The sequence below is a fragment of the Phyllostomus discolor genome, chromosome 9, assembly GCF_004126475.2.
Source record: "Phyllostomus discolor isolate MPI-MPIP mPhyDis1 chromosome 9, mPhyDis1.pri.v3, whole genome shotgun sequence".
Lineage (NCBI taxonomy): Eukaryota > Metazoa > Chordata > Mammalia > Chiroptera > Phyllostomidae > Phyllostomus > Phyllostomus discolor.
This window is the reverse complement of record NC_040911.2, coordinates 75,166,456-75,454,813: the sequence shown is the minus strand read 5'-3', so window position 1 is coordinate 75,454,813 and position 288,358 is coordinate 75,166,456. Positions and strand designations below refer to the sequence as shown.

At 38.4% G+C, this 288,358-nt stretch overlaps 2 protein-coding genes and 1 pseudogene across 8 annotated transcripts; 2 read left to right on the top strand and 1 right to left on the bottom strand.

Annotated features, from left to right (window-relative positions):
• Positions 1-848: 848 nt before the first annotated feature.
• LOC114506069 lies at positions 849-1,364 on the top strand (annotated as a pseudogene).
• Positions 1,365-46,757: 45,393 nt separating this feature from the next.
• Positions 46,758-68,228, bottom strand: MKKS (McKusick-Kaufman syndrome). Of its 6 annotated transcripts, none has more exons than XM_036009567.1 (7): positions 67,930-68,228; positions 56,349-56,579; positions 53,150-54,534; positions 50,081-50,256; positions 49,063-49,173; positions 48,901-48,948; positions 46,758-47,400 (listed from the first exon to the last, which is right to left on the bottom strand). In XM_036009567.1, the coding sequence occupies exons 3-7, from the start codon at positions 54,132-54,134 to the stop codon at positions 46,960-46,962; spliced, it is 1,761 nt and encodes a 586-aa protein (XP_035865460.1). In that variant the 5' UTR covers positions 54,135-54,534; positions 56,349-56,579; positions 67,930-68,228; the 3' UTR covers positions 46,758-46,959. The 6 variants fall into 6 exon arrangements, with proteins under 6 accessions (XP_035865460.1, XP_035865461.1, XP_035865462.1 ...); XM_036009568.1 differs by lacking the exon at positions 67,930-68,228 and adding an exon at positions 66,106-66,180; XM_036009569.1 differs by lacking the exon at positions 56,349-56,579.
• Positions 68,229-69,012: 784 nt separating this feature from the next.
• On the top strand, positions 69,013-285,360 carry LOC114506943 (SLX4 interacting protein). Of its 2 annotated transcripts, XM_028524891.2 has the most exons (8): positions 69,013-69,209; positions 90,930-90,984; positions 211,021-211,110; positions 215,001-215,121; positions 258,915-258,992; positions 261,699-261,784; positions 282,898-282,998; positions 284,287-284,934. In XM_028524891.2, exons 2-8 carry the CDS (start codon positions 90,958-90,960, stop codon positions 284,822-284,824), a joined length of 1,041 nt encoding a protein of 346 aa, XP_028380692.2. In that variant the 5' UTR covers positions 69,013-69,209; positions 90,930-90,957; the 3' UTR covers positions 284,825-284,934. The 2 variants fall into 2 exon arrangements, with proteins under 2 accessions (XP_028380692.2, XP_035865464.1); XM_036009571.1 differs by lacking the exons at positions 69,013-69,209; positions 90,930-90,984; positions 211,021-211,110; positions 215,001-215,121 and adding an exon at positions 257,331-257,385 and having other exon boundaries at positions 284,287-285,360.
• The last annotated feature ends 2,998 nt before the right edge of the window (positions 285,361-288,358 follow it).

Sequence of the window (288,358 nt, the reverse complement as noted above, 5' to 3'; positions counted from 1 at the left end):
GTGGTGGACAAAAGTAAATTTATAGTAGTTCATATGGAAAAATATAAATTAATAAATAAAAATATGACAATAAACTTTGTTTTGCATACTCACAACTGTAAACCCACCTTTGCCATCCTCTGTGTATTATCTCCCTCTTTTATCTTTTGGGTAAGCCTTCACAACGACCTTGATGAAGCTATCATAGGAGACACTGTGTTGTTATTGCTGTGTAACAGAACCAAGGGAAAATGTTAGCAGGAGGTAGCAGGTTTCTGTGATAATTATGCTAATTAAGGATTGAAAAGGAACACTGTGGACAAAATGGAAGAATTGAATGAGATTGATATCTGCTCACTGTTGGTGGAAATAATTCTCATATTTCATTCATTAGGAAAGAGTCTTAAATCAGGTCCAATTATCAGTGTGGAGACAGGGACCATTCAAAGTCCCTGGTTGTTCAGTGTCAGCTGGTGAGAGTTATGATGAAGCACAACAGTCAGTCTAGATATCTTTTAGGTAGGACATGAGGTCTCAGACTTTAATGTGCACAAAAAATCACTTAAGCATCTTGTTACGATGCAGATATAATTCCCTAGGTCTAGGATGAGCCTGAAATCACACATTTCTAGCCAGTGGCTAAGAGGTTCTTTAAAAAGCCAGAGTCTTTCACACTTCAGCGCAAATTTGAATCAACTGGAGGGCTTGTTAAAGTGCAGCTCCACCCTCAGGTTCCTGATTCTGTAAATCTGGAGTTAGCCTGAAACACAGCATATTAATCTCAGGTGATGCTGCTGGTCCAGGACCACACTTGGAGCTTTAAAAAATCAATTAAATACCACTTCATCATCTTTCTGGCAGCTGCAGCCATGAAGGTCAAGCTATACAGTTTCAGTGGGTGCAAGATCAATCCCTGACACGGGAGGCACTATGCCAGGACCAACAGGAAGGTTTTCTAATTTCTTAATGCAAAATGACAGTCGTCATTCCTTTCAAAGAGGAATCCTCAACAGATAAACTGGACTGTCCTCTACAGAAGAAAGCACAAAAAGAGTTGGAAGAGTTTCAAAAGAAAAGAATCTGCCGATGCAGTCAAATTCCAGAGGGCCATCACTGGTGCATCTCTCGCTGATATGCAAGGCCAGGAGGAATCAGAAACCTACAGTTAGGGAAGCTCAAAAACAAGCTATCAGGGCTGCCAAGGAAGCAAAAAAAGGCTAAGCAAGCCTCTAAAAAGACAGCAATGGCTGCTGCTAAGGCTCCCACAAAGGCAGCACCTAAGCAAAAGATCATGGAGACCGTGAGGTTTCTGCAAACTGTGTTGGTGGAAAACACTAAGTTAGCCGATCAGATTTTTAAAGAAAGACCTGACTACAACTAGAATTAAATAATTAAATAAATAAATAAATAATCAGTTAACTAAAACAGACTAGCATTCTTTTGAATTTATTGTTAACATCTTAATATTCATTTTTAAATAGAGGTGAGCTTCTAGACACAATGTTAAAAGAAAAGCTCCTTGTGAGTTTTAAATATTAAAATTATATCAATTTAAATATACATATTAACATGTATTTATTACAAGAGTAAATTGCTACTGTGATTAATGATTGTAAAACTGTTAATTTTATATACAAAATCAAGGATTGAAAACTTTCAAACAGTTAAATCACTAAGAAATAAATCAGCAGCTAATAGGGATATTAGACAGGGATGCCTCTAGATAACATCATTGTTCTTTTTCATTTTTAAAATCTTATTTATTTCTTTTTATTGTATTTTATTGTTTATATACTATCTGTTTGAGTCAAGAAATGTTTGTATAATTTTAAATAAAAATGGAAAACAGAATAATAGAGATTATATATAAATCATATTTATAATCCTTGCAAAATTATTAGTTTGTTTTATTCATGACATTAAAAAATAAGCTTTATAAATCATATTTTTACTTTGCTATTTAATTCCATTCAGGCTGTGAGTTTTTAAGGAAAACAACCTGCTCTAGAAGTTCATTCTAAGTTGGTGATATTTGGCTTCAACCCAATATTTATTTTAACACTAGGCCACTTGGAATTTAGCCAAAATGAGTATGTGGTATGCTTCCAACATGAATTTTAGGAGCTGAATCAAGAGAGCTCTCAAAATCCTGGGTCAGACACTCTCTAGAGGGTTCCTGGTTAACTGGAGCATCTCATGCCTCCCTGCTGGGCTCCCTTCACTGAGAATCTTGTGGAAAGACAAAACCAGGAGGAGTAATGGGGTGCTGAGTAGAGAGTGGTAGAGGGATTGAGAAAAAAAGAGAAAAACTTATAGACATGGTTGAGGGAAGCAGGATGAGGGAAGGTAGAGGAGGTTTTAGGGGGGATAAATCGTGATGGAGGGAGACTTGATATAGGGTGGTGAACACACAATACAGAGTACAGATGTGTTGTGGAATCATCCACCTGAAAGCTGTATAATTTTGTTAACCAGTGTGACCCTAATGAATTCAATAAAACAAAAAAAATAATAAACAATTTTTAAAAAGAAAGTCAAAGTCAGTCCACTGACCTCCCATCTTCCAAAAACTGGGGAAGGTTATGGTTGCCAGATTAAATACAGAGTGCCTAGTTAAATTTGAATTTCAGATAAAAACAAATTATTCTTTAGCATAAGGATGTCCCATGAAATGTGTAAGACATTCCTGCATTGTTATTTGCTATAGGTGGTGACATTAGGTGAGGTCCCAGCTGCAAGAAACTTGTCATAAGAGAGTGTCTCTGAAACTCATTATTTCTTCCCTTCTAACATCAAATGGGAGACATCTGGAAAAGAGTAATAGCTTCCTTATTTTTTAAAAGATTTTATTTATTTATTTTTAGAGAGAGGGGAAGAGAAGGAGAAAGAGAGGGAGAAAACATCCATGTGTGGTTGCCTCTCACATGCCCTCTCCTGGGAACCTGGCCCACAGCCCAGGCATGTGCCCTGACTGGGAATTGAACCAGATACGCTTTGATTTGCAGTCTCAATCCACTGAGCTACACCAGCCAGGGCTTATAAGTTCTTTAAATTCATAAGATATGACATAAAAGCAATTTGGGAAGAGCTCCATTTTTTAATGGGAATGTTATCTAATAATTAAAAAGCTAGTTTAAAACTCTGGAAAACTTATTTTCAGTCCCAGTTCTACCATGGACTGACTGGGAGATTTTGTGCTAATCTTTCCTTTATTTCATAGCTCTAGGATGACAATGTTTATAAAGTACACCAATAAAATAAATGTCACCAAAAAAGAGAAAATGCTGCCAATTATACTATGACATAATTAAAAAACACATTGATTAAAAGGCACACCTTTATTATAGAAATATTAAAATATGGAGTGAAAATGAGTGTCTTAGAATAGAAATATAATGTTTTACTAAAGAAATTGATCAAACATGAAGATATGACCCTTGTAAACATGTATGTCCCCAATATAAGAACAGCTAAATATATTATTTTAAAAATTCTTGGTGAACTACCATCATAATAGAGGATTATAACACCCAACTGACATCAATGGATAGATTTTCCAGACCAAAAAAAATCAACAAGGAAATGCTGATTTTAAATGACACACTGGACCAAATGGATTTAATTGATATTTATAGAATATCTCATCCTGCAGCAGCAGCATATACATTCTTCTCATACATGTCTCAAACATACATGGAGCATTCTCAAAGATAAACCACATGTTAGGACACAAAATAAGTCTTAATAAATTTAAGAACATTGAATTCATATCAAGAATCTTTCCCGACCATAATGGTATAAAACTAGAAACCAACAACAATAAAAAAACTCTGAAAAACATTCAAATGCATGGAGGCTAAATAATATGGTATTAAACAATGAATGGGTTAACAATGAGAGCAAAGAAGAAATCAAAAGTTGCCTAGAAACAAATGAAAATAAACCTACAACAACTCCAAATCTATGGGACACAAAGAAAGCAGTGCTGAGAGGGAAGTTCATAGCATTACACGCATCAAGAAATAAGAAAAATCTCAAATAAATAATCTAACCTTATGCCTAAAAACAAACCTATAAAAAGAACAATAAACAAAGCCATGAATAAGTAGAAGGAAGGAAATAATAAAAATTAGAGTGCATATAAATGTCATGGAGACTAAAAAAAAACAAAAACAAAAAAATCAATAAAACCAAAACCTGGCTCTCTGAAAAGATAAACAAGATTGATGAACCTTTAACCAGACTCATCAAGAAAAAAACAGAGAGTATTTAATTAAAAAATCAGAAATAAAAGAAGTAACAACTGACACCACCAAAAAACAAAGGACTGTAAGAATATACTATGAACAACTATATGCCAGCAAATTGGACAACCTGGGTAAAATGGGAAAATTGCTAGAAGCATACAATCTTCCAAAACTCAATCAGTAAGAATCAAAACCCCTGAATAGACCAATTTCAACTAATGAAATTGAGAAGTAATCAAAAAGTTTCCAGCAAACAAAAGTCCTGGACTGGATGGCTTCACAGGCAAACTTTACCAAACATTCAAAGAAGAACTAATGTGTATCCTTCCCCAAATATTCCAAAAAATTGAAGGAAAGGGAAGACTTCCAAGCTTTTTTTACAAGACCACCACTATCTTAATTCAAAAACCAGATAAAAACACTACCAAGAAAGAAAAATATAGGCCAGTATCCTTGATGAACATGGATGCTAAAATCCTCAACAAAATATTAGCAAACCAGATCCAGTGATATATGATCAAGTGGGATTTATTCTGGGGATGCTAGGTTGGTACAATATTCACAAATCAATAAATGTGATACATCACATACAAAATAAAAGGTAAAAATAACATAATTATATCAATAGATACAGAAAAAGCATTTGATAAAATTCAGCGTCCATTTATAATAAAAATTCTCAGCAGAGTGGGAATACAGGGATCATACCTCAACATAATAAAGACCATATATGACAAACCCATAGCCAACATCATACTCAATGAACAAAAATTAAGACAGTTTCCCTTAAGATCAGGAACAAGACAAGGATGTCCACTTTCACCTCTCTCACTCAGCATAGTACTGGAATACTTAAACACAGCAATCAGACAAGAAAAAGAAACAAAAGACATCCAAACTGGAAAGAATGAAGTAAAACTGTTATTATTCACAGATGGCATGATATTGTACATAGAAAACCCTAAAGATCCATTAAAAAGCTGTGAGATCTAAAAATGAATTAGGCAAAGTAGCAGGATACGAAATTAATTCCCCCCAAATTGTGGTATTCTAATACACTAATGACAAACTCTCAGAAAGAGAAATTAAGAAAACAATCCAATTTACTATTGCAACAGAAAAAAATATAGTACCTAGGAATAAATTTAACCAAGGGGGTAAAAGACTTGTACTTGGAAAATTATAGGATACTGAAGAAAGCAGTTGATGCAGATACAAATAAGTGGAAGCATATGCTGTATTCGTGGATTGGAAGAATTAACATAATTAAACTGTCCATATGACCTGGTCAGGTGGCTTAGTTGGTTGGAGCATCATCCTGGTTATACCCAAAAGGTTGTGGGTTTGACCCAAATCAGGACACATACCTAGGCTGAGGGTTAGATTCCTTGTTGGGGAGCATATAAGAAGCAATAGATTGATGTTTCCCTCTCACATCAATGTCAGTCTTTCTCTCTCTCTCTCTATCTCTATCTATCTCTATCTCTGTCTTTGTCTCTATCTCTCTCCTTTCCTCTTTCTCTAAGATCAATAAATATATCCTTGAGGGAGGATTAAAAAATAAAAAATAAATAAATACTTAAATAAATAAAATATCCATACTACCTAAAGCAATCTATAGATTCAATGTAATTCCTATTAAAATACAATGCATATTTCACAAATCTAGAAAAAAATATTCCAAAAATGTATATGGAATTTAAAAAGACCCCAAATAACCTTGAGAAAGGAGGACAAAGTTGGAGGTATGGTATCACTATACCAAATATCCAACTATACTACAAAGCCATTGTAGCCAAAACAGGCCAGTACTGCCATAAAAACAAGCATTTATATCAGTGGAACAGAACAGAGAGCTAAGAAATAAATCTATGCTTTTATGGTTAACTAATATTTGACAAAAAAAGACAAGAACACACAATGGAGTAAATACAGTCTCTTCAATAAGTGGTGTTCAAAAACCTGGACAGGTACATGAAAAATGTAAAACTAGACTTCCAGCCAAGATGGAGGCATAGGTACACACTGTGCCTCCTCGCACAACCAAAATAAGGACAGCAAAAATTTAGAAACAAAATAATGACCAGAACTGACAGAAAATTGAACTGTGTGGAAGTCAGACAACCAAGGAGTCAAAATAGACACATTCATCCAGACCGGTAGGAAGGGCAGAGTTGGGCAGCCAGGTGGAGAGGGATTGAGGCACAAACACCAGACGTGTAAGGCAACCCGGGCATGCAAGACTGCAGTGGGCAGACGTTAGGTGCATAGGCAGAAGCTGGCAGACCCCAGGTATGGGGTGGGAACAGACAGACTCAGCAAGGCTGCAGTTGTGAAGTAAGGCAGTGATTGTGAAGCCAGGCACTGTGTGCAAGGTGGCTAGCTGACCAGGCAGTCTCACATTCCAGTGCAGATAAACCAGGTGAAACTGTAGAGTGAGACAGACTGTGCAACCCAGGGTCCCAGCATGGGGAAACAGAGCCTTGGGACACTGACTGAAAACACCTGTGGGGGTTGAGGTTCTGGGAGAGACTCCCAGCCTCACAAGAGAGTTTGTTGGAGAGACCCACGGGGTCCTAGAATGTGCACAAGCCCACCCACATGGGAATTAGCACCAGAAAGGCCCAGTTTGCTTGGGGGAAGCAGCGGAAGGGACTGAAATCCAGCAGAGAGCAGAGCAAGTGACATTGTTCCCTCTCAGACCCCTCCCTCACATACAGCATCACAGCCCAGAAACTGGGTTGCCCTGCCCTGGTGAACACCTAAGGCTCTGGCCCTTATACGTAATACGCATGACAAAACAAAAAAAAATGGCTCAAATGAAAGAACAGATCAAAGCTCCACAGGAAATACGACTAAGCAACCAAGAGATAGCCAACCTGTCAGATGCAGAGCTCAAAGCCCTGGTGATCAGGATGCTCACAGAATTGGTTGAATTTGTCTGCAAATTAGATGAAAAAATGAAGGCTTTGCTAAGTGAAATAAAGGAAAATGCACAGGGAACCAATAGTGATGGGAAGGAAACTGGGACTCAAATCAATGGAGTGGACCAGAAGGAAGAAAGAAACAAGCAAACAGAAAAGAATGAAGAAATAAGAATTCAAAAAATGAGGAGAGGCTTAGGAACCTCCAGGACATCTTTAAACATTCCAACATCTGAATTATAGGGGTACCAGAAGGGGAAGAGGAAGAGCAACAAGTGGAAGAGTTATTTGAACAACTAATAATGGAGAACTTCCCCAATCTGGAAAAGGAAATAGACTTCCAGGAAGTCTAGGAAGCTCAGAGAGTCCCAAAGAAGTTGGACCCAAGGAGGAACACACCAAGGCACATCAAAATTACATTAGCCAAGGTAAAAATGAAGGAGAGAATCCTAGAAGCAGCAAGAGACAAGGAGGCGGTAACCTACAAAGAAGTTCCCATCAGACTGTCAGCTGATTTCTCAAGAGACCTTGCAGGCAATAAGGTGCTGGAAAAAAGTATTCCAAGCCATGAAAGGCAAGGACCTACACCCAAGATTGCTCTATCCAGCAAAGCTTTCATTTAGAATGGAAGGGCAGATAAAGTGTTTCTCAGATAAGGTCAAGTTCAAGGAGTTCATCATCACCAAGCCCTTATTTTATGAAATGTTAAAGGAACTTATCTAAGAAAAAGAGGATAAAAAAAACACATGTATGGTAAAATGACAGCAAACTCACAATTATTAACAACCACACCTAAAACAAAAACAAAAACAAAATAAGTAAACAATTAGAACAAGAACAGAACCACAGAAATGGAGATCACATGGAGGGTTAGTAACAGAGGAGTGGGAGGAGGACAGAGGAGGAAAAAGTATGGAGAATGAGTAGCATAGAGGGTAGGTAGAAAATAGACAGGAGGAAGGCAAGAATAGTAAGGGAATGTAGAAGCTACAGAACTTATGACACATGGACACGAACTAAAGCAGAGGAATGTGGGTGGGAGACGGTTTGCAGGGTGGAAGGGAATGAAGGGGGAAAATGGGACAACTGTAATAGTATAATCAATAAAATATATTTAAAAATAAAAGAAAGTCTTAAAAAGATATATATGTAAAAGATATATATATCTATATAAAAGATATATATATCTATATATCTATATATAAATAAAACTAGTCCCTCAACTTATACCATACAGAAGAATAAACTCAAAATGGATAAAGACTTAAATGTAAATCAGGAAGCCATAAAAATCATAGAAGAAAATATAGGCAGTAAAACCTCAGATACCTCTTGTAACAGTTTTGTTTTTTGTGTTTTGGGTTTTGTTTTTTTTTTTGGTTAATGTATATCCTCAGGCAAGTGAAACAAGAAAAAATAAACAAATAGGACCACATCAAACTAAAAAGCTTTTGCACAGCAAAAGAAACCACCAACAAAATGAGAAGATGACCTACTACAATGGGAGAACATGCCAAAGATACATTTGATAAAGGGTAAGCAAACAACTCAAACAGGAACAGAGTCAGAGAAATGGACATCACATGGAAGGATTTCAGTGGAGAAAGGGAAGGGAGGAATAGGCAGGGAAAGGTATAGGGAAGAAGAAGCATAATTTTGTAGGCACAAAATAGATGGGGAGAGATTAAAAAATGGTATAGGAAACAGAGAAGTCAAAAAAACTTATATGTATAACCCATGGACATGAACTAAGCAGGGGAATGTTGGAGGGTTGGGGGGTGCAGGGTAGAGAGGGGATAAAGGGGGAAAAATTGGGAAAACTGTAATGGCATAATCAATAAAATATACTTAAAAATTTTCTGAAATATGTAAAGAACTTATAGAACCCAACACCAGAAAGACAAACAACCCAATTAAAAAATGGGTAAAGGACCTGAATAGATACTTCTCCAAGGATGAAATACATATGACCAATAGACATATGAAAAAAATGTTCAGCATCACTATTCATCAGAGAGATGCAAATTAAAACCACAATGGGATACCACCTCACACCTGTTAGAGCGGCTATCATCAATAAATGAACAAACAACATGTGCTGGTAAGGATGCAGAGAAAAGAGAATCCTCAGACACTATTGCTGGGAATGCAGACCGGTGCAGCCACTGTGGAAAACAGTATGCAGTTTCCCCCAAAAGTTAGAAAATGGGGTTCTGGCCACATAGCTCAGTTGGTTAGATCATAATCCTGACACACTAAGGTTGCAGATTTGACCCTTGGTCAGGACATGTGCAAGAAGCAAACAATGAATGCATAAATAAGGGGAACAACAAATTCCCTCTCTCTCTGTCTGTCTCTCTGTCTGTCTGTCTCTCTCCCTTTCAAATCAATTTAAAAAATTAAAAATGGTTCTGTCTTTTGACCTGACAATCATACTTCTGGGAATGTATACTAAAAAACATGAAACACTAATGTGAAAGAATATATGCATCCCTATGTTTACTGCAGTATTATTTACAATAGCTAAGATCTGGAAATAGCCCAGTGACCATCAATAGATGAGTGGATAAAAACTGTGGTTCATTTGCACAATGGAATATTACACTGCCATAAAAAAGAAGAAAATCTTACCTTTTGCAAAAGCATGGATAGACCTTGAGATTACTATGCTAAGTGAAATAAGTCAGTCAGAGAAAGACAAATACCATATGATTTCACTTACATGTGGAATATGATAAGCAAAATAAACAGACAAAGAAAATAGAAACAGAATCATGGACATGGTGAACAGACTGACAGCTGTCAAGGGGAGAAGGATTGGGGAACTAGATGAAAGAAGGTGAAGGGAATAAGCAAAAAAAAAAAAAAATATATATATATATATATATATATATATATAATTGGGGGTAGGTGGAGGTGGGCAAAGCAGTGGGGGGGAATGGGGATGGATAAAGACTTTGCTTTGGTTTGGGTGATGGGAACACAATGTATACGCAGATGAAGTTTTGTTGAGTTGTATACTGGAAACCTATATAGTTTTGTGAATCAATTGCACCCCAATAAATTCAATAAAAGAAAAAGAAATATGGTATCTTTACTTGCATCATTTGTATGAAAACAATTATCACTTCCCTACTAAATACATATACAGAGAAGACCAAGAAATTAATAATCAGCTCATTTCTCAATATAGTTTTAAATTGCACAATAGGGAGCTTTAGCTTCCAAGGTAGAATTTTTTCTAATGACTCTTCCTGTCAAAGTAGCATAAAAGGAGATGGAAAATTCTGGGGTTTTTTTATAGAACAAATACTATATGATTCTACTGATAGGAAGTATCTAAAATACACACAAATGATAGAAATAGGAAGTAGAAAGTGGTTTTCAAAAGCTGATGGGGGAGGGAGGTGAGGTAATTAGTATTTGGTGGATATGGAGTGTCAATTGTTGCAAAATGAAAACATTCTAGAGATCTATTGCATAGAATGTGAATATCCTTAACACTGCTGAACCGTACACTTAAAAATGGTGAAAATGGTATATTTAATGCTATGTGTGTTTCACTATAATAAACAATTCTCAGTCTTTTTAAGAGGGTTATTTTATGTGTGGGTCATAACTAAATCAGTTTTTTTTATCCACTGAGTGAAGAATTATCTTTATATTATGAGTAAGAATCCAATGTTTGAATAGAAAGTAGCTGGTTCCATGAGGTTGTATCATCTACCCACTCATCCATCCTCTGATCCAAACTTCCATCCATCCATCCATCCATCCATCCATCCATCCATTTATTCATCCATCCATCCATCTATTTATTCATCTAATAAGCCACCAAACATTTATTAAATCTCTACTCTGTGTCAGGTACTGGGATAAACTTTGAGAACACAGAGATCAAAGAGTCCTTGTATTCAAGGAGATGCCCCCCAAAAGTACCACAATGTCCTACTTATTAACAGATAAGATTTTCTGCATCTCATGTCTGAAAAACAGCTCATGCCTTTTTGGGACATAGAATGCTCTCCTTTTTCCTCACTAACTATTCAAACCCCACCCATTTCTTAAGATTCAACTCAAGTCCTTCTGCTGTAGAAAGTCTTTCCTGGTTATTATAAATCTTTCCCTTTCCCAAAATCCTAAGTTGCTTAAACTATTTAATTTGGCTTCTAATTGGGTATTAGATAAGTAAAATGAATAGTATGTTAGATAGTTACACAAGTTAACAAGAAACATCAGGCAGGATTAGGAAATACGAATATCTGCAAAGGAAGAGGGTTGAAATTTTAAATAAGGTAGCCAGTTCAAGGTTACTCAATAGCAGAATTTTGAGTAGTAACCTGAATTAAGTGAGGGGTGAGCAATGTGGGTGCTTGGAATGACTAGTATGTTGGGGCTACAGGGAGGAGTGGTTGTAATGGAGTGAATAAAGGGATGAAGTTGGGAAGAGAAGTCAGAGAGGAAATGGGGCCCGGCCATGTAGGGCCTGTAGGTTTTACTAAGAACTTTGCCTTTTACTTTGAATGGAATGAGGTTGAAAAGTGACATAATCTAACTTATTTATTTTTCCTTAACTTAGTTTTCATGGAATCTCGTTGCCCTCTGTGTTGAGAATAGACTGAAGGTTGGAACCAGAGTAAATGCAAGGAGACCAATTAGGAGGGTATTGCAATACTTTTGTCAAGAAATAATAGTGGCTTGGACCCAGTGGTAGCAGTTAAGGTAAAGAGAAGCAGTTGAATTTGGAATCTATTTAGAGATAGAGCTGTTAGGCTTTAGTGATGGGTTGGATGTGAAATATAAAAGAGTTAAGAATGACACCTGGGCAGCCAGAAGGAGAAAGCTTCCACTAACTGATTTTGGGAAGACTGTGGGAGGTAGGATTCAGAGAAACCATAGTGAGCTTAGTTTTGTACACGTTAAGTTTGAAAGGAATATTAGACATGTAAGTAGAGACGTTGACTGGGCAAGTGGATGTAAGAATCTGGCATTTAGAGGAGATATCCAGATTGGAGTATATAGGTGGTATTTATGGCCATAGCACTGGAAGAAATCAACTAAAAGAATATAGGTAGAAAAGAGAAGAGATGCAAAGACTGACCCTGGAGATATTGCTGTAATTATCTCCATCAGAGCAGAGCACTCTGACCTGTCAGAAAGACATTGCTGCCCAAGCCTTCATGATCCTTAAGACTTAAGTCAGGATGAGAAATCTTCTGGAGTGGAAATTACAAATGTTCACTGGGTGTCTCCGGCATTATGGAGAAAATGGAAAAGAGAAAGCTTTGGAAATAAAAATAGACAGGCCTCTGAGAATTCTGTGAAATACCTGTAAGCTGTCTCCAGCATGTTGTGTAAAACCACAAATATAAAATTCCCTATAAGACTAGTAAGGATGACAAAAATTTTCAAAGCAATTTGGTAACTGAAGAACCAATGTTACAGAATGTGACAGTCTGACACCAATTTTGTGACACCAACCAGGTGAACTATAATTTCATTCTGACACTAACTACCCAGAATTAGTGTAGACCCTTTAGGTTAAGAATTAGTTCTCCACAAGACTTTCCCCAATTTAGAAGCTAGCAACAAATGGGGTCCCCAGGACATCTGCACTTCTAACCAGAAAGTAACAAGTTAAAGGATTTCATTACCTCCCACCCGCCTCAGGTTTCATAATTTGCTAGAATGATTCACAGAACTGAGAAAAGTACAATTCTAACTATTACACTTTTACTATAAAGAATACAGATCAGGAACAGCCAAGTGAAGAGATACATAGGACAATGTTGGGGGCTGATCAAGGTAGAGGGGGACAGAAAACTCAGAGCTTCTGTGCTTCCTCCTCATGGAAGCTGGCTGTGTCCTTCTCCCAGGACACCAGTGTGTTCACCAACCAGGAGTTCCACTGAGAATAGGTACGTAGTTCATTTTATGTCAACCTGACTGGGTCTGGGGTTCCCAGGTATTTTGTTAAACATTTCTGGGTGTGTATCTGAGATGTTTCTGGATGAGAATAACATTTGAACTGGTATATTGAGTGACGCAGATTGCCCTCCCTAATGTTGGTGTATCTTACCCAATCCACTGAGGATCCCAATAGAGTAAAAGTCTGAATAAGAAAGAATTCCTTCTCTCTGACTGGCTGTCTTTGAACTGGGACATTGGTCTACTCTTGCCCTTAGATTAGCAATTGGACTGGCCCTATATTATTAGCTCTTTAGGGACTTCAGCTTGCCAGTTACAGATTTTGAACTTCTCAACCTTCATAATGAGTTATTCCTTATAGAAAATCCATCTAGCTAGCTAGCTATCAAAACATCTTCTATATATATCTATATATCTATAACTGTACATATACATATACTTGTAAGTAGATAAATAGATAGATTTGATGGATATATAAGAGACAGACAGACAAGAGATATATAGGTTCTGTTTTTCTGGAGAACTCAAACAAATACACTCAGTGTTCCAAGTTTTTATTGGGGCAGTGTCCTGAATTTTTACTGGGGTTTTATTACTTGGGCCTGATTGATTAAATTATTCATGTGAATGAATTCAATCTCCAGCCCCCCTCTCCTCCCAGGAGGTAGGGATGGCCCAAATTTCCAACCTTCACATCATGTGGCTAGTTTTTTGGTGACCAGTCCTCATCCTGTAGCTAACTAGGCTCCCACTAAAAGTCACTCCGTTAGCATAGCAGAGACCCTGCTGTTACAGGAAATTCACAGGATTTTGGAAGGTCTATGTCAGAAACTGGGGGCAAAGATGAGATATATTCTCCATTGTACCACAGTGTACCCAATTACATTTTTTTAAATTTTATTTTAATCATTCTTCAAATACAGTTTTCTCATTTTTACTCCCAATCCAGTCGCCCCTCCCAACCTCCCCACTTCCCTCCCATTACCACCCTCCCCTTAGTTTATGACCATGTGTCCTTTAAGTTTGTTCCTGTGAACCCTTCCCACTGTCCCCTTAAATTCCCTCTTCTCTCCCCTCCGGTCACCATCAGCCTGTCCTCTATTTCAGTGTCTTTGGTTATATTTTGCTTGTTTCTTTGTTTTGTTATTTAGGTTCCTGTTAAAGGTGAGATCATATGGTATTTGTCTTTCACTGCCTGGCTTGTTTCGCTTAGCATAATGTTTTCCAGCTCCATCCATGCTGTTGCAAAGGGTAGGAGCTCCTTCTTTCTTTCTGCTGCATAGAATTCCATTGTGTAAATGTACCATAGTTTTTTGATCCATTCATTTACTGATGGGCATCTAGGTTGCTTCCAGCATCTAGCTATTGTAAATTGTGCTGCTATGAACATTGGGATGCATAGGTTCTTTTGAACTGGTGTTTTAGTATTCTTAGGATAGAGCCCCAGCAATGGAATTGCACGGTCAAAAGGCAGATCCATTTTTAGTTTTCTGAGGAAGATCCAAACTGCTTTCCATAGTGGTTGTACCAGTCTGCAGTCCCACCAGCAGTGCACTAGGGTCCCCTTTTCTCCACAACCTCTCCAACACTTGTTGTTTGTTGCTTTGTTTATGATGGCCATTCTGTCTGGTGTGAAGTGGTATCTCATTGTGGTTTTAATTTGCATCTCTCTGATAGCTAGCGATATTGAACATCGTTTCATGTGTCTTTGGATTTTCTGTATGTCCTCCTTGGAGAAGTGTCTGTTCAAGTCCTTTGCCCACTTTTTAATTGGATTCCTTGTCTTCTTAGAATGCAGTCATATAAGTTCTTTATATATTTTGGAGATTAAACCCTTGTCTGAGGTATCATTGGCAAATATGTTTTCCCATACAGTTTTGGTTCTCTTTTGATACTGTTTTCTTTAGCTGTGCAGAAGCTTTTAATTTTGATGAGGTCCCATTTGTTTATTCTTTCCTTTATGTCCCTTGCTCTAGGGGACACGTCAGTAAAAACGTTTCTGCGTGAAATATCTGAGATTTTCCTACCTACGTTCTCCTCTAGGACTTTAATGGTGTCACGTTTTATATTTAAGTCTTTTATCCACCTTGAATTTATTTTTGTATATCGTGTAAGTTGGTGCTCAAGTTTCATTTTTTTGCATGTAGCTGTCCAGTTCTCCCAACACCATTTGTTGAAGAGGCTATTTTTATTCCATTTAATGTTGCTGCCTCCTTTGTCAAATATTAATTGACCATAGAGACTTGGGGTTATTTCTGGGCTCTCTGTTCTGTTCCATTGGTCTATGTGCCTGTTTTTATGCCAATACCAGGCTGTTTTGATTACAGTGGCCTTGTAGTATAGTTTAGTGTCAGGTATTGTGATTCCTCCTACTTTACTCTTCTTTCTCAAAATTGCAGCAGCTATTCGGGGTCGTTTATAATTCCATATAACTTTCTGAAGTGTTTGTTCTATGTCTGTGAAATAAGCCATTGGTACTTGAATAGGTATTGCATTGAATGTGTAAATTGCTTTGGGTAGTATGGACATTTTGATGATATTAATTCTTCCAATCCATGAACACGGCATATGTTTCCGTTTGTTTGTGTCTTCCTTGATTTCTTTCTTCAGTGTTTTGTAGTTTTCTGAATACAGGTCTTTTACCTCTTTGGTTAGGTTTATTCCGAGATATTTTATTTTTCTTTTTGCTATTTCGAATGGGATTCTTTCCTTGATCTCTGTTTCTTCTGTTTCATTGTTGGTGTACAGACATGCCTTTGATTTCTGGATATTGACTTTGTATCCCACTGTTTTGCCAAATTCATTTATTAGGTCAAGCAGTTTTTTGGTAGAGTCTATAGGATTTTCTATGTATACTATCATGTCATCTGCAAACAGTGACAGTTTTGTTTCCTCCTTTCCGATTTGAATGCCTTTTATTTCTTTTTCTTGTCTGATTGCTGTGGCTAAAACTTCCAGTACTATATTGAATAGAAGTGGTGAAAGTGGACAGCCTTGTCTTGTTCCTGATCTTAGTGGAAAAGATTTTAATTTTTGCCCATTGAGTATGATGTTGGCTGAAGGTCTCTCATATATGGCCTTTATTATGTTGAGGAATGCTCCCTCTATTCCCACTTTGCCGAGTGTTTTTATCATGAATGGGTGGTGTACCTTATCAAATGCTTTTTCTGCATCAGTTGATATGATCATGTGGTTTTTGTCTTTGCTTTTGTTTATATGGTGTATTACATTTACTGACTTGTGAATATTGAACCACCCTTGCATCCCTGGAATGAATCCCACTTGGTCATGGTGTATGATCTTTTTAATGTATTGTTGGATGTGGTTTGCCAGTATTTTGTTGAGGATTTTAGCGTCAATGTTCATCAGTGATATTGGCCTGAAGTTTTCTTTCTTTGTTGTGTCTTTATTTGGTTTTGGAATTAGGATGATGTTGGCCTCATAAAAAGAGTTTGGGAGACTCCCATCTTTTTGGATTTTTTGGAATAGTCTGTGAAGGATAGGTGTTAGCTCTTCTTTAAATGCTTTGTAGAATTCTCCTGTGAAACCATCTGGTCCAGGGCTTTTGTGTGTTGGGAGTTTTTTGATTACTGCTTCAATTTCTTTTGTTGTTTTTGGTCTGTTCAGGCTTTCTGCTTCTTTTTCATTGAGTTTTGGAAGATTATATTTTTCTAGAAAGTTGTCCATTTCACCTAGGTTTTCAAATTTCTTGGCATACAGCTCTTTGTAGTAATTTCTTACAATCCTTTGTATTTCTGTGGTATCTGTTGTAATCTCTCCTCTTTCATTTCTGATTGTGTTTATTTGGATCTTCTCTCTTTTTTTCTTGATGAATCTGCTTAAAGGCTTGTCGATTTTGTTTATCTTTTCAAAGAACCAGCTCTTGGATTCATTGATCCTTAGAATTGTGCTTTTAGTCTCCATGTCATTTAATTCTGCTCTAATCTTGGTTATTTCCTTCCTTCTGCTTGCTCTGGGCTGCCTTTGTTGTTGTTCCTCGAGTTCTTGTAGATGTAGGGTTAGGTTGTTTGTTTGGAATGTTTCTAACCTTTTTAGGTGGGCCTGTATCGCTATGAACTTCCCTCTCAGGACTGCCTTGGCTGTGTCCCATAAGTTTCAGGTTGTTTTGAGTTCGTTTTCATTTGTTTCCAGAAACCTTTTGATTTCTTCCCTAATATCATTCTTGACCCATTCATTGTTTAATAGCATGCTATTTAATCTCCATGATTTTGAGTGTTTTTGGTTTTTTTCCTTCGGGTTGGTTTCTAGCTTCAGTCCCTTGTGGTCTGAGAAAATGCTTGGTATGATTTCAATTTTCTTGAAATTCTTGAGGCTTGTTTTGTGTCCTATCATGTGGTCTATCTTTGAGAATGTTCCATGTACATTTGGAAAGAATGTATATTTAGCTTCTTTTGGGTGGAGGGCTCTGTATATATCAGTAAAGTCCATTTCATCAAGGGTATTGTTCAATGCCACAATATCTTTGTTGATATTTTGTTTAGAAGATCTGTCCATTTTTGATAGTGGGGTGTTAAAATCTCCCACTATAATTGTGTTGCTGTCCATATCTTTCTTGAAGTCCTCTAAGGTTTTCTTTATGTATTTGGGTGCTCCTATGTTGGGTGCATATATATTTACAATATTTATGTCTTCTTGATATATTCTTCCCTTGAGTATTATGAAGTGACCTTCTGGGTCTCTCTTTATGGACCTTTTTGGGAAGTCTATTTTGTCAGATGAGTATTGCTACCCTGGCTTTTTTTTCCTGTCCATTTGCGTGGAAGATTTGTTTCCAGCCCTTCACTTTCAGCCTGTGCAGGTCTTTTATCCTGAGGTAGGTCTCTTGTAGACAGCAGATATGTGGGTCATTTTTTCTTATCCAATCAGCTATTCTATGTCTTTTGATTGGAGCATTTAATCCATTTATGTTTAAGGTTATTATTGATAGGTACTTATTCATTGTCTTTTATGTACATGTGTTCCTCTCTCTCTCTGTCTCTTTTCCCTCCCTTCCTTAAAGCAGTCCTTTTAGAATCTCTTGCAGAACTGGTTTGGTCGAGGTGTATTCTTTTAGGCTTCTTTTGTCTGGGAAGCTTCTTATTTGGCCTTCTATCTTGATCGAGAGCCTTGCTGGATATAGTAGCCTTGGTTGCAGCCCTCTGGTTCTCATTACCTGGAGTATTTCTTGCCATTCTCTTCTGGCTTGAAGTGTTTCCATTGAGAAGTCAGCTGTTAGCCTTATTGGGGCTCCCTTGTATGTTACTTCCTTTTTCTCCCTTGCTGCCTTTAAGATTCTCTCTTTGTCTTGAAATTTTGTCATGTTAATTATGATGTGCCTTGGGGTGGGTCTCTTTGGGTTCCTCTTGATTGGGACTCTCTGTGTTTCCTGGATTTGTGTGACTTTTCCTCTCATCAAATTAGGGAAGTTCTCCTTCATTACTTGTTCAACTAGGTTTTCAATCCCTTGCTTTTCTTCTTCTCCTTCTGGTATCCCTATTATACGGATATTATTACGTTTCATATTGTCTTGCATTTCTCTTAATCCCTCTTCATTCTTTCTGAGCCTCTTTTCCTTTTCTTGCTCTTTCTGGATGCTGTTTTCTACTTTGTCCTCCAGCTCGCTAATCCGATCTTCTGCTTCATCAATCCTGCTTTTCATTCCTTCTACTGTGTTCTTCAGTTCAGAAAGTGTATTCTTCATTTCCTCTTGACCTTTGTTGAGGGTTTCTATTTCCTTTTTCATCTTTATATAGTTTGCAGTGAGATTGATGTAGTCGCCCTCTAATTTCTGAAAGCTCATTGTGAGTTCATTGAACTTCCTGGTAATCATTGTTTTGAACTCACTATCTGATAGTTGAGTTGCCTCTATTTCATTTAGCATTTTTCCTGAGGCTTCTTCATTTCCCTTCAATTGGGGGTTGTTTCTTTGTTTTCTCATTGTTCGTGGGTTTCTTCTTTTTTCTTCTTGTTTGTTAATTTGATCTGTTCTAATTCCCTTTAATTATGGTGTGAACTTCTGTGGTAGAATATTTGTGAGATTCAGTGGTGCAATCTCCTTCTTGTATCCTGGTGCTCACAGCTTCCCCCTATTCGTTTTTGTGATCAGTTGGAGGAGTAAGGCAAAATGGTTTAAAACAGCAAGACAGTATACTATGATATTTACTTTAGCAGCCAGTAGAGAAGAGAAGGGTTATCCTTTGGCTCCTTATAGTGTTAACCGCAATCCTCCACTCCACTATCCACATTTTAGAAAGGATGGAAAGAAGGTAAGACTCTTATTGGGGATGAGAGGATTGTTAGTTGGATCTAGAAAGCTGTGAGGCTGTGGGAGGTCAGATTCTAAGGTAGGGTTGGACTAAAGATTAGTATATAGGAGTAGTGAGTAAAAGAATAGAGACAACCCCCACAATGGTATAGTTCAGAAAATTGCAAAGTGGGCTGAGATCAGGTAGGGGTATTGACAAGCATTTACAATTGTATAGACTAGATCTTCCTAGCAGTAATAGTAAAGTGACAGTCTTGTGGCAGAATCGATGAGGTCTAGATAACAAGAATAAAGAGTATAGAACCTTGAGAGGTGTATTAATGGAACACAGATGACGGATAGCAACTTATCAACACCTTGTAACTGAGATACCAGGGGGAACCTATCAAATGACAGTATAACCAGCCAAGCAAAGAAGACTATACAGAAAGAAAAAGAATACCACAATATTATTAAAATAAAAAATGTCAGAAGAGTGAGAAAAAGATAATACAAATTCACAGTAACTTGCAAGATTAAAAAAAAAAAGGAAAGAAAAGCAGAAGATGTAGTGCAGGAGAGATCAATTTGGAGTGGAAAGAATAATATTAGGATGAATGGAAGAGAAACATAAGGGATTGTGAGATAAAAATAATAAGAATTGAAAAATAAAATGTCACGTAAAACACAAGATAAAATCAATCAACCAGCAACAGCCAGAGAAACCAAACAAAGCCAACAAACAAACAAACAAACACACACACAAAAAAAAACCCTCTTGTTGGTTTCTAACTGGCCAGACCAGTTTTTCTGATCTTGCTGGCTTCAGCTGGCTGAGAGACCTTTGAAATGCTTCTCTTTCTCCCAGCCAGACCTCAGCTGGTCTGTCAGGTAGCCTGGGTGCTCCCGCACACACTGGCTCTCTGGATCCCACGTCCACGTTCTTCAGGACTCCGGTGTCCTGCAGGTTTCCCGGAGGGAGACAGCAGCATCCAAATGAAGAAGACTTCAAGAGGATTCTGCAAGGTGTTCTTTGCAAGGTGTTTATGATCTCAGGAGGCACCCGCGACGATTTTGGATTCACTGTGCCCTCCCTGGGGATCGTAAAAGGGCGCACCCCTCCCCCAAACTTTTGAGATTCAGGGTCTAGGATTGCCCTAAGCACCTCACCAAGACCCTTCCAGGATCAAAGTGCGCGAGAGTCAGTCATCCTGACAGTGCGCGTGCCAAGCCGTTTCCAGCTCCGTGTTCCCTGCCGCACCGCGCTCCGACCGGGTGTGGGCGCCTTTCCCTGCTCCCTCGGTCAGGCTGGCTGGAAATCTCTGAGCCACCACTGTAAGAACGCACCAAGTGCCACATCCCTCCCGGGATCGCAGCACACGATTCAGGCCTCCCTATGGGGTGCGAGCGGAGCGCAGCCCAGTTCTGTACTCTTCACCGATCTGCACTTCCATGGGGCTAGGGCTGCAGGCACCCTTCCAGGCTGCCCCTGGTCCTGTCGGCTAGAATCCCTCACTCCTCCCAGGCCTCTGGGCAGGTGTTCATAGTCTCTGGGCGATTTTTTCCCAGTCCAACTGTCCAATCTGTTCCTTTTAGCAACACGTTCTCCCCTGGAGTTGCTCACCCCCAGTATTCTGGGGAGGGAGCAGCGACTTCCCTCTCCCAGGCACCCTGGGGCAGATCCCGGAGCACCCCAGGCAGGCCTGGGGTCTGCACACCCCTAGACCCCGCGCTGATCCCTGGGCCCCTTTTGTTCTGTAGCAGACTCCTTACTGTCTGGTTTTCCAGTGAGTGCAATAATTTTTGTTGTCCTGCTTTCAAAAGTGATTCGGTAACCTAGCTCACTTGCTCTGCTTCTCCACCGATCCGAGAGTTTCCCTCCTCTTCACAGAAGCCGAGAAAAACGCTGCCCAGAGTAAAGCCGCCATCTTCCCTCTCCACCAATTACATTTTTCAGCATGGCCACAATACTACCTCCTATCCTACATACTCTTTTTCCTTTCTTCCCCAGGAGACAAGGGGACCCTGTTCCCTCCCCTTAAATCTGAGTGTGCTTGTGATTACAGTGACAGTGACACTAAGTGACTTCTGAAATTGGGTGATTAAAAGCAATGCAATTTTTGTCTGATTTCTCTTGGGACACTTACTCTGGAAACTCAGACACCATCTGTGAGGAAGCCAGGCTTCATGCAGAAGCAGGTGCAGGTCTTCTGTTTGACATGTACCCCTGAGGTCCCAGTGGACAGCAGCATCCAAATGAAGAAGACTTCAAGAGGACTCTGGCTGTAGCTGATACCTGGCTATAACTGCATCAGAAACCTCCAAATGAGAACTGTATGGATGTGCCCATTGAACCCCCAAAACCAGGAGAGAAAATAATAATAATAAATGATTGTTGCTCTTTTACAACACAAGTATGTGGTGGCTGATTTTGCGATAATAGGTCATTCATATACAGGAATTTCCCATGAATGAAATTTTGTTGCCAAATGCCAGCAGTTTTCTATTTTCTTGGCAATAAAAACTGGATGAAAAACACTCAACAAAATAAATATGTTGGATAATTGCAGGCCTGTACTCCATTCCTAATGGAGCTCTCTCCATCAGTTGTCTTGTTAGCTCCCTGTAGGACCTCGGACAAGCCCTGACATCTTTTAGCTTCTGTCTTCTTATCTGTTAAAAGATGGGGCTGATTTAGACAACTAGAGGGTCCTGTTCAGCCATGTATTTTGGTTTCTTGTTTATTGTGTACTCAACTTTCATAGATTTGTCTTCCACAAAAGGTAATAATGAAAGGGGCTTATTTTAACACTTTGTACTGAAGTTAAAGAAAAACTATCTCATCCCACAAGGTGGTAAATCATATACATTTTGATGAAGAAAGAGCACATTTTCAGCAATTAAACTCCAAACTCAGATTGTAATAAATTGGCTTGAAATATTCTAAACTGATCTGGAAGTACTGTTCACTGAGAAAGTGTTGTCAATCCTTTTTTCAAATGTTCTGCTTTAGACAATTATCTGACACTGTCAATTTTCCCTCTAGTTTTCAGAGGCTAAGGATGATTTAAATCAAGCCCTGTGGTTTCTAAGCCTAAGCTTTCAAAGTTAAGGAGCTAAGTACATTCCTGCCCTTTCAGTTCCCCATGCTCTCTGGTCCTTCCTGACAGATCCTTTTCACTGAAAATAATACTTGCCACCCCACTGGGCACATTTGAAAGCAAGTGAGTCTGAGAAATAATGAAGACAGATGAAGGCAGGATAATTTTTGTTTTATTGTAAAAAAAAAGTGATGTATGTTGGTTGTTAATAATATGAACTTTTTCTTTATTACTCATAAATGATAGGTATTTTATGGCTTTAACTTAACTTTTCTTGTTGCTATGAGCTAAGATGGACTTAATAATTTTTCCATCCAATGCAGGAAAATGACTTTACAGTAGAACAGTGATGAATATTACTGAATCCATGGCTCAACTTGTGCAGGAACAATGATGGTGGATAGACTAATAGGAGGGTGCAGGAAGACGTATGAATTTTAAAAACGTTTCTAAGTGTATGAGCATAAACACCTTCCCTTCTCCCCTCCACAAGCAAATACCACATATTAATTATTTCAAAATGATTCATCTTACCCCCATAGACACATTACCTGATCTATAACATTTTACATAAAAATAAATTCCGAATGGATAGCAGATCTAAGTATAAGGGGTAAAAATAATACAACTTTAAAAAAAGGTAGAGCCCAGGCTCATGTGGTTCAGTGGATTGAGTGCTGGCCTGCAAACTGCAAACTGGGTTGACAGTTTGATTCTCAGTCAGGGCACATGCCTGGGTTATGTATGAGGTCCCCAGTGGGGGGCTAGAGACAAAGGATCAATGTACCTCTCACACACTGATGTTTTCCTCTCTTCCTCCCTCCCTTTCCCTGTCTAAAAGTAAATAAATAAAGTCTATAAAAAATAGAACATCTTCATGACTTTGGAAAGGAATAATTTTTTTATAAAACAAAATGCAAAAACACTGAACATAATAGAAATAATTGATTTCAGTGGAGTATATTAACATTATAAACCTTTTTTATCAAAAGTCACCATAAAAGGGGTTAAAACACAACCCACAGAAAGAACATTTGCAATATGTATATCCAACAAAAGACTTTTATCCAGATACAGGACTACAAATCAACAGGGAAAAATAGGATGGCAGTTAGAGAGAAATAGGCAAAAGACTTGAACAGACACACTTTACCAAAGAGAATATCCAAATGGTCAATAAACATTTGAAAAGGTGCTCAACTTCATTAGTCATGAGTGAAATGCAAGTTAAAACCACACACAAATTAAAATCCACCAGAATGGCTAAAATTAAAAAGGCACAGAATATCAGATGTTGGGTAGGATGTAAAGCAACTGGAACTCTCACAGAGTTGGCTGTGAGTTGCTCTGGCTTTATCTGTTAGTGCTGAGTATAAGCATACATGCCAGCAGTCCACTGCTGGTTACATACCTGTCAGAAATGTGTATATATGTTCACCCAATGACATGCACAAGAGTGTTTTTAGCAGCACTATTTATTATAACCAAACACTGGAAATGACTTAAATCCCCATCAGAGAAAGAATGGATAAATAAATAAATTATAGTCTATTTAAATAATGCAATACAAAATAGCAATTAGAATGAAATATCTACTACTTCATAAAACAACACAGATAAATCTCATCAACATAATAACGAGTGAAACTTTTCCAGAAAGGACTCCCAGATGGCCAATAGACATATGAAAAGATACTCAATGTCACTATTCATTAGAGAAATGCAAATTAAAACAACAATGAGATATCATCTACTCCTGTCAGAATGGCTATCATCAATAAATCAACAAGCAACAAGTGCTAGTGAGAATGTAGAGAAAAGGGACCCTCATGAACTGTTGATGAGAATGCAGATGGGGACAGCCACTAGAAAACAGTATGGAGTTTCCTCAAAAAATTAAAAATGAAACTATGTTTTGACTCAGCAATTCCACTTCTGGGAATATATTCAAAGAAATTGAAAACACTGATCCAAAAGAATATATGCACTCCTGTGTTCAATGCAGCACTATTTACAATAGCCAAGGTTTGGAAGCAGCCCAAGTGGATAAAAAAGCTGTACTACATTTACATAATGGAATACTATTCTACCATCAAAAAGAAGGACATCTTACTCTTTAAGATAGCATGAATGGCCCTACAGAGTATTATGCTAAGTGAAATAAGCCAGTCAGAGAAAGACAAGACCTTATGATTTCATTTATATGTGGAATCTAATGAACAAACTAGACAAACGAACAAAATAGAAACAGACTCACAGATACAGAAACAGACTGACAGCTGTCACAGGAGAGGGGGACTGGAGGTCTGGGTGAAGTAGGCGAAAGGGTTAGGCAAAAAAAGAAAACATAGATGCAGACAACAATATGGTAGTACCAGAGGGAGAGGAAGATGGAGGCAGATAGAAGAGGGTAAAGGGGGAATAAATGGCATTGGAAGGAGACTAGACTTCAGGTGGTAAATATACAATACAATACACCAATAATGTATCAGTATTATATAGAACTATACATTTGAAACTTATTTTACTAACCAAAAAAATATTTTTTAAAAATAACAAGTGAAAAAGGCTAGACATGGAGAGTATTTACTGACAGTATAATTCCATTTACATAAAGCACAAAAAACAGGCAGAATTGATATTTGTATTAGAAGTCAGGACAGTGGTTTCTCTTGGGAGAGGTGGTGACTGGAAGGTGACACACAAGGAGGACTGTCTTGTTTCTTGATCTGAGTACCAGTTACATATGTATGTTCAGCTTGTGAACATTCATTAGTTGTTTATTTATGTGCACTTTTTGTTTGTGTATGTTCTAGTTCAATAAGACATAAAATAAAACACAACAAAAATAGTACCCAATCTTTTTTTGAAGACTCTAGCTCAGAATGTAATTACAGGTATTCTACCTAATAGGTGTGCTCTTAAAAAATGCAAAGTTAGTCAAATTTGGGTTATTTATTTTAAGTGCTTGAGTGGAAGCAGCTATCTGAAGGAAGGCTAGGCAAATCCTTTGATGAAAGGAACAATTGTTGTTGATGACAATTCAGAGTTCAGATGTTCTCAGAGTGGACATTTTCTAAAATCCCCTTTCATATTTTGATTTTCCAATCAGTAGGTGCTAAATTAATTAAATTCTGTTCACTTGTGAGCTTAATCATATTAAGACCTTGTGAAGATCCCTAATCATGACTTCACTTTTCAATGTTTATTTCCACCTGCATTGGGCCAAAGTGATTAGAAATGTTATTGAACTTCATAAAGGCCCTTAGAGGCAGAAATTTTAATTATGCCCTATAAATGTGTTCATGTCATGCCTGGCTGGTGTGGCTCAGTGGATTGAGTGCAGACCTGAGAACCAAAATGTTGCCTGTTCCATTTCCAGTCAGAGCACATGACTGGGGTGCAGGCCAGGTCCCCAGTTGGGGGTGCGCAAGAGGCAACTGATTAATGTTTCTATCACACATCGTTGTTTCTCTTCCCACATTGACGTTTCTCTCTATCTCTTTCTCTTTCCCTTACCTCTCTCTCAAAATAAAAAAATAAAATAAAATCTTTTAGCCCTGGCTGGTGTAGCTCAGTGGATCGAGCGCAGGCTGCTAACCAAAATGTTGCAGATTCTATTCCCAGTCAGGGTACATGCCTGGGTTGCAGGCCATGACCCCCAGCAACCGCACATTGATGTTTCTCTCTCTCTCTCCCTCCCTTCCCTCTCTAAAAAATAAATAAAATATTAAAAAGATAAATAAAATAAAATCTTTAAAAAAGATGTTTTAATATTGAATCATTAGGACTTATATGAATTGTTATTGCTTTCATGTAGTAGCAAAATATTTTACACTTTTCTAACATATGCAGAAATAAAGGTTGTAGTATAATGAACTCTCATGTACTCATCGCACAGTTTCAAAATTTGTTGACATATGGCTGATATTGTTTCATTACACCCCACTTATTTTCTCTTTCTTCTCACTATATGATTTTAAAACAAACCCCAGACATCATATTTTATCTGCAAAGACTGCAGTAGACACACACATACACACACATCTCTTTCAGATAAAGACTTAAAGATCATGATGCCATTATCATTACTAAAATAAATCAGGGGAGAGCAACAAGGGGAAAAATGAAGACAACTGTAACAGAAAAACAATAAAAAATACCTTAATATCATCAAATAGTGATTCAGTACTATAATTTTTCTCACTGTCTTGTGATTTCTTTTTTTAATTAGTTATTTGGGTTTAGGATCCAGTCAGGGTATATACATTACACTTAATTAGTGTATCTCTTCAGTCTCTTTTCATCAATATGCTCCTTGGCCCCTCTATCTTTTTCTCTTGCCATTATTTGTTGAATAATGTTTGAAGGCTATAACACTAAAATTTAACAAGTTGACTTTGATCCTATATTCCTATCTGAGTTCACATTTACTGTTATTCAAATGTAGGCTTCCTAGTGGAAGATCTAAAGGATGAGTAAGAGTGTGCTAGACTAAGAGGATTGTCTCCTATATTCATTCCCTTTCTGGACAGGCTCTAGGTGAAAGGACGGGAAAGCCCCAGAACCCTGATTTGGGCTGCATTTTCTGTTCTGTATTGTATATCATTGGCCTTCTAGTCCCCATCTTAGTAGTAATGACAAATTGGAAGGTATCCAGAAGACATGGTCAGAGTGCTGAGGGACATTTATAGAAACTGAAGAAGAGATGTGAAATGATAAAGTGAACAGATTCTATTACATAAGATTAATGTTATCTACTAATATTTGAAGGTATTAATAGTTGCCATTGTGTTTGGGTTTTCATTTAGTAGAGTTTGTTATACCCATGTCAGCAGAGCTGGGTTAGTGTGGACTATTGGCCATGATGTGGGAAAGGCCTCATTATATGTGGCTGGACACATAATGGTGTTCTGCATCAGAAATTTACTTCTATTATCTGTTTCAGGTTATTAATTGATAAATGTATTCTAGAAAAAAAGCCTACCAGTAAACTGACTAAACTGGTCAATGTTTGGCCCACATCTGAAGGATGGATGGCTCTTCAGCAGCCATCCTCCATTTCCTTTATAAGCTCCTGGAATTAATGCTGAACAAAACTGACATTTTTGCCTTAGAAAAGCACACAGTAAGTTTAAACAGGACAGAGTAGGTCTGCTATCTCAGACAGAATGAGTGTTCTCCAGTTCAGCACAGTCCCCACCATTCCAAGTCATCTCTTGGCTTGAACCTGTCTGTCCATTATTGTTTGCATGACCTTTGTGCTATTGTTTTCCTTCTAGTAGGGAAGCACTATTTTTATTTTCTTTTTTATATTTTATTATTTTTATTTTAATTGTTGTTCAAGTACAGTTTTCTGCCTTTTACCCCCATCCCAGTCCACTCCCCCAGCTCTCCCCACCTCCCTCCCATTCCTACCCTCCCTTGTTATTGTCCATGTGTCCTTTATACTTGTTCCTGTAAACCCTTCCCCTTTCCACCTGAAATTCTCTCCCCTCTCGCCTCTGGTTACTGCCAACCTGTTCTCAATTTCAGTGTCTTTGGTTATATTTTGCTCATTTGTTTGTTTTGTTGATTAGGTTCCTGTTAAAAGTGAGATCATATGGTATTTGTCTTTCACCACCTAGCTTATTTCACTTAGCATACTGCTTTCCAGCTCCATCCATGCTGCAGCAAAAGGTTGGAGCTCCTTCTTTCTTTCTGCTGCATAGAATTCCATTGTGTTAATGTACCATAGTTTTTTATCCATTTATCTACTGATGGGCACCTGGGTTGCTTTGAGGACTTGGCTATTGTAAATTGTGCTGCTATGAACACTGTGGTGCATAGGTTCTTTTGGATTGGTGTTTCAGTGTTCTTAGGATATAATCCTAGAAGTGGAATTGCTGGGTCAAAAGGCAGATCCATTTTTAGTTTTCTGAGACAATTCCATGCTGTTTTCCATAGTGGTTGTACCAGTCCGCAATCCCACCAACAATGCACTAGAGTTCCCTGTTCTCCACAACCTCTCCAACATTTGTTTGTTGCTTTGTTTATGATGGCCATTCTGACTGGTGTGAAGTGGTATCTCATTGTGGTTTTAATTTGCATCTCTCTGATAGCTAGCAATAATGAGCATCTTTTCATGTGTCTCTGGGCCCTCTGTATGTCCTCCTTGGAGAAGTCTCTGTTCAAGTCCTTTGCCCATTTTTTAATTGGGTTGTTTGTCTTCTTGAAGTGAGTCATGTGAGTTCTTTATATATTTTGGAGATCAAACCATTGTCTGAGGTATCATTGGCAAATATGTTTTCCCATATGGTTAGTTCTCTTTTTAGTTTAATACTGTTTTCTTTAGCCATGCAGAAGTTTTTTATTTTGATGAGATCCCATTTGTTTATTCTTTCCTTTATGCCCCTTGCTCTAGGGGACATATCAGTGAAAATATTGCTGCGTGAAATATCTGAGATTTTCCTGCCTATGTTCTCCTATAGGGTTTTTATGGTGTCATGACTTATATTTAAATCTTTTATTCACCTTGAATTTATTTTTGTGTAAGGTGTAAGTTGGTGTTCAAGTTTCTTTTTTTTTTTTTTTTTTTTTTTTTTTTTGCATGTAGCTGTCCAGTTCTCCCAATACCATTTGTTGAAGAGGCTATTTTTACTCCATTTTATGTTGCTGCCCACTTTGTCAAATATTAATTGACCATAGAGACCTGGGTTTATTTCTGGGCTCTCTGTTCTGTTCCATTGGTCTATGTGCCTGTTTTTATGCCAGTACCAGACTGTATTGATTACAGTGGCCTTGTAATACATTTTTTTATCAGGTATTGTGATCCCTCCTACTTTGTTCTTCTTTCTCAAAATTACTGCAGCTATTTGGGGTCATTTATGGTTCCATATACATTTTTGAAGTGTTTGTTCTATGTCTGTGAAATATGCCATTGGTACTTTAACAGGTATTGCATTGAATCTGTAAATTGCTTCGGGTAGTACGGACATTTTGATGATGTTAATTCTTCCAATCCATGAGCATGGTATATGTTTCCATTTGTTTGTGTCTTCCTTGATTTTTTTCTTCAGTGTTGTGTAGTTTTCTGAGTACAGATCTTTTACCTCCTTGGTTAGGTTTATTCTTAGGTATTTTATTTTTCTTGTTGCTATATCAAATGTGATTTTTTTCTTGATTTCTGCCTCTAATGTTGAGAAGCACTATTTTCTATATCCATGCCCTTACTAACACTAATGAAATGTAGACCAAAAAGGAATTGTGTATTTCATTAAAAATTGTAGAAAGCATGTTTCTTTGTGGGATTAAACAAGATTCACATGCATTTAAAAACTGTAGTTTCTTTGTAGAAATGAGAATCTGGTATTTTTATTAAATTCTATATCCCATTAGAAGTTCACAATGAAATAGATGATATTATTATCATATCAATAAGTGGCTCCAAGCAAATATTTATTCAGTGCTTACAATCCTCACAGCACTTCATGAGGTAGCTATTATTATTCATGTAGAGGAAAGGAACCTGAGGCACAGAGATGTTAAGATTGCTTAACCTCTCATGTGCAAGGTTATTAACTGGGAATTGGGAGAACTTAGATTGTAACCAATTTGTTTAACATCAAATCCATACTCTTAATGATGGCCCTGTTCTATGAGCTCTAACTTCAGGAAAACATCCCAAGTATTAGATGTTAGTGTCCAGACCTGGCTTCCATATTATTCCAGTTGTTTCTTTATACACATATTCCTCAAAGTGTGGCCTGTTGGCCAAGAGGAAAAATGAGAAAACCTCAACTCCCACTCCAGAGCTCCTGTATCAGAATTCTGGGGAGTGGGTCCAAGGAAACTATAAAGAGTTCTCCAGGTTTCTCTTATGCCAGCCCAAGCTTGAGAACCACTACTTTAGGCTGTACAAGGTTGGTCATCAGGCTGGCTATTCTTCTACCTACTACTTTAAGTCCAGTTTAGAGATATAAAGAGGGTTGCAACCCTGCATTATGTCTTTGGATTTTATAACCAGGAAAAGTCATAATAATAAATGCTTCTTTCTCTGTTTGGGAACTGTTCCCTATTTATCTTCTTTTCCTTTACCTTTTTTTATGCTTCTTCATTTTCTTCCTTTTCCTATCCCCACTTGAACTTTGTGGAGCTATTGTACTAGTTTAGAACTCCTGGGTACTGAGAAATACACATGCATGTATTTCATGAGAAATACATGCTGATGTATCATGAGAAGCCCCTCCATCTACATGTTTTGTCTCAAGTTGGCATGGCAGTTATCTCTTCATCTCCAAGCCTCAGCCCAAATGGCATTTCCAGGCTGACCCCACCAGGACTGTCCCCTTTTCTCAGACAGAATCTACTACAAGCTCATTTATTTTATTCTGGCAGCTCACACCTTTACCAAAACACTTATCATGGGGACTGTACCAGGTATTTAAGTGGCTGCTTCTTTTGCCCCTACCATGACTGGTGGCTTTTTGAGGGCTGTCACTATCTTATTTGTCCCTTTATCATGTGTCCCGATTTCTAGCACTGAGTGGGTAATAAATTATTTCTGAATAAAGGAAGTGAATGCAATGAGTCTTTGCTTCAGCATTCATGTAATGGGCTTGGTGTCCATGATATAGGGGTAAGGAGTGTATAAGGAGTGGATGGGCACAGGTAATGGTGCAGAGAGAAATGAACAAACCCCAGGGAGCAGCATGGTCTGATAATTGCTGCAGCCAACCAGACAAAATACAGGTGAAGATATGCAAGACAGGAGAGGACATCCCTGCCAGTCAAGGCAAAAACTGGTACAACCACTTTGCTAAGACTTGGTAAAAATTCCACCAGGGGACTTATTCTGCTTGTCCTTTCTATCTTTCATTTCCTGATGGTCAAGTTTCACCCCATGGAGACTGGGGTAGATAGAGGACAGAGACCTGAAGACTACAAGATTTGAGCATAAGATTTGTTTCTAGTTCTGTTTGTAACACATGAAAATTTCTACTTTTGAGAAGGTTTACTTTAGTAGACATGTTTCCTATTGACTTAAATCAACTTCTAAAAATGCCAGTTATTTTTCCATTATGAAAGTAATATATGTTCACTGTTAATGATTTTTTTAAAGAATTAATTTATAAATTTTTATAGAGAGGGGAGGGAGAGAGACAGAGAGGGAGAGAAACATTGATCAGGTTGCTTCTAGCACACCCCCAAAAAAGGATCCAGCCAGAAACCCAGGCATGTGTCCCTGTGACTTTTTTGTTTGTGGGATGATGCCCAACCCACTGAGCCACACTGCAGTCTGGGCACTCTTAATGATTTTAAAAATATGGAAGAGTTGAAAGATAGAGTCATCCATAATTCCATTAACCCAAAAAATCATGACTAATATTTTTATGTAATTTTTCTTTACAATTAGTAATAACACTCTACACAATGATTTAATTGAAATATTCATCTAAAATTTTCAATCATTTATGAAGCCATCCAGAAAAAGTCCAGACATTGCTAATATAATTAGAATGGTTTTCATGACATCAATGTAACCTGGCAGCCAAGGAGAGTGAACTGGAATGTGCATGTATGAACAATGATGACTTCATTGTGCTAGTTAATGTGTAGGTGCCATTGAATGAGCATCTCTACTGTGTGACCATTGCATTTAAAATGACTGAGTGAGTAGAGCAATGAATCTGCATCGAATTTTGTGTTAAGCTTGAACAGTCCTCCACAGAAACTATTTGGATGATTCAGAAGGCTGCAGCTATGGCAACTGATGATTGGCAGCTTTGTTACAACAACGAGCCCACTCATGCATCACATATTGTGCAGCGTTTTTTGGCAAAACATCAAATCACCCAAGTAACTCAGCCTCCCTACAGCCTAGATTTGGTGCCCTGTGACTTCTGGCTTTTCCCAGAACTAAAACCACCTTTGAAAGGGAAGAGATTTCAGGCCGTGGATAAAATTCAGGAAAATATGACAGGGCAGCTGATGGTGATCAGGAGAGCTGTGTAAGGTCCCAAGGTGCCTACTTTGAAGGGGACTGAGGAGCCATTGTCCTATGTACTGTGTTTCTTGTATCTTCTATTTTCTTCAGTAAATATCTTTATTTTTCATATCACATGGATGGATACTTTCTGGACAAGCTTTCTCTTTCTGTCTCTCTGTCTCTCTCTGTCTCTTTGTCTCTGTCTCTCTCTCCATATATATCTATATCTATATCTGTATATAGAGATATATCTCAAGAAATGATAGTGATGTGGTCTTGTGCAGTGTTACACAGGGTTTCTAAAATTCTTGTTTAAGAGAATAGCATGAGTGAATGAAATAAAAGTCACTAGCTCTGTGGTTTCAAGGTTAGAGAACAATCTCCATCATTTCATAATTCAAAAGTCAGTGTACATTTTGACTGAAAATATCAGCTATGATCATTTAGTCTAAATATTTTCCTTTTTACAAAGTGTATTTTTCTACAGATATGTGAATAATTTCCTCTATTTAGAGAGCAGGCATGCCAAAGTCATCATAGTTTTGTTGATTTTGACATTAAACTTCCATAAAAATTAGGCAGTTTAGTGGGCATGTCTGAGAAAAACAAATGCTCTTGCAGATTAGCAATGATATATATGTTCCTCATTGTTGACTACATCTTAAATTCAGGGTTTCACAATAGCTGTTGGACATACTTTTAGGCAGATTTATTTTTGTAGCATTTGGAAATATTAAAAAAAGATAACAGCAGTGGATTCCTCTTCACTGAAAATAAAACAACAATTCTTTTTAACAGTAGTACTCAGTACATTTTATATTATTCTATTTAGATGGCAAGCTGTTATTAACAGGAAGCAAAAGGCTATTTGCTACACATACTACAGGGTCATTATTAACTTTGCAAATTTAGCATTTTTCTAAACTTTCAGACACACACTTTAATTTGGCTTGGTTATTCCTGCTATTTTCAAAGCTCACTTGATATATTTTAGGGTATAGATCTCAAACAGGAAATTAAAAAAGATCTTCCTTGTTTGGAATTGCCAGGTACATGTTACAGTAATAGCTTATTAGAAAATCCATTTAAATTGTAAAACTTGATATTTGAAAGTTTATAATAATGATGATGAAGCTTATAAATCAAATTACTTTATAAATTATTCATTTTCTATGTAAACTCAAGCATTTGAAGACATTGTTGAATGAGATACATTACTTTGTTCTATATCCCAAGAGATATGTTTCTTAGCAAAGTGGTAGGGTATAAATTTGTAAAACTTAATACATCACAAAGAAATAAAAGAAATTCTAACTATCCTTATTATTCAACTTTACTGCCAGTCAAAGCCAATGCAAAAAGGTCAAAAAAGGAAAAGAAGGGACAAAACTGTTATTATTGGCCAATAATACAGCTCTTTATCTTCAAAGGCCAAGAGATTCAAGAACAAGAAAGGGAGTTCAGTAAGGAAATTGAATAAAAATTCAGTATACAAAATCAGTGCCCTTTCTATAGGTCAGTTATAACCAAATGAGAAATATGACATAGAGATTTCATTCACAGTAACAAAAAAACCCCATAAAATATCTAGAAATTTTTTAAAAATGCATGCAAGGTATAAATATGATGAAACCAACATAAAAGTATTAAAGTACTAAATAAAACCCAAGTGACATGCCATACCATTTGTCAGGATGAGTAGTCTAAATAAGGGCAGACATGGCTCAGCTCCTCCCACAAACACATCAAAATTACAACTAAAATATAGAACAACCATCACTCAGAACCATCAGAAATTGAGTTGAATGGAAGTCTGACAACTACAGAATTAAAGAAACCACATCCATCCAGACTGGTATAAGGGGTAGAGATGTGGAATGGGCTGGCCCCACACCCACATGTGATGGCTAAACATTCAGGAGGGATATCTTGGGAGTGAGGAGTCCCAGCCTCACACCAGGCCTGCCAGTCCAGGGTTTCAATGCCAGGAAGATAAGTCCCCACAACTTCTGGGTGCAAAAACCAGTGGGGATTGAGTTGGTGGTAGAAATGCAGGAGCCTTAAGCAGTTCCTCTTCAGGAACCCCCATACGATCTCAGTTACACTCACTCCCTCTGAGTTTCATCACTGAGGTAGCAGCTTGAAAGGCACCAGTGGAGAAACTGAAGTGTTCAGCATCAAAATGAGCAGAGGCCATTGTCCCTTTTCTGAACCCTCCCCCACAGAGCTAAGTCAGTACCATATCTGAGACTCCATCAACATGGCTAACACTGTTTGCTGAATTCTGGAGATCCCCTGAGACTCCACACCACATAATTTATTGGGCCCACCCAAACTGCTTTTCCATATGAATGGCTGGCCTTGGCTTATGCTTTACAACTTCCCAAGTCTTCTCAAATAAGCAACAGCTGACCTCAGTGAACCCCAGACCCAGCACCAGAAGAAGCCAGCCTAAATTCAAAGCTTAGCTTCACCTGGGAATCTCTAAGGCCAGCACAAGTAGTAGCCATCTCAGATTGCTTTATAGCCCAGGCAGGGTGGTCCAGGGTAAAACACAGGTCGGGGCTGACCTTGGCCTGAACCATCTGGGAAATATCAGAGCCAGAGCACCCAGTGGGCAGCTACAGACCTCGTCAGACCACTACCACCCTACCCCTGCACAAGTGATCCTCCACGGAGGGAGGAGGTTGGCGGTCAGTGGTCATAGCCAGTTCTTGTAGCTAACTGGCATGGGTAAATCATTCCCATTGACTTGCCAATAGGAACCAAGGCTCAACTACAAGAGGAGGGTGTACTCAGCCCACATGAAGGGAACACCATGAGTACTCACTTTGGGTGACAGGGGAGGCTGTGCCACTGGACTCTAGAGGGCACATATTACATTAGGCCACACTAACATGACAGGGAGTCATAGCAGCTCTACCTAGAAACAAACACAGGGAGGCTGCCAAAATGAGGAAACAAAGAAACATGGCCCAAATGACACAACAGATTGAAACTCCAGAAAAAAAGCTAAGTAAAATGGAGATAAGCAATCTATCAGATGCATAGTTCAAAACACTAGTTATATGGATGCTCAAGGAGCTTAGTGAGGACCTCAACAGCATAAAAATGATCCAGTCAGAAACAAAGGATACACAAATTGAAATAAAGAACAATTTATAGGGAAACAAGAGTAGAATGGGTGAAGCTGAGGATCAAATCAATGATTTGGAACATAAGAAGGCAAAAAACAACCAACCAGAACCACAGGAAGAAAAAAGAATTAAAAAAATGAGAACAGTATAAGCAGCCTCTGTGACAACTTCAATAGGACTGACATTCACATCATAGAGGTGCCAGGAGGAGAAGAGAAGAGCAAGAAATTGGAAATCTATTTGAAAGAATAATGAAAAAAAAACTTCCTTAATTTGGTGAAGGGAATAGACATGCAAGCCCAGGAAGCACAGAGAGTCCCAAACTAGATGGATATAAAGAGGTCCACTCCAAAACACATCACAATTAAAATGCTAAAGGTTAACAATAAAGGGAGAATCTTAAAAGCAGCAAGAGAAAAGTTAGTAACCTATAGGAAAATTCCCATAAAACTGTCAGCTGATTTCTCAAAATAAATTTTGCAGTACAAAAGGTACTGGCAAGAAATATTTAGTCATGAAAACCAAGGCCCCACAGCCAAGATTGCTCTACCCAGCAAAGCTATCATTTAGAATTGAAGGGCAGATAAGAGCTTCCCAGGCAAGAAAAATTAAAGGAGTTCATCATACCATGCCATATTATATGAAATGTTAAAGGGACTTATGTAAGAAGAAGGAGATCAAAACTATGAATAATAAAATGGCAACAAATGTATGTCTATCAAAAATTGAATAAAACTAAGCAAACAAGAAGAACAGAGACAGAATCATGGATATGGAGAGTGTTTTGATGGTTGCCAGATGGGAGGTGGCTGTGAGGGAATGGGTGAACAGGTGAGGGGATTAAGAAATACAAATAGGTAGTCACAGAATAGCTGTGGGTTTGTAAAATATACCGTAGGAAATGAAGTACCCAAAGAACTTATACACATGACCCATGGACATGAACAATGGTAGGGGGATTGCCTGAGGGAGTGAGGAGTGCTGGGTGAAGGGGGACAAAGAAGGAAAAATCAGGACAACTGTAATAGTATAATTAATAAAATATAATTTAAAAATATTACATAGGTATCAACTATGCACAAATAATGAAATCCCAATTAAAATCTGAAAGGATTTTCATAGAAATTGTCAAGTTGGTTCTAAAATTTATCTGAATCTCCAAAACATAGAACAGTGCCTGGCACATAGTACAAGTGTGATAAATATGTGTTGATTGAATGAATCAGTGAATGAACAGCTTCAATAACTATATCAAATTAATCACATGTTATATTCCTACCCCAGATTCATCCTCTGAGCTCTTGATTTGTTTATCTATCTTCTTAATCTCTTCACTTGATTAGGGGGAAAGCAATTTAAACTCATTAGGTTTAAAACAAAACTGCCATCCCTCTCCCAAATCTTTTTCATGAGTCATCAGGATGAGTCAACTAAAAGCAGGGAGTTATCTCTAACTATCCAACTGTCCATTTGCAGTTATTTCAGTCATCACAAGCCCTGTTGCTTCTCTGCTGAATATTTCTTGAATCCATCCATGTCTCTCATCTATAATGCCAGCACCATCTGTCATAATTTCTTCCCAGTTCTAGTAAATAACTTCCTAACTACATGGTTCCCCCTCACCAAACTCACTGCTTCTCCCTTGACTGCCCTCCTACCTCACTTAAAACATCAGCATTTTCCCTGCTTTTAGATAATTTCACTCTTCATCATTAAAATGTCTGACCTGGCCAGGCCCCCATCTGTGTCTTCAGAATCATCTTCTATTACATTTGCCCTCACTCTCCAAGTTTTGGCTACAGTGACTTTTCATTTCTTCAAATATGTTATGATAACCCCCTGCCAAAGGGTCTTTTTACATGCTACTCTTTCAGACTGGAATCATCTCATTTTTTTCTTATCTAATCAATGCTGATCATTCTATGATCTCATCTCAATCATCTGTCCTTAGGTAAGATCCTCCTGATTCCCATTATACTCTCTTACAGAAATGACATATCTCTCCTTCATAGTTCAGTTTAATTTACCCTTATGTAGATCATTTTTAGACTTTAAACTCAATCAGAATAGGAACAATATCTTTCCATACTTAAAACAGCACTAGATGATTGAAAGAATGAAGCTATACTGGAAAAATATGAGCACAATGACTGACATGGTCTTCGCTGTGAAAAAGTTGGAATCTAATGTGGCTCTAAGAAAATAAGACTCACTGAGACAAATCAACTGCAAATGTTTTACACATTGAAATTGTTTCCACAAAAGAGTCTCAGTATTTATATCAATACATTCATTATAATGAAAATAAACCAGAAAGGATTCAAATATGAGTAGAGAGATTTATTCATAAACATAATCAGGATTTAATTTATAATAGGAAGATAAAGATATTTCTTACAATGCTAAAAAAACAAACCCCAAAGGGTATTTAAGCAAGAACTTGTATTCACCTATGTTTTAAAACATTGGTTTCACACACTATAAGTGTAAAGATAAAATTTTCACTTCATCATCAAGTAAGAGTGACCTAATTTAACAAGATGTTCATCTATAATAAATCCATAAGTAAAATAAATAATAATGACTGGTAATTTTTCTTGAGAAACTGATAGAAATTTCTGTATTAGTTTTTAAGTCCTTTATTATTATGAGTAACCTAAGAATTTTTTAATTTGTTTATGTAATCATAAAATAGATTTCTACTTATACCACATATATTTATTCATTTCTTACAGCCAAAAATTACATACATAAGAGAAAAAGATGCAAAAGAGTAGTTTTGATAATGTCTTAAGCGCCACTGACAAATATGAATAATTTGTTGAAAAAAATTCAATCCATTTTTCTTAAAGTCAAGGAACATTAAATTTCGTTTCAATGAAGTCACCTACTCAATACTCATAAATATATCAGATGCACTGATAAAAAGTAAAATATAGCACATCAATCTACGTTCCTAGAGAAGGGGAATAGAGAATGTCAGTTATGAGGCTTAAAGAAAAAAGGGGGAAAGAAGATTATAATTAAAGAACAAAAAGTGGAGAAATTATTTAAAATGTTTGGTGGTAAAGTCTGCTATTAGTGCCTTGTGTCCAAGCTGGGCATATTTTACTGTGTAATTGTAGTTCTGGGGTAGGAGGAGTTATATCTTGGCAGTTTTTTTTTTCATTTGTAATGAGTTAAATGGTGCCCTCCTTCCCACGATAGACAGGTCTAAGTCCTATGCCTCATACCTGTGAATGTGATTTTGTTAGAAAATAGGGTCTTTGCAGATGTAATTAAGTTAAGAATCTTGGAATGAAATCATCCTGAATTTAGGTTGGACCCTAAATCCAATGACTGGTGTCCTTATAAGAAAAAGGAGAGGGAGATTTGAGAGACAAGGGGTGGATGGCCATGTGAAGACAGAGACAGAGACTGGAGAGATGTATCTAAAAGCCAAAGCATACCAAGGATTAGCAATAGCCATCAGAAACTAGAAGAGCCAAAGAATGACTGTCCCTTACAGCATTTCTATAGTATTATCAACACCTTGATTTCAGATTTCTAGCTTCCAGAACTGTGACAAAATAAATTTCTGTTGTTTTAACCACCAAGGTTGTGGTAATTGGTTATGACAGTAGCCCTAGCAAGCTAATACACCATCCCATTTCACAGATGATTTATGAATTAGCTGGTAGAAAAAGTCAGAGGTAATAGTTTATCTAATATTTTAATTACTTTTTAAAGTATATTTTATTGATTATGCTATTAGTTATTCCATTTTTTTTCTTCCCTTTATCTCCTCTGCCCTGCATCCTCCCTCCCTCCAGCATCATGGCACCTCCCCCCCCACCCCCACTTAGCTCATACCCATGAGTCATACATGTAAGTTCTTTGGCTTCTCTCTTTCCCATACTATTCTTATCTGCCCCCTGTCTATTTTGAGCCTACAAATTATGCTTCTTATTCTTTGTACCTTGTCCTCTATTCTCCCCTCTCCCCTTACCCACTGATAACCCTCCATGTGATCTACATTTCTGTGATTCTGTTCCTGTTCTAATTGTTTGTTTAGTTTGTTTTTCTTTTTTAGGTTCATTTGTTGATAGTTGTGATTTGCTGTCATTTTATTGTTCATACTTTTGGTCTTCTTTTTCTTAGATAAGTCCCTTTAACATTTCATATAGTAAGGGCTTGGTGATGATGAATTCCTTTAACTTGACCTTATCTGGGAAGCACTATATCTGCCCTTCCATTCTAAATGAAAGCTTTGCTGGATATAGTATTCCTGGCTATAGGTCCTTGCTTTTCATAACTTGGAATACTTCTTTCCAGCCCCTTCTTACCTGTAAGATTTCTTTTGAGAAATCAGCTGATAGTCTTATGGACATTCCTTTGTAGGTAACTGCCTCTTCTCTTGCTGCTTTTTAAGATTCTCTCTTAATGTTTAATCTTGAGTAATTTAATTATGTCTTGGTGTGTACTCCCTTGGGTCCAACTTCTTTGGGACTCTCTGAGTTTCCTGGACTTTCTGGAAGTTTATTTCCTTTGTCAGATTGGGGAAATTTTCCTTATTTTTTTCAAGTAACTTTTCAATTTCTTGCTCTTTTTCTTATCCTTCTGGCATCCCAATGATTTGGATGTAGGAACATTTATAGTTGTCCCAGAGGTTTCTAAGCCTCCTCTCATCTTTTTGAATTCTTGTTTCTTCATTCTGTTCTGGTTGAATGATTATTCCTTCCTTCTATTTCAAATTATTGATTTGAGTCGTAGTTTCCTTTCCTTTACTATTGGTTCCCTGTATATTTTTCTTTATTTCACTTTGTATAGCCTTCAATGCTTCCTTTATTTCACATCTATAATCAGTCATTTCTGTGAGCATCTGGATTACCAGTGTTTTGAACTCTGTATCTGATAGGTTGCCTATTTCTTCGTCACTTTGTTGTATTTTTGGAGCTTTAATCTGTTCTTTCGTTTGGGCCATATTTTTTTCTCAGGGCACCTGTTACATAGTAAGGGGTGGAGCCTTAAGTATTCACCATGGCAGGGCAACCCATGTCACTGTGTTATGGGGCCGTCTGTGGAGGAGCAGCAGTTAGAGAAGGAACAATGCTGTTTACTCAGCTCTCATCCACTTTCAGTAATTTCCCCCACTACCCACAAGTGAACTGGGCCCTTCTTGTGCTGATTCCTGGATGGGTGGTTTTGTGTAGATAGGTCCATCCAAAAGACCCTCCTTTGAGACTAGGAGTTTCTCCCGCTGCCACAACCTCCAGAGGTTTTTACCTCCAAAGGTTTTGAGGCTTTATTTCTCTGCACTGGAGCCCTGTGTTGTGTGGTCCATCTTACTCCCCAGTTGTTCCTTCTGGTGTATTTGCATGTGGACGTGGGGCTGCTGGGTCCACCAGTTGCCTTGTCATGTGTCCTCTCCATCCTGGCTGCCTGTCTCCACCCCTCCTACTATCTGGATGAATGTTTCTTTTTTTAACTCCTTGATTGTCAGACTTCCATATGGTTCGATTTTCTGGCAGTTGTAGTTGATTTTTGTTTTTAAATTTGTTGTTTTATTTTTCGTTGTGTGAGAAAGCAAAGCGTATCTACCTATGCCAACATCTTAAGTTCATCATATTACTTAGATGTTTTACTGATGTATATGAATGAAAATCAATAGAAATGTACAAATCTGTGCTATTAAAAAAGTACCATGTTTAGCTTGTGAATGGAAAGCTAGTTAGAAAATTGAAACCATGAAAAGAACTATGCATTTGCCTTAAAAATTCACCTCTCTAATATGTACATATATTTAATAATGCATATAATGAATATAAATATATATATTAGAAAGATGAACTTCTGATAGATAACTTAGCCTGTTAAGAAGCATTGAGTAAAGAAGGAGTATATAGCCAACAATGTACACAAATGTATCTACCTTACTAATAATTTAAAAAATGCAAATTATAAAAGAAGCCTATTTTCAGCTATTACATTGGCAAAGACAATAACCAATGTTGGCCAAAGTTCATGAAAATGAACACTTTCACACACTGTGGTTGGAGTATATTGATTCAACATTTCTGGAAGACAAATGATATATATGTATAATAGCCTTTCCATTTTAAATACACTTGGACTTGTTTCATACTGAGGAAATAACAAGGGCTATGAGAAAAGGACATATATAAGATGTTTACTGCATTTTTGTTTATATGAATACAAAAATTGAAACAGCCTAAGGGTATACTAATAAAAGTTCATTGACTAAATTATGGTATAAACTCTACAACTGAAATTTCTTCAGGCATTAAAAATGATGGAGTAGAATGTGTAATGATTCTACATATTTAGGATGCTCACGATATATTAGGTAAAAGAACAGATTATAAAACAACATACCAGTTGAGGTGTTCCAGACTATTGCATAGTCCACAGCCACATCTTGAAAGCAAATCTGGCCAAATAACAACAGAGGAAGAGTCTACCTCAACTGATCGAAAGTGTCCATACTTCATGTCATTGAGAATTTTACCTCCATTATGTTGAAATGTTTTATAAACTTGCGTTTCCTGAAGTTGTGTACAATCCTTACCAGAAAATACTGTAAATTAATTTTTTAAACAGACATTGCTTTTATAGTTCAATTTTTTTTTCCTTAGTTCACATTCAATATTATTTTGTATTAGTTTCAGGTGCATGGCATAGTGGTTAGATAACCATATACTTTACAAAGTGTTCCCCTGATATTTCCAGTACCTAGCTACCACCATACATAGTTATTACAATATTATTGAATATACTCTCTATGCTGTTGCTGTAAATAATTTTTAAAACCACTTCCTTAACAGTTCAAGAAATTCATTATTCAAACTTGGATGGTAAAATATGAGATGAAAAATCATGAAAATAATTTCACAGGAGCTCACTTGACAGAAATAAATGACAAGAAAAAAACACAACTAAGTTAAGCCTCAGGCACTGTTTCGTGACTTAAAGTAAGATTGAGGTCTGAATATTGTATTACGAAGTTCCTTGGGAGACAGAATGGGAAAGCCTGATAGCTACAACAAGGAAAAGGGAAATAATGCAGAAGAGAATGAAGTCAGTGACAGCTGCTCAACACTTTTGTGGAACTCACAAAACAGGTAGCATTAACATTTATTGAACCACAGGAGTCGAACAGGATTAGCATTTTATTAAAAGAGGTTAGGATTTTGGCAACATGGAAAAAATTGGACAACTAACAGAAATTTAAAGAATCTTTTAGACCAAAATACTTATTGGGTCTTATAAATACCTTCAATTCCTTAACTCTTCCATTTGTACATATGTTAGAGTATCTTTATATGTTAGACATTTTATTTTTTAATTTTATTTATTTGTTTTTAGAGAGAGGGAGAAAGAGAGGGAAACAATCATCAATGTGTGTTTGCCTGCTACATGATCCCTGATTGGGAATTGAACTGGTGACCTTTTGGTTCACAGGTTGGTGCTCAATCCATTAAGCCACACCAGCTATGGTTGTATGTTAGACATTTTAAATCAACTATTAGTGAAGTATTTTCCACAGTATATTTAAGTTATATATTGTCAGTATCTTTTATTATCATAGGCACCCTTGAACTCATTTAGTTTGTATAGTCAAAGCTAGTTAGGCATTCACATGATATAAGAGAAATTTTAAGTACCTCTATAAGACCTATCATATTCTGTATTCTTAAATTGTTGAACTGTTCTTTGGATAACTTAAAACCAATAATATTTGTAGTCAGATAAATCATGCAGGTTATTAAAGTGTATCAAGTACAAAAATCACTTTCATAATCACTAAAGGACCTGTCAAAACATCAAATTAGTTTTTATTCCTTTCATAATCTGATAATCTGATCCTCTGATAATCTTTGAGTTATAGTTAAGGAGACTAAACATCTCTTACAAAACCCTGGTTCAGCTGTCTAAATAAATCTATATTAATCTGAAGGAAAAGGCAATTTTGAAAATCTGTTATCTTTATAATTTTTTCATGCAGTTAAGTGTTTCCAATTAGTAACTATGGTATCCGTAATCCATGGAAATTTTTGCCAGTCATCTACAAAATTTGAGTTCAGAAGTATCTAATCCAATGTTAGCCTGTATCTTTGGATTAAAAGTAGATTTATTTGCTTCTTTATTAAGAATGTAGTCATATTGATACAAAAGAATCAATCCCTGAAAATTATTCCTATGTGTAGATCAAAAAAAATTTTTGGAGAGATAATTTAGTGGATTTAGGTGCACTAAAAGCAGTGGAATCTAGCACCTTAATAAATTGTGGCTTAAAAGGGATATAAAGCAACTTGACAATCTCCTATTACAAATTCACATTGAGGAAATATTTATAATAAACATTCTATTTTATCCCTGCAATTTTTGTTTGAAGTGTTGTCCTTTCATTCTGAGGAATGTTAGTTGACCTCTTTTTGTTTGTCAGACATAATACTCAACAGTTTAGAGGTTAAAAAAAGATTTATTCACAATCCCTGACCTCAAGGAACTGATCATCTAGCCAGTGAGACATATAAGATCTTTCCAAAAGGTATCCAGCCGCAAAATATGAAAAGTAGAGACATTTACTGAAGAAGATACAAGAAACATGGTACATAGGACAATGAAGCCACAGTCCCTTTCAAAGTAGGCACCTTGGGACCTCACACAGTTTTCCCAATTATCATTAGCTGCCCTGTTGTATTTTCCTGAATACCATTGATGGTCTGAAATCTCTTCCCTTTCGAAGATAATTCTAGTTTTGGGAAAAGCCAGAAGTTACTTGGCACCAAATCTGGGCAGTAGGAGGACTGAGATACCTGGATGATTTGATGTTTTGTCAAAAAACTCTGCATGAGATGTGATGCATGAGCAGGCATGTTGTTGTTTTGAAGTTGCCAATTACCAGTTACCTATAGCTGTGGCCTTCTGAATCATCTGAATAATTTCCACACAGAGGAATGTTCAAGTTTAAGGCAAAGTCTGATGCAGATTCATTGGTCTCCTTGCTCAGTCATTTTGAATGTGATGGCCACCCAGCACACGTGCTTATTCTACAGTGTCTACCACCCCCACTGAGGAGTACAGTGGAGTCATCATTGTTTATGCATGTGCATTCCAATCCATTCTCCTTGGCTGCCAGGTTACATTGATGTCATCTAAACCACCCTTGTTATTATATTAACAATGGTGGGACTTTTTCCAGACAGACCTGGTATATCTTTAATATTACTTTTCTTTTTATATAGGAAAGCAACTGAAAAGATGCACTTAATGTCTGATTCATATTTTTAAAATTTTTCATTAAAACATAATGTTGATCATTATCTTATGGGTTATCTAAATCCTCTGCCTCAGGGGCTCTCATGTGGCAGAAATGGCAGGGGCTACACTCTACCTTGAGGTTCCACTAGGGACAATCTACTTCCAAATCCAGGCCCGTGTGGGCTGTTGGCTGGAAGCCTCACTCAGTCCTTTGCCATATATGAGACTCTCCACAGGGCAGTTCCCAACCTGCCAGCAGGCCTCTGTCAGAGTGAGCAAATGAGAGATCAAGAGAAAAGCCCATCTTTTTACAACCTAACATCAGGTGTAATACCCCATCTCTTCTGCTGTATTTTACTCATTAAAAGCTAGTCATTAGGTCCTGCCCACACCCAAAAGGACTACCAGGAGGTGAGACCATTGTCAGCCATCTTAGAGACTACATGCAAATTACTGCAAAATACATTCACACCCTCCCAGATTTCCAAATGTCTCACTGTATTGCAACATCAGTTCGAAGTCCAAAATCTCATCACTGAAATCAGATCAGGGTGAGTGAAGTTCCTCAGGTGTAATTTTCTTAGGCACAACTCCTGGAGCCCAGTTCCTCTCCATCTAAAGACCCATGAAGTTAATGAGACAAGTCACCTGTCCTATGCTCCCAACAAATAATGATGGGTCAGGCATGAATAACCTCAATAAGACATTCCTGTTCAGAAAGGGGGAAATTGAGACTCACGGAAGTCACTACATCCAGCCCACACCCAAGGGGCCTGAAACCCAGGAGGTGGGATCCCTGGGGGCCAACTTAGAGGCTGCCTACCACACTGCCCTGCTACTTGACTCTAATAATAAAAACGTAAAATTTTAGAGAAATATTTGATTACACTTGAGGGGTAGCCAATTTTCCAATATATACTCCAATATATATATACTCCAATCTATATATACTCCAATATATATATACTCCAATATATATTCCAATATATATGCATTACTGAGAGTTTGTACTGTAATTTTTTCTTTGGCTCAGGGTAAATTTTCTTTTGAATTCCAAGAATACTGTAGAAAATTGCTTAAAAATTATACCTCCCACTATCATGGCTAAACATTTGATTATTGATTCTCAGGATGTTTGATGTTCCAAAAATTTTCAAACTGTTTTCCTAAAGGTTAATTTAGCAACTGTTACAGTTCCACACTGATTCCTTGAGCTGGATTCTGTATTTCTTCAATTTATCAATATACCTTGCATTTGCATAAAAATCAAATTATGTTCCTCAGTGAAACATCAGTGTCTGTACTTTGACTATGAGAACTGCTCTAGTCTCTTTTCTGCAACACTGACTGAACTAGAGAAATAACTTTTCCACTTCTTTTCTCTATGCTGCTTAGTTATTATTCATACATTTCCTCAAAATAACAGAAATGAAGAACTGTGGAAAGAACTAGCAATCGCTTGTAGATCAGGTTCTACAATTACCTAAACACTGAATATAATCTCAGATAAAGAACACTGAGCCCTGGCTGGTGTAGCTCAGTGGATTGAGTGCAGGCTGCAAACCAAAGCATCACAGGTTTGATTCCCAGTCAGGGCACATGCCTGGGTTGCAGGCCACGGCCCCCAGCAACTGCACATTGATGTTTCTCTCTCTTTCTCCCTCCCTTCCCTCTCTAAAAAAAAAAAAAAAAAAGGAACAAAAAGAACACTGAAATTTCACTAAATATGCAGTTTGAAAACTTGTTTTGATTGAGAAATATGCGCTGGGTGCTCTTTGATATTTTGGAATCAAATTTTATAAACAAAAATATCTATAATAAGTATATAGAAACCAAGATGTAGATTAGGATACATTAGGAATTTTTTTTTATTTCTGTATGTTCTTAGAATAATATCAAAATAACAAAAAAAATTTAGAGCAACATACATTGGTATCTGTAAAAGATCAAAGATAATTGCAGTATCTTTAATAATGCTTCACATTTTTTATTATTGTATGGTATTTCTATTCAAGAATACATTTTTCCTTACATAAGTAATTCTGTAATTTTGTGAGCTATCTATTAAAAATGCAGAACAGACTTTGGAAGAGAACAAATACACTCAATATTATTCTTAATTAATACCTGACTAGTTTATTTTTAAAATAAACAATTACTTTCTTATATCAGTTTTTATCTTCAATGATATATGAAAGATCCAAAATCAAATTAGCTGTCTCCACAGCCACCTTCAGGCCACTAAGCTTAGCAGTGAAACAGTCCAACGTCAGGTTGTTGGCTGAGCCCACAGCTTCATGTGGAAGGCAGGGTTGTGGCGCAAAAGGACGCTGAGCACTCCTTAAGAAAGACCAGTTGAGTTCTTCCTGGCTACTGTATAGTCCACAGCCACATCTTGAAAGCAAATCTGGCCAGTGAACAACAGAGGGAGAATCTGCCTGAACTGACCAAAGGTGTCCATACTTCATGTCAGTGAGAATTTCACCTCCATCATGTTCTAAAGAGCCAGTGAGAGATTCTAGCGCACTGCAAAATGCTTCAGTAGTTAGTTGAAGTTCTGTTTGAGTACACCAACCATCTTTGAGAATGCTTTCTGGTTTATTAAGAGTCTAAAGAGTAAGGGAACAATTAAAAACATATACAGAGCAATTAATACTATAAAAATGTTTCTGAAAAATAGAGTACTTGATCAAACCCTTATTCATAAAGTTACTATTTACTTTCAATTTATTTAGGGGTTTGGCACAATGCTAATGGGCATACATGAGTCAGCTGGCCAGGCATTAATGCCTTAACCTAGTTTTTTGTAGTAAAAATATATACCCAGTTATGTTATCAGAATGAATGAATAATAAGTCCTATAATCAACTTATTCTGAATGACTGCTCAGTAGTGCCTCCTTAATATATGAAGAACAAGGCATAATGCTCATATAGGTTTTTATACACAGGAAGAAGTTTCTGAAGGGTAATGTCTAAGTGAAGTACTTATTTATATTCAACAAAATGCTTGAGATTTGTTAAAAATGAGAACATACATATTAAGACAAAAAACATTTAGGAATGTGTGCAATTTTATATCAATGTTTTAAAAATATTCTTTGTCTTTAAATTAATGAAAATTAATATGACTTTAAACTGTTTTTTTTTGGTTCCACCATTCTAAAAAGTTTATCCTAGAAATGTCATGATAGAAAAAAGTAATATACTAGTAAACTTATAATTGAATGTTTGTTAAAAATTCCTACCTAACTACTTAAAAACAGTGACCACTTTTTAAAAAATTTCTTACCCAGGAGGTTTGAACCAGATGAGATAATCTCTAATAAATATTCTTTTTCCATATTTTCAATGCTGACTTGTTACTTCAAAATCTTACTCAAGGTATCTTCGTCCTCCAAAAATTTTTTTCTAGTTTACTCAACCCAATTTACAGACCATATTATTGCTGATTCAGCATCCATAGATTGGCACTGATTTTGTTTTTCATAATAGATATTCTGATAACTTTTCATGAATGGACTTTAGCATCATGTAGATTTAAAATTATTTGAGGAAGCAAGGTGGGGCATGTCTGCAGAAAACATTTATACTCTCTCCAGTCCTAGGCATCCACCAGAAGCTCTGCAGAGACTCTTAATAACATTCTTGACCAACCAAACAATCAATTGCAAATATCTCATATCTGTAAATATGTTTTGAGAAACATATACCTGTTTGTGTCTACTTTCAAATAAAGTAGGCCAGTGTTTATTAACTAAGTAGAACTATAATGCAATAAATTCATCTCTTGTTAGGAAATGGTTTCCTGGATTAATAAAAAAGATTCTACTTAATAGAAATAGTATATATCATAAATGGATGCCAATTTAAAAATTATAATAGAATATAATATTTAAAATGTTTTAAAAATTAAATCTTTTCTTGATGATCCAGCACTTTCCTTGTGAATATTAATTACTGTTATACCACAGCAGCTGATATCTCTGATATGACAATTCCCATTAACAGAATACCCATTTCAACATATAATATTTAGATAAAACACAAAGAATGTGATCATTTGGTAAAAGGTTAGATTAATAATAATTACTGTGATACAGATATTACCTTATATTTGCAAGTGTTATTTTCCTCACGTGTTTTCCAATGCAATATCTGATTTAGACAATGGAGACATTAGGCATTAAAGGGTCTAGGGAATTATGATTTGGTTTGTCATAAAATGAATACTGCTAAGAATTCAGCTAATCTGGGGACTATCAAACCTACCTGGTGTCTGATGTATGCTGCCAAGTGAGTTTCAGTACAGCCACCTCCCAACAAAACACATGGCTCCTTGATTGTTAACTGTAAAACATGCAGTGCTGTCTCACATGTGAGCTGCTCGAGAAACAAATCATCAGTATCAGACAGTGACATCAGGTACACAAAAAAATACAGCCATATTCTCAACTTAGACAGTAAATACAAAAAGCCTGATTTTAATTGCAAAAGAACAAAACCTGTGTTTCCAAGGTTGTAGTGTGATGAATGCATTTTGGAATAATAAAGATTCGAGATTAAGAAATATATCTTAAACAAATGTTTGTTTTCATGGACAAGATCAATATCATTTTTCATATATATTTAGTTCTGCAAATTGAGATTCACAAATGAATGGTCTAAAAATAACTGGGTAAGCAAGGTTTGCTAGTGCCTGTACTAAAAATTTTATTTTAGTCTAAATAAGTTAGCTGAATAACTAATATAAAATTTATTTCAAATTGCTATGGAAATGATAATATAGCTAAAACCCTATGTGTATTAAAAACACATAGACCTTTAATATTTATCAAGGGTATAACCTTGAGCATACATGAATTTTCAAGCTTGTGACCAATGCCATAGGTTATCACTTTCCCTGTATAAAAGTTGCATGTGCTATTGCTGATAGAGAACAACAAATCCTATTAAGAGGTGGATGATGGGTGTGACTGGGGAACTCATTATCTATGTGAATTATTATACACATGTAGCATCAAAGAGCATTCAAGTTAATTTCTTAAGAAAAGTTCATTTGTTAAGGACGTTTAGATTATTTGTAAGTACTAGAGATAATACATGATAACACATGCTAGGTTGACTGTAGCGTGTACTTGTCACTTTAATTCTCACTTTTGTTGTTTTTGCTTTCTATACCACCTAGGGAAGTTACAGGGCAGGGAGGGCATAGCTCACCAATGTGAAAAAAAAAGTCATATCTTTCTGAGTGGCTATGCCCCTAGATATAGAAGTCAAAGTTCATTACCTTCAACTCATCCCAGACAGTGTCATTTCTGTTGCCGAGAAGCAAGCTGCAGACAGTTTCTTCATTAGGAATAAGGTGAAAAAACCATTTGAAGCCAAATTTTTCAGTGCACAAATCTTTCACACTTCCATAACTACTAGGAGAGATTGAGCTGAGGGAACCAATAGGCTGTGTTCCTATTTTTTTAAAGTTTAGAAAACACAAAGCATATGAGTAAAGATGGAGTATACAATCCTTTAAAATTATATTTTTCCCAGCCAGTGTAAGTCCCATAAACATATCATCTAAAATGACATATAGGATAAAGAACAAGATGCAGCTTCTTAAACCTATTAAATAAGTAGTGTTCTGCTATTAAAATGGTATGAAGTAAAGCAGAGGTTGTTAGTTTACTGACTTCTTTGAACATATTTTAGAAGCTATTTTGTACTCTTCAGAAAGAAGGACACAAAATTTTGCATACATTTTCTGGGTGTCCAGGAACTCTGGAAGCCCATTCATGAATCAGAAATCCAAAACTAAGAACCCCCATTAACCTGGAATAGGGTGAGGACAGAGCATAGGCTATTTTTTAAAAAGGCATTATTATCTTCACCTTAAAACTCAAATTAGAATGCCCAAATAGCTGTTTTGGGCTCTATATAGTGAGCATATAGTATTTTTCCCCCAGCAACTGTTTATATGTAAATAGCTACCTAAATTATGCCAAAATAAAATATGTAACATTCTAATTTCATTTTGTTATTCTTTGATATATTATTTTGCTTACCCTCTGCACAAGTGAAAGTTTACAAAACACAAATTAATAAAAATAGAAAAGTTAGGATGACTAGGTTTCTAAAATTTCTAAAACTTAGTGGAAGTTATGTATAAAATGGCCTCAAACTTGTGTAAGAAACAATAACAGTCATAACATGACTGTTTAAAGTCTTAACATTAAAACTCTAACTGAACAATGCGGTCCTTTGGGCCAGTTTCCTCTTTCAGGTTTTAAACCTAAGGGGTTAAAATAATATTTTTAGCCCTGGCTGGCATAGCTCAGTGGATTGAGCGCGGGCTGCGAACCAAGGTGTCCCAGGTTCGATTCCCCGTCAGGGCATATGCCTGGGTTGCAGGCCATGACCCCCAGCAACCGCACATTGATGTTTCTCTCTCTCTCTCTCTCTCTCCCTTCCCTCTCTAAAAATAAATAAATATTTTTAAAAAATAGTATTTTTAATAACACTTCCAGCTCAAAAAACTTGCGAACTCAGAAAATAATCACTGTGCAATTTTACTTCCTCGAGTATCCTTTGTTTGTTACTTCTAAAGGCTCAAAAAAAAAAAAAAAGGAATACTCGAGTGACCTACGATTTAAGGGAAAGTAAAAAGCCTACATCTTGTATAATCTCATGTGGTGGACACAATAGAGAATACATAGTGAGAGGATCTGGCTTTACTGGTTATCAGCGACTGGACGTGAAGTCAGTCAATAACGTCATTAACTTTTCAGCGTGGGCTTCCCCATGTGAGCGTTAAATGAAAATAACAATTTCTACTTCACAAATAAACCCAATGTTAAAAATGCTCCATAAGCCACGATAAGCTTCACACACATCATCCGTGTTTGGGAACTCCATTATTTGCCCTTTCATGATGACTCGACTATTTAGCCCAAATCAATAAAGAGGAATTTTGTTTGAAGGGGAAGAAAGGAGGTAATGTTTACCTAGATATACACTGGAAAAATGAATTAGGCTCAAAACATACTTCAGCTGAGCCACGGGCTACATACATATACGTGTGTGTGTATGTATTTCCCACGTTCTATCTCAGAAGGTCTTTTATCCCAAGACTGAAGACTAAAGCTCTGGCTACTAATACTATGTTCTAATTACATATGGGATAAACAACAATTGAGGACAGTTGCCGGCTGGTGTGGAAACTCAGTGCGCATTTATATTTTTATAAGAAAATGCTTCATATCAACTAAATAATCTGTCATACCTAATATTCACAATTGGAAATTACCTCACTTATTAAAAGCCATCAAATACTTAAGTATATGAGTCTGATCCCTATCAATAAGAAATTCCAAAGAACTATTTGCATTATTTAATAATTTCCTCTTTGACAATCTTACAAAGGTAGGGCAGTAACCCAGAGATGTTATATATTTAATCCTTGCCATACATAGTACTCCTTTTTTGATAATTTATAAGAGAAAAATTAGTGAACTTTAACAGTGGTTTATCTAGTAGCTTATAAATTGCAATTAATCGGAATAAAATAACCATCTTTCTGACCGATAATGCAGTTAAAGGAATACTAAAAAGTGGCTGAAATGAGTAACTCTTTAGTTTATCATTTTCCTTTGGCTCTATCAGGTAAATATCAACTTTACATCTGCTTTTAATTTACTGAAGTCATGAAATACAGTGAATTTTTGCCTATTATAATAACTCGTTATTATATTAAGAGTTAATTCAACAAACATTTTGATACACCTACTGTGTACCAGCCTGCTGTAGGCTCTGAAAATAAAAGATGATCCTGGTTCTCATGGAGCTCAGCTGGAAATATTTGGGATATTTAAAGCTAGAACACATACACACCCTTAATTAGGAACCACTAGGCAGCAGTGCAGTTGTTTGTTGGAGTTATATAAAAGTGAAGAAAAGGGAATATCCTCGCTGCAAAATTGCCTTCAGAATCATGAAGGATTTAAGTGCTTTGCAAAACTCAAGTAGAATTTTAAGTCAAGTGTGAAAGGCCTTATGATTAAAAGGATGTTAGTCTTCTAAAAAATCTGTGATATTTGGGGGTTAAATTTTAGGCTACAACAGACTCTATAGTACATCTTAGAGCTGGGAAATACATAGAAAATAGCCATAATCACTCAATATTTAATAAGTGAACAATATAGGATCTTTTCCAAAAATGTTTGCTGCCAGAAATGATACTCGCATAAGCTGTGAGGTTGGCGGCTTCTAAAATTTTTCAAGATGTTAACAGTGACACACACCAAGAATATCTCTGTTCAAAAAAGTGTGATTTATTAACTGTAAGGGGCAAAAGCTGTGTTTTTACCTGTCATTTTACTCAGCGGTTCCATCAGAGCCACTCCAACTCTGTCTATGGCAGTAACATGATGCATACTGAGAAACTGTTTCAAAGATGGGTGTATTACTTTTTGGCACATGACAAGATCTACATGATCACCAACTAGCTGCCTTCCTAGGTTAAGCAACTGGTCCAGAACTGCATTTTCAAGAGAAACACCATAATTGACCACTACAGTTCCTTCTCCAGTATCAGAAAGGTCTCCAGATAAAGACACACGAAAGAGTGCCACCTTGAAAGAATCTGATTTTTTGAAAGGCAGTATCTTCATCAATTGAACTTCTGACATTTCAATAAGTATTCCAGGCAACACAGTAGAATCTATAACTCTTTGACCTTTTAGAGGTACAATTATACTCTTTCCTAAAATGATGTGGTCTTTGGTGTTTTCTGGAATTGTAAGCAAAAAGGCTCTGAGAATCAGAGTGCTGATGTGTTCTATTTCCTTTCTGGTGAGCATACAGGCAGGCTTACTTGTTAACACACTGCGTACCAAACAAAGGAGGATCTGAGTGCTACTAAAGTTGACTGGGATTCGACAACCACAGACCTCAGACTTGAGGTAACTGGTGCAAAGGCTCAGAAGATGTTTATTTAACTTAATGGCAGTGGTGGGTGTCAAACCCATTCTGTGAACATTTTCAATCAGATTGCAGCAAAGAATGCCTGTGAACAAGCCACAGTCACTGAAGCATGACACATGATTCTGCACGGAGGTTGTCAGGATCTTTAAAATGGGATGGGTGACAGAGAGGTTAGCGAGCAGGGCTGACGACTGTGAGGTTGTGCGCACAGAGCCCCCCAGGCCATTGTGCAGCTGCTTCAGCCGGCCGGAAGGGCCATAGCACGATGTTAAAACTCCTTTCAAGACAGACAGTGTGGCTCTAACTCTCTCACTTGTAAGTGGTTCACTTTTACACAGTGATGGCTTTTTAGCTTCCAAACGAAACATCTTACTTCGGGTGGCAATTTGTGAAGACAGCTTTTATTTTGTTAACCATAGTTTTCTATTTAACATTTTTAAAAAGTATTCTTTAGGAATGAAAGTCTGAATATGCAGCATTGTGGCTACAAAATTAAATAGCTTCACGTTTATGAAGCTAATCAGCATGTAATATTTAATGACATTATTAGTAATTCCGAAAATTTATTTTACTTCATTCTTTGACATTCTTTTGTTGACTTGCGGACTGAGATTTTACAGACTGTTTTGCAGCCCTTTGCATAAAGTATGTTCCGAGATGAACACCTATGAAAGAAACCCCAGCTACAAGAAGCCAGTTCTTTCTAATCCAACTGGTGTTTTTCATTTCTTCTTTCAATATCAAGCTCAGATTCAAAGCAGCTTCTTTCTGTAGAAAATAAAAAATTTTAGAGATATAATTCCAAAACATTTTATAGATTTCAGCTTAATAATTTATTTTAGTGCTCTTTTCCTTCTTTAGAAAAAGAAACTATTAACTGGCACAAGCCTCCAGAAAATGAGAAATGCAAATCAACTTAGACTAAACATTCATTCCTTTATTCTTCAATAAATCCCTACGAGAAAAAATGCAGACATTCAATGATTTTGGAAGGTACAACAACACAGCTAGAACGCTTACGGCACAGTTATTTGAATATGATATGCTTCAGGTGGTAAGTGCTACATTATAAAACTAATAGAATTTGGTCTCAGAGTCTTAAGAAAAGTCCCAAATGTTTTTATTCTATTATATCAAGATCTAGTATTACCTTTTTTTTCTATAACTTTGGTTTGCTTGGAAACTTTAGGTCTCAACTACTCCTCCCCTAAATTTTGGTTAGTGACAATCAAAATCCAGAAAATGTGCTAGATGACAGAGAAAATAGGATCTGATTTGCAATTCATTCTTGAAGAGTCTAAATGCCATAAGATGTTATCATATAACAAGTGCACTAGCACTTGTACTACTTTCCTTAATAGGCTGTAAATAGTGTAACTCAGGCATAAAATCCAGACACTTTAATAATGTGTGGAAAGAATAAAAATCTCAAGTCATAGACCTTATCTGTGAGGTTTGGTGCTTTGAAGGTAAAGGTTCAGCCGATTATTATTTTCAGGGATATGCTAACTGTGCTGAACACTTAGACAGTATTTAGCATAAATAAAACTCACTGAAGTTCTGAGCACAGCATGATGCAGACTAAAAGGTGACTTGAGATGTACAAAGAGGTGACTAAAATGAGGAAATGCAAATGTGGAGTGTTAATTTGTTTACCACTCCTCTCTTTTTACTTAAAGCTGCTAAACCATGGCAACTGGGCCTAAATAAAGACAAAGATGGCCAGCTTTCTCTCTGTGATAATAAAGTTATAGTCATTTTTTTTAAGTTCATGAGGAGGAAAAAATATCTATTCATCTTATGACAGGAACAGCTAAGGTACTTAAATATTATTTCAATGGTTATTTTAGATTCTGCAAAATCTGTGAGTACATTTAAATAAAACCTTAGTGAAGTGACTTCCATACATTAATTTGCACATTATGGCACACATAAACCACAAATCACAACAGAAACTGTGATCAATAAAATGATTTCTCTTGAAAAAAAGTTTTTAATACATAATGGTGAAATGTACTGTAGAATTTCAGTAGAATGAAGTTAGTGCCTATAACAGTCCTGTGGTAGTAAGACTAGTAATCACGTGTTTTGGCTACTAATATCTTTATAAAATGTGAAAGAAATTATTGAAAGTGATGATGACTCTTGAAAGTAAGATTATTTTGAAGCTGAAATACTAGATACTAAGGAATAAATACAATTAGTTTTGTCTTGGAAAAAGCAGAATAAGAAAGAAAATAACCTTTTGTGAGTTATAGATTTGCATGCTCTAGAATAGATTTATGACAAGGAGACAACTGCTCCTTTAGACACATTCATGATCCTGGTGACACTGCTAGTGGAAAGGACAGAAGTAATGGACTGACTGGCCTTTCTCTTTTTATCTAAATTAGCCTGCCAGGCAAGTGTCAAAGGTTTATGTAGAACAAGATCTTCTAGAAGCAACTATAGAATACCAATTTAGGATTTAGGATTTTTTTTTTGCTAGAACTCAATACTTTTTAAAAAATAATGTTTCCCATTGCTGGAACACACCATGTGGTTGGAACATACCATTTGGTTACAGATTAAGTCAAACTTACCCACAGTATGCAACCTTGCTATTTTTCCTGGATGTGGTCTTTCTGAGAACTTGCAAGCGGCAGACTATCTGGCCCAGGAACGTTGTCCTTGTTAGGTATTTGGAAAACAGGACTACTTTTAATTCTGTGCCACCCCAAGTGTATGAGTCCAATTAATGGTACCATAATAACCAGAACTTTGTAGTCTTTCCAGAGGTTCTGAAAGCTCATAGTACTTCAGCATTAGTACACCTAAGAAAAGGTTACCAGAGAAAAAAAACTAAACAATCTCTCAAATTACATCTATGAAGCACCACAAGCAGAGTACCACCCTCTAACCAAAGCTGACTTTTAACTGTGCTCATTTATGATATACTGCAACGTTAATTAACTTTTGGGGTATGATATAGACCTAAAGATAGAGCAGGAAGTTAGGCGTGGGAAACCTATAAAGCATTATTAAACTTTTAGTCAACGATTGTAAAGGAGCACCATTACCTGCTGGGAAAGCTTTATAAATCTTGAGAGACAATCATTCATGAACGGATATAGCTTTTAGAAATATAATTTCCTTAAATATGCAATAAGAATTTAGATTCTGCATTGTGACAGGATATAAGTGATGGTGTTTCAATTGAGATTGGGACAGTTATGCACGGATTCCAACTGTAGCCAGAAATTATGGTTTGAACTCTATGAAGTAGGATGAATTCATGCCATTTCCATAATTATGTATGGAACCACTGAATTTTAGACTGCAAACCCTTATTACTGATAACTCTACCCTATGGGAGTTACTGTTAATCCAGTTTACATAAAGAAATTAGGGTTAGTAACTTGCTTGGAGTTACAAAGCTAGTCAGTATTGAAAACAGATTTTTAACCCTTGTCTGTCTTTGATTTGGGAAGTGTAGAATGAGGGCAGGAAGTCTGTCTCTAATGATCTGTTAGGTTTGGGAACTTGAGTCTAGATAAACTCTAAAAACTTCTTATACTTTTTTATTTCAGGGACACTCATTAGGCTTTAGTGGTTAGTTTACAGACTTGTTTTGATATGAAGGGAACCACTTCCGAAGTTCTCTTCTCAGCAAAGAACAATAAGGACTGCTTCATTATCTGTGGGGTATATTAAAGCATTAGGTTCAATTGCATGAATGAGTTTCAGTATCATGAAATCTCTTATGGCAGTTTTATATGAATGCCATTAGAAAAATATCTGAACACAATTTTCACTTATTCCTTCCCTCTTGTCAAGATCAAAATATAGTACTAATGAGTTAAATACTTGAACTGTCTTTGTGTTCTGTGCATATATGTTAAAAATAAATAGAAACTTAGGAGTTACTGTCTAGGTACATTATTCCTAGCATTAGAAACCATTTCTCCCCAAGGTCCAAATTTACATTTTATAAGTACTTTGTGGCTAAACTTAAACTACTAGATAAAGAAAACATGGCCTACTTTTTAACCGGAAGTATTTTATGACCTTTTCCTTTTCTAAAGTGCTTTGGTATTCTTCACACTTTGTGCAACCTTCAGAGACCATATGTTTTACTGACATGCTCATGTTCTATCTTTGGAGAAAGTCAATCACAAACAAATGTATCACGATTAAATTTCGTTGAAGCCCACTATAAATAAGCCTTTGGAGCACCTGAGATTGGAAGATAAATAAACCAACTGAGGGTGGCACTGGCTGATTTGGAGTAATGAAGGGAGAAGAATTATAAGGGTTACTTCCTAGAGGAAAGGAGGGACGGGCTGCACCTACATCAACTAGCTTGTGTGGACTGACATGTGACATTTTTGTCCACAAAATACCTCGAATTCAAGGTTTAGAAGATATTGTCATTCATATCTAGTCTCCTCAACACTTAAGGTGACTTTTAACATGTCACTCTTAACATGAGGCTATCAAGTTACAGCACGTTTAACAAGTAGCATTTCTGCTATTCGCTGATTACTTCTCCATGATCACTATTATAAGTTGATATTAGGTTTTTCCAGAATTATAAACTTTTAACTGTTTATCACATCATAGTAATGTGATGTACTGTGAACCTTCCTGGAGAATAGTCTCAGATTAGCTACCACCAATTAGTTCCCTGCGCGCAAAATGAACCTTTGGGTCATTCATGGGTAAAGAACAAAGGAGGCATTCCATTTTATTTATACTGTGTTTAACAGTCTACTCTTCTTATTTATTAGAATAACTTGAGGCGCTATACATCTTTTTCTAGACTTAGGTTTAGTTAAGCCTAGGAATCATATCTGTTTTGGCTGAAAACTCTTTATTTGCCAAATATCACTGAGGGCCAGGAACAGCACTTCCTGGTTAATATATGATGTGGGCTGATTTAATAATTAATGACCTAAAATGTTTACTCAACACCTACATGCTCCCATGTCCTCAGACTCTCCCCATCTCACCTACTGATTTGTCTAATGGAGGTGAGAGAGCAGATAACTATTTTCTGACAATTATTCTGTTCTCCTTGGAGAAGCTTGGAAAATGACTAGGATCAGGATGGTAGGGCTTTTCACTTACAAAGTACTTTTTGAGTCTTCATTTTTAATCCACATAAATACAGTTTTTATACCTAAGAGCTCATCTCTACCAAGCAAGATAAAATTAGCACTCTTAAAATGGCCTAGTAACCTTAATTTGTCTCCTTTACTTAAGAGCTTTCCAGCACATTACATGTACTCTATAGCTTAAATAACCAACTTCCCAGGGCCAGACATAAAAGACTTTACTGAAAAGGTTCATCGTTAGTTGAGAAAAAGACAACAAAGCTTTGAAATATGAAATCTGATGTAGTCAAGTCAGTGAGATAATGTGTTCCTGATTTTGTTCATATCCTTTTGTGGAGCTTTTAAATATATTTTGGGGACATGATTTTGACTTAACTCCTTTTTTCTTTTCAAGTCTTGTGTGGGATTCCCCCCCCCACTCAAATGAACATTAGCATCAACTGCCATTTTCTAATAAATATAATATAGGCTTATTTTTTAAAGTTAGAAAATATAGAAATAAGGAAAAGAAAGCTAAACATGTCTATAATCTTCTTGGTTTTTAACAAAAATCTGATCATAATATACATGCTATTTTGTAATCCTTTCTCCCTCCAAGAGTATTAATAATAATAATAATCTTCATTATTATTTTTAATAGCTGTACAGTTTTTGATTGTATGGAGATATCCTAATTTGACAGATCGCTGATTGATAGGAATTTGCTTTTTTCCCCAATGTTTGTTGCTACATATGCTATGGTAATAAGTATTCTTGTGAACACTCCAGAGCTTATGCTCAGTCAATATATGTTGCTTCAAGGGATATGATAAAGACCTACTAGATTTCTTAACAATTCATTTTTCATATCAAAGCTTACAAGCTTTTAAAATCCTGACTTTTACAAAGGTTTATGGTGCTGAGCAGCATGCAGACTAGGAAATCCAATTTGGAAATGGAAAATTAAGCTAAATAAAGTGTATCTTGAGATGGTTCTTCCCTCAAAACACTTAGCAAGTCATTCCAGGAGTATGGAATGATTTTATGGACACCAGAGATCCCTGTATCTGAAACAAGTATTTCTCAAGAATGCCCTCAAAATGATCAGATTTGATGAGCAATTTCAGGTTGGTCCCTAAGATAAATTAGCGCTTGTTGTTCATTGAGCTTTTCTTGGGAAGAAAGCAGCAACAGAAATGACAGCAGAAGATATTTCCCCTCCTCTGACCCTCCTATAGTGTACCTGTCACTTCCCTTTCCTTATCTTTTCTGAATCTTCTTTAAACACACTCATAAACAATTAAACAAACAAAAAAAGAAGGCTTGGGACTCATTAAACCAAGACAAATGAAATTAGTGGATTTTAGATAAGTAAAATAGAAAGTAGGTATTTATAATTTTATACATTGAAATGTCTTTTGTTAAGTTTAGAAAATGCTAGGGGCAATCTTAACAGATTATGCTTTCTTACACTCTTCTTTCAAAAACATATACCTTGCGTTATTGAAAAGGTTTCATATTTTTTATTTTGTTTTCATAACAATTTTATGATACTGCTTTGGAAACAAGGAAATAATAAATGATTGATTCCAAGACTAATGTCAGTTAATTTTGGCACTTGATTTAGATGGCAGAGTCCTAAAGGTCTTGGCTGATATTTTTTTTTCTTTTTAATATTTTATTTATTTATTTTTAGAGAGGGAAGGGAGGGAGATAGAGAGAGAGAGAGAGAGAGAGAGAGAAAGAGAGAGAAACATCAATGTGCGGTTGCTGGGGGTTATGGCCTGCAACCCAGGAATGTACCCTGGCTGGGAATCGAACCTGGGACACTTTGGTTCCCAGCCCGCGCTCAATCCACTGAGCTACGCCAGCCAGAGGCTGATATTCTATTAAGCAATTTTCAAAAGTTAGGAATTAGTGTCTTAGCTTTGGCAATAGAGTCAATCAGAATTTCCAGTGCATGATGATGGACAAGAAGAAAATTCTAAGTGCACGGTACATGCTTGTGAGGGTCACAGAGGTCAACTACCCAGTGTATTAAGTCTGGCACATTCTTCTGATTCTTATGTCAGGTATATAAGAGGTTAACTGTAATCTCATGTCACTTTGTACAAAATGACAGGGCAAAAGAGTCTATTATTCTCCAAACACAACATCTGGGATCTACTAATAGTTGAGATTAACTGGACTAATTTTAGTTCAGTTTTCTTTAGCTTAGTTCTTAGCACAGAATAGCAAGAGATTAATGAACAGAATGGGGAGGACCTTGTTGTATCTCACCCCAGTAAAATACTGTATTCTTTTTGAGTACATATAAATATAAGCCAAGAAGACACTGAGTTATATGCTTCTGACCACAGATACTCTCTAAAGGTAAGGCATTACCGCGTCTAGAATAGCAAATTTCCCTCCCCCCAATTTGTATTAGAGATTACTATCTCTTCAGTTTCTACCACTAAGGCCTGACAGGCTTACTACAACTTGTTACATTCAAAGCTAAATGAAGGTTTTTGGGTGATAGCATTGTACAGAATGGTGAAAGGCAAAAAAGCAATTACCAGTAAGCTTCCTAGAAAATCCTCAACAGCCTGGCTATAGCTATCAGATTACTCCTTCTATGTAGCATCATGTCAAGTAAAACCACCAAGGGTTGCTATTGGCAATGCTAAATTAAGTTTACAACAACCTGGATGCAGTAAATATTCTGTAAAAGGTTCTCTCTTTGCCTACTGGGTTTGCTGGGCGCCATCTGCTGGTCTGTTGGACACAGTGTTAGGCAGATTCTTTTTTTTTTTTTTTTTTTTGTCTTTATTGCTGCTCTGCTTCAAGTATTTGGATAAACTATTTTTAAAAACTTCCACCCAATGTATTTTAATCATGAAGAGGACACGTGGCAGATTGCTAAACAATTAATTGAGCCAGCTCTGTGATAGTGATATCTGATGAAGTGTATTGAAACTGTATACTTTTTCTTGTACAATGACCATGTTTGCTTTAGGAATTTGTGAATTCTTCATTCCTGAATTCCAAGTGTTGATGCTAAAAATCTCACCGTCAATTTTTAATATAGCAGTTCAAATTCCTGTAATTTTGTATGTATACACATTGGAAAGGACTGCATATTGTCTTTATGACCATTCAACTGACATGCTAAGGAAAACAATGGTTTCCTTTTTTTTCTAACTATATAACCTAAAATAATGGTTTTGCTGAACTTTTCCACTCTTGTAAAAACACACACAATGAAACATTACTGTCAACTCCTGATGAACTAAATGGATCCTATCTGAGTTCTAACGTTTCCATTCAGCAAAAATCGAACCACATTCCCTGCTCCAACATTCAATCAAGGTCAGCTTGACCTACACTCAGTAGCTGGGCTGCTGACAACACAGCCTAGTCAGAAGTAGTCACACAGTGCAGTGAAGGTCAACACAGTTATGCATAAGTATTTTATGGTCTTTGCTATCCCCATCCTCCATTACTGTGAAGTCAATGCATTTACAAATAAATAATATACTGAAAGCATCATGAGTTTTATGTGGGAGCTCTACTAATAGTTGGCAGTCCAGAATAAGAAGAATGAGTGATTAGTATCTACTGAGGAAGAGAAAATCAGTTTATTGGCAGACTGTGGCTTATCGGAAAGGTTGAAGTGTTGTTTATAGAGTTTTTACAGTTTATAAAGTTTGTAGTTATATGATAATCTTTCTATCTCCTTTTGCTGTTTTTATACCTGGCTGCCACTGGATGCTGGGGTTGGTGTGGGGAAGGAAATAGGCAGATAGCTGAAGTGTTCCACATTCAATGTGCAGTTGACTGGGCCTGTGGTGCTCAGAGGTGGCTCCCCATACCCCTGATCAGCTCTCAATCCCCAAAGAGCCGATTGCTCTCTTCATCATCTTTGAATTTCTATTTCACTCTCCACCTTTGTTTCTGCAGATACCCAACCTGTCAGCCAGATGAAATTGTGGCTACTGGGCATTAGTACTCTCACCTTCCTATAACATCATGTAAAAACTTCTCCATCTCACTCTTGATCTTAACTCCCTTCCTCCCGGTCTTAGAGGGAGGACCTGTTGACTATGCTCCAGTTAGTGCCACCTTCTACTGTGTCTTCAGATTGTAACTCCTCTGACCCCTCTCTTTCCCTCACACCTGCTACTGGTAATGGATCTTCCTCCTCTGCATAACCTGACCATTTTTCTTCACTGAAAAGAACCCAAAATAAATTCTCTAAAGCAGCTGCCTCTTATCAGTCTCCCTCCAACTAGTATAGAATCTGATTCTTTTCAAATAATGCACCTTTTTCCAGAGTCACTTCCGACTTCCATCTTCAAACCCAAGTTATCTGCTTTCATTCCATTCTCCATGGAAACTGCTCCAATTATCACCAATCTCTCCCCCTATTTGATCTTTCTAAGCATTTTGATGTGCTCTTGAAACTCTTCAAGTACTTGGATTCTTGTCTATTCCTTTTCAATCTCCTTTACAATAGCTCCTCAGTTTCCATCTACCTATTCAACCTTATTAAAGATCTGTCCTTGGCCGGACTATCCCCGAGTTCTTGCTTCCTGGGTGGTCTGATTCACATCCAAAGCTTCTACTTTAACACATCCGCTAATTACTCTTGCTTAGACTCAGTATATCCAACTGCTACTATTCACCTTTACCTAACTGTGCCCATAAAGACTCTAAACTCATTTCATGTAAAATAAATCTCTTTTCTTCCAAAATTGCTGTCCAATTTGTATTTCCTGTTTTGGTTAGAATTTAAAAAAAAAAAAAAGCATTACCTACCAACTCATTCAATTCAGAAGTCTAGATACAGCAAACTCTACCCTTTTCCTTATACTCATCAAGCCAGTCACACAGTCCTGCCACTTGGCATGGCATTTCTTCCATGAAACTTCTTCCCAGAGCCACAGTCCTCTTTACTTCACATTACCTCCTCCTGGCTAGTTCTGGTCCAGTGGTTCTCAAAGTGTGGTCCCCTCACCAGTAGCAGTAGCAGCAGCTGGGAACTTAATTAGAAATGCAAATTCTTGGGCTGCCCCGACCTATTAAATCAGAAACTCTAGGATAGGATCCAGCAATCTGTATTTTAACAAATTATTAGGTAGTTCTGAAGCTAAAGTTTGAGAACCACTGCTCTAGTCTATTCCCAACTAATCCATTCTCTAAACTATTAACACAGTTATCTTGCAAAAAATTCCCAACAAATCTGGTCATGTTGCTGCTTTGCTTAAAGGTCTTCAGTGACATTTTTGACTAAGAAGTGTAGTCTAAATTTCTTAGTACGGCATAAAAGCCCATCAGGATCTAGTTCTGCCATACCAGCATCAGAAGGTAAAGCACAGCCAATTATTTTGGTAAGAATGCATTGTCCTGTGGTGGTTAAGATGAGTTATGGAATCCTCCTGCCTGGGCTTTCAACCACTACCTTACCACTTTACAACTGGCTGGCTTTACAACTGACCACTTTACAACTGATCTTGGATGAGTCACTTAGCCTCACTATGCCTGTTCCATCATCTGTAAAATGAGAATAATGACTTCCATATCACAAGATTATTGTGTGGTTGGCTCAATACCTGGCACTTAGTCTGGACTCAGTAATTGCTAGCTATTATTATTATTATTTTAAAAGGGAAAAAATATTACTAGGGGTCAACCTGGAGGAAAGGACTAGAATGGCTAAGGGAAGTGGTCCCCTTGAAGGAGGCCCACTTCTCTGGAAAGTTTCACTTAGCTTAGATGTCAATAAATATACCCAGATTCTCAAGAGAGGCTCTAAAGTCTTTGGGGCTCTTTAGAATGAGGTGGACCTATAGTCAGATTCTACAATGTCATAGGAAAGGTAAGAGACAAGCTCCTAAAGTGAGAGCCAGGAAAGCTAATTGTGAAGGAAAACAGGAACACTCAGGGTCAGAGTAAAACAGCAAAGATGGTGAGTAATTTCATATTTGTTTCTCTGAAAACAGTTAATAAAGTTGCCTACCGATTAAAGATGAGAGTCCTAGTGTGATGAGGCTTTGAGTAATGATGGGAATCAAATTCTAACCTCCACCATAAATTAGTTATGATCTTGGGCAAATTACTTTTTTCCAGACTCAGTTTTATAATCTGTAATATAGGGCTACATAATGAAGATTCCTGTATATATACCTATGTATTTATTAGTACAGTGTCTAATAAGTGGAAAATATTCAATACACAACAGCTATTATTATTTTGAGAAGTACATTATCTTTCATACAAATCACATATAAAAACAGTCACCTCTGGAGATTCCTGTTTGAACAAAGCTATTGTATATTAACATTTAATATTTCAACAAATATTTGGTTATAACATATAACTGGGGACTAATGAAAAGACAGATCCAAATACAGTCATATTTACAGTGTTTATTTCTTTTAGGGATTATCAATTTTCACTTCAAATATGTGTGAGATTAATTTTAGTCAAATGTTTACTTAGTGTCTATTAAGTGTTAGCAAGCCATCAGGCTGGGAGGGGGTCGGGAGGTGAGACTACCAAAATGAATAAGGCATGGTTCCCGACCTCCCAGAGAATATAGCCTTCAGAAAAGAGAGGCACAATCCTATTGAGACACAATTAAATGCTCTACAGGAGAAAAAAAATACCATATAGATTAAAAGTCTTGACCAAATTGATTAATTTTTCCAAACTCCTCATTTTCTCCTCTATCTTCCTCTGAATTAGTCTCAATCCATTTTTTACTTACTCCATCTTTAGTTACAGCAAGGAGTCACTATCTATAAAAAATGATAAGTGCCACCCAGTATAACAGAAGGTAGCAGTCATTTGTTGTTTCTCTGCTGTATTCTCAGTGCATAGCAAAAGGAGAGTTTTGTTCCCTTTGTCCAAGGTGGACACAAGGTGGCTTGTTCCAGTGCTTTGGCTGTTGGTGCAGATGTTATCTTTTCAGAGAACCTTTCTCTGAGCACCTATTCTAGTTTTTCCCTTTCTCGCCCCCATTAATTCTCTAGCACATCTACCTATTACCTTCAAAGACATACCTTTGCGGTGAATGCTGTGATGTGCCACCCTGATTCCCCTTAAGAATGAGACACTTCCTTAGCTCCTGGGAGTGCTGAGGTAGCCCTCAATGGTCAGTCCCCCTCCAGGATACACTATGCTAAAGAGAGTTGAAGCCCTGGTTGGTGTGGCTCAGTGGACTACACACTGGTATGGGAACCAAAAAGTTGCTGGTTTGATTCCCCGTCAGGGAACATACCTGGGATTCAAGTCAGGTCCCAGGCTGGTGACGTGCAAAAGGCAACTGAACAGTGTTTCTCTCCCTTCCTTCCACTCTCTCTAAAAATAAATAAATAAAATATTAAAAAAAAAGTTAATAGCTGAAGTTATACTCTCTTTCCAGGGCAACAGGCACCCATCGGATCAATGCAGGGGTATAAAGGGTTAGCCCCTGTTTCAACTTGGAACAAACTTGAAGTGCCAATCAAGCACCAGTGTTCCTGTGGGACAGATGGAGGCCTTCCTTTGGATTGCATAGTAACTCAACTTTTTCTATTCACCCAATCCTGCTCGCTTTCTTCCTTACTTAATGATCCAAAAGTCCTTCCTAATAAATATCCTGTTCTCAAGTTTCCTGAGAGTCTGCTTGCTAGGAAATTGAACCAAGGAAAATCGGGAAATATCTCATTCATTTATCAATGGACTTATTGTTTCTTTTCCTATCACCTGAATATAAGCTTCATGCCTGCTTTGGTCACTGCTATATCTGCTAATTCAATACAGCGAGAGATATATATTGGTATACATAGGTAGTATATATAAGTTCTATAGTATATATATTAAATATCTGTATTTTGCCCTGTATAATGTGCTCCCAGGTTTAGCGTGCACCCACATTTTTGGCTCATACTTTTGGGAAAAAAACTTTCGTCTTAATTTTTTAATTCAATTATTTTTTACTTAAACTCAGACATTTATACATGTTTTTTGTATTGTAAAGGGATTTTAGCATTTATTTTTGAACATATTATGGTACACGAAATTTTATGTAACAAATAATTACAAACACAAGAACACATACAAGGTATTTCAGGTACTACCCACGTATAATGCACATCCTTATTTTTCCTTCAAAAATTTGGGCAAAAAAGTACACATTATACATGGCAAAATATGGTAGTCTATGTGTAGTATGGATATACTGACAATGTTAATGAATGAATGAAACTGCAAGTATTGAGAGCTTCTGAAAAACGGCAATAGGATCTTAGGCATGGTCTCCTTGGGAAGAAAGATGAACATGACCTCAAAAGGTCGACACTTTAAAAAGGATTTCAGTCCCTGTAAACTTAAAGGCGCTGAGCCCTCCTCCTGCTTTCACACGGTTGGCACTACCACGCTAGCTGTACGACAGTTCTGATGTCCAGTTCCACCTCCCAGATAGACACAGGCAGCCAGTGCCACCCCAGAGAAACAGGAACGACCGACGAATCACAGGGTCCTGCTAGAAGGTGGCAACGCAAGTGAAATCGGTGCTCAGAAAACCTTTTCCACCTACTTCACGGTGTGGCCGACCAGATGGGACAGTGAGGAGGCGCCACATCTGGAACCCTACCCGCAATAGTGAACACAACCTCACCATCCACATTCTTGCCACCAACAAGTATTCACTGCCTATAGCTTTTTTTTTTTTTTTTTTTTTTAATCCTCACTGGAGAGTGAGTTTGTTTATGGATTTGAGAGAGAGAGAGGAACATGGACTGGTTGCCTCCCGTAGACGCCCGAGGGCGGATGGAACCACAACCTAGGCAGGTGCCCTGACCCCCTGATCTGACCTCAACCTTTTTGTTAAACCGGGCACTTTCCAACCAATTAAGCCACCCCACCAGGGCCTGCCTACAGCTTTTTTAAAGGTAGGTCTTTAGCTTTCAAAGGAGCCAGCTTTCTTATCCCCGCCCCCAAACGTCCTTCTGTGAGGACACCCTTGACCTTTCTGGGAAGGGGAAGGAGGATCACCTAGAAGTCACCTCTCTTCAGTCAGGTAGTAAGCTGGCTTTTCCACCTGAGATTCCAGCGCTCTCACCTGCCCAGCAGACGCCGCGCCTCCCTAGGCCGCCGCCACCAGCGGGCCTCAGCGGCCGAGCTTCAGGCAGCCACGCGCCCCTCGCTGGTGCTTGGAGGCGGAGCTTGCGTAGCACAGCGAGTGTCGCGGGTCCCACTCTAAGTTCCGCTCTCCGGGTTTTAGAGCAGTTCTCGGCTGGCGGGGAAAAGCAGTGGCCTTGGGCGGAGGGAATTGAGGACCGGTTTTTTAGCGTAACTCTTTCCGAGGACAGGGTTTATTCAGCGTCACTCTCAGTAAATTGTTGAAATTGAAAAATTTAAATAACAGATGAGATCGACACAGTATATTCTTTATGGTATGTGTTTTAGAAGCACTTACCTAACTAATAAAAAAGTAATCAAAGGTTTTCAGTGTCTCAGGTCTCTCAGATCTGACCAATCGTAAAGCTCCTGTTCTGCCGTTCAGCGCCAATTCACCACCTTTCGTGGCTGACGTGAAAACCGGGAGTAAAGGTCTCCTACGTCTACTCCGGATTGGGTTGGAAAGCGGGCATGCGCAGTGCGAGTGGTCTAATTACAGCTACTCCTAACCTCGCTCCTAATCTGAAGTTTTGCTGTTTAGCTGGAGGACAAAACTTATCTCCTCTACCATTCTAAGGAGTTATTGAGGAAATTATGTTTATGGCTATTTTAAAGTTTATCTGACATTGTAAAAGCCACCTTTATTTTCAAACCTGTCTTTTCTATAATTTTCCCAATCGAAGAATGTTTACATCCTTGTACATCCAGTGTCAAGAAACACTCTACTGTAGAAATGTTGCGTTCTATTTTTCTTTCAATTATCTCTGCTGTTAAATACTGTAGGTAACCGTGATTCATAACCTGATAATCGCATTTACTTGGTTCACAAGCTCTGAATAGCCCGCCTTTGCTGCCATTGTTGTTTTGGTCTCTTCTTAAGAGACGTAAGGTCGTGGGCAGAGGCCATTTTTCTTTTGGGCAGACTTGTCGCGACATTCAGGCTTCTTGACTACTGTTTTGTAGCCATCTTAAGTTTTGGTTGTAACTTCAAGCTGGCTTCAAGCCTTGAGGGGCGCTGTCCAAATGACGTTTTGCTTGAGCGCCGGCAGCGATTCTCAGCTCGCGGAGAGACGCTGGGAAGGGGAAAGGGAGCCTGAAGTATGAATTTCCAAAGCTTTTGAAGGGTGATTTACTCTGAGTTTCCACAACTAGATACACCAGTGACCCTGGACACTAACAAAACAAATAAAAGCCCGAACCCAAACCCTGCCACCATCATAGGTAAGAACGTGGAAATCCTGACAACCTAAAATGTTCCTTCACTCGAACCGAATTGTTTGCCCGTCTTTCCCCATGTTTGTTTGTTTTCCCTTTTGATTTTTGAGCCTTTCCTGAATTCTTCTCCCTGTGCTCCCACCTCTCTTCATTGTCCTCAAAGAACTAGAAAGACGTTAAACATAAGGGTGCGGGAGTCTGAGCTTTAAAGTTTTACAGCTGGAAGTACTGGTCTGGAACATTTTTGTTTGTTTAAGGACAAAATGGAATACAACTAGTGAGTCAGTTATTTGTATCAAACATCTATATGCACATATTTAGCCTCCTTTGCAAACGTTTTTGGGTTGCGACGTAAATACAGGTTGTGTTTGTATGTATTCATTTATTCAATTACATTTATTGAGTACCTAATGTGTTGTAGGCCATAAGAATGCTGTAGTAAATTGAAAAAACACTTTTTTTCATGGAATTTACGTTCTATCAACCTTGACAACTACTAGGTTGGGGCAAGTAATAGTACAGGTATACCTCAGATATGTTGTGGGTTTGGGTCAAGACCACCATAATCATGTAGGTTGTTGGGGGTGGGGGAAGCAAGTTGTAATCATTTTGCTGGTGGAGGGTCTTGCCCTCTATTTGTAAAACAAAACAAAACAAAACAAAAACAAAAAAAGACAAAACAAAAAAACAAACGCAGTATCTGTGACACGCAATAAAGCCAAGTGCAATAAAATGAGGTATGTCTGTATTCTGTGGTGCTTAGCACTGCTAGACTATACAGGTATTTAAGTATGCACTTGCTCCTTCTACTTTCCCCCACAACCCGCCACGTGTTTTTCCTTTTGACACTTATATTCTGGAACCTAGACATAACCATAATTGTAGTTAGTTAGGGCCTTGCTGCTCTAAAAGTGGTCTACCTATCAGCAGCATTGCTGTCAGTTGGGTACTTGTTAGAAATGCTGTCTTAGATCACATCTTAAGAACCAGAGTCAGAATCTTTCTGAAGAAGTGCATCCTGAAGAGTAGTGAACACTCATTTAGGGCACTGAGTAAAGGTAAAGATGGTCTCTTTTCAATTTTTGCTGCTTAAACAGTTCACAATATATTGTCAGTTCATTCCGTATTTTAAATGCAGTGGACATATGGTACATTTTTTCAGTGCTTTTAGTTCATTCATCATTTTGATGTCAAGATGCCAATTTAGCATTTTAAAAAGTTGAAGAGAATTTGTTAGTCTGGTTTATTGTTTTGTAACTTCTGTTATGACAACACCTATGTTTATGTGTTTACTTTTAATTTATTGAATGTTGAACTCAAAAGCCTGCATGTGTTCAACAGTTCAATATTGATTTGGAAAGCCTTGGGCCATGGCCAAAGCTTTTTGTGGCATCTTGCTTTCTTCTGTGTTCCTTTAATGAGAAATGTGAATCTGACTTATCTTGGAGTTCTTAATATTGTACTCATGAAAATCACCTGGGGAGCTCTAAAAAAAAAAAAAAGCTCCAGCCCAGTATCAGCAGAGGTTGAGACCTATGAATGGAATTAAGGAATCAGTAAGGTATTAGAGAAACTTCAAAGGACTTTTACATTTTCCATATTGTTGTATGTTGAATTTGAAGGCAATTAAGAGAATTGGACTGGGAATGTGGTGAATCAGCTTCCCAGTAACCAATTAACTTGCATTTATTTAGTCTATGTCCTAAGCAAGGTGTCCTTTCTGTCTCTTCCTCCATCTATTAATTGGGAAAAGGAAAATGAAGACCTTGTTTTTTATTTAGCTTTATATGAATGTTGCACAACATAGTGAATACTTATATCCTATAAATATGAGGAAGGACAGTTTCATAAGTGCAATGTTCATTGCTTATGTTTTTCATATACAGGCATACCTTGTTTTATTGAGGTTCATGTTATTGGTCTTCATATTGTTGCTTTTTTACAAATGGAAGACAAAATTTTCTACCAGCAAAAAGATTATAACTTGCTTTATTGCAATATGTGCTTGTTTGGGGGGTCTGGAATCTGACCTGCATTATCTCTGAGGTATACCTGTCCCAGGCCAAGAATATGCTTTTTTTGTTGTTTTTTTTCTTCGGATTTTATTTATTTACATTTAGAGAGAGGGGAAGGGAGGGTGAAAAGGAAAGAAACATCTATATGCAAGGGATACATCAATTGGTTGCCTCTTTCAGGCTTCCAACTTGGGACCAGGCATGTGCCATGATTGGGAATCGAACAGGCGACCTTTAATTTTGCAGGCTACCAATTGATACATCAATTGGTTGCCTCTTGCAGGCTTCCAACTTGGGACCTGGCCTGCAACCCAGGCATGTGTCATGATTGGGAATCGAACAGGTGACCTTTCATTTTGCAGCCTGGCACTCAATCCCCTAAACCACACAAGCCAGAACAAAGATGTACTTTGTTAATGGTCTTTTTCTTTTAAACAACTTTATTGAGGTACGATTGTCACACAATAAACTGCACATATTTAAAGTGTGCAATTTGATGTGTTTTAGATGTATACACCAGTGAGAACTATCAGCACAATCAAAATAACATCACCACCAAAAGTTTCCTCTTGCCCTTTGTAATTCCTTAACCACTGTCCTTTAGCCAACCATTAACCTGATTTCTGTCACTCTAGATTAGTTTACATTTCCTAGGATTTTATCTGATGGAATCTTACTGTAGGAGCTGGATTTTTTTGGTTGGGGGGGGTGGTATGGGTGGTGGTAGAGGAGCCTCTCTTGCTTGTAATTGAGAGCCATCTTTGATTTTGTATCAGTAGTTACTTTTTAATCACCCAGCAGTATTTCACTGCATGGAAATAAAGTGACTTATTTTACCTTAACCAGTGGAAGGGCATTTGGGTTGTTTTTATTTTCACAGCGTTCTTTTCACATTGCCGTGTTTTTCTCCAGTTTATTTGACTTAGGGGGGAAAAAAAGGCTCATGACTTAGTGGCCAGACCTTCTACATACAGTGAAACCAGGAGGTGACAGGGATAAAATGTGTTTGTATTGGGACTTTACTTTTGCCATTGTGCAGTTTATGAATTGTTTTCTGAGTAAAACATGTCATAGCTTTTTAAAAATACAAAATGTATGCACTGACTTTTTAGTGGATTGTCTCTCTTAATGTGTACATGTCTAGTTACTTTAAGCTTTATTAAATCTTTAAAGTCTACTATTTATATATTACTCTTTAGGGATTGAGGATAGTAACTCATGCACATTAAGTAACCTACTCATTAAACAGTACAGTTGAGATCTATGAGGTCAATCTTAAAATGTCATAAAACTCCCTTTTGTCCATAAATGGAGAGTACCACTCACATCTAATGTTTATGTAGGTACATTTCCAAAGTTTTTTTGCTTCTATTTTAGCAAAGCAGTGCCTTGTGTTTATTATGGTATTGACATTTTGTGCCTGAATAAATCAGAGCCAGTAACTAAAATTGAATACGCCTTATATTAATCATAGGATAATATATATATTATAGTTATAGTACCTTGGGCATTTAAAAGTTTATTTTGGTCATTATTTTTATTTATTCTCAAGATATAAAAGATTGGATTTTTTGTTTTGCAGTTTTAGAAATATTTTTACTTTACATGTAGTAGAAGTTACTCTTAGATGTAAATTTCATGAGTTTTTACCAATGCATTGATCATGTGACCACCTCTCAACCAGGATGCCGAACAGTTACAACATCCCCCTTCCCAATTCCCTTCTGCTACCCCCTAGTGGTAACTCTTCTCCACCCACACATGGCAGTCAATACCTCTATAGTTTTTGCATTGAAATGATTAGATTTTAAGATGATTGCATTAGTCATTATCAGAAGTTTTTTTTCTTATGGTTAAGGTGGCTGGAAACAGTGGTTATCAGCGTGGAACTGGGACTGATGGTATTTTGTCTTCTGCCCTCCACGTTTCTGATGATTATGGTTTACAGAGACTGAGCACTCACTGAGCCGAAGGCACTGGACCAAATATTTATTACATATCTGATCTCACATTAATCCTCACCTCCCTTGGGATAGACACTCATAATCATCATAGATTGAAAACCAAACAAAAAAGACTTGCAGGAGTTGACTAGTCTTTTGGAGGTCACGGGAAGGGACAGATTTTGAACACGTGTGTTTTACTAGGACCTGAGGACTTGACTGCCCCATGTGGTAGTGCCTATGTCTGTTTCTGACAAAGTATTGGCTTGGCCAAAAAAGTTTTAGTTTTTTTCCATACAATGGCTCTGCTCTAGCAGTGCTTAGTTGTCTTTAACTTCATTCGAAACAATTTTGTTAGATTGTATTGTGACAGCTGTCATATCAGTGTGCGTTTTTAAAAAAACTTATCAAAATTGGTGAATTTTTGTACAGCCATTTTAATATTGAAGATGGAAGAAAATATGCAACACTTTCAGCATATTATGCTTTATTATTTCAAGAAAGGTAAAAATGCAATGAAACACCAAAAAAGATTTGTGCAGTGTATGGAGAAGGTGCTGGGATGGATCAGATGTGTTAAAAGTGGTTTGCGAAGTTTCTTAGTACTATTTATGTTTTGGCCAAATAACTTTTTGTTGTGGGGCTGATGCACTGGAAGATGTTTAGCAGCACCCCTGGCCCTACTACCCACCTCTACCCACTAGAATCCAATAGCAGGAGATAGCTGACATACTAAAAATATCCAAATCAATAAAGTTATTGGTGAAAATTAAAAATGTTTCTTTTGCCCTGGCTGGTATAGCTCAGTGGATTGAGCCTGTGAACCAAAAGGTAGCTGGGTCAATTCCCAGTCAGGGCACATGCCCGGGTTGTGGGCCAGATCCCCAGTAGGGGGTGTGTGAGACACAGCCACACATTGATGTTTCTCTCCCTCTCTCCTTCCCTTCCTCTCTCTATAAAAGTAAAAATAAATAAAATTAAAAAAATGTTTCTTTTATTTTATGGAAAAAATAAATGGACTTTTTGGCCAACCCAATATTAAAAATTAGACATTGTCTGTTAGTGAAGCATCCTCTACAGCTCTGGATGGGGTTTTTTTTGTGGGTACAGGGGAAGAGGAGAACCATACGATAAGTCTACTGACTGGCTTAAGGGTATAGAGTGACTAAAAGAACTGTTGTGTGGAATTAATCATAGTAGAGGAATTTAGTATTTGACCAACGTTTAGAGACGCAGAAAAGAAAAAAAAGTCCTAATTTTTTTTTGCCACTTTGCAATATCCCCCTCCCATTGTTGGAGCTTCCCTGTTTGTTTCATTTTGTTTTTCCCTTTTTTGTAAACTGACTTTGGCTTTCAAAATTGCCATACAAATAATAGGAAAAGTTGATTCTGTTTTACACTGAAGTTGCCTATTCAAACTTTATCTAGGCTGTCGCCAGTGAGACCTTTGCTCATTTGTCATTTTCCCTGGTATTTTGTTAAAGTTTATGATTTCTTCCTTGATACTTTTTTTTTGTGATAAATTTGAAAGAAGGGGACAGGGAATGAAATGATTTCTCATTCTTGAATTATGGTTGTTCTTCAGAAGTTCTAGACGTCTGTTGTTTTCGGTTTTGCTCCCATAGATAATGAAAAATTTTTTAAGATGATAGGAGGCGGTATAATAATTTTCTTGATAGAATTTGAAGTTCAGAGATTGGAAACCTAAAGTTGTTTTCTGGTCTTTTTAATCTGCAGTGGTTGTTTTGGCTGGTGACACAAGCCAGCAGTGCTAAAAGAAGACAAATGTGAATTTCAGAGTGCCTTGGATTTTTCCCACAGAATAATCTAGGAGGTCATTGACTTTCTTTATTAGAGTTTATCTCTGCTTTGTATTTAAATGACAGGGCAGTTTTGTGATATTGTTTAATCTATTTCCACTCCCTCCCCCAAATTAATTTTCTTAAGGATCTTAAGATCTTTCCCTTTCTACTAAAGACACGTGTACACACGTATTTTTGGTGGGGTCATACGCTATCAGAGTCCCCTCTGTAAAAGAATGCCTGTTTTCAGGCCAGAGAAAGTACGTTCAGGAATGAAAAATAGATGAGACAGTATTTGTAAGATTTATAATATACTTTAACTTGTTGGCATGCTTATGCAAATTACATGCTTTTAGATATTTGGAAAATTGACCTTTTTGGAGATTGTCCTGATGTTTTGAAAAACATACAATAAAATAAACATTCCACTGAATTTAGTCTTGAACTGGCTGGTCCGATATCGAGGCTGTTTAACCTTTATCCTTTAAACCCCTGGCAGGAAGCATGCTGTTCCCTCCTGAAAGCAGCTTTAAGGGCCTAGCCAAGTAAAATTTTAAGATGCATTCTTTCTTTTTGTGTGTGTGAACATTTTATTTTTTAGTGATCAGTAAGACAAGTCTAGAAAAACCTCAGGATGTTCCCAGGTTTAAAACTTAATGCAGAGGCTATTAATATCTTTTCTATTCAAATGGATGTTAGAATGCCAGTATTTTATTTTATTTTAAAGGTTTTATTTATTTATTTTTAGAAAGGGGAAGGGAGGAAGAGAGGGAGAGAAACATCCTTGCATGCTCCCTACTGGGGACTTGGCCTGCAATCCAGGCATGTGCCCTGACTGGAAATCAAACTGGTGAGCCTTTGGTTCACAGGGTGGCACTCAGTCCACTGAGCCACACTACCCAGGGCAGAATGCCAGTGTTTTAAAGTTAAAAGAAATTACATACTGAAAAATTCACATTTATGGCCTAAACTTAAACCACACCTCTGATCTCTTGCCCATTATTTTCAGTACAAAACACTTTGATCTCTATTTACATATTTATATGTGCTATAAGTCTCTGAACTTTGGCTTCATGATACATGTAGTTCAAGTGTTATTTATGTATTGAAATAGGTCCAGTGCTTTGACTTCCCTTTAGAAAGACCTAATGTGGAATTTGGGATTTGGGGACAGTAAAGATGCATTAGATAAATAGGTATATATCTAAAAAAATAATAAATTAGCATAGTCTATAGCTGCTGATTTAGTAACAGCAACAGAATCAAGTCAGCAAACTTTTGATGCAGACCTGTGCCATGTAGCATGTATCAAAGAGGATAAGAACAGACCTCAGGAAGCTTAAGTTCCTGTTAGGCAGAGAGATGGAAGCTTAAGCTCCCCTTAGGGGAGAGAGATGGAAGACCCAGTTATCTGTAATTCGGTGAACTAAGTGTGAGAGTAAAGGTGGTGTAAGATGCAGGTGTGGTTTGGAGAAGGGCGTCATTCACTCTGGAGATTCATGGGTAGCTCCAGGGAACAGGTGGCTTCTGAGTTGGGTTTAGAGGATAACTTGCTTTAGGAGAGAGGATGTCTTGTAGTACAGCATGCCTGGCTGAAGGTGGGGCGAGCTGGACCGGCATATTCAAGAACACGTATCAAAGCTTGGCAGTGTGGAGGCATTGAAGCTGTGAAGTTGCCTGAGCGGTGAGATGGAGGCATGGGCAGGAGCTGACCAAGGGCCTGTGGTGCTGGGGTGACCCCAGTGAGGAGTTTTGAGTAGGAGACTCCTGTTTCAGTGCCTATAGTGATGGTTTAGGGGGATGGAAAAATGCAAGGGTGGAGACAGGAGGTACTTTAAAAGGATATGGTTGTGGAAGAACCTGTAGGATAACCAGATCTTTGGGGTCTGGGACCTCCTAGCAGATGATTTTGTCTTCCTGTGGGGCAGGCTGTCATTGTCATCTGTTTTCTCTCAGATGACAGCTGTGTGTATGCAGTAAGAGAAGAGAGCAGAGTGTGTTGTCCTCCAGATTCCCTGGTAAACGATCTTTCTGTATTTAGACTTCATGCTTCCCAGCGTTTATAAAAGAATGGTGATGGACATGCCCCTCTCCTCCCCAAAGGAGGTAAGAGACTAGTGGTTGGAGGTAGCACAGTGTTTGTCAAGGCATACATCATAGTAGGAATCAGTAAACTACCCCTTACCACCTTGCCAGAGGCCTGACTGGGAGGCAGAGGTGCCTTGCTCTGGGCCCTGTCTTTGCCTATTTTTCTGTTGGATTATTTTATTTTACATACTCATCCATTTCTGGTTATGTATCTTACAAATATGTTCTCCCAGTTTGTGGCTCCCTTCCCATTTCTTTCTGTGTATTTTGATGAACAGAATTTTTATATCTTTAAGCTTTTTATTTTGAAATAATATAGATTCACAGGAAGTTGGCAAAAAAGGAAAATCCTGTATAGCCTTACTCAGTTTCAATTTCCTCCAATAGTGGCATCTTGCATAACTGTAATGCAAATAGTAAAACCAGAAAATTGACACTGGTACAATACGGAGAGCTTACTATGTTTATCTAGTTTTACATATATTCATTTAGTTCTGTGCAATGTTATCATGTGTGTCTATGTGTGTAACCAACACCACAGTCACAGTACAGAATTCCATCACCACAGTTTCCTTCCTGTTTCCTCTTATAGCCACATACCCTTCTCCATCTCTGATCCCTGGCAACCACTAATCTGTTCTTTACTTCTGTGATTTTGTTTTTTAAAGAATATTGTATAAATGCAACCATACATTATATAATCTTTTCAGTTTGTCTTCTTTTCATTCTGTATAATTTTCTTGAGATCCATTCAAGTTGTTGCATGTATCATTCTATTTTTTTGCTGAGTAATATCCCATGGTATAGATATACCACAATCTGTTTAAGCCTTCACTCGTGAAAAGGCATCTGGATTGTTTCTAGTTTTTGGCTATTATCAATAATGTTGCTATGAACATTTGTGAATAGATTTTTATGTGAGCCTAGGTTCTTGTTTCTTTGGGATAAATCCTAGGAGTGAAATTTTTGGATCATGGTAAGTACATGTGTAGTTTTATAGGAAACTGCCAATCTCTTTCCAGAGTGACTGTACCACTCTTATAGTCCCACCAGCAATGCATGAGAAATTTCATATAGCTGGATCTACCATTCTTTCTCTTTGTGGTTTGAAGTTGTTGTTTTTTTTTTAATCTAGTTAAAAAACTTCTTCCCTCCCTGGCTGGTATGGCTCAGTGAATTGAACACCAGACTGCTAACTGAAAGGTTGCCAGTACCATTCCCAGTCAGGGCACATGTCTGGGTTGTAGGCCAGGTCCCCGGTGGGGATACTCAAGAGGCAACCACACATTGATGTTTCTGTCCCTCTCTTCCTCCCTTCTCTTCTGTCTAGAAATGGATAAATAAAATCTTCAAAAAAAAAAAAAGCCAAACTTCTTCCTTTGAATTCGTGAAAATACTTTTGCAAAGATTCTAGTTTTCTTTTTTTTTTTTCATTCTCAGAAACATTGTTTTTGACTCAAATTCTTATAAAAGTTCTCTACAGTTTAGGACGTTCTTAGCTGACACATTACAGGTGGGGCCGGGGTAGAGGGGTGTTGGCTGAGAAGGAGGAATCGTTGAAGGAGGTGGAGGAGGATGCTCCAGGTGCCGAGGTGGTGGGGGCACGACCTGTGGAGAGGACCAGGGTGTGCACCCTGTTGCTGGAGCAAGGCTCCTCTGGGGTCTAGGACACAAAGTGCAAGCTAGAATGGCCATCAGGACAGGGCCAAGCCTCGCAAAGATTCTAGTTTTCTACCTTTGAGTTTCTATTTAGCCCATCTGTAATTGATTTTTTGTGTTGTGTAAAATAGTGATCCAATTTTATTTTTTTCCAAGTGGATAAGCACTTGTTGGACTACAGCTTATTGAATAAATAATCTCTTCGTTTTCTACTGATCTGCAGTGCTGCTTCTGTCATCCATTTCCACAAATGCATGGGTTCGTTTGTAGTCTATGTAATCTGTCTCTTTGGCCTGTTTGTTTACCCCTTTGCCAGTATATTATTTTATTTACTATCTCATTGTAGTAGTTTTGCTAAGTCTTTTTGCTCTTCCTTAGATTTCCCTTCAAGGTTGTGGTCAGAATTAAGTTTGAAGATCAACTTGAGGACTTCTTGCACATATCTTGCACATTAGTCTTTCTAAACTAATTCCTAAATGCTTTACATGTGTGGGATGATATTGTAATGTCTACGTTTTCTACCTGTTTGAAAGAAATTGGTTTAAGTTTCACCATCAGGCACATTTGCTACAGTTTTGCTTACTGCTTTATTTAGATTAAGAAATATCTTTCTATTCTCACATTTCTAATTTATTTTTACTTTTATCTACCTCTATTAAAATGATCATGTGCTTTTTTTCTAATTCTGTCTTTTAATATGATTTTTCTATTGTTAAACCAACTTTGCACTCTTCAGATAATGCTCACTTGTTTCTGGTATATTTTTTTTGTATGTTGCTGGATTCAGATTACTTCTCTTTGTTTAGCGTTCTTGTCTCTGTGTTCATGTAAAAAATTGGCTGTGATTTTCTTTTTTTATACTGCCCTTGTCTGGTTTTGCTAACAGGGCTTCAAAAAATGAGTTGGGAGAGGGTTTTTCCTCTTACTCTCTTTTCTGGAAGAATTTGTATACTAGCATTATTTGTTTCTTAAACTACTGTTGGATTTTGGGTCAGAGAGATATAGAAATGGAGAAGATCTTAAAGGTCAACCTTACAACATGATTTTAATGGTACTAGGACCCAGTGATTTCATTGTTAAAGAAATTCTAATCCTGAAGTAAAGCAAACAATGGTTTTATTTTCTAAGTCAGAGGGCCCAATCCCTTCACACTGAAGCTCATACAAATCTATGTAAAAGAGACTTGGAAAACAACCCATTAAACTGACACACCTTGGTCCCTTAGGTTTCTAGGCCTGTATGATTAAGTTGAAGAACTGGGAAAGGGCACCCCAGGAGAGAGACTGACGGCAACCTCACAGGCCCCAAAATGGAGCAGATCTGTGTATGAAACAGAACTTCAGAGCATTGTTAAGATGTATGTGTTGCCCACTGTGATGATGGATGATCATTTTCATCTGGAATATCAAAGAAATATTCAACATATGACATATTTATGAAAATCAGTAGTTAATATATTTTTGGAAAATTTTCCTAAAAGCAGCAAAGATAAATGGTGGAGTGCATAAATGACTCATCTATTATCTGGAGTATTTCTTCATCCAACAGACATTTCTAGAGCACCCTGTAGTGTTCAAGACTGCTCCAAGGGCTTTTTACTGTTGAGAACCCACTCTTTCTACGATAGGTTAGTGTGATTTTACCTTATTTGGGACTTAGCAAATTGGTTCCTTTCATTTCAGATTTCAGTTCACCATGTAGTTCATTTCCACCACCTGTGTGTACCTAATGCTATAATGAAACAAAGGAAATGTGCCTTCTTTACCTAAAATGACTTCAGCAAATATGCAGGCTCAAAGTCTATGCAACTGCCTGTCCAGGTATGTTATAGGCTTTATCTTGGTAGACTTTATTTTTTGTTTATGAAGAAGTGTACCATGTCATACCACTGTGGTAAATTAAATTAATTCAAACCACATTTTCCTTAGCTATAGATCCCCCTGCCCCCACAACTCTTGTCTCTTTGGTTAGCAGGAGAGAAACACTACTAACATGGCTTTACTTGAAGTCATACTCTGTGTTGGGACTTGTGCTTTGGCAGGGTGCTTAGGGAGGAAGGGCACAGCTCTCTGACAGCCCAGTTAACAATTGACCTTGGCAGTGCTGCAGGTAGCAGGTGGTGCTCATTTGCCCTCAGTGAGCTGACAAGACTCTTCTCTCCTCCTTGGTCCTCACATGTGAGACCCTGGCCTGGTCCCCCAAATTCGCACTAGGGGAATAGATGGCAGAACTAGGAGCAGATGGTTGTAAGGCTTCTTTTGGTCCTAAAAATGTGATTTTTTTTGAGGCTCCAGACATTGTAGAAACAAATGAAAAAAAATATACATTGAGAGGCAGAATGCCACATGTCATTTAAAAATGAATTAAACATATGCAAAATGTATTATACAGTTCCTTTTTCTCATGCAGCCTATTTTATATTTGCAAACCACATTATTTTATATATGATTAGTTCTGGATTCCTACAGATTCCATTTTTAAATTTGGACTTTGGTGATACTTTTTAAAGAATCCAGTTCTTTAAAAGTAAATGCAGCTGCTCTTCACCAATAAAAATTAAAAGTAAAAAAAAAAGTATTTTAAAAAAGAGTCTACTAAAACCTTGTTGTAAGTCGAAAATTTAACTTGCACTGCAATATGGCTTGTGATCTATCTACTAGCAGATAAGGTCTGAAAGCGTCACCACAGCCTTCATTGTTGTCCACGTGTCCTTCAGGGAAAAGAGTACATATGGGAAAACCAGTATATAATTTGAAACATATCACACATGCTTCAGCTTTCGTTGGGCACTTGCTGACAAAACTCTCCCTTCCTTTTCTCTGTTTAGCTGAACCATTTGAATATCCTCAAAGTACTCCCCTGTAGTAGGGGACTCCCTAAATTCTTAGCAGAAGTTATTTAAGCCCAATTTAAAATATTTAAGGGAACTGATTTTATGTTTACCAGGCTCAAATAGTATAATTTTAAGGATCTATCTAAAGTTTTCAGGACATCCTTCATAAATTGTTTTCAAATACATGTTGCTGATTTTCCAGGAATTCAGTTTTTTGAGTAACACCTGTGTCTAAATGGGTTTGCTTAGGTGAACATCAGTACGTTTTCTAAATCCATATGCATTACATTATTCAGAAAATAGAAATGAAGAATTTAAATGATTTAGGGTTTGGATAAAGATATTTTTCTCCATTTAAAGAATTAGATTAGAATAAAATGTTACCATATTTTCAAAAAATCATTGAGTAGGTAAAAGTAATTGTTAACATTTGTCAAGGGCCTAGTGTTTATAAGTGATTGTACTGGGGGTCTTCATATGTCATTTTACTTAGTCCTTTCAGTAATTTCAAATTAGATATTACTATCCCTATTCTATAAGTATGTAGCATAAGTAATCTGGGACACAGAAATAAGTGGGTTTTTTTGTAATAAAACCAAATACTCTAAAACATTATGGTACCCACGAATCACTAGTGTCTGTTGAGCATGTGACATGTGTCTAGTTCAAGTTGAGATGTCCTGGAAATATAAAATGCACACCTAATTTCAAAGACTTAGCTGAAACACCAAAAGTGTAAATATTTTTATATTGATTACATGCTAGAATGATGTTAGATTTATTGGATTAAAGTGTTAAAATTAATTTCCCTTCTTTCTCTTTATCTTGTTATCAAATGCAGCTACTAGAAAACTTAAAATTACACCTATGGCTTGCATTGTATTTCTATTGGACAGTGCTGCTCCAAAAGTATTTGCACACAATTTCAACAGGCAGACAGTTACATGCACAAGGCTTGCAAATAAATTGTGTCATTCTTCCCACCCCATTTCTTTCTTTATATCAGCTCTCTTCAACTTTCTTCAGGTAGGAGGAGAGTTTCACACTTAAGAATTTGTTTTATCACTAAATTACATACTGTATTTCTGCTCTATTACTACAGTTGTGGTGGTTATTGTTTTTTTTATTAGCTTTAGGCCTTGCTTCTGAAACATTCCATTAACATTAAAGGGAGCTTTTGCTCCCTTTACTTGCTCCCCATCTTCATGATACTGTTTTAAACATAATATTCTTTAGCTCAGGATTCAGTGTGATCATCATTCTAAATGCTGGTTGTAACTGAACTGTGTATGAAGGACTCTTTATTTTTTATTTTCTGCACAATTTTTGTTTATCCTGGAATCAGTAATCGCCTTGTTATTATTCAGTTGCTTAGTTTTCCATGAAACTCTCCTAATTGAATTTCATATTTCTCACCAGTTGAAGATACATCTCTTGGAACCTTGTATCCTGCTCTAGCCTGCACTGATGGTTGTCTCTTGGTTGAGCCCACCAGGGATGGTCTCATGCAGGGATCTGCGTTCAACGTGATCCTGAGATGTTCTCTGTCTTTAGCCTGTCTCAGCCTTCCTGTTTCCTGTATCTTCCTCTTTCTTGGTTAATTTCCTCATTTTGGTGAAGTACATCTTATGCTTCCTGAGAAAGGGTGCCTGAGTCTTAAATTGTTTAAGACCTTGCATGTCTAAAAATACCCCTGCTTCATTTTTAAGTGCACTTGGAGGTTGGAAACAATTTTCTTCAGAAATTTGCGGATATTTGTCTCCAGAGGTGCTGTAAGCAATTTGTGGCCAAATATTCTCTTACCACCCTCTCTTCCTATCCCTCATACCCCCAACCACAGCATTTAAAGATTTTTTTTGTCACTAGTACCTGAAATTTTACTGATATATCTCCCAGTATGGGTCAGATTCCATCCTAATTTTCATGTGTTGGTCCTCTTATTCTGGTTCTTCAATTTTTAATTTAGTCTCTCTTATTTTTGCTGAAGTTTCTGAATGACTTACTGAACCTGATCTTCTAGCTCTTCTATTAAGTTTTTTTAAGTTCAGCTATCATAGTTTTAATTTGTTGTTTTCCAAAAGTTCCTTTTTTAAAAGTTATTTATTGCTTTATGGGTGCAATATCTCCTGTCTCCCTGATAGTAATGTTAGTTTCTTTTTTAAAAAAGTTTCCTTTTCCTTGCATAATCTTGGTTTCAGCCAAATAGTGTTTTTTTTTCTCTCTTTGTTTTGCTTCTTTCATGAAAGATTCTTTCCTTAGATGGCAGGTTATTCCTGATTGTTTACTTGTATTTGACAGTGGACATTAAAAAGATGGAAAAGTTAGTTCTTCACACAGATGTGGAGCTTATGGGTGTGGGCTTCACTTCAGAGCCGTCTGTCTAGGCTCTTTGGGGAATACCTGACGTCAGTACTTAAACCCTGCCTTTTAGGTTAGTCCAGTTCCCTGAGTGGGAAGGTTTTAGTCTCCCATTTGGAGAGGCTAGGCAGGGTAGAGAAGGTGTATTAGTCAGTGTTCTCCCGAGAAACAGACCCAGTAGAATAAATGCACACATACACATATCCATATGCATATCCATATACGTGTGTGTGCATGTGTGTGTGTGTGTGTGTGTATATATATATATATATATATATATATATATATAAAATGGGAGTTGGCTCATGTGATAATGGAGACCAAGAAGTCTCATGATTAGCTGTCTGGAAGAGCCAGGAAAGCCAGTGTATAATTCAGTCCAAGTCCAAAAGCCCGAAACCCAGGAGTGCTAATGTGAGGACAGAATGAAGATGGGTGTCCCAACTCAAAGAGATCAACAGTTCACCCTTCTTCCACCGTTTTGATCTGATGGGCTGTCAGTGAATTCAGTGGTGCCCACCCACATTGGAGAGGGCCATCTGCTTTACACATTTACCAGTTCAAATGCTAATGTCCCCCCAAAACACCCTCACAGACACACCAGAAATGTTTTACTAGTTATTTGGGTATTCCTTAGCCCAGACAAGTTGACACACAAAATCAATCATCATAAGGGGCACAGGGGCTAGAGAAGGTATCAGTCAGTTTATAAATATTCCCTTGATTTATCTTTTTACAGTAAGATACTCCCCCTTCCCGCAACCCCCCAAACACACCTTATACTTTGCCTGGTGTTTCTAGACAAGAGATCCTTGTGTCTTACCTTCTCCAGAAAATAATTCTCCAGGCTTCTGCAAGTGTGGGAGAGAGCAGTTGCCTGGCTGTGCACAGTAAAGGGAGTGTTAAGTACTTGATTCTTTTTTATTGCCGAATAGTATTCCACTGTGGGTACATAACCACATGTAGTTTATCTATTCATCATTTGATGGACAGTTGGGTTGTTTCCATGTTTTGGCTATTTGAATAATACTGCAGTGAACATTCCTGTATAAATTTTTTATATGTATCCATATATACATATATCCATGTATGTATATATGTTTTTATTTTCTTTGGTACATACCTAAGAATGGAAAAGTTCCTATGAGCTATATATGAGAGTTCTAATTTATGTTTACCAATACTTGTTATTGTTGTCTTTTTTATTTTAGCCATCATGATGGATGTTAAGTGGTAATTGTGGTTTGATTTGTTTTCTTGATGACTAATGATATTGAGCATCTTGTCTTTAGCTTACTAGCCATTTGTGTATCTTCTTTGGAGAAATGTCTATTCAAATCCTGTGTCCATTTTTAAATTGGGTGATTTATCTTTTTATTGCTGAATGGTAAGAGTTCCTTGTATATTCTGGATATGAATCCATTATCAGATATAGGATTTAATAGATATTTTCTCTCATTCTGTGAGTTGTCTTTTCACTTTGTTGGTAATATCCTTTGAACTACAGAAGTTTTAAATTTTGATGAAATCTGCCTTAACCATTTTTTTCTTCTGTCACTGTGCCTTTGGTATTATATTTAAGAAATTATTGCCTCATGCAAAGTTACAAAAATTTACATGAATATTTTCTTCTAAGAGTGTTATAGTGTTAGCCCTTGCATTTAGGTCTTTCATCCATTTTTAGTTAATTTTTGTATATAGCGTGATATAGAGGTCCAGCTTTATTCTTTTGCATGTAGATATCCAGTTGTCCTGGTATTGTTTGTTAAAAATCAATTGACTATAATGATAAGGGTCTATTTCAGGACTCTCAATTTTATTCTATTGATTTATATGCTTTTCTTATGCTAGTACTAAACTGTCTTGATTGCTGTAGACTTGTAATAAGTTTTCAAGTGGGAAAGTATGAAGCATCCAACTTTGTTCTTCTTTTCCAGATTGTTGGGAATACTCCCGATTCCTTGCATTTTCACGTGAATTTTAGGTAAGTTTGTCAGCTTTAATAAAGAAGTCAGCTGGGATTTGCTAGAGATTGTGTTGAATCTTTAGATCCATCTGGGGAGTATTGCTGTCTTAACAATATTTAGTCTCCCAATCCTTGAACATGGGATTCCTGTCTATTAAGTCTTTAATTTCAGTAATATTTGATAGCTTTGGTGTACAGATCTTGTTCTTATTTTTAAAAATATTTTTGTAAGTATTCTTTCATGTAAAAAGAATTGTTTTCTTAATTTCATTTTAGGATTATTCATTGTAGTATATAAAAATATAGTTGAGTTTTTGTAAAGATTTTATTTATTTATTTTTAGAGAAGGGGGAAGGGAGGAAGAAAGCGAGGGAGAGAAACAGCCATGTGTGGTTGCTTCTCACACGCCCCCAACCGGGAGCCTGGTCCACAACCCAGGCATGTGCCGTGACTGGGAGTCCAACCTACAGCCCTTTGGTTCGCAGGCTGGCGCTCAATCCACTGAGCCACACCAGCCAGGGCTAGTTGATGTTTTAACAATAATTTATACCTTACAATCTTGCTGAACTTGTTTATTTCAGTAATTTGTTTTTTATTCTTTAGAATTTTCTACATACAAGAGCATGTCATTTGTTAATAGATATAGCTTTACATCTTCTTTCCCTGTCTGGATGTCTTTTATTTGTTTGTTTGTTTATTCATTTGTTTATTTCTGCCTTCCTGCCTTCCTTCCTCTCTCCTTCCCTCCCTTCCTTCCTTTTTTGCCTAATGCCATGGCTAGAACCTCTAACACTGTTGAGTAGAAGTGGCAACAGCAGACATCTCTGTCTTTTACTCATCTTAGGGGGGAAAGCATTCAGTTTTTCACCATCAAGTATGATTTCAGCTATGGATTTTTTTATAGAGGTTGTTTATCAGGTTAAGGACATTTATTCCTAGTGAATTGGATTTTTTAAATCAAAACTGGATTTTGTTAATATTTTTTAATTCGAGATGATCATGTGTTTTTTTTAAGTTATTAGTATAGTGTATTATATTGATTAATTTTCAAATGTTAAACAAACTTTATATTTGAAGGATAAATCCAACTTGGTTATAGTGTGTAATTATATGTTTTTATATAGTGTGTAATTATATGTTTTATATGTAATTATATGTGTAAAGATATGTATATCTTTTTATATGTTGTTAAATTTGATTTGCAGTATTTTGTTGGGGATTTTTGTGTCTTTATTCCATAAAGGATTTTGGTATACCTAATTTTCTTGAGGTGTCTCTATTTGGTAGTGGCACTGGGATAATAGTGTCTTCTAAGAATGACTTGAGAAGTTTTTCTTTTTGGGGGTGCAAAATTGGGTAAAGTTTTTTTTTTTTTTTTTTTTTAATATATTTTATTGATTATGCTATTACATTTGTCCCATTTCCCCCCTTCTCTCCCCTCCACCCTGTACCCCCCTCCCACCCACATTTCCCCCTTTAGTTCATGTCCATGTGTCATACTTATGAGTTCTTTAGTTTCTACATTTCCCGTACTATTCTTGCCCTCCCCCTATCTATTTTCAACCTACATTCTATGCTACTTATTCTCTATACCTTTTCCCCCTCTCTCCTCCTCCCACCCCCCTGCTGCTAACCCTCCATGTGCCCTCCATTTCTGTGGTTCTGTTCCTGTTCTAATTGTTTACTTCGTTTCTTTTGGTTTTGCTTTAGGTGTGGTTGTTGATATTTGTGAGTTTGCTGTCCTTTTACTATACATGTCTTTTCTTTATCTTCTTTTCTTAGATAAGTCCCTTTAGCATTTCATAAAATAAGGGCTTGGTGATGATGAACTCCTTTAACTTGACCTTATCTGAGAAGCACTTTATCTGCCCTTCCATTCTAAATGAGAGCTTTGCTGGATAGAGCAATCTGGGATGTAGGTCCTTGTCTTTCATGACTTGGAATATTTCTTTCCAGCCCCTTCTTGCCTGTAAGGTCTCTTTGGAGAAATCAGCTGACAGTCTGATGGGAACTCCTTTGTAGGTGACTGTCCCCTTACCTCTTGCTGCTTCTAGGATTCTCTCCTTCGTTTTTACCTTGGCTAATGTAATTATGATGTGCCTTGGTGTGTTTCTTCTTGGGTCCAACTTCTTTGGGGCTCTCTGAGCTTCTTGGATTTCTTGGAAGACTGTTCCCTTTGCCAGCTTGGGGAAGTTCTCCTTTATTATTTGTTCAAATACGTGCTCAATCTGTTGCTTTTCCCCTTCCAATTCTGGTACCCCTATAATTCGGATATTGGAACGTTTAAAGGTGTCTTGGATGCTCTTAATCTTTTCCTCAATTTTTTGAATTCTTATTTCATCATGCTTTCCTGCTTGGTTGATTCTATTTTCCTTCTGGTCCACTGTATTGTTTTGAGACTCATATTCCTTCCTTTCACTATTGGCTCTCCTCCGCGTGTCTTCCTGCATCTGTTTTATGGTAATCTGCATTCTTTCATCTAAATTTCGACCAAAATCAACCAGTTCCGTGAGCTTTCTGATCACCAGTGTTTTGAACTGCGCATCTGATAGACTGGCTAATTCTTGGTCGCTCAAAAGGATGAGTCCTGGGGGACTGATCTGCTCTGTTGAAAACATGGTTTTTTTTCCCCCTTGTCTCTCCTTTTTTTTTTTTCTGGTCTGGTTGCTCTAGTTACGGTGGGGGGCGGAGCCTTAGGTGCTCACCGGGGCTGGGCACCCCAGTCGCTAGATTGTGACGTTATAAGTGGGGGCGGGGCGGAGCGGGAGCGGGGCGGGAGAAAACAATGGCGGTAGTTCTGTTCCTCTGGGCTCAGGCCCTTGTCTGGGCTTCTGGGCCGCGAGCTCTGCCCTGGTCCACAATCGCTACCCCTCTGGGTCTGCCAGCCGCAGCTTGCGTACTCAGGGATCACCGCTGCCTTCTTGCACCCCGGATGGCTTTTGCGCCGATTTCGCGCCAAACCTTCCCCCGACCTCCGCGCGCCGCCGACCCGAGCCAGCCCCGCGCCTGCCAGGCTTGTGTTTTCCTACCAGTCCGATGAATGCGTCTACTTCAACTTCTTGGCTGCCCGACTTCCATTCAGATAAATCCTCTGCCGGATCTGGGTGTTATTCTGATAGTAAATTATTGTTGTAAATTATTGGTTTTCTAATCTTGGTTGTGCGAGGAGGTACGGTGCGTCCACCTATTCCTCCATCTTGCCGGAAGTCGGGTAAAGTTTTTTTATTGGAAAACAAATATACAACTTGGGATGGATTTGATGCAGATTGTGCCATAAGCAGATTTTCTTTGTGGCTAAACAAAGTTTAAAGAGCAAGTAACAATGAAGGAAAATGTTTCTGGTACAGGGCCAGCAGTCCAAAAAAATAGTGTTTGAGTGTCAGGATAATACACCCATTCTGCAGTAGTGCAACTTTTAAGTACATATTGTTGACTGTCCATAGTTCACACAGATTTATAACCCCATACTTCAGCAACAACGTGCTGACAGTTCCTAAAGAAAACTACTTAAAGAAAGAGCACAACCCAGATGTTTTCTCATTTGACCAACTCCATCTGAATTTAGATGTGCAGAAGGGCTTAGGTATATCTAGAGTAAATGACAATCAACTTTTACTTGATCAGTTTTTCTGAAATGTTTCAGAACAGTGACAGTAAGATAAGGAAAGAAAACATGGAGGCATGAAGTCCTAATTACTATTTTTGCATATTTTTTTAACAGTAGTGAGAAACCTTTTATGGATGTTATAAACAAGGGAAAGGCAAATAAACAATTTTGTACCAGAAATTTAACACACTCAATTTGCTGTCAGTTCTTCCGGCTCTACCATTTCTACCAGCTCTTTATAGTTTCCTTGACTATCACCATCAGTGTATTTCCCTGATCGCTTCATCATCATCTTCATCTACTAACTTCTCTCCAAGGTGTGTCATTCTGTGGTAAAGCTCTGCTGCACTGATATTGCTATTGCCATCCTTATCAACAAACACGGAATGCTTCTCTGATTTCTTCTTCCCCCTCTGTGTCTTTCATTTTTTTTTTTTTTTTTTTTTTTTTTTGCTCTCATTGTCAGAAATACTAGAAAGTCAACTTTATTCATTGTGTCCTGTAACTGCTTCTGTAGGATTCTGCCCAAGAGACCTCATTGCAATTCCCAATTCCTTGTTGTTACAGTTCCATTGCCATCCTTGTCAAATAGAAAAAGCTTTGAATTCTGCAGTTGGTCAGCCATGCTGCAAGTGCTGCTGATCTATAAGATGTGACCACATAACCACTCAGCTTGCTTGCTCCACTTGGACTTGAGGAGTTCTTATGCTTCTGTTTATTTAAGAATTTGTGGTCCTGGCTGGTGTGGCTCAGTTGCTTGTAGTGTTGTCCTGTAGACTGAAGGGTCATGGGTTTTATTCCCTTGTTAAATCCCAGGTTCCGGGTTTGAGCCCCAGTCTGGGTGCATATGGGAAAGCACCTAATTGATGTTTCTCTCTCCCATCAATGTCTCTCTCTCCCTCTTTTCCTCCCTCCCTCCTTCGCTCCCATCCTCTTTCCCTCTCTATGTGAGAGCAATGAGAAAAAAAATCCTTGTGTGAATATAAAAAAAAGTGTTTGGGAAGGATTGGTATTAATTCTTCTTTAAGCATTTCGTAGAATACATCTGGGCCTGTGCTTTTCTTTATGGGCAGTTTTTTATTTATTTATTTATTTATTTATTTATTTATTTTTTAGAGAGGGAAGGGAGGGAGATAGAGACAGACAGACAGACATCAATGTGCGGTTGCTGGGGGTTATGGCCTGCAACCCAAGAATGTACCCTGGCTGGGAATCGAACCTGGGACACTTTGGTTCCCAGCCCGCGCTCAATCCACTGAGCTATGCCAGCCAGGGCTGATATGGGCAGTTTTAAATTACTAATTCAGTATAGTATTTTTGTTAAGACTAGTTATAAATGAACATTCATCTTCCAAATACCTATTGATATTTGACTGTTCAGCCAACCTTTTTCTCCCATATAGTATTCAAATACAAAGAAATTTTAACTTTCTTTTTTTCTTTTTTCCATTACAGGTCTGTAATTACTTTGGAATCATTAAGCATGGCATCAAAGAAATTTGCTGTTAAAGTAAGTAATGCTTAATAGCCTTCTTTAAAATGGTTAATCACTTTCTAGTATAACTAAATTCTATACTAATTGAAAATAGAAGCTCTGAACTTTTCTTGTCTTTCAATTTGGTTCTGCCCTGGTTGGTGTGGCTCAGTGGATTCAGTTCTGGCCTGTGAACCAAAGGGTCACTGGTTCAATTCCCAGTCAGGGGCACACACCTGGGTTGCAGGCTGGGTGCCCAGTTGGGGGCATGCAAGAGGCAACCGATTGATGTATCTCTCGCACATGATGTGTCTCTCCCTGGCTTCCCCCTCTCTAAAAATAAATAAAATAAAATCTTTAAAAACAATTTGTAAATTTGGTTCTCTACTGAAAACTTGAAGTAGGTGAGTGAAAATTTGTATGTTATGAAGGAGGTGGGGGAGAGAATTAGTAGTTCATATGGGTATGGGAGTTGCTTGCTTCTGACCAGAAGGCATAATTTGGTTTTTAATTTTAAAAATTGTTATTCACATTGCATGTCCATGACATAATTTTTGATTCTGATAAAGTGGATGAAGATAAAGAAGTAGGCATTAAATGCTGCACTGGGTAAATGCCAGGAGAGAGTTCTCTTGAATGGTTGCCCTCTTTGCTTTCCTTTTACAAGTGTCTTTTTTCTATCCCTCAATGGTTGGGGTTGGTATCTTCTCAGGTGTAAGAGTATGGGAGGATCATATATGAGGGAAGGATGGAGGAAGAACTGATAAATAGTGAGTGTAAGGTTTAGAAGATGCTTGTATATATAGTGGCTCTTCTCTAGGACATTTTCTCTATGTTACTGTTGTATTAAGTATGAATTTAAAACACCAAAATAGGCAAATTAGTTAACCAGATGAGATATTATTTAATATTATAGCCGTATCTTTTTAACATGTCAGTACTTAGACTTACAACATATTTATAAATTTTATTACTTACAATGATTTCTTTTATCCCAATGTGTTCTGTAGTGTTTCTCTCTGTGAGAGATAAATTGGTGAACTTTTACTATTTGCCTGTCTAAAAATCCATTTTGATCTTACTCTAGAAAAATATGCAGTTTGTTTTAGAATTCTAGGTTGAACATTATTTCTTCCTCAGCATTTTAGAGATATTTTCTATTATCTCTGGAATCTGTTATTGCAACTGAAAAATGTTTTAATTATAAATTTAATTTAGTGGATTAAAAATGAGCCATTTTATTGTTTCTCGTGATTCTGTAAGTTACCTGGTGTCAGTGGTCTGTCCTTTTGCTGCTGCCTGGGGCTGTAATTACATTGGCTCTCAAATTAAATAGAACATTGAAGATGACTACTCACATTGCTGTTAGTTGATACTTGAAATGGGTGGAATCATACCTGGGGCTGTTAATTGTTGCCCTTCCAGTTCTCATGTATGTGGCTGCTGTATGTGGATTCAGCTTCTCCTAACATGGTGATTGAGATTTTGAAGGATTTTATGAGATTTGAAGGATGGTGACCCACAGCCAGAGTTGCAAGAAGGAAGAAGTTTAATTTACCAGTCCTCTGAAGGCATCTGAAGTCTCAGGTGCCACTTTTGCTGCATTCTGTTGGTCAGAGCATTCTAAGCACAGCCACAGGAAGCTGCAACTCTCCATATAAGAAGCAACATGTACTTACAGGGGAAGGGGAAGATTGCTGGGTGCATCTCTGCAGACTAGTTACCACAGAAATGTGCTCTTCGCCTCACTCTGACTCCTTTCTTGGTTGTCTGTCTTGCTCTTCAGATTTATTTTTTTGTGTAATGTTCTGCAATTCTACAATTAAATCTTGAGGTACAGACTTGTGTTTATTTAGCTGGCTTGGGATGCAGTATATTGTACATCTTCATTTGGAAGATTCATATTTTTAATCAGTTTTGAGAAATCTCAATCATTTTCTCTTTGGGTAGTGCTTCTCTTTATTCTCTGCCTGCATAATCTAGGTTTCAGCCAAGAGGAACTTGGAAGTCTTTTATAGAGTTTGTTGGATAGTCTCATATAATAGTTTCTTATGTGCTAGAGGGATAATATTAACTTATCCAGGACTGAGCCCCTGTGAGTTGTCTTCTCAGAAAAGGACTGGACCTCTTGCAAAGCACTGCCCAAACTGGCTATGGCCTAGTAGAGCAGACAATTTTGGATGATCCCAAAGTTTGGACCCCAACCCTTAATTATGCCATGGATGGGTCTCTTGACTTTCAGTTCATACCCACCAATGTAACAAATTCTCTACCATATTTTCCCATCTCACAGTCACACCGTGAATGCTTAGAACCTAGCTTCTAATTCATTCCAGGCAGGGCAGTTAACCTAACCATGACTATCAAGCTAGCAGGTTAGGGATAACAGCAGGGTTCTAAAACATGTGAAACATTTTACACATCACATTGTGATTGTATGCCTGCCTCTGATCACACAGGCAGAGGGGCCAGTGCTTTCCTAACCATGCAGCTTAAAAGCCCTACAACCCAAGCACTGGGATCCCATTCTGAATATGACATCTCACCCTGCCAGAGTGCTATGCACTGCCTAGAGTGTCATCGTTGGAAGGAGGCATATACACTTAATGATGCTGTTACCATGTGATGAATGCTGTTCCAGCGGGCTTGTCTGAATGCTGCTAGGCTATTTGCCTTATTGTTTCTCTTCTGTATGCCTCTGTTGCATTCAGAGTTCTTTTTGTCAAACCTCTTTCAGTTAATTAAAACCTTTCATTCATGTTTAACCTGCTATTTAATCTGCATTTAATGTACTCTTTAACTTGTGTATTTTTAGTTACTGTATATTTCATTTGAGAATGTGTTTGGTTATTTCTTTTTAATTCAAATTCTGCCAGTTCTTTTTTTATATACTTCTCTTATTTTTCAACCTGTTTCCATTTCCTCTTTTTATGTCCTTCATAATTTTAAAGTAACTTATTTCATAGTCTATCCCTCCTCCCCTTCCCCACTGATAACCCTCCCTGTGATCTCCATTTCCGTGGTTCTGTTCCTATTCTAGTTATTTGCTTAGTTTGTTTTTGTTTTAGGTTCGGTTGTTAATAACTGTAAGTTTCTTGTCATTTTACTGTTCATATTTTTGATCTTCTTTTTCTTAGATAGGTCCCTTTAACATTTCATATAATAAGGGCTTGGTGATGATGAACTCCTTTAACTTGACCTTATCTGGGAAGCACTTTATCTGCCCTTCCATTCTAAGTGATACTTTGCTGGATAGAGTAATCTTGGGTATAGGTCCTTGCCTTTCATGACTTGGAATACTTCTTTCCAGCCCCTTCTTGCTTGCAAGGTTTCCTTTGAGAAATCAGCTGACAGTCTTATGGGCACTACTTTGTAGGTAACTGTCTTCTTTTCTCTTTATTCTTTTAAGATTCTCTCCTTATCTTTAATCTTGAGTAATGTAATTATGATGTGCCTTGGTGTGTTCCTCCTTGGGTCCAACTTCTTTGGGACTTTGAGCTTCCTGGACTTCTTGGAAGTCTATTTCCTTTGCCAGATTGTAGAACTTCTCCTTCATTATGTTTTCAAATAAGTTTTTAATTTCTTGCTCTTCCTATTCTCCTTCTGGCACCCCTATGATTTGGATTTTAGAACTTTTCAAGTTTTCCTGGGGGTCCTAAGCATCTCCTCATTTTTTTTGAATTCTTGTTTATTCATTGTGTTCTGGTTGAATATTTATTTCTTCCTTCTGCTTCAAACCGTTGATTTGAATCCCGGTTTCCATCCCTTCACTGTTGGTTCCCTGTACATTTTCCTTTATTTCACTTTTCATAGCCTTCATTTTTTCCTCTAATTTGTGACCATATTCAACCAATTCTGTGAGCATCCTGATCACCAGTGTTTTGAACTATGCATCTGATAGGTTGGCTATCTCTTTGTTGTTAGTTGTATTTTTTCTAGTGCTTTGATCTGTTCTTTCATTTGGGCTATTTTTTTGGTCTGGCAGGCCCATTACGTAGTAAGGAGTGAAACCTTAGGTGTTCACCAGGGTGGGGCAACCGACATCGCTGTGTTGTGACACTGTATGTGGGGGAGGGGTCTGAGAGGGAACAGGGCTGCTTGCTCTGCTCTCTGCTGGTTTTCAGTCACTTCTTCTGCTACCCACAATCAAATTGGGCCCTTCTGGTGCTGATTCCCGGGTGGGTGGGTTTGTGTACATTTTAGGACCCTGTGGGTCTCTTCAATGAACTCTCCTGTGAAGCTGGGAATTTCTCCCACTGGTGCCTCAACCCTCACAGGTGTTTTCAGTCAGAGGCTCTGAGGCTTTATTTCCGCATGCTGGAACTCTTGGTTGTGCAGTCTATCTCTCTTCCCAGTTGTTTTTCCTGGTTTATCTACATGCTAATAGGATACCACCCTGCCCTGTCCACCAGCTGCCACCTCTCTGGGTCCGCCAGCTGCTACCTTGCCTGCCCCAGTCCTCCAGCTGCTGCCTTGCCACTAGTCCTCTCTGCCCCACTGCCTGCCTCCACCCCTCCTACTGGTCTGGATGAATGTTTCTTCTTTAACTCCTTGGTTGTGGGATTTCCGTACAGTTCAGTTTTCTGTCAGTTCTGATTGTTTTTTGTTTTTAAATTTGTTGTTGTGTTTTTGGTTGTGCGAGGAGGCACAGTGTGTCTACTTGTGCCTCCATCTTGGTTGGAAGTCTATGTGTGTACTTTTTAATTGTGCTGTGATTTTCAGGCACATGCTGCACACACACAGGTGGAAAGACCTGTGAGCCCCACAGAACAGTTGACCAGTTTCAAGTTTACTCCTGCTGGAGCCTTTGGCACTTTAGTGCTTTCGAATGAGATTTTATGTTAATTTCATGTCTGGGGATTCCACCACCTTGTGGGTAGCATAACTTTGCAACTCTAAACAGATTTTGGCGCAAGGCTGGTGTTTTAGTATTTTCCTGTATTTTTATTGCTTTTCTCCTTTTCCCTTCCCCCTCCCCAGGCCCTGTATAGACGGCAAGCTTCCACATTGCTTCCCTTGGTTAGCGAGTGAAGGTTTTTTTAGTTGCAGTTTCATGAAGGCTGAGTTTCTCAAGAGAATGAAGGAAAAAGTTCTATTGAATAGTTACTGTTCTAAGGAATGATAAGCAAGCTTACCCATGTGAACCAGAGAGTATTATATGAGGATATCTACAAATCGAGTACTCATTTGTGTGTCAGGCATTGTGTAAAGAACCAAAAGTTGAAGTTCTTCACAAATCTGGGCTTAACTAGAATGGGTTCACTGCCATTTCTCTTCTACCCCTTTGGAGCATTAGGATACCAGCTTTAAGCTATCCTGGCTCACAAATATCCTGACAGCCTGGCTGAAATTTCCAAAGGAGTGATTATTTTTTACCCCTAGCTTTATTGAGATATGATTGACATGTGACATTGTTAAGTTCAAGTGCGTACTGTGATGATTTGATAAACATATATATGGTGAAATGTTTATCACAATAAGGTCAATACATCCTTCACCTCATGTAATTAGCATTCTGTTGTCGTTATGATGAAAACATTAAAAGTCTACTCTCAGCAACTTTCAGGTATACAGTACAGTATTGTTAAGTATAGTCACATTTAGATCCTTATTCATCTTATAACTAGAAGTTTGTATCCTTCAACTAACATCTCTCCATTTCTATTCTGTTTCTATGAGTTCGATGTTTTCATTTATTTTTGTTTTTAATTTTATTTTTTATTACAATTGACATTCAATATTATTTTGTTTTAGTTTCAGGTGTACAGTGTAGTGATTAGATAGTCATATCCTTTACAGTGATCCCCCTGATATTTCAAGTACCCATCTAGTACCAGGCATAGTTATTACAATGTTATTGACTATATTCCCTGTGCTGTACTTTACATTCCTGTGACTGTTTTGTAACTACCAGTTCCTAGTTCTTAATCCCTTTACCTTTTTCACCCAGCCTCTGAACCTCCCTCTCCTCAGACAACCGTTAGTCTGTTCTCTGTATCTATGAGTCTGTTTCTATTTTGTTTGTTCATTTATTTTGTTTTCTAGATTCCACTTATAAGTGGAATTACATGGTGTTTGTCTTCCTCTCACTTATTTCACTTAGCATAAAACCTCTAGGCTCATCCCTGCTGTCACAAATAGTAAGGTTTCTTTTTTATGGTTGACTAATAATTCACTGTATGAGTGTACCACAAGTCCCTTTTTAAAAAATCTATAAGTGAGATCAAATAGTATTTGTCTTTCTTACTGTCTGACTTATTTCACTTAGCATAATGCCCTCAAAGTGTCCATGATGTCACAAATGTTAGGATTTTCTTCTTTTTATGGCTAAATAATATTCCATTTTGTGTATATACTACATTTTCTTTACTCATTTATCTATCAGTAGACCCTTAGGTTGTTTCTGTCTCTTGGCTGTTATGAATAATGCTACACTGGCCCTGGCTGTTGTGGCTCAGTTGGTTGGAACATTGTCACATAGGCTCAAACGTTGCTGGTTTGATTCCTGGTTGGGGCACACAGTCAGGTTGCGATTCCTTCCCCATCAGGGCATGTATGAGGAGGCAACCAGTCGATATCTGTCTCTCAAATTAATGTTTCCCTCTCTTTCTCTCTCTGTAAAAGCAATGAAAAAAATCTCCGCAATGAACTTGGGAGTACAGGTATCTCTTCAACATAGTGATTTCATCTCTTTTGGATATATGCCCAGAAGTGGGGATTGCTGGATCATATATGGTAGTTTTTATTTTTAAGTTTTTGAGAAATCACTGTACTGTTTTCCATAGTGGCTGTACAATGTTTACATTCCAAGCAATCCATACACACCATGGTTCCCTTTTCTCTATAACCCCACCAGTATTTACCTCTTATCTTTTTATAATAGTCATTCTGACAGGTATGAGGTATGATATTGATTTGCATTGTCAAAGGAGTAATTATTATTACTGTTAGGTGTTTATTAATTTACTAGGTTTTTTCCCCCCAAGAATGAACAGATTTTTTTAACTTTGTAGTATAATTGTTTTCTGTTTTATTAATTATTATATCCTTCCTTTTGTTTCCATTGAACAAATTTGCTTTATTTTTTTCTAGTTTTTTAAGATGGATGCTTAACTTATTGTGAACCTTCTTTTCTAGTACTTATGCTTAAAGCTATAAATTTCTCTCTAAGCAAACGTACTTTAATTGTATCCTTCTTGTTTTTTAGGGACTTTGTTTTTCAAATAAAATATTTTATAATTTTCATTGTGATTGTATTTTTGATCATGGGGTTATTTAAATACCTCATGATCAAAACCTCTTATACTGTTTCTACTTATTTGGGAATTTCCTAGTGATGATTTTGTTATTGGTATTTAGCATAATTCCTCTTGTCTATTTTGGTAAATGTTCCATAAGGCCTTGCAAAATGTAATAGTTGTCAGGTGCATTGAAGTACATGAGTCCCTTAGCTCAGGTTTGTTAATTATGTTGTAAAAATCTGCTTTGTATTTACTAATATTTTTGTCCACTTGTTCTTTCAGTCAAGAAAGGTGTATTAAAATCTCAAGCTATGATTTTAGATTTGTATATTTGTTCTTTCATTGCTATTTGCTATCTATATTTTGAGGATGTAGTAATAGGTATGTACAAATTTATGATTGTTTTACCTTTCTGTTGAATTGAACCCTTAATATTATGAGATGTCCCTTTTATGTCTAGTCATATTGATCATACTTTTGTTTTAAAGACTTTATTTATTTTTAGAGAGAGGGAAGGGAGGGAGAAAAAAGGGGAGAGAACACCCAGAAACAGTTGCCTTTTATACATGCCCCAACCAGGTATTGAGCCCTCAACCCAGGCATGTGCACTGACTGGCAATGAACTGATGACCTTTTGCTTTGCAGGATGCCATCCAATCAGCTAAGCCACACTGTGGTCTGGGCTCTAGTCATACTTTTTAACCTGAAGTCTACTTGTCTGGTATTAGTAGAGCCTGTATTTTGGGATCTCCAACCAAATATTTGAGTCCCTGCTGAGTTCCCAAACTCCACCTGTCAATAAATCCCACCTCTGTACACAAAGTTCCTAATCAGCATTCATTTGTATGTTGTTAATTATGAATGGACAAAGTATATCATCAGAGATTTAAGGAAGACTTGAGAAAGAGAAGAAAAATTGAAGAAACTCAGAGGCTCAGAGAGATTTAAGGGAGCAAAAGAAGACTTTTCAAACACTGTAATTAGTATTCTCAAAGCAGTAAAAAAAGCAATTATAACCGTGTAACTAGATCAGGATTTTGTAAACAAGGGAAATTCCTGCAAATAGGAAGAGCTCTTGTAAATTAAAAATGCTTAATAGAAATAAAAATTCAGTGCCCTGACCCAGTAGTTCAATTGGTTAGCCCATTGACCTGATACACCAAGATTTCAGGTTCAGTTCCCATCAGGATGCATAGAAGAATCAACCAATGAATGCATAAATAAGTGGAACAACAAATTGATGTTTATTTCTTTCTCTCCCCCAATTCATCTCTCTCTAAAATCAATAAATTAAAAAAAAGAAAAGAATTAAAAATTCAGTAAAGTATGTGAATATGGTTGAGGCCTACTGCCCAGAAAGTAGAACAAATTATAGACAAAAATTGATTATAAATCATAAGAAAATTAGAGGATATGAAAAATTAGAATTCTGGAAAAGAAAAAAAATAGTGGGGAGGGAAGTCATAAAAGAAATTATACAATGAAATTTTCAAGAAAGAATGGACAGTTTCCTTCTGAAAGTTGCTGTGAGTAGGTACCTAGCAAAGTCAATGAAGAAGAGTTGTACCAAGGAATATCATCCTAAAATTTCAGAACATTGGGAGTATAGAACATCCTAAAGGAAAAAAAGGTCATGTACAGGGAATCAGACTCAGAACAGCCTTCTCAGCAGGAACAGCCTTCTTAGCAGCAACAGCTGGGGACAGTGGACAAATTCTTCCAATATTCCAATAATATTGGTTTCTAACTCAGAACTTTCTTCACAGCCCAACTTTCAATCACATGTTATTGTAGAATAGAGACATTTTCAGAGATGTAAATTCTAAGTAATTTCCTTTCAATGTATCCTATTTTATGAAGGGTGTGATGTTCCTAAATGAGGGGGTCAACAGGGAAGCTGTGAGACATGAGATCCAGGAAGGAGGGAATTTAACAGGTGAGGGCATAAGCAGATCCCACGATGATCAACTGTGTATCCTGGCTACAAAGCAGCCAGTCTGACTGGACCAGGACAGAAGGTTCCACAAAAGATGTCTCCAACAAAAAGAACATGAATAAAATACCTCATGTATTTAAATACATTGAGAAGAGGTTTTTTTTTTAGGTCTGTCAGAGTATGGGAACAATTTAGTGATAGTAATATAAGAAACTAAAAGAAGAATGATGCAACACTTTAAGCAAACAAAAGATTGTGCAAGATAGCAAAGTAAGCATGGCTCTGCTTTGAACAAAGCATACAATTCATTATAGTTAACTTCTAAATTTGGAAGGCTAGGGATAATATGTGTGGGAGGGTGGATTGTAAGCATTGCCTTGTTTTTAATGGAAACTATGTAAAACTGAAATAATAAGAAATTATAGTGTAAACATGGTATTTAGTAATTTGATGGAGAATACCAGATCAAATAGCTAAAGTTTTCAGTGTGATTGTTCCTGGTGAGTGAGAGTTGGGGTGGGAGTGGTGGCGGAATGGAACAGAAGAGGCCTGTTTTTGATGTCATTCTAATCTGTATGTGCATTACTAAGATTAAAAAATTAAATGGATGAATAAAATTTAAAAGGAATTAACTTATGCAGATTTTCATGGATACATCTACTTTTGACTATTTGGGTTGAAAACTACTTGGATAAAGCATGGTTCTCAGAGTAGCAGAAAATTAGATGAACACCAAAGGGTTTGCCTCTGTAGCATCCAGCAAACGTGAGAACAAATATCGGAGACTTTCAGGGTATCAAAGATGTTTCTTTATTGGCCAAGGTTAACCTGCGTGGGGGCAAACTCTCAGAGTGTCCAGCGACACAGTGCCCACAACAAGCTGCAAACGAGAGACATGCCGAGTGCTTGCAACTATGTCCTTATATAGGGGCGGGCAAGCAAGCGTTATACAGAAGCAGACCTGGCAGTTAGCAATTCGCTTACAAAGACTGCTTGTGGGAATTTCAAACCAAGCATTCTTGCATAAGGCGGGAAGGCAGGATGTTTGTTCATTAACCTAGTAATCTCCTGGCTCTAGCTAGCTAGGTTCCTATTTTCTCATGGTCTAAGTTTTTCCCTACTCCTTACACCTCTTGCACCTCAGTTGTTTATTCTCTGCCTTTCCTTGGAATGATATTAATTATGCAAACAGCTTATCCTTCAAATGAAAGAAAGGTCTTTTGACCTTCCTGCAAGTAAGAAAGTAAGAGAGGGTTTTTTTTTTGTTTGTGCTTTGTTTTTGTTTTTGTTTTCCAACTGCTGTGGCCCTGGCCTTGAACTCTTCTACGCCAGAATTCCTGGAAATGGCTACAGTGGGTGAGGAGAGAGAGTTTTTGGAACTACAGCTTTCAAGGACTCTTGACTTCTGGGCCACTAATGCTGTGACATGCAGACACCTCCTATATAGTACCTTAGTGACTCCTTTCTCAGTTGAAAGTAGTGGTGATAGCAGAGTCGTCTCTTCAGCGCTCCTTAGTGATCTTAATTCTAGATCTAGTTCTACAAGTACCCCAGTGTTTTAGAATTTCCCAAAGATAAATTCCTTAGGGGCCAAAGGTCAGCTGCTTGTTTTGTAAAGGCAGTTTTACTGGTACATAGCCATTCCTATTTGTTTAGGTATGGTCTCTGGCTGCTTCTATGCTAAGATGATAGAGTTGAATAGTTGCAACAAAGACCTCATTGCCTGCAAAGTCTGAAATATTTATGTATAAATGCTGATTTGGGTATATAAATGTACCCCTTAAAGCACATGGCTAGAAGCAGCTTTATTAGACATCACAAGGGTCTAAATGTTTGCATCCTCTGGACACCTACCTCCTTGCAGCTAGTCAGAGTAAACTTTCAATGAAGTTACCTTGGGTTAAACTGGCTGCAAGGAAGGGTAAATTACCAAGGCCAAGGCAGGGCTGTTTCCTTTGCAAGTGGAAGCAAGAAATAGACATGGGCATATAATGATCTTAATTATGGGCTTTTATCCATTTAAACACAAAGCTTGAATGGAAAGAAAGTAAATTTTAGTAATAAATTATTGTCAAAAGTGTCAAATTAATATGCATGGCATCTCCCTCTGAAAAGTTTATGGGTCCATCCCCTGCTTTATAGGTATTTTTAAAAGTGTATATAATGCGTTCAGGTTTCACTCTTAGGATTTTAAATTTTCAACTTGGGTTCCAGTGAAGCAGTAATATGAAAGGTTCCTATCTCATTGTCTTTCACTGCAGATCATTTCCTTTGCTTCCTGCATCTGTTTTCTTGGATTAGTTAGGTATTATACCAAAGTCTAAATTTCTTTTAGCTACAAAGCTTGCTCTGCTGCTTCCCCCTCCCCCCAGTGCACTTTATTGTGGGTGGGAAAATTTTTGTTGAGAGGGCTTGATTAATTAGAAGGGATTCCTGGCGCTCCTAGCTCTGGCAGCCTGGGAAGATTGCAGAGCCTGGCTTAGTGACAGGCCAATCTGTATTTAAGGAAAAACTCCAACCAGCCAGATTTCCCTGGAATGTGGATCTGGCTTTGTCTTCTTCCACAGGGAATGTGTAATGACCACCAACCCCCCCTTCCCATCCATTCCAGGACACTTAAAGCTTTAACTTTTGTTCTTGATAGTTGTCTACTTTATTAAGTAGGTGGGGAGTGAGGATGGGGTGGGGAGATGTATTTTGGGGGTAGGAAGGGTGAGTTTTTCTAAATCTAAAATAATAGGCTTCAGATTTTGTTAATGTTAATGAGGAGATTTTACATTTTTAAAATATCTCTGAATCTTTACTAGTTATGTTTTTCTTTCCACTACTTTGTAACCATTATAGTTTTATGTTCTGCTGTGCATTTCAGTTAACCTTAGTCTTTGCATTCCTTAGAACAACCACAAAAAGAGAAATATGCCCACGAATTGACAGTGATTTCCCTTTATAGTAAAAGTAAAAGTGAAGAGCAGTGCTTTGAACTTCCATGGAAAGAACATTGAATAGCAAATGGGCTTTTGTCTTCCTGGTTTGCCTCAGTGAATAATTTCAATTCTGTGTCCTAGGGTTTTCAGTTACCTAAAGGGGAATGTGGTAATGACTGTCATCTGTGCTCATTTGAAAATAGATGTATCGATTTTGTGATTATTATTGAAAAAAAAATTTATGCAAATATTTTCATAGCAGTTGAGTTCTTAGTAATGACTTTCTGCTAAATTTTAAGAAAGAGTAAAACTGAAGTGTCCTAACAGAATAAATCATGAAAGCTTGAAATGGTTACCTTTTTTCTTTTTTTTTGCTAGAAATGAATTTCAGGAGTGTGCAACATTTATCCCTAAGAATAGTTTTATAAAGGCATTTATTTTTCTTTGTGCAACTTTTCAAAGTGAAAGAAGAACCTCTGTATTTTTTTTCATAGTAGTTAAACTCTTCGTATTCAGTTCCTTCTTAATTCTGTTTTTCTTGAGGAGCTTTAAGTTTTAAAGACACCAGGATCAGTAAGAGTTTGCCTAGTGATTGATGATGTGCTCCAATTTAATAAAGGAGGCTGCTGTTTTTTCTCCACTGCATATTTGTTGCTGGAAACTGTTGATCTAAATGTGTGCTGATTAAAGTTTACCAACAGTTACCCAGTTAATTCTGCCTCAGGCATAAAGCTTTTAGGTAACTTCTCAATAGGGCATTTGCTCTGAGTGCTGATGACTTTGAAACAAAGTTCTTGTACTTGAGATGAAACTTCCTTTTCCTAGTATTCTCTCTGCTTTTCTGGCCAGACACGCAGTTTGGGGTTTTATTTTTTTCAGTTCTTTCCCATGTGTATAAGCTCATATATTCTTTTTCTGGATGTTTAGAAGTATTTAAGTACAACCCTGGCTTCTCATCCTCTTTTCAGTTTCAACTTGCTAGCTGCCACCTTGAAGTCTCTTCCTAAAATGATCCATAAAACCTCAAACTGAATTCAGTTTGTCCTAGTTTCCTTCTAAACTGGCTTTTGCTTTGAGTGTCCCTGGTACTCCTCTCACACATCCTGGGCTTTTCAAATTATGACATCTAGTTCTGTATTTATAATCACCTATTTAATGCATCTACCTTTTGTAGAGTGTCTTGGACTTGCTCCTTTTCTTTTCTTACAAATCCAGCTTTTGTTATTCTTCTTGCTTGTATTTCTGCATTAATCTCTATTCCTTTCCTGTCCTGCCATTTCAGTTCATCTAGACAAGTGATAATGTTTGCTTAACACTATTTTCATCATGCTACTTCCTTGCTTAAGTGATTCAGTAATTCCATTTGTTTAATCAGAGCTAACCCAGTCTCTTCAGCTAGATTAAAGCACTCTGATAACTACTTTTTAACTTTGACCAATGTTTTCATCTTGGAACTTGGGAACATGGCCTACCTATTTCTATGCAACAGATGCATTTGCCTTTCCTGCAGTGATCTGGCCTGTGATTTTTCTCTTTTCCTGTTCTCTCTCATCTTTTCTTCCTTAGTCTTTGCCCATCAACTTTGCCCATCCTTGACCAATGACTGCTTTCCTTTGACACACAATCCAAATTTTTCCTACATTGATTACCCTCTGACTTTGTTTCTTTGACCATTATATATAACTTGTGTTGTTGTATTTATGTATATTCTCCAATTGCTTATATTACACACATACATGAACTGTTACAACATACTGTCTCAGTCACATGCCATGAGAAGAAGGACCTGTGCTGTGCTTCTTCTGTATCTATACAAGCCTTGTATAATCTGGTGCATTTCTGGTGCTCAGAACCCCTCACTTTCCTTATTACAAAGATGAGAAGTTTCTTCCCTCATGGTTCAGGGAAAACAGGGAAGTCACACAGGCTTAAAGTTATATTTTAGTGGTCTTTTTTTTCAGTTCCAGACAGAGAATGTAATCTTTAATTTGTGGTGTATTTCTTTAAAAAAATTCATCTCAACCTGTTTCTCCTTTTAGGAGTCCACAGTTCCACTTTGAAAATATTTTAAGTAATTCTGTTGAAATAGCCAAAATGACAATATGTAGAGTTTGTGTCCATATGCCCTTTAGGAAAGTAAATTGCATTAGTACAATAATGTTAATTATTTGGCATTATTATATTTTAATTAACACTTAGTGTTAGACCATGATACTTTAATTTTTCCAACATACATGGACAGCATTTGTATTATTTATTGTAGAGTGAAATATAATTCTTAGTAGGAAGGTAGACTGAGGATGTCTCACAGATACGGGAATTCATTAAGTTCCTTGGATTCTCTCTGAGGGCTGTAGAGGGCATCGTTGTTCCATGTTTTGTAAAGTAACTGCTGACATTGTGATCCAAGGAAGCACAGCAACTGAAGTGCTTTTAAAATTGCTAGCCTACTCCTAAATTATCTGATATCCTAAATGCCTGTGTTTGTTTTCCTGGGAGTTGTGTGCATGCTGTCATCCATAGCCTGTGGATATTTAGATTGCTCTGTCCTATGTTCTTACCAGGAAACAACACCATTGACTGCAGCTGGAGAAAACAATCACCACAACCCAAAATATCAGAAGTGGCCTTAGAGAAAGCATTCCCAGAGTGACAAAGACTGCCTCTGGCATGCTTTTTTTCCAGATTTGGGAACCAGAATCTATGGGCTGAGAGTGAGGATCCCCTTTGTTCTTGGAAAGCTTTTGAGATCCCAGCCCAGCTCAGGTCCTAGTGGTAAAGGCTGGAGGGAAGTTTCCGTTGGGACTGGGATGAAGTCCTTGCCATCACAATGTTATTATAGTTACTCCTTTTTTCCCTCACCTTTCCTTACTGTTATCATTACTGTTAGTTTGAGGGATTTGTGGTTAAGGAACCAAGAGGTGAGGAGTCTTCTTGCATTATACAATTCACTGAAATAGCCTGTGTATACAGTAACCCAGTCATTAGCCAAATACTGTAAAAAGATGCACAGTGTCCACATGTTATCCTTTAAATGCTTCTCTGGTAGTAACTTCTTGAAATACCCATGATTAAGTAATATAGGAAACTAGGCCATTGTGTGTTTATATATGTATACACTACCTTGTTGCATGTGAGTAGCATGGGACAATAACGTTTTAATTTTAGGACTACTAGAAACATCAGGTAATGAAATTTTAATAGTGATCCTATACATTCACATAGGCACATGCTCTATTTTGTAAGTGTGATCCAAGAAATAATGTTACTCTGCTTGGTTCACAAAGGTACAGTGTCATATAGGTTCTGGCAAGTTGTGTGGCAGGTCTAGCACCCCAGTTCTCATCACCAGAAAAATTCACTATGTATATTTATTGAAAACAATCCACATTTAAGTGGACCTGTGAAGTTCAAACCCATGTTGTTCAAGGGCTAACTGTTTTATGGATAAATGTTAAGATCATATATAGTTCTGAATTTCTGTGGTTCTCTATATTCTCTTCATGTGACTCTAGGTTTGTTTGTTTGTTTGTTTTTTTAATAGTACCTGAAAGTTGGATCATCAGTTTTTTCAGGAAAGGATTCTAGAAGATGGAATTAGCTTCAGACTTTTAATTAGGTTTCCTGAATTCACATTTGATGCAGACACTGCCCACAGTGTCCGAGTCATTATGGATGAAATGAGACATTCACATGGATTACCGAATCTGGTGGAGGAAAAGGGACAGCATGGCTTTTCTCTCAAGGGGAGCAAAAACCTTGACCAGCCTTTATTGAGTTTCTCAGCACATTATATGATGGTCCTTATTTACTATGCACAGGTTCGCTTTAGGTGGTTACCTTTTACAGAAAACAAAGGAGCCAATGCTGCTGATCACATCACAAAAGAGGGATATTTGCAAATGAAAAGGCAAGAGTAGTTGGACCAGTTACACTCATCCTTGGAAGGTTTAGTGTGGATTTTAGGAAGTTGCTTTGCATTAAATATCCTCAGTTCAGGGTGGGAGAGTTTTAGCAAAAAGCAAGACTCATAGTGGCCTAGGTACATTGCAGGCCTGATTCCCCACAGGAGAACCTATCCATGGGCGTGGGTCCTGTGCATCTCTGAGTGGGAGCTGGGCCCATGCCACACAGAATGGTCTATACACATTGTGGTTTTACTTGTGAAAATTATATGACTTTGGGTGAATCCTGTCACCTCTCTGAGCATCCAGTTCTTCAATAATAGTACTATATGTTTGACAGTTTCTTGTGGGTATCAGATTAATAATAAATGACATTCTGCCCTGGCTGGCATAGCTCAGTGGATTGAGCACGGGCTGCGAACCAAAGTGTCACAGGTTCGATTCCTAGCCAAGGTACATGTCTGGGTTGCAGGCTGTAACCCGCAGCAACCGCACATTGATGATTCTCTCTCTCTCTTTCTCCCTCCCTTCCCTCTCTAAATAAATAAATAAATAAATAAATAAATAAATAAATAAATAAAATCTTTAAAAAAATAAATGACATTCTACTTTGAACGCGTTTGGGAAGATAACATTTTATATGTATCATGGGCCCTCAGTAATTATGTTATGGTGACATTCTTTACAGTATTAGAGGGACTTGACCCTAGTGTCTTAATTGTTCCTGGTCTCATAATTCTTTGGAGTGAACACTAGTCTAATTCTTTTCATATGGGAGGTGTCAGTTAGCAAATCTTCATTTATCCCTGGCATGCAAGGCCCTGGGTTAGGCACTAGATACAGACAAGGTGATCATCTGTCCCTATGCTTAGGGGAATTTGCAATGAGAAATTAATATGGCAAACTTTAAATAACAGTAGTTTATTGGAACAGAAATTCCAGAGAGTGCCCTGCATAGCTGAGTCACAAACAAATGAGTACAATAATTTTGTTTAGATCTGTTTCTGAATGGAACACTGTGGAAAGCCATGGACAGCGATCTGTTGGGTTCCCTATTTGTGTGTCAGTTTTCTTAGTGGGCTACAGCGGCAGGTGGCTGGGGCTAGAAGTCAGAGGTTTAGATCCTTAGATTAATCCTTGCTATTGGTTCCTGATTATGGATAGGTTAGTTAACATCTTTTGTTTTAGGTATCTATAGCTCTGTTGACAGCTTCCAGCAGTTTATAATTTGGGGGGGTCAGAAAATCCAGCTGGGCAGTTTTTGTGCTTTACATGGCATTGGCTGGATGGTGGTCACTCACTTGGATGCATTCAAATCACGATTGGCATGGAGAGTTCAAGAAGGCTTTTTATTCAAATGTTCATTTCTTCTCCATGATGCATTTCTCTCTTCCCAGGTTGTCCTGTCTTTTAGTAGTCTAGCTTGAGCTCCTTTACAACATAGTGTCTCACTTCTCCAGAGAACGTGACAGTGGAAGTTGCGAGGCTTTGTAAGGTCTGTGTCCCGAATTGGCAAAGTGTCTCTTCCACCATACTCTTTTGGACAGCAAGGAGATCTAGGTCTCCAACAAGGTTGAGAGGAAAGGAAATAGACTTCACTTTTTGATGGGGAGGAACAGTGTTTGTTTAAAAAAAGAGTGGGAATTGTTAGTGGCCATCTTTGGAGATTGTTTACCATACTTCCCTTATCTATTAAATTGAGGTGTTGAATTATGGAGACTTTTAGGACCTTTCTAGCCCTACATTTCTATAATTCTATAAATCTTTTTTTTTTTTTGAGGATTTTTTTTGTATATTATATATAGAAATAATTTGGACTTTGGAGACAGAAAGGCCTGGGTTTATTGGATCAGGGCCTTAACATTGACTTGCACTTTGGGAAGTGACTTAAGTCTTTCTGAGATTTGTATCTATGTTAAATAAGATTAATTAAACGGTATTAATACAAACTTCTTGGATTATTCTCCACCTTATCAAGGAGTCATCACTTAGAAAGTGTTAGCATCTTTCCCCTTTCCCTTTCTTGTTACCTGATATGGGCCCTGCAAAGCTGACAGTAGTTGAAGACATTGATTACAGTTCTTTTTGTTTAATTATAATACAAAGCTGTTTAGGTACTTAATTGTGTTTTGTGGTACTCTCTTTCTGAGGCCAGGGTCTAAGAAGACTGTTCAGTTTGTTCACTGACTTTGGTGTTATAAATTTATCCCTAGAACATTGTTGTATTTAGAAAGCATGCTTGCCCTGCCAGGGGTAGCTTAGTGGGTTGGCCGTCATTCCACGAACCAAAAGGTTGCTGGTTAGATTCTCGGTTAGGGTACGTGCCTACGTTGAGGGCCAGGTCCCCTGTTCGGAGCAAGAGAAAGGCAAATGATCACTGTTTCTCTTGCCCATCAATGTTTTTCTCCCCTCTCTCTCCCTCCTTTCCCTCTCTCAAAAATAAATAAACATAATCTTTCAAAAATATTTAGAAAGCATGCTTAAAGATAACTAGTTTGAAATGCATTTTGGTCTGTGAATATCTGACTTTTTTTGCATTCCTAGTGTCTTTTCTCTGGAAGAAAGAAAAAGCCATGTGGGGCAGGTAGCATTCATTCTGGCTGTTTTGGACTGTGGGTGGTACTAGCCTGTGGACCAGGTGAGATTGGGCCATGTGCTTCTACCATACTGAATGGATCTAAAAGCTCAGACTAAGAGAAAAGATAGAATGTATTCTCTAAAGTTGAGAATGTATGTTTCCTGGATCAGCAGGATATTTTTATTATAGCGCTCTTGTGAGGTTTAAATCAAACGATGAATATAAAGTGCTTAGAACAGTTAAACATTGAAATAAATTTTAGGTATTCTCAGTAATACAATCATAATAAATATTAATCACTGTGATTAATTTTTCTTCCAGGATATTTTATAAAGCAGCTTAGTTTGGAATGCTTCTTAAAATTACTAGAGTTCTTATTAGTGCTTTTAAAAATTTTTTGAACATTCTGTTAGTCTAACGATATTTCAAGTTGTTAAGTAAATGAAGACATTTTTAAGCAAAGTTTGAAGGTGCTTCTTATAAAATCCTGTACTCTCAAAGGAGATATTCTTCAATGTGAAGTGATATTGAGAAACCATAAAGATAGATATGGAAGTATGTTCAAAACCTTAATGTTTGTGAGTCTTTAATGCCATGTTTAATGAGACCCCAGGCAATATCTGAACTTTGGAGTTTGCTTTTAAAAGTCGTTCTCTCTCTAGACCCCCTTTCTTTCTTCATTTTAGGTATTGATGTCCTTAAACAAGTCTTTATATGGATTTTTTTTCATTTGTGGTCACATAAGGAACATGGTTAACCCCAAAAGGAAGGCCAGCTGGGCCATGGGGGCCTGGGCTGTGGGGGTGTGGCTAGGGCCTGGAGCCTCTACACCTCAGCCTGCTGCCTTGTTCACTTCCTCTTTTCTCTTCCTTACCACTCACTATGCTTGAGCCAAATTCCAAAGTGAAATGCAGTGTATTTGTCTGTGTTCTGCTGATTCATAGACACGGGTGCTCTCTGGGGTGTCACTGTCTAACCACTGAGTTGTCAAACATAACTTACCCCAGCTTCCCTCTGGTGCCTCCTTTCAGAACCGAAAGCTTTGCTTTCCCTGAGGATGCCACAGGTTCAGTGATTTATGGCTTATCTTGCCTAAGTGTACTAGTCCTGACTTGAGTATTGGTCCTTATCTTCTTGTTTCCCACTTTCTTTGGGCAAGTCTTTTCCCATGGAGGGTGGGATACCCAGGGAGAGCCAGGGTATCTCATCACCATCAGGGCTTTTAACATTTTTCCCTGGAAGTGCTCGGTTCCAATGGAGGCCTAAGCCATTTCTGTCCCTGAATGGCTCTCTATCTATCATTTTGATGTATTGAAGTACTGCATAGAATTTAACTGGGGTCAAAGGGGAACATAAAACACATTGAAAAGTGCTGATATAGTCCAGTTCCTTCATGAAGAGATGAGAATCCCTGTGGAGCAGAAGGTGAGGATCTGAAAAGTTGTCCAAGAGAACTTAGTGCCTTATTTTGAGACATAAGAACTGCACTGAGCTGGTGCTAGTCAAGGCTTTTTGGAGGAAGAAACAAACCTCTGCAAACTGCCAGAACTAGAAAGGGTACTTTGTGATAACAGAGTGGGGGTGTCTCAGAAGTACCTTGGCACTGAGCTTTGTGAATAGCACCAGGCTACTGTGGCAGCTCCACTGTGGGCTCTTTGAGAAGTAGGCCCTGGTCTCTGCCTGTCCCTGTTCCTGTTCCCCTGCTGGCATCTCTCCACACCTTGTGCATATGGTAGGTCAGTATGGTTCCTCATCTTTCAGAGGACATGTTTATAAGACTGCTGTGCTTTCTGCCTCAACAAGCAAACTGCTGGAGGGGGTGGGTCTTTGCTCCAATGACTGTGGCACAGGGGCAGTGTCATTTAGTGCACACATGGCTCTCTGTACATCATTGGGCATGGTAGTAGTCAGAAAAAGGGGTATAGATTACCCCAAAAGTTAATATAGCAGTGCTTTATGGCTTAGAGACTTTATTATAAAGTTCCTCCTTGGCAATCCCATAGACAGACTTTCTTACAGAACATAATAATGAATACTTCAAGTTTGTAGAGAGGCCTCAGGGTCATCCAAAAAATAACTAAAATCATCTGACCCCTTGAGAAAATTCTCTTGTTACTGGGGATGAGGATGATCGTAATTATTGTTGTACGTAACAATTTGCAACTTGCTTTATTGTTGGTGTGCACATTGAGGTGTTTTTAGGTGGTTCGTATTCTTTAGTGTGTGTATATGGTATGGTAATTAAACTATAATATTGCAACAGTCAAGAAAAGTACTAAAGAGCATGTCATTCTACCAGAATTTCTTAGTATCTACTCACAGATGACATTCTGAGTCAGGAGGGAACCCGGCCTTCAGTAGCACGAATCTGGCATTAAATCTTAAATTCTGAAACCCTGAATGCATTCCTGTGAGTTGCTAGTCAGCTATGAGTCTGCATATTTGCTTTCGACTCAGCATTACATTTTACTTCCTTCAGTGTTTGAAACAGCAGAAACTGCATTGTAGCTTTAGTATTTTTAATTGTTACCAAGTTGTGCTGCTTTCCACTGTGCAAAGTCTTCAACAGTTGATGAAATGCTTACTTTTTTCAAAGGTGGCCTGATGGAGTCAGATGTCACTGCATCAGTTCCAGTGCTGTTTGAGTCTGTTTCACTTCCCACAATGACTGATTCTCCATCTGCCATGACAGTGCATTCCTGACAGTGCACCCGCACACTGGTGGTGACTAGAATGTTTATTTTTAGGAAAAGTTAAAATTATCCAGAGAAGGGTGTCTTCTGTAAAATTTGCATGAATCAGCTTCTCTGCAGGGATCATGGGAGGGGTGTATGTGTATGTGTATAGACTTAAAAACTTTTTGTGGAAAAATTTAAAATTATTAAAGGAGAAGAGTATAATGAACATTGATGTACCTACACATTACCTATCTTCAACATTGAGGATGATTTTATTTTTAGTCCTCACTGGAGGACTTACTTAGAGGGGGGAAGGAGAGAGAGAAGGGGAGAGAAACATCTATGTGAGAGAGAAACATCAATCAGTCGTCTCTTGTAGGCACCCCAATCAGGGACCAAACCCGCCACCCAGCTATGTGCCCTGACCAAGAATGAAACCTGCCCTTCAGTTTATGGGACGATGCTCCAACCAATTGAGCTACACTGGCCAGGGCAATGCTGAGGACAATTTTAAATTAAGTAATTTAAACTGACTGAAGGCCAGTTTGAAGAAAAGTGAGTAGTATCACATGATGTTAACATTCTTTAAGCTGAATATTCCAAATTTCAGCACTGTTAGTAATTCTCCACCAAACCAAAAGAACCTTAGCTCTTACCTTTAGACTTCAGTTTAACTTCTGAGAATAATTATTAGAAGTTTAATAAAAGATCTTATTAGGGTGAAAATATGGATTTTCCCATGACAAAAGCAGTCACTCAAACTTGATTTTGGTTATTTCAGATATCAGTATTCCTTAGATTTCTGATTTTATTTTGAAGGGGATTCCCATTTCCCTTCACTGTCCCCTTACTGAGGATAGTAAGTATTCCTGTTACTGTCAACATCTTGCAGAATTAACTTCTAGGCTCTTACTCTAAAAACAGCCAGACTTGTTTCATAAAAAAAATTATTCATTTTTATTATGAAAAATTTAAAGGTGAAAAAAATTCTACTCCAAATCTCATATGGAAACAACTCTTTTAGCATTAGGTGAACATCATTCCAGATGACTACTCTAGGCATATCCTATGTACAGTCAGAATGATAACAGCAAAAGCTAAAAACCTTTCTGTTAAATATGGGATATTATAACTGTTCTTTCATTAAAAACATAAAATGTAGTTTTATTTTTATAGTTGAAAAAGAAGCTGGATTGAGATTCTGAACAAGATGGAGGTGTGAGTAAACATGCTTTGCCTCCATGCATAACTACAGCAAAAATTACAACTGGACTACAAAGCAAATATCACCCATATTTATCAGAAAAATCTGTATGAAAGTCTGACAACCAAAGATTTAAAGAAGCCACATTCATCAAAATGGGTAGGAGGGGTGGCAGAATGGATGGCACCACATTCAGGTGTAAAAATCAGGAGGGATACCTTGGGAGCCAGCTATCCCTACCCTAGACCTGACCATGCAGTCCAGGGTTCCAGTGATAGGTGGATAAGTCCCTGTAACTTCTGGCTATAAAAACCAGTGGGGGTAGGGGCGGTGGAAGAAACGTCAGGATTCTTTAAGGATAAGGATCTTATCAAAAGATCTGCAGTGGACTCAGGACTCATGCAGACTCATCCCCTCTGGGATTTAGCACCAGGGCGACAGCTGGAAGGGCACAAGTAGTATACGGGGAGAAGGAGAGAAAGTGAAGTGACTGTTAAGGGGGCTAGTGCAGAGAGAGGGCTTCCCTCTGGGCAACCTCCAGAGGCCGGGCAGCAGCATTGTCCCCTCCCTGAGCTCTCACCCATGCAGAGCCACAAAGCAATGAAGTGGGTTGCCCTACCCTGGCGATTACCTAAGGCTCTGCCCCACACAGTTTACAGGTGCCTTTTCCACAATAAGCCATGCTACTAAGACAGGGAGTCAAAGCAGCTTTGCCTAATACACAGAAACAAATATAAGGAGTCTGCCAAATTGAGGAGACAAAGAAATATGGCCCAAATGAAAGAACAGAATAAAACTCCAAAAAAAGAATTAAATGAAATGGAGGTAAGCAACCTATCAGATGCACAGTTCAAATCAGTTATCATGATGCCCAAAGAAATCATTGGATATTACAGCAGCACAAAAAAGACCTAGGCAGAAACAAAGGTTGTATTAAGTGAAATAAAGGAAAATCTACAGGGAACCAACAGTGGAGGGGATGAAGCCAAGAATCAAATCAACAATTTGGAACATAAGGAAGAAAAAAGCATTCAATCAGAGCAGCAAGAAGAAAAAAATAATTTTAAAAAATGAGGATAGAATAAGGAGCCTCTGGGACATCTCCAAGTGTACCAATGTCCGAATCATTAAGGGTGCCAGAAGGAGAAGAGAAAGAGCAAGAAATTGAAAACTTATTTGAACAAGTAATGAAAGAAAACTTCCCTAATTTGGTAAAGGAAACAGACGTACAAGTCCAGGAAGCACAGAGAGTCCCAGACAAGTTGGACCCCAAGAGGACCACACCAACACACATCATAATTAAAATGCCAAAGGTTAAAGATACAGAGAGAATCTGAAAAGCAGCAAGAGAAAAACACAGAGTTACTTACAAAGGAGTTCCCATAAGACTGTCAGCTGATTTCTCAAAAAGATACATTGCAGGCTAGAGGGGACTGGCAAGAAATAAAGGGATAAAAAGCAAGGACCTACAACCTAGGTTACTCTATCCAGGAAAGCTATCACTTAAGATCAAAGGACAGATAAAATACTTCCAGACAAAGTAAAACTAAAAGAGTTCATCATCACTAAGCTATAATTATATGAAATGTTAAAGGGATCTATATAAGAAAAAGAAAATCAAAACTATTAACATTAAAGTGGCAATAAATTCGTAACTATCAACAATTGAAAACTAAGCAAACAGCTAGAACAAGAACAGCTTCATATATATGGAGATCATTTGGAGGGGTTATCAGCTGAGAGGGGGAAGGGAGAGAATGTGGAAATAGGTGCAGGGATTAAGAAGCACAAGTTGGTAGGTACAAAATAGGGGGGATGATAAGAAAAGTATAGGAAATGGAGAAGGTAAAGAGCTTGTATGCACAACCCATTGACATGAACTAGGGGGGTCTTGCTAGAGGGAAGGGGGGTACCAGGCAGAGGGGGGCAAAAGGAGAAAAATTGGGAAAACTGTAGTAGCATAATCAATAAAATATTCTTTAGAAGAAAAATGAAAAAGAAGCTGAATTGAAATTTCAGGAATTGTTGAACCTCAAATATTTTTTTCTCATTACATTTTACTTCTAAAAGGTTCCTCTAAGATAAAAGTAGCTTGTAAAATAAACAACATTTTTTAAAAACTAAATTTCAGCCCTAGTATTGACTGACCCCTTCCTCTGAAAGAGGGGAACAACATCTCATCCTTTGTTTTCTGTCCCCTTACCTCCCAATTTTTGTTGTTATTTTTATGTGTTTTAGTTTTTCTTATTCATTTGCTTGTCCTGTGCTATTCAGTATGGTAGCCATTAGCTGTGTGGTGTTCTTTATTATTTTAAACTTACCTTCACATAAAATTAAAAATTTAATTCTTCAGTCTCACTAGACACTTTTCAGGGACTCAGTAGTCTCAGGTGGCTAGTGGGATAGTTCATGTATTGCAGAAAGTGCTCTCAGACAGCACTGTTTTTTCAAAGATAGGCTAATGGTGTTCTGTTTCTTAAATTCTTTCATTTTTGAGAATGTCTCTTTGTATCTGAGTGATACCTTTCTTTACCTCAGAATTTTTACCAGTGTATTCTGACATTGAGTATTGCTCTGGAGAAATGTAAAACTAACCTGTATTTATTTCCCCCATTACATAGAATTGTTTTTTTTTTTGTCCTTAGATACTTAAAAGATTCTATAAATATCTTTCAGTGTGAATTATTGTTGCATCATAGTATTTTTTCTGGAACATGTACTACTTTGGTCTGCAAATTTTGTTCATTATTCATTCCAGAGATATTCTTACATCATCTTTTATCTTGAAACCCATTGCCTATTCCATTTCTTCAGCTATCTACTTGAGGGATATGTCTTTCAATTAAATTATTTTTTGTCTTCTATATTTGTCACTTTTATTTTTAAATCTGAAAAATGATTATCCAGACCATACCACCATGATATGCAAACCATAATACCTTTTCACTGTCAGTAAATCAATTTTTAGGGTTGTCAGTTTTTTATGTCTTATTTTCACTTATTTATTAATTCCATAGTGATTGATTTGGTTCTCAATTCGTTTCCTTACTTTTCCCACATTAGGTATTTTTGTTCACAAAGTTACTCAAAATTTAGTGGCTTAAAACAACAAACATTTACCAACTAGCAGTTTCTGTGGCTCAGAAATACAGGCATAGTTTAGGTGGGTGTCTCTTGCTCAGGTTCTCTCACAAGATGACACCTTGACACCTTGCTGCCAAGCTCCCTCACATTATATTGGCAGGAACTCTCAGGGGCTAGCTCATTGTTACCTGGAGACATCCATTTCTTAACATGCAGGCCTCTCTATAACGCAGCTCACAACACAGCAGCTAGCTTTCCTCAGTGAGAACCGAAGAAGGTGCCCAAGATGAAAGGCCAAGTTTTTGTGTAGCAACCTAAAAGTGATATTCCATCATCATCTCTGCCACATTCTGTGCCCACACTCAAAGGAGGGATTATACAAGAGCGTGAAAACCAAGAACTGAGGATCACTGGGGGCCATCTCAGGTGCTGCCTACTGTACCCTCTTTTTTATTTTATTCTGTTTTATCTTTTGTCTTTGGGCCCTTGAGTTAATGATTTTCCTCCAATCGCCCAAAGTTGCTCTGTTACCAGAAGCAATTAGGAGCTCCTATTTTTCACATGATGTTTCCTTTTGGTCATGTGCTTTTGCATGTTTGTTCCTTTTTTGTATTGTGCTTTTTGATAGAAACATAATTGAAGCCATGCCATCTATTTTAACCTTGGTCTTGTGTGGCTCGATTCATACATTCTATTTGCTTTTCTATACTTTGAGTGACTTTTTTATATTCTTCCCTTTGTACCTGAGGCTGATTTTATTCTCCTTCAAGTTACATTTTGAGCACTGGTCTCTTTGACCAGTTTACTTTTATGTAGCTGTAAAGGATGGTCCCTGGAGGAGGAAGGTTCAGTTGAGGTGAGGAGGTTATCAGGGCACCTGGATTATACTCTCATCTGAGCTCCTATTAGAGGTCCTATGTTAGAGTTCACTTCTGATTGGGGAAGAGTAGGGCATAGGCTGGAACCTCTTATATGGGCCTGTTCTGTTGTTAACTATGGTTTCTAAATGCCATTTTTCATACTTCATGGAAAGAAAGAAAAGCATATTTGCCAGAGTAGACAAATGCACTGAGGGAACTTTTTGGGGAGATAGAAATACTCTGAAACTATATTACAATGACAGATGAACAGCTGTATGAATTTACTAATAAACTCATCGAACTAGAAACTTAAAATAAATGAATTTTATTGTATGCAAATTAATTTTTAAAAAGATTTTACTTATTTATTTTTTAGAGAGGGAAGGGAAGGAGAAAGAGAGAGAGAAACATCAATGTGTGGTTGCTGGGGGTCATGGCCTGCAACCCAGGCATGTACCCTGACTGGGAATTGAACCTGTGACACTTTGGTTTGCAGCCCACGCTCACTGAGCTATGCCAGCCAGGGCTTGCAAATTAAATTTTAATAAAGCTATTTTTTAAAAGAACATACCTGGTGAGCCTTTTCCAGAATTAGAGATAGAGCCAAGAGGTAGAAGCAACCTAAGTGCCCATGAGTAAATGAATGGATCAGAAAACTATGGTACATTTACACCATGGAATTCTACACAGCAGAAAGGAAGAAGAAGCTCCTACTCTTTGCAAGAGCATAGATGGAACTAGAGAGCATTATGGTAAGTGAAATAAGCCAGGCAGTGAGGGACAAATACCATATGATCTCACCTTTAAGTGGAACCTAATCAACAAAATCAAACAAGCAAGCAAAGTATAACCAGAGACATTGAAATTAAGAACAATCTGACAGTAACCAGAGGGGAAGTGGGAGAGGATAAGGAGGGGGGAAGGGTTTTTAGGAACAATTATAAAGAACACATGGACAAAACCAAGGGAGGTAGAAGCAGGGGAGTGAGGTGGGGATGGCTGGGGTGCGGGGGAGTTTGAGGGGTAAATGCAGACAACTGTACCATTTTTAGAATGGTGATGTGATGACTCAAATCCCACCCATTCATCATTCATATTTATTAATTCATTTAGATAACAGGTACTGCCATAAATAACTAATACTAGAAAGATAGTGTTATAATTAGTATGGAATAAGTTAGTTTTCTTTAGCTTTATTAGAAAATAACATGGTTATTAAGAAGGCTCTATAGTATTGATTGGATGATATGTAAATGAAAAAATAAAAGACCTACTTAAATGTTATAAAAATGCAGATTAGATTTTAATTAGCAGCTATTTGAAAACACAGTAGCAAAAAGGAAAAAATTAATGTTTTCCTAAAAAATATTCTTTGGTGAGATAAAATTTTATTTATTTCATTCTAATACTAAAATATAGAGTCTTGTAGAGTCAGATCTAGATTAAAAAGATATAGCTGAAGGAATTAAAAAATAACCTTTTCTTTTCCTTTAGCAGCAACTTATTCACTTATCTAAGGAATATTTATTAGGTGCTCATTACTCTGATAATCAACTAGGAAGACAGAAAAAGAGATATGGCAAGCTTCCCATCAGTCAGCCTTATAGTAAATCCATTTCAAGACTTTTCTCTGAGGCACAGCAGGACATATTAAAATTGTGAGGTCTTTAAGGGAAAGACTATATTCTTTTAATTTTTTATATCTCTGATCATTTGTATAGAACAGGTGTCCTGTACATATTTAATTCCTGAGTGAAAGAATAAGATGTACTCCTTATCCTCAAGAGTAGTATTTTCTCGTTAGGAGACTAAGCCAGGCACATGAAGACGATAGCTAACACAGGACCCCATATAAAATCCCAAGTGTTAACACTGTCCACATGGTACCTGAGAAAGAAGAGGGTGGTGGCTGGGATGGCTCAGAAAAGCCTATGACACTTCCAGCCAAGATGGAGGTGTAGGTACACACAAGGTGCCTCCTCACACAACCAAGAAGGACAAAAACAAATTAAAAAACAAAAAGCAAGTAGAACTGACAGAAAATTGAACTATATGGAAGTCCCACAACCAAGGAGTTAAGAAACATTCATCCAGACCAGTAGGAGGTGTAGAGATGGGTAGCCAGGCAGAGAGGATTCACATCAAGGCTGTGGCTGGAGGACTGGGGTGGGCAGGGTGACAGCTAGAAGACTGGGTGGTCCCACATTTGAGTGCAAATAAACCGGGAGGAACAGCTGGGGAGCTACATAGACTGCACAACCCAGGGTTCCAGTGCAGGGAAATAAAGCCTCAAAGCCTCTGACTGAAAACACCTGTGGGGGTTGAGGTGGCAGTGGGAGAAGCTCCCAGCTTCTCGGGAGAGTTCGTTGGAGAGACCCACAGGGTCCTAGAACGTACAGAAACTCATCTACCTGGGAATCAGCACCAGAAGGGCCCAATTTTATTGTGGGTACTGAGGGAAGTGACTGAAAACCAGCAGAGAGCAGAGCAAGCGGCAGTGTTCCCTCTCGGACCCCTCCCCCACATGTAGTGTCACAAGGCAGCCACGAGGGATATCCCACCCTAGTGAACACTTAAGGCTCCACCCCTCACTACATAACAGGCGCATAAGGGGGAAAAAAATGGCCCAAGTGAAAGAAAAGATCAAAGCTCCAGAAAAAATACAACTAAGCGACAAAGAGATAGCCAACCTATCAGATGTGTAGTTCAAAACATTGGTAATCAGGATGATCACAGAATTGGTTGAATATGGTCACAAATTAGAAGAAAAAATGAAGACTGTGAAAAGTGAAATAAAAGAAAATGTACAGGGCACCAGCAGTGACAGGAAGGAAACCGGGACTCAAATCAACGGTTTGGAGCAGAAGGAAGAAATAAAATTCAACCAGAACACAATGAAGAAACAAGAATTCAAAAAAATGAGGAGAGGCTTAGAGACCTCTGGGACAACTTTAAATGTTCCAACATTTGAATTATAGGGGTGCCAGAAGGAGAATAGGAAGAGCAAGAAATTGAAAACTTATTTGAAGACATAATGAAGGAGAACTTCCACAATCTGGCAAGAGAAATAGACTTCCAGGAAGTCCGGAAGCTCAGAGAGTCCCAAAAAGGTTGGACCCAAGGAGGAACACACCAAGGCACATTGTAATTACATTAGCCAAGATTAAAGATAAGGAGAGAATCTTAAAAGAAGCAAGAGAAAAGGAGACAGTTACCTACAAAGGAGTTCCCATTAGATTATCAGCTGATTTCTCAAAAGAAATATTGCAGGCAAGAAGGGGCTAGAAAGAAATATTCGAAGTCGTGAAAGACAAGGATCTATACTCAAAATTACTTTATCCAGCAAAGCTATCATTTAGAATGGAAGGGCAGATAAAGTGCTTCCCAGTTAAGGTCAAGTTAAAGGAGTTCATCATCAAGCCCTTATTATATGAAATGGTAAAGAGACTTACCCAAGAAAAGATAAAATATATGAACAGTAAAATGACAACAAGCTCACAGCTATTAACAACTGAAGCTAAAAAATAAAAATAAAAACCAACTAAGCAAACAACTAGAATAGGAACAGAATCACAGAAATGGAGATCATATGGAGGGTTATGGGGGGGGGCAGTGGTTGGGGAGGGGGAAAGGTACAGAGAATAAGCAGCATAGATGGTAGGTAGAAAATAGGGGGAGGTTAAGAATAGTATAGGAAATGTAGAATCCAAAGAACTTATATGTGTGACCCATGGACATGAACTAAAGGGAGTGAATGCAGGTAAGTGGGGGGGTATAAGGTACAGGGGAATAAAGTGGGGGCAACTGTAATAGCATAAGCAATAAAATATATTTTTTTAAAAAGAAAGAAAAGCCTGTGGAGTTACTTCTACCCAAGCAGCTACACCTGAATCCCTGACCAGTAACTGAGTATGTACTTGGGGTTGCTGCACACAGAGGTTCTGAGGGTAGAGACGAAGATGCCGTATATGTGAGACCATGAAAAGAGAAGATTGACTGAAGCAGAGGGAAGGACTGGAAAATAAAATTGGATGGGAAGAGTAGCTTTAAATTTGCTATGGACTTTTAAGCCCAAAAGAAGAGATTGGACTTCTGTTGGGCACTAGGGAATCAATGTGTTCTTGAGCCAAGAAATGATTAGATAAAAATTTGCAAACTTACTGTTAAAATTATCGATTGATGACATGGATAATTTGGCTGTTTTATGCATCTTTTATGTGCAAGATGCTTATATATTTAAGAAGTTTTGTATATATTTAGTTGTTGCATTTTTTGGCACCTTAAGCAGTGTAATTATCAACTCTTTCATTTTACTGGATAGGGATTCTAACACAGTCTTGCAAATAAGAACAAAAATGTTTTATTTAAAATGCTCAGGCAGAAATTCATTGAGGGTGTGTTGTATGCACAATATTAAGTCCTACAGTGGGAGTCTAGAGCTGAAGATATACACTGAGTAGGGTTTAGATGATTAGAAAGATAGTGATGAGATGCTGCTGGAGTGGAGAGGAAAGGTAAAACTTTCTGCTTGGAAAGCAGAAACTCTGAAAGATGACCTGTGTCTAGGCACTTCCTGTGTGTTTTCTTGTAATCCTTGTACTTCGCTGGTAACAGTTTTAATCCCTATATACAGAGGAGAAATGAGGCTTGGGGGGCTGATATATATGAACATGAGCATTAGTTACAGGTTTAGATGAATTTGCTGATAGAAGGAATGTTGGTGGGAAAGAGAATCAGGCCTTATAAAATAACTTAGTGTTGTTAGATCTTTCCTGAGATAAGTGATCAGGCAGAGGTATAAATAGTGCAACTCTTTGTCACTGTTCAGAAAATGTTAAACTCTAAGGTAATTAATAGTCCTTTAAATAGTGTTTAACATCAAGCTAGTTATATTAAACATAATCCAACCTTAGCATTTTCAGGATATTTAAAAATTGCCCTTTGAAAGCATTCTAGTCTGAAAAAATTTTCTCCTGTTGGAACAAAGTAATGCTAGAATCTGTACATTCATTTTTTTTTTTTCTTTTGAATGACCAAATGAAGGGAACAATAAAGTGTTGATTTAGTTCACTTCATCATTGATTTTTGATTCACTTCAGCATGGGCCTTACTGTACTACCTGATAAAAAAAGGTTTGGATTAGAGCAGCCCCACACCCTTCTGGCTCTGAACAATTTGTTCTGTACTGTAGAAAAGTATTTCTTAAGGCAAGAGCTCTTTGAGTGTTAAAAACAAAAACAGCAACCAAAACAGCATCCAGGCTCATACTGCCCAGCTCTTATTTACTCAAAAGTATTTTGGAACTACAATAACTTGTTAGATCTTGTGCAGTAAAACGTAATTTCTAATTTCCAAGACCAGCTGTAGATCAGGATTCTAAAGGCCTTAATAGAAAAGGGCGAGTGTGTGTTTGTCAAGGGGCCACTTAAGGAAATCAGTTCCATGTAATTGTTAACACAGTTCTTTGGATAGACTTTTTTATGACTCAGTAATGTAGATGTCATTAGTGTATAATGGAAAATGGTGAAACAGTATGACAATTATCTTTAGACTCAAGAATACTTGAGGCAGCAGGGTGAGTGATGATTGAATAGTTAAAACAGAGGCTACTGCAAGATGCCACTGCCAGGATGAAGCACTAACTGAAGAATGACCCTGCTTGGTTAATTAGCCAGCCATTTGCTGTGTAACTTGGGTGGCAGAAAGAAACTGAGGCCTGTTGGAAACCCCGGACCCTTGAGGTTTCTTCTCAGATAGGAAATTCCATGTGTCTGTCCTTTTCTAGGCAGGCTAAAGATGCATAAGAGGGGTGGGTTTGGACAAAATGGGAGAATAAATTTAATTTGTTCTTCTTCCAGTCATATTTCCATATAATCTCCTCTGAACATTAGACATTTTAGAGATGAGGGCCAGCCTATCCCAGAAATATTTCAGGCATTTTTTTGTGAGGGAGGAAATTAAAATACATTGGTGAACATTTAGTGACCAAATGGAATAATGTTTCCCTTTGCTTGTTTTTGAAGGTATTATTGGCTTTTATAAATCTACAGATTATTTTGGGTGGGAGAAGTCATATATAACTTTGTAAGTAGGGCATGTCACCTGTGTACCTTGCAACATGCAGTATGTGCCAGTAGCAGGGAGAATCTTGTAAATATTCGGTTGGCCAAAAGTTGGTTTAGTTTTTTTCTTAAAATAAAAGACACATTTTTTATTTTCACCAGTATCTTTGTTGATTTAGATATTTTGAATATGTTGGCTGTCTCCCTCGTGGTATAACTTTGATGGTTCTCAATTAATTTCTCAGTTTGATTGCTGTCAAATTCAACTGGTCTATTCTACCATGGAGCATCATCCAGTGAGAAATCTCCAGTACAAAACTTTGCAAACCAGTTTTGACATGTTTGATCAGTCACAGCACCTTCTCCATATGCTGCACAGATCCTTTTTTGGGTTTCAGTTGTGTTTTTACCTTTCTTGAAATAATAAAGCATAATATGCTGAAAATGTGTATTTCCTTCTATCTTCAATATTAAAATGGCTACACAAAAATTCTCAAATTTTGGTAAGTTTTTTTAATGCATGCTGAGATGACAGCTGTCACAATATAATCTAACAAAATTGTTTCTAATGAAGTTAAAAACAGCTAAGCACTACTAGAGCCATCTTACATAAACAAACAAACAAACAAACATTTTGGACAACTCGATAAGAAAGCTGAGAGACCTGGATTCTGTTCAGGTCCTGAGGAGACTTCTCTTATAATCCTTGTTATGGGTTGAATTACTTCCCCCCAAAAAGGTATATCGAAGTTCTAAGGCCCAGTAGGTCAGAATCTGACCTTATTTGGAAATAGGGTTTATAAGTTCAAATGATGTCATTAGTGTGGGTGGCAGTTCAGTATGATTGATGTTCTTATATAAAGGGGAAATTTAGACACAGTCACACACAGGATGAAGGCGATGTGAAGACACTGGGAGAAAGCTTTCCTACAAGCTAAGAAATGTATGCTGCTACCAGAAGCCAGGAGGGAGGCATGGAATAGATTTTCCCTCACAGCTGTCAGCAGGCACCCACCTTGTGACACCTTCATTTTGGATTTCTAGCCTCAAGAACTGTGAGACTCTACATGTCTGTTGTTTTAAGCCATCTAGTTTTGAGTATGTTGCTATGGCAGCCCCAATAAATGAATATAGTCCTGATCCCTCAAAAGCCACAGAACTTGGAGTGAGCCTCTCAACCTTCTAGATTTCTGCTTCCTCATTTGTAAAATAAGTCTTGGAGTAGATTATGTCAGGACCTTGCTGCTCTGACATTTGATGATTAATATTTCAAAAAGTACACTCCATTTCCAGCGAAGTAATTGTTGTTAAATTGCCTAATATAGCTAAAATACGCAAAGAATCCTTTTTTCCCCCAGTTCCCAATTTTGCTTTTTTCATTCAGGAGTCATTGATGACACTTCCTTTAAGCTAAATATTGGGCAAGGCTGTCTCTTCTCAGTTGACACACTTAAATGACAACATGTCTAGTCCCTATGCAGTATATAACCAAAGTACATATCACTTAAAAGCATAAAGATATATTCTGCTGCTTGGGGGTTAGCATATATTGGGTGCCATTTGTTCCTTACGTTTCTAGAATGATTTCTTTTAGATATCTACAGGGTTATTTTAGTTTTTCCAAAGGAACCTGCCACATAGATAAAGGCCACTCAGGTGTTTGCTAGATGCCTCCCATCAGTACGCAGCAGCACTACTGCACATCGTGGAGTGAGTGTTCTTCATACCAGACTTTGAATATGTGGAGGTAAGGTATGCATGGGGTTTGGTCTTCCTTTTTGACTTGTCAGTAAGTTACAGTTGGATCCACTGATACAGTAAAATTAAGACTGTGTTTGCTGCTGTCCTAGGTGAATAGAGTGAGGAAGCAGTCACCTAGGTTTTTATCAGTATCTCATTACAAAATCAGCAGTTAAAACCTATAAGATATGTTTGAAATAATGCTACCTTTGGACCTTCTGTGTAGATTTTTTTCTCTTTCTTCTTCCTTAGTCCTTAAGCAATTTAAGGAAAGATAAGTAATATAAAAATATTTTTTCCTAAAAAGTTATATATATGATTTAAAGCACAGAAAGAAAAAAATTTACAGCAAGATAAATGAAATGTTTGATACCGCTTGTCTTCCTATCTGAAACTCTCTCATGGTCTTCCTATTTTCCGCAGATCTGTTTTATATATTCTTCCTTTACTAGAATATTCCCTCTCCTCAATCTACTAGTACAAAAAGACCAAGGGGTCAAATTAGGGGGATTTTAAAAACAGTGGGATTAGCTATGGTAGGATGTGCCTTGAAGGCCTTAATGGCTCTATTTTCTTTATACCCCTTAATGAAAGGGATAGAGAAGTGGTTAACTAAGGACCATGTTCAGCCAAATTAAAGGTAATAATGTTATTTACATGTTTAGTGAAGCTTATCTCATTCTTTAAGAATTACTGTGCTGTCTTCTGAAGTTTTAACACATACTATGTTTTCATATATGATGTCTCATTCTTGGAAATCCTGTCTGATTGAATTTTTTTCTTCACTTAATTCTACCCCACCCATTCCTCTTACATAGTTTAAAACACAGGGAAGGGCCTAAAAATGTCCTTAGTGTTAATGTCCACTCAAAAGAGGCTCCATTGAATCACTGTATGGGTTATAAAGAATGGCACACCTTGGCAAAGTACTATCTCTGTGAGAAGCTGTAAGAAGCCGTCTCTGTCATGTGAACCTAAAAACATGTGATTTGAAGGGATATGTATTTGGTATCTTAAGTAGTGAAATCTTATTTTAAATATTAAAACTTTCTTTGTATAATTATATGCAGTTATTGTTTGTGACTATTCATAATTTTATTTTATTCCTCAATAAGGTATAGTAATAAAATATTCCCTTCTTGGTTCTTTGCCTGGATCTTCCTTCATGCTGGTTCTATGCCTCTGTACTGACTTAAGCAGAACAGTGGTGGCAGAGTAGATGTTCAGCTCATTTGTCCATGTGGTTTCCTGTAACATTTTTTTCTTATGGTGCCAAATGTGAATTGAAAATAAATAAAGCTGCTCCCTTTAGATTAAGACTCACAGTCTCTCAAATTCTTTTGGCATGACATTAGTGGGACTAGTCACTTAGGCTGTGAATTTACCAACTCTTAATTCCAGTGCCTTTTCTCTGGAGACCTAGTGTTTTGGCATTTTATTTCTTACTTTGTGCCTTTTCAAAAGGAACCAAAAAGAAGAGAAGGACTTGAAACCCAACCCATTGGTGTTGCTTTAACTAATAGAAGTTGAAAAGGTTTGGTGAGTCTGCAGTTTAAAATTATTGACCAAATAGTGACTTAGATTTTACATCTGTCAATTTTTCTTCTTGCTGTGAACATAGCCTTTCATAGTTAGAGTCCAGTTTGCATTCAGTATTTGATTTGAATGCTCTAATTCAGTGGCTTTCAACTTGTTTTCTGCTTTAACACAGATGGCTTTCACATGCCTCATGAAGTTACGGGTGTATCCAGGGTTATGCAAAATTTCAAGCAAGCTACTTGTAATTCCACCCCTTTTTTTTCCATTCAGGGTAGTATACTAGAAAGCAAGCGAAGTAGAATGTTTGGTCACATTGCTGTCACTTGGCCCCACTTTCACTTTTCTTTTTTTTTTTTTAAATCCTTACCCGAGGTGTACTTCCCTCCTTTTAGAATGAACACAAGGGAAAGAGAAACATTGATTGGCTCCTTCCCTGTATGCCCACCCTGGGGGATCCTACTGGGCCCAGACTGGGGGCTATGGGGGTGGGGAAGGGAGAAGGGGAATCATACGGGTAGCTGGACTGGGGATGGAACCCGCAAGCTAGGTATGTGCCCACTGGAACCAGACTGGCAACAATAAGGAACACCTCTATACTCCATCTCCAATATAAACATAGCATTTTGCCAAACATTAGATAGTAATCTATCAACTTTTCTTTAAGAAAATTAAAGAATTAATACTTTCACATTTTCTCCTATTTCTCACTCAACTTCGCTAATTTTATATTATAATTTTATGCAGCTAAGATTGTAAATATTTATCCCCTGTAAACATAGCATTGTTTGGTCTTGGTTTTTTTGTGTAAATGAAGTTTCATGTTTAACTCTAGCCCCGTCACCTTTACTACACCTTCTCTGTTTACCTCTCAGTGGGCTGGAGTTATTAATCTTCAAGAATAATCTTCAAGAAGGGCTCCTGGATTCCATCTTCCCTGAGGGTTTTAGTTTTTTCTTTTTAACATATGCCTTCTTCTTGTGTGTATTCTGGACCAGCAACTTAAATGGGTGTAATGTTTTTGGGTCTAACAATCTTTCCCTCAGAGCTTTTGGACTTTGTTCTATTGTCTTCACCGTCAACCAAGTGTGATGAGATTTTAAATCACCTCAGATGTCCCCCCCTTGCAGCTGGATTTTTTTTGTGTGTATTGTTAAAGAATACTTGAATTCTATAACCTCAACATCTGTTAAGCAATTACTCTGTATCAGTTCCCCAAAACATGATGTAATTTTCAATATTAAGATTTTTCTTTCTTAATTTCAGAAGCAGTTTCATCTATTAAATTTTTAAACTTTTTTATTATGTAATAATTTGATATATATACAAAAGAATACATGTAATATATGCATAAACTTTGAAGCACTAATTCAACAAAAATTAATGAACTCATTACCCAGCATAATAGCTAGTGTGGTGCCAGTATCATCAGGTTAAAAAAATACTATAGACACATTTGAATCTGTGTACCTCTTCTCAACCTATAACTCTTCATCCATCCCAGAAATAATAATTTCCCTGATTGGTATTATTATTTCTGTGTATGTTTTCATGCCTTTTCTTCAATTGAATGTGTCCATAAACAACACATAGCGTTGATTCGCGTGTGTGAAAATATAAATGGTATTCTGCTGTGTACAGTATCACACAGTTTGCTTTCACCATTCATTGTTATGTTGGTGGTACAGACACATTAGGACATGTAGCTCTAGTAATGGGTTTGCTCTATAGTTTCTTCTATTGTAACTATATGCTCTTTATTTATCTATTTCTCTGTTGAACATTTAAGTTTTTCCTAATTTTATGCTATGCCCAACAGTTTATAATGAATATTCTTGTTTCCTTTTGTGTGGTGGCAGGTGGTATGGGTTGTATGCAGGTGCTGGCTGCTCCAGGGGATGTGCCCAGGATCAGAAATGCTGGCCTGCAGAGGACTATTGCTTATTTTTCACTAGGCAGCAGGAATTGCTCTCTACCCAAAGTGCCAGTTTTCCCTCTCCCAAATAATGTATAAGAATTTCCTCCTCTTCATATCCTTAGAATTCTTGGTACTGCCAGAAATTTTACCTTTACCTATCTAATGGGCTGTGAAATGCTATCTTACAGTTCATATCTCCTTGTCTTATTTTTCTACAGGATGGTTTGTCTTTATTTTTTGATACAACCTTTATCCTATACACTGATCTTTTGTCATTTGTATCTGTTACAAATACTGATGTGACTTGTTTTTTTGTTTCTTGTGTCTTTTGTTGAGGAGAAGTTTTTAATTCTACTATAATCAGATTTATCAGTCTTTTCTTTCATGGCTTATGCAGTTTTTGGGCTGATTTAAAATATCTATCCCACTAAAATATAACCTATATATTCTTTGAAAACTTAAGGATTTTTATTTTCATATTTAGGTCTTGAATCCACCTGTTATTTAGTTTTGCATATGACATCAAGTAGGTTATTTACTTTTATTTAATTCCAAATGGATAACCAGTTGTCCCCCCAAAACTTATGCTTTCCCCACTAATCTGTAATGTTTTTTTGTTCTATACTATGATTCTAGATAATACATAGATGTATTTTTGATATATTATTATCTTAATTTTTATCTCTTCCTATTGCCAGTGGCAACTATTTTAGTTATTGTAACATGAGTCTTTCATCCAAAAGGACAAGTTCTGCCTTTTTCTTCATTTTCACAGTTGTCTTGGTTATTCTGAGGTCTTTGATCTTTCTTAACAAACTGAGATTTTGATTCAAGTAATAGTGAGGTGGAAATCAATTGGAGAGCATTGTTATCTTTATGATTCTGTCTTATCTTTGAAACCCATAAAGCCTTAAGCAGTATCTTTTGTTAGGCTTATTTCTAGGCATTTTGTTTTTAACTGTAAATAGGACCTTTTATTCTATTACATTATGAAATGGGTTATCACAAGGCTTAGGAGAATTATTTATTTTTATAGATTGATATTGAAACCACTGACCTTCTTGAACTCTGTTGTTTTAATAGCTTTAATAGTTTAAATAGTTTTGTATTTTAATAGTTTCTCTAAGATTTTCTTAATTTTTAAAATTTAAATATTCATTATCTACAAATATGGTCACTTTTTCTCTTCTATTCATTTTTTATATATTTGTTTTCTATTTTTTGAATCATTGAGCTGGGTAGGGCCTCTAGTACGATGGTGAGTAGAAGATGTAGTGTATGCTTGTCCTGTGCCTGACTTCATGGGAAAGAATTTTAAAGCCTCACTATTAAGACTAGTGTTTGCTTTAGGCTTAGTTACCACTTTTCAAATAAAAAATGTTTTCTATTGGTCTTGTTTATGACCATGTTGTGTCATGAATGAGTATTAAACTATATTGAAGATTTTTAAAAAGTTTATTGAACTTATTATATTTTTCTTTAGTAAGTTATGTTAGTAGATGCTCTGATATTGTCAGTGTTATTCCTGGGATAAACTCTGCTCTGATTGCCAATACTATATTATAATTTAGGATCATTGAAACTACTTTTAACAACTGAGCTTGATCTTTAATTTTCTTTCTTTTTTTTTTTGGACTTTGTTTCTAATCTCACTAAGTGAGTTGAGTAGATCGCCCCTTTTAAAATATTTTAAAATAGTTAGCATAAGATTGGTATTACCTATTTCTTGAAGACTTGGTAAACTCCTCATGTGAAACTGGCCGGACATGGGTGTTCATCCATGTTTTCATATATTTTGACATAGAATTGAGTCAGTTTTCTCTTTTTATTTAAAAAATTCTACTGAATTTAAGATTATGTCATTTTTTTATCCAATGTAATTTATTGTTCAAGAGGTTTGACAGCTTAATTAGTTTTTCTAGTGAATCAGAATTTGGTTCTGTCAATATTTGCTATTTTTTATTTTCTATTTAATTGCTAATTTCCTTCACTTTCTCCTTCATCCTCTGTGACACTGTTGCAGATTGAATTTATTTTGGTTCCTCCCAAAAAAATCCATATAAGGAAATTATATCTAGGTATCACTTTAACTGTATGTTGTATGTTTTGATACATAGTACTTGTTAATTTTTTAATATTTTTTATTTTCATGGTGATGTCCTCCTTGCTTCCTGATTTAGTTTAGGATTACATCTTACATTTCTCAGATACTTTTAAACAACATTTCTATTATTTATTTTCTAATTTAACTGCCTACATTATAGTTAGAGGATGTGATCTGAATGATAGCAATTGTTGGAAATTTGTTGAGACTTCCTTTCTGACCTGGCAGTTGGTCAGTTTTTGTAAATGTTCCATGTATAATTGAAAATAATTGGCATTCTGCATTTATTAAATGCATGATTTTATTTAAATAGCTGATCAAGCTCATTAATTGTATTGCTCAGATATTCCTCCTGATTCCTTAAGCTTCTGGTAGTATCTCTTATCGTGATTATGGAGTTATCATTTTCCCCTTATAATTTTGTCAGTTTATGTTTCATGTATTTTGAGATCATGCTGCTAAGTACAAATAAATTCACAATTGCTTTCTTATTCTGTATTCTATTTTTACCATCAGATATTCATATTAGTGATATTAATAGTTTTTCTCTAGATAATATTCATTTCATACTAATATTTTTTACTTATTTTTTTAATTATTGTTGTTCAGTTACAGTTGTTTGAATTTTCTCCCTACCACTCCCCCTGACCCCAGCCAAACCCACCTCGCTCCCTTGATTCCACCCTCCCCCTTGGTTTTCTCCATGTGTCCTTTATACTAGTTCCTGAAAACTCTTTTCCCCACTGTCCTCTTCCCCCTCCCCTCTGCCTATTGTTAGATTGTTCTTTTTTTAAAACAAAAATTTATTTATTTATTTTTTTAGAGAGGGAAGGGAGGGAGAAAGAGAGAAAGAGAGAAACATCAATGTGCAGTTGCTGGGGATCATGGCCTGCAACCCAGGCATGTACCCTAACAGGGAATTGAACCTGCAACACTTTGGTTTGCAGCCCACGCTCAATCCACTGAGCTACACCAGCCAGGAGATCGTTCTTAATTTCAATGTCTCTGGTTATATTTTATTTGCTTTTTTCTTTTGTTGATTAGGTTCCAGTTTAAGGTGAGATCATATGGCATTTGTCCCTCACCGCCTGACTTATTTTGCTTAGCATAATGGTCTCCAGTTCCATTCATGCTGTTGCAAAGGATAAGAGTTCCTTCTTTCTCTCTGCTGCATAGAATTCCATTGTGTAAATGTACCATAGTTTTTTGATCCACTCATTTACTGATCCCCACTTAGGTTGCTTCCAGCACTTGACTATTATAAATTGTGCTGCTATGAACATTGGGGTGCATAAGTTCTTTTTGATTGGTGTTTCAGGGCTCTTAGGGTATAATCCCAGCACTGGAATTGCTGGGTCAAAAGCCAGTTCCATTTTTAGTTTTCTGAGGCAATTTCATACTGTTTTCCACAGTGGTTGCACCAGTCTGTATTCCCACCAACAGTGCACTAGGGTTCCCTTTTCTCCATATCCTCTCCAACACTTGTTTATTGATTTTTTTATGATGGCCATTCTGACCAGTGTGAGGTGGTATCTCATTGTGGTTTTAATTTGCATCTCTCTGATGGCTAGTGATGCTGAGCATCTTTTCATATGTCTCTGGGCCCTCTGTATGTCCTTCTTGGAGAAGTGTCTGTTCAAGTCTTTTGCCCATTTTTTAATTGGGTTTTTTATCTTCCTGGTGTGGAGTTGTGTGAGTTCTTTATATATTTTGGAGATCAAACCATTGTCCGAGGTATCATTGGCAAGTATGTTTTCCTATATATTTGGTTCTCTTTTTAATATAATATTGTTTTCTTTAGCTATGCAAAAGCTTTTTAATTTGATGAAGTCCCATTTGTTTATTCTTTCCTTTATGTCCCTTGCTTTAGGGGACATATCAGTGAAGATGCTGCTGCATGGAATGTCTGAGATTTTCCTGCTGACGTTTTCTTCTAGGATTTTTATGGTGTCGCGACTTATATTTAAATCTTTTATTCACCTTGAATTTATTTTTGTGTGTGATGTAAATTGGTGATCGAGTTTCATTTTTTTGCATGTAGCTGCCCAGCTCTCCCAACACCATTTGTTGAAGAGGCTATTTTTGCTCCATTTTATGCCCCTTCCCCCTTTGTCAAATATTAATTGACCATGGAGACTTGAGTTTATTTCTCGGCTCTCTATTCTGTTGCATTGGTTTGTGTGTCTGTTTTTATGTCTGTATCAGGCTGTTTTGATTACAGTGGCCTTGTAATATAATTTGTTTTCAGGTACTGTGATCGCTCCTGCTTTCTTCTTTCTCAAAATTGCTGCAGCTATTCCGGTTCGTTCATGCTTCCATATAAATTTCTGAAATGTTTGTTCTGTACCAGTGAAATATGTCATTGGTACTTTAATAGGGATTGTATTGAATCTATAAATTGCTTTGGGTAATATGGCCATTTCGATGATGTTAATTCTTCCAGTCCATGAGCATGGTACATGCTTCCATTTGTTTGTATCTTCCTTAATTTCTTCCTTTAGTGTTGTGTAGTTTTCTGAGTACAGGTCTTTTACCTCCTTGGTTAGGTTTATTTCTAGGTACTTTATTTTTCTTGTTGCTATATCAAACAGGATTTTTTTCCTGATTTCTGTTTCTGATATTTCATTGTTGGTGTACCAAAATGCCTTCAATTTCTGAGTATTGACTTTGTATCCCGCTGTTTTGCCAGATTTATTCATTAGGTTGAGTAGTTTTTTGGTGGAGTCTATACAATTTTTTATGTGTACTATCATGTCATCTGCAAACAATGACAGTTTTACTTCCTCCTTTCCAATTAGGTTGCCTTTTATTTCTTTTTCTTGTCTGATTGCTGTGGCTAGGACTTCCAGTACTATGTTGAGTAGGAGTGATAAAAATGGGTATCCTTGTCTTGTTCCTGATCTTAGTGGGAAAGCTCAAAGTTTTTGCTCATTGAGTATGATGTTGGCTATAGGTCTCTCATATATGGCCTTTATTATGTTGAGGAATGCTCCCTCTATTCCCACTTTGCTGAGTGTTTTGATCATAAATGGGTGCTGTACCTTGTCAAATGCTTTTTCTGCATCTATTGATATGATCATGTGGTTTTTGTCTTTGCTTTTGTTTATATGGTGTATTACATTTACTGACTTGCGAATATTGAACCATCCTTGCATCCCTGGGAGGAATCCCACTTGGTCATGGTGTATGATCTTTTTAACGTATTGCTGGATGCTGTTTGCCAATATTTTGTTGAGGATTTTAGCATCTATGTTCATCATCAATATTTGCCTGAAGTTTTCTTTCTTTGTTATATCTTTATCTGGTTTTAGGATTCTGATGATGCTGGCTTCATAAAAAGAGTTTGGGAGTCTTCCATCTTCTCAAATTTTTTGGAATAATCTGTGGAGCATGGGGGTTAGCTCTCCCTTAAATGCTTTGTAAAATTCCCTGTGAAACTGTCTGGTCCAGGACTTTTGTGTGTTGGAAGCTTTTTGATTACTGTTTCAATTTTATCAGCTGTTATTGGGCTGTTCAGGCTTTCTGCTGCTTCTTCATTGAGTTTTGGAAGATTATAATTTTCTAGAAATTTGCCCATTTCTCCTAGGTTTTCAAATTTTTCGGCATATAGTTCTCCATAGAATTTCTTACAATCCTTTGTATTTCTGTGCTATCAGTTGTAATCTCTATTCTTTCATTTCTGATTGTGCTTATTTTCATTTCTGATTGAGTCCCCTCTCTTTTTTTCTTGAGCCTGCTTAAAGGCTTGTTGATTTTGTTTATCTTTTCAAAGAACCAGTTCCTGGATTTATTGATCCTTAGAATTATGCTTTTAGTCTATTGGTCATTTAATTCTGCTCTGATCTTGGTTATTTCCTTCCTTCTACTTGCTCTGGGCTGTCTTTGTTGTTCCTCAAATTCTTGTAGGTGTAAGGTTAGGTTGTTGTTTGAAATGTTTCTATCTTTTTTTGGTAGGCCTGTATCACTATGAACTTCCCTCTCAGTAGTACCTTCACTGTGTCCCATAAGTTTTGGATTGTTGTGAGTTCATTTTCATTTGTTTCCAGAAACTTTTTGATTTCTTTCCTAATCTCATTCTTGACCCATTCATTATTTAATAGCATGGTATTCATTCTCTATGAGTTTGAGTGTTTGGGGTTTTTTTTCCTTGAAGTTGGTTTCTAGTTTTAGTCCCTTGTGGTCAGAGAAAATGCTTGATATGTCTTGGTTGCAGGCCTCTGGTTCTCATTACTTGGAATATTTCTTGCCATTCTCTTCTGGCTTGGAGTGTTTCCATTGAGAAGTCAGCTGCTAGTCTTATCAGGGCTCCCTTGTATGTTACTTCCTGTTTTTCCCTTGCTGCCTTTAAGATTCTCTCTTTATCTTGGAATTTTGCCATTTTAATTATGATGTGTCTTGAAGTGGGCCTCTTTGGTTTCCTCTTGTTTGGGACTCTGTGTTTCCTGGATTTGTGTGACTTTTTCTCTCAACAAATTAGGGAAGTGTTCTATTATTACTTTTTCAAACAGGTTTTCTATCCCTTGCTCTTCTTTTTCTCCTTCTGGTATCCCTATTATATGGATATTATTATGTTTCATGTTGTCCTGCATTTCCTTTAACCTCTCTTCATTCTTTCTGAGCCTCTTTTCCTTTTCTTGCTCATTCTGGGTGTTTTTTTCCTACCTTGTCCTGCAGCTCTGCTTCAATTGAGCCTGCTTTTGATTCCTTCTACTGTGTTCTCCAGTCCAGAAATTGGATTCTTTATTTGGTCTTGGCCCTTGTTGATAATTTCTATTTCCTTTTTCATGTTGATATGGTTTGCAGTGAGTTCATTGTAGTTTCCCTGTAGTTTTTGGTAATTCTCTGTGAGCTCATTGAACTTACTTATAACCATTGATTTGAACTCAGTATCTGATAGTTGACTTGCCTCCATTTCATTTAGCATTCTTTCTGTGGATTTCTCCTGTCCTTTTATTTGAGTATTGTTCCTTTTTCTTCCCATTGTTTGTGAGACTCTTCTTGTTAGCCTCTGCTTTTTAAGTTGTTGTGTTCTGACTTCCTGGATTTATGGTATGAACTTCTATGGTAGAAGACCTGTGAGATTCAGTGGTGCAGTCTGCTTGATCTCCTGAGCTTGCTGGTCTTGGGCTGTCATTTATGTTGGCTCTCGGTATGTCTTTGGGTTTTGATTGTTGCTGGGTCTTTCTTTTGTGGGTCCTTCCCTCCAGGTGGTTAACTGAGGGTGACTCTGGTCACCACGTGTTGTATTCTGTTGTGCAGGTGTGGGCAGGTTGTGTTGAAGCTGGTTCTTGCGTGTGTACAAAGTTTTGAGGCTTCTCTTTCACTCTTGTTCAGTTGTTTGTTCTGAGTAATTTCTCCACCTTGTAGTTGTATTTCCAGATAGGTCCTGGGTTGAATTAGTGTGGCTTCCACTCCCTCCTTCACCTTCTTCAGTTTTTATCTGTTGGTGGTACCTTTGTTCGTGGGTTTCCTCTTCCAGCAGGTATCCTGGTGTTCACAGCTTCCACCTACTTATCTAAGCTGTTGGGATGATCCCTCTTTGGGTCCAACTCTGGTTTTTTCACAGCTCTAGGTTTTATTGTCTGATTTTTCAATGTCCTCTACAATTTTTAGTCTCCAGTCTTCATAAATGCTGAGGTATTGCTGGCTGTTCACTCTGTTCCTCAGAAGATCGGCTGGGTGTTTCATCCGTGTGCAGGGGGAAGTGTACTCCATTTCAATCTATCTCACTGCCATCTTCCCAACCTGAATCATATTCATATTTTTACCAGTTTTTATTTTGATTAAAAGTTGGCAAACATTTGCTTTTCCTAAGTGGGTTTTGTTTTTTTTCTACATCTTCTCTTTTGTAAGCAGCAGATAGCTCTTTTTATTTGTTTGGTTTTGTTCAGTATAATAACCTGTACCTCTACATTGGTTATATTTATTGCAAATATTGATATATCTGGGCTTATTTCAACTACAGTATTTTTGTTTACTGTTTATTTTCTTTATATCTTCCCCTTTCCTACTTTCTGCTGAAGTAATCAAAGCTTTTAATGTTTCCTTCCCTTTTGAAGTCCCTTATCTGGTTTGGAATACATATATAGTAGTTTTGTTCTTATAGACGTTATTCATAATTCTTTTTGTTGTATACTTAAAATCATACCCAACTATAAGCAGAAAATCCTAAATTAGACAAGCACAAACAAATAGGGGTTATTTTTCTTGCACAACACACAATCTGCAGGTGGATGTGCCACCTGGGACCCAGGCTCATTCCAGCTTTCTGGTCCATCATCCTTAACACATGGGCATTCCCTCATTCTTGGTGCTTCAAGGCCACAAGCTGGCTGCTGCATTTCCAGGCATCACATGTACCAGGCAGGAAAAAGTTGGGAAAGGGCAAATTAGCAAAGAAAGGTGTGCCCTACAGAGGAGTTCCTCTTTTTGTCAGAAAAATAAGACTTTTTGGAGACTGCCACCCTAGAGACTTCTAGTTTGGCCAGAATTGCACCCTGAGCCTCCCACAGCTGGAAGGAAACTGGAAAGAAATTGAGAATGGGATTTGAGGTCAGACCATCCACAATGACTCTCACATATATTTCATTTAAAAATTTTTGAACAAATTCTAAAATTATTCAGCATTTCCAGCCTTTTTACATATGTGATCACAACTGAGTACGTCTTATTAGACATTGGACAACTTCCACAGTTTTTTAAATACAAAATAAGTCGTTGATATTTATTTATTTTTTTTCATTCAGAAGTTAGTTAAATTTATATGCCTCTGTGTCATTTTTAAAAATCAGTATCTGGACTCATTGCATCATGTATTCTGTACTTTTCCTCCAATTGATGGACATCCTTTGGAAGTCCTCTTAGTAAGAGATTGTGGGGGTCTGTGGATAATACATTGTATTAGATGTTTGATATCAGAAATGGTTTTACACAGTGACTTTTTCATGAGCATTTTACTATTTCATTGTCTGCTGATTAGAAATCTTCTATAACATTATGACAGCTTTTAAGCTTTCCAGATTTTTTTTATCCCTGTTATTTTATGGTGTCACTATAGTGTGTCTACTTGTGGATTTATTTTTTGTTTTGTACCTAAAGGTGTTTTCATCTGAGGAATCATTTCCTTAGTTTTGCAACATTCTTCACTATATTCTCTTCAGATATTGTTTTTCCACCACTCCCTCCATTTTACTTTGCTGGAATGGTTATTCCAGTTTTGTTGCAGCCTTCAAATTATCTTCCATGGCATATGTGTTGTCTTATTTATATGTGTTTATGTTTCTCTTTCCACTATGTTCTGGGGAAGTTCCTCAGTGCTATCTACTGGTTTACTGTTTTTTTTGTTGTTTTTGTTAATTTACTTCAGTCTAGACTTTGTGTAAATATTTTAAAAAATATTTTCTAAGAGTTCTAATTTGTTCTTTTGGTATTCTTTTGTTTCTTTTTCTGTTATAATTCAATATTTTTAATGAAAACTGTGCTTTTATTTATTTCTTCAAAACTCTCATACATATTTTTTAGTCTACTAGACTTTTACAGAAAACTATTTGTCTTTGATTTTGTTGCTCACTTTTCTTAACATTAGAATTCTTCATATATTTTAGAATTTTGATTTATAGGCTCATGTTGAGTGGGTGGCAGTACTGGCTTCTTCTTCTTCTTCTTGATTGTTTGATTTTCCTTTATTGTCCTCTGTATGAAATCCTTACCCCTAATCTTCATTTTCTAAAAAATTGCTTCTTTACACTGACAGCCAGCTCTCATCTCTCAACTCCTTCGGCATGGGGTCTAGAACCAAGTCATAGACTATGTTTCATTAGTTTCATATTTTAAAATCTTTCAGATTGCAGCACATCTGTAATGCATGCTAAACCATAATTTTAGTTGGCAATATTTTTCTTAGTGGTGTGTAAAGTAATAATATGCCTTATAATTGATGGCATCTTATATTTGATGAAAGAGGCAATATAATTTCAGATCATCTCTCCTGCAATGAAATAGATGTTAATGCATTAGCTGAGCCAATGGGCACCTCCCTTCAGCTGCCAAGACTGTGTTAGTGTTCTCCTGTTTCCCTGTGATAGTAGTTTCCTTTCATGCTAGTGCCCTAGGTCACTTGTTAGTAGTTTTCTTCTGGGTAGTCTCTCCCAAACCCATTCAGTCCACTCATAGAGGTTCTCTCTTCCATTACTCTGCAGGAGCCGGTCCATACTTTCTACCCTGCCCCTTCCGTATTTCATGTCTATTTCTGGCTCATGACATTGTTTTCTTCAGTTTTGAATTTAGCTTTATTTATTTTATTATTTTTAATTATTGCAATAGTGTGTGGATAGTTTTTAAAAATTGATCATTGCCACAGGTATGCTACAAAATTAGAACTTACTGTGCCATCTTTATGAGAGGTTCTTTGGAACTTTTAACAACTTTTTTTTGACAATTACAGTTGGAACTTGTATCCCATTGTGATTGAGGCTATGTTCTTTATTCTCAGGATTCACATTTTTATTCCTTTATTTTAAAAAAGATTTATTTTTTAATATATTTTATTCATTATGCTATTTCAGTAGTCCCATTCCCCCTTCACTCCCCTCAACCCTGCACACCCCCTCCCACCCACATTCCCCCCCTTTAGTTCATGTACATGTGTTATAAGTTCTTTAGCTTGTACATTTCCCACACCATTCCTGCCCTCCCCCTGTCTATTTTCTACCTATTGTCCATGCTACTTATTCTCTATATCTTTTCCCCCTCTCTCCTCCTCCCACTTCCCTGTTGCTAACCCTCCATGTGATCTCCATTTCTGTGGTTCCGCTCCTGTTCTCTTTGTTTGCTTAGTTTGCTTTTGTTTTAGGTGTGGTTGTTACTAACTGTGAGTTTGATGTCTTTTTTTACTGTTCATATTTTTTATCTTCTTTTTCTTAGATCAGTCCCTTTAACATTTCATATAATAAGGGCTTGGTCATGATGAACTCCTTTAACTTGACCTAATCTGAGAAGCACTTTATCTCCCCTTCCATTCTAAATGAAAGCTTTGCTGGATAGAGCAATCTTGGATGTAGGTCCTTGCCTTTCATGACTTGGAATACTTCTTTCCAGCCCCTTTTTGCCTGCGAGGTCTCTTTTGAGAAATCAGCTGACATTCTGATGGGAACTCCTTTGTAGGTAACTGTCCCCTTATCTCTTGCTGCTTCTAGAATTCTCTCCTTCATTTTTATCTTGGGTAATGTAATTATGACGTGCCTTGGTGTGTTCCTCCTTGGGTCCAACCTCTTTGGGAGTCTCTGAGCTTCCTGGACTTCCTGGAAGTCTATTTCCCTTGCCATATTGGGGAAGTTCTCCATTATTTGTTCAAATAACTTTTCCACTTGTTGTGTTTCCTCTTCCCCTTCTGGTACCCCTATAAGTCGGATGTTGGAACATTTCAAGATGTCCTGGAGGTCCCTAAGCCTCTCCTCATTTTTCTGAATTCTTGTTTCCTCACTCTTTTCTGTTTGGTTGTTCCTTTCCTCCTGGTCCCTTCCATTGATTTGAAACCCAGTTTTCTTTCCATCATTTTTAGTTCCCTCTGCACTTTCCTTTATTTCTCTTATTGTAGTCTGCATTTGTTCATCTAATTTATGACTAAAGTCCACCAATTCTGTGAGCACCCTGATCACCAGTGCTTTGAACTGTGCATCTGATAGGTTGCCTATTTCTCAGTTGCTTTAAAAAAACTGGCTCTGGGGCTTTTAACTCTGTTTGAGCCATCTTTCTTATTTTATTTTACTTTTTTCCTTTGGTCTGGTTGCGCCTGTTATGTATGAGGGGCGGAGCCTTAGGTGTTCACCAGGGTGGGGCACCTCAGTCACTGGGTTGTGACGTTGTATGTGGGGGCGGGGTCCGAGAGGGAACAGTGGCGCCTGCTCCACTCTCACTAGGACTTCAGTCCCCTTTGCTGCTTCCCACAAGCAAATTGGGCCCCTCTGGTGCTGGATCCTGGGTGGGTGGGTTTGTGTATTTTCTTGGACTATGTGGCTTTCTCCAAAGAGCTTCCTGTGAGGCTGAGAGATTCTCTCAGCCTCAACTTCCACAGGTGTTTTCAGTTGGTGCCTTCAGGCTTTGTTTCCCAGTGCTGGGTCCCTGCATTGCACGATCTGTGTCGCTGCCCGTGTTTGCTTAAATTTGTCTGCTTGAATGTGTGACTGAGGACAGCCAGCTGCCTTGCCTGCCTCCCTGGGTCTACTCCTTGTCTCCCACGCCCAGGGTCTGCCACTGGTCCGTCAGCTGCCCCTGCGCTTCTGGGGTCTGTCCGCCAACTGCCGTCTGCTCCCTGCACGCCCACGTCTGCCAGCCACCGACTTTTCCTGCCAGTACCCCTCGACCCCTCTCCATAGGCCTCCAACTCCGCCCCTCCTTACTGGACTGAATGTATGGTATTCAGACTTCTGTTCAGTTCATTTCTCTTTGTTCTGGTTGTTTTTTGTTTGTAAATTCTTGTTGTCCTTAGTTTTGGTTGTGTGAGGAGGTACAGTGTGACCACCTATGCCTCCATCTTGGCCGGTTGTCAAAAGATTTATTTTTAAAAATTTTAAACCTTACAGAGGTGTGTTATGAAAAATTCAGAAATTAAAAATATGTCAAGGAAGAAAATTAAAGTAACCCATATGCCTTAATTAGATATATTACTCTTAGCATCTTATTGTCTTTATTAATATTTAACATAAATATTTTTAAATGAAAATTAGGATCATACAATAATACTGTTTTGTAACTTTCTTTTTTACCTAACTGTAGTTGGTATACAATATTATATTAGTTTCCTGCATACTGTATAGTGATTTGACATTTTTATACTTTACACTGATCATTCTGCTAATCTAGTGATTATCAGGATTCACATTTTTAAATATCCATATTAAATTTTTTAATTTTTTTTAAAATTTCATTTATTTTCAGAGAAAGGGGAATGGAGGGAGAAAGAGAGGAAGAGACACATAGACGCATAAGAGATACATCAATTGGTTGCCTCTCACATGCCCCCAGCTGGGAACCTAGCCTGCAACCCAGGCATATGGCCTGACAGGGAATCGAACCAGCAATCTTTTGGTTTGCAGGCTGGTATTCAATCCCCTGAGCCACACCAGCCAGGGCTAAATTTATTTTTTAAGTATAGTTGACATATAATATTATATTAGTTTCAGGTGTACAACATAGTGATTAGATAGGTATATGCCTTATGAAGTGATCTCCCCAGTAAGTCTAATACCCATCTGGCATCATATGTCATTATTACAGTTTTATTGACTATTAAAATTCTTTTTAAAAAGTCATCTAACTTTCAATTCCTGCTTTAGACAAATTTATTTTGTGATAATATCATCTACCTTCATATAGGTTACAATGATTATAGTAATGATAATTCTTACTAGCTTCTTTCCTTCTAAGTTGGAAAAAAGAACTTAAGTAATCAGACAATAGGCTTTTATTGAAGTGATTTTAGCTAGAAATGAAATACATATTTTAAATTTTAGACTTCTTTGCTCCTTAATTTGTATCTTTGTATAGTTATTATCATAACTATATGTATGAAGAAATGTTTATTATGTATTTAGTGATCTTATTAATTTCTTTGGTGACAGACATTATGGATTTAATACAACTTTTCTCCCTTGGTTCTTTATATCATATGTGGCTCGGACCTGTGAGATTTACACTCTTTAATTAAGTGGGGACACTTGTCCACCTTCAAACTTTGATTCTACTTACAATAAAAAAATAAATTTTACATGACTTTAAGTACTCAAACACATACATGAACAATATGTATGGCCCTGGCCAGGTAGGTCAGTTGATTAGAGTATCATCCTGATACTCCAAGGTTGCAGGTTTGACTTGCAGTCAGGACACATACAAGAGAGTCAACCAATAAATGTGTAAACTAGAACAGAAACAACATATATGTATACATGCATTCATACAAACAAAATTCAAACAAACATGTCACAAACCATATTTAATTTTTGTATTGTTTTTAAAATCTTTTTAAGCATGTAGTATACTTTGCTTTATTCAATTCTAGACCATTCATTATTTTCAGTGAAACAAAATGTTGACTGTTAACCAGTAAACTGATTTTAGGACTCACTAATAGGTTACTTTTTGGAAAACAGTTTCTATTGTATGTATGATGATTTCTGTGTAAGTTAAATATGGTTCATCTTCTTACTTGTATTACTGGCATAGGAAATATTTAGACATATTAAAAGTAGACTTAACCCTTGAACAACATAAGTTTGAACTGTGTGGTCTACTTATATGTGAATTTTTTTCAATAAATACTGTAAATTAGTTTCTCTTCTTTACAATTTTCTTAATATTCTCCCTTCTCTAGCTTACTTTATTGTAAGAAAACAGTATATGATACATATAGCATATAATATATGTGTTAATCAATTGACTTTTGTTATTGATGGGGTTTCTGGTCAGTAGTAGGCTATTAGTAGTTATACATGAATATTCCACTGTGTAGGGGTCAGTGCCCTTAACCCCATGTTATTCAAGGCCCAGTGGGTCCACATCATGCAGGAACAAGAGAAATTTTCTGGTATCTCTAAAAATACTAGAAGGTATGATGGCACATGAGAACAAATCCATTATTTCCACCCTTTTACAGATGGTAAGATAAGAATCTGTTTGAGATAAAAGATAATTTAAAAAATGTTTTTAATATTTAAAAATCAAAACAATAAAAAGCAAATGCTGCACTTTCATCATAAACTATAACCTAGTTTCAGTGGCTCTCCAAGAGTCAACATAGCTGACAGAGTTGACGACTGCTGTCAAAGGTACGAGTGAACTTGGTAACTGGATTTCAGGAAATGGCACATGTCAGGATGAATAAAAAAAGCCATGGTTAAAACATGGTTATTGTACAATTCTGAGATGATTAATTTAAGAAATACATACCCCTCTGTCAGGAGATCACCTGATTATTTAAAAATTTTGCCTCTTTATTAGACATTATTGTCTGAGTTCTGGGGATAGGAGAAGGCCTGCATCAGTCATGTCCTGTGTCAAGAGTCTGCATGTTGTTTTTACATGTGTGAGAAAGAGATGGACTTTTCAAAGGGTCTACCATTATATCCTTTGTTCTGGCCCATGCACCAGTTACCATACTGATTTCAAGATTCTATTTTGTAGCCAACTTTGTTTTATGGTGTCATGTTTTTGGTATAGGTAATTGTAAGCCCAGGCATCAAATACAGAATGTGTGACGTAAGCACAGATTAAGGCCAGGTCTACGCGGTGATGATAATACATCAGAGCACTCTGGTATCAGTCAGTTTTTTCACAAGTTCATTTGGCCTGGACCTCCTTCTCCAATGGCCAGATGGTGTTTGCTGAAATCACTTGGTGGTTTGGTTTACATGACTATACCTATATCAGTGCCTTCCTTTTACATAGTTCCACATTCTGTGGTTTTAGTTACCCACTGAAAACTGTGGTCCAAAGATATTAAAAGAAAAATTTCTGAAATAAACAGTTTATAAATTTTAAATAACATGCCCTTCTGATGATTGTGATGAAATCTCATGCGGTCCTGCCCAGAATGCGAATCATTCCTTTTTCCAGCGTCTCCAACGCTGTATGTGCTCCCTGCCTGTTACTCACTTAGTAGCCATTTGGGTTATCAGATCAAGTGTCACAGTGTTTGTGTTCCAGTAACCCTTATTTAATTTAATAGTGGCTCCAAAGCAGGAGATTAGTGATGCTGGCAATTTGGATGTGTCAAAGAGAAGCCATAAAATGCTTCCTGTAAGTGAAAATGTATGCATTTATAGGGAAAAAAACATAGTATATCTAGGGTTTGGTACTGAGGTTTCAGGTCTCAGGCATCCACTGGGGGGTCTTGGACTGTATCTCTGGATGTGGGGTTGGGGAGGAAATACTGTATGTATAAACCATGAAGGTTGCCATATAAAGTACTAGTTTACCATATGTACTCACATTGATGGTGGCTAAAATAGGTGAAACATTTGCACTTACTCTATATAGTTATTATATAAACACTAGTGATAGTAGTGGCAGTGCAAATGATAATGTGACTAGCATGTATGTATGCTAGTCTGTTCACATGCACCATGAGTATCTCATGTAAGAGCCACAGCCATCTTGTATCATTTTGACCTTTTTTCAGATGAGAAACTGTGTGTGATGGATCATTGTATGTGTCAGCTTGGCTAGGCCATACTGCCCGTGTCTGGTCAAACACCACTCTAGGTGTCGCTATGAAGGTACTTTAGATGAGATTAACATTTAAATTTGTATACTTTGAGTAAAACAGATTACCCTCCATAATGTGGGTGGACTGCATTCAGTCACTTGAAGGCCTTAAGGGAAGAGACTGTGGTCTCTTGCGGAAGAAGGAATTCCACTTCCAGACTGCCTTCTGGACTCAAGCTTGCCACATGAACTCTTCCCAGGGTCTCCAGACTGCTGGTCTGCCCTGCATATTTCAGACTTGCCAGCCCCCACAATCATGTAAGCCAGTTTCTTGAAATAAATCATTCTCTCTCTCTCTCTCCACAAGCACACACACACATCCTGTTGGTCCTGTTTCTCTGAAGAACTCTGACTAATACACTGAAACAGTCTCTTGCTCTCCCACTTGTCTAGTTCCAGAACCAGTGCTCTTAGCCACTGGAGAAAAATTTCTACCACACATTGGTGATTCTATTTAAATTTGAATTTAATTTATTCTCCCCTCCTCCCATGGTCTATGATGTCAAAAAAGATGCTAGTAAGTAGAAAGAACTCAAGCTTTAAAAAGGAGCTGTCCTCATCCATAAATTGAGTCCACCTTCACTGAAGAGTTACAAATTGCCATAGAGCTGGTAGAGCCTCTCTGGGTTTCTAAGGATGAAGTGCTCATGTACCACAGAAAATGTCCTTCCTTCAGGGGCGTAACTGCTAATTGGTAAATACTTCTCTCCTCAGAAATCTCACTCTTTTATCTCCTCTTCACTGTTGCCATTCCTCATGGTTCTCGAGGCTTATGGGCAGGGCTGCCAGAGACCCTCTCCTGTCAAAGAGCTCATTACTTACATAGCTGCAAAGAGGTGGTGGTCGTGCCAGATGGCAGGTTATGCTTGCTTCTATCTATCCAGGCAAATAGACTTAAAAAAGGTCTGATGGTGAATGAGAATTGTAACCATGAAGAAAAGTTTATTGTCCTAAATTATTAATTTCTCCTCATTTCCATCTAAGAGACTTAAGAATGTATAAAAAATTGAATACTTTGTTATTTTAGAACATGTTCTGCTTTTGAAGGTTTTGACTGCCTATAAGAATGTAATGGGTATGAAGTGCTTAGAGAATTCTGATGAATAAGCAAGGTCATATCTCCTTAAATAAATATAGATGTGATCTTTGATTTGTGTGTAGTTTCACTAAGCAAAGAATGGACAGATTTTTCATTAGATAAAACTGAAATAGCAGTTTATTATTTTTCCTTTAGGATATGTACTCAGAAGAGGAGTTAATTAACTGCATCCCATTGGCCAAGATTTATAATCTTTGGTGCTAGCAAAGTTGTTGCAGTAACTGCAGGAGCCTCTTAGCTGGTCTCCCTACCTATGCCCTTGCCCTCGTTCTTCCTGTTCTCCACATAGCAGCCAGAGATCTTGTTAAACACTTGTCAGATCATGTCACTCCCAGAGGCAAAGCCCATGTTCTCAAGCCCTCTGTGGTCTGACTGTCCATGTCGTGCATAAGCGTGCACACCCACAAGTCCATGGGGCTTCAACCTCACCAGCCTTCGTGTTGCAGGCCTTTCAAGGTATCCTTGTTATAGGCCAGCCTACTGCCACAGTGCCACTTGAGGATCTGATGTGTATCCATGTGCTTTCACAAGCAGCTTTGCTTTCATCTGAGGGAGACCTGCATTCACAAATGTCATAACCTTCTTTTAGCTCAAGACAGAAACTGTTCTTTGTATTAATTTCCTAGGCTGCTATACCAAGTATGACAAACTTGGTGGCTTAAAACAACAATTTATTGTCTCATAGTTCTGTAGGCTAGAAGTCCAAAGTCAAGGTATCCTCAGTACCATGCTTTCTGTCTCAAGGCTCTAGGGTTGGATCTTTCCTTGACGTCTTCTAGTTTCTGGTATTTGCTGGCAATCCTTAGCATTCCTTGGCTTGTAGATACATCGTTTTAGTCTTTGCCTCCATGATCACACAGCCATCTTTTTCTGTGTGTCTGTCTTTTCTTCAAAGGACACCAGTCATATTGCAAGGGCCCATAGTAACCTCATCTTAACTAGATTATGTCTATAAAGACCCTATTTTCAAATGAGGTCACATTCACGGGTACTGGAAATTAAGACTTCAACATATCTTTTAAGGGGGACACAGTTCAATTTACCATGCTATGAGGAAAAAGGTCTACAAATCTTGTAAGAACGGAGAGCAGAGTTGATCTCTTCTTGACAGTAACAAGATTCTTTAAATACTTTTATCTTTGATGATTGGCTTATCTGAAGACTAGGGTCTTTCATCTCCAGGCCCCGGACTGGGATTCAGTTAAGTGAGTCATGTGTACTTTATTTTTCTGAGGTCCAGGAGCTCTGGGAAAATGGGTGGATCAGCTATGTAATGGAGAATTCCCTGAAATACAGGTAGAACTAACCTCCTGCAGATGTAGTACTGTTCCCTTGTGGGAGCTCCTGGATATCCAGTGAGGTAGATTGGGAAGGCTACACAGCAGAAATGTGGGAAAATGCCACGTGCATGTAAAGACCCTTTTCTCAACAGCTCTCCCAGACCCTTTGTTCTGCCCTTCCAAAGGCGTTCTTAGGGCTCTTTACAGTAATCATTTTTCTGAGAAATTGTTGTATAGCAAGAGGGAGGCACTGCAGATGCTTGGTGGAGTTGAGGAGGCACACGCATACCATGCTGTTCTAATCATAGTTCTGCATATGGAGAAGTGTAGTATGGGACTTACTTTCTCCTTATATAGCAGACCATTACAGGATCTATATGTAGGAATTTCAGCAGTTAGAAAGGGGCCTCTGAGAGGCATGTGAGATTTTTCTGGCCTGAAAGGTGGTGGCTGCAATAGAGGGAGGCCAATGAAGTGGCTGTGATCCTCTGTCTGCAGGGAAGAGTGTGCAACACACACCCAGCCTGGCTTAGGTAGCAGGAAATGTGGCAGCTCCATACCCCCAAAGTGAATTTTAAAGTTGACTTATTTACATCATTGTCATAGCAACAGGGAAACTATTCTGACTTATAGCTGTGTAAGACTGCAAAAGAAATTGTAGAAAGAAAAAAATAATGCCAGGAAAATAATTGTAATAAAGTACCATTCTTTTACTTATTCAGTCAACTGTGAATAACAGTTTGTGTGTTTGTCATTCAAATGGGAAGTGGCATTTCATGTTGCAACATGAACCTGCTTACATTAAGTGATTTATTTTTTTGTTTAGACACCATGTACTGAGAACTTTCTTCAAGTGGAGAACTATTAAAAATGTGAGAACCAGCAGTCCTCACTAACCTGAAGCACTTGGAGACTTAAGAGGAATGATAGATGCAGACAGCCCAGAATCTAGAAACTGTCTTGGGCATTTAAATCCTCAACTCTGGGAATGTGTACATGTCTTCAGTTCATGAGATGTAGACAATTTTTCTTTCTGTGAGGTCTTTTTTCACTTACATCTTGTCTGCACAGGGTGGAGCCTTGCTTAAATTCTATTTCTAGCTTGGAGAAAGACTGAAGTATTGTAGCCCAAAGCTAGTGCTATTTGGAAAATGGAAAAGATAAAGGAGGCAGGGCATGTCTTCTTCGCATTTGGCCGGGCTGTGAACTTGGGGCCCCTGTTCTGATGAGTGCTCCTGGGAGGTTGCTCAAGGCCAGGGTGAAGCTACTAGGGCAAGCCTAAGTAACACCTCTTACCTCCCAAGTGTTCATATGAAGACCCAGGCTTGGGAACCTTTTCATAGATCTTTCTGTCACTTGACTCTGGGTTTGTAGTTAATACTGTGCTCACCATATTTGTATGTGATCTTGACTAGAAATCTGTAGGCTGAAGACCTTGTGGGCTATTTCTGTCCTCTCTCTCATGCTCTTTCTTTCTCTTTTGCTGTCTCTTTTGTCTTAATACATATTTTGCTATATTACATATGTGTAAACATAACCCAGTTATATAAAATTATTATTTTTTCTTTAAAGGTCTATTAAAATTTGATTTTTAAGTCCCCCTCCCCTTTAACCTACCTATTTATGAGTTAGTTCTTGCTAGTTTATCCTGCCTGTTTATGATGTTAGTAACATCTTGATTCCGAATTTGGCTGTGGAACTACATCAACTGGTTTGTTGCATGCTGCTCCATTTCGTGTTCATGGTTATGATATTGAAACTTCAGGACCACACACAGATAGCAAAGTCTCTGGCCACTTGAGCATGTAAACAGTCTGGCTTTTTATAAAGTGGAAAAATATTTCTTGTGCACTATTTTAACATGATCAGCATGTTGAAACTTGGTGTGCAACTGTGTCAACATTTCTTTGGCTGGAAAGAGCAAACCTGGAGAACCTCATGGTAACATATAAAATGCAAAGCTGGTTTGTTTACTACTGGGATTTAGGCAGCAATTATAGTCTGAAGCTGATTTCCAAATATGGGATATGGAATAAGTGAAATAATTATTTTTTTGTGTCATGATTATGCTAGTTAAAATAATGATTCCTTCTCAGATGGCTTAGATTCTTTCAGGGAATCAGAGGAAAATGGGTAGCTGAAATTTGCCATGAAGTCCTTTTTTAGAAAAACTCACATTAGATCCAGCCTGGCAGTGTCTTCTTTTGTTTCAAATATTTACTGAGCACCTCAGATGTGTCAGATTCTCTTTTACATGCTGGGCATGCAGATTAAACAAGAAGGCTGTGGCCTCATGGTGCTTGCTCTTGGTCTCTGGCTGTCTCAGGGGAAAGAGTTAATGAGTAATCAGGTACACAAGAAAGGTGATATTTGTGATTGCTCTGAAATGAAATGGGCTTGTTCAATATTGGATGGTTACTAAGGGCACTGTTGATACATCAGTGAACAAAACAAAAATTTATTTTCTTGTATGCCTTATATTCTAGTGCAGGAGACAGGCAATAAGCAATAACCAAAATAAATACTTAAATTATGTAGTGTGTTAGTAGGTGCTAAGTGCTATCCAACAAAGAAAAGTAAGGCAAGATAAAAGGTATCCGGAGGGGTGAGGCAGGGGGAGAGGACCAGCTGCAGTTTTAAATCAGCGATCCAGGAAAGCCTTCTTCACCAAGAAGGCTTGTGGAGGTAAGGGAGTCAGCTCAGTGGTGCTGTGAGGTGAAGGGGGAGGAAGAATGTCCTAAGCCTGTGGGAGATCAGTGTGTGTGAGAATAGCAAGGAGGCATGTGTGTCTGGAGTGGCATGGGGAAGGGGAGGAGAGTGTCGGGGACATTGAAACCAACTGAGGATATAAGTATGAGAACATATCTGGTGGTATGACAGAGTGATGAGGACTGGCATTTTAGACAGGATCCAGGGAAGGCCTTTCGATGAAGCTGTGAAATGTGAATTGACACCCAAAGGATTTGAAGCTCCTGACATGTGAAGGGTAAGGCAAGGGTGTTCCAGGCAAGGACAAAGGGTCTAAGACATGAAAGATGCCACTGTGCTGCCATATGAATGTGGGGAGAACCTTAGGTAGGGTTGGAAGGGAGGTAGGAGACCCTCAGGTAAGTTCCTGTGGTCTAGCGCCAGGGGTACAGATTTTATTCTGAGTGAAACAAGATGTTGAATGAGATGAAACACTCCCTTCTATCTGTCTTCTAAGATTTCAAAGAATGGAAGAAAAATGCAGCATAAACCGCATGGTGGTACTGGAAGCTTTATAAGGGCTAGGACTTAATCTGCTACGTCACCACTGCATCCTAGTGGCTTGGCCTGCACCTGGCTGATATTAGGCACAGCATGGCTGGGGGTGTTTGAATATATGAGTGGTTTTCAGCCAGTGTGCCACAAGAACATGCAGTACTGGACTAGTTACTGAGGGACATTGACAAATAAAAAAAAAACGGTAACAGCCAAAACAACAATAACTTTTTGATGTGAGTGAATCATAATTATACCTATTTTTTTGTCAGATTGGCAAAAAATATTTTTTGTTGTGCCACAAAATTTTAGTAATTAGTTGATATATGCCATGAGATGAAAAAGGTTGAAAATCACTGCAATAGATGGACACATAGACAAATGATTTAGTGCCATTCTGCCTGAGGGGACAGAAGCTTATTATCTTTTGTTTTTGGAGGTATTTGGAAAATACAGACGTTACACACTCACAATCCCAAGAATATTATAACAACACTTATATACCAGACACCCAGACTTTATAGTCCATAACATTTTGCCTATTTTCTTCTAGCCTTTGTAAAATTATTATGTGTGTGTGTGAGTACGTATGAAAGTTCTTTTTAATTACCAACATCATTTGCTTTCCCCACCCTAGAGGTAGCTGTGTTGTAAGCTGGCCTAATAATGTTATAGCAGATCCTCTGTTTCTGGTTTGAATTTGGGAAAGGGGAAAGTAGAGAGGAGAGCCAATATTCTCTAGGGGGCTCTGTGGCAGGCCAGAGTCAGTAGGAGTGCCTCCCCTCTCAGACCCTACTGTGGAGCATACACCCTGCTCAGCAAGCATACTTCAACAGGGTTTGTCCTGAATCAGCTTGTCCTCCTGCTATTTTCTTCAGACAAGATACTCAACATGGGTGACTCTATTTACAGATAACTAAAGCTTATCTCTTTTTTATTTGAAACACTTTTGATGGAAATTAAACTGAATGTCTTACAAATTCAGATTTCCTTATCCTCTTCAATGATGTCTGTTAACCAGGATCATGCTTTTGAACACCAGTAGCTATATCCATGAATGCTTCCAGGGGACACCTATAGCTTGCTCCTACAGTAAATGGCCCCTGAGTGCTTTGCTAAAATAATTCTTCTGCCTGTTTTTACTTTCTTTTGCAGTCCTACACCAGCTCTCCTTTCTTGCTGTTTTTAGTCAGCCTGCCTTTAACTCTTCTTCAGTCTCATTCCTCCTTCCTGACCTACAAGTTTCTCATCTGTTTGGCTTGGAAAAGCAGATAATCAAATTAAGTAAATTTTAAGTAAGGCCAAAGAAGACTCACGTGAGTGGTTCTCAGCTGAGGGTTCTCTGTGGACCTCAGGGCCTAACTCAGGGTGTCTGTTAGACTTTCCAGCCTGACAGCCTTATAGTGACCAGTAAACACATTTGGACATGTGGTTTCTAACAGACAATGCTAAAAAAGCAGTGCTGCTGTATGAGGCTCTGTAAGCCTTCAGTACTCTCCACAATAGGTTCATGTTCTCCCTTCCACACCAAGCCAGAGCTTCGTTTCTCCTTCCCTCAGACACTTCCCACAGAGCCTGACTGAGGGCTCAGGGCCAGGGCCTCTCAGTAACTGCTACAATGGCTGGCCTCAAGTTGTGATTCAGCATTAGAGAAATCCAACTGTAAAATTTTTGAGGAAAGTCACCACTGGGTCTCTAAAGCTTCTTCTTTTTGTCTAAAACAAGTTGTTCCATTCTAAAGATGGTAGGGGATATTGAAATAATCTCATTTCAGCTTCTAGATTTATAGCTGAAGAAAACAAAGCCTTGGATGGAAAGTGACTTGATCAAGATCACTGAGTCTGTGATTGCTAACTGAGCAGTGTTCCCACCGTGGGACAGTCTGGCCACCATGGTCAGAGATGCTCTCCTGTTTATTGTGATTCATCTGAACTTGGTGGCTGGTAAGTGGTACAGCTTTGGCAGCAGTGTGAAGTAGGTGGTCTCTCTTTTCTGCCTTGTTTCCCAAGCTTGCTGGGATATCACTTTAGTGCATACTAGATTTCCTACTTGTTAGAAAAAGTGATTTGGAACCTAGTAACTGTGTGGACAAAGGTTTATCCAGGAAGATGTTCAGTGCAGCCTTGTATTACAATAATGAAAAACTGTCAACAGTGGGTCCAGTGTTGGGTTGATGAATAAATTTTGACATTGCCATATAGTTGAATGTTTTGCAGCCATTAAAATTACATGTCCAGAGTTGTTAATAACAAAGAACATTGACAAAATCACTGGTTATTTTTGAGCCCAATATTAACAAAATTAAGGCAGAACTAAAATGTAAGAAAGGCAGTACAAAAATTGTATACAGTATGACTTTAACTATGCAAAATGTTTAAAAAGACTAAAGAGAAAATATTCCAAAATGAGTTTACCGTTTTTTGGAGAGCTTTCTTTTTATTATTTCCTTTCTTCACTTTATAAAATTTCTAGAATACCTATATAATATTTTTATAAATTAAAATGTATTCATTTTAAGCTATTAAAAATTAAAGTTAAATTTAAAAATTTTTTAAATATTTTATTTATTTATTTTTAGAGAGGGGGAAAGGAGAGAGAAAGGAAGAAATACCAACGTGAAAGAAAAACATCAATTGGTTGTTTCTCACAGTCCCTGAACCGGGGACCTGGCCTACCACATAGATGTGTGCCCTGACCAGGAATCAAACCAGCTACCTTTCGGTTTATGAGATGATGCCCAACCTACTGAGGCACACCAGTCAGGGAAAAAAATTTTTTAAATTTTTTTTAAAATTTCCTTTTTAAAAGAAGAAAATAGCCAAAATGTTAACTGGTCGCCAATAAAGGGCGACACTGTGTACCATCTATGTACTGGCTGTCATTGTTTGTAATGTATGTGATGCTGCTATTGGAATTTTATCATGATGTAATCCTTTGGGATATTATGAATTTTCTATTAGAGAAATTCACGGTCGAATATGATAGTTAATTTTCCGAAGGTGACAGATAATTAATGCTGGAGTCATGATTTGAACCCAGTCTGCCTTAAGAGCCGTTACTGCCTTATGGTCAAGACAGAGAAAGGGAAAGGAGACGGAGAGAGCAACGGTAATGGTAGTGGTGATGGGGTAGTGGGTCAGCAGGTTGTTTAGGGCAAAAGCTATTCAGGTTAGGGAGACAAGGTAAGAAACCATATGTAAACTTCCCTGACAAAGTAGAGAGAAGCCACATGGCCCACACTAATGCCACAACCACACCACACTGAGCATCGTGCCACCAAAGTAATATACAGGGTGGGGCAAAAGGAGGTTTAGAGTTGCTTGTATGGAAAATAATACAAGAATTAATAAAAAATACAAGAATAAACTCTGTGTTTCATATAGTCACAATGATAAACCTACTTTTGCCCCATCTTGTCTAGAATTACTTTTCTTACCCCATCGTCCCTGAAAGCAAGCCAGCTATTTCACCTGATACTTAACCAAAGAAAGTGATTTGTTTCAATGTTGGGAGGGAAAGAAAACTGGCACGTTAGATTGATTTACATATAGACAGTACTAAACTGAGTTTTATTTCTTTTTGCATTTAAGACATTTTTAGAAGTAATTTTTAATATAGTCATTCATCGTGGATTTAGAATGCATTCATTGTAAGCTCTTATTCTACTCTGTGTGCCCAATAAATGAATGTGCTTGCTGTTGGTGTGCATGAGTCTATTCTCCTCGTGGCCACACTTATTTTTCATCCTGGATAACAGGCAGTGGGGGCTGCAGGCCATTATAAAATCAGCTGTCTTCCCACCTGCCATGATCAGTGAATCAGAGCATGTTCAGGTCTGCTAAAGACAAGACAGGCTGCAGCAAGAGGGAGCCTGGGCCTAGTCTCAGGTACCTGACAAATTGTCAGTAGGCACAGGTGGAATGGACCCAGCAGGAACTGGACACAATGTGCCTCTGCAGGATCCTGCCAGCCTAAACCACTGGGTCTGTTGTTTGGGACCAGGACACTTCCTGGGTTAAACCCATCAGCATGTAGCATTCATTGAATCTGTGTCTTGTCCTTTCAGTTACCTTTCTGGCAAAATGGAACCAGCTTGTTTTCTTATCCTATTTTGAGTTCCTTGTTGTCCTTTAAACCTTAAGAAACTTGCAATAATCTGCTGATATCCACTTAATCTCTGGTGTATCATATTCTCCTATCAATAAGATGATATGTATTCATTTTTCATGCATACCTAAAATTTTCTTAAACATAGTCATGGAAAAAGAAACATTGAAATCATTCAGTACAAATTAATCACTCTCCTGCAGACTCCCCTGCATCTTCACTGTTAAAGGGTCATATCGCCTCTGGGGGCAGTGTCAGGGATTTTGAATCTCCATGTTATAAGAATGTCTGTTCATCTGACTGCCTGCCAGGCAGGAAGGTGATAAGACTTTTTCTTAAGTTGTGCTGAAATCTGCCTACCTGAAATATAACCCTGGTTGTTTTAATTTTGTTAAGAGAATAATGCCTTCTAGCTCTTCAACAATACCAATAATACAAACGACTAATTTAATAAAAGCAGCAACAGCAGCTGAGCACTTTCCATCTCATCTGATGCTAACACCTCCCTGTGAGGAAGGTTCTGTTATTACTCCAGTTTCACAGATGAGGCTCAGAGAACATAAGGACTCCAGTTAGGTGGCCACACTCAAGAGCAGAGCAGTGAGTCACCACATCATGCTGGCCCCAGCTCTTCAGGTGACAGCCCTTCCTGTGTCCCAACATCATACTTCTGTCCTTCCCAACCCACATCTTTTTTTTATTTACATGTTAAATAGTCGTGTTCCTTTGACCATTCCACATACAGTAATATCCTTTTTTTTAAGATTTTATCTATTTATTTTTTTAGAGGGAGGGGAAGGGAGGAAGAAAGAGAGGGAGAGAAACAATGTATAGTTGCTTCTCACATGGCCCCCACTGGGGACCTGGCCCACAACCCAGGCATGTGCCCTGACTGGGAATTGAACTGATGACTCTTTGGTTTGAAGCCTGTGCTCAATCCACTGAGCTACACCAGCCAGGCCATATTCTTAAACATGACACTCAGGTATTCCCACTTTCTTTGGATTCCTTTTAGTTTGACAGAGTCCTCTGAAAATTTGGTTCCCATGAGGATGATGTACTTTTTAATAATTTTAGTTTCATTTTAAATACAGAATTTACACATAAAAATCTATACTTATCATAAAAAAGTCATGCACTATTTTATTCTTGTCAGACAATAGCACACAGATGTGACTGACTGTGGACTTGGAAGGCAGTGTCTCTGAATTAGTTAAACCTAGAACAGAAGTTTGCAAACTTTTTCTGTAACAAGCCAGATACTAAATATTTTAGACTTTACAGACCATACAAGTCCGTTGCATCAACTTAACTGTGCCATTGTTGACAAAAGCAGACATAGACAATACATAAACAAATGAGCATGGTTGTGTTCTAGTAAAAGTATTTCCAAAAACAGGCAACAGCTGGGTTTGAAACCAGAATCATTTAAAGGGTTTTCCAATATTTCCTTGAAGGTTAGAAAATATTTACAGGTGAACGTTAAGTAGGACATTCCTGGTTATTTTTGCATAATTATTAATAGCACTACCTTTCAGTTTCAAAAGTGCCTTGGTCAGTAAGTTAATATATTGTCACCCTAGTATTATATGACTTTAAGGTTATTGATGAGACTAAGGTGAGGTAGAAACTCTGATTCCTGTCCTTCATTCATTCAGTTATTTTGTGTTACAATAGTTAGGACCTTTCTGCATCAGGTAACTTTTCCATACAGTTCCTGTTGTGTTCCAGTCCAGGAAGAGGGCCTGGCAGTGGAGAGAAGCACCAGGAGGGAGGGTACAGAGACTTCCTAGAGAAGTATCCATAGCCCACCTTTTTGTAGTATTGCTTGTGTTCTGGGCACTCTTCGAGGGCTTCATATACACTATCTCAGGAAATACTAGGTCTGCCCAGAAAGTATCCATCCGTGTACTAAGAAAAGTAGAGATATTTATTGAAGGAGATACAAGAAATATTGTACATAGGTCAGTGATGCCTCATGCCCCTTCAAAGTAAGCACCTTGGGACCTCACACAGTTCTCCCAGCTGCCATGAGCTGCCCTGTCATGTGTTCCTGAATCTCATCCATGGTCTGAAATCTCTTCCCTTTTAAAGGTGGTTTTAGTTTCAGGAAAAGCCAGAAGTCACAGGGCACCAAATCTGGGCTGTAGAGGGGGCTGTCACCTGGGTGATTTGATGTTTTGCCAAAAAAACTGAACTAGACATGATGCCTGAGAGAGGAGTGTTTTTGGGATGAAGCTGCCAATCACCTGTTGCCAATCGCTGTGGCCTTCTGAATCGTCCGAATAGTTTCCTCGGAGGAATGTTCAAGCTTAACACAAAATTTGATGCAGGTTTGTTGCTGTACTCGCTCAGTCATTTTGAATGCAAGGCCACACAGTACACATGCTCACTAAATGGAGTCTACCGTCCCCTCAGACTATTACGGTGAAGTACAGTACATTGTTCATGCATGTGAATTCCAGTCCATTCCCGTTGGCTGCCAGGTTACAGTGATGTGGCACAAACCATTCTTGTTATATTAACAATGGTTGGACTTTTTCTGGACTGACCTTGTGGTCGGTTTTGGATCCAAACCTGGACTGTCTGACCCCAGAACCCAAGTTCTGTTGGTGATTAAGTATGAAATAATTAAATCTAATAAATCACTCCAATGTAAGCAGGACAAGATTGGGATGAGGTGGATGGAACCATACTCTGTACTCAAGGTCAGACATCACCTCCTACCTTATTCATCTTAAGTATGAACATCACAGAGGTCAGTGAGTGTTTGATGGGACCTTTCAGTGGGAGTAAAGAAAGTGCAAAATCCTTGGGCCTTCTAGTTGGAACAAGCCTCCAGATATTGGAAAAACTTGAGGCCAAAAGATCCCAGGTGGGCATCTCTGGACTTTGAGGGATATAGGGCTTGTGGAGGGGCTTGGGGCCTACTTTTTACATGAGAGCTGCCTCTGGCATAGTGAGGACTTTTTCTATCTAGTTTGAAGGATAAAAAGGACAAGAGAATCTTAATCCTGGCTTTGCCTCTCACTGGTTATTATTCCTCTGCAGCTGAGTAAAAAGTCAGCACAGAATCTGCCTGGGAACTAAGATGTGTATTTCCCTGGGACAGTGGAGAGAGAGCAGCCCACATTAGGCTCTTATATGTTTAGACCCCCATTCTAGCTCAGTGATTTAAAGAGAACATCAAGTTGCATATAATTTTCAAAGGGAGTTGCCTTTTAGATAAACCTGTGCCAAAAGGAAATCTTTAAAAATAATTCCCATCAACTCATTATTTCTGGGTGGTATTTTTTTGTATAGTTTCCAGAACAGTGACCCTAACCACAGTGAGGACAGTCATTTTGGGAGCTTCTCACTCAGAGAAAAGTGCAAAGTAGGGTGCCTGTAGGTTTGGTAATAAAACTTCTCCCAGGAGTGGGAGTGAGAATGGAGAGCCAGTGGGTATGCCTCCTGGCCCCAGCTTTTTAACATGTATTCTTCGAGGTGTATTATAGTTGGTGTGTTTTCCCAGACTTTCGATGTTGCCTCAGGACAATTGTCTAAGTTCATTTTGGCATCAGGACAAATGAGAGAATGTTTCCTGTTTGCCTGACTCTTGCCCCAACTTCTTTCTCTCCTCTGTTAAGCTCTTGGCTAAGTATTCTGCATTTTAACTGACATTAGGGCACCAAGTGCAAAAATCTGCAAACAGTTAGCTTTCATGTTTGAGCATGCTGGTTGGAGCATACCAAAGTTAAAGTTTTCATAGCATGGAAAGATCACCCTCTGTATAATGCATTAAACATTTAATAACTGTACTAATAATCCTGAACACTTTTAATGGGCCACACGGGAGCCTTAATGTGGTAAAAATGTATTTCTTCACTGTCAAGTTAACTTTCATCACATTGAGAGAAATTCTTCAAAACAGCTTTTAGGGGTTGGAAGTTTATAAGCCTAGAAACAAAGAGCATATTCTGAAAGTAATTTTTAATGTAAAATAGACAATAGAAGTAGAGGGACTATTAACTGAGAGCTAATACTTTTAGATTGGGGAGAAGTATGCCACCACTATGGTGCAACTGCTGTGTGTTAGATTAAGTGATTGTGAGTGGGGTTAGCATCAAGACCAGCAAGACAGAAGACCAGTCTCTGTGGTCCCAAGACCTTTTACTTTGGGAGTAGAAATGTAGGCTGTTTGGTTCCTCTTCAAACATTTTTAAAAATACAGTATCTTGCTCTTGCATCTTGGCTGCCAACATGCCATCCAGACTGAGGAAGACTCGGAAAATTCTGGGTCACATGAGCCAAAGCCATGGCTGATTGGCAACACAGGAAGCACCCAGGAGGCTGAGGTAATACTGGTAGCTTGCATCATCGCAGGATCAACTTAGACAAATCTCACCCGGGTTACTTTGGGAAAGTTGGTATGAGGCATTACCACTTAAAGAGAAGCCAGAGCTTCTGCCACACTGTCAACCTTGATAAACTATGGACCTTGGTCAGTGAACAGACACGGGTAAATGCTGCCCAAAATAAGACTACAACTGCTGCTATCTATCATCAGTGTGGTGCTAGTGGGCTACTACAAAGTTCTGAGGAAGGGAAAGCTTCCAAAGCAGTCATTGTATAGGCCAAATTTTTCAGCAGAAGAGCTGAGAAGATCAAGAGTGTTGGAGGGGCTGGTGCGCTGGTAACTTGAAGCAGCATGGGGAGCAGTCCATTAAATTATCACAGTGCTAAAAACAAAACAAAAACCCAGGACCTTTGGAGGGAAAAATCAAGTGTTGATATGTATTGTATTAAATCGACTTTACACTTATTTCTTAGTTATAGCATTTTTAAAGGAATTGTTCTTGGTGAAACAGGTGTGCACTTGAAAGGATGCAGTTGCTTTCAGAAGTGCAGTAAAGACCAAATAGGGACCAAGTCCAGTAATGTAATTACCAGTTTTATTTTGTTTTTGTGTATTTAAAATAGTCTTGGCTCCTTGCTCCAAATGAATTCCAGTCAAAACACTGAAAATTATAATGTACATAAATTAAGGACTTAGAAAACTGATATTTTCAAGTATTTGGAAGGAAATGATGTCTTCTGAATAAAATTCATGACATAAGCATGGCTCTTCAGTTCACATGCCTGATTACTGTACTTGAATGGCATCTTTTTTTTTAATTTGAAAATTTGTTGTGTTTTTGAAAATGTAAGACTATCGATTCGTTCTTTAAAGTCAGTATTTTAAGAGCAATAAAGTCTTTTTTGATTTTGCTGTTAGTCACTTGAGATCTCTTTCTTGCTTCTTAAGGCTATTTTTATCTGCACCATGGTGCATGGCTTGGAGGTATCTTCTTTGCATAGTTAGGTGCTCTTATATATATATACACACACACACACACACACACACAAAATGTACATGTTGGCAAGTTTTTAATCTTTGAGGAGAGATTTAGGTCTTTGATTCAGAGAAAATAACAAGCTGTTTACTGTGGTAGATAGATAAGGTAGTTAATATTACTGAGCAAAACTTGAGGTATGACTGTGAAGCTTCTAAACTGACTCCGGGGGCTGTTCCAGAAGAGAAATTCCCACGCATTGGCAGCATTCTAAGATGTGTGTTTGTTTGCATGTGTCAGTTCTGGGATATTTTATAACAGGTCAGATTCTTGCATAATGGTTCATCATCAAGATGGTTCTAACACAGAAAAGCTCCAAAGCTCACCCCACTGAAGACAGCTGTGAGACAAACGTCAAACATCAAGTTTGCTGCCTTGTTTTTTAGAAGGAATTTGCTGGCATTAGCAAAGAAAATCCTAAAGTGGCTTAGGTCATCTTCATTGCCTTTTATCCATCTTTCCCATTAACAGTGAAAACTGTCTCGACAGTTACAGCTTTGTTCTAAAGTGGCCCATAATTTTGTCTGTTTTACATCCCAGTGTATTCCTGAGACCAAATATGGTATTGCTTCTCAGAGAGGTCTCCTTTTCCTTTCCATTCAATCTATACAATATTTAATAGATTTATTTTGAGGTCAAGAGTATCTTTTGGGTCAACCTGCAACTTAAAACCAGATAGAGTAATGTGGTTAGTAAAATAATAGTTGAGAATGAGCATGGGAGGGGCTATGTATGTTCATTCTGATCACTTTAAATTGTCAAATCATCATATTTAAGAAAGTATTCCTAAAAATTCATGAAACTGTTTAAACCAGTCTTTTCTTTCACCTATTGCTGGTTCTCTGTTTTTATACGTACCACACACAAAGCTGTGCACTGTAACGTCTGTCCTCAGGTGGTCAATGCCATGCTAAGTAATAAAGCCCAGCACTGCCAAAGGCCAAAGGTACTACTGTAGCCCTCAGTCTGGCTTGATGGGGGTGAGGGGGAATTCAGAGAGAGAGAAGGAAAGAAGGGACTAGATTCAAAACAATAGACATGGGCCAGAACTTCATGTGAGGTAGGGAGAGACAGGTGGTCTAATCAGAAATGATGTGTCAGGAAGTATCTTCCCATTTTAGAAATACAAAATGCTACATTTATTAAAAAAAAGGAAAATGTCAAGTGCTTGCTTTAGGGCAGTGAGCATATCTTATTGGTTAGAAGTTCAGGTTCTGGAGATAGACAAGCCCGAGTGGAGTTCCTGGCACTTTTCTTCCTGGCTCTTTGACTATAGGCTGCTCACTAACTGCTTAGCACCCAATTTCTCATCAGTAAATTTGGGCAGAAGTGGGCAAATAAATAGTCCTTGCTTCGTAGTGTCAATAGAAGGATAAGAGAGCATTTCACATACTAGGGCAGCACCTGGCATTTAAAAAGCCCTCAATTATGGGCTGACTGTGGAGCCACTGTCTTTGGGGTTGCTAGGAAGTGACCTGTGCTGGTGCTTATCAGTAAGGAGTCTGGCTCCACCTTTGTCAGTTCACCATCAGTGTGATCCTGAGCAAGTATAAAAATTAATAATTCTGTTTGGAAAAAATAAATGTTCTGCCAGGAAGGTATGCTTGCTAATTTTAGGCAAATGTTAATTAAACTGACATCAGCACTTTCCTGCTGGAACTTGAACCATATCTCTCTGACAGATGGTGATTCTTTGACCAGCATCGGAGGCCTTTCTAAGGCAGGCAGAGGCTGTCTGCCTAGCACGGGTGATTAATGCTGGTGACGGAAAGATAGTTTGATCTTCTTCCCTGTTCAGTGTTCTAAAGTAACATTTGTCTAAACTCACTAATAAATTTATTGCATGAGAAACATTTTAAAAGTCTACTGTAGTGAGATATAATTGACAAAATCAAATTAACCCATTTAAATGTACAGTTGAATGAGCTTTGACAAACATTGGTTTGTCAATAACCACTCCCTTATGGACCTGAAAACAGCTTTATTGATACATAATTTACATACTATAAAATTATCCCATGAGATTGAATAATCTGGTGGTTTTTAGTACATTCGTAGACTTGTGCAACCATTACCACAATGTAATTTTAGAGCATTTTTACCACCCCAAATTGAAACTCTGTACACATTAGCAGTCACTCATTCCTTGACCTACCTCTTCTTGTAACCCAGCACTCCCACTTATAGGCAAACATCAGTCTACTTTCTTTAGCAATTTGCCTGTTTTGGACATTCCATGTAACTAGAACTGTAGAATATGTGGTCTTTTGTGACTAGGCTCTGTAACTTAGGATATTGTTTTCAAGGTTCATCCATATTGCAGCATGTGTCAGTACTTTATTTCTTTTTATTATTGAATAATATTCCATGGTATGGGCCAACCACGTTTTGTTTACTTACTCATCAGGAAATACGTATTTGTTTTTTTTTTTTAACTTTGTGGCTGTTATCAATAATGTCACTACTAAGCATTTGTGGTAAAGATGTATACTTTACACAAAGTGTAAATATGTACACTTGTATGTTTGTTTATGTATTTATTTTTAATTTTATTGATTATGCTATTACAGTTTTCCCAATTTTTCCCCCTTTTCTCCCCTCTACCCAGCAACCTCCACTCCCCTCAGGCAATCCCCATATCATTGTTCATGTCCATGGTCACACATGTAAGTTCTTTGGCTACTCCATTTCCTATGCTGTACTTTACATCCCCATGGCTATTCTGTAACTACTCATTTGCACTCCTTAATCCCCTCACCTCTTCACTCATCCCCTTACAACCCCCTTCCATGTGGCAACCATCAAAACACTCTCCATATCCATGATTCTGTCTCTCTTCTTCTTGTGTGCTTAGTTTGTTTTTTAGACTCAATTGTTGTTACAGATACATATTTATTGTCATTTTATTGTGGATAGTTTTTAAGTGCTTTTTCTTAAATAAGTCCTTTTAACATTTCATATAATGATTTGGTGATGATGAACTCCTGGAGTTTTTTCTTGTCTGGGAAGTTTTTTCTTATCTGCCCTTCAATTCTAAATGGTATCTTTGCTTGGTAGAGCAATCTTAGCTGTAAGTCCTTGCTTTTCATGACTTTGAATATTTCTTGCCAGCCCCTTCTGGCCTTCAAAGTTTCTTTTGAGAAATCAGCTGACAGTCTTATGGGAACTCCCCTGTAGTAACTAACTGCCTTTCTCTTACTGTTTTTAAGATTCTCTCTTTATCTTTAACCTTTAGCATTTTAACTGTGATGTATCTTGGAGTGGGCCTCTTTGTGTCCATATAGTTTGGGACACTGTGCTGCTTGGATTTACTTGCGTGCCTATTTCCTTCACCAAATTAGGGAAGTTTTCGTTCATTATTTTTTTTTTAGATACATTTGTAATTTCTTGCTCTTTCTCTTGTCCTTCTGGCACCCCTATGATGTGAGTGTTGGAACGCTTGAAGTTGTACTAGAGGCTGCTTACACTGTCCTCATTTTTTTGGATTCTTTTTTCTTTTTGTTGTTGTGATTGGTTGTTTTTTGCTTTTATGTGTTAAATCTAAATCATTGATTTGATTCTCAGCTTCATCCACTCTATTGTTAATTCCATGTAAATTGTTCTTTATTTCAATTAGTATATCCTTCATTTCTGTCTGGATTTTTTTTTTATGGTGTTGAGGTTCTCACTAAGTTCCTTGAGCATCCTTATAACCAGTGTTTTGAACTCTGCATTTGATAGATTGTGTATCTCCATTTGTTTAGTTCTTTTTCTGGAGTTTTCATCTGTTCTTTGATTTGGGCTATGTTTCTTTGTTTCCTCATTTTGGCAGCCTCCTTGTGTTTGTTTTTATATATTAGGTAGAGCTGCTATGACTCCCTGTCTTATAGCATGGCCTAATGTAGTAGGTGTCTTGTAGGGTCCAGTGGCACAGTCTCCCTTATCACCCAAGCTGAGTCCTTGAGGTGCACCCCTCATGTATATATCCTCCTCTTGTATTGTTATTGGCAGGTCAATGGGAGGGCTTTACCCAGGCCAGTCAGCTGCAAGGACTGCCTGTGACCACTGACCACCACCCTCTACCCTCCGTCGTGGATGAACTGTGCAGGTGCAGGGTACTCTGACATGGTCTGTAGCTGTCCACTGGTTTTGCAAGCTTGGGGTTTCCCCAGTGGTGCAGGTCAAGGTTAGTCCCCCCCTGTATTCTGCCCAGGGCCACCCTGCATGCGTTACAAAGCAGTCTGAGGTGGCTACTACTTATAGTTTACAAGTAGTAGTTACAAGTAGTAGCCACCTCAGATTGGGCTTGGAGATTCCCAGGCAAAGCCAAGCTGTGAACCTAGGCTGGTGGCTGCTAGTGCCAGCCAGGCCTAGGGCCACTTAGCTAGAGGTATGGGGCTGGGAGTTTACTGAGGTCAGCTGTTGCTTATTTGATAGGATTAAGGAAGACCATCCATTCATATGGAAAAGTCACGGTTAACAGTTTGGGTGGTCCTGTAAGTTGGGTTGATGAAGTCTCAAGGGATCTCAAGAGTAGAGCAAACAGTATTAGCAAGGTTGATAGAGTCTCAGATATGGCACCAGTCTGCCTACTCTGTGGCTGTCTTGGAGGAGGGCTAAGAAAGTGGACAATGGCTTCTGCCTGCCTTTCTGTCCAAGAGAAAGCTATCCCCCAGCTCCCATCTTGATGACAGATACTTCAGTTCCTCTCTATAGGCCACTAGTGCCTTTCAAGCTGCTACTTTGGTGGTGAAGCTCAGTGGGAGTAAGTCCATGCGTGGGTTCCTTAAGGAAAACTGCTTAGGACTCCAGAAGTTTCTTCCAGCAACTCAATCCCCACTGGTTTCTGCGACTAGAAATTATGGGGACTTATCTTCCTGGCATTGGAACCCTGGACTGGGGGCTTGGTATGGGACTGGGACTCCTTGTTCCCAATATATAACTCCTGAATTTTTATCCACCACATGTAGATGTGGGATCAGCCCATTCTGCCTCTCTGCCTCCCCTACCAGTCTGTATGGATGTGGTTTCTTTAACTCCATAGTTGTCAGATTTCCATTCAACTCGTTTCTGATGGTTCTGAGTGATGGTTGTGTATTTTTGTTGTCATTTTGATGTGATTGTATGAGTAGGTGAGCTGTTTACCTGTGCCTCCATCTACACTTCTATGTTTTTATTTTTCTTGGGTACATACCTAGGAGTGGAATTGATAGGTCACATGGTAACTGTATGTTTAACTTTTTGAGAACCTGCCAAACTATTTTCCAAAGTGGCTATACCATTTTACTTTCCTACTAGAAATGTAGGAGGGTTCCAGCTCTCTCCACATGCATGTCCACACTTATTGTCAATCTTGATTAAATATTATCTCCCATTCTGCAGTTTGTCTCTTCACTTTCTTTGTGCTTTGGAGTGTAAGGTTCCTAATTTTGATGAAGTCTAATCAGTTTTTTCTTTGTCACTTGTCATTTTGGAATCATGTCTATGAACCATTGCCTAGCCAAGATCATGGAGGTTTACTACTATGTTTTCTTCTAAGAGTTCCATAGTTTTAGCTCTTACATTTGGGTCTGTGGTCCATTTTAAATTAATTTTTATGTATGGTTTAAAGAATGGGTCCAACTTCATTTCTTTGCATGTGGATAGTTAGTTGTCCCAATACCATCTGTATGAACATATGTTTTCTTTTAAAATTTTTCCCCTATTTAGTTGTCTTGGCATCACATTATAGACTTTGAAAGAAAGACAATAGTTCCCTGTACCATTCCTCTCCATCCTGTTTCTGCTCCCCAGAAGTGATCACTCTAAACTCTTAGCAGTTCCTTCTGTTACTTTTTTACCTCCATATTTCCAAATAGCACACTTATATGGTGATTTCTTGAATATTATGAAAAATTCAGTAATTAGTTTTGACACATTTTTATATAAATGCATATTGTGTTTTCATTATAACAATATTTACTGCTGAGCCAGGTAATATACTCTGATTACATTTCATTTTCTGTAACATTTTTGTTTTCCTTTGAGTTAATTCCTGTTCTCCCCTTTTTGTTTTCATTTGCTTGTTCTCATCAGTAGCCTGGTTGGTCCATTCTTCACCCTCCAGCTGCTCTTTAAAGTCCCTGTCATTACATTTCTCCCTGTGATCAGACCCAGCAGTTTGTCTTTCTGTCTCTTTTGTTCTGGGCTTCATCCCTCCTGTATTCCTCTGTTACTCCATTCATTCCAGGCTGGTTTCTGTCCAAGTTGCTGGCTTCCAGGGACTTTCTGTTGCTCTTCTTTAGGAGTTCCCTTCACCTCTCTGCCTTGGGTTCCCTGCCTCCTAGCTCAGCATAAATGTTTTCTGTCAGAGATTCTTTACATATAATCAAGGACCCTTGTGCCCAGATTAAGGAACCTCCTTGTTAATACTCGAGGTAATTTATACTCATTTTTCTACTCACGGCTACTGAAAATGACTTAAAATCAAATAAGAATCCTGAGTCAAAAATAGCTTATGTACCCAGAAAGCAGTCTTATTTATTAGGACTCTAATTCTAGAAACCAAGAAGTTACCAGGAAAAGACCAGAAGTGATCCTGAATCCCCAATATGGCCACCAAAGCTCAAACACTTCCCTTACCATGTCTGTCTTCATTCAAATCAGCCTCACACTTACATACAGTTCTAAAGTGTTTGATCATTTGGCTTTGTAGGGCACAAAAGATAAATTGCATATTTTAAAAATTAGGAGCAGAGGGAATGCTAGAGATAGGCACACTGTGAACAATTAGAGGTTACAGTTAGTTAAGGGAACAAATGGGGAAATTATTTTAAATGTCAATATATAATTAGTAAAGATATGAAGTATATAGATCATTTAATTTTATTATAGAAAGTCTTACATGAGTCAGGATCACACAGAGCTATGGCACTCTGTAGTGGCTGGCCTCCCTCCTGCCTTTCTTCTGGAGATACTTATTAAACAGCTCCTTTGTGCTAGGTATTGTGTCTGGCGTTCTTTATGAACACATAGTGTTTTCTTTTTTAACTGATTTTTTTTTACTTTTTTAAAAAACATTTTTATTTATTTTTAGAGAGAGTGGGAAGGGATGAGAAAGAGAGGGAGAGAAACATATGTGAGATTGATCAGTTGCTTCTCACATACCCTCAACTGGGGACTTGGCCTGCAACCCAGGCATGTGCCCTGACCAGGAATCGAACTTGTGACCTTCCAGTTTATAGGCTGGTGCTCAATCCACTGAGCCACACCAGCCAGCACTCAAAACAGTGTTTTTAAAGGAGTAAGTTTTAGTTATCCAGAAAATAATTTTATGCAGAATAATCTGTCACAATTACAAATAAAATAAGTATTACTTTATACTCTTATGCCAATAAAATGTCTGCTGGGACCTAGGCTTAATCCCATTTATCTGCTTTTAAAAACACCTCATAAGGGTATCAATAAGACAAGAAATAACAAGTATTGGAGAGCATATGGAGAAAAAGGAACCTTCATACACTGCTGGTGGGAATGTATACTGATATAGCCACAATGGAAAACAGTAGGGAGGTTCCTTAAAATTAAGAATAGAGCTAGAATATGACCCAGCAATCCCACTTCTAGGTATCTATCCGAAAATTTTGAAAACATTTATTTATAAAGGAATATGTATCCCCTATTCATTGTAGTATGCTATGAAGTAGCTAAGACATGGAAACAACCTAAGTGTACTTTGAGGGATGGTTGGATAAAGAAGGTGTGGTGAATGGAATACTACTCAGCCATAGAAAGGATGAAGTACTGTGTCTTTTGTGACAATATGGATGGATATTGAGATTATCATGCTAATCAAAATAAATTAGAGGATAAGAACCATATGATTTTACTCATATGTGGGATGTAAAAGTGAAAGCAACAAATGAACAAACAAAACAAACTCATAGATACATACAGCACTATGGTGGTTACCAGAGGGGAAGAAGGTAGAGGAGATGAACAGGATAAAGGGAGTCAAATATAGGGTCCAGCACAAATAACACCTCTTTTTTTATTACATAAAACTTTTATTACCAAATCATAAGCATGTAATTCTGTAACATAACAGAATCACATTCAAGCACACTATATGACATTTTTAGGTGAAATTGTTCAAATTGCTGTCCATCTCGTGGGAGACAATCATGTACCCTACCAACCACACTCAATGGCATTACTTCTGCCAGACCCTGTATTTGGTGACAGGAGGATACTGGACTTTGGGTAGTAGTGAGCACACAGTACAATGTACAGATGATGTATTACAGAATTGTACACTTGAAACTTATATAATGGTATTTACCAATATCACTTCAATAAATTTTAAATTTAATAAGTAATAAAAGCACCTCAGTGATTTTCCTATAAATGGCATTTCTATCACTGAAAGTTAGTTGTGTTCAGTAAGTTAAAACAGTGTCTGTATATGTAACATTTATGTGGTGTGTGTGTGTACATATGATATTTTTAAAAATCTGCATTCTCTTCTCCTTTTCTTCTTCTCTCCCTCTCTCTGGCCCTGTTATGTCTTATTGTATAACATTGTCTTAGTTTACCAGGGAGTCCATTATTAGAACATGTCTATATTCTAAAAATGAGTTTTACATAACATGTTGAAATAAAAATATACTGTATACTGATTGTGTATGTTGGGGAACTATCTTCAAGTCCGACTTGCTTCCTAGAACAAAAAAATCTGGAAATGGTCTTAGCCATGATTGGGACCAGCCCTTTCAGGTTGTCCGAAGGAGGAGATGGAGGTTAAGCATTTTTGAGTGAATACAGGACTGAAGTAGAACCAGAATCTACCCAGCTATGCCATCTGTCTTTGACATTAAGAAAGGGCAGCCTGATTTAGGGGGTTGACCAAGTTCTTGTGCAGTAATTGGGACTAATTAGAGCTTCCATTAACCACAATCATGGGACAGAAAGAAGCCTCTGTGGCAAGTGATGAAGATCACCAAGATAGACAGAGTGGCAGCTGAAGGCTGGGGAGAGGTGTGCTCAGCACTACAGGGAGGTTGAAGAGGAGTTGGATTAAATGTGTTGTGACATGCAAGCATTAGAGTTTATTAATAAGCTAAAACTTGAAAATGCCTGTTTTGATTTGCTGTCAGTAGAAAATGTAGGTTGTTACAGTTAATGTGATGGGATCATTAGTTCTCCCTTAGTGTAACCTTTTTGGGGAGTATCTTAGATCTCTTTGTAAAGACTTGTTAAAGCCCCCCGCCCCATAGATCAGAGGTTCCTATTAGTAGGAACTTGTCCTCCCTTTCTTCCCCCACCCCACCCAGGCCACTCAACAGGGAGCAAGGAGAGTATGAAGGAGGGAAGGAGATACATGGCTCCTGGCCTCCTGGGCCTGTGTGTACCAGTAGTACTACATGAAACTAAAATCTGCATTTGCTGACCTATTTCTTCTCACCCACATATCTCACCCCAATCAAAATGTCCTTCCATCACCCAGGTATGTGTTCCTTGGAGAGAGGGGAAGTGTGCTCACATGTACCCTCCTGTCAGCTTGGGCAGGTGCTACTGTTTTTTTTTCTCTCCACAGAGCACCTCCCTTGTTCTTCTGAGCCATGGAAGCTCTTAATTCATAACCCACCATGCCACAACAGCCTGGCTGCAAAATGATGATGCCAACATCTCTCCAGCCCCATGGTGCACCCCATTGGTGGGGAAGGGATCCCACCACAGGGTTGCTCAGGCCTTTTGTGAATACAGAGTTTGGTAAGATGGCAGGTCACAGCCACCAGGCTGAACCCGATAAGCTGTCACTGAACCCAATCACCCTGCAGTTTCTCCCAGCCATTTAGCCTCTTAAGTCTCTAACACATTGTCCTCCCCTGCTTTTGCTAGACATGCCTGTATGTATGTGTCTGAACCCCAAGTGCAAACAGAAGTCTGATACTTCCTCTGCATTCAAGCTCTTGGCATAGGATGGATCAGTGGGAACAAAGGTATGGGGAAAGTGGCGGTCATTGCCTCCTTGGCCAGATGGACCCCAAGCTAAAATCTGCCCAGAAGGAGCACTCGGTCACAAGATGTTGTGATAGTTACTGAGAGATGGAAATGGTTGATAGTTTTCTACTCCTGGTAGAGGTTTATATTAAATTTGTTTCTAATGATAAAGTTGCACTTAAGCCAGTTCATGGAGGGAAAGGTAATTGAATTCATTTAAACTACATTTAACTGGTTTTCATGGTAGTTGTTAGGTTAGCCATATTTGTCTCATCATATTGGCCTTTTCAACTGATACCTGTATGTGAATGTAGTGAAATACTTTTGTATTTATGTATCCCTATCTACACAGGTATGATTTTATAGGGATAGATGAATTAATTATGGGATTAAATAAAGCAATAGCCCCTTCACCTGTTTAAGTGTGACATTGTACTCTAAAAACTCTTTCTAAAATGAGACTCTCAAGGAAGATAAGGACCACAACTGCTTATTCCCATCACCCTCCCCAGTGCTTGGCACAGTCCCTGGCACCAAAGCACCCAGTGCCGCCTTACTGAATGAAGGAAGGATTTGTTGCAGGGGATGATACATTTACACTATCTGCTAAAGGATGTATTATGTGACAAGCTCATGTTAAGCTTTAAAACCATGAGCAGACTAAGAAATCTTACAGTTACCTTTCATTATATAAATAAAAATTCACATTACCATTTAGCTAAACTGAATTCTTATCTGAATCTATTACATCAATTTTTAAAGGATGGGAACAGTTGATGAAGGGTTTGTTTTATTTTGTTTATGAATTAGGAGCATGAGGCAGTGGTGTTTGGTGGTTTGTTTTTGTTCCTGCCTGGCATGGGTCCGGTTGGTATAACATAGAGCCTGAAATGCTGGCTTGGGGGCCAGCAGGCCCAATGGCCTGAAGACTCTGGCTTAGGCATATGAAGAAAATAGAAAGGCCTGGTGACAGCAGGCCTGGGTAGGCCCAGTTATATGTGAGGGAAGAAAGCTTCAGGCCTCGTGGGGTTGGTAAAGCGGATGGGCTGTGTCCCTTTGGCATTTACTACCCAGTTACAGGGATGGTTCACAGAGCTCCAGAGTGAGGGTGGGGAAGGTGTGGGGGTTGACCCTCTGCAGAGTGTCTCCTGTCTGCTCCTCTAAGGTCATTAGCTTGGTTCTTCTCAGACCCTGATGCAGCCCCAACAGTTGCAGGTTTATATGTTACAGGTATGGTCATGGGAGTGACACTCTTGACCACCTACCTTGCTTTAGTTCCACATTGCTGAGAAACATGAAGTGACTGTTCCATTAGCTATGGCCAAGCCTGGCGATGAAGTCAGAGACACACAGGGCTCCCAGAGGCCCACTCAGTGATGATGAGAAAATAGTCATAGGAAAGATATTTAATTGGAAATTCAGTTTACTATACACATAAAAAGTGTCTTTGATCTTTAAAATAATTAATATTTTTGTGAGTTGCTTTCAAGTTTTTATTTGACCTGTGGGGGTGCAAGATGGTAGTGGTGCTATAAAAGTATTAGGCAAGATATGTATGTTCAGAAGACGGCAAAACAGTGTTAAGAAGAACTAGGCAACCACCAATTACTGGCCATTTGATCTTATCTTTTCAGAGCCTAAGTTTACAGCTCTCATAAATGAGGATAATGATTTGTGCTTGCCCATATTTTAAGATTCTGATGAAGATTAGGTAACATTTTGCCCCCAACCCTTATCTTCTTATTCTGTATACTTTCCCTAAGTGTCTTTCTTTCTTTCCTATTTCTGTTATTACCTCACAAGTACATTTTATCTGATGACCTCAGATATGTACATCTAATCTAAATTTTCAGGAGAAGCCTCTTCATCAACCACCTGAAGTTCAGTGGATCTAGAAACATGATCTCCTGCCCTGTCACTCTTGTGTATTTCTTAGGCATTCCTCCCTTCTCCCCTCTTCATCTTGGCCATCCACTATCTTGGTTCAGGTCATCTTCTGTTGCCAGACTCTATAGTAGCCACTTAGCTGCTTTCATGACTTCAGTTTCTCCCTTCTGCACCCATGTTTCCTTTTGGGGCCAGGGTGATATTTGATATTTCTGTATGTGTGTGTGTGGTGTATGTATGAGAGTATAGGTACATCTCTATGTTTATCCTATATGATAAAGTCCTTAGCACACTATTTAATATAAAAAGAAGGAAATCAAAAGAAAACCTTTACAGTCATGTCTGTCTGCCTTTGTTTTCTTTCAAATGTGGTTTCTTTATAGTTGTTTTTAAAATCATATTGTTTATGTATATGGTTTTAAGTAGTAAATGGCAATATTACAAAGATTTTAATGAAAAGTATAATAGCAGGCCTCTGAAGATTTCAAGATGGCTGTAGAGTAGGTGGAAGCTACACTCATTTTCTCCCAGCCCCTGAAATAATAGCTAAATTATAGAGCAATCAACCTGACTAACTAACTGATGTCTAGCTGAACTGAAATATTTTAAGCAAGGATGTACAGAAGAAGGCACATAGAGACTAGTAAGGGTGGGGATGCACGAAGGGCTAGTCCTCACGCCCAGTTGCAGTGGCTAAGAAGCTGGAGGGATATTGTGGCTGCAAAACTCCCTCCCCCAGGGGCATGGGGTCTCAACCCTACGCAGGGATCCCCAACCCTGAGCAACAGAAACAGGAAGAGGAGCCTGCATAGCATCTGATAGTGAAAATCAGTGGGGATCCAGTCCTTCTGTAAGATCCAGACACCACTTTCCCAGGGACATGCTTTCCTGTTATTACAGCACCAACCTATGGAGTGCACTTCCTGGTCCCTGACTGCTGGCAAGGCTACTCTGCCATGCTCAATTCTTCAGAGGGGTCTGCTGGCTGCACCCAGCAGAGACTTTTGGGGCCCTCTTTTTCTGGGGAGGCTCTTTGTGGAGACTCAGTGACTAAGCTGTGTAGCTTTGGAAAGAGGACCAGTTTCCTCCACCTCAAGCGCATAGCTAGCACGTGCCTCTCACCAAACACACACACCTGTTGAATCACTAGACCGGCTCTGTCCTGCTGAGTTCAGCTGTGCAAGGGGACCAGAGTGCTGCTTACAGCTGGAACTTTTAGAGTGTGTCTCCCAGGGAAGCTTTGTTTGGGAACCAGATATGCGGGTGTGGGGAGTGTGGCTACATTGCTGAGGGGCAGTTCTCATTTCCCCTGTGAACTCAGCCCACACAACCCCCAGATGGGGAATAATTGCCTGCCTGCCTCCTACAGGCTTGCAGGCACCACCTCCAATGGCAGACTGTTTGGATCAACGCTGCCAAATCCTGGATACCCCACCCTGCTAGGCTCAGTACCATAGAAGGAAAGGAGAGTGTCTGAGACCTGGGACATTCAAAGTGTGAGATCCTTGGAGGCTCTTGTCAGGGATCAGGGTGAAGTGCTTGGCCCCCTCCTGCAGGCTGGGCTGGCATTACCCTAAATGGGAGATTATTTTGACCTGTCACACTGAGCCCAGTGGCTCTGCCTTACTGAAATTGCTCCTGCAGAGGGGACAACTGGCTGCACACAACCTGAACCTGTGGCGCACTCCCTTGGGGGAATTAGAGCTGAGGAGACTGGCAGAGACTGAGTGGTTTGGCTCTGGAGTAGGGGCCACTTTGCCCTCATTGAGTGCCTGACTTCATCAACTAAGAGACTCACTATCTCTGTCTTCCCAACTCCAGTTGCCCTGCCCTACTAAGCTCACAACCTGTGGCAAGGTCTATGGGATGCAGCCAGTCTGGTCCCACTCCACAGTCTTTCTTTGGAAGGCTCTTGAGAAAGACCAGGCAACCTCAGGGGCAGGCAGAGTAGCTGACTGGTAGAGGCAGACCTCAGGTAGCCTCAGTCCTTTTACAGATCTGTCCCCACTTCTAAGCTGGAGGAAGCTTACCCTTATATACAGATTGACCCCTCCCATGCAAACCCAGGCCCAGTAGACACAGCCACAAACAGTGAACAGCATGGTAGCTCCAGACAGGTAGACCAAGGCTGGTTACACAAAATGTTTGTGTAACCTGTACACAATCCTGTACCTGACATTGACCTGTACCTGAATCCTGCCTACCAACACAACCATTGGTGGGCTGCAGGCCACACCACAGCTCAACCCAATTAGCCACACAAGCGGCACACTCAAAGGGAGATTCTGACATGCACCAGACCCTGCTGGGAACAACTCTGCCTTGGGAGGCAGCCCCTGCACAGCATCTCATACACAGTGATTGAGGTTTACCCTTGAGTAAGGGTAACTTTACTTAAATACCAGGTTGTTTTTTACTTCAAAAAAAAAAAACCAACCAAAATACCAGGTGGAGATTTTGAAACAATTGTTATATAGATGCTCAAAGGCCTTGGGGGAAGAGTGGATGATCTCAGTGAGAACATAAAAAAAGAGATAGTAAGCACTAAAAAGGACATGGAAACCACAGAAAAGAACCAGTCAGAAATGAAGAGCACAGTATCTGAAATGAAGAATACACTAGAAGGAATCAACAGCAGGTTAGATGAAGCAGAAGATTATATCAGCAATTTACAGGAGAAGATAACAGTGAGCACCCAAGCAGAGCATCAAAAAAAATGGGGAGGGGGGAGAATTTTTAAAAAGAGGCAAGCCTAAGGGACCTGTGGGACAACATTGAGCATAATAATGTCTGCATCATAGTGGTACCAGAAGAAGAAAAGAGTAAGCAAGGGATGGAAAAACTTGTCTGAAGAAATAATGGCAGAAAACTTCCTAACCCAATGAAGGAAAAAGTCACACAAGTTCAGGAAGCACAGAGAGTCCCAATCAAGATGAACAAAAAGGCCCACACCAAGACACATTATAATTAAAATGATAAAGATTAAATACAAAGAGAGAATCTTAAAACCAGCAAGAGCAAAGCAATTAGTTAACAACAAAAGAACTCCCATAAGGCTGTCAGCTGATTTCTCAACAGAAGCACTTCAGGCCAGAAGGGGTTGTCATGAAATATTCAAAGTGATGAAAAGCAAGGAACTGCAACCAATATAACTCTATCAAGCAAGGCTAACATTTAAAATTTAAGGCAAAATGGAGAGCTTCCAAGACCAGGAAAAAACAAAAAAGAAGCTAAAGGATTTTATTACCACCAAACCAGCATTGCAAAAAATGTCAAAAATCCTATTTTAAGAAGGGGAAACAAAAAGAGAAACTGAAAGACAGAAGAACATAGATATAGAGAATAAAATGGGAATAAATAAGTACCTATCAATAATAAATTAAAATGTAAATGGATTTAAATGCTTCAATCAAAAGACATAGGGTAGCTGAATGGATAATAAAATGTAACCCATATACGTGTATATGCTGTCTACAGAAGACCCACCGCAGAAGAAAAGATACACACAACTGAAAGTAAAGGGATGGAAAAAGAATGCTCCATGCAAACAGAGATGGAAAGAAAGGTGGGGTAGTAATACTTACATCTAACAAAATAGACTCCAAAACACAAACCATAACGAGGAAAAGCAGCTCACTACATAATACTAAAGTGATTGATCCAACAAGAAGATATAACACTTGTAAGCATATGCACCCAACATAGGACCACCTAAATATATAATAAAAATCTCAGTGGACATTAGGAGAGAGATTGACAGCAATACAGTATAAGTATAGTAGGGTATTTTAACACTGCAGTGTCATCAGTGGATACATCTTACCAAAAAATCAGCAAGTCAACAGTATCCTTAAACAACACACTGGATGAGATGTGTTCAGTTGCTATTTACAGAACACTCATACCAAAGCAGCAGAATATACATTCTTCTCACGTGCCCATGGATAATCTCAAAGATAGACTACATGTTAGGACACAGAATAAGTCTTAACAAACTCAAGAAGATTGAGTTTATTAGCATCTTCATATTAGCATCTTCTCTGACCACAATGATATGAAACTAGAAATCAACTACAATAATAACAAAAAACCAAAACAAAACATTCAAACACATGGAGGTTAACTGGCATGTTATTAAACAATGAACGGGTTAACAGTGATATTGAGAGCATATAAAAAATTACCTGGAAACAAATGCAAATGAACATACAACAACCCCAAATCTATGGGGCACAGCCAAAGCACATCTGAGACAGAAGTTCATAGCATTACAGGCCTTCCTCACAAACTAAGAAAAATCTCAGATAAACAATCTAACCCCACACCCAAAAGAACAACAACAAACTAAGCCAAGAATATGTAGAAGGGAGGAAATAATTAAGATCAGAGTGGAAATAAATGACAGAGACTAAAAAAAAAATACAACAATACAAAAGATCAGTGAAATCAAGAGCTGGTTCTTTGAAAAGGTAAACAAGATCGTGAACCTTTAACCAGGCTCATCAAAAAAAAAAGAGAGAGAGAAAGTAAACAAATTTTTTTTTTAAAAATCAGAAATGAAACAGAAATGACAACTGACATCATAGAAAATACAAAGGATTGTTTAAAAACACACTGTGAACAGCTATATGCTAACAAATCGGACAACCTGGGCAAAATGAATAAACTCCTGGAAACATTCAGTCTTTCAGTACTGAATCAGAAAGAACCAGAAAAGCTGAATAGACTATTACAACAAATGAAATTGAAGCAGTAATCAAAAAACTCCCAGCAAAAAAGTCCCAGCTGGGTTGGCTTCATGGGTGAATTTTACCAAATATTCAAAAAACTAACACCTGTCTTTCTCAAACTATTGCCAAAAAATCAACAGGAGGGAAAACTTCCAAGCTTTTTTACAAGGCCAACATCCTAATTCCAAAACCAGATAAAGATACTACAAAGAAAAGTATAGGCCAATATCCCTGATGAACATATATGCTAAAATCTAAACAAAATTTAGCAAACTGGATCCAGCAATACATTAAGAAGATCATACATTGTGATCCAGTGGGATTTATTCCAGGGATGCAAGGTTGGTACAATATTTGCAAATCCATAAACACAGCACATAAAAAATAAAAATCGCATCATCATGTCAATAGATGCAGAAAAAGCATGTGATAAAATCCAGCACCCATTTATGATAAAAATTCTCAGCAAAGTGAGATTAGAGGGATTATACCTCAATGCAATAAAGGGTATAATGACAAACCTCCAGCCAACATCAAATTCTATGAGCAAAATTTAAAGTGTTTCCATCAAGATCAGGAACAAGACAGGGATGTCTGCTTTCACTACCCTTATTCATCATAGTGCTGGAAGTTCTAGCCATAGCACTAAAACAAGCAGAAAAATAAAAGGCATACAAATTGGAAAGGAGGAAGTAAAATCATCATTATTCAGAGATGATTTGATATTGTACATAGAAAACCCTAAAGACTCCACCAAAAAACTACTTTATCTAGTAAAAGAATTTGGCAAAGTAGCAGGATACAAAATTAATATTAAGAAATCAGTGGCATTGTTATATATTAATAATTAACTATTGGAGAAATTAAGGAAACAATCCCATTTACTATGGCAAAAAAAAGTTACCTAGGAATAAATTTAATTGAGGTAAAAGATCCATTCTCTGAAAATTATAGGGAATTGAAAGAAACTGAGGGAGGTCCAAATAAGTGGAAGCATATACTGTGTTCATGGATTGGAATAATTAATATCATTAAAATGTTCATACTACCCAGAGCAGTCTGTATGTTCAATGCAATTCCTATTAAAATATTTTATCAGTGGCATATTTCACAATCCTAGACCAAATATTCCAAAAGTTTATATGGAACCAAAAATAACCCTGAATTGCCTCAACAATGTTGAAAAAGAACAAAGTTGGAGGTATCACAACCCTTGGTTGCAAACTATATACAAGTCTGTTGGAATCAAAGCAGCTTGGTATTGGCATAAGAACAGGCATATAGGTTACTGGAACAAAACAGACAGCCCAGAAATAAACTCACACCTTTATGGTCAATTAATATTTGACAAAGGAGGAAAAAGCATACAATGGAGTCAAGACAGTTTCTTCAATAAGTGGTGTTGGGAAAATTGGACAGGTGTATGCAGCAAATTGAAACAAGACCATCAGCTTATACCATACACAAGAATAAACTCAAAATGGATAAAAGACTTAAATGGAAGTCATGAGACCATAAAATTACTAGAAGATAACATAGTAAAATCTCAGATATCTCTAAGAAAGGTATTTTTGCCGATATGTCTTATAGGTGAGAGAAACAGGAAAATCAACAGATGGGTCTACATCTGACTAAAAATTTTCTGAACAGCAAAAGAAACCATCAACAAGATGAAAAGGTAACCTGCCCTATGGGAGAACGTATTTGCCAGTGGTATGTCTGATCTGGGGTTAATCTCCAAAATATATAAGGCTTTATACAATTTAACACCAGGAAGACAAACAATCCAATTAAAAAATGGGCAAAGAACCTGAATAGACACTTCTCCAAAGATGACACTAGGTGGCCAATAGACATATGAAAGAATGGTCAATGTCACTAAACATCAGAAAGATGCAAATTAAAACCACCACGAGATATCACCTCACACCTGTCAGAATGGCTATCATTAACAAATCAGTAAAGAACAATTGCTGGCAAGAATGTGGAGAAAAGGGAACCCTAGTACACTGTTGGTGGGAATGCAAACTGGTACAGATACTGTAGAAAACAGTGTGGAGTTTCCTCAAAAAATTAAAAATGGAACTGCCTTTAGATCTAGTGATCCTACTTCTGGAAATATAACCTAAGAATTCTGAAACACTAATTCGAAAGAATACACGCATCCCTATGTTCATCTCAGCATTATTTACAGTAGCCAAGATACTGAAACAGCCCAAGTGCCCATCACTAAGTGAGCAGATTAAAAAGCTGTGGTACATTTACACATTAGAATTCTACACAGACATAAAAAAGATGAAGGCAATCTTACTTTTTGCTACAGTATGAGGTCTGTCTGGAAAAATTCCAGCCATTGTTAATATAACGAGAACAATTTGTGCAACATCTATGTAACCTGGCAGCGAAGGAAAGTGGACTGGAATGTGCATCTGTGAACAATGACGACTTCATTTTACTAGTCATAGGGAATGGTAGACGCCATAGAATAAGCATGTGTACTGTGTGGCTGTCACATTCGAAATGACTGAGTGAATAAAGCAATGAATCTGCATCAAATTTTGCATTAAGCTTGAATATCTCTCTGTGAAAACTATTCAGATGATTCAGAAGGCTTTTGGGTATGATGCAATGAGTACAGCACAAATATAAGTGTGGCACAGACACTTCAAAGATGGTTGAGAATCTGTTGAAAGTGATCCATGTTCTGTAAGGCCTGCAAGAGGCAGAACACGTGAGAATGTTGAATGTGTACAGGCTGCAATGAACAAAAATTGGCGGCTGACAGTGCGAGAACTAGAACCTGATCTGGGAACTCCAAAAACTACTATGTCCAAGATTTTGATGCAGAATCTTGGCATGAAACATGTGGTAGCAAAATTCATTCCACAACTTCTGCTACCAGAGCAGAAGGAACATTATGCTGCAGTTGCTAATGACTTGATTCAAACTGCTACCAATGAACCAGGCTTCCTCGAGAAGGTCATAACCGAACATGAATCGTATGTCTGTGGCTATAGAGCTGGAAATGAAGCCTCAGTAATCCCAGAAGAAGTTGCCTCGTTCTCCATGCCCAAAGAAGGAACAGCAAAGTTGTAGCAAGATCAAGACCATGTTAACTGTATTTTTTTTTGTTGGAAGGGTGCCTACTTTGAAGGGGACTGAGGCGTCATTGTCCTATGTATAGTATTTCTTGTACCTTGTATCTTCAATAAATTTCTCACTTTCTCATAGTGAATGGCTGGATACTTTCTGGACAAATTTCATTAAAGTTTGTCCGGATGGGGAGGTGGAGGACGGGGACAGAAAGAGCCTTTGCTTGGAGTTTTGGGCACATGATGCTGTATGCAGATGATGTTTTGTTGAGTTGTATGCTTGAGGCCTGTATGGTTCTTTTGAAATATTGTCATCCCATTGGACAAATTTGGTTAAAAAGGAAGTAGCAGGCTGCTGTCATCCACTAATCCCCATCTCGAAATCCTCTTCCCAAAAGATTCTTTTTAGCTGTTTGTATTGTAATTTTTTGATTTGCCTGTTTTTGACATTTTCTATTCACTTCTGTATATGGCAATTAGCACTCTTATTTATACCTCTTGTTTCCTACTGACTCACATAGAAATGCCCCCTCTGTGTCTTCTGTAGTTGTATCATAATGTTTAGTTAAGTCTGTCTTTCATGTTCATGTCAGCTTGCTGCTTTCTGGACTGACTGCATTTGGGGCTCAATGCACAGACATTAGCCTCGATTTATTTTCAGCCCTCTCCCATGTAAGATCCTCTTTCTTACATTACTGTTCCCACTCTCTTGGTTTATTCTTTTGTGTGGTAGACCATACTTCTAGTAACTTCTTGGGAAAGGAATGTAGATACAGAGGGTAAGGACTTGGGGATCTTATGGTAAATGCCTCCTACCAGCATTCCTGCAGCTGAGCATCAAATGGGTCACACTATCCACTGATATCCTTTCCTCTACTTCTTGCTGGGTGCACTGGCTGAGCCTGTCTGTTCTTACCTATGTTTAGAGCCTTGTCTTTCCCACCATCCCTCCCACATATTTCAACATCATCGTGTGCTTTTACACCTCTGCATTGGTTCATGCTGTTCCCTCAGACTGGTGGGCTCTTCTCCAATTGTCAATTTTGTAAAATTCTAGTCTTTGAACTCTGTCTATTCAGGTGATAAAATTATAGTTGGGAAAGAACATTATTTTTGTATAGCAAAGCATGAAATGACAGTTTTCAAGTAGGTGTTGTGGCAAGTAGGATTTAGTTTTGTAACTGCCGTGATTCTTTTTGGATGCACAAAGGAATAATTCTTTAACACACACAGTTTAATATGTTTCCTCAGAAGACAATTTCCGGTAATTTTAGAAATAATAAGCAACTAACAAATGCCAACTGTCTGAAATATATCTTTAAGATTGCCATTCAGGATGTTGTTTTCATCAATTTCTTTTGATCTTCTGATATGTTTTTAGTAGGCCTCTGTATTAGTTTTCTGGGCTGTCATAACAAATTACTAACAACCAGGTGAGAATAAACAACAGAAGTTTATTCTCTCACAGGAAGGCAGAAGTCTGAAATTGAATCTGATGTTGTCAGAGCCATCCATGCTCCTCTAGAAGGTCTAGGGAAGGACCTGTTCATTGTACCTACCAGGTTCTGGTGGATGTCAGTTTCCTTGTCTTGTGACCACATCCCTCTGATTTGTCTCTACATCATCTCATCTCTGTCTGTCTGCTCCTCAGTGTGGTTTTATAAGGGCACTTATGATTAGATTAGGGCCCATCCAGATTATCTGGGATGATCTCTTTATCTCATGATCCTTAATAACATCTTCAAAGACTCTTTTTCTATATAGGGTAAAATTCACAGGTCTGGGAATTAATGTACATTAGGGGCTATCACTGAGATGTGAAAAGTGCAGAGAGGACTAGGCAAAGGACTAGTTTCATGCTTTACCAATCAGAAATGTTTTGAGCAGACTTTTAGTGTGCAAGTCGTTTTATGATACAAATATGAACTTTTTGGTAAAGCCAGGTGTGGAACTTGCTGTAGAATCCCCTCAATTTATTCAGTATGAGCTCCTTTGCTTCTTGCCCTAAAACTTTATTCTATCCCCTTTTATGAAGTGCAAAGCAAATGGGAGGTACTCTTTCAGACTTCAGAAATGCTTTATTGCTATTATTTGTTTTAGGCTTCTTGATTACACTGAAAACCATTGCTGCAGGGTATTCTTATAAGGCCCTCTTGGACTCAGATAACAACGAGTAATAATTTGCAAATCCAAAATCATCACCTCAATTAGAGGTTCTAATCCAAGGTTTCTTTCTAGTGCAAGTGTTTCAGACAAGTTGTTATCATGAATAAAGGACCTAAATGTGTCAGTTATCTCTTTACTAGGGGAAAAAAAAGATTGACACACAGTCAAGACTCTGTCCATTAATATAATACTCCTTTTTATTTGCATTTCATCCTGCGTTTTCATGTGGGGGTGTGTGGAAGGACAGCTGGTATCTCTGTAATTGCACATAACCAACAGCCTGCCTTATCTGTGCACTCCTGGGAGTGGGCTACCAATATCACCCTCTGTCTTTCATGTTCCAATTAAAAAAAAATGCTGACAAATCTGGTGTTCTGCCTTCCCCAAGTAATTAATCATTATGAGTTTTGTGCATTCATCTATCAAGTAAGAGTAGAATTGATTTTATTTTTGACTTTTGAAGCTTATTTAAAAATAGTTTTAAGTTCTTAGAAAATAATTCAAAATGTGTTAAGAAATTCTTCAACTTTGTATTATTCTCACAGTTTTTCTGAACTTTGAAATTATATCAAAAGAGCGTGAAAGCAATTTTTAAATACTTTGTGCTTATTACAAGAATTGGGCCCTTCATGGGAACATGGCATTAGTTTGATAAATATCATCATTTTTGAAATGTAATTCATTTTCATGGTGAGATTGAATCATTCAGTAGGATTTGTGCTTTCCATAGTCACTCGTCCTACTGCCCCTCTATTTTCCTCTTCTTTATTAGATACTCAGGAGTATTAACAAAAGTACCAACTGACATTTATAAAATAGAAAATTATTTTACTTAAGTTACCTGCAAGAGATAAGGAGCTCATAGACTAAGCTTCATTGACCTTACTATATTTGTAGGTTATTCTGGTTTTTATTTCCTTTCTAAAAAACTCCTAGGAATGTCTATTATTTTACCAGACTATGTCTTTGGGGTGAGCCCGCTTGTCTCCTTTTTACCAGGACAAGGGAAAGGGGCCTAGACTTTTCAGTTCCAGTCTGAAGACCCAGAAGAGAAAACCCTTGAATCCACATGAACACCCATACCCAGGGTGAGGTAGCTGGCTAGTATTTGCCCAACTAGTCATGTTGTTCAGGGCTGACATGTTTGGTCATGTTAGATGTTTTTGCAATTTGGTACTTTTCTCCTAAACAAAGATACAAACATTTCAGATGCCCTCAAACTATGTGACCAAATGCATCCCAGTTCAAGTTCAAGGCACTTAGAGACTCTTGGAACTTGTCTTTATGTACCTGACTTACAAACCTCGTAGTACTTAATATTTCATTTGGATCTGTGCAAGGATAATACAAAATCCATCTAGAAGGTATCCAATCAGGTAATATGAAAAATAGAGACATTGATACAAGATACAAGACACAGTGTACATAGGACAATGACACCTCAGTCCCCTTCAAAATAGGCACCTTGGAGCTTCACCCAGTTCTTCCAGTCCCCATCAGCTGCCCCATCATATTTTCCTGAATCTCATCCATGGTCTGAAATCTCTTCCCTTTCAAAGGTGGTTTTAGTTTTGGGAAAAGCCAGAAGTTACAGGGCACCAAATCTGGGCTGTAGTGGGGCTGAGTCAGTCACCTGGGTGATTTGATGTTTTTGCCGAATAAAAGCTCTGCATGAGCTGTGATACATGAATGGGCACATTGTTGTGATAAAGCTGCCAATCACCATTTGTCCATAGCTGTGGCCTTCTGAATCATCTGAATAGTTTTTGTGGAGGAATGTTCAAGCTTAATGCAAAATTTGATGCAGATTCGTTGTTCTACTCTCTCAGTCATTTTAAATGTGATGGCCACACAGTACACATGCTCACTCAATAGTGTCTGCCTCCCCCACTGACTAGTGCAGTGAAGTCATCATTGTTCTTGCATGCACATTCCAGTCCACTCCCCTTGGCTGCCAGGTTACACTGATGTTGCACAAACCATTTTTTGCATTAACAATGGCTGGATTTTTTTTCCTGACAGACCACTATAGGTCCAGTTTAGGAGGAATGGGTAGACATAATTTTCTTGTCATGTTAATTATTGAGATACTGAATTTTTACAATTCAATTCTATGTTTTGTTTTTCAGCATTATGGTAAAGGAAGATAAAATAAATAGCTTGTTATTGAAAAGCGATACTGATAACTCACATTTTTAAAAATCCTAGTCTTATTAGAATTTCATATCACTAAGAAAGGAGGAACACCAAAATCACTGAAAATTCAAGGACTCCTTCCTGTAATTGCTATCATATAAAATGTTCTTTTCAATTCTAGTCTACCTGGATATAAACTAATTTAAGCTTTGGCAATATTCTTGATGCCAGGAGAATTTCATGAGTTCAGGAGGCCATTTGGGTCTCAGCCCTCAGAAGAGACTGGCACTTGTTTTATTTCTCTGCTAATGGAGAAGTCCAAGACCAAGTGCAGTCTATAAAGCTCCTACCTATGGAGCAGCATTAGAAAAGTTGACTAGCAAGTTGGCAGTGTGAAGACTAGTTCTCTCTATTGCAATCTTGCTTCCTTGCCAGTACTCAGTCAGCCATAGAGTAATAGTGCTTATCTTAAGTTTTAGGAATTCATACTGGAGAGCCAGTTATGAAGAGGCTGATGCACTGTCAATATTTAATTTAAGGGAAGTTACTTAAAAAAGACAAAAAATATGTTTAAAAGCTTTGTAGGGGGATGAGTAAAGACCATTTTTGGAAACAAAAGTAGTATAGAAAGACTTTCCTATGTAACCTTAGACTCAGAGCAAAGCAGACTTGGATATACTCTTTGGAGATGTGAAGCACTGGTTGGTACTCTTGTTTTTCTGGTATAAGTTTATGTGTTTAGATGTTTCGGTGAATCTTTGAGCTTTTTCTTTGCGAGGTCTCTTTACACATTTGGAAATATCTGTGTATGCATTCTGGGTATTCTTCAAACTTTTCATTTCCCTCTGAAGCGCCACCATGCCATTAACCTTTGATGAATTGAAGAGCATCAGAGTGTAGAAGAAAATGATTACCAGTGGTTAATAATGTCCGGTATTTAGGAATTTGGAAAGAGTGCCCATTCCCATGGAGTCTGAGGGCTCATGTGGTAAGAAGCTCCATGACCACATGTAAATTGAGAAATAAATTTCAAAATCAGTTTTGATTAAAATGGGAATTTGAGCCTGCTGCTGAGAAGCAACCATTTGCTATAAATTATAAATATGCATATTACTTATGCATGAGCATAAGTAATATGAGGCTATGTACCTTTTTCCATCTTGCTTCAAAAACTGATTTGATTAGAAAGAAAAAATTGTTAATTTTGGTATTGAAACAAAATTTTTAAAGGGGCATGTTCAAGTTCCTAAAGTTACTTTATGGTAAAAAACAATGAACAGTTACTAATAATTTCCAAAGAACCAGTGTTGCACTGGATTCTACAAAAAAGTAAAACAGCAGAGCCCCGATTAATGCAGTTTATCATATTAGATGCATGATTAGATCTTTTACAGTGAATACATCAGTGACTTAAGAGCATATATTTGTGAAGTCCTCAGCTTTAAACACATATTTAGGTTTATTCTTGGCTAAGTAGGTTATATTATGTCTCTTTTTTAGACTGTACATGAGAGTCCACTGAGCAATGTGATATGAAGACAGGGGGGCTTACTAAACACATACCAGGCAGACACCCAGCTTGTGGTTTTGACTCCTTTTCTGGAAGCAGACTCCCCACCCCTGGCTGCTATATCATGTTATTGGATCACACCCTCACCCCACCTCCTGCTTGCTGTGCCTTTTTACAGAAGTTCATTCATTTGGGAAATTGGATGTTTAGACTGAGGGATACAGAGACTGTTTCATGCATACATGAAATGGTAGATGATGTATTCTCTATTTTCATTGTACAGTTTGATATGTAACTTGCACTTCAACATTATGCGTTTATGCCCTCTGTGGTCATATTTATTTTTGCTTCCTTGATCTGATGTGGTTTGAAAGAAGTGGGTTCCATCCTCTATGACTCTTGCATTCCTCTTGTTGTTCTTAAACATTTTTTTATTCAATAAACATTTATTGCTTGCTTCCCATGTACCAGGAATGGTGCTCAGCTGTGGGTATACAATTTTGAATAAGACCAGCAAGGTCCCTGGTCTCATGGAGGTGACAGATACTGCACAAGAAAGAAACAAGATAATTTCAGATACTGAGGAGTGTGATGAAGAAAATAAGAGATGATAATTTGATGACTAATGACTGGAGGTGGTTCCAGTTCAAACAGGATGGTCAGAGAGCCTCTCCAAGGGAATAGCATTCAAGTTAAACTCCAAGTCAGTTATATGAATCTAAAAAAAAAATAAATGGACAGACAAAACTGAAATAGGCTCATAGATACAGAGGTCAATGTAATGGCTGCCAGATGGAAGGCGGGTTGGGAGGCCTGGATGAAAAAGGTGAATGGATTAAGAAGTACAAATTGGCAGTTATAAAATAGTCACTAGGATGTAAAGTACAGCATAGGGACTATAATCAATAATGTTGTAATAACTGTATATGGTACTGGGTGGGTGCTAGACTTATTGGGGGGTACATTTTGTAGGTTATGTAAGTGTCTAACCATTATGCTATACACCTGAAACTACTATAATGTTGAATGTCAACTGTAATTGAAAAATAAAATAACATTACTAGACATCAGACAGACAGACAGACAGACAGAAATGGAGAGATGGAGACCGAGACCTCCCTAGGAATCTGGTAGAAGTGAGTTTTAGCAGAGGGAACAGCAGGTGCAAAGACTTTGAAAGAGAAACATAGGAAGCAGGTTTTGCCATTTTTTCTATCTGCATTTGTATGCTGTCTGTTACATTTGATTCTCAGGATTGTTTTAATTTCTTTATAGCTTTTGTCCTCTACCATTAAAATTGTCCCATTTAATTCTCATTGCTGCCATGTTAACAGTTTCTGGTATAGGGTCCCTGACATTGCTTGGCTTGTTTGCTGGCAGAATTTTGCCTTAACTCCCACTCTCCTCTGAGTCATTTAGATGTTTCTTTAGTTGAATACAATGGTCTCCAAAGTTATGTGCATGTTCCAAGGTGAGAAGAGTTAAGTAATCCACTATGCTATGGAAAAAGTTTAGAACTTGTGTGTATATTGAATTTGATTTTTAAAAAAATGAATCAAAAAATTGCTGTCAGCACCCTTACTAGGTGGGTACATCCGAGGGTCCTCTGTCTGGGAAGGTGACGAGAAGGAGGAAAGGATGCAGGGGCATCCTCACCTGCTGGCTCAAATTCACAGCCTGGACATGTGTTTGCATGCTTCAGGGTGTTGTCAGTGTGGTTATTTTATAAACTGTAGCTGGTCTCTAGTCCCCACCTCACCCCGTCCCCTGTGGTGGCAATAACTTATGTTTTGAACAGGGGCTTATACCCTTTTAAGGTAAAATCTGGAAAAATATGGACTTTATAAGCCACAGGGAACATTTTTCGGTCAAGTGGGGGAAACTTCAATATTTCAAAACCTCTTTGGGGAAACTGCTCACATGAGCCTTGTATTTGTGCAAGGATCCCCTTTGAAATGTAGAGAAGGTTAGACAGGTCACTCTAATAGGGAGAAAAATATTGTTAGATGCTTGAAGCTTTGTGATGTGCCTTCTGGATGGTTTGATCCTTTTATGTGAAATATCTCTCTATTTCTTTGAAAAATTTGGCTTTTAATTCTATTTTGTCCAATTTTCACCTTGTCCTCTCTTTTTACTTTGGCTTCAGTTTGCCACGTTGAAATTCCTCCAGACCTTTGCCAGAGTGAGGTCTTTGTGCAGAAAACAGAGTGAGTCTCAGTTGAGCAGGAGTGACAGTGATGAAGGGGATGGGGGCTTCTGCTTCCCACCAGACCCTTCCCACCAAGCTTGAGCCTCAGGGCTGAACTGAGCAGGGCCAAAAGCCAAGGCCATGACAAGATTTATTAGACACCAGGCACCATCAGAGTCACGCTGAGATCCATGAAGGAGAACTGGCCCAGTTGAGGAGTGGGCCTACACACCCTGCTGCCTTCCTTCCTTCCTTCGGTACACTCACTGAGCACCTTTATTGGGCCAGGCACTCCTGAGTATCAGGGCTTCAGTAACTAGCAAAAATAGATGCAAGACCTCTTCATCTCTTAGAAGAATCTGGCAGTCAAACGATCACACAGATGCAGGAAAAATCAGTCTTGAACCATTGTTTGGAAAGGTGGCATGTGATGCTGCCAGCAAGGTAAAGGGTGGGACACCCTGGTCTGGAGCCCACAGAATCTTTCTATGAGGAAGAGGCTTTGAGCCAAGGCTGAAGGAAACCCTGAGGTGAGTACAGGGGGAGGTAGGTGCAGGCGGAGTGGGGGAGCACCTTCCAGTAGTCCTATGGTTCTGTCTGCTTTGTTCTCTGATCTGTGTTCAGCTTCTGGCACAGGATAGGTGTCTGGTGTGCTTTCATTAATAAAAATTAAGTCAATGAACAAAGGCCAGCAGAGAGTGCAGGGGAGAGTGGATTGACATGGAGGAGCTGATAGGGGCCAGACCTCACAGAGGCTTTGTAGCTAATTGGGACAGTTTTTAGAACAAAATGGGGTGCTATAAATAATTATGTTTGGACAATAAGACATAAAATGAGACTGACTTGTACAAACTAGGATGGTCAGTCAGTCTCTTACAGGACACCATAAGGAATTTATCTTTTGTTTTTCTGAGAGCAGTGGAATGCCCCTCAAAAAATTACCAGCTTGATGAAGCTGGTAACTGATTGAAGGTAGGTCGAATTAGGAGATCATAGGAGACTTGCAGTTAGGGGCCAGAAAGGAGAAGATGGTGGCTTGGATGGGAGGCCAGTATGATGAGTGAGGGAGAACACAGGGTGTGGTGATGGGTCGTATGTGACTATGGAGGAAAGGGACATGTCAAGGTTTCAGAACTGGACAGATGCTGACACTGCTGGCTGAGCCAGAGCAGAGAAGGAGCAGGTCTGGGGAGAACGTGTAGTTTTGGACAGGTTGAGAAGTCAAGGTGTGAACTTACAACGTTTCATCCTTGGGCTTGTGGATTCCCAAATTAAGAGAGAATATGGGCACTCCACCAGTGTTTCATGCACTCATGCCCCACCCCCATTACAGCTACCCCCAGACCATCCCACCCATTCACTGCTTGCTTATGCCTGAAATTTTATTAACTGAAAACAAAATCATTTCCATCATTAAAAGTAAATGTTTAAAAAGCAACTTCTGAGTAAGCCTCTACAACAGAGTGAATGGTGTGTCAGAGAGAGGAGGTTGGAGAATGCCTTGTTTAGAAACATTTGAAGGAGCTGGAAAAACGGTGTTTGGGAAGATGAACTTGGAAACACTCATGAGGGTAAAAAAGGACACAGAATGGAAAGTCCACCAGAGGAGTCTGCAAAGCCAGGGTGGGGTCAGCACAGCAAATTCGAATCTGAATTTAGAATGGCCCTTATGGTAATTTGCAGACTTCTAGTGCACTTTTTACATAATAGCCTTCTCCATTCAGAAATCTTTAAAGCACCCTCTTGTTTTTGGAATATAAAGAGTTTTATGGCTTGTATGATCAGGGAAAGATGACAGCTTTAAAATGTGTTGGTTGGGTTTGAAAGAGCAGTATTTCTACATAATCAGTTGGAAATATTGGAATGATGTGGTCTTGCATTTGCCTGTTAATTAATTCCAGAAAAAGGAAAGGCAGAGAGCCTTGTGTCTTTGCATGCACAATACTTAGAAGCCAGCAGTCTGCAGGCTTATTTCCTGAGGTCTGAGTCTCTTGGGAGGTATTACCTTGACTGCAGGTAACTCGTGGCCCTGCGCAATGCTAGCTGGGCCACCATTGCCCTCTTCTGGTAATGATACAAATGTACTGAGTTTTACAAGGAAGGAAAACTCAAGCTCATTTTGCACTTTGGTCAATGATGCTTTGCCAGCTGGCATAAATCCCTATAATGAAATGAACATTTGGTTTAAAATGTTGTAACGTATACTCATACCGTGGAACCATGTGAGGGTCTAACTTTATTTACAGTTTGGCTTGTGGGGACTACCTTAGATATCCATATCATTTTCCGTAGTTTAGTACTTTATCTCTAGCAAAAAAGATTTCTTTCAGCCATTTCTGTGTCTGGCTGCTTCATCGGTTAATGTGTGAATTTGCATTGATAAATGCAGCAAATCCAAGGAATATGTTTTTAATAGAATGCCAGTATCTCTGAAGCATTAGGGCACAGAACATTATAGGCCTGGGATAAACTATTCATATACAATAGAACCCTTTTAGCATTTCTTGGTGGCATAGTCACACAATTATTAATTTAGAGATAAGTTATGTTACATGGTAAAACTTAAGAATATGCCAAGATAACATTTCATTGGGAGGGGCAATGAGAATATGAGGTTGCCATAACCAAAAGACAGTTCCCTTTTTCCTTCTGGTGCTCATTCTTTTCTAATCAATCTTTGATTGGCAACCCCTCTTTCCTTCCTTATCTGGGAAAAGGTAAGAATTCAGGAAAGCTAAGTGGGCTTTGCTATTTAAATCAATCCTGTAGTGAACACCTAGAAAGGAAATAAGATTTTTAAAGAAATTTAAGCACTTTATAAATATAACTCCATTTAAAATTTAGATTTTTAAATGCCCCATTAAGTAGCTATTTGGCATTTAAAACCTGAAAAGTATCACAAATGAAAGCTAGCTACCATACTAGTTTTAGTTATTAAAGATCTAAACACAATGTTGATCTTTTTAAGCTGAATCAATTTGATATTTACAGCTCTGTTAATCAGTTTAATTTTTCTAGGAATTTAATAGTCACAGGACATATGCTTAATAGTCATGATCTCATTATGATATTAATATGCATGAAAAACTTAAGTGTTACCCCATCTACTCCTATGCAAAAACCCCATACCACTGGCCAAAATAAAAATGGTTAATTGTTTCTCAAGAGAAGGAGCAACATTATCATTTAGATTTTTATAAAAGTAATGAATGATATAGTCTCTTTCTAAAATATTATCTGTTCAGAATTTCTGCATTCATTCATTTATTCATTGGGTTAGTCCTTATTAAAAGTTAACAACGACCTGGCTGGTATGGCTCAGTGGATTGAGTGCCAGCCTATGAACCAAAAGGTTGCTGGTTCAATTCCCTGCCAGGACACATGCCTCAGTTGCAGGCATGCAAGGGGCAACTGATCGATGTTTCTCTCTCTCTTTCTTTCTCCCTCCCTTTCCCTCTCTCTAAAAATAAATAAACTAAAATCTTGTAAAAAAAAAGTTAACAGTGATATAAGAATGCTCTATAGAGTGGGGATAGTCTGTCAGTAGGCCAGATGGTGAATCATGAAATGTTTCTATTACCACGTTAAATCTCTAACCCCATGATAAAAAACCCTCATTGACACTTTCTGGCAAGGTCAAGGCTAAGAAAACCTTTTTTGTGTTGCCTGGACAGTTGGGAGGATGAGCAGCAACCCTAGTTCTCTTCAACTCTGGACCATTTGCTCCTTTTTTTCTTCCTCCTCCTGTCTGTCCTTAATCTTGGCAAATTCTCTAGTACCAGAGAAGTCAGCCTATTTCACGTAGCAATTTCTAGAGCAGAATTTCTCTACTTGGGCACTAATGGCAGTACGGACCACATGTGTCTTTGCTGTGGGCTACCCTGTTTATTGTACAATGTTTAGCTGCTTTCCTGGACTCAACCCCACTAGGTGCCAGTCTTCACAACCCTAAATGTTTCCAGACTTTGCACATTGGGGTGGGCGGGTGGGAGGGGGAAGGGTGATTTTGCTTCAGAACCACAGTTCTAGATTATGAATGATGTATTTCTTTTCATTATTACTTAGATGTGAATGGCACTGTCATACTTCATCAATAGGTGCTGATGTGTGGCACATGGCGTATTTTAACCTGAAGATTCCTTAATTTGAGGAATTCAGGGTGGGGAATAGGTTTCCTGCTGAGGGCTAAAGCCCACTGCAGAGTTCACCAGGAGGTACATACCAAAAATAATTTAATTTAGTTTCTTATTTCTCACCAAGAAAAATATTTAGTTCCCCTATTTGTTAAATTAGGAACAGGCATCATAAAAGTTTATTTCATAGGAATAACTAACTAAACTTCATACTTGTATTGTTAAAGCAGAAATGGTGAAAGAAGGGTAGAAGCAGGCAAATGATAGATGTGTAAAGATGAGGAAAAGGAATTAGAAGGAAAAGGAATTTCCTTCTTTGTGATTTGGAAAGAAGGAAAAGGAATTAGAGAAGAATAGAAAAGACATTAAGGAATAAAGATGCGAGGTGATTTTTTTAATGTTTTAAAAATTGTTACCTGCTGCTCATCTAGTTGTTGGGTTCTCATTTCAAAATTAATCACTTGTTACCATGTGTCCGGGAGATTAGCAGTTATATCAGTGTTCATAGATCTTCGGTTGCTCTAATTAGTGAATCTTCAGAGAATTCTTGGGGAGAGAGGGAGAGTGAGTTGCTGGTACAAGGAAGATCATTATATTTTGGTGTGGGGAAAAAAATAACCCGCAAAATATTCCACTCACCAAGGGTAATGGAATCAAGCAGATGCAAGGATCTGCTTCCCTATCTCTAATTTGTAGAGTACATTTAAGCTCCAAATTTAAATAGTTTGAAGGAGGTCTTTTCTACAGTGGTTCTCACCCTAGCCAGCATATTACACTCAGGTAGGGAGGTTTTAAAATGTACTGATGTCTAGGCCCCATCCCGAGAGTCTGATTTAATTGGTCTGGGGTAGAATTTGAAAGTAGTCTTTCAGAATTCCCCAGGTGATTGTAATATGCTGCCAGGTTGCCAACCCTTATTTCTAGGCCATTGATTCTCAAAGTGTGGTCTCCAAACTGGGAGCATCAGCATCATCAGGAATCCTGTTAGAAATGCACATTCTCAGCCCCACCTTCATCCTATGAAATAAACTCTGGTGGGGGTTGGGGGGAAGTGAAGCTTTGCAATCTGTGTTTGTAACATGCTCTCCTAGTGAATCTGATATGCACACTCAAGGTTGAGAAACATTATTTCAGGCAGTGGGTAGTGGTGCTTAGAAGACATTGAATCCTGAGAATCAAGGGCACACAATAGTGGATGTTGGAAACATTACTCTCAGTCACCTCAGGAAACTCTTCACTTACCCAAGGAGGAATGCCTGGGAGCTGTAACTTTCCACTGAGAACCTTCCTGAGGCTTAATTGCCAGTAGGTAGCAGCTGATTTCAAGTTGTCCCTCCCACTAGTTTCAGCTAAGCTTTCAACCTCTCTCTCAATATTCTTAATTAATAATCTTCAGCTTCTGAAGCCATTTCATCAGTGGTCTCCTGTCCCAGCATGTTTCCCCTTTGAGCAGTGCTTGAAGAGGGTGTTATTCCCAGTATTCAATTAGAAAAGGAAAGTAGAGGTGGCTCTCCACAAGTTCTGTGACCAATTAGCTACCTCCCTTTATTCCTCTTTGTAGTTCTCTAAAAATGGGTCAGGAGAAGAAAAACTGTGGCTCTTACCAGCTGACCTCACCTGTGTTTGTCTAACATTTGTCTATACCATTTGGTATTTCAATTTCCTGCCTTAGGCAGGAATTGGTTAAAAATTCCCTTTGAACTCCTGCTCATTTTATAAAAACTTGATGAAGCAGTGATGAAAGTATTGTTATAGGATTGTTTCCTGAGCTCTGAGAAGCAGAGCTGAGTAAGACGAGAAATTCAGTACCAAACTTGAAGTTTCATTCTCTGCAAAAGCCAAGGGATTAGGAGCGATTATAGTGGCTGCAATAATAATTTTAAGAATTCTGCTTGAATTTTGTTTTCGGATTTGATAAACCAGGGTTGTGGTTAAAGGGGTGAAAGGTGAAGGGAAACTTAAACTTCTTAATCCTCTAATTGGCAGTAACAGTTTTTATTGCACCATTTTCTATTTACAAGGAAAACACCTTTAAATAAAAGTTCTATTGGATCAGCGGCATCCTTGGTAAAGTTCATAGAAATTTACCAGGTTAGTCCCTATCATTCCCTCACATGCAGTCCTGAGGAGGTTTCTGGAATTCCCTGCGGGATGGGAATCCCCCTTGCATCACCAGGCACTTCTTATTATGGAGTTTGAACTCTTGTTTGCTCTTTTGGTTTTAGTTTCTCACTGAAATAATAAAACCAGGATTTCTGAACCAGGAGTCACTTTAGGGAAGTATCTGTGTTGTCTGGTATAGTAGCCTCTAGTACCATGTAGCTTCTTAAATTAATTAATAAATAATTACTAATGAAGCAATTTAAATTAACTACAATGAAATAAAATTCAGAATTTGTATAGCCTCATTTCAGGTGCTTGGTAGCCACAGGTGGCTTGTAACTAAGGTTTGGGTAGTGCAGACATAGAACATTTCCTTCATCACAGAAAGTTATTGTACAGCACTGGCCAATTTTGTCACCCTCATTAGTTGGGCTTACTGGGACTGATGTCATTATTTGTTAACTACTCCCAATTTATTAGTTAACTGCTACTTGTCAACTACTACTGTAGTCTGTTTCTTTTTAAAATGTAGTCCTAATGAAATCTCTGTGGGAGCAGGCATGCTTACTCCCATTTTACAGACAAGGGGATTGAGATTCAGAGAGCCTGAGAAACTTGCTCTAGGCCATATGGCCAGTAAAAGATGTAGCCAGTGTTTCCCACATATGCCTGATTCTAAAGCCCATGCTTTATATGTTAAAATGCCTCTTAGAAGACAAGTTCTCTGATTCTTGTGGTCAGTAAGCCCACATTTTTAGGAGTGCACTAAAAAACAAAAACCAATAACCAGTAGTGCTTTAGATGATTAAAGTCGCTATCATTAAAATGCAGCTAAGTCAGTAGCAGGTCCTTTCTGTGGTTTTTATCACTCCTCACAACTAGAACTGTCCTGTGGTAACAATGCTATATTGATGTGGTTGTCCATTTTTACGTTTTATGTCAGTACAGTTTGATCTGCTGCGTTGAGTGGTGAGCATGCCACCTCCCGTGGCAGATCATTTCCCAGTTAGAAAGCCTGTCTGTTCAAAAGTCTTTCTCACATGAAGCCAATACCTGTCTCCATGTGGTTTCTCTGGTGTCATCTGCTTCTCTATCTCTGAAAGCCCTAAAGAACTAAAAAGGATCATTCTTGCATCTGTAAAAGTCTTGGCAATATTCTTTTATCCTGCTTGTTTCCCTCTTTTTTAGGTAAATCATTCTACTGTCTTCAACTGATCCTCATAACATAATTTTAAGTGTTACTCATCCAGGTCACTTTTATTCTGATACATGAGAGTATGTCTCAATTCGTATGTATAGTTGACCACTAAATGCATAACACATAGGCATCATAATGCTTATTCTAGCTGCTACTGTTAAGGTAGCCCAAAATGAAATTACCATCATTGACGGCTATAACCTTGTGCCGGCCAGTTGCAGAGTTTACTCCTGACTAAGGACTGCCTGTGCTGGCCCTCACATATATACTTGTTAAATTCTATCTAGTTAGATTCTCATGTTTATGAGTCACAAAAATCCTTTTTTTTCCTTTTCCTTTTTTTTTTTTGCCAGATTCAGTTTTTGCTATGCTAGATATTCACTGTCCCTTTCTGTGTAGCATTATCCACCTATTTTGTAGGTGTGTCCACTATGTCTTTATTCATGCTACTGCTAAGAATGTGGACCAAGACAAGCGTTAAGTAAAAAACTCTATTCTCTCCCTCCAACTGGTAGTCTGACCATTAATGGCTTCTGTAGTAGTAATGGCTGTTGAAGTAGTTATGAATCCATCTAGTTGTCATTTCCTTCACCCTTATTTTTTATTCACCAGGACTCATTTGTTTATTCATAGATTTTTTTTCAGTTAATATTTATTGAGCTCCTACTGTATGTCAGGCAGGCCCTTTTGAAAGTACAACCGAAAGGGTCTGCTAATAGATTGGATGCAGAATATGAGATGAAAAGCATCAAAGATGACTCCAGGTTTTGACCTAAACAACTAGAACAATGGAGTTTTTCACTTACCTAGCCAGTTTAAATAAACCTGGTGGGATCAAGTTTGAGGGTAAAGTTTGGATTTGAACTTACTGAGTTGTAGATTTCTATTTGACATCCAAGTGGAGATATGGAGTAGGCAATTGAATATGTGCATGTGGAGGTAGGGAAGGTTCAGGCTGGAGCAGAAACAGTAGGTGTCATCAGCATGTGAACTGCCAGTATCTGAAAACTTGACACTGATGAGTGTGTAGATTGAGATAGGACCCCTCTTCAGGTGTTGGTGCACTGGGGACTAGCCAGCAAAGAAGACTGAGGAACAGCAGACAGTGAGGAGGGAAGAGAACCAGGAAAGTGAGGATCAAAGAATTGAACCACTTTGTTAGATGGCACTGAGAGGTCAGGTAAAATGAAGGCCAAGAATTGACCATTGGATTGGCTACAGGAAGGTCATTGGTATCCTTGACAAAAGCTGTTTTGGTGTGGTCATGGGAAAGTTTGCCTGAGAACTTCTTCTTTGTCAATCACATTTTACCAGTTATTGCAGTCTAGGAATGTCATCAAGAAAGAAAATTAGGTTTGTTTTTCATAATTTGAGTTTTCTTCTGGACCCTCTCTAAAAATCCATTAGGGATTGAATTTATAGTTACAAAGTCTATCTTTCTCTCCCATCTGCAGAGTGTGATGTCATTTGACCCTCTCTAGGATCTCTTGCAACTCCAGTGGTCCTCATCAACCCAGTGGCCAACCATGTGCAGTGCCCATCCTCTTCATGCTATGGGATGGGGTCCCTTGAGCCCAGTGAATTGAACTCATGTAAAGGACTTAAGTGCAGTTGTATGACCTCCCTGTCTGTTTTGGGCTTACAAACTTCTTCCTTTCCATTTCTGGCCTTTCTTTTCATTTCTTCCTAAGACTCTACCACAATCTGGCAGTTAATCTCTTTTTTCCTTTGGGCTTTCATCAACATTTTTATTATCCCAGTCCAGAGGTGGGGTTTTTTTAAAATGAAAAAAAAATTATTTTTATCGATTGGTTTCAGAGAGGGAGAGAGAGGCAGACAAGCAGGCAGACAGACAAACAGACATAGACATTGATTTGTTGTTCCACTGATTCAGGCATTCATTGGTTGATTCTTGTATATACCCTGACCGGGCATTGAACCCACAGCCCTGGTATATGGGGGTGATTCTCTAACCAATTGAGCTACCCTGCCAGGACCAAAGGTGGATTTTTAAGATGCTCAGTGAGGCACTCTTATATCTGTGGTTGTCAAACCTGCACATCACATTCACCTCTGGAGGTGTTTTGTTTTTTCTTTTTAAGGAAACATATAAATTGAGTTTCTCACAACTGTAAGGGAATTACTTTCTTATTAAGATAAAATTGTGATGTTCTTTACTTGTGAGTTTTAGCATTACAATTTGATTCTGGTGAGCTGTCACCTTCTATTGTGTTACATTGTTAAACCTAATCATTTATATATATATATATATATATATATATATATATATATATATATTCCTTTCTATTGTAACCTCCAAAAATGTTGCTGTATTGTGCACAAAATAACTACTGTGGTACTTACCACAGTGGTTCTTAAACTTGAGCATTCACCAGAATCATCAGAAGGATTGTTAAAACACAGGTTACTGGGCTTTTACCCCTAAAATTTCTGATTGGGAACTCTGAATGTGCATGTACAAGCTCCAGAAGATGCTGATGCTACTACTGGTACTTTGAGAGCTAGGGTTCTAGGCTCCAATAGGCAAATATCCTTAAAGTTGTACACACAGAGAGCTTTTTTGAACAGAATCAGGATGATAAGCATGGCCCAGGGTGGAGAGGGGTCTGCCACTTGACTTGGTTGGGCCTCATAGAGGGTCTGGTAACTGTGAGTCCTATGGAAGTGGAAAGTTTTCATGTGTAATAGGCCCCAAGGAGTCCTCACTCATGTTGTGTTTTGGTTTGCAGCCAGGTATATGGATTCCATTTGCCCTCCTGTCTTACCATTGGCCTGGAAAGTTCTACCATTACCCAGTTTAGAAGAGCACATGAAGCCCCCTTATCAACAGAACTTACACAATATTAACACACCAGAAAAAAATAAATGACAACTGGATTGAACAGAGAGTGCCCATCACAGATTTATCTCACAAGTCCTTTGGTATATTTAAAAGTAGATGAGGATTCCAGAGAAAAGCTACTGATGTGGGGGATTCCTTAAATTACTTTACATTTAACCAAATTCCTCTCAGTCATCCAGAATCCCCAAAGTATTCACCAAAGACCCTTGGGTCTGCCCCACTCCCACTCACACATCCTCAGGAGGTAGGAAAATTGTGCTTTTATCTCCTTCCCTTTTTTAAGAAATCTGCCTTCAAATCTTACCAACCTTTTGAACAATCCATGCATCTAGGCATTGATCACAAGGGGAATGTTTAGTTTTTTTTTTCATTGTGATTCATTTATAATTTATCATAAATTTCTTTAACTTAGAGGCTGCACTGCTTTTCTTTTGTTCTTCTTGACCTTGAAAAATATCAAGATTTTCAGGGATGTAAAAGAATATTTTCTTACAATTCAAACCCACATTCCAAAGCTGCTTGATAACACATGCTGGATAAAATTGTAAGTGGAATTTGTGGGGACTAACACTCTTCTTGCTTACCAAATTCCATTTCCAATTAAGTTGGTCCTAAGTAGTCCTGAACATGCTCCTGACTGGTCTAAATGTGCTCTCTATCAGTGTTTCTTGTTTTCCTGGCCACTTAAGACCTTCTCAACCAAAGCTCTCTATAGACAAGTACACCATAATTTCCGTCAGGTTATCTTTTCCTTTCATGTTCTCTGTTGAAGAAATATGTAAAAGGAGAATTCATATTTTTACCTGTAATCAAGCGTGATTACAAACCATCTGTTCTTCTAAGAAGCAGTGTGTGGCCAGAGTAAAACTACAAAAGAAATATAAGGCATTCATTAGCTTTTAGTAGGAATAGGTAGAAACCTATGTCCCAATAGAACTGACAATTTAGAGTTCATTTAAAATGCCCTGAAATTTAGTCCTGACTGGCGTAGCTCAGTGGATTGAGCGCGGGCTGGGAACCAAAGTGTCCCAGGTTCGATTCCCAGCCAGGGTACCTTCCTGGGTTGCAGGCCAAAACCCCCAGCAACCGCACATTGATGTTTCTTTCCCTCTCTTCCTCTCTCCCTCTTCCTCTCTCTCTCTCTCTCTCTCTCCCCCCACCCCATCTCCCTCCCTTCCCTCTCTAAAAATAAATAAATAAAAATCTTTAAAAAATGCTTTAAAAAAATGCCCTGAAATTTGAGACAAAATTCTGCCTTCGGAGAAAAAAAAAAAGAAAGGAAACCCAGCCCATATTTCTTTCTTGAGCCCCTTGTATGGTTGGCACTGTGCTGAAACCATGTGTCTGCATTTTTTCTTTTAATCTTCCAAACAGCTCCATAAAGTGTTTTCATTATTTTACATTGCAGGAACTTACAGTTTCCTAGTTTATGTTGCTCCAGTATCTTGAAGCACTGAGGTGCAGGGCAGGGTTTGAGGTCAAGTGTGTGCTGCCCCCAAGGCATGCTGTGCTTCATTGCTGTACACGCTCTGTACATCCACAGGCCAGTCTCCTGAGCATTAGTGTCTTCCAAGTTAATTTGAAAGAATAATGACTTGGAAATCATTAGGGAAAGTATCTAAAGAAATGAAGCCATTTCTTATCTTTCAAAGTGGGTGACTGGGGGCCTGTTCCTAAACTGCATCTCTATGCAGCATTGGGTTTTAGATCAGTTTCAAATACTACCCAAAGTTCTAGTGGCATATATTAAATTTTAGCATCCCTTCATAAAAGCACTTTGGTTGTCTTTGATTCATTTCTAGCAGCACTTAGCTTCCCTTTCCAAGTCTTATACAGGAAGACTCTAGTTACTATATGAGCACCCAAAACTTTCATAGTAGGAAACAAGGGATAATTTACTGAAGGACATTAGCCTCTTATTCTATTTTTCCCCTCCTTCTAGCAGTTGTCATCAAACCCATTAACTCTGCTTTTCTGTTATCTTTCTCATTGCTTTGTAATTTGCTCCTTACCCATGTAGAATCTTTTCCCAATCATAGCAATACATCTGTTAAGCAAAACAAACAAGTGACTAGAAAGGTGTACATCCCCGAACTGTAGTCACGTCTTACAACAAGCACCAAAACATGAGAGAAACACGCCCTCTTGATTCCTTTTCATTCTGACAAGCCACACCCTCCTCTTGTATCCTTTTCAACCAGAAAAACTTGAGCTCAAAGAAATAGCCATCTGCTTGCAACCAAGGAAGCCTCACAAGTTTCCTCTAATGGATCTGATTTCATATAGCCATCCAGGTTTTGCAGCTTGTTCCATCTGATGGGAAGGTGGGAAAATAGCTATTTAATATGGAGCAGTGGGCATCATTACTCATTTTCTGGGGTGACCATATTTTTCTGTGGTGGCAGTATTCTGTGAGTAGGTGAGGCAACCACAGTTGTAAACCATGAGGTTAAATCTGTGGTGCTCCTTGTTCTGAGGACAGGGTGCAGGTGAGATAGTGGTAATCCCTCCCAGAAAGAGGCCAGGCGGATGGATACATAAGTAATTTTCATCATTGTATTTTTCCATTCATTTAACAAACATTCTTTACTGCCATCTGTGTGCCAGGCCCTGTTCTAGGCATTGACAACTGCAAGGTAACAAATTAGCAGCATCTCCTCAGAGGCCACTAATGGAAATGGATGTTTATACCTGTGATGAGTTCCATAACAGAAGCAGGAATAAAGTGCTGTGGCAGCAGAGAAGAGCCTAATCCTGCCTGTTGGTGTTGGAGAACGCTTTGGGGAAGAGCCCATTGGTTGCTAAGATTTTTGCCTCAGTCAACTTCATTGAGTGTTTTCTTTTTTCACAGCTTATACTATGATTTCTAGCCATGTGACTGGCATTTTCTGTCATTGGTTGCCAAGTCAAAATCATGCCCACAGAAGTTAGCGCAACAGAAAGTGTGCTCTCCTGTTCTCTATTCCAAAATGATGGTGGAATGTACTGCTGTGCTTGTGTGGCCCATAGTGAACCGATAGAAAGTGCTAGGCTTCATGTGGCTTTTTTGTAACCTTTACAGGAGGGTAATTATTATGTGGGTAAATAGAATCCAAACAAATGGTTGCAACCAAAACACAACCAGGAGGTGGAATCTTAAAGAGGAAGGCACCTGGATCTAGTTGTGGCCATTCATTTTACATAGAGGGAAACTGACACCCAGAGGAGGGAGGTGGCACACTACTCCTCAACTGGGGAGTGTTGGAGAAGATTTGCAGCCTTGGACTTGTGCCAGGCCATTCTCCCATTTGTCATTCATTAGAGGGCTTTCTCCAAGTGCTGTGATCTCAAATTCAGGCTGTGTCTAATTCTGTTACTAAGATTATAGAGTGTTCCTTGTACCTGGCCTGACAAGTACTGCCAGGTTGGCAAGGCACCACACCAAACAAAACCCAGCCAGGATCACCAGGGATCTTCTAAAAGAGAAAGAAAGCTCTTAAGTTTCTCAGTGTTTCCAGAACACTGAGTGGTAATCGTTTATGCCTCTCTGAGTTGTCATGAGAATGAAATGCAATAAGGTACTGAAAAGGCTTGACACACAGTACCTGGCACACAAGTGCTCCATGAATTTTAACTGTTGTTGCCAATTTGTTCACCCCTAGCAAGTTTTTGCAGTTAGATTAAAGATACAGTGTATTCCAATAGAATGGCTTGTTATTCTTCTATCCTGTCAGGTGGTTTAGTGTATATGCCATCCTATTTCTTGGTCAAATATTTTAATGAGGAATAATAGGCCAAGGTGGGTTAAATCGACAAAATATTTGTGTTGGCTTTTCCTCAGCTTTAATTCTTTGTGTAGGATTGTTAATATCAGGAGACATCTCTTACTACCCCACTTCACCTTCCATGTGATGTATTGCCGTCGGCTTCTACTGCATTCTCCCCTGCACCCCGCCCCACTCATCCTTTCTTCTCCCTGACTACTCTTCCAGTCTCTCTGTGATGGGGCTTTTGCCACTGCCCTGCTCTCTTGCTCCAACAGCATACTTACTCTACAGTGGCAGCTTCAGTATCTGAACTCTTGGTGCCTCCCTTCAAGCAGCAGCCAAGCTGCCCATGGAAGGGAGCTGAGGGACCCTGTTTAGAATCCTTGGTGAAGTCATCTGGTGCTAATGAGCACACATGGCTGTCATCGCTCACCCTAGAGGGAAGGGGGGACTAGTTCCCAAGTACAGTGGAATGGGTGTTGGGCCAGGCAGACTTAAGTGTGCCCCCACCATGGAGTCTGGAAGGGAATCCTGAATCTCTTTCCACAGAAGGGATCGTTCTTCAAAGTAAAGCATGGCAGTGGGTTGAGAGTCTAACAGCTCTGGATTTGACTCCTGAGTCTATCCTTTATTGCCTGTGTAATATTGGACTAGTCCTTACCTTCTCTGATTCTACTTCCTCATCTATAAAATATGAGTAATAGTTGTGTTCCTTCACAAGCAAGTGGTGAAGAGTAAATTAAATACTATAAGTAAAACTTAGCACAAGCCTGGAACACAGGTGCTGTGTAAACAGTACTAAATTTTCTTCAAAAGCCACATGACTTTTTAATATCATACTGTAGTATGATATTAATATATGTGCAATTTGTTTTGATATGAAAGTATTTAATGTTTTTCCTAAAGCCTTTTTTGAAGTCCATACTCCAGGAGGATAATTGCCATGTTTTTTCATGAAGCCATTCAGAAGAAGTATCTTTCTAGATTTAGTATTAAGAATGATTGAGTTATTCTCAGCACAAAATCAATCTCATTTTATGGACTCCACTGGCCTTTTACATTTCTAACTAGCAAATTCAAAGCCAAATGTTACAGAGGCTTAGGACTATGGTGGGAATTTTGTACAAGCCTATTGCTAGCTTCGTTTTGTATTACCCTATTTTTTAAATTATTTACTTATTTCCTCCATTTTTAATCTTTGCCTTTATAATCTGAGATGCCTTAAATTCTTAATCCAGGTGGGTGTAAAATGCTGGTGACGATCATAACAGATGCATATGGATGAGCTCCCTGTGGACAGTCTCAGGGACATGGTTGAAACTACTCATATTCCTTGGGCATCATTCTTGCTCTTCTTCCTTTCACACCTAACCACATCCTCTTGATTTGGTCATTTTTTAAAAGTATTTTTTATTGATTATGCTATTATAGTTGTCTCGTTTTTACCCTCTCCACCCAGTACCCCACTTCCCTCCAGCAATCCCCCCACCCTTAGTTCATGTCCATGGGTCATGCATATAAGTTCTTTGGCCTCTCCATTTCCTATACTATTCTTAACATCCCCCCTGTTGATTTTGTACCTACCATTTATGCTTCTTTTTCTCTGTACCTTTCCCCCATTCTCTCTCTTTCCTCTCCTAGCGATAACCATCTACATGATCTCCATATCTATGATTCTGTTCCTGTTCCAGTTGTTTACTTAGTTTTTGTTTTTTAGATTCAATTGTTGATAGTTATGAGTTTGTAATCATTTTAATGGACATAGTTTTGATCTTCTTTTTCTTAAATAAGTCCCTTTAACATTTCATGTAATAATGGCTTGGTGATGATGTATTCCTTTAGCTTTACCTTGACTGGGAAGCACTTTATCTGCCATTCCATTATAAATGATAACTTTGCTGGCTAGAGTAATCTTAGTTGTAGGTCCTTGCTCTTCCTGACTTTGAATACGTCTTTCCAGCCCCTTCTTGCCTGTAAGGTTTCTTTTGAGAGATCAGCTGATAGTCTTATGGGAACTCCTTTGTAAATAACTGTCTTCTTTTCTCTTGCTGCTTTTAAGATTCTCTCTTTATCTTAAGGTATGAATTTTAGTTATGATGTATCTTGGTCGAACTTGTGTGGGATTCTGTGCTTCCTAGACTTGTATGTTTATTTCCTTTGCCAAGTTAGGGAAGTTTTCTTTCATTATTCAAATAAGTGTTCGATTTCTTGTTCTTCCTTCTCTCCTTCTGGCATCCCTATGATTCAGATGTTGGCACTTTTGGAGATGTTCCAGAGTTTTCTTATCATCTCCTCGTTTTTGTTTTTGTTTTTTTTTTTTTTAATTCTTGTTTCTTCATTCTCTTCTGGTTGAATGTTTATTTCTTCCTTATGTTTCAAATCATTGATCTGAATCCTGGCTTCCTTCCCTTCATTGTTGGTTCCCTGTGGATTTTTTTTTTTTAATTTCACTTAGGGTAGCCTTCATTTCTTCCCTTATGTTTTTGCTGTACTCAATGAGTTTTCTGAGCATTCTGATAACCAGTGTTTTGAGCTCTGCATATGATAGGTTGGCTATCTCTGTTTCATTTAGTTCTTTTTCTGGGATTTTGTTCTATGATTTGGGCCATATTTCTTTGTATCCTCAATTTGGCAGCCTCCCTGTATTTGTTTCTGTGTATTAGACAGAGCTGCTTTGACTCCCTGTCTTAGTGCACCTGTTAAGTTGTATGGGCAGATCCTTAGGTATTCACTAGGGCAGGGGAACCCACTTCACCACTTTGTGACACTGTGTGGGGGGCAGGGGTCAGAAAGAGGACATTGCCACTGCCTGGCTTCTGGAGCCTTGTCCAGCACTCACCCCATTTCCAGTCACTTCACCTAGAAGGGTGATTGGCACCCTTCTAGCTGTTGCCCAGGTATTGAATCCCAGAGTGGGTAGGTTTGCATAAGTTTTAATAACATATAGACCCTTTAACCAGACTCTTCTGAGAAACCAGCAGTTTTTTCTGCCGCCCCAACCCCCACTAGTTTTTGAAGCCAGAAGTTATGGGGCTTTCTCTTCCCAGCGTGGAAACCCTAGGCTATGCAGTGTGCTCTGGGGCTAGGATCACTTGCCCCGAAGGTATCCCTCCTGATTTTTATCCATCACATGTGACTGTGGGACCACCCATTCTGCCACCACCACCTCTCCAGGCCATTCTGTCACCCCTCCACCCCTCCTACCTATCTGGGTGAATATAGATTCTTTAAATCCATAGTTGTTCGACTTCCATGCTATTCAATTGTCTGGCAGTTCTGGGTGTCTTTTCTTTTGAGATTAGATGTGATCTTTCTTGCTGTTGCATGAGGAGGCAAAGCTTGTCTACTTAGCCTCCATCTTGACCAGAAGTATAACAGTGGTTCTTGATTCTGTCTTCTCAGTATCCTTCAAATCTGCCCCTTCCTTTTCACCTCAGGATCACATTCCATTGTTTCCTGTTTGAGTTCTTGTGGTGATTTTAAACCTGTATGCCTAGCTATAGTGATTTCACTCCATCAGGCTATGTTCCACACTCCTACCTGAAATAGCTGTCTGGCCAGCAGGTCTCCTTGGCCCCCTTGGCCTTTACAGGGCTCCTTTAGGGTCTGAACCTTCCTGCCCTGTTGGCCTCATTGCTGCTCTGTTTCTGCATCACCAAATTCTTCTGTTCCCAGAGCACTCCTGGCTATCTGGGCCTCTTTTCTTTTGTGGGTGCTATTTTTCTTTTTCCACCATTTGCCCCATTCCTCAGGCCTTAGCTGAGATATGCTCTTTTCCATGCCCTCCATCAGGCACAGTTGCCACTGGACTACCTCTGGTCCTTCAGTGTATTATGTGATCAACCTTTCTATTGTGCTCTGTTGCTGCCCCTCCCTTTCTCAGGGTCTGGCCCAATGTCCCTATGAACCTCAGTGGAGAATGAATGAATGAATGTGGGAAACCTTCCATATATCTTAGAGTTCTGAAAATGTTTCCGAGATGTCTACATATTAGCATTTTACCTTTGTTTTATACCTAATGTAAAATTAGAAGACAAGATCACCCACTTCTGGAGAATTGGAAATGTTCAAGTTAAGTTGCAGCTGTGGAATTCTTAGGAAAGAAGTAGGGAAAAAAGCTTGGTTGGCAATGATTTGAGGATGAGGTAATCCTAGGATCCTCGTATACCTTTTTTTTTTTCTGTTTCAAAATCTGGAAAATGACTGGTTGTCACTGCTGATGACATAGTTGTTGCTACTCCAAAATAGGGAGGGAGGAAGTTGTTCTTTGACACATCAGTGTGCTGGGCTGAATCAGAATGGTCTTGTTGCCAGAATGAACTTAGAGCCCTCAGTTTGCAGATAAGGCTGTGGTTGCCCAAACTTCAGCATTTGTTCATTTCTTTCTTTCTGTCATTTAATGTTAAGCACTTACTGTGAGCTGGTAGTGTGCTAATCCCAGGGTGCAGAGTCCACTGAGGTATGGACCTGGTCTCTACCAAGGAGCTAATAGCAGTAGGGGAAGCCCCTACATGGATCAGCCATTTAATATGGAAATAAGCACATGAAGCATGTGCCTGAACAGGAGGAAGGAGGGACAGGCTGTTCAGAAAAGCTCCCTGGAGATGTCCACACTCCTGCTAGGGTTCAAAGATGCATAGAAATTTGCTAAGCACAGGAGCATTGAGGTGCTTGAGTGTTATAGCCACAGAAGGAGTGCACTGCTCCCATTTTATGTTTGAAATTGCACTGGCAGGGGCATCGAGAGTTCATCTGCGACACCAAGAGAAGCAGCCCTATTCCAAGTGACAGATAATAACAGAAGAGGAATGTGTTTAGTTCTTTAAGAAGTAAAATCTAGGAGACTTGGGGATTTGATTATGGAGGGTTAGGGAAAGGGAGGAGTTAGGGTTGAGTTCCAGGTTTTTGGCCAAAACCTCTGGGTGGAGAGGGCTAGAAGCTGGACCAGACCTTGGCCTACCTCCTGCCTCTCAACCCCAGGGCATGAGATATGCAGCTTTTTCAAGTAGCCTTTGGCCTGTTAAAGAGGTAACTGGGCCTGTGTAAAAAGTGGTGGGGAGTGTGTTGCTCTTCTCTGAAGAGACCTGAAGTATCTGCTGAGAGTAGAAATAACCTCCGATTAATTAAGGAGGAGAAGCAGAGGCTGTGGTACTAGCAGCAATGAGAGGCTTTTTTTTTTTTAACTTCTGTTTACTCCTGGGAGAAAAGCAGCAACGCTTTGAAAGTAGGAACTTTAGAAAGGCAAAATACCTCTGATTAGTGTGGGAGTTTCAGAGAGCTCTTGCTCTAGCAAACTGCTAACTGCAGAAGGAGAACCCTGCTGTGGGGGAGGGGACTGCATGCATGCCCACAGGGCAATCTGGCAGAAATCCTGGGAGGTTTGAGCACCAGAGTAAGACTTCATGATTTAGTTAAAAAATTAAAAAGACATTCTAATCAGTCTGTTTAGGATCAAACTTAACAAAATGATGAGAAAATACCAAATTGGACCTTGCTATTTAATTCTTTAGAAAGTTACTATTATATAGTATCAGTTTAGATTGTGGAAGCATCACTATTTCTATTTTTTCTATTTAATTTTTTTTTTGCTAATGAAGAAGGAATAACAAAGAACTTGGTTTGACTGAGGCATTAGGGTTGAACACCAATGGGAAAACCCAGTACAATGTGTGTTGCATTACTCTTCACATCCACTAGCAGTGTGTGAGGCACACCCCACTGCTTTGGAGGGGTCTTGTTCGACAATACATGGAGCCTCAACAGGCCTGTGATAGAAATCACAGGGTTGGTGAACTTGGGTGGGGAAAAAGTTAACATATTTATTTTGACCAACTTCTAATAAGTGTATTTTTACTATGAAATATGCAGAACACAGTAGTATTAGCTATGTTTGTCACCACTAGACATCATATCTCTTCATATAACATATTATAGTTGTGGCACATATCTGAATATATCATTTATGTTTAGCACTATTTTGGATTTATAGTAGTTATTAGGGCCACAACTCTGTGACAAGAGCCAATGCCTTAAACAAGTATATATATTACTGTATCACAAATTTATTTTTAAATTTTGGATAACCATACTTTAGTAAAATTGGTTTTCTTTTGACTTCTATTCATTCTGTTTCATGCATTTAAGAATATTATTCCAAGCAAATTTTATCAGTTTCACAGTTGGCGGAAGAGATCCATGGTACGTGAAAGGTTAATAACTCCTAGCTAAGAACAGGTAGTTGTGGCAAAAGACCTCCACCTGGTGGCAGCATACTCCTTAAAGGTTAACTCTATAATCAACAGTTGTGAAGAAAAATTTTTAAATAACAGTATATTTGAATATGGCTTTCAAACAGTTTTGACCACAACCCACAGTAAGAAATAGGCTTTACGTTATAACTCAGTACACTCATACAGAAGTTTCACAAAACACTACTTAACTTTTCCATTTGGCCCATTGATGTTTTTTAATCCCATTTAGTATTCTCTTCAATTCTCTTTCATTAAAATAAAACTCCTTTTGCAACACACTAACCTGCAGCGGCAGTTCAGTAAGCCATACTGCACTGTTTGACATCAGCGGAGATCATCTTTCCTTGTTCCTTATGATTTATTTCCCAGTGAACTTCACTTTTGTCTCCCCCCAAATACCCACACATTTTCAGGGATATAATACTTATATTTTAAATAACAACATATATGAACATGTTTTACTCAGCTCTTAAAAATAGTTTACTATTGATGTATTATTCCTATAAAAGCAAAGGGACTGATCTCTTAGGCACATACCGTATCAAGGCATTTAACAAAGTTCTCATGTACCCGTTCTCGGTTAGTTCCTACCTAGGCAATCACTGTGTCTTTTTTTTTTTTAATGTATTTTATTATGTGTTTGTGTATTATGTGTATTTTATGGCAATCACCCTTCTGATTGCTTTGACCATAGATTAATTTTGCTGTTCTAGAACTTTATGTAAATGGAAACATACACTTATGTACCATTTTAGGTTGGCCTCTTTTGCTTAACGTGTTTTAGAGATTAGTCCATGTTGAAGTGTATCATAGTCTAGTTGAATGAACACATATATCCACTGAATGAGTATACTCCTGTAGATAGACTTGGATTGTCTTCCATGTGGACTGCTATGAATAAAACTTATTTGAACATTTGCTTCCAAGTTTTGGGGGGCACGCATGTGGGCACACGTGTTTTATTTTTCTTGGTGAATACATGAAATGGAATTGCTGGCTTAGTCAGTAAATAAATGTGTTTATAGGAAACTGATTATAGCAAATTGACCAACCATTTGCCAGAGTGGCTGACCATTTTATATTTTCACTAGCAATGTGTGAGAGTTTAGATTGCTTCACATCATTACCAATATTTGGTGTGTCTGTCTTTCTAATTGTAGTCACTCTGGTAGGTATGTAGTTGTATCTCTTGGTGCTTTTAATTTACATTTGCCAATGGGTGATGTTGGACACTGTTTTCATGTGTTTATTAGGTATTTGTTGACCTTATTTGTGAAGTGTCTGCTCAAGTTTGGGTTTTTTATATCTATTTGTATCCAAAATATGCCCATCCTTTATGTCAGATACATATGTATTATGAATATTTTCTCCCCTTCTATGATATACATATTCATTTTGTTAATGGTGTTTTTTTTAAAAGATTTTATTTACTTATTTTTAGAGAGGGAAGGGAGGGAGATAGAGAGAGAGAGAAAGAAACATCAATGTGCGGTTGCTGGGGGTTATGGCCTGCAACCCAAGCATGTACCCTGGCTGGGAATCGAACCTGGGACACTTTGGTTCCCAGCCCGCGCTCAATCCACTGAGCTACACCAGCCAGGGCTGTTAATGGTGTATTTTGATGAGCAAAAGTTCTAAATTTGGACAAAGTCTAATCGAACCATTTTTTTATTTAAATTATTTTATTGTTAAATTGCAGTTGTCTGTATTTTCTCCCCATTCTAACTGAATCATTTTTTTTCCATATTTAGTGCTTTCTGGGTTGGGGTCCTATCTAAGAAATCTTTTCCTACTCCAAGTCAGGAAGATAGTTGGTTTTTATGTTTGTGTCAATGATCCATCTCAAAATAATTTTTGTGTATGGCGTGAGTTAGGTGTCAAGTTTTATTTTCTTTCCGTATTTATACTTGGTATTCTCAGACCATTAATTGAAAATACTTTTTCACCATTGAATTATAACACAGAATTTAAAATGGGAAAAAATGTTCAGCCAAAGAGGTGTACAAGTGACTTTTTCTTGTCGGTCATAGACAGAACCTCTGGGCCTCTTAGACCACCCTCAACCTGTGGTCTTGGTCTTCTAATCCTTTCTAAGTTAGGTCTTCCACAGCTATCCTAAGAGTCTCAGAAATTACTTCACTCATAGGTTGAGAATTTATATGTCTGTAGCTTTTTACAGAATCTGTAGCTATACCGCAGAGCTGCTAGCCACGTGTGACTGTTTAAATTGTAACTAAATAAAATTTTAAAATTTAGCTTCTGGGTCACAATCACATTTCAAGTGTTCAGTAACCACATATGGCTATTGGCTACCCTGTTAACTGGTATGTATATATAGTATTTCCATTTTTTCAAAAGTGCTAGACAGCACTAGCCTATAGAGTAAGAAAGAAGGCAGGCCTTGTATTATTTTACAGTGTATCTTAATGAATGAAACTCACATAGTTTCAATAACTGTCATTCAACATCTGCCTTCCTCTCGTTTGTTCTTTTCATTTGTTCGTGCTTCTGTTCCTATTCTAAGATGTGTTGTCCCAGACAATCTTTTTGTCTGCCTACAAATGCAGTAGCTTATATATTCTCTCCTACCTAGGAGAAAATTCCCCTGACTGTCCACTGAATCATTCTTTTCTGGAGCTTATCTAGCTCTGACCTATTTTACTTCTCTGGTGTTTGATAGTCTTCCAACTGCCTCTGGATGCCTGGGCATCCCCTTTCAAGGTATGGCTGGCCCAGAGATAAATATTTTGTCTTGTCTATTGTGATTTAAATGATGTTTTTCCCTAGTATTCCTGCCATAAATATTAAATTTTCAAAGAGTAGTACGTTATGACTTGTAGTCCTGACCCCTGTGAACATTTGTGTCTAGTAGTGAACTTTGTTGCCATTTCATGAGCAACCACATAGGAATTTGTGAGATTTTATCTCATTGTTTGCTGGGCGTGAGCTAACTCTGCCATTAATGTCTTTCAGTGTGGGGATTTTGCTGTCCTGGTGGATCTTCATGTTTTGCCACAAGGTTCAAACAAAGATACCAGCTGGTTTTCTGAACAGAACAAAGAGGTACCACAAATATTTTCACTATTTAAATGCAAGTGGCTACTGCTAGAAGAAATATTAGCTTTTTCAAGTTTTCATTTTAATTAGTGGGCAAGAATATTGAGTGATATTTAACTTTAAAAAAATAGTTGTTATCTTCCCAGTGACAGATACACACCTACTTTTTTTTTCTTCAGAAACCGATGAATTCACACATTTCATATGCTACTCTATTATTTAAATCAGAAATTTCCTACCTCTTTGGGGTAAGAAGTACTCCATATTAAAAAAAAATTATAGTGACTGTTCCAGGTAAGCAGGGATTTTAATCTGACTGGTTGTAAAGGACAGACCAAGCACCTGAAGCAGGTGTGGGGGCTCACACAAGGCTGATCTGTCACACCTGTGTGAAATCCCAGTCTTGTGCACTTTTATCTTCCATCATCCTTTTATCAGCACGAGTCTGTGAAACAAGTGCAGAGATGTTTGACAGTGTTCCCTCTCTTACCTTACTTATTCGAGAGTAAGTCACTAGTTGGTCACTCAATCACTACTTAGATGGTCAGTCAGTAAAATGAATAGCTGTTGGACTGGGAGCATCATGTTTGACCTCTCTGGACCTCAGCCTCCTCATCTATAGTGAAAGGGTTCCACCAGAGGCTGCCTGGGTCATTCTTGATGTCTGTTCTCCCACCCAAGTACTGCCTTGGTAGAGGGTTAGAAAGTACATCAGCTATCATCAGATGCTTTGCTTCCTTCTTCAGATCCTTGCTCACTAGAGATAGCAGAGATAGTGAGGCAGTCAATGGCATTTACATAATTGTCAAAATACTATACAGACTTCATGTGTCCATGGTATTTTTTTGTCACAGTAGCTTCTTAGAACTAGAAATAAAAGTAAGGTTTATTAAAAGGTGGTACATTGAGAAGACACTAGTGCTAATCACACACATACACACACACACACATACACACATACTGTTACTGTGATAGCTTTTCAATCAGCTTTTGGAGATCACTGGGAACAAAATTTCCCCAAAACAAAATTTATAGGGTAATACATTTTTAATCAGAAGGTAATAAACTTATCAAGACTTTGCTGTCATAATTTCACAAAAGAAATTTGGTGGCCTGAAACTGGGAGAATTTATCATTTAGGTAAATAACCATATGCTGCTCTGGTCAAGACTTAATATTTAGTAGGCCAGCATCTCCTATTACAACTCACCTGTATGTAATTCCAAGCTTTGGGCTACCAACACATGTCCCCATGATTCAATTCAAAACAGTTCATTTCCCCAAAGTGACTAATATACACCTGAGGGGACCTCACCCAAAATTCTTCTGACTTGACTTACACTGGCAATATTCTACAATCCAGATTTTCCTCCATTTTCTCTCAGCTTTACCACCTCGGCCTTAGACTTTTCTTGTTGATACTCAGTCAGTTTTGCCAAGAGTCAGTTTATTTGGAAGGCTTTAAAATAAAGCTGTGAGTATGTGAATCACCTCGTAGCCAAAGCATGAGGCTAGATTTTTCCAGGGTGCTGCACGCAGCTGTGCTACTCCACCTAGTACCTACATCCGGGCAGCAGGGCATGACTTAGCAAAGGTGCATGATTGGACCTGCAGAGCTTGCTGCAGTGGCAGCTGCAAGAGGGAAGGTCGTGCCAACAACTCAAGCTTTGCTCTCAAAGTTCCTTTAAAATATGTTTACTGACATTAAAATTGCTCTGGGATAATTGTGTGTGTGTGTTGGGGGGAGCTAGTCAGGAAAAGCGTATGACTTCAGCCTATGTTCAGTGTCTCAGTGTTTTCATTTCTTTTGTCATTAGATCATCTCATGGTTGAGATTTCATGAGCAATCAATTTGATTCCATTTTAGTTACTTTATATAGTACAAGTCTTAAGAATATACAGTTTCTTTTCAGAAAAAGGAACTAATTACATGTATTAAACATGTTTATTTTGATTCTAGCAAAAGTAGTCTATGTACCCAAACAGTTGAACTCAAACTGTTCCCATTTGTAAACTTCAAGAAGCAGACATGAGCCCCTATTAACCTAGAGATTCCATAAGTAACTCTCTTTTGCTCAATGATTTTAACTTTGGTCTTCTCATCTGCCCCTCCAGCTTAGGTGGGAGTTTGTCTTTTCTTGCTTTGCTCTGGTTCTGAAGAGAATGCTTCGTTAGGTGTGATGTGGTCAGTTACTAGAGTATCTTGAGTATATTGCACATGGTCTGCCTTCCATCTGTCAAACCTGCCTTATCAAAGAAAAGCCCGTAAACTAGAGGGAGAAAGTTTATGTGTATGGCCTTTGCTTTATTTTTGTCATACTATTTTTAGGTTTAGCCTTATAGGGCATTTATGGCCAAATTTTAGCAATCCTATTTCCATGTATGTCTTTCACATATTTTCAGGCTCAGTCATAGTTGAACCCTGCATGTGAAGCAAAATTCTTTAATTGTTAAAACAACAGTATGAGGCAAGGCTGCCTTTTCTGTTGTGTGAACAATGCTAAAACCCTCAACTGTAAGTGGATATCTCTGTATTCCACAAGGCACTGACTGCATCTTTGGGCTCCAGTATTTGTGTTTTATCAGGAAACACATTTCTGAGTTAAGTCAAGTGTTTTCTGTACTGTTTTAGGAGTACATGCGTTTACAATAAAAGTAAAGTTTGGCTCTCATTGCCCTTTGAAGCAAATTAAAACTTTGTTCTTATTTTAATTTATAAAGATTCTAAGAGATCAACCTGAGATGGCATTGCAGGAAACCAGTGAAACAGGTTTGAGGTGACCTCGGCAACTCTGAGCTGTCTTCAGAGTCTTTGGGAATTAAACCAGAATCATCAGTCCTTCTGCATCACTTGTTAATCTGAGAAATTCAGATTTGTGTGCATTTTTCCCTCTTCTACGTCAAATTATACTTTTCTGGTAGTATAGCTAAAGTGGACAGTGTCTGCTCAGTGAGTGGTTGTACTTTTAAAGTTTTGTTTTTCTTTTTGTAAATAACAGTGATACATAAAACAATAGACAACTCCAGAAATTTGCTAGTAGTATGGTGTATTGGCATTGAATTAAAACCACGTATTTCTGTTGCTTAATAAATATTAATCTACTTTTGAGAAATAAGATAATTTAAATTATTTTCACTATTAATAAGTGAATATAGTCCAGTTTTCACAAAAGCAAATGGGCATATACAGTATCATTAACAAGAATACGGAAGAAAATGAGATTCTGATTTCCAGTTCTCAACCCAGTACTCAATGCTATTCCTTTTAAAAATAGATTTGTAAACCTGAGGCCAGAAACAAATAAATGGTGGTGTTTAGATTTTAAGGTTTTGAACCACATTTGAAAAATGAGAAATTGTTGTATAAAATATCAGTTTCTGGTTGCTCTTAAACAAATTGGAAGATCTGGTGACACTGTGCCTTGTACCTACCCCCACGTGAAGCCGTGGGGGTTGCCCCCATTGACTGGTTGGTGTCAGGATTCCCTCTGAATATGCCCTGGCTTCTGGCTTCTTCCCTCATCCACAGGCCCCTGGCTGCCCCAGTGAGCACTTCCCTGAGGCTCTCACTGACATAGTACCTCACTGATTTCATCGCCTTGGAACCCTAATTTTTACATTGAGGTGTTTTATCTCCCTTTCAGAAATGTAAAACTAAAGCAGAGGAAAATTAAATGAATGTCTCAGATCACAGAGTGAGCCAACAAACCTCATAGCAAATTTGCATCTGCAGTGTTATCCATGAGCACATAAAACTTTCCTTTCAGCATTCATAGCTTACTAAAAAAGCAAGCAAAATGAAATGTTCACTGTTCACTTTTTAATGTGCACAATGTTGACTTTTTTTGCATTGCATTAAATTAGAAAGTTATCTCTAATTTTTTAATTTACTTTAGGAGGTCTGTTTACTGTTAAAAGAAACCATTGATTCAAGAGTTAAGGAGTACTTGGAAGTTCGTAAACAGCGCAAGCCATCAAATATAGAATTCACAAGATCCAGTCCATTGTCCTTAAAAGGTAGGCAAAGAGTACTTTGATTTTGGATAAAACATCTGCTTTGTAGAGATGGCAATTATGTTTGACTGTGACTGTCATGTTAGTACAGTGACACATTTAAAAACTATGTTCTAATGAAGATGCTTTGTTTGGGTACAGAAAATTAACCAAAAAGCCCTGAAGGGTATTTAACAGTAGGCAAAATATATAAAAATAGAAAATAAAACATTCCTAAGGGAACTAAATTTTTTAAAGGATTTTTAAAGAAATAATCTTATAAATGGATCTACTTTAATACTGACTTGATTTAAAGCTTTATGTTTTTTTAGATGTTTTCATATATATCACCCTATTTCAGAGGTTCTCAACTGGGGAGAATTTTGCCCCGGGGGACATTTGGTAATGTCTATAGATAGTTTTGGTTCTCATAACTGGAGTGGGAGCAGTGGACTAGGAACTACTGGCATCTAGTGGGTGGAGGCTAGAGATGCCACTAAATATCCTACAATGCACAAGGTACCCTACCCGCCCCCATGCCACCCCTCCCAGCACAGCAAGGCATTGTGTGGCCCAGAATGGCAAGGGCACTGAGATTGAAATGTCCTGCCCTATTTCTTAATAACATTTTGGGAATGGTAATGTCTTTGAGTTATAGATGAAGAAGCTGAAGATGTGCAAGAGAAGAGGGCTTGCCCAAATAAAAGACCTTTTATTGAGGACAGGTTGTCTTATATATTTGGCATTTTTCATTCTCCCTTTTCCTCACCATACTTAGCCCAGAGTCTGATACACAGATTCAGTGACATGTTAAATGACAGAGTATTTCAGGTGGCAAGTGGCAAAACCTGACTTAGACCCAGTTCTTCTGACTTCCCGCCCACTGTTCTTTCTGGTCCGTTGTCTTTTTGTCTTTTTCCTAAGTCAGCATTTCATAGCACTCTTTGTGGTACAAATACAGTCAACTCTGTTAATCCTCAGAGGACAGTGCTGGACTACTGTGAACTAGATTATGCTAATACAACATCTCTTTAGGAAAGGTATTGTGTTAAGTACACCCCATTGAAGGCATACTTAATGTAAAGTGTTTACCCAGCACAGCTGTTATGTAGGCAGACAGTTTTACACAAACTGAAAGCCTTGAACAAATGGAATTTTTAGACCAAACAATATTGTATTAGGTGGTAACTTTCTGGCTTTTCACTTAGTAGTGGTATAAATCTTGGGAAATGTGACAGTAGATTGCATTCTTTGTGGACCTGAGCAGATGTGGCTAGTCACACTTTCTAATTGGTACAAAAGGAAAAGGAACACAGCAGGTTTTGAGTCCTCCATCTCTGGTATGGTAGTGGCCTAGTCTGTCAGCTGTAGCCTTCCTTTCCTATGGAGTGAAGAAAGCTAAATACTCAGATCCCCAGCCTCTGTCACAGGTGGAAAACACAGTTCTGGCCCTAAGATGAAAAGCAAAGCCTTTCTTGGGCTCATGTGGGCAAGAACTTTGTTTTTAAAAAAAAGTGATCATACTGTATAGTTTTGTAATAACCTATTTTTTCCCACCTTACATAGTACAGAAATCCTTTAAAAACACATGATCAAAGCCCTGGCTGGCGTAGCTCAGTGGATTGAGCATGGGCTGCAAACCAAAGCATTGCAGGTTCGATTCCCAGTCAGGGCACATGCCTGGGTTGCAGGCCACAGCCCCCAGCAACCGCACATTGATGTTTCTTTCTCTCTCTCTTCCTCCCTTCCCTCTCTAAAAATAAATAAATAAAATCTTTAAAAATGAGAGATTACTATATTAAAAAAACACATAATCACCATTTTAAAAAACTTTGTTTTACTGTGGTAAACTATACATAACATAAAACTTTACCATTTTAACTATTTTCAAGTATATAACTTAGTTACATTAAGTACATTCACATTGTTGTGCAACCTTCATCGCCATCCATCTCCAGAACTTTCTCATCATTCCAAACTGAAACTCTACCCATTAAAGGATAATTACTCATTACTCCTTTCCCAAGTCCCTGGCTGTCACTGTTCTACTAATATATATTTGGTAACCTCCAGTAAATAAATAAATGTGTATTTAATATATAAATATATGGTCATGTACCACAATGACATTTTGATCAACAGTGGACTATATATGGTGATGGTCCCGTAAGATTATAATGGAGCTGAATAATTCCTCTAATTTAGTGATGTCATAGCCATCTCATGTCTGGGCACAACACATTTCTCACTTATTTTGTAGTGATGCTGATGTAAACATACCTGTGCTTCCAGTTATAGAAAGGTAAAGCACGTATAGTTATAGTAGTAGGCTGTACCACCTAGGTTTGTGTAAGTACACTGTGATGCTCGCACAATGACAGCATCACCTAAGGACACATTTCTCAGAATATATCCCTGTCATTAAGTAGCATATGACTATACCTATAAAAATATATACATTTTGTTTATCCATTCATTTGTCAATGAAGTAGTTAGGTAGTTAGGTTGTTTCTAGCTTTGTTGTGAATGAATAAGCTGCTATGAACATCAGTGTAAAAATATCTGGTTGAGTCCCTGCTTTCATTTCTTTGGGTATATACCTAATCTAGAAGTAGAATTATTGGATCATTTGATAATTCTATGTTTAATATTTTTGAGAAACTGCCAGACAGTTTTCCACAGCAACTGTACAACTCTGTGTTCTCGCCAACAGTGCACAAGAGGGTTCCACTTTCTCCACAACCTTGCTAACATTTATTTTCTGTTAATTTGATTATGGGCATCCTAATAGATATGAAGTAATACCTCATTGTGGTTTTGATTTGTGTTTCCCTAGTAAGTAGTGATGTTGAGTATCTTTTCATATGCTTCTTGGCCATTTGTACATCTTCTTTGGAGAAATGCCTGTTTATGTCCTTTGCCCGTTTTTTTAATTGGATTGTTTGTGGTGGGTTTTGTTTTTGAGTTGTAGGAGTTCTCTATGTATTCTGGATATTAATCTCTCATTAGATACATGATTTGCAAATATTTCTCTCATTCTGGGGATTGCCTTTTCATTCTCTTGATAGTGTCCTTTGACACACACATGTTTTTAATTTTGATGTAGCCAATTGTCTACTTCTTCTTTTGTTGCCTGTGGTTTTGATGTCATAGCCAAGAAGTCATTGCTGAATCCAATGTCATGATGCTTTTTTTCTTCTAAGAGTTTTATATATTTAGCTCTTAAATTTAGGTCCCTGATCCCTTTTGACTTAATATTTATATGTGGGTTAAAGCAAGAGTCTAACTTCATTCTTTTATAGGTGGATATCTAGTTGTCTCAGCATCATTCATTGAAAGGCCTGTCTTTTCTGCCATTGAATGGTCTTGGCTCTCTTATCGAAAATCATTTGATCATAAAAGTAAGGGTTTATTTCTGGGTTCTCTTTTCTATTCCATTGGTCTACATGTTTGTCTTTATGCTATTATCACACTCTTTTCATTACCATAGCTTTGTAGTAAGTTTTGAAATTAGAAAGTGTGAGACTTCTGACTTAGTTATCATTTTTCAAGATTGTTTTGGCCATTTGGGGGTTCATATGACCATTTTTAATGACTGCACAGGATTTCATTAAGTGTTCATTCTCTGATTTATTGCTCATTTGGGTTGCATGCAACATTTTATTTTCACTGTGGTAAACCATGGTGCTGCAAATATCCTGATGATATACATATTTGTAAACTGCAAATTTTTATAGTATTTCTAGTTTAAAGTTTCTATTTTTATTGGTCTGTAAGATCTTGTTGAGGCTATTAATGCTCTGTATGTTATATGTTGCAAATGATTTTTCTCAGTTTGTCATTTGCCTTTGACTTAGTTTATTTAACTGTACAACCCCAAACAAGAAGCCTTTATTTGCTTCATGGAGGCTCAGTGACCACCAGCAGGATGAATGCTGGACTTCCTTGTAGTGAGACAAGTAGTACAGTTTATTGCCAGTGGGAGGAGGCAGGATGATGCTAATGCAACACTGATTAGAAAAATATTGTGCTAAGTATCCCTCTTTGAAAGTAAACTTGGTGTGAAAGCATTATCTTTCCTCTCCTTCCTACTTCTAATAACAGTTAACCTTTAACTGACCATGCCTTTTGTTCACATCTTTGTCCCCTTCTCAGCTGCCACCAACCAGTCCATCTGTCTGCCTCATCTGGACACCTGTACCCCCTAGCTGGCTTCTTTGTGTCTCCTGTGGCCAGTGCCTCACCTGCTATCAACAGTTAAGTTGTAATTTCTTAAAACCTAAGGCCAAGATACCAGGGGTGGCTACCTCTCCAGCTTCATCTTGTACCACTTCTCCAGCTAGAGCAAGCTTCTTTCTTCCAAAGCTCAATTCTGCTTGTCTTGGAGTCTCTGCCCATGTCTTCCCCTTTTCCTATACCTCCTTCAGCTCTTTGCTCAGAATCTTCCTTTACTCCTTAAGGAAGCTTATTCTGTTGACAGGTCTCCTTGTTCCAGGACACAAGCATCCTGAACTTTTGTTCACACTATTTGATTGTCTTATCTCTCCAAAATGTGTAAGCCACCCAAAGACAAGTTCTGCCTCTTTTATTATCTACTATATTTCCAGCATGGAACACATTTTCTTGGCTGGCAGTAGGTACTTAATAAGTATTTGTTCATGTGATAACTTGCATGCATGGTTATGTCTTTCCTATTCCTAGTAAGGTCAAGCCCTGCCATAACTTACTTATCCTGCTTTATCTCCTCCTGCTACTCTCTTTCCTATTTCCTGCGAACGTACATTCTATATACCTCTGTGTCTTTGTATTTATAGGTTTCTCCTTTGTCTGGATGATTCCTTTTTAACCTTTAAGACCCAACTCAAATATTACTTCTCCAAGTTGTCTTTAGTTTCTCCTCTCTGGCACCTAAAACACTTTTATGACATTTGTCACATGGTATTATAATTGTGGGGGTTTTTGTTTGTTTGTTTGTTTATATTTTTAATTGTATTTTTCCACTACCATGTATCCCTCCTTTACTCTCTTCCACCTCCACACCCCGCCTCACCACCACCACACTGTTTTCTGTGTACTTGAGTTCTTTCTCCTTTTTTTTTTATTTTTTGCCAAATCCCTCCACCTCCTACCTCACCCAGAGTCTGTCAGCCTGCTCTTTATATATAAGTCTGTCTCTCTTTTGCATGTTAGTTCAGTTTGTTCATTAGATTCCAAAATCATATGATAATTGTCTTTCTCTGACTGGCTTATTTCACATAGCATAATGTTCACCAAGTATATCCATGCTGTTACAAAGGGTAAAACTTTCTTCTTTTTAAGGCCCAGTAGTACTCCATTGTGTAAATGTGCCATAGCTGTTTTATGCACTCATTTACTGATGGACACTTGGGCTGCTTCCAAATCTTGGTGATTGTAAATAACAATGCAATGATCATAGGGGTGTATATATTCTTTTGAATTAGTGTTTTGGGTTTCTTTGGATAAATTCCCAAAAGTGGGTCATAAGATAGTTCCATTTTAAATTTCTTGAGAGCACCTTATATTGCTTTCTACAGTGGCTGCACTAATCTGCATTCCCACCATAATTGTGTTTTATAACCTGTTTACCTGCCTTTCTCCCTCCTTTTTAATGGTAAACATGGATTCTTTGCCACCCCCAGAGCCTCTTTTCTTCTCCAGTACCTTGCTATGTAACTCATGAGCATAAACAGATAACTAGGCTGACAGTTGTAAGTGCTTAACCTCATACTAAAGTAACTCATTTCTAAAAGGTAAGGGTATTTATTGTTCACTCACATCTACCACAGGATTGCTTTTCCCAGATGCCCAAGGTTCATCATGTTGCAGGCCCTACATACATGCAGGGACCAACTGCACAAGCAATACTATACTGCTATCTTATACTGCTTATTAACAGCTTCACAAAAAATGGTAACTAGATACATGCTTTTACTCTTTCCTCAGAGCCAAAGACGTCTCTGTAGACGTTTATCTAACGGCCTGTTCTTAGCTGCTTCAGTAATCTTATCTAAATGTCTTTTTCAAAAGTAATTTCAGAGCCACTAGCCATAAGGCCTTTCCTATTTCCATCTCAGCATTCAACTCTGTGTCTCATGATCCCTAAAACTAGAAAGAACTGTCATTACTGTATTGATGGTTTGGATGAATGTGGGTGGTTCATGCTTTTTTGTAAATTGAATATCTTCTCTCAATTGCACGTGTTTCTTTTTCATTTACAAATCCATGTAACAGTAATATACCTTATCGTGGCACAGATACCTAGCACTTAATGCTGGATGACCTGAAGTCTCTAGGCTGGTAACTTTGCTGATTATACTCATAAAAGTAATTTTCTGTGTTCTTGAGGTTTTTTTTCTAAAAAACAGCATAAATGGCTATGGGACCATTTCCCTAGTCATATAATATAAAGGAATACAAAGACTATTCATAAACTCAAACAGCAAATGGCATAGCACAGACATTTGCTAATAACCTTATCTTTTTTAGGTTGCCTGAAATGTTATTCCAATAGATTCAGTAAAAATTAATATAAGAAAGTTTTTTTAAAGACTTCACTGTCAATTTCTGTCAATTCTACCTCATTACTCTTTTTCCCCTTAGCCTTGCCAATACTGGGTGTTACCAGTGTTTTTAATTTTTGCAAGTCTGACAGGACAATTTTAAAAAAGATCTCTTGCTCTTTGATTTTTATTTATGTTTCTGTTTTTATGTATTTATTGACTGAACTCAATATTTACAACCCTTGCTAACCTTTGCATTGGGTTGTTTGTCTTTTTCTTTCTTTCTCATTGTCGATCCCTTGGTCAAGGCCCTTATTAACAACTCTTGGAATCTTGCCATTGGAGCCTCCTGATTTTCCTTCCAACTCATCCACACCTCTGCTGCCAAAGTGACCTTTTGAAAACAAAAATGTAATAGTCTCCAGCTTAAAACCTTTAGTGGTCTGGAATCTTAGTTGCCTAATATCCTTTATTTAATTTCATTTGTGCTTGAGACTAACCAGAATGGGTCTGGCTCTTCAGAAGTTGATTAACAGTATTAGGTAGCTCACAGGGTCTACATGTGAGAGGACCAGACAGCCACGTTCTCAAGCTACACAATCAGCACAGCCTCAGCCACAAGGTGGGGACAGCTTTGGTACATGCACCATTTTAGCTGCTGTCTATGGTGTTCTGAACCAGGGATCAGCCTCTGGTGTCTGCCTGCAGAAGATTGACTGTCTGGCATGTGGCCAAAGCCCTGGATGCTCCTTATAAGATTTCTACAAGGCTACATGTACCCTAGTTGTAGGTGACCCAGGGGATGCAAAATGTTTATCATTTACCTTAGGAAAGTGGGACTTATAAAATATGGAAAGTGCCCTGGCTGGGTGGCTCAGTTGGTTAGTGTATGCTCCCATACACCAAAAGGATTTGATCCCAGTAGGTCGGGGCATCCCCAAAGGAAAGCGCCCTGGCTGGGTGGTTCAGTTGGTTGGACCATCGTCCCGTACACCAAAATGTTTCGATTCCCAGTCAGTTCAGGGGACAACTGATTGGTGTTTCTCTCTCTCTCTTTCAAATCAATATAAAAATATATATCCTTGGGTGAGGATTAAAAAGTTTTTTAAAATTAAAAAAATGTGGAAAGTTACCAAAACACAGGAAGAGATGATCAAAAATTTGGAGTGGGTAGCCACAAGTTACAAATAACCACTGAAGCTTTCCTCTTTCATAAACTTTCAAACAATAACATCAAGCTATTGCCAACTACACAACTCTCCCAACTACAAGGAAATGTGCTTAGCATCTCCTGCAAGAGAGATAACCCAAAGTACCAAGTCCTAGTTCCAAGTCCAAGATTTCTGAGTGATGTCTGTTTAATTTCACTAGTTCATTCACAGTCTGTATTTGCTAATGTGTTGACTAAATCCTTAACTATTGTCAACATACCTTGAACAAAATAGTAAGGAAACAGAAAGCCAAAAACTTAATTAATATATGACTATATATACATGGTACTGCAACAAAGACAATATAGGGAGATGCTACTATTCTAATTTCTGTAACCAGTCACAAGAAATAAATATCTGATATTGCCATCTTCCCTCCTCTAACATTTATTTCATATTTCCTTTGTCCTTAGCCAATAAGTCAGCTGATCAGAATTCATTACATGGCAAAGTGATTTGGACCTTCATTCATGAGGGATTTGAGCCACCAGTGGTCCCAGCCTTTGTGAGGTTGTCATTGTTTACCTTTTCCATTTTCATTCTCTGGTTCCAGGAACCATGTATTTTGGCCAAGGAAACACATTGTTTTATTGGCAGACCATGTTAATATAACTTTATCTTAAGTATTACAAGGCCCTGCCTTGCCATTTGTATCATAACTAAATTTCAGTAGACCTTTCCATCGTTGTATAAGGCCAACTACATTTGAGCTTTGCTTGATTGCTTGGTAGAATCATTGAATTTTGAGTCCACTGCCTTATTTTATAAAATGAGTTTCTTGATCAGAAGCACTGTGGTGGTTATGATGAATGAGACCTTCAGTAAGTCCATGGATGATGTGGCTTGCAGAAACATGGCAGGCAAAAAAGACACATTCAAATCCTGATGGGGCCTTTCCAGTCAGGATAAGTTACTGCCTTATCTGTGACGAAAGAGGTCAAATATAGTCTACTCACCACTGCTAGTCCATCACCCTATGATATGAAAGCTGGTGGGGAGACTCATATTAATTGCTGCTGCTGACAAATCGAGCGCTTGACAGAGCTCAGCCTTGATGAAGTTAAGTTTGTGTTGTTGAGTCCAAGCATGTTGTTCCTCCTTGCCACCCATAGCCACATGGGTCAGGAGCCCTTTGAGCAGGTAAATTGGGAGCTGGGGAAAGAAACTGGCCAGGATCCATGGGGCAGGTCATCTTGTCCAGCTCTGTATAAGGACTTCTCCTTAATGCAGCCGTTTGGAGAATATTCACATAAGATACAACTACTTTCACTTTGCCTGAATTTTCCCCTAACATCCTTGTCACTGTGCCTTCTGAGTTCTGTTTCAGGCTCTCTCTCCTTACAGTCCTCAAATGGACCCAAAATATACTGCTCACCATTCTGCCCACTGGTCAGATTTTTCTTCTTTATGCCAACTGAGGTTATATCATCAATTTCATTCACTTCTAGCTGATAGCCTCTGTTGGGAAGGGACATTAATAAACCAGGCACAGAATTTTCTCTGCTGGCAAACTGGTCATTCAGCCTTTCGGATCATGTATATAGGTCAGAGAAACATGCAAACAAACATACCCCCCAATGGTTGTGCCTATTTCTTAGTGGTAGGAAGGGTACAAAAACTTAACTTCTCTATTGGATGTACTGTTTCACATGCCCCAGACCACTGGATATTTAGAAACTGTATTTTTATAGGTTTTATCTGTCACCATATATGACATGCCTATGTCCTAGCATGACATCTAGAGTGCATGCCTCCTCCTGGCCTATAAGTCCTACCATAATGCCTTCAATGTAATAAACTAGAAGAATATTGTACAAGGCATTGAGATAATCAAGGTCCCTGTGGACTAATCATGTCACTGAAGCAGAATGTTAACAGAGCAATGAGGCACAACAGCAAAATTGTGTGGTATTCCTTCCATAGATAGAAATTTGCTTCTGAGTTCTCTGCTCACTTGATAGAAACCTCAGATTTTACCATCTCTATATTGCTGATGCTAGGTGCTATAGTGCTCCAGCTGAGAGACCACCTCTAGAAGAATCCATGCTTAACTAAACCTACAGTAATCCCCCATAATTCTCCAACATCTATGTGTCTTTTGCTTAGACCAAAGTGTCTTTTTCTTATTTCTAAATAAGAAAATTCTATGAAAAAATATGTTCTTGGGCATTTTGAGTTTTTGATGGTGGCATAGTCTCTTTGATTTCCTAGAGATCAATACTGCTTTTAGTTTACAACTCTGATGCAGAGGGGAACTCCAGAAACTTTTTTCTGGCCCTCCATTACCATAATAACACTCCCTCCATGAGACATGGAACTCAAGTGTGTATTTTATCAGAATAAATGTATTCCAGTTATATACTCAGCAACTGAGAAAACAACTAGAGATTTTCATGGACCTGCTGGGCCCTTTGTGAGATTAACTGAAGCCAAATTTCTGTGTATCATCCTTTGGTGTTTTCATATGGTTCTCCATCTGTATATATATCTGTGTTCTAATTTCCTCCTCTTAAAAAAGGACACTAATTATATTGGATTAGGGACTACCCTAATGACCTCATTTAATTTAATTACCTTTTTAAAGATCTTGTATTCAAATAGTCACATTCTGAGGTGCTAAGGGTTAGGACTTCACATATGAGTTTTGGAGGGACATAATTCAGCCTATGACATACAGTTTAAGTAGAGCCTTAGTATGTTCTCCACCTTATTTTGAGTTATGGGCATAACCAATTAACCAATAAGCCAAAAATGTATGAGTCAGGCCATTGACAGGGTTCCTACCAAGGTTTTAGGTCATGGCCCTCTTTTGTTGACTGCAAAGTTTGGGCAACCTCATTATCAGGTTGACCCACCCTCTCTTGGGCTTAGAAGGCCTACAGACAACCTGCCTGTCCTGGTTATCATTCCTTCCAGCAACTATTTCTCACTTCCTGAGGGGTATCCCTCACTACCAAGGTAGCCATCCACCCTGATAGCAGAGAAATGGCCCTGATAGCAGAGTTCTCCCTACATTGGGTTTCTACCATTATGCCAAGGTTTTCTGGGAACACAGGGCAATTGCTTGGCACAGATTGACAGTCTTACATAGATCAGCATGCTTACAGATCATCTGCTCTCTTAGCATGCTTTAGCTAGGTGTGCTTGGCCAGGGTACAATTCCATGTACCTTGCAGCTGCATTCCAGCAGAGGAACCCCAGTTTTCCCACTGATCAAACATTTTATTGAGCAAGCATGGAGATGATCTTGTAAGGATGGAGGTGGCAAACATTTTAGTCTCAGGTTCAGGCACCAAGTGGGCTGGCTATCAAGAGAATGCTGGGCAAGCCAACTACCTAGTACCCAGAGACTTGAGTGGCTCTGTAGCCAGAATTTGGAAAGCTGGGTTCAGGAGGAGCCTCTCTTCCCTATAGGGAGGAGATTCAGTGGTTCCAGATAGCTTTGGCCAGGCAACCCTGTTCTAAACAAAGCTCCTGTAGTCATTTATCAGCTTGTCATTGTAGCCTGATGGGCCCTGAACATACTGCTCTCTTGTCTCTGGGCCTTTGCACGTGCTGCTGCTTTTCCCTGAAACTCTTATTTTCCTTTCACTCCACAGGACCGGCTCCTTATCACCCTACAGGCAGGTGCTCAGTAGTTACTTCTCCTGAGGAGCCTTATCTGATTCCATGCATGATCTTTTTCAAGAAGCTGGTTCTTACTTTCTTATTTGCCTGGTCCACCCTGGACTGTTAGCAGCACTCATTGTTCTCCCGACTCCCAGAGAATAAGGGTCTTGCCGTGTTCAGCACCCAGTGTGGAGTCTTACTCAGGAGGAGCACACACATTGGAAGAGGTAAAGCAATGGATTGTAGTTTCTACTCACTGGTCATGTGCTTCTTTGCCAAGCCTTTGTGGCATGCTTCCATTGCAACATCTCTTTGCCCTTCAACAAAAGGCAGAGGTGAAAGTGGTCTGTAAATTATAAATTATTAGGTGGTTTTTCTTGTTTGGTTTTCAGAAAGTCAAAACCACATCCTTCCCCAGTATAAGATTAGGTGCAATATTTTCTGACCTTTCTTTAGCTAGGGACTGAACATCCCTTCCCTCCAGCTCTTCCCCATCCTAATAACGCTCATGTCCCTGAGTGTTACTACCTACCCATAACTGAGCTTCAGTCTGCTAGGTGCTCGGTCTCCCACATAGCCATGGCAGGTCTTTGGGGCAGCCATTTCCAACCAGCATTCTTAACCCTTTTCTGAAGAGGAGCACCAGACTCAGGGTTTTAGCAGTGTGCTCAGGGTCACATAACTAGAAGAGGGTGTGTGTGTGTGTGTGTGTGCGCACGCGTGTATGTGTTTTCTTTAAGTAAAAATTTTCTCTAATCATGAAAACCAAGCCGTCTTTAAATTAACCACGGGAAAACTAAGCATTGTCTTGCTTGAACTACCATGTGGATATCTTTATTTTAGATTTTATATCTCCTATTTTCTGATCACAAGTTGCAAAGGGAAAGATAGATTCCAACACAGAGCTCATCTTCCAGCTCCAAACACTTATTTTAGTGCATTGTCTAGATACAAAGGGTTTGCTGCATTTTTGTGTTTGTGGAGCAGTAAAATTTTTACTGCCTATTACTCTATTCTGTATAACCGTTTTCTTGCAGTTAACATCTAAGAAACCCAGTCCTTTGGAAAATGCCATAAAATAAATTAAATTTTCCTGGGTACTGTGGTTTCTGTTTGCAGTGGTTGCCCCACCTCCCTACCCCCACCCCTCGGCCCCTTGGCTTTTCTTCGAAGCTGAACACTCCTCTAAAATCTTAGCTTAAAGCTCCAGCCAAAATGTATAGCCGTCTCCTCATTCCACTGTGGCATCCAAGGTATCTTCTGTGAATGTTCGGGGCTGAATTACCAGGCTTCCTCTCTCTTCATCGACACCCACGCAGCCTTCTGCGGTGGGGCACATTACCACCATGTTAGGAAATCAGTGGGTGTTCACATAACAGGAGAAGAAAAAGATGAGAATTGCCAAAGCAAGCAAGTTCTTCCTATTCTTCCCTCTGTCTGAGAAATATTCCCCTCCTTTCCCCCACACCCGATGCCTGGTACCTGCCAAAGAAAGCTTTCTCTTTGCTCTTCAGACACAGGCTTGATTGTGAGCCCTTCTCCTCATTGTCCCCATGGGTGCAGATTTGTATATGTGCTGTTTGTTTTGGTTTGTATTTATTTTCCTAGCCCATTGAAAACAGGGCCTTTTCCTATTTAAAATAAATTTTGGAAGTGAAACACTTTTTATTTTGAACCCAGCCCTTCCTCCATATAAACCATCAGGCATTTTCAGAGAGGACAGTGAAATCTTGCCCTGAATCACCATCCTTACCCATTAACATTAACCTTCATTTCTTACATATCAGCAAGAATAAAAATTATTGTACATTCAATAAGTAACCCTGACAAAACACAGGCCCTTGGCAAATACTACTAACCTCAACAGTCACTTTAATGTGTCAGCCATTGCCATGAGCATTGGCATTCGTCCCCGTCATTCTGCACGCCCGTTACAGGAGTGGAGCCACCCTCCAGTCACAGGCATAGTGATGCAGGGACTCCTCTGCCTCTCAGAGTCGGACATGGATGGCTGAAAGAGGAAGGACTGGACGCTCGTGGGGTTTTATACGCAGTAAACAGCACAACATATTTTTAATTTTCTGATGTTCTGGTAACTATTCTTAATGTTTAGACATTGTTTTTTCTATTCACAGCTCTTTACGAATAGAAATGGATTTCACTAGACCTATCCTAGGGCACAGTGGAAACATATGTTTTCTCTTTACACATGTGTTTCAATAGCTTTAGTTATTATTTACATTTCTTCCCATAATGTACTCAATCAAAACATTTCTAGCCTTTCATCCACACATGAGAAGCTTAAACAGGCAATAATGAAAACAAGTGCCTCTAAGGGTTCTGATGAATGTGCCACAGTTTCAGCAAAGATTATTTTTCCAGGAATGGGCAATTTGTAAAACTAAAAGTTTTATACTTTTTACAAAAAGCGTGCTAAAGCAGCAATGATAACACAAGGTGTGGTAAAGCAGCAATGACAACACACAGTGCTTTGCATTCTCAAAAATTGGGGAGACTTGGCTAATAAATTATTCCAATAAATGAAAAGAAAACAAAATACCTAAACTTTTAAGGATAATGTTGCAGCTTGTTATAGTCACCTGTTATGGGCATTGCCAGAATAGCAATGACTGATTTTTCTGTTTACTTTTTAATTTTACAAGAAATTCAAACAAAAAAACTTGATGTACAAATCTTCAAAATATGTTACCACATTTTTACCATACCAAGAGGTTGACAATTTGAACCACCTACAAGACCTTTTAATGTTAGTTTAGACCTTACTAGATTGACTCTACTCACCTGTGAGTAAACTGCTTTCTCTCCCACTTTGCCCTTCTCCCTTAACCACCTGACCCACTCATAAAGAAGACAAGGATTTTCCCTCATAAAATAAAATCTGTATCACCATTGTTTAGTTTCAAATTGCAAAGCCAATTCTTTTGGAAGTTTTATGGTGTTACAGCTCGAGCATTACTTTTGAGTCTGCTTGGGCTTATTCATATTTATATGAAGACTCTCTGCTCCCAGATTTCTGCATATTCTGAAACTGGAAAGTCCAAGAAACTTTACCAAATTTGTAGAATACAGATTGCTTGGATTCTATAAAGATCTTTATGATTAAATGGTGGTCACAAGACTTTTTTTAGGAGTTGTCCTAATTGGCTGAGAGTCCTGCCCATTTACCAGCTCTATGAAGACTGAGGATTTATTACTAGATATTTCAAAGACAAATCCCATTTGGTGGTTAGGTAGAACTGGTAGGCACTTCTACCCTGCTAGGAGTGGGAGAAGTAATGAGAGAGAAGGTCACTTGCCTATTAAATTGATCATAGAGATGAGGTAAAACCATTCTATTGGTGATCCGTTTGTTTTGTCACAGTATTTCAAATGGTAACAACTGGATGGGAGGCCTGTAGTTCTCCCAGTTCACTCAGTGAATATTGTGGTTTATTCCAGCGTTTTGGGAATGTGTCCACTGGAGCTCTGGCTTTATATTGTCTGAGTGGTTTGCCTGCAACATTGTGTGTGTGTGTGTGTGTGTGTGTGTGTGTGTGTGTGTTGGGGGAGGGGGAGGTGAGGGAAAGGAGGCACAAAAAAAATAGTGAGGTCCCCGTAAAGCTGTACTTTCCTTTGGCACATCCCAGATAGAGTTTTAACTAAGTGGCAACCTCTCCTGTGTTTGACAGATACTAATGAGGAACCTCTCCAGTCCCACTGCTCATAAAGCTGTCACCTTTTCCCAGAGGCACTGCATATGATTTTTTAATGTGTGAGATGACAAAGTATAGTGGAAACTATTTAACTGGGCATGTACTGTTTGTGTCTTGGGAGGTCTCTGGTCATTACGCTGTAGCAGTAGCCCTCTGATGTCCGGGAACTACCTATAGCATTTACCAGCTTGTATGTTCCCTTTAAATTCTTTTCCTTTGGCCAGCTCTCCAATCACAATGCTAAGATTTTAAAATTTGTAATAAATGAGTTTCACATCACTGATATTAATAGCCATTGGGACACTTGAGAGAAAAAACAGATAGTAGTTATCTAACACATTACATAACTAAAAAATTAAGAACCTTTAACTTTGAAGGGTACAGAGGACGAGTGAAGAGACTCTAGTGTAGGAGAACATGCTGGTTTAAAACACTTTGGGAATGAGATTCGCTAGGGAATTTTGGTGACTACAATGCAAATGATGATTAAAAACCAGAGAGCTTTCTTTTTCAAATTCCCTAATATGGCACCCTAATTATTCTAATTATTTAGAACAAAAGTGAAGAGTCTAAAATTATATTTTTTATACCTACCATATTTGTTTTACGATTTCAGTTGTTTATAATCAAAACAATTTTATATTCACTACAACAACTGGTGTAAACTGGGCAGGGAGAATCCATTCCCTTTGGTAGAGTAGACATTTATATTGCCTCTAAGTGAATTTGCCACAGACTTCTGAGTGAGGTGGGTGTTTGTGAAGCATCGTGAACCCCTGGGCTGTCTCCAGGAAGTTGAGTAGAGGCACATTTAATAACTGCTCGGGTACATTTAGTTGTGGAGCTTGTTTATGTTTGTTGTTCCAACACAGTGCTGTTATTACCTAGAGCCTAAACTCTAGTCACTTGCAAATTTATTTTAACTATTTGACCAAGAACTGTTTATTTAATAGGAAACTTGACTTAACCTATTTTGTGAAATGTCTTGAGAAAGTTATCTGTCTACATTAAGCAAAAACCAAACGAGCTCCACATAATCTCAAACATAAAAAATGAATGCCCAGAAGAGATGCTAGTCTCAACTTTGAGGCCAAGATCAAATTGCAGTTCTAGGGTCAGAGACTGGTGTGTATGTGCATGTAAATGTGTACGATTGTGTGTCTCTGTGTGTATTTAATAATAATTTGGATATACCTACAAATATAAGTTGCTACTAAAGAACATAACAGTTACAAGGCCTGAAAGGAGACACCAAAAATATGATTTCCTTACAAATATTTGAAGGAATTTTACTTAATTGCAACCAGAAGTCTGACCTGGAAGTTGAGTGTTTTGACCCCCTAGCTGTCTGGTTTCCTATTTGCGGTGGTTTGCTCTCCCCCAACTGTGAGAAAATCTGTTTTACACAGTTTTAACCCTGTATATTCTTAGAAACAGTGAAGTCGAAATTATTCCCTTGAGGGAAAAGAAATTTCTCATTATTTATAAGAATGACTTATAAAGGTTTCTCTTAAATAGAAAACATTTTTGAAACACTTAGCAAATCTTTCTTTATAAGATATATTTGAAAATAAAACAGCTTCTGCATTTCCTTTCAAGGTAATGTGAACGTTTGGAAGACTAAGATTTTGCATAATGTAAGTTTATCCTAAGTTTAGTAAAATATTAACTTCTTAATAACAACAGGGACAAAGTTTATAAATAGTCCTGTTACGAGGAGGCTTTTTCATACTTTTTTTTTTTACCATTTCTAGCTTTATTATATCTTTTTTCCCTACCTCTTTAGAAAAGTAAAAACTAGGCTGAACTTTAGGGGCTTGTAGTAGTAATATGGTATTCTAATAACCTAAATGACACAGTGAAATTTAATTATGGTAGCTATGGGGCTTGGAGACCTACTGTTGGAGAATTGTAGGATTCACACATCAAATGCTCATCGGTATATATTTTGAATCTAGTAAGATGATGAGAAGCATTAATTGCTTCTATGTAGCCTCTTAGCATTTGCCGGGGTGACCAAATGATCATATATTCCATTCTGTAGGCCTCAGACATTTTCAGTTGTGGGAAAGCATCATTCTTCATATGTGATGTAGGCCTTTAAGAATACAGAGTTCGGGCCCTGGCTGGCATAGCTCAGTGGACTGAGCGCGGGCTGCGAACCAAAGTGTCACAGGTTCGATTCCCAGCCAGGGCACATGCCTGGGTTTCAGGCCATAACCCCCATCAACTGCACATTGATGTTTCTCTCCCTCCCTCTCTCTCTCTCTCTCTCTCTCTCTCTCTCTCTCCCTGCCTCCCTTCCTTCCCTCTCTAAAAATAAATAAATAAAATCTTAAAAAAAAAGAATACAGAGTTCGCATCTATTTAGCTGAGAAACTTTTCATAGCAACAAGTTTTACTGAGATACTATACAATTCACTCACTTAAGGTACACAATTTACTGATTTTTATATGCTCACCAAGTTGTACAACCATCACTAGAATCACTTCTAGAACATTTTCATCACTCTATAAAGAAATCCATTACCTATTAGCAGTAACTCCTCATTTTGCCCTAATACCCCACCCCCCACCCACCAGCCCTAGGCAACCACCAGGCTATGTTCTGTTGATTTGCCTATTCTGGACATTTCATATACAAGGAATTATATAATATGTTATATTATTCTTTGTAACTGGTTTGTTTCACTTAGCATAATGTTTTCAAGGTTCATCCATGTTGTAGCACTCGTAGTACTTTACTTTTTTATTGCCAGATAATATGCCATTATATAATTATATTACATTTTTGTTTATCTGTTCATCAGTTGAACATTTGGGTTGTTCCTACTATTTAGCGATCATGAACAATGCTACTGTGAACATTTATACAGGTTTTTGAGCAGATGTGTGTTTTAATTTCTCATAAGTATATACATAAGAATGGAATTTCGACGTAATCTTGTGCCTCTGTATTTAGCACATTGAGGAACTTCCAGACTGTTTTCCAAAGTGGCTGCACTATTTTATATTCCCACCAGAAGTATATGATGGTTCCATTTTCTCCACATTCCTGCCAATATATTTTTACTATCTGTCAATTTGATTATAGACATCCTAGTGGGTGTGGAGTGGTATTTCATTATGGTTTTGATTTCCATTTTCCTGAAGGCTAATGGTATCTATTCATATACTTGTCAGTCATTTGTATATCTTCTTTGGAGAAATGTCTACTCAGATTCTTTGCCCATATTTTAATTGGGGTATCTATTGATTATTGACTTTTAGAAGTTCTTTGCATATTTTAGTTATAGGCTTCTTATCAGGTATATGATTTGCAAAATTTTTCTCTTCCTCTATGGATTGTTGTTTTACTTTCTTGATTTTATGCTTTGAAAGAGAATAGTTTTTTTTTATGATGTCTATTTTATCTATTCTTTTTATTGTTATGCTTTTGGTGTCATATGAAAGAAACCATTACCAAACCCAGAACCATGAAGCTTTATATTTATTTTTTTTCTAACTTTAGTTATATATTTAGGTCTTGGATCCATTTTGAGTTAATTTTGTATGTGATGTGAGGTCAGGATCTGACTTCATTCTTTTGCATGTGCAGATCCAGTTAGCCCAGGACTATTTGTTGAAAAGACTATTCAATCCTCATTTAATTTTCATGGTACTCTTGTCAAAAAGAAATTGACAGTAAGTGTGGGGGTTTATTTCTTGACTCTCAATTCTATTTCTATATGTCTGTCCTTATGCCAGTACCACACTGTCGATTACTGTAGCTTTGTAGTAAGTTTTAAATAATCTTCCTATTCTTTTTTCAGTATATATATTGGATTATGCTATTACAGTTGTCCCATTTTTTCCCTTTATCCCCCTCCGCCTGGTACCCCCATTCCCTCTAGCATTCTCCCCCCACTTAGTTTATGTCCGTGGGTCATACATAAAAGTTCTTTGGCTTGTCCATTTCCCATGCTATTTATAACCTCCCTCTCTCTATTTTGTACCTACCAATTATGCTTCTTATTCCCTGCACCTTTTTCCTCTTTTCTCCCTCCCCACTGATAACCCTCCATGTGATCTCTATTTCTGTGATACTGTTCCTGTTCTAGTTGTTTGCTTAGTTTGCTTCTGTTTTTGTTTTTTTTAGGTTCAGCTGTTCATAGTTGTGAGTTTGTTATTCGTAGCTTTGATCTTCTTCTTAGATTAGTCCCTTTAACATTTCATATAATAAAGGCCTGGTGATGATGTACTGCTTTAACTTGAACTTATCTGGGAAGCACTTTATCTGCCCTTCCATTGTAAATAAAAGTTTTACTGGATACAGTAATCTTGGATGTAGATGCTTGCTTTTCATGACTTGGAATACTTCTTTCCAGCCCCTTCTTGCCTGCAAGGTTTCTTTTGAGAAATCAGCTGATAGTCTTATGGGAACTCTTTTGTAGGGAACTCTCTTCTCTTGGTGCTTTTAGGATTCTCTCCTTATCTTTAATCTTTGGCAATTTAATTATGATGTGTTTTGGTATTGTTCCTCTTTAGGTCCAACTTGTTTGGGACTGTCTGAGCTTCCTAGACTTGTATGTCTATTTCCTTTGCCAGATTGGGGAAGTTTTTTTTCATCAGTTTTTCAAATAAGTTTTCAATTTCCTGCTCTTTCTCTTCTCCTTCTGGCATCCCTATGATTTGGATGTAGGAACATTTAAAGTTGTCCCAGAGGTTCCTAAGCCTCCTCTTATTTTTCTGAATTCTTATTTCCTCATTCTATTCTACTTAAATAGTGCTTATTCCTTCCATTTGTTCCAAAGCATTGATTTGAGCCTTGGTTTCCTTCCCTTCACTGTTGGTTCCCTGTATATTTTCCTTTATCTCCCTTAGTATAGACTTCTTCCTTTATTTTGCAGCCATACTCAATCATTTTTGTGAGCATCCTGATTACCAGTGTTTTGAACTCTTCATCTGATAGGTTGGCTACCTCCTTGTCACTTAGTTCTTTTATGGAGTTGTAATCTGGTCTTTCATTTGGCCCGTGTTTCTTTGTCTCTAGGCACCTGTTAGGTTGCAAGGGGTGGAGCCTTAGGTATTCACCAAGACAGGGCAACACACTTCACTATGTTGTGGTGCTGTCTGTAGGGGAGGGGTCAGAGAGGGAACAATCCCACTTGGCTTGGCTCTCGCCCTCTTTCAGTCACATGAATTGCACCCTTTCAGGTGCTGTTCTGGTGCTGAGTCCCACATGGGTGGGCTTGTGAATGTTCTAGGATGCTGTGGGCCCCTCCAGTGGACTCGCCTGTGAGACTGGCAGTTTCTCCTGCTACTGCATCTTCCATAGGTTTGTACTGCCAGAGGTTTGGGGGCTTTTATTTGCCCAGTGCTAAAATCCTGGGTTGCTCAGTCTGTCTCACTCTCCAGATATTCCTGCCAGTTTGTCCACGTGCAGACTTGGGACCATCTGGTCTACCAGCCGCCGCCTTGCCATCCCTGTCCACCAGCCACCGCCTTGCAGTTCATCCTCTACCATTCAGCTGCCTATCTCCACCCCTCCTGCCAGTCTGGATGAATGTTTCTTCTTGAACTCCTTGGTTGTCAGACTTCCATACAGTTCGATTTTCTGGCAGTTCTGGTTGTTTTTGTTTTTAAATTGGTTGTTATCCTTCCTTTGGTTGTACGAGGAAGCAAAGTTTATCTACCTACACCTCTATTTTGTCGGGACATCTAAATCATCCTCCTATTCTTTTAACAGAACTATTTCATTTTCTCCCCAGCAGAAATCTGTTTTAAACTACTCAATGTAAACATCATTTTTAATATATTGTATTGATTGTGCTATTACAGTTGTCCCATTTACCCCCCTTTATTCCCCTCCACCCTGCACACCCTCTCCCATCCACATTCCCCCCACCCTTTAGTTTATGTCCGTGGGTCATACATATAAGTTCTTTGGCTTCTACATTTCCTATACTATTCTTAAGTATAGTAGACCTCCCCTTGTCTATTTTCTACCTACCATCTATGCTACTTATTCTCTGTAACTTCCCCCCTCTCTCCTCCTCCCACTCCCCTGTTGATAACCCTCCATGTGATCTCCATTTCTGGGTTTCTATTCCTGTTCTAGTTGTTTGCTTAGTTTGCTTTTGTTTTTGGTTTAGGTGTGGTTGTTAATAATTGTGAGTTTGCTGTCATTTTATTGTTCATATTTTTATCTTCTTTTTCTTAGACAAATCCCTTTAACATTTGATATAATAAGGGCTTGGTGATGATGAACTCCTTTAACTTGACCTCATCTGAGAAACACTTTATCTGCCCTTCCATTCTAAATGAAAGCTTTGCTGGATAGAGTAATCTTGGGTATAGGTCCTTGCCTTTCATGACTTGGAATACTTCTTTCCAGGCCCTTCTTGTCTGTAAGGTCTCTTTTGAGAAATCAGCTGACATTCTGATGGGAACTCCTTTGTAGGTAATTGTCTCTTTTGCTGCTTCTAAGATTCTCTCCTTCATTTTAATCTTGGGTAATGTAATTATGATGTGCCTTGGTGTGTTCCTCCTTGGGTCCAACTTCATTGGGACTCTCTGAGCTTCCTGGACTTCCTGGAAGTCTGTTTTCTTTGCCAGATTGGGGAAGTTCTCCTTCATTATTTGTTCAAATAAGTTTTCAATTTCTTGCTCTTCCTTTTCCCCTTCTGGCACCCCTATAATTCAGATGTTGGAACATTTAAAGATGTCCTGGAGGTTCCTAAGCCTCTCCTCATTTTTTTTGAATTCTTGTTTCTTCATTCTGTTCTGATTGAATATTTCTTTCTTCGTTCTGGTCCACACCATTGATTTGAGTCCCAGTTTGTTTCCTATCACTATTGGTTCTCTGTACGTTTTCCTTTATTTCACTTAGCATATCCTTCATTTTTTCATCTAATTTGCAACCAAATTCAATCAATTCTGTGAGCATCCTGATTACTGGTGTTTTGAACTGTGTATCTGAAAGGTTGACTATATCTTCATCACTTAGTTGTATTTTTGGAGTTTTGACCTGTTCTTTCACTTGGACCATTTTTTCCCCCTCACGCACCTGTTATGTAGTGAGAGGTGGGGTCTTAGGTGTTCACCAGGGCTGGATATCCCTCTCTACCTTGTGACACTGTATGTAGGGGAGGGGTCTGAGAGGGAACAATGGCGCTTGCTCTGCTCTCTGCCAGTTTTCAGCCAGTTCCCCTGCTTCCCACAAGCAAAGTGGGCCCTTCTGATGCTAATTCTTGGTGGGTAGGTTTATGTACATTCTAGGACCCTGTGGGTCTCTCCAGTGAACTCTCCTGTGAGAGTGGGAGTTTTTTCTGCTTCCGTCTCGACCACCACAGGTGTTTTCAGTGAGTGGTTTGAGGCTTTATTTCCCCCTGGCCGGAGCTCTGGATCATGTGGTCTGTCTCGCTCCCCAGTAGTTCTCCCAGTATATCTGCATGCAAATATGGGACCGCCAACTCCACTAGCTGCTGCCTTGCCGGCCAGCCGCTGCCTTGTGCACATCCACCACCTTGCCGTGAGTCTTCCCCACTCACCTGCACATCTCGCCCCTCCTATTGGTCTGGATGAATATTTCTTCTTTAACTCCTTGGTTTTCGGACTTCCATACAGTTCAATTTTCTGTCAGTTCTGGTTGTTTTTTGTTTTTAAATGGTTGTTGTCCTTCTTTTGGTTGTGTGAGGAGGCACAGTGTGTCTAACTACGCCTCCATCTTGGCCAGAAGTCCCATCATTTTGAAACACTAGGTTTTTAGTGAAATAACTAAATACAAATGTTTTTTGCCAAAGGTTTTTTCTAAGGTTTTAAATTAATTTTAAAACCTTTCACAAGTTTATCAACCTTAGTTATTTCATTTTTAACCAAATCAGTGAAGAGAAAAACAATCCTCATTTGAGTCACAGTCTTCATATTAATGAAAACTGCAGTGAGTTAGCAGTATTTGCACTGTATGACAAGGGATGCTCATGGGTCTCACTAACTCCTGTCAAAATCCTTTACTGTAGGTCATGAAATTGATTATGGTTTGAAAGTTTGACACCCTTTGCTTATCCCTCTGGCCTCATCCTCCATCTCTCCCCTTACTCTTATGCATTCTGAAGTCTAAACTGCACCTACCCTACCAGCGTTCCCAGGAGTCAACAGGAATTGTGTGTGACTTACAGTCAAGCCTAAAATACCCTTCCATCCTCAGTCCTCTTGGCAGAATCTTCCTGATGCTTCCCGACTCTGCTTGAATGTTTCCGTTCCTTGGGGACCTCCCTCCTCTCAGTTTAGTTTGTTACTTTCCCTTGTTAATTAGGCGTGCCCTTTCTTGGCATCCACAGCCCCAATGCATATCTTTATTGTAGCATTTATATTATACCCATCATCCTTTAACTCCTGTGCCTCTCCCTCTTACCTCAGTTGAATCCCTCAGAAACACAACAGTTTTCTTGGCACACCCAGGACTTCACATAGTACTTGTATGTAGTAGATACACGACTAGCGTGAGTTGGATGACTCTGGTTGTATTATTACTATTAGAGGAACACCCAGCTTTTGACAAAATGAAAAAAAATGTAACCATTTCCTGTTCACACTGGTCCCTGTAACTCCTTTACTGAGATCATTTTCAGGGTCAGAAAGAGTACAATCCCTACTTGGTTGAATGCCTCACTTACATGGAAATTCTTCAGTTTGCTGCCAACCTGCTCCCTCAGTAACAGCTCATCATCAGTGTGATATTTAATTTATGTTATATGACTAACATGTAATTCCCAGACAAAGATTTGCAGCCCAAACTTGTTTAACAATGTTGACATTTCTAAGGAATCTTTCATTTTTTCCTGAGCCTACAAAATTTTTTTGTTGAAAAGCTGTGTTTTGAGAAGAGAGCTAAGAAAGAGTGAGACTTGCTTCAATGTATGGGAAGGGTTTTAATGATTGAAATCAGCAGAGGAGAAGGGTGTGTGTGTAGCTGCCTAGGGAGAAGTAGGTCCATGGAGCATAAGCTTGAGTAGACCACAAAGAAAGACTAAGGGAGGGGGGTGTGGAGGCTAGGGTGAGGAAAAGCCTGAGAAGAAGTGATATTTAGCTTCTTGTAGAACTTCAGTGGTAGGAGAGTTAGAGAAAGCGATCTGTCAGTTAGAAAAGATGAAAACAAAACATTATAAATGTGAAAGAAGCATAATGCGGGGCGGCGGGGGGGGGGGGGGGGGGGGGGGGGGGGGGGGGGGGAGGGAGGACAGAGCAATGCTTGAGGTGAAAGAAAGTGCAATGTGTGTATGCCTAGCCTGGGAAGACATTACTTTGAGACTCACAGCCTGCTCCAGGACCCTGCTGCCATCTCTAGGACTCCTGTTAAGAGACCCCAAAGCATTGCAGAGTATCCAGTATTATCTTTTTTGTCTTGCTTGTTTTTTTGTTTCAGATTTTTTAATTAATTTATTCTTATTATTTAATTATTTATTTTATTGAATGTATTGGGGTGACATCGGCTAATAAAACTATATAGGTTTCAGGATCCAGTATTTTCAGTTAAAAAGTGGAAAGGCCTCCTACCCTGTGGACCTCCAGTGAAACAAAGGAAAAGAGACAGTAGCAATGAACAGAGAAGAACTGTGACCAGAAGCATTTTCAGCTTTAGTCAAATGACTCAGAGCTGAGTGATACCTTGAAAATGTTTGCATTTGGAAGGTGGTAATAGAATAGTGAAGAAAAGTGGTTCTGTGGTATGGATATCTAGGAAACTGGGAGACTTGCGACAATGAAATAAGAGATGCTTTTGTGGAGCCTCAGGGGATGGTGAATTCTCAGCACTCAACAAAAGAAAAGACATACCAGTCAAGGGAGAGGGGTTTTCCTGAAATGATAAAGCAGCATCTGTTCCTGGGGCTTGTGGGACTGGGATTACAGACAGGCCCTACCTTCAGTCCTCACCTGTGTACATCAGATCTGACACTTCTCCATAGACTGTTAGAGCTTCAATCCATTGGTTTCTTACTCTGCCCCTTTCCATTCCTGGTATTTCCTTGATATTTTCATTTCTTTTGAACTCAGCTACCTATTTCAACATGTTTATTCTTTTATCCAGATTCTTTGTTTTTAGCAGGAGGTTTTTTATTTCAACCTACCAGATTCAGCTTTTAGAGATGTGTTCTTTTTACTGTAAGGCTATATTTTTAATATACCAGTATTTAATATATTTAATATAGGATAGTGCACTTCTTACTCTATACTTCACAGGTTGGTAATGTGGTTTGAGTTTGCAAAGTGTATGTATCTGTATCTATATCTATACCCATACCCATATCAGTTATATTTTCAACTTTTGGACTACTAGCAGTTAAAGAATCTCAAGGTGCAGTTACTGGCCCTAATATAAGTGCAATAATGTGCTTACTTGAGGCTTAAAGAAGATGGAAGTTTTACAACCACCTATTAGATCACTTTTGTTTAGGTTGCTTTATAATTGTTATCTACTTACAAAAATTATTCTAAAGATTATGGTTACAATTCACAACATAAAAAATACTTTTGCATTACTTGTGAAATATTATGTTCAAAATTAGCAAATTAGAAAAGCAAGCTTTAATTGTAATTTATGTTCTGAGACTTTGAAAGAAGGATATTAATGCAAATATTTAAAAGAAAATGCATCATATTTAAGGTTCTGGAATGTTTTCATCAAATGATGGTTTTTCTTTTTAAAAATTAAGCCTTCTTCAAAAGAATTTTTCCTTTCATTTTTTAAATTACTAGAAATTTCAAGTACATACAACAATAGAATTGTATAATGAACCCGCGCTTATCCATCACCCAGGGTCACGTCTTTAACATACAGCCAATATTATTTTCTACTCCTACCTGCTTTATCCTGCCTACCCTCCCTCACATTGTTTTAAAGTAAATCCTGGATATCATATCATTTTACATAAAATGATTGAATATATATAGCTCTGAATGGTAAGAATTTTTTTTAATAATCCAAGGAGGAAAAAATTCTTGATGTCATCAAATATATAGTTCATCTTCAGATTTTTCTGAATATATCTCTGTTTTTATTTTTAATCCTCACTCAAGGATATATTTATTGATTTTTTTAGCGAGAGATGAAGGAGGGTAGAGAGAGAGAAAGAGAGAGATGAAGAGAGAGAAAGAGAGAAAGAAACATCCATCAGTTCCCTCCTGCACATGTCCAAACTGGAAATGGAACCCGAAACATTTTGGTGCGTAGGACTATGCTCCAACCAACTGAGCCACCCAGCCAGAGTTGAATATATCTCTTTAATTCTTTTATGGTTGGATTATTCAAATCAGGTTCTAGACAAGTTTGGTCCATACATTTATTGCATTTGGTTAATTGTCATTACCTTAGACCAGCAATTTTCAGCCTTTTTCATCTCATGGCACACATAAATTAATTACTAAAATTCTGTTGCATACCAAAAAATGTATTTTTTGCCCATCTGACAAAAAAATAGATGTAATTTTTATTTGCTTACACTAGACGTCTGTTGTTGTATTGGTTGTTGTCATTTTTTTATTTGACAATCTAAGGGGAAAGAGTTCAGCTCCCCTGACAAATAGTTAGGTATTGCATGTCTTAAAAATTCTTGAGGCACACCAATGTGCCTCTTGTGGTGACACCGGTTGAAAATCACTGCCTTAGATGAATATCTCTTTGAACCTGTGGTAACGCCCCTCCGGATTTTTTTTTTTTCTTGCTGTTTACTGATTGAAGAAACTGGGTCAAGTATTCTCTGGAATTTCCCACATTTGGGGTTTGGCTGGCTGCATCTGCATGGTGGTATTAACATATTCTTTCAGCCCCTGTATTTCCTGTAAACTGGTAGTTAGATCCACAGGCTTGATGAGGTCAGGTCCCCTGTTGTTTCTTGTGCAAGAATACTTTGTGGTAGACGGGGTGTATTTCCTGTTGCATCTCATTGGGCAGCACACGGCACAAGATGTCTGGTTATATCTCTTTAATTTTATATTAACAGTGTATATCTGATGAAAACAAAGTTTCTGTTTTATGATTTTTCGTTAATCAGTATTTTAGATTTGTTTGACATTTATGTGTTATCAGTAAGAACTTTTAAGAAAAACAAAACTTAAAGGGCCCGTTTACATATTCTTTTAAATTTTGCCTCATTTAGGCAGTTTAGAATATCAAGATAGTGTTTGTAAGTAATAAAACCTGAGTCATAGCATACATGTTTTTTTTTAATCTGAGTCAATGTGGGATTTGATTTAGCATCTTAATTAAGATTACAAGTCATTGCATACCTATAACTTTTAATTTTTACATGTCAAAAAGTCATACATTTTATGTGCGCTCTAAGGGCTTATAGAAGATAAAAATGAAAAGTATGTGGTGATTTTTTCTGTGAAAAGATAGATTAACAGACAGTTTAAAAAGAGAGAGAAAAGAAAACAAAGAAGGTATGAGACATATTCTTTGAAATCCTCTAGAGGTGTAATAATAAAATTGAGCTAATATGCATTGGCTTCTCTTAAATTGCCTTGGGAGTTTGGGCCTTGAGTGCCTCAGAAATTAGCTTTCTTCCCATGCCTCTTCACTGTTGCTATAGTACTCCTGCTAAAGGCCTATTTGTTTGTGTTTAAGGAACTAGGGTAATTTCTCTTATATTCATTTACTGAGCTTGCAGTTTGTTTTGCTCTTATAAGAACTCTGTAAAGTACCACCATTACTCTAGCTACTAATTTTCTTATTATTTTAGCAGTAAATCAACAAAGTAAGATTTAGAGCAGTGACTTCCAAACCTGAACTGTACATCATAATCCCCTTGAGCTCTTTAAAAAGAATGCAGTTCTCTGGCACCCACCCCAGATCTACATCCAATTCTCAGGTACTGGGGATACAGGAATCTGTACAGTTATAAAAGACCACAACTTCAACTGGGGATTCAAGTTCTCCACATTTTTTAGATATGGACAATGGACTTGTGATTAGGAATTGGAAAGACGCTGTACTAGTAGATGGTTACTTGAACTTCATAGTGGCTTATTAAATAACTGGAAGACACAATAGGATTGATGATGAACTTTGGGGATATTTAGTGTTTTCAGCCATGACTTGTGTGTACACATTACCTTGACCTGGTACCTTATAAAATGGGATACAAACCCACCAAAACTGACAGTACTGACAGGAATGTATGTTATTAGGAGAGTACAGAACAGAAAATATAAACAGAAAACAGACTCCATATGCATCAGAAGAGAAAGCAGTGACTGGCTTGTCAAGAAGGAAAAAGCCACTATAAAGTGCTAAACACAAACCTATAATCCAGTACCTATTGAGGAAGTTAGTGCAGGAGTGTGCCATGGGAAGAAGGCACAGTGATCTTCCTTTATTTAATAGTTCTCCTGAAGCTCCCATTTTGTGTTCTGCTTCTCATCTTTACAGAGTTCCTAGAACAGATGCTTGCCTTTTTGTGCCATCTTTCTTGTCTTCATTCATTCTTCTACCAAGTAGCTACCTCAAAAATGCTATCAACTATCTCTTCATTATCAACTTTTAATGTTTTGTTGTATTTCTACCTTCTATCATTAAACTCTCTTTTTCCTTGACTTCCAAGACTTTACACACTTGATTGTTCTTTTTTCTTTCTGACTCCTCCTTGTACACTCCTCTTTTTCTGCTGACCCTCAAGTTGATTCTGCCTTGGTCTTCGTTTCTCACTTCACATATTCCACCATGGGATTTTTTGTCCTTTGGCCAGAGTTGCCTCAGTATATATATTATCTTCAGGCTTCACTTCTTTGAACTCCACGCCTTATTTCCACTTGCTTCCCAGATAGCTTCACCCAGATACCTCATAGACCATTCTGTCTAAAGATTAATTCTATCTTACCAACTCTCCCACACTCTCTGTTCCTTAGCAAGCCACCATTCACCTACTCATCAAAGATAGAAAAACTGTGATGGGAGTCTATCATCTCTGCACATGTTGGTTGTTGACGACCAAACCAGTCTCAAATTCTATCTCTGAAGTGTCCCTTGCATGTGTCTCTTTCTCATTAGCCCTACAACTACCAATGATCCTCACCCTCACCCACTTGGTTTACATAGCTTCCACCAATTTGAACCACTCTGTGCTATTGTAGAAATCCAGGTCCTTTTGCTATATATTCTGATCTTTCAGGAGAAGCCAAAGATCCATGTTTTCATGTAAACTTTCCCAATTTTTAAAATGTTTATAACTGACATAATTTAGAAAAGTTTACACCATGTGCACATTTGTAGGCCACTAGTTTGTGGTCTTTCATATAAGCATAAGATTAAAATGTTTTCAGATAAAAAGTTAATACATTTATTATAAAATCATAATTACAAAACAAGGAAAAACAATAAAGCTATATACTCTCATAGAAATGAACAAAAAGATTTAGAAATACAAATTAATTATGAATATATGAAATAAAGTTTGTCCTTACTTTCAGTCAAAATAAAATGAAAATACATAAGCAGTGGGTTATGTATGACTGTTAACCTATTAGGTAGGTAAAGATTGATATTGCTCAGTGTCAGTGTGACTATGGGGAAGTAAACATGGCATTATACTGTTGGTAGGAACATAAATTACGTTTGTTGGTTTTTGCTTTTTTTTTCTTCTGGAATGGGTTGTGGCAATATTGTCCATGTTTCAACAGGATCCTGGCAAATTAGGACAGGAGAAAATGACTCTAGAAACATCAGAGTTCAAAGGGAACAATGAGAAAAGCAAGGGAGGAAGAATCAAAATGAAAAATTGACAACTTTCCAAAATTAGTGAAGAATATATTTTCTGGTTTAAGAAGGCCCAACAGATCCCGGCAGAATACAATTATTTTAAAAGACCCAAAAAAAAATTCCAAAGACTTAAAAGATCTGCCAGAAGATTTAAAAACTGCCAGAAGAAAAAGGCAGGTCATCTTTTGAAAATTTGATCAATTAAAAGTAAAAATGAAAGCCAAACACTGGAATGATTTCTTCCAGGTGCTGAGAAAAACTTGTCAACCTAGAATTTTATATTCTCTGAAATTATTTTTCAAGGTTGAAGGTCAAGTAAAGGCATTCAGACAAAAGGGAGCTGGAAAATTTGTTACTTACAAAACTTCAATACAGAACTTCCAAAGGATGTTGTTCTCTAGGATGATCCCTAGAAGGAGGTCTGAGAGACAGGCAGTTGTGAACAAAGAACATGATAACCATTTAGATGGGGCTAATAATTTTTAGGATATATAAAAATCAAGATAAAACTAAAATCTTGGGAAGTATTAGCAGGTATGTAGTTGGTCAAGGGTATGTACAATTGAAATTAAAGCATTCTTAGCCCTTGACATTTGTGCAGGGGGGTAAAAATGTAGGCTAACTTGAGACTTCTTAGGTTAAATATGAATGTTAAAAGTTATAGTATAAGCACTGTAAGAATAGAAAGATGATAAAAAATTCTGAGTAGAAGAGGGAAATGGAATAAAGGAAGGAAAAACAAATAAATCAACCCAAAAGATGACAGTAAAAGATCTTTTAAAAAACATAGAAAGTGAAACAAATAACCAAATACATACTAGATATTAACCCAAATTTATTGGTAATGATAGTCAAATATTGTAAGACTAGATTGTTTTAAAAATATTTCATGTGCTGCCCTAGTTGTATGGGTCAGTGGATTGAACACAGGCCTGAGAACCAAAAGGTCATCTTTTCTATTCCCAGTCAGGACTCAGGCCTGGGTTGCAGGTCAGGTCCCCAGTTGGAGGCATGCTACAGGCAGACGACTGATGTTTTTCCCCCTCTCTTTTCTCCCTCCCTTCCCCTCTCTAAAAATAAATAAATAAATTCTTTTTTAAAAATTAGGTTTTACAGCAGCATTTATATGGCTCCATTTTTATAAAAAAATAATAATGTATGTGATTATATATCTTGAGAAGAGATCTGGAGGATATCAAAAGTTAAGGTGACAAAGTGACTGTCACTCAGTTGGATTGTTGATGATTTAACTTTCTCCTTACACCTTTTTGTTTTCGTCTGGTTCTTTTTAGTACATTAAGTATTGTGTGTATTACTTTTAATCAGAAAAAAAATTTTACTTTGAATTTTTTCCTTAACTATTTTTACTTCTTTTTCTAGATGAATTTCAGAATTCTTTTTAGCAATTTCCAAACTGCCTCCTCCTCTCACAAACAAACAAACAAACAATATATTCATTGTGATTTTGATTGGAATTCTCTGGTACATAATAGTCACTCAGTACCTGTTTGTTAAATAAATATGGGAAAAATTCTCATCTTTATAATGGCTAGCCCCTTTACCCAAGAACATACTGTATTACTTAACCTTTCCAAGCCCTGTTATTATTCATATAAGTTTTGTGATTATTAAAAAATATAGATCTGGACATCTGGCCAAGTTGGAGATGTAGGTAGATATATTTTGCCTCCTCCCACTACCCACCCTGGCAAATACCTAAAGCTCTGCCCCTTACTACATAACAGGTGTGCCAAGACAAAAAAAAAAATATGGCCCAAATGAAATAACAGATCAAAGCTCCAGAAAAAATACAACTAAGCGATTAAGAGATAGCCAGCCTATCAGATGTACAGTTCAAAACACTGGTAATCAGGATGCTCACAGAATTGGTTGAATATGGTTGCAAATTAGATGAAAAAATGAAGGCTATGCTAAGTGAAATAAAGGAAAATGTACAGGGAACCAGCAGTAATGGGAAGGAAACTGGGATTCAAATCAAAGGTGTGGACCAGACGGAAGAAATGAACATTCAGCCAGAACAGAATGAAGAAACAAGAATTCAAAAAAATGAGGAGAGTCTTAGGAATTTCCAGGACATCTTTAAACGTTCCACCATCCAAATAGTAGAGGTGCCAGAAGGAGAAGAAGAAGAACAAGAAATTGAAAACTTATTTGACAACATAATGAAGGAGAACTTTCCTAATCTGGCAAAGGAAATAGACTTCCAGGATGTCCAGGAAGCTCAGAGTCCCAAAGAAGTTGGACCCAAGGAGGACCACACCAAGGCATATCATAATTACATTATGATGCCTAGATTAAAGATAAGGAGAGAATCTTAAAAGAAGCAAGAGAAAAGAAGACAGTTACCTGCAAAGTAGTTCCAATTAGACTATCAGCTGATTTCTTAAAAGAAAACTTATAGGCAATAAGGTGCTGGAAAGAAGTATTCCAAGTCATGAAAGGCAAGGACCTGCATCCAAGATTACCCTATCTAGCAAAGCTATCATTTAGAATGGAAGGGCAGATAAAGTACTTCCCAGATAAGGTCAAGTTAAAGGACTTCATCATCACCCAGCCCCTTATTATATGAAGTGTTAAAGGGTCTTACCTAAGAAAAAGAAGATCAAAACTATGAACAGTAAAATGACAACAAACTCACAACTATCAACAACTGAACCTAAAAAACAAAAACAAAAATGAAGTAAGCAAACAAGTAAAGCAGAAACAGATTTGTAGAAATGGAGATCACATGGAGGGTTATCAGTGAGGAGGGGGGAGGAGGAGAATGAGGTAAACCGTACAGGAAATAAGAAGCATAAATGGTAGGTACAAAATAGGGGGAGGTTGAGAACAGTATGGGAAATGGGGAAGCCAAATAACTCATATGTATGACCCATGGACATGAACTAAGGTGGGGGAGTGATGATAGGAGGGGGGTATAGGGTGGAGTGGGATAAAGGGGAGAAAAAAATGGGACAACTGTAATAGCATAATCAATAAAATATATTTTTTTAAAAATGACAAACTCACAACTATCAACAGCCAAACCTCAAACACAAAAACAAAAATGAACTAAGCAAACAACTAGAACAGGAACAGATTCACAGAAATAGAGATCACATGGAGGGTTATCAGCAAGAAGGGGGAAGGGTAGGGAGGAGAATAGGAGAAAAGGTACAGGATATAAGAAGCATAATTGGTAGGTACAAAATAGACAGAGGGAGGTTAAGAATAGCGTGGGAAATGATGAATCCAAAGAACTTACTTGTATGGCCCATGGACATGAGCTACAGTCGGGGAATGATGGTGGGAGGGTGGGTACAGGGTGGAGGGGCATAGAGGAGAGAAAAAAAATGGGACAACTATAATACCATAATCAATCAGATATATTTAAAAAGGGAAAAAATACAGATCTCACAGATTCATACTGTCAGTGTTTTCTAAAATAGGATAATCTTTCCATTTCCTCACACATAAAAGTCAAACCCTTAACTGTGTGTTGTTGTTGTCAGGTCTTAGAAGCGGCAGAAAGAAGAGTTTAGATAAACATGTCCTGTGTAGTGAGGTTAAGGACCTGGGTTTAAATTACTAGATTGAAACTGGCTGCCTATATTGAAGCATTTGGTCTTAGCCAATTTTCCTTAAGCTCTGCCTAGGACAGAGCCCAAGAAAATAAACTTCACCTAAAGTGTGAGGAATTTAAATTAGTGGTTGCAAACTGGCAGTGCAAAGCTAAAGCAGCCCTCAGAAATATTATATTTGGACTGCACAGTATATTTTTAAAATTTGAATTCATTGCTAATTTATATTTTGGAGAGTTCATGTAAAAATTTAAATTTCCAACCTGTCTGGAAAGGCCCAAAATCTGGTACTCTGTTCCCTAGTTTTCAGTAGCAGCTGGTAGCTGTAATTCAGGAACCGTCATTCCCTTTAAACCAGGTGTCTGCTTTCTCCAGTTTTCTAGTCAGGACCCAGCCTTTTCCTGTTACCTGTCTTGCCCCTTAAGTATTCAAGTTTGCAACCTCAGTTGAGATGGTAAAGGAAAAACTGAGTTGCACATGGGTAGATGGTATATCATAGATTGTACACTTGAAACTTACATAATCTTATTGACCAATGTCACCCAATAAATTTAATAAAATGAAGTATATATGTGATTTAAATATGGTCCTGACTCAAAAGTGGGTCAAAGATCTTCTGTTGTGATTTCACGATTCTGTTAGAATAGTCAGTGGTAAATGAAGTCTTTCTCATTGCATTGGTTGGAGAATCTCAGAGTTGGAGTGAACCTGGTACAAGACAGGGAGGACACAGGAAAGTTGTTTCATCTGGTGTACCTCATCTTAGGCACAAGAAGTTTGAAAGCTGTTGCAGAGGAGCCTACTTAAGCACAGTTCTAAAAAATCAGCTACCTTATTACTTTTTTTCTTTTTTAACTTGCGCCCAAGGATATGTCCACTGATATTTTAGAGAGAGAGGAGAGAGAGAGAGGCACATCTATGTGAGAGAGAAACATTGATCCATTGCCTCCTGTACGTGCCCCAACCAGGGATCAAACCTGCAACCTTAGTATGCACCCCAAACAGAGATCAAACCCACAACCTTTTGGTGCACAGGAAGATGCTCCAACCAACTGAGCCATCCTGCCAGGGCCCAACTACCTTATTTAGAATGTTTAATTAAAAATTTGTTTCTTTTAAGCATTGTTATTTAAAGGTGAGTGAAGGGTTTTGGAGAGAGTTTGACTTTTGTAAGTACAGAATATTATATTAGTTTCACCATTGCACATATTCTAGCAGAGCTACAATTGTGGGAGCCATCATTTTGAGTATTAGTTCATTTGTGCTTGCCTATAACCTAAGGATGGCTTTTATATTTAATGTTAAGGGCATATTTTTACAAACGAAAAGAATGAAAGTGATATGGGAAAAATCTTAAGTGATAATTTCTGTATTTGTTTTATTCTAATTTTTGTATTCCCTGAGAAGCTTTCTCTTTCTTTTTAAAATTCTATTGTATTGATTATGCTATTATGGTTGTTCCAATTTTTCCCCTTTTGCCCCCCTCTACCCAGCATGCCCCACTCCCTCAGGCAATCCCCACACCATTGTCCGTGTCCATGGGACATATGTGTAAGTTCTTTGGGTATTCCATTTCCTATACTATACTTTACATCCCATGGTGAATCTCTACCTATTTGTACCACTTAATCCCTTTACCTCTTCACCGATTCCCCCAAATGCCCCCCTGTCTGGTAACCATCAAAACACTCTCCATATCCATGATTCCGTCTCTGTTCTTCTTGTTTGCTTAGTTTGTTTTGTTATTTTTGCAATTTAATATTTTAATTATATTTTATTGATTATACTTTTACAGTTGTTCCAATTTTTTCCCCTTTGTCTCTCTCTACCCATCACCCCCCACACTCTGAGGCAACCCCCACACTATTCTTCATGTCCATGGGTCATGTGGTTAAGTTCTTTGGCTGCTTCGTTTCCTATATTGTATTCCTTCATGTCCATTGGGATGTACTTTACATCCCAATAGCTATCTGTAACTACTTATTTGTACTTCTTAATCCCCTCACCTCTTCACCCATTCCCCCAAACCCCACCTTATATCTGGGAACCATCAAAACACTCTTCACAACAACATGAATGGAACTAGAGAATGTTATGCTTAGTGAAACAAGCCAAGCAGTGAAAGACAAATACTATATGATCTCACCTATAAGTGGAACCTAATCAACAAAATAAACAAGTAAGCAAAATAGAACCAGATACAGGGAAATAAAGAACAAACTGACAGTGACCAGAGGAGAGGCCAGAGGGAGATAATGGGGGAAAGAAGGGGAAGGGTCAAGTCAAGGAACATGTATGTATAAAGGACCCATGAACAAGGACAACAGCAGGAAGCGTTGAATGTGGGTAGGGGTGGGCACAGCAGGGGAGCACAATAGGGAAAAAATGGGGACAACTATGATTGAACAACAGTAAAAAATTTTTTTCAAAAAAACATTCTTCATATCCACCATTCTATCTCTGTTCTTGTCTGCTCAGTTTGTTTCTTAGATTCAATTGTTCATAGATATATATTTATTGCCATTTTAGTGTTCATAGTTTTGATCTTTTTCTTAAATAAGTCCCTTTAACACTTAATATAATAATGATTTGGTGATGATGAACTCCTTTAGTTTTTTCTTGTCTGAGAAACTCTTTGTCTGCTCTTCAATTCTAAATGATAGCTTTGCTGGGTAGAGCAATCTTGGCCAAAGGTCCCCGCTTTTCATGACTTTGAATATTTCTTGCCCATCCTTTCTGGCCTGCAAAGTTTATTTTGAGGAATCAGCTGACAGTCTTACGGGAATTCCCCTGTAGGTAACTAACTGCTTTTCTCTTGCCACTTTTAAGATTCTCTCTATCTTTAACCTTTGACATTTTAATTATGATATGTCTTGGAGTGGGTCGCTTTGCATATATCTTGTTTGGGACTCTCTGTGCTTCCTGGACTTGCGTGTTGATCCCTTCACCAAATAAGGAAGTTTTCTTTCATTGTTTTTTCAGATAGGTTTCCAGTTACTTGCTCTTTCTCTTCTCCTTCTGGCACCCTTATGATGTGAATGCTGGTACACTTGAAATTGTCCCAAAGGCTGCTTACACTATCCTCATTTTTTTGGATTCTCTTTTCTTCTTGTGGTTCTGGTTGGTTGTTTTTTGCTTTCTTATGTTCCAAATCATTGATTTGATTCTCAGCTTTATCCACTCTATTGTTAATTCCATGTAAATTGTTGTTTATTTCAATTAGTGTATACTTCATTCCTGTCTGGATCTTTTTTATGCTTTCAAGGTCCTCACTAAGTTCCTTGAGCATCCTTGTAACCAGTGTTTTGAACTCTGCATCTGTAGCTTGTATATCTCCATTTTGTTTAGTTATTTTTCTGGAGTTTTGTTCTGTTCTTTCATTTTGGCCATGTTTGTCTCCTCATTTTAGCAGCCTCCCTGTGTTTGTTTCTATGTATTAGGTAGAGCTGCTATGACTACCTGTCTTGGTGGTATGGCCTAATATAGTAGCTGTCCTATAGGGACCAGGGTCACAGCATCTCCTATTACCCAAGCTGGGTACTTGAGGTACTTGTACCCTTCATGTATGCTGAGTACACCCTTACCCTTACCTAATTGTTGAGCCTTGATTGTTGTTGGCAGATCAGTGGGTGGGATCTACCCAGGCCAGTCAGCTGCAAGGACTGGCTGTGACCATTGACCACCATCCTCCATGGAGGATCAGCTGTGCACGAGCAGAGTGGTGGTGCCAGCCAAGGTCAACCACCACCTGTGTTCTGCTTAAGACCACCTATCATGAGCTACAAAGAACTCTGCAGATTGCTGCTATTTGTGCTGGGCTTGGAGGTCCCCAGGCAAAGCTAAGTTATAATCCAAATCTGGCTGCTACTAGTGCCAGACCTGGGGCCACTTAGCAAGAGGTATGGAGGCTGGGGACCCACTATGGCCAGCTATTGCTTGTTTGAGAGGATTTAGAAAGGTGTGAAACCTGAGCTGAAACAAGACATTCATATGGACAACCACTGTTATCAGCTTGGATGGGCATATAATTTGGGTGAGACAGAGCCTCAGGGTATACCAAGGCAGGCCTAACTGTGTGTGGTAGGCTGATGGAGTCTCAGATATGGTACCCACCTGCAAGATCTATGGGAAGAGGGTCCAGAAAAGGAACAATGGCTTTTCCCCATCTTTCTTTCTGAGAGAAAACTTTTCTCCTCAACTCTTGCCCTGACACCAGAATACTTTCTCCCAGTATGCCACTGGTGCCTTTCAAGCTGCTTACCCAGTGTTGGAGCTCAGAGAAAGTGAGTAAGTCCATGTGCAGGCCCTTTAAGAGGAATCCAGTAATTTCTTCCACCGATTCAATCTCCACTGGTTTTTATAGCCAAAAGTTATGGGGGCTTATCTCCCTGGCATTGGAACCTTGTGCTGGGGGCTTGTGTGGGGCTGGGACCCCTTGCTTCTAAAATAACCCTACCAAATTTTTATCTACTATATGTGGATGTAGGTCCAGCCTGTTCCATGTCTCCATGTCTCTGCATCTCCTACCAGTCTGAATGGATGTGGTCTTTTTTAGTTTCCTAATTGTCAGACTTCCATTTAACTCAATTTCTGATATTCTTAGCAATGGTTGTTATATATTTTAGTTGTAGTTTTGATGTGGTTGTGTGAGGAGGTGAGCTGTGTTTACGTATGCCTCCATCTTGACCGGAAGTCTGTAACTCTCCATATGGCTGCCACATAGCATGACATCTGGATTCTCTCAGATACTGGATTTAGCCATGTATACCTTCTAGATTCCCCCATGACAAATGCTCTCTCAAGACTTCATCCTTGAAAACAGCTGCTTTCTCATTCTTTGTTAACAATCTGTGATGGATTCTATAGATAATAAAATTAATAGCACATGGTCAGTGGTATTACATACAAAGTCAGTAAGGTGACAGGCAGAAAATATGGTTTCTTTTCTAAGTAAATTTGGCCTCAACTAATTATTTTGTTTACAGTTTTTGTTTTTTTTAAATGGAGCTAACCAGTTTGCCCCATTTGTTTTGGCAACAAATAGACATAGCTTTATTGTGACTCAGAATCCAGTACTGTCTTTATTTAAGGACATGAAATGTTATCTCAAGGGAACCTTTTTGGAATCTCTGAATGTTTTGGGTAATAATAAGTGAAATTTTTAGCTCAGGACCAAATATTCCACTTAGCCACCCATACTGTTTCCCAATTGTGGTCTTATACTGGGATTCTGAGTGTGTGTTCTTAAACTTATGACAGGACTTTTATTTTTTGGTTCCCATAGAGCAAGCTCCTCTTCTCCAATCCTGCTCATCCCCAGGAATGGTGAAGGTCACACTTTGGCCTACATATGTATCAGAGGGCCCCATCGAGGCTTTTTCAAAAGTTCTCTCTCACCGTTAGCCTTTCTTTATGTTCTAAACTTGTCATCTTTACCCTTGGCCTCCTGATAAAGACAGGTGTAACTTTCCTAGTTGACACAGTTCCAAAAGTAATGAGTTACAACTTCATTTTTCCTGAACAGAATAGCTTTAAAACACTCCATCTTTTAAATACTTTGTATGTGCCTGGTCTAGTTAGTGTAGCATGTAAGACATTTTCAGTAGTTGGTAGATATCAGTTCCTTCCATCCTACCCTCTTATTAAACCTCACCCAGATCTTAAGATGGAGAATGAGAACTGACTCATGGTTTCAAACTGGAAACAGTCACTCCAAACAGGCTGGCATGCAGTATCAAGCTGCTTCTAGGTCAGCACATTGTCATCTGATTGCCACCAAGTACCCTTTCTTAAAACAAGTATGAGACCACTATCCAACTGCTTAGGTAATTTTACCTTTGCTAAGAACTTAAGAATCTGTACATTTAAGATTTGATTCTTTGAAATCATTTTTAGAACTAAATCTTCAAATCATCTATGTTCCAGACTTTGAATTATAATTATAGCTTCAGTCTGAACTTACGTTTTCCTGCAGCAGCTAAACAAGTCATCAAAATTAATAAATGACTGGCATTCAAAAGGAGTGTGCAGGTTGAAAATTTGTATTTAGGCAACTGAGATTTTTGAAATACCTATTTAAATCCTGAATTGGGAGGGGGGTTCATTCATCATCTTGAAAAAAATCAGAGTTATGAAAAAAAGAACTGAGAGGGAGATTTTTCTACATCACAGGAGGTGTAAGAGACTTAACCAAATGCATTGCATGGTCTTTGGCTTGATCCCAGTTCAGGAGAAAAATCAGCGATATGCATTTTGGCGATAGTTTGAGAAATTTGAATATGGATTAGTTATTTGAGCAATCATGTCATAGTCAGTTGTGATCTCAGAATTTTGATGATGTAGGTATTGCAGGAGAATGTCATTGTGTGAGAGTTTGTGATTCCATATTTAACAGTAAAGTGTTATGATGTCTAATTATCTTGAAATGGTTTATTAAATGTGTATATGAAATATGACAAAATATCCATTATTGGGTTTAGATGGTGAGTTTAGAGTGTTCTTCACACTATTTTTCTAGATGTTTGAAATTTTTCATGATTGTGAATGATGATACTAATGAAGAAGTCACCTCATAGACAGAAGTCTTCCTGAACCTGCCTTATGTTTTGGGAAAAATGCCATGTAGTGATGGATAGAGCCCACTGTGAAGTGATGCTTACCTGCCAGGTCACTGAGAAGCATTTTCTCAGGCTCCCTGTGAATGGTCTCAGAATAGCCATGGGTAAGGGCTTTCCACTGTACCACAAACTCTTCTTGGCAGCCTTGGGGAAAGCTCAAGTCACCTTGGCCATGAGTCCCCTGGAAAACAAGTAAGGCTGGATAGTTTCACAGTAAACTCTGCATGTTGGATATTTGCTCTCAGTGTCTTGGGACTATGAAATAAAACAATCCCAATAAATGACCACTCCCTCAAAAAGTATTACTTATTGGAGCACAGTATGACTTAAAAACTAATCTACTGCCTTGTAAAGCCAGGATGGAATTTGTTCAACTCATATTTGATTATGTTGCTATTGTTGGTTTTTCCTTTCTATTCATAAAATCTCTGAGATTCTAATAAAGCTATTTTGGAGTTTATTTTAGAATAGGAAATAAAAATATGCAGAACTTTGATTTGTCCTTATACATGAACCACCCTTTCTTCCCCTCATAAATATTACTGACTTTCTTTCTTGGACATTAATGTACTTCGATGAATAACCAGGTGCACCAGAAGAAAGTTAATGTGATAACAGGTCATTTTAGGCTTCATTGTGTGTTGGGAGATTGTAGCAAGGTAGAGAGAAGCAGCTCTTTGCAAATTACAGAACGCAGAAGGCATAGCGAGTGGAAACTTATGGGGCTGCTTAGAGGTCAGGGGGAAATGGACTCTTGCTTGTACTGGACATCTTGTGACATTAGTGCAGGAATATAAATTATTTCTTGAAATGCACATACCTGAAGACTCCTAGTAAAAAGATGCTTCTACCACAAAGCTGCCCTTCCTCTAACTGCCCTGTCTCTTCTGCCTAAAGACAGTCCTCAGATTTAGGAGGACCACAGGAGCTAGCAAGAAAATAGGCACACTTAAAAATGATGTACAAGCGTCTAAACATCTTGGAATGCCATTGTCAAGTAGTTTTCAAATGAAAAGGTTTTTTCATTTTATGATTTTTCATCTTGCTCCCCACCCCCAAACCACTGCTACCCCCCCCCCCCCCCCCCCCCCCGCAACCCAATCTTCTACTAACAGGAGATCTGTGCATTTAGAACACCAGTGTAGCAAGCCGGGAGCTGGTGCCCCTAGAAGGAAAAGGACAGGGCCTCCTGGATTCTTTGCCAAGTTGCTATTTAGCTGTAGGGAATAGTAGAGCTTTGCTTTGGCCCTGGATAAGTCCAGAATCTCAGTGGCTTGCTGAACTCTGTGATACCACTTTCATTAAAGAGCAAAGATAAGAATATAGTCTTTATCATTGCCTGTTATCTATGAATAAATTAAATACCTCTCCCTAAGGATTTCATCAGCAGTGATTTTTCATCAGCAATGATTTTTTTTTTTGCTTTTATATCAAAATCAGTTTGCCATAAGAACTGGTACAAGAACCTATTATGTTTAATCTCTCCTTAAGTTTCTCTTTGAACAATAAACTTTCCTATGGCCAGTGGAATTTGTAATAAGTAGGTGCAAACTTTTTTTTACATGTGAAACTTGCCATTTTTCTTGTAGGTGCCATTAGGCAGAGCTTTTCATCTAAACTAAAACAAGAGACCAATTTAGAAATGATTCTTTTTAACTTAATCCCATCCTGAGGGTGGAGAATGTAGAGGAAAAGGTTTTAATAAATTCAGTTCTCTTAGTAATTCCAGTAATAAATCATTTAGTTAGAATTTGCTTTATGCTGCTTTATTTTTCTATAGGGAAAGGTGTCATATTGAGATTTATGTATTCTTTAGCCAACCAAGTAGGATTTAGTTATCACTCAAGTGGTATCTCCAGATACCAGACTTCCTGAACTCAGAGTTGCAGCTTTCATAGTCAACTTTAGATTTAACCTCTTCCTAATAATAATATTTATTGCTGGGGATTTTGTACAGGGAAGATTTTTGACATTTCAAACATGTCATCTGGATCTTAATCACTGAGAGCTAGAAGTGTTAAGTGTGATCTGCCAACAAGGGCAGAATGACTTAGATGTTGCACTTTTTTATTGTTGTTGTTCAGTTCTTTGGAAGACTCACATTATAAATCATTATTTTTTAAATCACTTTAACATTTTCTCTGTGTGCTCATGAATCCCAAATTATAAAGGACTTCTCTCCTACAGTTTTTCTCCCCTCTATGATAGGACAAATAAACTGATGTGGAAGTCACTTCTTCACTCTCAGTGACCTGAGGAATGAAGTATTTGTTTAGAAGCACTCAGAATAATGCCACAGGTGTGCATATTTTGACATGTTAAGCAGAGGAAACACATATCCAAAATGTAATCTATTTCAAGTGTTAGGAAAAAATTCATCTCAGTTAATCTGGAGATTATCCTATGATAGATGTTGCTATTATTTCTTAACCCCTGTGATTAAAGTAATTGTGCTGTCAGAGCTGTACTTATTTAGACAGGACATTTAGTCTGTGGTCACTGGTGCTCTAGATCTTTCTACAGGAGTGTTAGAAGAATAGTGAATGTAGAAGTAGAAACTTCTTCGTGTTCTTTATATACAAGTTATTTTAAAAAACTCATAGTCATGGACTTTGAAGAATCTGAACATCCTGGAGACCACCTCTTGAAACTGTTGGCTTCTCCAATTTCATGGATAAAATACTGTCTCTGAGGATATTTTAGAACTTGGAGACCCTCACCTCTCTTTTCCAGGCCTTTCACCTCTGGTTTTTCCACCAAGTACTCAACCATGTTAACAGGAATACTTTTATTTAATATTTTCAGGAAAGTCATCAATCAAGAGTAATTTTTACCTACAGGGAGCTGGAAGTGGAGGGAGGGAGAAAGACAGAAACTCAGCTTGTATTTTCTGTGAACCACCTGAAATTGTTGCCACTCTGTAAGGTGAATGGTAATATGTCCATTTTATAGATGGGATTTAGTCTTCTTTCCTTTCATTTAACATCGTGTTTGTGAGATTTGTTTCTGATATAGCTACTGTTTTAGCTCGTTCATTTTTAGGGGCAGTGTAGTATTTCACTATGTGACTGGCTTCCCCCACCTTTTCTTTTTTTTAATAATAAACATTCTATTGGTAGATATTTGCACTGGTTCCAGACTGGGACTATTGTGAAAAGTGTTACTATGACCACCTGTATATTCACACTTAAGTTCCACTTCAGATAGTCAAGCAGATTTTTAAAGTGGCTGCCTCTATTTGTACTTCTGTCAGCAGGGTATGAGAATTCTACTTTGCCACATTCTTGCCAATATTTGGTGCTCTTGGTCCTTTTCATTATGTTATTCTCATGAATTGAAGGATTTTCTTTTTCTTTCTTTTTTTTTGGCTCAATTTTTTTTCATCTCATTCTTATAAAAGTGTTTCTGTACCTGAATTAGAATGACTTATTTATACATATTAAATGATTCTTTTGTAAGATCATAAATAATGAGTACCAAAAGGTGGCCAAGACCTATATACCAACTTAGTCTAAATTAATGACCCCATATGAAGTTCCTGGTTTTTAGGCCTGTCATGCCTCCTCATTTATTACATTTTACCAATGAAGTGACTGAGCCACTTCAGGCAATAGGGACCATCCCAGGTGCTGCGGCCAGGCCTCCTAGAAGAGCCAAGATTGTAATTTTCACCCCTTCCTCTCAGGTGAGGCCCTCTATTGATTCTTGTACTCTTTCATTAGCTAAATAATTATTGAATGCTTACTGGGTTGCAGGCACTGGGCTTGGCCCGTGGGATTCAGTGGCAAGCAAGCTTGTAACCTAATGATGTCCTCTTTTACTGTACAGGTTTTGGTTTTCAAATCACAGCCTATTTCCTCAAGAGAGGTATACGCCTTCGCTGCTTTGGGGGTTCACAGAATCCTGGTAAGAAACTGATTTCTTGGACTGTCAGACATTTTGTACAATTAGCTTGCCCTAGGAAGGGAAGAAAATTAAGGAATGAAGATTCCTACCTGCTTCGTTGCCTTCATGATATTGAAGTACTAAGTAAAAGTATTTCCAAACATTTGTGATTATTTCTTTTTTAATTTTTACTGTTTATTGCCTGCCTGAGAAAAGTGAGCTGGGTCACATTATACTTTGCTTTCCTGCTGCATCTCTGCACTCTCAGCACTTTCACTGAGCTTCCAGAGTGACTCACAGGGAGTGAAACTATGCATCACTTCATCGTTGCCTCTGCACACTGAGGCCCTGGGATATGGAGCAAGTGTGTGCACAAGAAGATGCTTTCCCAGCCTGGAACCGTCAGAGCCTTTCCTAGGTGTGTGGCGAGGCCAGCTTCCCCTTATTTTCCGAAGTCAAGATGTCCACTAAGGAAATGATGTCAAACATGTTCAGCCAACAACAATAAAGTCAGATGCTAATGATCATTCTCCTGGTTGATCTGAGCATTGGAAAGAAAATCTAGTTCAACTTCCTTGGATGATTTTACTATATAAACTGACACAGGGACTTTAAACATTAACTGTATGGAAGTCTGCTCTTGGAATCTTCACAATTATATGTACTTTCTTAACTTGACATGTCACTCGAACATATTACTCTCTTAATGAGGCCTTCCAGTTCACTCAGTTCTCTTAGTAAAGTAAGCGAGTTAACCCGAATCTGTTAAAATTCTGCCTAGCTACTCTTCATGGTAGAGATTGCTGTTGCCTAAATCTTTATTTATATATTAAAGTAATGCAAATCTCAAATGTGACCTAATTAAAGGATATAGAAGTTGCTTTCTGTTTACACAATACCCAGCACCAAAATGTTCAGAATCCACATTCTATCATTCTAATTTTTCAGAGAAAGAAGTGGAAGAACAAAACAGAGGAATTAATTGATAGGATGGATTAACTTTGAATTCTGGTTCTGGTCCACTAATAATTGAAAACTGATCGTTTTGAATTTTAATTCTGATCCACCAACAGTTGTACTTCAGTGTTAACGATAATTGGGGAGGAGGGTGAGTGGCAAATAATGAACTCTGTGACTGTGTTTCTCCTTCCATAAAGTGGGAAGCTGAGTACTTACCACTCATCTCAGTAAGATAGTTTAAGAATTAACGGATAAATAAAATCTGCTTTGACAACTTTGGTTTTCTGCCTTTTCAAAGTTCATTCCTGGTCACCTGACCAAATATGACATCCACGAGGGGTCAAAGTTTAAGCATATATTTAGGATTCCTGAATTAGGGGTTTCTATATGAAGAAGACTTGTGGGGGTAAAACCAAAGCTACAGGTTAGGTCCCAATCATGGAGAGCTTTGATGATTTGTATGGTATGTGTTGTGTGCTAAGGAGCCATAGAAGGGCTTGAATGTGGTTAAGTGGAGCTACTTTTAGAAATGTAACTTGCTTGTGCTTAGCAGAATAAGTTGGAATAGGGAAGAATAGCTACTACCAAGGAGACAGCAATGGTCCTGGTGAGAGGTAAAGAGAGAGCTGTTACTAGAACATCAACTCATTAGGTTTTTGCTATGATTTAAGCTAGCCAAGTGGTATAAGGTGTTAACTGTGTTCAAGTTCTGTTTGCATAACTGACACCTTCATGCTTGGCTTCTGTGTGCATCAGATTGAGATATGCTATGACCTTAGTGCCTTCACATTGTCATTCATTGTTGGGAATGTGCAATGTATGTAAAAGGTTTCTCTTATCTGATTTATGTCTTTAAAAATATGGTCACATCTAAAAGGGAAGTTTTGTCTTTTAGAAAAAGGGCTTTATTTCTGTCATAAATGTGATATATGTGTATTATAAAAATATTCAAGCAATACAACAAAATATAGAGAAGGGAGAAGACCCTCTCCAACCACCCAGAAAATACTCAGTTAGCACCAGCTTAACATCACTCCAGGGATAGGTGGAGGCTAGGTGGATGGATGGATGGACCCACAGACGGATGGAGGGACAGACAGATGAGAGAAGTAGAGATACAGGTGACATTCAGCCTTCTCCACCCAGAAGTCTTTTGCTTTAAGAAGTTGTAATAATTAGATTACTGTAATTGTGGTGTAGTTGTGTCATCTTTACTGCTGTATAGTTAACCACTTCCTTAATATTTTGATTATTAATTCCTAATTAATGAAACTCCTGTTTATATAGCCTGATTCAGATTGAGAGTTTGCCCTCCATTTTAGGGGCCTCTCTAAGACCAGTTGATTAAGGATACAATATGCAAACTAATAAGAATGTTCACAAGTCACAATTTCAGATTCTAATATTCTTCCTCTTCCTATTTAAGCCTGCACTCACATTAGAAACATTGATCCTGTTTCCCAAATTTGAGTTATGGACAGAACAACAGTAAACTGACACAGCAGGAGGGTTGCAAAGGCCCTGCCTGAGGGTTTCGTGTGATGTAATGGTCCAGGGGCTCAGGTGGACCACTTTGCAGCCTCCCCTGCATTTCCTAGAGTTTTGTACTTGCCCTAACCTGCAGGTGACAGAGACTGAAAGGTAGGGAAAGGACACATGTGTTTCATACATACATGCTTACTGCTATAACTTAAAAATCTGGCACCAAGCATTTCTGTGTTCATAGGTTTTTGATGCCTAGTAATTGGTTGTCTTTATTTTGTACAGAACTTCGTGTATTCCCTGACAGATTTGTGGTCTGTGTAAGTCAGCTTTCATTCAGTCATGATCTTTCAACACAGAAGGAAGAGCTGGTATGTACAAAAAAATTCTATAAACAAAGCTGCATAACTATTGATTTATTGTAAAAAAAAAGTTCTTAAAGAATTTTTCCTGTTGTCATTTAACTACTGAGCACTTAATACATGTCTTCAGGGACCAAAAATATCCTATCTATTTTGCATGATAGTATTGATTAATTGATGAGGGGTTTTTTTTAAGACCTCTTGAAAATTTAGTTTTATCAGCAGTGTTTTTCCCTATCAATTTTAAATGAGAAAGCAACATTTTACAAAAACTGTGGTTGTGCGATTTAAATGAAATAAAGCAAAGTCTGTAAATGAAATGAAGCAAAATCCACATGTTTCCACTGGAAGCTCTCATTGGGGTCAGTGGCTTTTGGATTTTATTCCATGGTGAATCACTGACATTTTCATGAGAACCAGTACTTTTCCCCAGTGTGTTACTTCTTAGCTGATATGGTTGGTTTTCTTCCTCTCTTTTCTCATGCTAAGTATTAAGCTCCATCACATCCTGTTACGCTTTCATTGGAGTTCTCTATTCAGACAAATAGATACAGAAAAGCCCAGTAATGTTGCAGCTTACAGCTTTATCTTTTAAGCTTAGCATGTACATTGAAGAGGGTCTCCTTGTGCATTTGTGCGTTATCTTACTGCAGTCACAGTCCAGTCTGTTTGAACTTACCTCTGTACAAAACTTTTTTCATATTCTCTGGACGTATGTCTTAAAACTTGAACAATGAGAGGAAAAATGTAGCAGACATTAACTGTGGACATGAAGTATGACATTATGCTTCTAAAATAATTTATGGGAATATTAACTTACCACTTATGTTTATTTTTAATCCATTTGAAATTTGGCTCACATGGTCTAAAACCAGCTTCTTATCTCATCTTAAATAAATACATAGGGAGAGTCTTTTAGAGGCAATGAGGGTGAATGGAGACCCAGAAAAAGTAAGAAACAGAGAACTCTTATCTAAATTTAGTATGCCTTCATCTGGAACAAATAAATACTGAAGTGGTAATGCTGTTGGCAAACAAGTATAATGTATTGTAATAATAGCTTATGTGAGTCAAAGCAATGTAGAAATTGATCTGTGGTTTAAGAAAACAATTAACTGTACTAGAAAGTAATATTGCTTTCAGATGGAATACAGAAAGAATTGGATCTTGTATGACATGTAATATTAATGCTTAATATCTTAAATTAGTAAGGGTGAATTAAAATATCCCAGTGCAAATAAAATATTATCCTTCTTAGGCGTACTGGTATTTATACAGATGTAAATTTTCTATAACTGCTGTCATTTAAATCCTGTAATCTTAAGGACTTCTTAAGTGTTAAGAATTTTCATTCTTAGTTGACTAAGAATGTGTGAGCCCTTCACATGAGCCAGTTCAGTTTTCTTATCTTCAGAATGTTCTGACTTCTAGTGATGACACTGTCAGAGATGACCAAGTTAGCTTCTAAGAAAAATGCCATTACATCATAAGGATTGTTTCACTATTTTGAGTGGTTCTCTTTCAGTGTGGTCCAGTTCTGTCTCTTCAGCTGCACTTATTCCCCACCTTTGATTGTCCCTTCATGCTGGTGTCCATTCAGGAGTCAGCTAAAGCCTGGTGCCTACTGAACAGCTCCATCCCTGGACGCAGGCTTTGTGCACCCTTCCCTTTGGCTTACTCTCCTGTACGTTTTCCCTCCTTAAAGGCCTCCAGCCTGCCACTTCCCCAAGCTTGTCCCTGCCAACAATAAAATATCTGGGTCGAGCAAAGGGCCATCTCTTACAAATAGTCCAGTGAGCCAACAACAGTCCTTCTACCACGATTGTCTTGGAGCTTTATCTTCACTGATATTTGACCTCTGCAGAGCACTCCTGTCTCAGCTATTTAAGGATCAATAAACAATCCTTCCTTCCCAGAATTGCCTTGTGCTCCAGAGGTGGCATTCTTACTCCCTTATATATTTCAAATGCCCAAACCCAGTGATATCCAGCTCTCAAGGACCATCTGACTGGGCAAGGCCTGAGGGATTGGCTTCCTGAGTAGCTGTTTTGGAGATTGTTCTGCAGTTTAAACTTCAGTTACTTTCCAATAACTTTACTGAACTTTCTCTTGCCAGACACAGAAGTGACAAGGAAGTGAGCCAGTACCTAAGCAACAGCCTGGGCACCTTACTTGTGCTGTATCCTTGAGTAGTGTATTCTTCTTTCCTTCGTCTTTTTCTTTTTTCATTTTTTTGGACCCTCAGTGTCTAAGCGACAGTTGGTGAGGAAATCTAGGAGTGCCTATTCAGGACTGCTCTGCCTGGGATTCTTTCAGCCTATACACAGGGAAGCCAGCTGCACTTTCTTAAAAAGGTGACTGCACAAAAGAACCGCTGTTCAGATCAAGCAGTACAAAGGCAGTAATCCCCCTCTGCCAGGAGGGGTGCAGAATGAGCACAGCCCTGCCTCCCCCCTACCCCCTGCAGCTCTAGGGAAGTCTGTCACCTTGAGGGACATTGAAGGACATTGGTGCAGGAAGATGCTTCATGTTGCAATAGCTCTGCACCAAGTGCCCATGTGCCAGGGATGTGGGAACTGTGATGTGTACTTTGGGAAGAGAGGGCATTATTATGAGATGAGTCATTGTAAAATATTTTTGTTACTACAGTTTCTCATAAGAAATCTTTAAGCTCTTGTAGTCTCAGTTTTTGACCTATTGCTAGAAGCGGTGTTGGGTCATCATTTGGGAAGTTTTTACCTTTAATTTCTTTTTCCTTTCTTTTCCTTAGAAATATGAAGAGTATAAAATAAAACTTGCATCACACATAGCTATATTTTATTCCAACAGTATTCTTTTTCACATTTACAAACCCAAGTCCTTGTGTAGAAACTTCTTTCTCAGATATAAAGCACAAGAGACTTTGGGAAATTAAAAATTACTTATTATTTTTATTTTCTATTAAAGTAAATAACCAGTAATAACCAAAGCAATAAACTTTACAAAGTGATAGTGTTATTGTGTGTACACAATTTATATATGTATATATCTTCGACATTTCATGGTCAACATAAAGCTACCATCTCAGAGTACTGGTTGCAGCCAATCCTTCTGGTCTCCTCAGACCCTTCCCATTTGTTCTTACTGTCACCGTTTGACACCATTTGCTGAGTGCTATCTCTATGCCAGGAGCTCTGGTAGGCCTGGGACAACTAAGAAAAATAAGAAGGTTCTCTTGCCTTCAAGGAACTTACAGTTTGGCAGATCAAGGGCACTAAATGTTATCCTGATGACCTAAAAATGTAATTAAGTAGAGCCTCTTTTTTTTCTTAAAGATGTATTTATTCTGCACCGTTGTGGTTCAGCTGGATCCTGTCTACCATTCAGAAGCAAAGTGCAAAATTCCAAGTTACTTTCTTACTTATAAATCTAAGTGGTAAAAGTATTTTATTCTTTTGGAAATTGAAAAACTGACATTTAGTACTCATGCTACCTAAAAGTGGGTCTGTACGTAAGATACTTAGGGTCCTATGTGTAGTGTCCAATCTGTGAAAACCGCTGGCGAGATGGTACAGACGTGCCCTGGCCACACAGCGCTACAGGCAGCATCACATCTGCAGGGTCCCTGCACACCCAGACAAGAGCCAGCACTGAAGCACCAACTGTAACACTTAAGTTAAACTACTTTTTTTAGTGCTAAAGAATTCTCCTAGTTTATGAATATAAAATTGAAATGAAAATGAGTCTGAAGAAGCAGTAATCTACCCTCGCATGGGTTATTTTTAGCTTGGTTTTCATGTTTCTCAGCTGTGCATAATTGAACCTCTGTGGACCGTGGCTCTCCTCTCAGTTGAGGGGAAGGGTATCAAATTATTTCAAAAATCCTTTCTCACACTGAATTTCTGTCAGAGGAAACAATGAAAATATAGCTAAATAAACTCATTAAATATTTTTGCACAAAAGAGAACTTGTAAATATTTAAATGATGATTAGAAAATGGAGTACAATTATATTTTATCTTAAGAAAGATAAATAGAATTTATAAGGCAACATTTTAGTCCGTACATTTTTAGAATAGAAGAAATAAACTACTGAACAATTTGACTATGCACTAACTTATATACCCAGATGAGAGAATTATTTAACTTTCATAAGGCAACTTTTATCTAAGCATAAATTAGAAAAGAACTCCTTTTTGTATGAAAAAAAGTTAAGAAGTGGATGGTTTCTTCTAGGTTTTTCATGATGTATATAGTCTTTGTAAGAATCCATTCTTCTCATCTTACTGTATTTCCTAAACAATGTTAGTGGTAAATTACATGGAAGCCATAAACAAGAGATGCCCATAGCACTAGGAAATGTTCCTCGAGTGGGAGGAGGCTGTTTCCATATTCCACATTTCCCACAGCATTTTGAACTTGTTTTTTTACTTAATAGCTGCTTACCAAAACCATGCATGTTCATTGTACAGAAAAGTTTAGAATCCAAATATGTACAAATACAGTAAAGATATCTAAAACTCCCAACCCAAAGATAGCCTCTGTTAATGATCTGGTCTATACCCCTCCATACTTCATACTTGATAACTGAGGTCTGTGTGTATTTAACTAGGGCCTCATTCATTTATAAATTCTATGTTTGTATCCATTTTTCTATTAGTGTTTTTCTATTTTGCAAACTCCTCCCTGTATAAAAACTTCTTACATGGTAAGGAAAGTAACTTTGTGAATTTAATGTTTACTTTTCAGTTGTATGACATTGTTGTGTGGTAGGTGTCTATGTCCTCAATTTTATCTTTTCCATAATGTTGACTGCTTTAGAGATCTTTGTGTTTCATTTTTCTAACTGGATAAATATTTACTAATATTTTCTTCTGGCATTTTTATGAAATTTAGTTTGTGATTCAAGCTCCTTTTTATTCTGCATATTGACCCATATTGTGTCTCAAGGAAAATAGCTTGCTCAACCTGTCTGTGCTAATGGGGCCTCACTGTTGGGGCACACAAGACAAGGAGGCCTTGCCAGAGACCAGTACCCCTTGGCCCCCGTGGCAGCAGGACTGAACTGATGCTCAACAACCTGCGTGCCACCTCCCTGTGTTAACTGCCATTACCTTTTCCAGTCATCTGTGGCCAGTGCTTGTGGTCAGAACACACAGTCAGCAGAGAGTTAAGGGACAAATTAGCCATACCCTCAGAAGGGCTACAGGCAAGCTGTTTTCCTTGGACAGGGACAGGAACTATAGCATCCACCATCCCCACCAGCCTCTATGTGGACTCGCAGGTCAATGATGCTATTGAAAATGCTGGTGGTGGGGATGAAATTTTCTTGGTTGGCTTGGTCCATCTAGAAAATTTTTTCTGGACTCTGACAAAGAAGGTAAGAAAATACTTTCCTCAGATAAAATCACTTTTTTAAAGATTAACTATCCTTTGCTTCTGTGTTACAGTAACCTAAGATATTGTTCTCTTTTTCTAATAATAAAATTCTCCTAAATGATTAACAGGATTTCTAAATGAGATGGTTCATGTCTTCCTCTCCAGTCCAGTACTCCAAAGGAACATGCCCTTTGCTGAATTAGAATAGGATGACATGTATCTGGGCCCTCTGTGCTTTTCTCCCTATAATGCACCTTTACTTATGCAGAGACCTTTAATCCCCTTTTGCTGACCGCTTAGATGATAGATTGAATTAGGAAAACCACAGCAGGGAATAGAAAAAGTAGAAAACAGATCAGACTTCAAAGTATAAGACCTGCTTTCACCACTGCCTTTCCCCTCACTCACTGTATAACAAATCATTTGGTTTCTTGGAGCATTGACTCCCTGACTTGTTAAGCAGAAGGAAAAGTGAGGCCTTCCCAGCATTTCTTAGGGATCAAGTGAGATAATGAATATGAAAATGTCTTGTAAACTCTGAAGCACTTATGTGGTATTATTATTGTCACCATTTCCATGATTTCCAAAAAGGAGTTAATGTAAATGCCATTGATGCCAGATGAGCAGATGGCTACTCATGTCTCCCTCCCTGCTAGAAATGAGAAAAATACCTGATAATATTTATATGTACATATTTTCCCAAGAGGCTCAGCACCCTTGTGTTTTGTTTGTTTCCACTTGCCAGCCCAGACTCATCGTGCAGCTATAATAACTAAAGTACCAAAAAGTTCAATGATAAGCCCCCATTTAGCCAGCAAGTCAATGATGGAATATAATAGTCCAGGGGATACATTTATTGTGTGCTTTTATAGCATAAATATGTGACCTTCAGTGGCAATTCCATTAACCAACATCCAGAGGAAAAGGAAGAGTAGAGACCACCCAGATGAAATGCCTTTTATTTCCAGTAGTTGTCAATAGACTCACACTGAAATACAGCTCTGGAGAAAGGACTCACTAACTTCTCTAAGGTACATAGGAGTTTGGAGACAGCAAACTCCTCAGGCCCGAATTCCTAAAAGCACACATGATCATCAGAACACCCACAGTGATAGCAGAGTTTGACATGCGAGTGGATTATGTTTGGAAAGTTCATTAGTGAACAGATGATTTAGAATTCAGTACTTATTTTCCCAAGGAAACAGTCTCATAAATGAGGTAAGGTTCCCAGACTAGTGAGAATGGAGTTTTTGGAATGAGGGGGTCTTGCTGTCTGTGCTCAAGGAAAATTGGAAGAGCTATTTCTTCTGCATCCCTGGGCAGAGGGCCAACTCTGAACAGAATTTTGAAATAAGACAGTCATCTGTGATGTCTTCTCTCTGGCTCTGACAGCTCTTTCCCACCAGCGACCAGAGCCACAACAGGCCCTCTTTTGGCTGGCCCTACTACCTGTGAAGCTGGACTACATACTTAACCCACCTTCTCCCTCCCAGGCCCACATGCTCAGCTGACAGGAGATGTTAGGGGAAAGATTATCATCCTAAATGAAGGATGATAACCCTTCCTGCAGATATTGGCACTTTTCAACTACACGCTTCTGTGAGGGAGGTATTTTCCAATAAGGAGACCCCCACAGGTGAGCTGGTTCTGACTGGCGCAATTTGCAGTTAGCTTCTCTCCATTTTTCACACATATTTCCTTTCTACTTTTAAACTAGACATTATTAACCTATGATTCATGAATTCCCTAAAACTGAAAAAAAAAGTTGTATATATTTTTATGTTTTTCTAGTCAAAGTTAAATAGCTTTCATTCAATTCTGAGTGGTCAGTAAGCTTCCCCAACTTTAAGAAGTGCTGGCCCCAAACTGTCAAATTCTTAAAACATCCAAATTTTGTCACACTTGCGTGGCACTGGAGACCCAACTGTGGGGCCTAAGGTTGTTCAGGATTTATTTTTAGGTTTTTGAGGGTACGTGAATATAAACTGGAAAATCCCTATGAAATATGTACTTCCTACTAAATAACTTCCTTGATTTTTTTTCACTGATATTTTCAGGTTAACATTCTTTGCAACTGTTTATTTGTACTTCCCTAGATCTACATAATACAGTTGTGTAGTCATAATTCAGAAGAGAACAAAACTTAAAAAAATATATTAAAAAAAACCTAGGGTACCCACTAATGCAGGCAGCAGCAGCATTAGCAAGCCTGCGCTCCACTTCCACTTAGAGGACCCATCCTTTCTTATGGAGGCCTAGAAGGGACACAGGACCAGAGAAACCAGTGAGACAAAGACTTGCCCCTCATGGTGGGAATTGAGCAGATGACTTAGCCTGCCACGGCATCAGTTTTCTCATCTCTGAAATGGGGAAGGTCATGTCTGCCTCATGGGCATCCATGAAGACTCACTTACCGGGTGCTAGTCTCTGTACCAGGTGCTTTTTCTTTGTTGTCTCAGTATCTCCTTCAGGATATATGTCTCAGATATCCTCCATCATTAATTACCTTTACAGAAAACGACTTCAGTCCACAGTGGAATTCATATGATACCATTTACCTTTTTATTTACCTCTTCTTGCTTCAGTTCCTTTGAGTCAATACACATAAGCATTTCTCTTCTTTTAATTGTTCATTACTACTCTATCCTGCCTGTTTAACACATTCCAATTCCTTAACTTATTATCAAGTAATTTAAGAGAATATTAGAAGTGAAATATGGGAAGGAGAGACTTCTTCCTCATTTTAAGATGTGTGGCTTATATGTGGTCACCTTGCATCATGGTCTGACATTCTGGTCGTTGTCATATTTCTGGCTCTACTTGGGCTGCTTTTCTATAAGTAACTCAGCCGTTCATCACATTTCAGAATACTGATGCTCCTGAAAATCATTAGGTATTATACTAACATGCAAGAATAACCTTCTTTTTGCCTCAACATAAAGTCATGAGAATTGAAAGTAGTTCCAGCTTTATATTTTATTATTATTTTTGGCCCTCAAGTGAACTGATAACATATTACTTTTACTCTGCTTTTATTGTTTGCAAAAGGCCTTTGTTGTTTGTAGGGGGTGTTGCATACAATAACTATTCAAGGCAACAAATCTGAAAAGAGATTGTATCATCTTGAACCTTTTAGTTTTCAAGGGACAGGAAGGCCAACTCAGAATGGCTTAGCAAGGGCCCTGAACAGCTAGCTAAGTGGGTTAGAGCATTGTCCCAATATGCCAGGGTTGAGGGTTTGATCCCAGTGAGGGCACACACAAGAATCAACCACTGAAGGCATAAATAAGTGGAATGACAAATCGATGTTGCTCTCTCTTTCTCTTCCTTTCTCTCCCAAATCAATAAATAAAAATTTTTATACATGGCTTAGCAAAAAATGAAGGTTTTGATTTCATGTGCCTGAAAAGTCCAGGATTCAGGTATGGCTTGATCAGAGGCGCAAAGACTATCATTAAGACTGTTTCTCACCATCTGCCTTTGGTCCTGCCTTTTACTGTGTTGGCTTCATTCTCAGCCTGTATGTGGTAGTTGTTCCTGGCAGCTCCAGGTCCATGGGAAAAGAGAGCAGGCCTCTTTCCAGGCTGTCTGTAGTTCGTACATCTCTTTGCAGCTCGTGAGTTCTGCACTCTGATTGACCAGGACTGGGTCAGGCATGGAGATAAGGCCTCCTGAAAGCATGGACATTGGATGGACAGTGGGTACATAATTCCCTAGAAGAAAATCTGAGTATTTTCAGGATGTGAATTAGTGTCCACTGCCAAGATATTAGTACCATCCCTTTTTTACATAGATGAGGAAACTGATGTTAGAGAAGTGGCTTATCCAGATCTCACAGTGAGGTGGTGGCCAAGAGGGACCTGGAACCAAGAACCCAGGGACAACTCAGGGTCCTGTACTCTTTCTGCACCTCCATCTCTAATCATGACAGCAATGACTCACAGAACACAGTGGAGAGAACCCTGTACAGGGGCCAGGCCTTCTCAGCCCAGTTCTGCCCCTAGCTAACTGTGCTGCCCTAGACACTTAGTCTGTTAGGTCTCATTCTTCACAGTCTGTCAAATAGAGACAATGCCTGTCTGCCGAATATTCAATAAGATTCCGAGGAGATGAGGAGGGGAGAAGGACTTTAATCATGTGAGTTCCCCATGGGTGCAAGGCATTCTTTGCCTTTGTAAAAACCCCACATGGTTTGTACAGGCATCAGGTTTTCTCTTCCAGTAATGTCAAGAAAATGTGTTCAGTGCATTCCAGTTTCCTAAGTGTGCTTCATCCACCTCACTCCATTTAAATTTCCCAAACAATCCTGACCGGTAGATGAGAAACCACCCATCAGGGGGATGAGAAACTGGCTCTAGGACAAGCAGTCAAAGAGTGACAGACCTTGCCTCCTTCCCCCTTGCCTCTGTGCCTCACCTCTCAGTCTCTGAGTGTTCACCTGATTTGAACCACTCTGGGTATAACATTCTCAGCAGATGTGATCACAAGAAATTCAGAAACAGCAATTTTAGAACATGACCTAACTGTATATTCTAATATTCTACTATGAACTACCTCCTTGTAAAATACTTTGGGGGAGTCATTAATTCATTTTATTTGAATAAAACAGAGAAGAAACTCATGTACACGACCATAAGAAAACAGATTCAAGTCTCAGAAGGTAAGGGTGGAGAGTACCACAGTCATTACTACGTTAAGTACTACTGTGAGAAAAATCTTAGCATTAAAGAGCTTTTTCCCCCTTCTCAATTTATTGCCCTCTTATCAGGCAGCATTTTCAGCAGTCCTGGAAACAAGCTTGGTGGGTTAGTTCCTGCCTAACCTTCTACCTGTGACTCTCAGGGCTCTAGGAACACCACACTGGCAGGCAGCATGGTTGGGGTAAGCTGTCATCGTGGTGCACATGCAGGGCTTTTGGAGTGACCAGCAGCCTGATATCATGGCCCCGAGGATTTGCCCCTCTCTCTTGCAACCTAGACTCATGTTGACATCTCAGGGCCTGCAGCCAAGAGCTTCAGAGCAGACAGTGAGATTTTCCCAGAAGGAGCCATGTCTGTCAGATGAGTAGTGGCACTGTCACCCATGCTGTTTGTCCATGTTGAATCACGTCCCTGGGGTGTAGTAATATTATCACCTGCTTCACCAAGTTGTTTTGAAGGTGACATTGGTAAATATATGAAAGAGTGCCTGACACAGAGTCAGAGGTTGACACACAGTAGCTGATCACATCTCTCCAAATATGCCTGTTCCAGAGTCATCACTGACTCACCCTCCATTAACCACCTCCTCCAATCCAGCTACCATCCCATAGCTCTGCTCCTTTTTACTGCAAACCCTTCAAAGGTGTTGTCTAGACCTGTGCTGGCCAACACGGTAGCCTTTCGCCACAGTTGGCTGTGGAGCATTTGAAATGCAGCAAGTCAGAAATGATGTAGTGTAAGTGTAAAATACACACCAGATTTCAAACACTTAGTATAAAAGTATATCTCAATATTTTTTACTGATTACATTTTATGCTAATGACATTTAATATATCAAGTTCAATAATATATGTTATTGAAATTTAATTTTACCAGTTTCCTTTTACGATTTTAATGGGTCTGTATAAAATTTAAAGTTACATGACCATTCATGATACATTTATACTGGATTGTTCTGGTCTCCACTCTGTGCTTTGCTCTTGAAACCATCCCAGGTGAGCTCAGGTTGCAACACTTCACCAAAAACAACTTTTGTAAGTCACGTTCTCCTGATCAGTTTCACTTCTAACCAGTCAACAGCATTTGACATAGTTGTCACTTTCAATGAAGCACTTTCTTCTCTTGCCTCTAGGGATATCCTGTTATCTTGACTTTTCTCTTTCCTCATAGTATCCTTTCCTGAATCATCCTTATTCCCAACTTCTTTTCTCATCCAAATTCCCTAGTGTAGCTCATTTTGACTGATATCTTTAAATACCATCTCTGTGGACTTCCCAGCTTTGTGTCTGCAGGCCAGACCTTTCTCTTCTGCAACCTGTATCTTAACTGCCTGCTCAGGCTCTCCACATGGATATCCAGGAGGACTCTTAAAGTGTACATACCTAAAATGGATTTCTTGGTTCCAACTTCCCCAAGCCTGTGTCTCCCCCTGTACTTCCTGTATTGGTGAAGGGTACTTCCAAATAAAACCATAAAAGTTGGAGTCATCCTTGACTTTTTTCTTCCTCTTATCTCTTATATGTAATCTATCAGTACATTCTTTTGGGTCTCCCTTCAAATTTTATTTCTAATCCAACCAATTCTCCACCCCCCACCTCCTGTAAGACCCATCATCTCTGAGTGGAATATTGCAGTATCCTCATCACTGGTCTCCCTACTTCCACCTTGTCCTTCTACTAAACCCAAGATAATCCTTCTTTTTCTTTTTTATTGAATTTATTGGGGTGACATTGACTAATAAAATTATATAGGTTTCAGGTATACAGTCCTACAATTCATCATCTGTATATTGTATATTTACCACTCTAAGTCAAGCCTCCTTCCATCACCATTTATTTCCCCTTTTACCCTCTTCTACCTCCTCCATACCATACCAGCCCCCCCACCCCCACTTTTGCCTTTGGTAAACACCATCCTGTTGTCCATGTCTATTAGGGCTTTTTTCCTTTTCCTAAATCCCTTCACTTTTTTCACCCAGCACCACAACAGCCCTCCCCTCTGACATCTCTCAGCTTCTTCTCTATGAGTCTGTTTTATTTTGTTTGTTTATTTCATTCATTAGATTCTACCTATGAAAGCAGTCTTATGGTATTTGTCTTTCTCTGACTGGCTTATTTTACTTAGCATAATGTTCTCCAGGCTCATCCATGTTATCACAAAAGGTAAGATTTCCTTCTTTTTTATGGCTGAGTAGTATTCCATTGTAAATGTGTCATAGCTATTTTATCCACTCATCTACTGATAGGCACTGGGGCTGCTTCCAAATCTTAACTATTGTAAATTACACTTCAGTGAACATAGGGGTGCATATATTCTTTCAGATTAATCTTTCAGGTTTCTTCAAATACATTTCCAGAAGTGGTGGCATTACTGGATCATAAGGCAGTTCCATTTTTAATTTTTTGAGATAACTCCATACTGTTCTCCACAGTGGCTGCACCACTCTGCACTCCCACCAGCAGTGCCCTGGAGTTCCCTTTCTTCACACCCTCATCAAGACTTGTTTATTGATTTATTGATGATAGCCATTTTGCTATGTATGAGGTGATACCTCATTGTGGGGAGTTTTTCTTTTATTTTTCCATTACGTTTCTCCCCCTTACACCCCCTCTTTCCTATAATCACCACACTGTTGTCCATGTCCATGAGTCCTTTTTCATTTTTCCTTGATCACTACACTCCCTAACCCCAACCCCAACCCCAACCCAGAGTTGTTAGCCTGCTCGCTATCTATGAATCTGTCTCTGCTTTGCTTGTTAGTTTAGTTCATTCATTAGATTGCACATATAAGTGAAATCATATGTTATTTGTCTTTCTCTAGCTGGCTTATTTCACTTAGCATAATGTTCTCCATGTCCGTCCATGCTGTCACAATGGTAAAATTTTCTTCTTTTTTATGTCCAAGTAGTATTCCATTCTGTAAGCATACCACATAGTTGTTTTATCCACTCATCTACTGATGGAAACTTGGGCTGCTTCCAAATGTTGGATATTATAAATAAAGCTACAATGATCATAAGGGTGCTTGTGTTCTTTCAAATTAATGTTTTAGGTTTCTTCAGATAAATTCCCAGAGGTGGAATTGCTGGGTCATAAGGCACTTCCATTTTTAATTTTTTGAGGTAACTCCATACTGCTTTCCACAATGGCTGCACCAATCTGCAGTTCTACTGGTAGTGCAAAAGAGTTCCCCATTCTTCACATCCTCTCCAGCACTTGTTGTTTGTTGATTTATTACTGATAGCCACTAGCAATTCTGAGCAGTGTGAAGTGATATCTCATTGTGGTTTTAACTTTAATTTCTCTGATGATTAATGACATTGAGCATCTTTTTATATATCTGTTGGACATCTGTATGTCCTCTTTGGAGAAATATCTATTCAGGTCCTTTCCCCATTTTTTAATTAGATTGTTTGGGGTTGTTTCTTTGTTTGTTAGTTCTGGTGTTGAGTCTTCTAAGTTCTTTATAAATTTTGATATTAACTTCTTACCAGATATATCCTCGGTGAAAATGTTCTCCCATTTAGTGGGTTGTCTTTTCATTTTATTGATGGATTGTTTTGCTGTGCAAAAACTTTTTAGTCTGATGTAAAACCATTTGTTTATTTTTTTCTTTTGTTTCCCTTGCCCAAAGTGATATGTCAGAAAAAAATATTTCTACAAGAAATGTCCAAGTTTTTGCTGCCTATGTTTTCTTCTAGTATTTTTATGACTACAAGTCTAACATTTAAGTCTTTAATCCAATTTGAGTTTATTCTTATATATGGTGTAAGAAGGTGGTCTAGCCCTGGCCAACATGGCTCAGTAAGTTGAGCATTGTCCCACAAAACCAAAGGTCGGTGGTTCAGTTCCCAGTCAGTGCACATGCCTTGGTTGTGGGCCTTGTCCCCAGTTGAGGTCCATGCCAGAGGCAATCAGTTGATGTTTCTCTGCCTCTTTTACTCCCTTCCTTCCCTTCTCTCTAAAATAAATAAAGTTAAAATTGTCTCTTTTTTTAAAGATGTTGTTTATTTATTTTTAGAGAAAGTGGAAGGGAGAGAGAAAGAGAGGGAGGGAAATATTAATGTGTATTTGCTCCTCATGCACCCCCTACCAGGGACCTGGCCTGCCACCCAGGCATGTGCCCTGACTGGGCATCGAGCTGGTGACCTTTTGCTTTGCAGTCCGGTGCTCAATCCACTAAGGCACATCAGCCAGGGCTAAAAATTTCTTTTTTAAAAAGAAGGTGGTCTCGTTTCATTTTTTTGCACATATCTATCTAATATTCCCAACACCATTTATTGAATTAACTATATTTACTCCATTGTTGGTCCTTGCCTCCTTTGTCAAATATTAATTGACCATAAAGCTATGGGTCTATTTCTGGGTTCTCTGTTCTGTCCCACCAATCTCTATGTGTGTGTTTTTATGCCATTTCCAAGCTGCTTTGATAACTATGGCCTTGTAGTATTTTTTGATCATCAGGTAGTGTGATTCCACAAACTTTGTCTTTTTTCTCAAGGTTACTGAGGCTAATCTGGATCTCTTGTGGTTCTGTATAAATGTTTGATATATTTGGTCTAGTTCTGTGAAATATGCCATTGGTATCTTGGTAGGAATGGTGTGCAATCTATAGATTGCTTGAGGTTGTATGACATTTTAATAATGTTAATTCTTCCTATCCATGAACACAGTATGTGCTTCCACTTATTTGTATTTTCTTCCATTTTTTTCTTCAGTTTCTTATAATTTTCTGAGCATAAGTCTTTTATCCTCAGTTAGATTTATTCCTAGCTGTTTTTCTTAATATATTTTATTGATTATGCTATTACAGTTGTCCCATTCCCCCCCTTTATTACCCTCTGCCCTGCACACCCCCTCCCACCCACATTCCCCCCCTTCAGTTCATGTCCATGGGTCGTACATATAAGTTCTTTGGCTTCTACATTTCCTATACTATTCTTAACCTCCGCCTGTCTATTTTCTATTTATTATGCTACTTATTCCCTTTACCTTTTCCCCCTCATCACCTCCAACTCCTTTGCTGATAACCCTGTGTGATCTGCATTTCTGTGATTCTGATCCTGTTCTAGTTGTTTGCTTAGTTCGTTTTTGTTTTTGTTTTAGGTTCTGTTGCTAATAACTGTGAGTTTGTTGTCATTTTACTGTTTATATTTTTTATCTTCTTTTTCTTAGGTAAGTCCCCTTAACATTTCATATAATAAGGGCTGAGTGATGATGAACTCCTTTAACTTGACCTTATCTGGGAAGCACTAGATCTGCCCTTCCATTCTAAATGATAGCATTGCTGGATAGAGTATTCTTGGATGTAGGTCCTTGACTTTCATGACTTGGAATACTTCTTTCCAGCCCCTTCTTGCCTCTAAAGTCTCTTTTGAGAAATCAGCTGACAATCTTAACAGGCATTCCTTTGTAGGTAATACTCTCCTTTCCTCTTGCTGCTTTTAAGATTCTCTCCTTATCTTTAATCTTGGCTAATACAATTATGATGTGCCTTGATGTGTTCTTCCTTGGGTCCAACTTCTTTGGGATTCTCTGAGCTTCCTGGACTTCCTTGAAATCTATTTTCTTCACCAAATTGGGGAAGTTCTCCTTCATTATGTTGTCAAATAAGTTTTTAATTTCTTGCTCTTCCTCTTCTCCTTCTGGCCCCTATGTGATTCAGATGTCAGAACATTTAAAGATGTCCTGGAGGTTCCTAAGCTTCTTCTCATTTTTTTGAATTCTTGTTTATTCATTCTGTTCTCTTTGAATATTTATTTCTTCTTTGTGATCCAAATCATTGATTTGAATCCCGGTTTCCTTCCCATTACTCTTGGCTCCCTGTACATTTTCCTTTATTTCATTTTTCATAGCCTTCATTTTTTCATCTATTTTACAACCATACTCAACCATTTCTGTGAGCATCCTGATTACTAGTGTTTTGAACTCTGCATCTGATAGGTTGGTTATCTCGTCATCACTTAGTCATATTTTTTCTGGAGTTTTGATCTGTTCTTTCATTTGGGCCATTTTTCTTTTTGTCTCGGCGTGCCTGTTACATAGTTAGGGACAGAACCTTAGGTTTTCACCAGGGTAGGGCATACCTCATCACTGTGTTATGACGTTGTATGTGGGGAAGGGATCCAAGAGGGAACAGTGCCACTTGCTCGCTCTCAGACAGTTTTCAGTCACTTTTTCTACTACCCGCAATCAAATTGGGCCCTCCTGGTGCTGATTCCTGGGTGGGTGGGTTTGTGTACATTCTAGAACCCTGTGGGTCTCTCCAGTGAACTCTCCTGTGAGGCTAAGAGTTTCTCCCACTGCCAGCTCAACCCCCACAGGTGTTTTCAGTCAGAGGCTTTGAGGCTTTATTTCCTCAGGCTGGAACCCTGGGTTTCTTGCTCCCCAGTTGTTCCTCCTGGTTTATTTGCAAGCGAATGTGGGTCCTCCCAGTCCACAAGCAGCTGCTCCACCCGGTCCTCCAGCCACCCCCTTGCAGCTAGTTCTCTCTGCCTGGCTGCCCGTCTCCACCCCTCCAACCAGTCGGGATGAATGTTTCTTCTTTAACTCCTTGCTTGTGGGACTTCCATACAGTTCAATTTTATGTCAGTTCTGGGTTTTTCTTTGTTTTTAAATTTGTTGTTTTTCTTTTGGTTGTGCAAGGAGGCACAGTGTGTCTACCTATGCCTCCATCTTGGCTGGAAGTCACCTTTATTTTTTTGAAAGTTGTGAGTAGGATTGTTTTCTTAGCCAAGATGATCCATTTAAAATGTTAAATCTCCTTTCTTCTTGGAAACTTCCAGAGAAGAATAAACTTCCTCACAATAAAATATGCCATCCTTAAAAAAAACTATATACGATTTGTTGCCCCAACCACCACCAATGTGCACACAGGTATGTACACATACACACCCCTACCCCTCTTACCCGCTCACTGACCCCTTCCTCTGATTTGCTTTCCTGTACTTCCCTGCTTCCAGGCAGCATCTGTTCTCAGAGCCTCGATACTCATGGTTCTCCCTGCCTGAAATGCTCTTTATATTTTTACATGGCTTGTTCTCCACTCAGGTCTCTAGGTAAAGCTTACCTTGTTTACCACAGCCTTCCCTGACTAATGTCTAAAACAGCACCACTATGACCCCTTAGAGGTTTATATTTCTTAATAACATCACCTAACCTATGCTTGTTTGTTTCTTGTCTTCCCCATTGGGATGGAGTCTTCATGACAGCAAAGACAATTTCTGTGGGTCTGTGTCCTATCCCACAAGGTCCTCAAACAATGCCTAGTACAGCCCTGACCTGTGTGGCACAGTTGCTTGGGTGTCATCCCACAAGCAAAATGTCGCCCATTTGATTCCGAGTCAGGGCAACATACCTGGGTTGCAGGTTTGGTCCCAGGTCGGGGTGCACACAAAAGGCAACCAATTGATGTTTCTGTCTAACATCAGTCTTCTCACTAGCCTTTGGGAATTGCAGCTATGTTAGCCTCTATTCCTCCCTCTCCTCCCTTCTCAAAATAAGTGAATCTCTAAAAAACGTACAAAACCGTACCTGGTCTGTACCAGGTACGGTTTTGTACGGTACCAGTGATTCTGCTGGACTCTGCTCAGTTACCAGTTCCTTGCTCCTTTAGGATAGAAGTTAATTAACTCTGCTGGGTATCAGAATCACCGAGGTGCTTGCCTAAAATGCACATGCCCTGATGACCCACCCCCCAGTGGTGCAAACACAGTAGATTTTGGGAGAGAATCCAGAACATTTTTGAACAAGCCCCCCCACTTGATTTTGATGCCTGAGATAACAACTACACTTTGCAAAAGTTGCCTCGGTGTACCAGCTTACATTTGTTTATGTTTCTCTGCTCTGTTGAGTATTGTTTCATGTGTGCCAGTTCTTGAATTACCTGGGAACCTACATATAGATCTCCTAGCCCCACCCCAGATTTTGTGAATCAGAACTTCCAGGGATGGGGCCTGGGAATGTATACTTTTGAAAACCTCCTTCAGTGCTTCTAATACTGACTCTCTGATAGCCAGTCTTCTCACTAGCCTTTGGGATTCCCAGCTATGTTTTATAGACTCCTTGAAGAGGCAATAAACTCAAGAGCTGGTGCTTTTATGTCTTTCTAGGCCGGCTTCTCTTCCTATCCCACATTAATCCAACAGTGTTCTGTTAAAAAAAAACAAATCCAATAAGTCACTGTGGACTTAATGCCTGGATTTATCCACAACTTCAACTTGCCTTCATAACTTGAATATTAACCAGTATTTTATAACTACATTTTAGTCTACTCATTCTCTGACTAGAGGCAGGAAGGGAGTCTTAGTTGCCCAGCTAATTCTGGTGATGGCTCTCTTTACAGTCCCTTCTGTCCAGAAATTTAAAATGTGTTTCCTATGTCAGACCAAATAGCATTGGGGAATAGCAGTTAGCCATCATCATACTCAGACTCTAACCTACTCGACCTCCCCCTTAGACCTGTACTGGGGCACATGTGCTTTGGCTGTCCTCAACACAGGGTACCCCTGTGGTCTCCAGAGCATCCTCAGAGGTGGGGATAAGGCCTGATGCCTTGTCTGGCAGCCTGTCTGGTTTGCTCAAGCTGCCAAGGAGGGTATCCCTCTAGATGAGATTCCTTCTGGGGCTGGTGACCTTGCCTTATTTCTGTTCTGTTCTATCCTGGAATTATATCTAGACACTTTTTACAAGTGGAAAGTTTTATAACTAAAATCCTCAAAATATTACCAAAAATAAAAATTAATAAATTGGAGGGTGGGGCAGGTGACCAGGAAATTATATTTGCAGAATTTTAGTCCTTGGCAGACTCAGAGCTAGCTTCCAGGTTGTCAAGAATCATTTATGTAGGCCCAAAAAGGTCATCTTGATTAACCTATTTTCTTAACTATCCATGGGCTATTCGCTCTGGACGTTGGATGGCCAACTGGTAGCCTTTTCATTATGTTGAGTTTTTCTGTATCTTTGCAGAAGATATCAGGGCAGAATCTAAAAAGCAGTAGTGTCATCCAGGTATGTCGGAGAGACACTTGAAACCCCCGCACACAATGTCTGCACCTGAGAGTTTTGCCTCTGGATAAGCCATGGATTTGCATTTTGATGCCATATGTGAGAAGCCATTAGTAATCAGGACAACTCCCTTAGGAAATCCCATTCCCGGGTGGAAGCTGCTTCCTCTGGAGAACTTGTTTGGGGGCACCAGAGGCTGTGATTTAGCAACAAAGGGTACTGAATTGACCCTAGAAATATAAGAATGAGAGATTTCTAATGAGATCTGACAGTTCAAGGGCTGAAGAAGGAGTCTAATCTTTTTTTTTCCTGCCCACCCAGTCTCCATACAAATGTAAATATGCCTCCTTCAACAAATTGCCAAATGTGGTTTTAATTTATGAGTAGGAGACCCTGCATTGCCTTTTTTCTCTTTTCTTTTTCTTTTTTTTTTTGAAAATGAAGGCACAGGTTTTGCACTTTTTGAACTGGACATTTCTTCCTGTCACTCCATCACATTTTCTGTTGTCCTTTTTCCTCCAAAGACCTTTTGCCCCATTGTTTGTTGTCAGAGGAATTTGGGATGAGAGTGGATCAGCCTGTGTCTTAAAGAAGTTTTTGAAGTTCCCATAGGAAATACATAGTACTCTTTGAGTTTAAAAATAAATAAATAAGGGTCTTGATTGAATCCAGTATGAGATTAGAAGTGTCACTATCACGGCATCCTACTCTCTGTGGTCTCCACAGCATCCATTGTTATTTATGACCCTGTCTGCCTTCCATTGTGGACTTCTTCCAGCCTTGGGGAATTTACATCATTCCTAATAGCAAAAGGCTTTCTGGTTCCCACAGAGTTGTTCAAAGCCTGACTCATGCTCCTTATGTTAATTGTTCAGCTCTGAAAATACAGCACTTACAGGGTGTGGTTGTGAGGGGGAAATCTACTGTACTTATAGGGCATGTTTAGAAGTGTTTCACACATAAATCTCAACCTCTCTCAATCGTTCTCATTTAACTTTTCAACTGTGACTCTTTTTGGTCAACTAGTAAGTCTTATAAAGGGGGGAAGGGAGAAGCATCAAAATGCAGTATCACCCAATAAAACCTGTAACATTTCCTTCACTAACTCTTAAAACTGACGTAGGTTGTAACTGGATATGGCTTTGGGTAACACTGGTCAGTGTCTGAAACCATAGGCAGGGCAGTGATGGGATGTGGGACACCCAGGCATACTGCTGGTTCTCCCGTGGGGCTATTGTTAGTTCCAATGTAAATCTAAAGCAACTGTTCCTGTGGCTGCAACATTTTACTGTGGAATTTGATGGAGAAAGGTACTTGGTGTCCTGGAAAATGAAAGAGGTTAACACTTTGCCTGGATTATCCATTTGCTAACAAAAAGGAAACAATTCCAAAGAATGAAATGGGTCAACATTGGTGAAGGTTGGGAGATTTTTACATTTTAAAATTATTTCCTAATGATGTCTTCACAAGAACATATAAGGATAGGTAAACACATAATCTATGAATTATATAAAACCATGGTAATACTTGTTTATTTAAGAAAAAAATTCCCAGGTTTAAGTATTAGTATGAAAAGGCTTAACACTTGATGCATTATTGAGTATTGCAAAGGCCATATTCTATATTTTTGTAACGAGAGGAAATGCAGAGAATTGTGAGGATAGCCAGGGCACAGGCCACTGTACCACCAGGTCTCTGCAAGATCAAAGCCCACAAACATGCTGCTGCCTGGCTTCAAGATTCTGGGCTTTGGCACAGTCTGGAACTCAGAGATACCACACGTTGGCCAAGAGTCCCCAGGTGGTTTGGAATCACCATCCTTTCTATCACAGTCTTGTGTATGCTTGTGCTGCACATCAATGTATGAAGTGTGTGGGCTGGGACGTGACAATTTACCAAAAAGTTTTAAATTTAAAAAAATTAAAATGCCTAACAGTAAGCAGTTTCATCTCGTCCTCACAAAAATAAATCTGTTCACTGGGACATTTAGAGTATCACTGTTTTGTCATGTTCAGCTCATAGATTTTTCTGTTTGAACTTTTGTTATCTTTTGGAGTAGACGGAAAGAGCTCTCCGTGGAGTGTCTGATTATTTTGCCGAGTACGCAGAGAGTCCACTTCCTCCCAGTGCAAAGCTCAAGAGAAATGCTCTGAAAGAAATGTAGGTCCAATGTGTTTCCTTTTTCTCATTTTTGACTGCCTATATGTATGGATATATAACAAGAAATCTAGAATTCAACACGAGTACATGGAACTTAATCACAACCCCCCTGGCACTGAGCCTACCTTAAGAGACATACTTGCTCTTCCACCTTCCTCTCTTTCTCTTGCTTTCTGGACAACAGGAGTCAAGCTCTTGCTTCACAGGTGTGTTGCAAGGAGCACTTAATTACAAGCACTTTGAAGATGAAAAGCACCTGTTGGTGGTGTGTTTCATGCAACTTGCAGAATGACTATAGACAGATCTCAGAAAATACATTTCTTTTCTAAGACTCTTGTTCTGACCCTAACATAATTATGATAATCCTCATGCCCCAGATAGCAATAGTAAGAACATGAATCTGTGTATTTCTTTCCAGACCAACCCTTATCCAAAATAAATATTTCAGCTTCATTGTTGTGAGCTTGGTAGTTTAAGAAATTTCTTGCCATTCATAAGCCTGCAAATAAGTATACACCCAAGTAAAAGTCTCTAGTTTCTAAATCTTCCCATGAAGTATTTATCCTGCCCCTCAGAGTAATTTTCAACCAGAGCGAAGTTTACATTAACTGCTATATATGCTGTAGAAAAAGGGTTTGTGTGTGTGCACGCATGTGCACATATGTACACACACACTTGCGTCTGCCGTGTTTCTACTTTCTTTCCTTGCATACTCTGTGGGATTTTTCCCAGAATATTTCAAGTTATATTAACTGAATCCTCTATTTCCAATAGTTAATGAACAAGCCAGATACCAACTAAATGGTGATTATATTTGAATAATACCTTGAAATGTCCTGAGAGAAATTCCAGAAGATTGTTCTTTACTTACAAATACAGATTGTGTGTATCTCTGTGCATGTTCTTGTACACATATATACTGAGACCCATAAATACAGCTTCTGCTTTGGATGTATTTGAACACTTACTTCTGGGGATGAAAATCAATGTATCAAGTTGACCCTTAACATCTGAAATGAATACTTGTCTGTCTTTGTTAAAATATGAACTCCACTAATATACCAGTGATCAGTAAATAAAGTGTTCCCTGGTGTATCCCAGTGACTGCTATTTCTTGAACCAGTCTGCATTTAAATGTACACTCGGGGATTTTTCTAGATCTGCCAGGGAGATAGGGAAAAGGGGACGTAGTGCATGCTTTCTTATTTCAGGTGTAGGAGATGTGGTGAGGGGAATTTGGAGGAAACCATAACATTACAGCTTTACAAAAATTTTTTTTTCCTTTTAGTGTGAAAAGAGCTGAAACAAAAAGCAGCATCATGAGCAAATCACAGAGCAGCAGGGACTCTGTGGGAACATCTAGTGACTCAGTGATTGCAGAGATGGCAGTGAGAAGAGGTGATAGTCCAGCTTCATCCAGTGCCCCACTGGAGGCCATGGGACAAGCAAAGGATTACATAAAGGCAGCTGAGAGCCACTGGGGGCTTCCTGCTCAAAAGCTGGAAAATGTTCATTGGGCCCAGCCAGAAGGCACTAGCAGCCAGCAAAAACCTCATCCTGGGGAGTGGTTAGAGACAGGGCTTCTAAGCGGGAGCCCTGTCTGGAGATGTGAGTCAGCATCACCACGTCCAAAACAAAGTCCACGAGGGGCCAGAACACAACAGAAACGCAGGAACCGTGGCTCTGTGGAAGATTTCGACCACCACAAGAGAGTTTCCTTTGGAAGTGATCAATTAGCCCCAAGAGAAATAATAGTGGAAAGAAGCAAAGCCGTCAGAGTTTTACCAACTTTAGAGCTGTCAGATCCAGGGTTACTTTTGAAATAAGATTTGGCAAAAACCATGTCTAATGGAAAGTTGCATGTTTTTGTATAAAGGACACATGGACAAAACCAAAGGAGGGGAGGATCTAAGGTGGGAAGTGGGGATGGCTGGGATGGGGGTTGGGGGGATGGAGACAACTGTACTTGAACAACAATCAAAAATGTGGATAAAAAAAGAGTTGCATGTTTTGGAAAAATCTCTCCTCCAGACATCTTATGAAAAATAAACCAGGGCTAGCAGAGCAAACCGGCTCAGCCACAAACACTGAAAGCTTAGCTACAATCCATGGCAGCCCAACCAAGGAAAGGAAGAAATATTAAAAAGAGGCCACTAACTTACCAAGGAGGATCGCAAAATTGAGGTTGAGAGATATAGTGGCCAAACCTATGAAAAATGAGAAGGGTGTATAGATGCTGTGATTTCAAAGGAATTAGAATGACTTTTTTATAGAAAAATATGTCTCTGTGTTAGGGTTAGCTTTCAAAGCAATTGCCTTCAGGGGCCCATACAAGGTCTGTCCGGAAAGTATCCATCCATGACCAATAGAGACATTTACTGAAGAAGATACAAGATATAAGAAACATTATACATAGGACAATAGTGCCTCAATCCCCTTCAAAGTAGGCACCTTGGGACCTCACACAGTTCCAGTCACCATCACCTGCCTAGTCATATTTTCCTGAATTCGTGCATGGTCTAAAATCTCTTCCCTCTCAAAGGTGATTTTAGTTTTGGGAAAAGCCAGAAGTCACAGGGTGCCAAATCTGGGCTGTAGGGGGGCTGAGTCACCTGGGTGATTTGATGTTTTGCCAAAAAATTCTGCAGGAGACGTGATGCATGACCAGGCACATTGTCGTGATGAAGCTGCCAATCACCAGTTGCCCATAGCCACAGCTTTCTGAATCATCTGAGTAGTTTCCACAGAGGAAAGTTCAAGCTTAACACAAAGTTTGGTGCAGATCCATTCCTGTACTTGCTCAGTCGTTTTAAATGTGACAGCCATAGTACACATGCTCACTCAGTGACACCCCCACTGACTAGTACAGTGAAGTCGTCATTGTTAATGTATGGGCATTCCAGTCCACTCTCCTTGGCTGTTTGTTACATTGATGTCATACAAACTGTTCTTGTTATATTAACAGTGGCTGTACTTTTTCCAGACAGACCTTGTATGCTTGTTCTAACAACATTGCTACTTTCACATCATACTTTATAACTGTCTTCAGAAAATTATTTTAATGAAAAACACCCATTCACTTTGTCAGGGACAACACCATTCATGAAGGACTGCATGAAGAAACCAGTCACATGTCTCCTGGGCACATGTCTGTGCAGACCATGCAATGGCCATGTAAGGATTGTGCCACAGTGCTGCAGTGGAGTTGCAGGCATAAATTTGTTCTCCTGCACCAGGATCATTGTCTGAAAATGTGTTATAAATGTAGAGTTTGGGCCCCACCCCAGACCTACTGAATGAGAGTCTGGATGATTCTGAAACACACGCAAGTTCGAGACCCACCATACTGATTGGTCACTCTCTAGTGTTTATTTCCTCTAGCCTGGCTTATCAGCTGTGGCCACAGGTGGACACATACACCCTTGTGTTCCCTCAAACTTGTAAAGCATGTGAATTCAGTGTATGAGTCACTCTGTTCTGAGGTTCTTAAGTATGGTGGGCACAACACCTAGAGAGCTGTTACTTACCATAAGAACTGCAATATCTTTCACATATACCAGTAATTTGGCCCAGCACTAGAAAGCATGGCAGAGGCTTGTTCTTGCATATAGCTCAGGCCTATCCCTGTCCCTACCTCTGAGATTTTGGTTAGATTCAGGATGGACTAGAACCCAAGGGGAACTTGGTGGCCAGAGTTTCCGGTTTCCCATTTGAAAGGCTTCACAGGCAGTTTAAATTTAAAGCAAGAGTCTTAGATTTTCAGTGTCACCCAGCGGGCTTGCTGCAATGCCATGTAGTGAATCTTAGCAGTGACTTATTTTGGATGGATACCCACTAAAGATTTCCTTACCTCAATTTCATTCTAAAATAGGAAGAAATCCTCTTCAAAGGCCACCCATCAATTAGATCTCTGGTCAACATTGGGTGCTCCTTCCAAGTAGCACATCCCTTTTAACAAGGAAAATCAAGTGTATTCCTGAAAGTGCTGAAGTTAACAGACAAATAACCCAGAAAAAGCCCAACAAAATATTAGAATATGGAAACAGTGTAAGCTCATACTTAAGACTAATGAGTGGTTTCTCCCGCCTCATTCTGTCCTTCCCCATGTCTCCTTCTCCCACTTGTAGTGTAAGACTCATGAAGCAGCAGCCATATTCCATGGCAGCATTTTAGGTCATTAAGTTCAGTCTTGGTCACCACACCTGCCCATGAATGTACATACTATTCCTTTGATGCTCCAAACCTTGCCTACAAACCTGTCCCCTTCCTGTGGACACCACCAGTCTCACCACCCCGACTAGGAACATGGCTTTGCCCACTGGTATCGTTTCCTCTTCCCTTTTAGCTTTTTTCTTGCCTCCAACTGATTCCAGTGAAAATATTCCTATAGGAGAAGAGGGAGCCCAAGAGAATTCTGCTCACCCAGTAGGGGTCGACCACACAGACTGGAAACCTCCCGAGGAAGTGGTAGAACATGGATTTCTACAGCCCATCCAGGCCCCTCTCTTAGAGTGGACAGTATTCTAGGTGTGCTCTTCACTGAAGACAGGGCCACAGTATGTCATCGGATCTTAAACAGAAATGGTTTAAACACAAATAACCGCAGATAAGCCAAGAAACAATACATTTCCTGGAAGAGTCTAGAATAAAGACAGCCATTCCAGAGCAATAGCTGCTGCTTGCTGCAGAACTAGAAGGTGAGGTTTGAACAGGAGACAACAGGGGAAGGTTTTTTTAAAAGAAGTTTTTATTTTATTAGTTAACCTGGGCCTGATGGTTAAAGCCAATTCTTATAATGATTTACTTTCAAGAAAAGTGTTGGCGTTAGAGTTTGATATATTTGTGGAAATAGTGATTACTGTGATGTAAGAGAAAAACAGTACCATTGGTTGCAGATTGATACGGTCTTTCTCACAGCCAGCCTGTGAGAGCACATGGGATTTTAGCAGGATTAATGGATGGAACAGCTCTCCCCTTCTGCACCGTGGCATGTGTTCGAGGAATTTTGCCTTCAAGCATTTTCCTTCCACATGTCTGAAACACCCCTGGATCTCTTGTTATTTGAGTTGTCATGTAATTCTTTGGATATTTGGAAGTACAAAAGGGAAAATGGTTGCTGGATGGGGGGGGGGGGGGTGTTTTTGCTTATTAGGTGGGAAATGAAGAGGTCTCTACTGCTGGAACTGGTGTATGTTTTGATATTTTAAATAATCTTAGTAATTGAGCAACTGAAAAATCTGAGATCCTGTCAATATACTTAGTCAAAAAGGAACAAGTTCTTCATCCACTTACTTAATAACCTAAAATAAATGTATAGTCAAATCCCAGTAATTCTGGTGATGCTTAGAAGAAATGTGGAC

Excerpts from the sequence above, each read along its gene's own strand:
- MKKS (XM_036009567.1), bottom strand. The coding sequence starts at position 54,134 with ATGTTTCGTTTGGAAGCTAAAAAGCCATCACTGTGTAAAAGTGAACCA. Across the intron at positions 50,257-53,149 it reads ACCGCTGAGTAAAATGACAG|GAACACAGCCTATTGGTTCC; the intron begins GTAAAAACACAG and ends TTAAAAAAATAG. Across the intron at positions 48,949-49,062 it reads CAGCATACATCAGACACCAG|ATATTGCATTGGAAAACACG; the intron begins GTAGGTTTGATA and ends TGTCTAAATCAG.
- LOC114506943 (XM_028524891.2), top strand. The coding sequence starts at position 90,958 with ATGGCATCAAAGAAATTTGCTGTTAAA. Across the intron at positions 215,122-258,914 it reads CAGTCCATTGTCCTTAAAAG|GTTTTGGTTTTCAAATCACA; the intron begins GTAGGCAAAGAG and ends TTTACTGTACAG. Across the intron at positions 261,785-282,897 it reads CAACACAGAAGGAAGAGCTG|ACGGAAAGAGCTCTCCGTGG; the intron begins GTATGTACAAAA and ends CTTTTGGAGTAG.